General features: G+C 40.6%; 7 protein-coding genes across 12 annotated transcripts in view; 3 read left to right on the forward strand and 4 right to left on the reverse strand.

Moving 5' to 3' along the window:
* Positions 1–18,345: 18,345 nt before the first annotated feature.
* On the reverse strand, positions 18,346–46,345 carry foxo1a (forkhead box O1 a). The gene is made up of 3 exons (XM_071495970.1): positions 45,353–46,345; positions 22,991–23,182; positions 18,346–22,620 (listed from the first exon to the last, which is right to left on the reverse strand). Exons 1-3 carry the CDS (start codon positions 46,010–46,012, stop codon positions 21,433–21,435), a joined length of 2,040 nt encoding a protein of 679 aa, XP_071352071.1. The 5' UTR covers positions 46,013–46,345; the 3' UTR covers positions 18,346–21,432.
* A 1,329-nt stretch (positions 46,346–47,674) lies between these two features.
* Positions 47,675–53,904, forward strand: slc25a15a (solute carrier family 25 member 15a). The gene is made up of 7 exons (XM_071496682.1): positions 47,675–47,996; positions 48,131–48,209; positions 48,557–48,815; positions 50,510–50,650; positions 50,750–50,925; positions 51,036–51,194; positions 52,811–53,904. The coding sequence occupies exons 2-7, from the start codon at positions 48,155–48,157 to the stop codon at positions 52,930–52,932; spliced, it is 912 nt and encodes a 303-aa protein (XP_071352783.1). The 5' UTR covers positions 47,675–47,996; positions 48,131–48,154; the 3' UTR covers positions 52,933–53,904.
* A 950-nt stretch (positions 53,905–54,854) lies between these two features.
* On the forward strand, positions 54,855–59,356 carry stoml3a (stomatin (EPB72)-like 3a). Its single transcript, XM_071496683.1, has 7 exons — positions 54,855–54,983; positions 56,131–56,234; positions 56,832–56,904; positions 57,201–57,283; positions 57,406–57,609; positions 58,552–58,686; positions 58,806–59,356. Exons 1-7 carry the CDS (start codon positions 54,905–54,907, stop codon positions 58,995–58,997), a joined length of 870 nt encoding a protein of 289 aa, XP_071352784.1. The 5' UTR covers positions 54,855–54,904; the 3' UTR covers positions 58,998–59,356.
* A 44-nt stretch (positions 59,357–59,400) lies between these two features.
* On the reverse strand, positions 59,401–86,703 carry mtus2b (microtubule associated tumor suppressor candidate 2b). 4 transcript variants are annotated; one of them, XM_071496675.1, is made up of 15 exons: positions 86,383–86,703; positions 79,950–81,989; positions 78,685–78,877; positions 77,697–77,903; positions 73,146–73,292; positions 71,048–71,146; positions 69,732–69,928; positions 64,548–64,614; positions 63,957–64,171; positions 63,565–63,670; positions 63,399–63,472; positions 63,203–63,301; positions 62,962–63,081; positions 62,569–62,669; positions 59,401–62,289 (listed from the first exon to the last, which is right to left on the reverse strand). In XM_071496675.1, exons 2-15 carry the CDS (start codon positions 81,762–81,764, stop codon positions 62,082–62,084), a joined length of 3,648 nt encoding a protein of 1,215 aa, XP_071352776.1. In that variant the 5' UTR covers positions 81,765–81,989; positions 86,383–86,703; the 3' UTR covers positions 59,401–62,081. The 4 variants fall into 4 exon arrangements, with proteins under 4 accessions (XP_071352776.1, XP_071352779.1, XP_071352778.1 ...); XM_071496678.1 differs by having other exon boundaries at positions 78,685–78,874; positions 86,383–86,702; XM_071496677.1 differs by having other exon boundaries at positions 62,569–62,666; positions 86,383–86,702.
* Positions 86,704–89,593: 2,890 nt separating this feature from the next.
* Positions 89,594–103,271, reverse strand: LOC139631980 (high affinity cationic amino acid transporter 1-like). Its single transcript, XM_071496680.1, has 12 exons — positions 102,381–103,271; positions 95,599–96,013; positions 95,360–95,518; positions 95,076–95,247; positions 94,847–94,980; positions 94,534–94,756; positions 93,293–93,432; positions 92,469–92,571; positions 91,038–91,243; positions 90,761–90,912; positions 90,117–90,225; positions 89,594–90,012 (listed from the first exon to the last, which is right to left on the reverse strand). Exons 2-12 carry the CDS (start codon positions 95,966–95,968, stop codon positions 89,843–89,845), a joined length of 1,938 nt encoding a protein of 645 aa, XP_071352781.1. The 5' UTR covers positions 95,969–96,013; positions 102,381–103,271; the 3' UTR covers positions 89,594–89,842.
* A 6,663-nt stretch (positions 103,272–109,934) lies between these two features.
* Positions 109,935–199,859, reverse strand: gbe1b (glucan (1,4-alpha-), branching enzyme 1b). The gene is made up of 16 exons (XM_071496679.1): positions 199,551–199,859; positions 186,508–186,677; positions 183,718–183,833; positions 181,322–181,447; positions 180,062–180,197; positions 176,971–177,061; positions 175,066–175,275; positions 164,192–164,307; positions 163,021–163,148; positions 162,614–162,712; positions 152,306–152,416; positions 152,043–152,214; positions 138,191–138,375; positions 134,463–134,593; positions 124,702–124,819; positions 109,935–110,990 (listed from the first exon to the last, which is right to left on the reverse strand). The coding sequence occupies exons 1-16, from the start codon at positions 199,757–199,759 to the stop codon at positions 110,928–110,930; spliced, it is 2,181 nt and encodes a 726-aa protein (XP_071352780.1). The 5' UTR covers positions 199,760–199,859; the 3' UTR covers positions 109,935–110,927.
* Positions 199,860–230,065: 30,206 nt separating this feature from the next.
* cadm2b (cell adhesion molecule 2b) overlaps positions 230,066–288,358 on the forward strand; it is a 145,054-nt gene continuing 86,761 nt past the window's right edge. Inside the window, exon 1 of one of the 3 annotated variants that reach the window (XM_071496523.1) lies at positions 230,066–230,415. In XM_071496523.1, coding sequence (XP_071352624.1) covers positions 230,355–230,415 — 61 coding nt within the window. In that variant the 5' untranslated portion in view covers positions 230,066–230,354. The remainder of the gene's footprint in view (positions 230,416–288,358) is intronic. The other 2 variants (XM_071496524.1, XM_071496525.1) reach the window with 2 other exon arrangements.

Raw genomic sequence — 288,358 nt, forward strand, 5'->3', positions numbered from 1 at the left:
TAATCAAAAAAGACATTTAATGAAACTGAGTACATGTCTTGGTTGTCTACGCACATAAACGTTCAGGTTTTCAATAAGGAAATGAATATAAGAATCAGATTATTGTTTCAAAATTTCTTCCTTCAGAAAAAGAACGCAAGGAAAGAGGAGAGATGCAGCTGTAGCGTATGTGTGTGTTTGTATGTGTGTGTGTGTGGTGGGAGGTGTCAGTGTGGTTGCGCAGAAACAGCACTAGAGGCCTAAGAGGGGAAGGAGAGAGCCCCGGTTACTGAGTAACCCAGAGCAGCAGTCCCATGCTCACCTTTCCCCTAATAGCCCTTCACCTTCCGAACCACGTGAAGTGGGCCTGTATGCTGACTCCCCATAGTGTGCACTCTAACACACATGCACCAAGGAAGCTTAGCCAGTGACAGAGAATCACAGCACACACACACACATACACACACAGCAGCACACAAGCAAATTAGTGGCAGCTTAAAGGTGGAATATGTGTGTGACATAAAATGAGCAGAAAACACTGCATCTGTTCAGATATGACTTATTGGTCATGTTAATGACTCAACACTTACTTCACTGCGCTGAGACTTTCACATTAAAAGTCACTTTGACACACTCCAGGGCCCTGACACACCAAACCTTTGAGTGTTATTGGGGCCATGTGTGGTTGATTGTCATGTTTGTTGTGTGATCAGCACGACTGGCTTTAGTCAGTCCTCGCCAGCAGCCAATGGCAGGCATTGTGAACTGAAGTTGGGGGCAGCTGGCGTTTTAACATTTAGTGAAGTTTCTCCATGTTACACCATCGTCTTTACTTCTTCCACAAGCAGAAGACCACAGGCTGACAACACCATTACAAAGCAAACCTTTATGTTGCCAGATGCGACTCTTTTTTTAGATGGATTCGCAATTTATAATCTGAGCAAATGACAAGACTGTTTAGACTGTGGTTTGCTAGTTTGTTTTGATCATCTCTCTGCAATGTTTTTTGGAGGACACGTGCAGACTACTGACCGTGACTTCCTCTCATGCAGGCACAGAACGTGCATGCACGCTGGCAGTCAACTGGCCGTCGGCCGTAGCGTTTGCTGAAGTGATCAAGTGCAACTTTGAGGTGAAGATCTGAGGCGAGGCTGTTTGTCTTTGGTGGTGTTAGTCAGTGCTAGTTCTACCTAGTTAGCTACATCTCAGTTTTAAAAATAATAAGGTTCAAACTCCCTTCTCCGGGCACTTCCATTTTCAACTTTCAACCAACAAATTGTCATGAGCGACTGAAATCACAGAACTGCTAACAAACCTCGGGCAGGATTATGACTCCAATGATTGTGCTTTCCTTGGATTTTCTAGCTAGCTAAATAGCCAACATTTTTTTTGAATATGTGACTTTTTTTTTGTTTCACTTACAGGCCACCGTACGCCATAGAGGCCGAATGGTGCTGTTGCAATTCATTAGTCATCGGTGGCGTTTTCAGGAGGGCTTATGCAGCTTTAAGGTGAGACCCAGCTGAGCTCTTCAGAGTACAGTTGAATATGGCAGAATACAGAAGTGTGTGGGAATGTGTGTACCACTGTGTCAGCACAAAGCCACTCCTTCCCATTGTAGCAGCTGAATGAGTAAGATGTCAATGGAAAGTATGAGTCACTAGACCTACAACTCACAACAATAATATTTAGCATGAGCGGGGAACTCAGAGTCGTCTCCAGAAGGTAGATTGGTGATTAGTGGCTTTATACGCAGACTGGGAGTGGCAGTGACAAAACTGCTGGCCTGACATCATTAATCCATCCCAGCCCACACACTCTCCATGCCAGACTGGTAAGGGAGGTACCGGCTGAAAGACGGGCTGCTAATTCAGGCCAGGGTGAGGAGCAGAACCAGAGTGATCCAGATCAGCCACACTGAGACCTTCGCCCTCATCATGTGGGTGTGACTGGAAGCTTTTCTGGTAATGCCCATGTCTCAGAGAGAGAGAGAGAGAGAGAGAGAAAGAGAAAAAAAGGAGCGTGCTTTCTCACACTACAGAGTGCATTCTTCTGGGTCATTACATTGAGATGAGTAAGAAACTGTTGCGTCAAAGTACAGTAGAAGTATGCACATTTGAATCCAACAAAAGTTTTTGTGTTTCAAGTATCAGATGAGATCTGTATTATTATCAGAGAACTGGATAAATTAGCCATGTTGTTTAAATGTATCATGGAAATAAGAAATCTGGATGAGGATCGTCATCACGTGACTAAAACATGTCATTTGTATTTTACTAGGTTGGAAAAGAAGAAAAAAAGGCGGGAGTTAAAGTTTTGCGTAATCATTGTGTCAAAGTAGGCCTATAATATCTGTCACAAAACTGTGTTTGGAGGTTGTGAAGATGTGTGAGTATAAGCCCAAAATAACTATTAAGAAACAGGACAGTGGCTTGAATTACAACTTGATACAAGATACAAGACTTTTAAAACTTTTCATTTATGTTGTGACCTTCTTTTCACAGTTTATCAACCTGCTGTCCTTTATACTGTGTCATTTATTTCCTCATACAAATGAAGAACAGCATTCAATAGAGCGCATATCTCCGGCAAGTCCAAACCTTCCTGCACATGTCTGTGAAATCCAGAGTATTGTAGAGAAACTGAACAAAGTCATAGATCTCAACACCACTAATATGCCTGATATTTTACATCAAGATCTTAACATTATCTCCTGAGAAACTGGCGAAAATGTCAATGTCTGTCTCGCAATGTTTAGGAAAGTGGGGGGAAAAAATCCTTTCACCTTCAATAGGTTCTTCCCTGGCACATAACCAATCCCTCCCTCCTCCAGGTTTGCAAATCTGTTTACTTGCTTACTGCATAATACGTAGCTCACAAATGACCAGTTTACGTGGACCACGCATGCGTGCCTGTCAGCTGTAGCTCTGCCTCAGCTGCTCTTCTCTTGTCACAAAAAAAGAGCAGTAATAATTATCCACATATACAGCAGAAAATTCCTTATTATCTAAAAATAATTTGTAAAACCCAAATCCCATGACAACAAACAAGAAGCAAAATGTGCCCTGTGGGCCAGTTGGAACGAAGCAGCAAAGACAGAAAACGTTGTAATTTCTCAAAGCCTTGCAGCGTTCCTGGTCTGGAGAAGCTACAGCATTTTATATAATTTTTCAGACATTTATACTACACGTGTATTGTTTCTTTTTTTATTGCCCTCTCTTACACACACACACCATGTGAGATAAACACTTAAGTATTTATGTTGTACACATCAAATTGAGTAATCATTCAAATTTACAAATCTGCCCGTGAATCACGACTGCACCGAGGCTGAAGCTCAAGTACGTGGTGTTGACTCAGAAAATGAATCATGGAACCTGCGGAGAGCCCAGATCATCTGAGCAGCTGTCCCAACAAGCCGGGGGCCGGGGCCGGGGCCAGATCGGGCCCTGTTTTCACTGAGGAGGGGAGAGAGAGAGAGATCTGAAAACTTTCCACAGAAAGCTTTTTTAAACAGCCACTTTCAAATCAAGGAAGCAGATCAAATCCATGCTGAGAAAACAAGCTTTGGTATTTAACCTGAGCGCACAGAAGCAAAGAAAGGGTGTTATTTTGGAATGACTGGCATGGTGGGTAAACTCTCCAGCCATTTCCTCCCATTCTTACGCTGAAAGGTCCTGACTTTCTCTTAAGTGATATCTTGGCTCCGACATATGAAATGCAACAGACGGATCAAGAAGTAGGAAGCTGTTTTTGACCTGAAATAGGAAATCACAGCAGGAAGTAAGATAAAAATTCAAGAATGGAGGATCAGGCTTTCACAAAACACTTTTCCACACTTGCCCTGCAGTGTGATTTATGTGGATTTGTGCTGTTTTTGCTCTTGCCTGAGTTCAACACCCCAAATTGTTAAAAAAAGATCTGCTTTCAAGGGTTTTGTTTCAAAACCCTCATTTTCATTGGAGTTTAGTTCACCTGTTTGGCAAAGTCTGTTCCTCTCTCAGAGAGAACATAGTCACTGTTTTGTGCTTATTTTGATAAAACTTAGCAAAAACCCAGTATTCGACATAGTGAGTGCAGAGGCCGGTTTCTAATTACATTTTTTTTGTGCGAGATGAAAGAAAAAAGTTGTTTTGAAGGTATAAATTATGGTTGTCGTGGAAACAGTGTGTGATTTTAGCTTGGCGCTTTCATACGTGGGTGGCCCAAGCATGTGAGTCAGCGAAACAGATCACTCGGATTGCATCTGCTGTCACGATATGAGAGAGATCGTGAACTCTATCTATTTTTTTATTCCCTGAAGAGCAGCCATATGGTCGAGCCTCGTCTCCGCTGGTGCAGCCCTCAAACTGGGTTGTCTGGTTCCATTTTGTCCAGGTTACAGCTTGGAGATGGAGAGACACACAGCAACTGAGTCAGATGAATCAGGAGCAGGAGTATGCAGCGTTATGCAATAACAATAAACAATATAATCACCATGAGCGCCTGCATTTGCTGCATCAGTGTATTAATGTGCTAGTAATGATTAGACAGCTCCATGACAGAAGCTGAGGAGGCGGATCCCTGTCGAAGCTTCTGATTTGACCAATTAAAGCCACTTCAGTCATGATGAGCAGACAGAGATGAATGTGGGGAGATTTTCCCTTTGACTGTGAGACTGAGTTCTGCACAGCACGATGCGATTAACAGCAGGAAATGTTTCTTACACAGTAAAGCTGTACTGTTTTATACAGTAGTGACGAGGCTTGGACACAAGAATCTGTGGTGCTGCCTTGTGCTTTTCAAACAATGTAGTTTTTATTCAGCAAAAGTGATACTTTCCATAGATGGATTTATTAATTCATTTAACCACCAGCCAACTGTACAGAGTTGTTTACTGTTTTCTTTTTCTTTCTCAATCTGATAAGAAGATTGACATATTAGATAAGATTGACATTGTCATATCTAGTAAATATGAATCCTGATCCAGCCTGTTAGCTTAGCTTAGCAATACACTGTAAATGGGGAAACAGCCCTGTTACAAAATCCCCCTGCCAGTGCATCTAAAGCTCCAGGCTCCACCTACATCCTGAACAGATAAAACTGAGAATGGTTTCAATGTTTTTATGTAGCGCTCAACACAGAACTAAATGACTGTATTTCTCAGTATGTCAAACAATTTCCTCAAGTTCTAACAAGATTTTTTTTAAAAACAACACAAAGTTGTGACTGAATTGTGACTGGTTTTAAAAGCCTAGATAACCTAAAATATCTGTAGCCACTCAATTTAACATTTGCATTAGAGGATTCTATTAATATTGATATAACATATTAATATGTTAAATCAACTGATTTTTACTTCCTTTGCCGAGCTCAGATTTGAAATTAGGAACATCAAGAGCAAGAGAGCCTTCTAAATACGTTTTTAAAGCAATCGTTATGACAAGACACACTTCACTTTCTCTAATCAGACATAATATATTCTATTTAGCTTCAAATCTCCACCAAGGAAATCCCTTGGCTGATAGAATGTGAAGGAAATAAGAACCCTCTGGAAGGCGAGTCACCTTTCTTCTTTCCTCTAGACAGTGAAAAGACTAGACCACAGATGAGCTCAGGGAGTCAAAGAGACAGCTAGGCCTTCCACCTGCTCCCTGGCGCAGGGACCCATGGGAGAAGGTCTCGATCACACCTTGCATGCAGCGCTTTGGCCCCAGGAGATGCCAGGCTACAGGAAGCCTTGTCCAGACTTGCCAGCTTGCATTCAAACCGACTCCCACCGTACAGGTCAGGCCTGTTTTCTTCTGTCTAGCCTGGAGCCTTGTATGGGACAATTAGCAAACTTTCAAGGATGAGTATATCATTGGATTAACTGTAACACCTGAGCCACCACCATACTGTACGTGCTCCCATGTGAAATGTTGGTTTTCTGGTTTCTGTTTCCTTTTAAAAAAAAAAAAAATACTGTGTGAAAACCTCACAACTTTTCAAAATGAAGCTTTAAGGTAGGCTATACTAATAATGCGTAAGTAAGCGTTAAGTATTTTTTTAGGATAATAAGGATAATCATGACCTTTGATTACTGACATATGTAATAATAATAAAAATAATAATAATAATAATAAAAGTACAGACTTGATTGTTAAATAAATGAATAAATGGTTATGAATTTTTACTTTTTAATAATCCATCAGCTCTGCAAATTTAATAGCAAATAAGATTTACATCTGCCAAAGAAAATCCTCACGAGCTGAGAATATGAACTGTTGTCCCTGAGGTGCTTGTTGAACAACCACTTATGACCAACACGCCATAAAACAGCCTCCACATGCCTCCCTGGATCCTGTCTGGCATTGTGCACAGCACAAGCCTCCCACTCTTTCAAAATCCACCTGATGCTGCATTACTGTGTTGTATTGTAGCTCCCGGGGAGGCTCAGGCCCCTGGGGACTAATAATGTCTGTCATGCATACTGTAATAGCCCCACAAATCCAAAGGTGAGAGGCATTAGCGAACAGTCCTGACAGATCCTTGCACAGCTCAAGCAGTGTGGCTGCATTACACCAGGCCTGTGGGCATCAGCTGGGAAAACAAGCTGAGACTGATAACAGATCAGGCCCACATTCCATCCTGGGCTCTGCTGAGGGACAAAGCAGACCACCAATTCTCATACGCAGTGATAGCAGTTAGCGTGGGAGTAAGGGTGAGGCCTACAGAGGTGCAAGGTTGGCGGGGTTTCACAGAGCTCCTCTGCTTTGATACGTATCTCATGTCATGGCCAGGTTGCACATGGCCGTGTGAATGCCTCTGTGAGAGAAGAAAACAAAAACATAAATCTCAGTGGCTTTATTCGGTGTCAGTTATAGGCTAGTCTGTTTTTAATAATGTGAGGGACGGTTCGGCACTGTAAGGCCCAGGTGCTGACAGACCTCCCGCCGTGCTGAGCAGGCTCTCTGGGTCCATGCTGTGCAGGCCTGGCTGGGCCCGGCTGGACGGCTGAGTGCAGGTTGCCCAGCAGGCTGTGTTGTCTCAGCCTTCAGCCAGGGATGATAGATGGAGCTGGAAATGCTCCCAGAGAGGGGGTGAGCACATGTGTGGCAAGACGTGGCAGGTGGTGAGCGCTGACTTGACAGCAATTAAATGTACAAATCTTTGATTAAGCTCATGGGAAGGCAGTCATTAGCAACACTGAATCGGCTCTCCCACAACACTTACACACACATGCACAGCCTCTCTTACTCTCACGAACATACACACACAGGCACACATTTTTCATCCTGAGTAACACTAACGCTAGTTTTCTGATGTGCTTGTAAGCAAAGCACTCACATTTTTAATTGTGCAATTAAGTGATTATCTTAAACTAATGAATATTTCCATTGGTGTTTGTGCATTCAGAGATTACACATGTGCTTTTAAATGTAACAGAAATTGCATATTTGAATGCCGCTCAAGATGAACAATCTTTAAAGGGCTTTTCTCTCTTCATTGTTGCAATAGAATAATAGCTTTCATGTCTGTTGCTGTGCCCACTTACTGCATGTTGTTACATCAGTGACAGAGCCAAACATAAAAGAGCTTTACAGCAGAGATCGAGAGGGCAACAGGAGTGGTTAGACTGCTAGTTTAAACCAATTATCTAGGCCCACTTGTTTGGAACTGAAACCAAAAATGAAATGTTATTTTTATCTGTCGCATTGTGAAACATTATGCACACGCAGCTATGATAAGTTCAGTAGGTCAACATTAGACCATAAAGTTTTTATGATTTCATGCCTCTGCGGCGGTGACAGCCACAGCTGGAGGCATATTGTTTTCAGGTTGTCTGTCCCATTCTTGGGGACACGATCTCTCAGTAATGCCTTGATTGAATTTCTTCAAATTTGGTACAAACGTTCACTTGGACTCAAGGACGAACTGAATAGACTTTGTCGGTCGAATGTAAAAAGTCAAGGTCAGTGTGACACCACAAAACATTACTCAAGACTTCACACAGCAAGTATGACAAGATTTCACACAAAGAGTAATCTTTTACATGACTCCGGATAAACAGGGATGTAATCAGAAAGTAAGTCTGAGTGGCAGAGGCATACAACTGTGAGGCAGTAATCCTATTTTTTTTTATTATTTTTATTTTTTTGTAACTTCCAAAGAACTGTACTTCTGGTTAATATTGTTGGATTCTGGGCTTCTTTCAAAGTTGATAGCCCTGTTATATTGCTATTTGTAAAACTAACTGCCACATCGCCATATCTCAGCAATTAAACCATTTGTTTGAAACGGATAAAAAATTAAAAAATAAGTTAATTCTGTATTTGTCTCTCCTGGATAATCTCCTAATGCATACAGATGTCATTGGGAGCATGGTTTAATCAATCCTCATATGACTTGGTGAATTATGTCTAAGAACTCAAACTAGCTACCTTATCAGAGCTCTGTACCTGGGAAAACGTACATCCGTACAGCAGACTTTCACATGAGGAAGAGGTGTCACCTTTACATACAGTGTATCGCACACCTAACAAATCCCTGTGGAGTTGTTTTCCTGTTGGACTTGTAGCGGTAATTGCCATCCTCTCCCCAGTTTGCTAATGAGAGCGAGGTCATCCCCTATACCTAGGCTGTCTATATCCCATAATCCCATTGTCTAGGAAACAGAGGAATGCTTACAGCTTTACACCTGACAAGCCTCCAGTGAATTCGATCAGCTCTCAGTTTCTGAGCATAAATCACAGCTCCGAGCAGAGTGAAGGCTTTTAAACATCACAGCTGAACTCAGCTCATTCTTTTGCAAAAACAATGCCCAGTTTCTCTGTTTTGGTGGAAAAGTTGGTGGAAAAAGGCAAATTAGCCAACGGTTTCTATAGCAGATTTATGCTTTGGATGAATTTCTGATTGAAGGAGTAGGTCTATTTTTTCCCTCCTGGATGTCTCATTTCAGAACAAAGCTCTTCATCTTCAGTGGCTGTTGAGTGTGCTGCTCTGCTCCTTTCATGGGACTCTGTCACCGTGGAGATGTGAAGGCGCTCCCTCGCTGCCAGAGCCAGGAGAGAATGCAACACATCCCACCGGACCAAATCCATCCTCAGAATTATACCGGTTGGCTCTTTGTGATGAGATAATCAGATCAGAGACACAGAGCTTAATGTGACACTGTTACCTGACAATTATACCACACTTGCTTCTAATTTCAAATGAAATCACCAAAATACTGAATTAACAGTAAAACAGACTTGTATCTGTCATGCTTGGGCAGTACCATTCTATTCTATTCTTTAATTTCACTGAAATAAACAAACTTTCTGGAAAAGAGTGAATGAATAAAGTCTTTAATACCATTCTATTAAGCATTTTATATAAATTTCCCATTATTTGCTCCCCTATCCTAATGAACAGTCTACCACTCAATGCACATGACAATATTGCAAGCACCTGTGAAAGGATCCCTTTGTCCCAGAATAAATGCTTTCTCGCAGGATGCAGGGGACATTTTATATTACCAGAAGCAGCAACATGTGGCAGAGGAAATATTGTTGTGGTTCACGCTGAGTAACTTTATTTCAATAGGTTGGACCCAAACCTTTATTACATCAGGCACAAGGATCCAAAAACCCAAAGCAGCGACAACCTGTTAGCAAAAGTGTCACCAAAAATCTTCACTAAAAATAGGAATTAGATTATAGCTTTAAAGCGGTTGTAATTTATTTATTTATAACAAGGATGTATAAAATGAGAATGTGTCAGTGTGAAAGAGGTCGCTCGCAGACAGACAAAGTTAGCAACAGGTTTCCCTCAGGAGTTGGTGAAGACCAAAAACGGAGTGACTACTGGACTCCAAAGGAACAGAACATACATAACAGACTCTCCACTGTGGACCTGTATGTTTTATATGCCATGGTAAAAGTGTTAGCAAACAACTGCCTATTCAAACATCCAGCGGACACAGAGGTTATCATTCATTTGGAGTCATTCTTTTAGCCACATGGCAAATTTCCTTTTAGCCCTGTTTTGGTCTCCTACAATCGCTGAGGGGAATACTCTGTATCTGTCTCTTTAGCTGCTAATGGTCCACTTCCTTCACCAGCTGGTTGCTAACTAGCCATTTGTTGTTTGGTCCTTGGCAAGCAGGCTAGTGTGTGGCTGGCTGCTTGCTGCTTGCTGGAGACAGGGTTAATGAGAGTGTAATTTGCAGAAAGTACAGCTAAAACAATGAAGTAAAAGAGGCTAAAATTGGTCAAAGAGCTGAAGGGAACTGCAAAGGAGAATGAGTTCTCTCTGGGTTTGAAACAACGAGCAGCTGTTTTAACATTAGACATTGTAATTTTACATATCGTTATGATAAAATAGTGATAAATGGATCTTTAAGTGGGGTTCATCACTGATCTCAGTCTGGTGTGTTACATGATTGTGCTTTCAGTGAAATGGTCTCTAACTGCTGTGTGAAGCTAATGGAGTCAGGATGTTGCTCTACGACTACATCACATTATTAAAAAACAATGTTACAGGATTATATAAAGACCGTCCATGTCATGTCAAACAATCAATAGCATTTCCTGGGTCTTGCTTTATTTCCCCATGTTTTCCTGCTCCTCCCCTCTTCTAAGAATACGCTAGCCGGCCTAATCACAGGAACCGACCCAGGCTGGAGGTGCATGCCTTTGCACATGGCAGCACAAATTAAAATGTCTCCTGCCGCCCGCCTCTCTAATTCCCTGGCACTACGCCCTGGCCTGTCCCACGAATTACAACCAGACCTCTCCATATGGTGCAGCCAGCATGGGGCTGGCCAGCTTATTGACATGAGCTCCTCCCTGAACTCCCTAAGTCAATAACTGAGTAGCTCAGAACACACACATTTGGCCGGCCACAGAGTGCTAACTCCATAACATTATTAGGAGCTATAGCAGAGGGACTTGGAGAAGATTTTTCGTCTCTCAGCTAAAGGAGACTACCCAGTCGATACCACAACACATGCATTATATGGAGAAAGAATTAAGAGTTTATCCAATCCTGGACTGTTTAATCCCCTATGAGCTGCACAGTGTGATTATTGGGCAAGGGTCTCTGGGTCATTCCCAAGTTTAGACTGAAAACAGAAAGAGCTTGGAACATTTCCAATGTGCTCTTTGGCTTTTTAATCTCAATTTTATTGTCTGGCTCACAGTTAATGATTTCAAAGAGTTTCCCCCTCTCTTTTTGACAATTTTGTATTAATCCTGTATTATAACAGTAGACGGACATGACAGTTAACAAATATCATTACAGAATAAGAAACGCATATTAAATTCATATTTTAGTGGCAACATCCTGATGTGGGCAAAGAGAGAATCGGAAAATAGTCAGAGGTGTTACATGTGGAAGTCAAAAAACAAATATCAAATCAAACAGGTCTGATAACTATGACTCTAAACTGCATCTATTCATACATTTTGTGGTTGTAAACATTTTGTCTTTGAACATTTTTGAACCTGAAGACATTTTTGCTTGAGTGCTTATGCCCATAACAAAACTTTCTCTATCCATGTAAAACCTTCAAAAATAGAAGTTTAGACAATGAATTTGAAGATGAAAGACGTGAGGGGAGGTTACAGACTTAGCCTTTAAGCTCCAATAATTGATAACTTGAAATAAAAGTGTTTACCACAACAAAGCTGAGCCAAAAACAAAAAAAAAATTGGTTGTTTAAAAGATGAAAAAAGAATCTATGCTATAAATTTGAAAAAGAGGGTTTTGGTTGCCATTTCCTCTGCTTTGTTCTCTGCTGGGTGTATCACTGGTTGATTTTTTTTTCCACTTCTGCTTCTCAGCTGTGTGCAGATGAAGAAATCAGCCAAAAAGCAGACACTCTCAGTGCTACAACATTCTCTGTTCACTGCTTGAAAACAGGCAAGTTGGAATATTTCTCTGAGCGTAAGCTTGTATTGATAAAACAATAAACTAAATTCCTGATATGTGAGTGTAAAAGAATTATTCAAGAGGACACTCTAGAGGAAATGGAGTGAAGAACAGCCCAGAAGCAGAGAAGACCCCCCACCCCCCCAAAAAAAAAAAAAACAGACAATGATGCTCTTGTTGACTCTTATCAGAAGACAAATCTTCAACCGCAACAGCGACGGCACAACTCCTGCGGTTGGATCAGAGACGGACTGCCTCCACCTGCAACTCAGTGCCAGACTTTTCCAAACACACATGCTGCTCTGTTAGGATCCGCGATCAGTGTTTGTCAGTCGCACTGAGTGTTGTTGATGGTGTTGTTTTCAAATGTCCTGCTGATACTTGATTCTCGCCCACACGTGCCCTGGATACAGATTATTAGGCCGGGGCTCAGGTAACCGATATGTTCCTGGAAAAACGTAAACAAGCGTGAAACACCTTATGACACACATGAGTAGAGGGGACACAGAATCGAATACACTAATGAATAATTTCCCATTCCCTCCCATTGATGAGTAACACTTTAAAACTCATGACTTATGGCAAGCTGGAGCCGAGCAGCAATGAATACTAACATGTGTGTCCCTTTGCTGCACAGATAAAACTGAAGAATCCCCCTTCACTAAATAAATCTGACATTTTGATAACAAACTCGAAAAAAAAAATAGTCTAATTCTCAAGAGCTAAATTGGCCATTCAGCGTTTTAAGATGACCAGCTCTCTCAATGGAAAACTAGAGAACCACAACCTCATAGTTGTCAGTCATAAAATATCCGGGGGCAGCTCCATCCACAAGAAAGAGCAGGCAATCTCATGGGCTCATGGGTATTAAGTTGGGACTTAAACCTGCAAATGAGCACCATTGTTCCAAAACCAGAAAATGTACTGTACCACAACCGCACAAAGCACAGTTCCAGCATCCTGTTGTTTTTGAATTGTAGACTGTAGAAGTGTACAGCTGCTGGGTTGCTGTGTATAAGAAACGGCACAACTGTTTTTGGTTTGTTTCTCTTGTAGGACAGACCACATACTGTAGTCCTTGTGAAAAGGAAAAGCAGATTTAAACTGTGAAAGTCAAAGAATCAGGCTTCTTTCCACTGGCTGCCTCGGTGAATCACTGGAATATTGTACAATTATTAAAAGCTATTGCCTCTGTGTCTGAGTGTCTGAGGGGTGCTAGACAAATAAACCTGCCTCACCTAACTCTTTCTTTCTCCTCTGTGTTGGTGTTACTTTCCCTCTTTTCTCTCCTTCTCTCTCTCTTTGTCCTCCTCAGTGTTTACATCCTGTGTGCCTTTCAAGGAGACCTTGTTTATCCTTGAGAGTGCCGGTATGTGACTCTCTTACTATCATTCTGGAGGAAATACCATGAGTCGCGTGCCAGTCACAGCTAACCACAAACCCAAGCTGGGTGGAGAGGGGCATTTTTCATCTAAATCATGGAATATGGCTGTGGGCGAGCCATTGCCAGGCCGAGTGAACAGCCATAAATAGACTCCAATTGCATGTAGTAACAGCTTTGAGCAACACAAAGGCAGACTGTAGTAACCGTTGCCTGTGGTATACTGGGGGGGGGGCTCTTATTGTGTCTGGACATTGCTGAGTTGGTCATAAGATCTTATCAAGTTGTCAAGTTCAGTCCATGAGGCATCAAAAGAAAATCTGTGAATCTATTTTGAATGCTTGAAATTCCCTGAATTTTCACTCTCCTCCCAGCGCCACAGGGTTTGACAGTATGACAGAAAACTCTCCTAATGAACCTCACTTGAGATGTCAGGGACCTGCAGCTCCGTCACACTTTGGTCTTCGACAAAACTCCTACTCACAGATCACTCTGTCTAGCTCCATTTCCCAAAACTACTTACATCACATGACATAAATGGAGCCCCGGGGTATTATATATCTAGTGCTGCAATGATGGATGCTAAAATAATGTCAGAGGTGGTTAGCATGGGCTCCCGGAGCAAGAAAATGTGACAGCACAAAGGCTGCAAGGAGCAAAGACTGATGTGGAATGTAACTAACCTGAGTTTAAGTCGTTCGGGGGTAATCGGTTCCAGCGCTGCATAAATTACAAAGCGAGGATGGTCGGCAGCACGGTAAGAAACAGTAAAGATAAAACACAGAGAGAATCACATCAGTATGTTTGTGTGTCATGCCTGTCGGGTGTCTTATCAGTGCCGCCGGAGAGGTCAAGTCAGGACACAAATCACACACACCCCCAGGCTGGGTTGTCTCCTCTCAACTTACACAACAGTTGAGCTACATCTGTTTCTCTTTTACTCTCTCTGTGTCTCTATGTCTTTCTTCTTTGTCTCTCTTCCCCCCCCGACTCCTGAAGTGTGGCGTTTCAGAATGACGTTTGTTGACCCCAGAGTGGAGTTGCTTTGGTAAGGGTGATGTGATATAGTGCAATGGAGCGCAGCGGATCATCTGATCAGTAGCATCCACAGGCTTTCTATGGGTCAGGGAGGAAAACATGGCTCCATGGTGGAGGGGCAGGCTCATGTTTAGCTCTATGATTTATTTAGCCTGAAGGTCACATTAGATTAGCACTTGGGTCAACCACAGAAGCACTTTGAGATTACTAGAGGGGCACTCACAACAACCAGAGGGGTCACTTTGAGCAAGGCCAACCAGCAGAGGATTTGGACCAACCAGAAGGGTACATAAGTCAGTGACAAGGGTACTTAGGCTCAAACTATAGGCACTTGGGACAGCTACAAGGACGACCAAAAAGACACCTTGTTCAGCCAATCAAAGGGTTACCTACCAACTAGAAGGATCAGCCACAGGGTCTGTAGGGCAGTGCTTGGGCTTATCAAAGGAGCAGCAGGAATAAGCACTTATGCCCACCAGAAGAACACGTGGGCCTGTCTGAGGAGCACTCAGGCCAACCAGAGGGCCATCTTCTCTGAGGTCACTTGGGTTTACCAGGGGGACATTTGGTGCAACCAGAAGGGCACCTGGGCCAACCAATGGAGCACTTTGGCCAACTATATGGGCACTTGGATCAACCAGAGGGTATACTGGCTTACCAAAGGGGCACTTGCAACCAGAGGGTATTTGGGTTTACTGAATCATCACTTTATGTCTCTTGGGCTGCGAATTTGGCCAGACATGAAGCATGGGACCAGTTTAGGCACAAACATATGCCAATTAAACAACTTTTATTTTTAAATGATGCTTTAAAAGAGTGTTATATGATGTTAGTCTCATTCTATCTCATGGTTCTGGCAATAAAACAGGCTGTTCATAGGGCATTCTGGTAAATAAAAAAGAATAATTTGTAATCAAACAAGACAAAGAATATGGGTAAAATAAACAAATTAAAATGCATACCAGATGAACTGACAAATTGTGCTGGGTGTACACCAGGCAGGCTCAGCGGAGGCTGGTGACCACCCATGGGTTCTGTCATCCACGTTGGCACTTCACTGGTTACAGGCCCCACTGCTTGGTGTCTTTGGGCCCAAAGTCTCTCTGAGACTTATTTGTGTCACCTACAGAGCCCTGGAGACACACCTTCAACACACACAGACACACAATTGTGCGTGTTCGGGCTTGCATGATAGCTGAAAAGGTAAGTGTGATAAAGTACAGTAGATAAGTAGGTAAGCTCCAAATTGTGAGTTTGGCTCTCCTATTCACATTTTAAATTGGGTCACAGTTGAATTCCTTTGAAATATGTTTAGTTATATCATCAAATCTCTAAGATATTTAAGGTCTTTTATAGCACAATTACATAGTTAGAGTCCAATGGTCTTCAGAGTGAAAATTAAAAGATATTTTGTGCAGTGAAGCTCACTGCACCTAAACCACAGACTAATCTGACAGTGTTAACACACAATCTGACAGTAACACACAAGATTTGTATGACTACAACACATTTGTCCAGTCGCAATAAACCTCTTTACCCAGTTTCTTTTTTAAATCTAACCATCATTTCCCTGAAAACACTCATGCTTTAGATGTTCAACGATGTTGATAAATGTTTTTCCTGTATTCAGGAATACTGCAAGCATATTTTAATGGACAAGTACCAGGAAGTGTCTTTGACAAAAGATTTGACTATTGGCCACAGTATCCTAGTACTGAGAGTCTTGTGTTTGCAAATATTGACTCAACTGTCCCACGAGGGGAATGACAGGAATTTAGATTTAAGGAGTTCTTTTTTTTCTCAAATAAAAATGCCCTTTGTATTTCCTTTAACTCCTTGTCTTCAATTCAAATTAGGGGCTCGAGAAAACACTAGTTTGAAACTAAAAAGTGAAAACACAAATGTAGCAGCGAGTATGAACTCCATGGCCTTTTACCATGTCCTCACGCTGCATCTGTGTCCTGACACGGACCCAACCGTCTAACCGCATTTTGCCTTCTTGCACCCAGGGGAACATAAGGATCACATATGCCTTTGGCAGGAGTCCACGCCCACATTCCTCAGCTATGTGCTCACAAGTGCTTCTCTCTGCCCCCCCTCTCCCTCCTCCCTCCCTCTTCACTCTGACACCAAAACCTTGGCCCACATTGCAGTGCACTGTAAAGAAATGCAAACACAGATTTTTCCCCCGGACACAGGAGGACCTGAAACATAAAGTGTGCCACTAAGTTGAGTTTTCCAAACTCTCCTCAACACGCTACTGGCCAAACTGACAGTTACAGTACGCATGTAGATTACGTAGATTTGTCGAGTCTCTGGGATGGGATTCATTTTAGCTACAGCAACCAGATGCTGAAACTCATTTCACAAAAATTCTCCTCAATGTGAAATGCAGCCCTGTAGGAAAGAGCAGGAGAAAAAATGATAAAGAAAAAGATCTGAGCTCTGGAATGGGTCTTGACTGCAACCCTCTTTAGCCAGAGCTTTTTACGAGACTAGTCCCCAGTGGCTTGTCTAGTTAAAGGTTATCTTTTACTTACAAGTCAAAGTCAAAGACAGTGGGGTCCAGAGAGGCGGTGCAGTTTGCTGCCGGGGTGACTGGGTTCAGTGGTAGGGGGTGCATGGTGCGGAATGTGGCTGTAAGGAAAAGCCAGGAGGAATCATTATAGGGAAGAAATGAGACGCCAGAACTGGGAGTACAGCACATGAGTAGAGAATTTTCAGTCTTTTATAAAACAAGCCTCTGCACATGGCTTAAATCTCCTGTTCTGGGATCCTTTATCCTCCTGTGACAATGTGTACTTTCCAGTTTCTAAGTGGGGAGACTGAATGGAAGACGAAGGCGAAGAATATACTTATTTTACTCTGCATTTTCAGATTATGGGATAATGGGTTCAATGGCTTTTTTTTTTTACCATCTAGCTCCCGACTTGTTAATTCTTCTATTACAAATGTAGTTAGTGCTACTATAGGTCAGCTCCTCCCACACTTATGAACAGACTTTTATAACGCAGCATGAGACCTGGAAATGTCAGTTGTCTTATTACTTGGGACAAAAATGTGACCTCTGGCCAGACAGCCTGCTAATCATGTCCTCCCAGGTCAGAGACAGTTTGGGTATTAGGGTACCATGCTCAGAGCTAGAGAAGTAATATGTAATATGTGAAACTATAAATCAACAACTGACTGCTCTGCAGGCAAGAATCATTGGTTAATCAAGCTCAGAGCTTTCTTCCTCATAGATGAGGAAAAAAGTAGTAGCTAGCATGTTAGCTTAGTTTAAGCTAGTTAAATTAGTATAGCTAAATGTGTATAAATAAAAACATTGAGGCGGGTAATCATTATTTTTTACATATTTACATTTCAGGCCCATCTACCTTAGTCAGACTTAAGTCACAAATTTGAGGACTTGAGACCTAAGGCTTGACCAACGCTAATAAAACACTAGACCTGACTTTGACTTTGTGTTCATGACTTCAGACTTGACTTAAACTTGAGACAGATGACTCAAATGGACTTGACTAGACCAAAGAATTCTACACATTAAAGGAAGTGATGAAAGATTCCTGGACCTGCACCAAGGTTATCAGTAAGGTTTATAAGGTGTGAGCAGCTGCAACAGTTTCGTTAATGTTGAAAGTAAAATTAAACTTCTCATGACCACTGTCTTCTAACTGATCGAAATGTGAAAACTGGGGCCTATCATCAGAATTTCGTAAAACTTGACTTGTGACTTGCGTGATCTGAGCAATGACTCGACTTGACTTGCTTCACTCTCAACACTGTAACCTGGGACGTTCTTGAGACTTGAAGGTGTGACTTATTCCCATCTCAGCTCCTGAAACAGAAGTTATTCTTTCCCACCCACTGACATTTTTAACAACTAATTAGTTTATTTATAAGTAGCAAAATAATATAGACTCAAAGAACCACTCATTACCTTTCAAGCTCATTTCATTGTCTTATGTCGATTATGTTGACCTGCCTCTAAGACACGTTTGTACCAAACCAAAACCCCAAGGTGCTCATATCAACTTCCTCTGCACCTTTCTCATTGTTGAATCAGACACATCTTTAACACAGAAGTACATTTATTCAGGTCTTAATACATTAATAATGAACAAGTTACATAGTCTTATTGATTGCAAATCACACATCACAATTCCAATTTATTCCTGTATACCTGTATAAGTTAAATGTAACAGATTTTCTTATTTTAAAATATGTATTGGGTACTCTTCCTCTTGTTACGAGGAGCACTTTGTTATAAAATGTAAATAAAAGTGCAATATCTTTCTATTCATAAAATTACAAAAATTGGTCCAGAATCTGCATTCTGAGCAGGACTTCTCCGACAGACTAAATATTGTGTTTTTCATTTTAAAAATGTAATATATCTTAACATTTTTTTTCAGTAATTTGCTTTTTGATGCTATTTTCTAAAAACTGTAGCTAAATACAAGAAATACAACATTGTCAGTTTACAAAAGCTTAGCATATCAATCACTGCATCATCTATTTTCTAAATAAACTTCATTTTTTTCCCCATATAACTATCTGGAACGTAGAGTTTTGACAACAACAACACCATAATATCTCACAGCGCTATGTTACAATAAAATATCTCTGTCATAAGTTCAAAAAGAAAAAAAAAAAGAAAATATAACAATAGCAACATAAAATTAAGGAATACAATGCATAGATTCAATCATTTAAAAATGTAGAGATATAATTTACTTAGTACAGCTCTTTTACTTTTAGAGTGAACCCTGTGACACTGACTACATGGATTCATTACAGTTTATCCTGACTTGAGTGACCGGCACAAATATATATAATTCTGAACATATCACATGATAAAAATGCTAAATATATCACTTTAACTTCAAAGGCAAATTTGGCTATAGTACATTATGGCATGTTTGGGTAAGAAAAGGCAACACCTGGCACCAAAGCCAAACAGCAGCTTCTTTCACGGCTTCTCTGCAGAGCCTTTTGAAATGTCAAGAATTTCATTTTACTCTTCTAAAACCTGCCTGCTCCATGGCTTTCTTAAAAATCTCTGTCAGCGCTGTCAGATCGTGTGCCATTACTGGTTCGGAGTATGCGAGTTTCCGTTTCGGACAAACAACTAAAACAAATTTAAGGAGCTTTCCTCTGCGGATGGAGGGAAACTCGTCAGTAAAAACCTGCACACTCCACGTCCTGGACAACACACGATCAGACTCGCTGATATGTGTGGTTTCTGTATGAATCAATCAATAAGCATTAATGTCAAATAGGCAGTTTTCGGTTTTAGTTAGTTATCTCTAAGCCACTTTGTCTTTTAGCCACCGAACCAGCCGACTTCATGAGAAGCAGTCATGTTTACAGACGCCACCTTCACAAACGTCGCCACACTCTTGTGCACTATACGTGACTCTGCGTAACTGGTCACCGACAGGCTGACAAGCTCATTGTTAGTACAGCAATACGTGGGGGAGAAAGTCGGAAAATGCAAATATACAAGCTAGATAAGATACTTAACACTTAGTAGCGCTTTTCTAGGAGGAAACTTTCAAAAATAACCCAAAATAAAGGTGTTATGAAAAAGATGACTGGAGCTATCGAGCTATCACGTGTTACCATTATATCAAACGTTTAAAAAGACAGGTAGAGGTAGGAGGGGCAGACTGAAAGTGGAGTCTCGTTAAAAGCAGTAAAGCTGTTCCTCTCGACGGCTTCAGAGGAATCATACTGTACTAGTTTCAATCAGTCACAATAACCTTTAAGACAAAGAAGAACGTGAAAAAAAAAAGGTTCTGAAATTGAACAGGGGACAGGCTGGTTACTCACAGTGACTTTAATGACTTTCTCTACTAGCAGATCTTGGACTATTTTTATTTTCTTTTATCCAACCTGCCTCGACCTCCTAATATTCACAACGCGCTCAGGAAACCCCGACAAGAACAACCTGTGAAAGCAGGGAGCTGAAAATTAAGAATTCACTGCACTTCTCTTCAAGACTGCTGGATTTGAGTATCTTCTGGACCGTAGACATTTACAATATAAAACCCTTCAAGCCTGCAGTCTACTCTGTTAGGCACGATAAATAGGCCCCTGTGGTATTAAGGTTCAGAGTGACGAACGACTCAGAACAATTCTGAGGGTCTGAGCGCAGGTTATGCACCAGCATAAATCTATATTAACCACAAATAATTTAGGTCTCAAATATATACTAAATCTAGTAAACACCTACCACATCATTTTAATATACATTCATAATGTATGTACAAGAAATCAGAGAGTGTATTACCATTTTACAGCCTGATTGAGAAGGATTCTCAAAGCACAGATCCGTCCACTCGACGTGTGTTTGAAAGAATCTGATCCAGTTTTCTCTGTGAGCTCATTTCTGCTGCCTTAATTTTTGCTTCCATTCTGTAAACACTATTTACAGTCTTATAAAACACACTACAAGACCTGATTTTACAAACTGTATGATGACATTATGTACATTCAGGCAACAACAAAGTGATCTATTATGTAACATCATCCGAGGATCCCTTGAGAAGTCTCTCACTTGACATCATCCACAAACCCATGAGCCAGATTACCTTCATAATTTGTCCGTAGTGGTAATCAATTATCCCTACACTGTACATACAAAAAGCTTGATTGTGGAGACACAGTAAACAGCGTGGTATGAGTTTGTGCACTTGTGTACAGATTGTGCTGCTGATGATGAGATGGAGTTGGCAGTGTCACTTGCAAAAAAATTGCAGACAAAACCACTGTATAGTATTTCTAACCTTGGTGAGTAAACCAGAGGAGGTGTGTTTCAGTTTGGCTCTTACGTTAAGGCAAAAAATGTTTGGCACTTAGTTTGTACAGAATATGTGATATTTCAAAAATGATTCGGATTTCACCGTGTTCAGTTCAAGGGGCTCTAACGGTGTTGCGTCCTCCGCAGATCGCGACCAGTCTCAGTCCGCTGAAGGGTTTTTGAAACAGAAATGTTGATGGTACAGAAACCGCAGATGATGTTGGGATGAGGATTAAGCATCCTACGATACTTTTTTTTTTTTTTTTAAATGTCTCAAATGAGTTATGATTCTGTCTTTTGCCAAACAGCAACAACAACACATCGGACGAACAGAACTTTTTTCGTACTACAGTTTCTACCCTGACACCCAGCTGTGTGTGGTGGTCTTCACCCCGTGGGGGAAACCCTGTTGGGTCACCATTGGCTCAAAGTTGAAGTCCAGTGAGTCCCCGTCCATCAGAGTGTCATGGAGGACTGTCTCCATGTCAAACTCAAACTTCTCGATGGACATGTCGTCCAAGTCGCTGGGCAGCTTCTCTGGGTGTGAGGGTGGTGCCAGGCCTGGTCGTCCGTATCCATTGGTGTTGAGAGGGCAGAAGCCGCCAGGCATGCCTCCCCCGCTGAGGTGGCTGGAGAGGCCATAAGGCATCTGCATAGGGCTTTTGGCTGTAGGCAAACGTGTGGTTCCCCCGCTGTGGTTCAGGGACATGAGCAAGCGGCCGTTCATAGCCGGTGACGTGGCCGGGGCTTGGTTGTGCACATTGTGGGGGTGGGTGTGAGAGAGACTGTGCAGGTGACCGTTTCCACCTCCCATGAGTTTGGCTGCATGCTGACTGCTGCTGTAGGGCGGCAGCATGCAGCCTCCGCTGGACTGAGACACCACAGTGTCCACTGACGGCATGAGCTCTCCGTGCTGGTCTGTATCTGACGTCAGCAGCTCCTTCAGGAGCCCTGCAGGGCAGCTGTACTGGCCCATGCTGGGCCCGAAGCCCGGCTTACTCTCTGGCAGTGTCTGCAGCGGCATGGACGACAGGGTGTTCATTCCCGCTTGGCCGTACACACACTTGCGATACTCCTGCTGAGGCTGCGTGACCATACTGGGGGAGCTGTAAGTGGGGTACCCAGGGCTGGGCTGCATCATAGGAGACGGGGAGGACTGGGAAGAGCCGGGGGTCGTCGCCCCTCCTCCAACTTGAGAATTGTTGGGCGAGAGCAAGTTCAGGTTGTCAAGAAGGTTCTCCATTACATTCTCCGAACTGTGTCCCAGAGAGCCAGTCATCTCTGTTAGGCTGGGCAGTGTGGCTGTCATTTTGGCCCCAGGGGCTCCTGGGTAGCCCATATGCACGTCTGCCTCCCCGAGATCATCCTCAGGCATGAAGGGTGAGAGGCGGCCGCTCAGAGTGCTAGCATTGGAGCTGGTCCGAGGCCTGAAGCTGCTCCACGCATCGAAGTCATCGTTGCTGTGCGAGTTGGGGCTGCCGGGCCACTTAGAGTAGGAGCCAGGGCTGTCTGCGCCCCCGTCAGGGCCGCCCTGAAGGGACAGCTGTGGGGAGACAGTGTAACATATGCTTTAGAAACCACTGGAACCACTGGCTGACACTAAGAAAATCAAATACCAAAATAGTCATGTCAGATACCAAACCCATAATCAGACGATGTTTACAGACAAGACGCAATTCATTAGCAGTGTGGACATGATTCACAGTTGTTAATTGTAATGTAGCCTTGTGCTTTATACTTAACATTTAACAGACTAAAATGAGTTGCTCTCATGGGCCAAAAAAAACAACCCTGGGCCGCCCATTCACGAATTCCAAATAATAAATGAAGAGACACAGAGAAGGAAAATTCAAAAATCAAATATCCGCTGCCTCTGAGCACAAAAGCATTAGATGGGTCTTTTATTTGTTTACCTTTTTCTTAGCTGCTCTCCCTCTGCTCTTGGTGAACTTGCTGTTGTTGTCCATGGAGGCTGCTCTGCGTCGCGGGGACTTGCCGCTCTTCCCACCCTCTGGGTTTAGCATCCACCACGAGCTCTTGCCCGTCCCCTCATTCTGGACGCGGACAAAGCGGCTGTGCAGCGACAGGTTGTGTCTGATGGAGTTCTGGAGACGAGGGAGAAAGAAAAGAAGAGGAAAGCTGGGTGAGGAGCAGACAAATGGGAGAGATTTGTGTTTGCCCTTTTCCCAGAACACCTCAGATCTGCTTTAGCCTCCAAGTGCAAATCCCCCCGTACAGGTGGCTCTCTTTAAAAAAAAAAAAACACGCGGGGCTTGACAGCTGACTTACAGAGGAGAAAGGGGAGATTTTAAGTTCACTCAACAATCCCATGCCATTTGCTATTCAAAGAAACACGTGCACAAACACACACACACACACACACACACACACACACACACACACACACACACACACAATAGGTGTCAATAAGTTTACTCCATGAGCAATGCATCCTGAACAAAGTGAGGATTAAACTGCAGACACTCTTATCTCCAAACATACTGTACAAGTGGGCTTTTATTTCCTTTACAAAAACAGAGGGGCCCATTGTAAAACACCATTGTACCAACACTCACATTCCACCTGACTACGTGTCTTGTCTAAACCAGCACAGAATCAAAGGGAGGAAACAGACTAATCTTTCCTTCTTACAGACACATTAATTCTGCACTCTAACGTTGCTTAGTGACACCCCCGGTGGAAAAACTAATTTTTGTCAGGAAGCTAGTGAAGCATGATTAAAACACGGCAAACAAAACGGCGAGAATATTGGGCAAACGCCTGCTGAGCAAACCACAGAAAGTGAGACACCGTCCTTTCTGCCCCACTTTACCGGAACTGCTACTGTACCGGGGAAGAACGTTTCAGAGCTCATTTGCTTTTCAGCCTGTTCTTACCTTCTGACTCTAACTCAGCCCAAGCTGTTGTTTAAGTGACCATCTACCCTCAGAGGGTAATTTACACTCTGGCTCGGTGATGGCCTGGCTTGTTTTGTGTCCGGGCCATAACATGAAGTAATGAGCCTTGGCCAGACATTACTGTGCATGCGTAAAGCTTGTTGTTTTGGAAGAAAGGCTGGAACTCCCAGCACACACACACACACACACACACACACACACACACAGACACACACACACACATGCGGGGCTTAGCGTGCATAGTGGCTAACGTCATCAAGCCCGTTCCTGCTGTGAGTCACTGCCTCACATCTGGTTCACAGTCTGCCCTCTGCTCTGCCTTCACCTCTGCTTCTCCTCATCTCTACCATCTCTTCTCTGTGGTGACGCTGAAATCTCATCCCACTCTAACCCACTACACAATTATTTTCATTGTTGATTAATTTCCCAATGAAGCACTCAATGGGTTGTTTAGTCTGAGATTTATTTTCCATTGTTCTTGGTGATGTATTCAAATTTCTTGTTTTGTCCGACAATACAAAACTGAAAGATATTCGATTTACAGGGATGTGAAACAGAGAATAGGGGCTATTTCTTGCATTTATAAAGCTTGTTTGGAATTTATGCTTAATAAATAACTTCAAAGATTAAAGACTCCAGCGTAAACCTGGGGGGAGGGGGGCGAAATCAAAGCATGAGAAGCTGCGATACAGAGTCCTGTAATGAATGCTTTCTGCTAAAATGCCCAATAAGATAATAAGTTAATTTTCTCAAACTTTTAGAAGCTCCCTCCAGATCCACAGAGGATGCTGTACAGCTGTTTTCACAGGCTGAGTAGGACTCGTCAAGGTTAGCAGACTTCCAGGAGTGAAACTGGCGGAGTGCCCCTCAACAACACTGTCTGATTTCTGACAGTCAGCTGATCGACTAACTGACTGAGCCGCTCCATCAAATACTATTGCCTTCCATTTCAGCCACAAAGTCCTGTTTTTTTTTTTTTAGCATCTCTTCTTCTTCTACTTCCTGTCTGTACTTTTCCGTCTCTCCACATCTTTCCTCTCCTCGCTGGAGGACCTCAGGCTCCGGGGCACGTGAGGACCCTCCTGAGCACCGGGCCCTTAACAAATGAATGAAATTACCTCTGAATCAAATGACCCGACTGTCTCAGCCAATAATCTCGGTCTAGTTTGCATGATCTGAGGGACGTGACAGTCCTTCCCTGATTAGCCTAGCAAATGCTTTTCTGCCCCCCCTCCCCCCTTTCCTCCTCCTGCTGCACATCAGTAGCTATGACAAAAGGCGAGGAGTAAAGTCTGGTCATGAGCCTCTCTTTCCCATGACCACTAAGAGTGCTGGTAATTTCAGCTGTGCTGCAACAAGGAATGACTGCAATGCGAGCGCAGACGCCGGGATGTCCTGTTGCAGCCCTCTATCATCCTGATGACAGAAGGGGCAGAGACAAACTCCACTTCAGACGCTCTGGTTTCTGTTTTGGCTTACATAACAGTCGGTGTGCTGAGTGCTGTGACGATCCAGAACATTTTAAAACCAGTTTAAAAGTCTTGATGCAAGAGAGGGAGTACAAGTGAAGGGTCATTAAAAAGTGTTCTGATGGGAAATACCAGAACTCTATGTGCTGTGCGTGGCTCAGGGTGTCTGGTGGGACCAAACGGAAAAGCATCTCCCACTGTGTGTGTGTGTGTGTGTGTGTGTGTGTGTGTTCCAGCTTATGTTCTTACATGAATTGCAGTATGTCAAACAGCAGCAGCACAGTATGGTGTTGATTTTGTCAGTGATATTGTGGCTTGAAAACACACGCAATTTGGGGGATGAACACACGCACATGAACACTCACACAGTCACTCACACAGACACACACACAAACAAACATGCATACAGTATAGCTATCAACATTTTCTTTTTGAGATACTTGATTTCTTTTTTTTTAAATTTTTTTTTTCAAATTAAGAGTCTTTTGAATTCTGCCACTGTATGTGAAATTGATTTCTCTCTGGCTGCAGTACACAGGAATCTCAGCATTCCAGCTAATCATTGTGTGCAAAGTTCAACTGTAATCACAGCCAACTTGTTAGTATCTCTTAGGAAACAGTAAAGGCAGGATTCCCAGCCCGGCAGTCATCACAATCAACATTCCTCAGCAAGGTTACAAAACCTATGATTTCACAGAGCTGAACTCTGCTGATTACTGCTGCTGGAGGACGCTCCTATCTGTCTTGTGTTGTACAAAAATATGACACTAGCACTGACCCAAAAGAGAGAAAAAAAATGCAACAAATCATGAAGACAGTTTTGACAGAGGGGCCTGCACTAATAATACCGCACTAAATGTGGTTTGCAGTCATTGAATAGTTTAAAGTGAATGAAAACCTTTCATTTTTTTGCACCGAGGAATGTAATCATAACAAATGGCGTGACAACAGGCAGTAACCTGACATTACTGCTTCTCTGAAGGCTCGCTCATGCAGCCAGAGACAATAAAAAAAAAGAAAAAAAAAAAAGACACTTCTCTCTGTTCTGCCCGAGCCCACCGCGAGGAGCACCACCTCCGTTCTCTGAGTCAACAGAACAGAGCAGCGCTGGCAAAACACGAGGAAGTGACCACATGAAAGCGGACAGTGACAGGAAACAGAGCTGACTTCCTGCCTCACAGGAAACACGGCGGTTGTGAGGCAGAGAAAAAGGCATGGAATGCGAAGCCGCAGCACCGTCGGCCAAGTGGACACCGCAAATTTAGCTTTACCCCCCCCCGGTCCTCCCCCCTCCGTCCTCCCTCCTTCAACCCACTCCCCCCAAACTGCCAGAGAGTTTATGTTTAGCTGCAGGCACTAATCCCTGATGTCACACTATATCTATCCAATGAAAGTAATGTTCACTTTGTCGTGTGACTGCTGAAACTGAATTACATGACTGGATACGTCATGACTCACTGAGTGGCCGCAGTATGCGCGTCTGGGTGGTGTGAGTGTGTGTGTGAGTGTGAGTGTGTGTGCGTGTGCGTGTGTGTGTGTGTGTGTGAGTGTGTGTGTGTGAGTGTAGGCTGTTTAAGACATGGAGAAAGAGGGGTTGTGTGTGTGACAGAGTGGGCATGGATCAGTAAAGAACACACTGTGCTGGTTTAAACTCCCTCACTGGCAGCGCTGCTGAAAGGCCACAGTGTTCGGTACATCACCCTCTCCCTTTCCTCTCCTTCCTTTTCTCCTTTATTTCTCGTCTCCTCCCTCCCTTTCTCGCCTCCTCCCTCTCTCCTTCTCGCTTTGTATTGCCCGCTCCCATCTATTCCACGTTCTTTTCATCTCCTCCTTCCCTTCTTTGTCCTCTCTCCTCCTCTCCTCATTTGGTATCCTTCCTTCTCTTCTTCTCCTTCCTCGCCTTTTTGCCTTGCCCCCTGTCACCTCCAACTCTTACATCGCCTCTCCTCCTTTCACCGACTGTCTCCTCCTTTCTTCATCTTGTTTCCTTCCCTCTCCTTTCTCTTGCAGACAGTTGCCAAGTGCTGTACCTGCAGAAAACTGGAGACGAGAGTGCCAGACAGATGCTGGCACTATGACCGAGGCGCTGACGCTTTCATAACTGCTCAAATGTCAACTGATCTAATGAAGAAAAAATCCCCAGAAGAGTGCAACACCACCTACATGAGGGCTGCTTTGAATCAAGTGAAGCCACAAGAGAAACCTCAGCTGCAAAGGCCATACAGCTATAGGTACGCCAAGTCTGCAGCAATGCTCCCTCCTCACAGACTGAAAGCGTGCAGCAGGTACAAACTCACACGCTATCAGCACTCTGAGCAGTTTCACATGCAGTTATCAGAGATATGGAACTGATGGAGGTGAAAAAAATGTGGTTTCCCTGCACTATTTCCACTGAAACGGTGCTGTCCTGAACAGACTTTTTCACCTTTCATTACCTACGTTTTCAGCCTGAACAGCAGGTGTGCTCTTGCACTGCAAGTAGCTATTTTCTGTGTAATGTCTGCAGCGGCGAAGAGAGCAACCTATAGAGCAGGTAGCAAACCATTTCTAACCACCAGAGTAAGTAGCCTTAAAGCTGCAGCTTGGTCACGTCTGGAGCTTTGTGCTGAGTCCGGCTGAGTTAGAGCAGTGTGGTTAAGACAGAAAGACGTGTAAACCTGTTATTAGGCTAACACCAGCTCAGCAGGTCTGCCTGCTTAACAACAGCATGGGGCTGAGCACACTGCTCCAGGTGAAATGGCGGGGCAACGGGTGATGGGGAACCACCACTCAGTGGGATCACAAAGTCATCAAAAGATACAGTCACAGCGGGTTCTTCCCCCTCCGTGTCAGATGCACTTCAGAGATCCAGAGGCCAGATTACAACTGATTCCGTTAGATCATAAAAGCAGGTTCGCCAACGGTGGCACACTGTGGTAAAGTGGCCTTAGAATAAGATCAAAGTAATAACACCTCGAGACCGAGGACAGACATGAGCAAGAGGGAAGAGGCAATAGTTATTTTTCTTTTCTCCTTGGCCGAGGATGAGATGAGGAATGTGTCTGTAGTCGAGGACCAAAAACGACCGAGTATGGAAAGCTGACATCACATGTCTGCTCAGATAATCTCATCTGGATCCTCTTCTATTAGACAGTTTCTTATTTACATCTTAGCTCTGAAAAAATACAGATGCTTGTGCTTAGATGATATTAGATTGGCTTCTTTTATTCAAAAAAAAATGTTTTGTAGGAAAATATGTTTGTTCCCTCAAAGTAAGTTTTCATGAAAAGTGTCTCAGACATTTTTGCAACTAATTTCAAAAAATAAAAAAATTCAACCAGTCCTGACAGGGTTTTTAATTCTTTACAAACCAAATTATATTAAACAGTTGTAAATCAGTGCGGGGGATTTCTGCCAGCTTCTTTAATGAGGGAGGTTTCTGATTTATTGGGCATCAACAGTCAATAAAGACAAGATCTAAATACCTGAATTGCCAGTGTCTGCACCTGAATGTTGCTTTAATTTAGGATATTTACTTTGAACTGGCATTTGGCAGCTTTATTTATCTCTTTATATAGTATTTGTCTATAGGGTGATGGATTCAGTGTTGTGCTTTATTGTGTGAGTTTTTTTGTTTGTGTGTGAAATTAAAGGAAACTGACAAATGTCAGAGAAACTGTTGCAAAAAATAAAGCATCACACCCTCACATTACCACATTCACAGGGCAATATGAACAGCCTGTGATGACTTCATGCGTTTGCAGTTTGATAGGTTATCATCAGGACCAATACTGGACTGACCACTGATAATCACTGACCTATTTACTAAAGTCAATACAACAATGATCATAAAAGGCAGTGGAAATAAAAAAAAAAAAAAAAAAAAAAAGCAGAGCACAGGAAATGTAAAGCCTTGGGTCTTTTTTATTATTTACACCCTCGGTTTCATTAAAGCGGTCCGGAGAAAAGGAAATGATTGTTGTCATTAACGTTGCGTAGCAGCGAGCAGCACGGCACGGCGCCTCAGGTTGGACTGGCCGGGGCAGCATAAATGAGTCACTGTTAGTGACGATATAAAAAGAAATCTGTTAGGCTACTATTTCTGTTTTTAAAAAAAGTCTCAGATTAAAAATGGAAACTGACCCTAGGATATGGTTTGAGCCAGAAATAGGTTGTTTCTGCCCTCTCCCCTCCACCTCCCCCCTGTCTTCCTTGTCTTCTATCCCTCTCTTGTCCTTTTCACTTGTTCCTCTGGGATATCATGCACGTACACTACTGGCCACAGCTGATCGCACACTCGTGTTGCAGCAGAAAAAGGTCCCTTTCTCACCCACTGACGTCAACTTCCAATAATTGAATTTGGCAAAGAGAGGGGAGAGAGGAGGCCCCGGACACAGAGCGCTCAGTGTGGAGCTCCTTAAATTCACTTTAGAGTTCTGTGAGTCCAAGTAGCAGTCTACGACTTCCAGGAAAGCACCTCTTTAAAATGGTCATTGTCAGATGCTGAGTTATATGACCATTGAAAAGGCAGAAAACGCAAGTCATGCAGAAGAAAATCTGTCTGCAAATGTATTTACTGACGGCTTCTTGGCAGGATCTCCTTTTCACAATCCTCTGCAAGGAATCTGAGTGCAACCAACTGCCCTGCCCCCCCCCCCCAAACACGCACACACACACGCAAACACAGCTGAACTTGGAAGCCTGAGCGGATGGTGATTGGTTAAGCTGAAGATTGATCGGTCTCACAGACGCTACAGGAAAATGATAACTAGTCAGTGAGTGGTTTTCTGCACACAGTGAGAAGCAGCACAGCCACTGACACTCCAGGATCTTTCATCGCTGTATGATAGTGTGAGACGGGCGGTGGAGTGGCGGGGCTATTAGAGAACTTCCTGCTGCATTGTATCCGCACAGGAAGAGCTGGCCAGTCCTGATACTGATCCCACTGATGCCTCTGGTTTCTATGCAAAACACTGCAAAAATGAGGCCCTGGCAGGTGCAACGTAAGGGACTAGCTGAAGAAAACCGTGGGTTCAAGAGCCACCACTTCCTAATCAAAACTCTGTAGTCTGACTGGGCAAAACAAGAGGAAAAAGGAAAGAGGGGGCCCTTATCCAGGTAGGCTTTTCCAGCAGGATTACAATGGCAGATAAAGCTCTTACTGTATATCTTAGAAACACTTTGTGAGAGAATAATAAATCATCTTCTATTTCCCTCTGGTTTGGCCAAGTCGTCCTTGAGAAGTTTAATATGAGTTAAGCTTGCCTTTAAAAAAAAAAAAAAAGCAGAAATCAAATATGTTTTTTACTTCATAACCATTGCCAAATTGTTAATTTGCATTTGCCTTTAGTTGCTCTTAGGCCGTGTTATTCAAGATATGTTATACTGTTGATGTTATGATATGTAATGATATGATCAGTTCAGAAAAATTTTCCCAGGCAGAGAATTAACACTGTACAACATTTTAACTTGTTTTCAAAAGTTTCAAATGTTTTCAGTGGAAACTTAGCACATGTTAATTCAAAGAAATTCTTATTTATAGTGTAATATTGATTTAATCACACTGTTCTAGGGTCACCTGAGCTGGAAGGCCCATAAACATGGGCTGCATTAGTGATTCCCATCACATTTTGTTTTTTGTTTTTTATGACTATAAGGGCTGTTGTTTATGAACTGTTACACACACGTATTTTTAAAATAATGGCCCAGCAGCATGTGAGCAGCTACCAGAGTTGGTGTTTACATGCTGAGCTCTCTCTTGTGCTCGCTGATTTCCTGACTCAGACTTAAGCAGCACGTAGCTCATGTGTACAGACAGGGCCCGGGTTGTGCTGGCAAAGCTTACCATGCTAAAATATGTGCATGTGTTGCTATGTGCAACACAATGTGAGTCTGTAAATGCACAGAGCTGTGTCTGTGGAGCGGGGGATATTTTTCGCCTCTGATCAGCAGAGCGGCTGGGCTGGGCAGTTGCCTGCTCTGCCTGGATAAAGATGCAGTGTGTGGACCACTGCTGGGTGCCTGTGTGGCGGCCTGCATCCACAGGCCTGACCCACCACGGGAAGGAGGGTGGGGGGAGTGTGTGTGTGTGTGTGTGTGTGTGTGTGTGTGTGTTATATTTATATGCTTGTTACCCCAGTTCAACCTAGCAAACACAGGGATATCCCCAAGCTGTTTTTATGGCTGAATGTTGATTCCAACAATAAATGTCCATTCGGTTGCAGGGTCGAGAGGATTTCTCATTGGTACTCTTGTTGTTTTATTGCATTGAACTGCACTGAGATAAATATGCATAACCTTTAAACTGTTTCCAAGTAAAACACTGCACACCAACAATGTTTGTAATGAGCAAAAGATAGTTAAAACACTACATGAGTCTTTGTTTATGGAGTTCAGCAGTGGGATGAGTGGATGAGATCGTGGCGGTCAGCATGACTGAAAAAATGAAGATGAAGAGGAAAACAGCCACACAGTGTTTGAGTACTGACTCTTCTCACAAGTTCAATCCAAAAACACCACAGCGATTCTGGCTGAGCACCAGAAACATCACCAAAATTTAACAAGTACAGCGGGCGGACATTGGTCCAACATTGACATTATATGCTGACGATATTCTATTGACATTATCTGATCCATTTACTTTCTATTTCTATTTCTTGCTCCTGTCCCTTCAGGCATAAATATAGAGTACCATACACTTTTCAAATCCAATGAACAAGGTTTATTAAGAACCACATTAAGATGACTTGATAAGACGGACAAATTTTTCTTTATCTTTGGAAATGACTGTGCTCCCAAGATTGGCTCACATCATGTCCTCCATTCTCCTTCAAATCCTTCAATACTGGTTTAAAGAAATAAATACTATATTATCTCAATGTCTGTGGAATAATAAAAACCTAGAATAAATCATAAGAAGTTGTCCATGCCAAAGACTAAGGGTGGTTTTGCCTGACTTTTGCTGTTACCTGTTAGGTTAGGGTACTTCTCTCCCTTCATGTCCACTATGACCTGAAATCTGCCAGGCAGTTGATCAACATATATATGCAAGGACATAACATACATGAAATAGGTCCTACTGTGAAGGACAATACCATAATTCCACTTTCAGAGAAGATAACTAAATTCAGTCTGAATGAATCATTTTTTCCTCTCTTACCTGTAGTTAAAAGCTATTATCATGAAAAGCACAGATGGGAGGGGGATGTTTTCAGCCTCTTCTCCTTCCTCTCCCTAGTAGCAATATTCAGACACAGAAAAGATGGGAACTATACCCCAGTATCTCACTCACCCTACATGGGTGGGACAGTATTTGGAGGCCTTCAGTATCATTGTCTAAATGTGTTAAATTTATTATTAGACTTAACATGTATGGATCAAACCCACTCAGGCCTATGTTGGCATGGTTATGGGGAGGTGGGCACCTTTGTGCATCCTTTGGCTCTGTCCAGCTGTTAAAGCCCTCTGAGATGTAGTCAGCAATACACTTTAAATGATTTTGAATATGGGTGTAGCTCAGTGTCCAGAGACATGCTTGGTGTGCATTCAGCTTTATGTGCAATTTCACAAAAAACTGTATTATTAGCAACAAAATACACAATTCATATGAAATGAAAGGTAACAAAAGCTATTTGTTTTAACTCAAGTAAAAGGTTGGAGGACTTTCTGAACCTCACAAGCCTGGAGGAAGCTGCATCATCTCTGTCGTGTCTGGATAAGGGCGGGAGTGGCTTACAGGACACAATAAGGTCATTCCTGGAATCACAGCGTCTTGCCCTCTTCTCTTTGTTATGTAACAAGGTCATTGTTGGACACACAGTATTCACTGTCTGTTCCTGTTAATTCTGCGTTTAAAAAAAACTCTTTGTTGGTGTGTCTTGTCTGTGTGATAGCCATGTCTTTGAAGTGCCTTTCTCGTCCGTCTGTCATGGAGAGTCGATAGTAAAATCTTACAGGGGTTTTCTTGCTGGGAGTGGGTGGAGCCCTCTGAGCAGTGCTACGTCTTCAGGGCAGCCTGGAGGCTACAAAAAATGACGAGTACATTACTTCCTTGAAAGAGTGTGATACTAATACCGTGGCCTGAACCTGAAGTCACAAATAACCCAGTTATTTTTCAAGAAAAAGAAAGATATTTTTGAAGACAGCGGGGGAAGCTATGATAGCTTCATAACTGAAGTGTTCAAGGACTGTTGTTTAATCGTGATGGAAATGAATTAGCTTTATTCTTTTTCTGCCAGTTCCTGATGCTGTTAACTCCCCTTAAATGCAGTCTGTAAATCAGGCTGTAATGTACTTACCTGCGTGCTGGTCCTAAAGCCAGCATGACTCATTCTCTGCCAAAAAAAACAAAACAAAACAAAAAAACAGTTTCCAGAGCTAAAACAATAGAAACCTTATGAAGCCATTACAGTCCTTTTATCACAAAGTACGTTTTTTCACTGGCTCATTATGAAAAGGAAATAACAATGACACATCACGTAATAAATAAATATATTTGAATTGAACTGAAAGTGTGCCAGGGACTTTATTCAAGTGAACAAGTATTTTATCAGAAACCGGTGACTAGATGATGACTCCGCTCCGATCGTCATGGTTATATCTTCATATGTTTTGAAATACAAATGTTGTTTAACATAATACTGTTGGTCTTGGACACATCTGTATTATTGTTTAATTTTCAATTATCACCAGTGTTGTTGCTGTTTGGCCTTGCTGCTGTTACACCGGCGCCATTACATGAAACACATTCGCTGTACTGTGATTGTGTCGCTATAAAAGTCTCACAAGGACAGCCGCTGTGTGCTACTATGTGTTTATTCTGCTGCCTGACAAAAGTCTAAAAGCATTAAAGTGTTGTTGGTGTTTTCATTTCCCCTGGAACTAATAGATCAGTATGTATGACAACATTCAAAATCTCCACCAATCAATATTTACAAAAACCTCATCTTTCATAGTGAGGGCTCACATTTTTGTGAGGAACAGTAGACCAAAAGTAATGACATTAAACCAGGGCACCAAGACCTGGACTTGGCATCCCGAATCAGAGGGGCCATTATCAAGCTGGCAGCCATACAGGTCAGGACCAGGGATGCACATGAGTAAACCAAAGCCTCACTCCAGCATTTACTTTGGCTGTAAAGTATTATTTAGCTGATTGTGAGCGAACCACAGAGCAATTACCTCTGTATCTCAATATGCATGTTGCGGTCATTTTAAAGGATGGTATGGAGGGGGTGATCAGCAATAAAACATATTCATTTCCCAACTCTGAGAAATGGCGCTAAGAGGAAGAATGAAAAGAAAAAAAATGAAGGAAACGCTGGAAGAGGAAGAAGCCACTGAATCTGGCGTCACGCTCAGTGTTACTTCCTCTCCTGATGACATCACTACCCTGGTACTGCATACTGTGAACTGCTCTCAAAGCCACCACTTCCTGTCAGGCTCAAACGTGCAATCACAACAATCACAGCATCCAACTACATGTGCTGACACGGAAAATGTAAAAACTAATATTTTACTCAAATGTTGTTTATTACATTGAACTTCTGCAACATTAAGTTAATAATGTTCCTGAGAACATGGTGTTTCTAAAATTCAGATTTTTTTTTTTGTTCTTTTTTGTCATCAAGAGAGCCAGAGAGGAATGATAGAGAGCTGCATAAGACAGATGATATAAGCTCAATAGTATTTAAGCTCCAACATTAGTGCAGAATAGAGGACGTGGGACATGATGGGACAGATGCAAAACACAGCTCCACGGTAGAAGAGGGCCGAGAATTACAAACAATTTCATTTTACTCATACTGCTGAATTCCAGCTGCCTGAAACAATCAATCCATGTCAAGATTAAACAGAATAAAACTCCAAATGACAATGTCTGTAAAGGATGAAAATAATGATTTTTTACCTCTCAGGAGTCAGATCAGGAGACTTTTTTTTCTTTGCTATCTCACTTGTCAATTGCTTCGATCAGGACGTGAATAATGATCTATTCAGAGAAAAATGAGCACACATGTGGCTACATGTCTAATCTGCCTGACTGGCACTGTTGTATTTCCTGGAATCACACATAGGAACCGGAATGGGGAGCCACACCGGAAACTGAAGATGCCACCCTCAGACTGTACAGCACATCTACGCTCAAAATCCGACATGAGTGTTTATATCTACCATAAATAGTCCCAGGAAAACTACATTTTTGTTCATCGCAGCTATCAGTCATAATGAGAAAATAATAACATCCCGCCTTTTCTCTGGAAATTGCTAACAGAAATGTATTTTGGACTTAAAACTGTTTTTAAAAAAAATTCTGTTTTAGTCCACGCAGTGTATGCTAGTCAAAGCTGATGCCAAGTGAAACCTAACTGCTGGTAACCTCTCCCCTTCTTTTATAAACACTATGTAAGCCAAGAGCCTTGCTATACAACGCACACAATAATGCTGCAATGTTGCAACACCAGTGCAAACCTAAACTGGAACTCCTCCTGAGTTGGTTACACTGTTATGCACTTTGACCTCGAAACAAACTATTAGTTCCTGTGGCAACAGAAGCGGGAAACCAGCCGTCTGACGCACAGTCATAACAGCACTTCTGATTAAAGTGCGCATTTAAATTTCCACCCATGCCAGCCAGCTCCACAGCTCCAGTGAGTGTTCATGTATGTGATAGAGGGCCTGAGTGCATGTGTGATTGTGTGATAATGCCAGGCCAGTCTGACAGGCACCGTGCATAATCGCTTTAGGGCGGGAATTGCACAACAATGTGGGTCTGGGTAATGCCTGTGGTTTGGGGCCCTCAGCAGCGAGCGGTCCCGTAAAAGTGCTGCTCTGCTCACTCCCTGTGTGTCTGCAGCCACTTCACACACAGACACACACACACACACGTAAGAAACACATAAGCTATGAGAAAATGAGGGGACACCACATTTTTCATGTGTGAAGAAGCGCTGAGGGTTTTCACTTCTCGCTTGCATGGTGAAATTATTTTAAATCTGTACAGCAGTTCCTCTTCTCACACCGTAAAACAATGCTGATGTCTTCCTGTTAGCCACACAGGAGATTTTTTCCAATTTTCTGACTGATGAGAAGTTGTGGCAGACAGAGCTGCGGTGTATTCTGTGAAGAAAACTGCCATGCCCGGGCAAACCCACTGCCAAAACAGACGATCACATGCTCTCGTCCCACTACTACCAAACCCGCACTCAGAAAAACAAAACAGTCTGACTCATCCTAAATGACTGTTTACCTGACCGTGGAGCTGGATGTCAACTCTATCTTTTCGACTCCAGCGTAAAGCAACCTGCGTGGGCACCTCTCCTCTGTTCTGTTGAATGAGTCTCCACTCTCTGTTGGTATCTTTTTTGTATCACTTACACTCTGTGCAGTTACTGGAGGCTACGCTGATCTGTCCTCTGGTCCGCGGCCAGAAAAAGGACTGACAAAACAAAACTCTGGCAGAAGTGCTGCGGGGTTGTGTGATGCCAGTGTCTGAGGTGGGTTGGAAACACCCGTGTACACATTTGACATGATTTGTTTGACTTCACTAAATGAAAGGGGCGCTTCACAGGGATTTTCCTGGGTCCTTTCCAGTGAGATACAGGCGCTTTAAGTGTAAAGTTATCAGCTGTAGCAACAGCTGTGATACTTATAGCGCAGTGAGTTCAGATCCTCAGCTCAGGATATTTTGTCTGTAACTGTTTTAGAGAACTAGTGTTTGATAGTCAGTTGCATTTTTTATTTGGTTCCAAGCTGACAAAATACCTGCATTCATAAATGCAAAAAGTAATGTAGAAAAACATTCAATAATAGTAATGAAGAATATTGTAGATAAAGAAAATATGTAATCTAACTGAAAAAAGTTTCAACAGCTGTATAAGGGAACCACATTGTTTTATTTCCCTGCACTGGAATTCATCTCACAACATTTCTACGAATCATAAAATGTATAAAGATGTTTTCCACAGTGGCTCAGATTGGTGCAGCCAGTTCTTGGTGCAGGAAAAGCCTTGACTGAGAAAAACTTATTTACATATTGAACAGGTTCTGCATGTTTTTGAGACATTTGAGTAAGAAAAAAAAAAAAAACTCTGGCAAGCAGCTAACTTTTCAGATCTACGAACTGTGAAGCATCTTCGACAACCGGACTCACAGGGAGGTAGACAGACATGATCCACTGAGTGGTATGTGTCTCAAGGCGTCTGTCGTCGCCCGCTGGCTCCCTCCCATGGCATTCTGGGCATGCTGTTAAAGGTTTACTGCGAAACTACGACCCAGACAGCACCAGCACATGGGATACTCGTTTGAGGTTAAAGCTGATGTGACTTCATAGATTCAGAATGGCTGGAGCCATAAATAAGCACACATGAACCACACACAGATATAAACATTCAAACACCATTTGATATCCCTGCTGTGCCACACTGACCTGCTTTCCTGCCTCTGTTGAGCTTTGAGTCGGTGATTAATTTCCTAGGATGTTTTTTTTTTTTTGAGGGACTAGGAGACAGACAACAACAGAGTACTGATGCCGGGGCTGAGAGGAAAACAAATGTGGAGCGGAACATGATGAAAACATGAGGTTGTGAAATAATCTGTGGGGCTACTAGTTTCACAATGTTGCCCAATCAAATCAGTGTGAATGAGCATGGTTACATCACTTTGAAATTGACAATATTTTTCACTCGTCTTCATCACATTCTCATACCATGCTGAGCCAAAAGCACATAAACAAGTGGATCTGCTTGTCATAGATGATTTAACTACACTTGTTTTGATCGTTGCAGTTGTTTATCAACCAAAGAATTTGATGGTTCATCTCAAATGTAACAAATTGCTCATTTGCATGCAGCATTAGTACTTAAATAGTCTTTGGGTTTGAACTGCAAAGGGGCTATCTGTAAGTTTTCTGTGCCCCTCCTTGGTGGGAGGGGCTCATGGTGATTGGTGATTGTTTTTAAAATCTCCAATAGCAAAACTTACAAAACGCTCCTTTAAAGGTGCCACCTTCAGTTTTTGGAAGTTGTGATGGGCATTTCAACTTTTTTTGACAAAATATAGACTCAACAATAAACCAATAAATGAATATTGAAAATAATCATTACTGCAGACCTAGTATCTGCCAGGGCGTCTTACACAGAGCAGAACAAAGGTTAACAGGTAGTGTTCATCAATACTCACAGCTGCTTTTTAACACCCGTGGTGGTGCCAGCCACAGTGATTCAGCACATCAAAGCACTAAGTGATATGAAAAGCGAAGGGGGGAAAAAAGGCAGTTGTAAGGAGATACTGGATTAAAATCAGCTGAGGAGAAAAGGAAAGGCAGAATATCACGCCACAATAAAAAAAAAAAAGATATAAAAGCCTGTACTGGAATGTTCCCTGTGTCGGCCTGTCTGTCTGCCTGCCATCGTGTCTGTGCATCTGCCAGCAGCAGGGCTTTAATTATGAGGCCCAGGTTATGTGCGCACACACATACACACACAGGCACACACAGGAGACTAGCGTCCCACATATCTCTAACACAGTGCCTCACAGTTCCGCTGACTAACCAGTGGCACCAGACTTTGGCCTGCGGCTCCCTGATTCCAGTAAATGTCTTGTTATGCAACTCCTAACAAGTGTCACCCAGTCTGAACTTAGAGCATTCTGGGTCTCTGCTGTGCCCTCCCTTTCTCCTTCTCTTTCTCTTTATCTCCTAATTCTTCCCTGAAGACAGTGAGCAGTTAGCCCCCTTGGGGGGTCCAGTAACCCCTCAAAACGCTAAGTGTGGCCTGCTTTGTGCAGAGGCACAAAATCAGGAATGGGAGAGGCAGGCGGTGCAAGCAGGAAATAGGGAGGAGGGTGAGGAGAGCTCCTCCAGCTCTTTGCCTGAGAAACACAGCTGCCCCTCATGTCTTGGGGCAATGCCAAGGTTGGACTCCTCGACTGCCTCAGGGGGGGTGAGAGGTGTGCGTCTATGTGTGTGTGTGTGTATGTGTGTGTTGAACCAGTAGAAACAGGAGGACTGCTGTTCTATGCGGCTCCCTGTCCTACTAATACACATTCACACCCAGAGAAACAGGCAGTTTGTGACTGGTGATAAAGTCCGACCAGCTTTGTGCTCACTCAGCATTAGACCGCCTTAATTCTTAGCTTCTGTATTTCTGTGAACCGTATTCCCGGGGTTCATGAGAATGATTATTTTAGATAACACACCGCAATTACATCACACCTCTGCATCATCCCTACCACGCAATCAAATTAAAGTTGAAGCAGTTACAATCACTTTAAAAGTAGCTATTTGTAAGTTTTCTCTAACGCCAAACGTGGCTTCTTGCAGGGTTCATGATTGTCACTTCACAAGAACTTCCACCAGCATTGCGTTTACAAGAAAAGAGGTAATACTCCCTGTGGAGGCTACAATAAGATGGGCCGGGGCTAGCTGGTTAGTGTGTTAGTGTTTCTTTTGGTTAACCCAGGCTATATAGCCATAGCAAAACTTACAAATAATGTGATGTTTAAGTAGAGTTTGACATACACTACTGGTCAAATTTTAGAACAGCACCAACTCCCCAAGGTAGGAAAAAAGTTTAGGTCACCAAAAACTGAAAAAACATGTACATTTCATAAAAAACAGGCCTTTTTCAGGAACTGACGCTGCTTAACTTACAGCAATCCTGCAGCAACAGAAGCAACTGAAGCCTTCAAGGTTAATGCAGAGAATTCCTACAAGTTGACCACGACTGACAAAGCATCTTTCTATACAAAAGGCAGTGCTGGGACAAACTGTGTTACTTCACCCCTGATGCATTATTAGGACAATACATTACTGCAGGAAGTCGTACTGTATATTGCTGTCAGAATGGTGAGAACAAGATAAGCAACAGGGGAAAATAGACTGGTTCATCAGGGGTTCATCCTACAGCAAGAGAATGAGCCAAAACAGGAGAGGTAAAGAACCAGACTCAAACCTCATGGAGCCGGTTTGGGACGACCTGGACAGAAGGTGAAAGCGAAGCAATCTGCAAGTGCAACACATTCATGGGAACTTCTGCAACAGTGTTGGGACAAACTTTCTGTGTAATATTTGATTTCCATTGTAGATAGAACATCACGTGTGTGTTCAGCTGCTGAATGAGTCACAAAAATTTGGAAAATTTAACATTTAGTTCAGTAAGAAGATTCCATGATTATTTGTTTTTAAAATCTCCAATTGTTTATTTGTTCTCTGCTTTAATTTCAGAAACACTGAGAAATTGAATATATATATATATATATATATATATATATATATATATATATATATATATATATATATATATATATATATATATATATATATATATATATAACAGCTGGGAAAATTGAGTGTATACAACAAGACAATAGAAATTTGTCAACCGGTAGAGATTTTGTCACACCATTGATACCAATGTAGCACTCCCTGCTGGCAATGAATTAAACCATTGCTGGCAATGTTGCAAAAATCAATAAGCCTTGCTGCTTTATGGTAATATTGTATTAACAGTAGTTAAGTGTCAGTTTGGTCAGGTTAGTCAGCTTCATGAGGTTTCTGTTTCTTGACATTTTTGAGACTGACATGAACATGAAGTACTTTATCCCTGACCACAGCTAAAGGCAAACTGAAGCGTGAAGGTTCAGAGATGCTACACATATTCAGATGGACTCCTCCTTACACTGTCAGTGTCACTCAATTAAACTACTTATTGTTTTATTAATGTGAATATAAATCATCCCTGGGATCACTGACGTGGTCATAAAGTCAGATCAGTGATGCCTGTCCTGTGCTCCACACAGATTCCACGCACACTCATATCCTGACGTACCGCACAGCCTATCACAGCTTCTCCTCTGGGTGATACCTACAGTGTTTACTGTAAGACTAAGTGAGACTGGAGTCAATGGGTGCATTTACATGGTAATGACCCTCGTGTCACTTGCTGTACAATCTGCTCGGACCTGCATGTTTGTCTGCTTCGGCACAGTGTGTTTTGAGATCCGTGGGAGTGTTTACCAGCGTAGGCTGAGGAATTTCAGGTCAAGAGAGCGCTGTGTACAGAGAAAACCTATGACCGAATTGATCTCCAAACTGACATCAAAGGGCGCCTGAGCCATCCAGCTCCACCGGCTGAAACCAAATATTTATCCTGTGGTGACGTACAGATAGTAGAGAAATACAAGAAAGAACAGATTTTTGGCAGGTATGCAAGGATGTGTGTGTACTGTATACATTATACTGCATTAATGCACATGTGCAATTTGTGTGTGTGCAGCCTAAAACTATTTAACAATAATAACACTTTGCAGAGTGAAACGAGTGTATTAGAAATAGATAGCCAGCTCTGCAGAAAGGTTCGGTGATACATAATTTGTGCCATCTGTTCTTCTTCCTGTTGGATAGCGCCCTGTGCCAGGGCCAGTGTCCAGTCCACTTGGAGAGCTTCTCCAAGCTGGTCCCACCTGGCACAACTGTCCTCAAAATTCACACTGTCGCAGACGGCCTGAGAAGTGTGGAGGCTGTCATGACTCAGTACAGACACGACCGAATGTGGAGGATCAGCAGCGCTGCGAAACGAGCTCAGCCTTAAACAATTACAGAGCAGACAGTCTTAATCATAGATTAATGAAATCTTCATGCTCTTCAGCCAGTTCACGTCAGGAGAGCTCCAACTGCTCAGTGAGATCTGTGACGCGGAGAAAGGATCCTTGCTAAGAAAAATCGAAAGCAAATTACAACAGATACAGTCTTCAAGGTGTTGCCGGTGCCGAGAAACAAAACATTTGTGATGTGACTATGTGTCTCACAGCGCAAAAGAATCCCCGCAGAAACTCTAGGCCTTAATATGACTTGACAGTGAACCAGTGAATCAGTCCAGTATCTCCACAAACCACAGATCATATTCTCATTCTAAGCATTGTTTCATTTTCTCTTGAAGGGCTCGCTGGGTAAGAATGGGAGGCTATTTAGTCTGAGTGTCTTTGTTTGAATGTCTGGAGTCATTTTGCAAAGCTGGTGTCTTTGGAATAAAGTCTACCACACAATTTACATATCTGCATGTTTCCAATCAGTCATGTCACCTCAGTCGAGACAGAATATAACAATGCAGCGGGAGATGAAAAGCTATACTACTATACTATATAGAAAAAAACAGATTCATTACTGAGCAAATATTTTGTACATTTTTTTGTAGAATCAAGGAGTTAAATACTGATTGATTAACTGTCTGTCTGAAAATATCCCTGTACATCAAAGGGCCATTGAAGAGAAAACACATTGCTGGACAGAAAATTACCATTTTACATTGTCATGTTTACCACAGAGGCATTCTCTCCTCGGCTCGCCCCGGCTCATAAGTAAGCTCGCTCTGAAGAGACAATGTGCGATAGCCCCCCTGTGTGAAACCGAGGGGAGCTCTATGAATAACTCCCCTTGCAGCAGTGAATGGCACTTTTCTTTCCCACAGTATTACTCAGCCTACACCCCCAACATGGCAGGATAAGCAGCGAGCCCAGGCGATGGCTGAGCGCCCCTCTCCAAGCCGCCAATCACACAGAAGCTGTTAAGCAGAGGGAGCGGCGGCGAGAAACCCCACTGTTTATTTAGGTGTGTTACTGAAGACACAAAGACACTCTCACATTCTTTTGTCACGGTCACTCTGTTGCATGCTTTTCAAAATGTAAATGATCTACTAATGTACTTAATGATGCTGGAGACAATTAACTCACAGTGATTGGCCTTAACTACACTCTGCTATATAATAACTTCCCAATTACACTGTAACCAGCGAGTGTCACTGCGAAAGTGTTGACCACAGCTGTTTCACTGTCATCCAGCAGCTGGTATGACTGGTGACAATCATGTGGCCATGTGACAAGTCTGTCATTTGCGTAACAATGCATATTACATCACTCTGAAGTTAAACTGATAACATAAAGGACTGTCCTACTTTTTAAAGCCAACACCACACCTGATTTTTCTCTGTTGTTTCTCAGACTCGACATGACTAACAACCTGTAGGTGTGTGTGTTTTCAGGAGTCACCGTACCACACTCTGCTGCCTGTCTTTACTCGAATCCGAATTACTTGTTAATAATTATCCTGGGGCCCCTTACGGATGTATTCAGTTTTTATATCTCATATTAATGCACCTCTCTTTGTTTTGTTTTATGAATTAACCAGAAGTATTTCAGATGATTCACCGCTCATTGGAAAACAACATCTTTGCTCTCAAGAGAAAATACTCGTGTAAGCAACCTTTCATTTATGTCCATAACAGGGACACACACACACACACTTTACACTCAAGAACAAAATGACCTTACCTACAAATCGAAACAAACCCACAGAGCAGCGCAGATCCTGACCCTTTTAATGTGTATGATGAATAAATGGGAATAAGAGGGATGTCACTTTTCTTCAAATGGCCAAACCTGCTTGGGCAATATCACCACCCTAGCAACATCTGCCCAGCACCTGCTTTGTTTACACTGAAGGGGTTTTTCCACTCTCATATAATTTGACCGACGGGGCTACGTTTGACAGCTCACCACGAGTTTTGTGCTTTTTGTAAACACTGAGGTCAAACGAATGAATATGGAGCAGAGTGTTGCTGAAAAACTGCATTTGTTCTCAGTCAAACATTAAAAGACTACGGTTTAAAAAGCAAAATGCAAATTTCGCAAAAAAGAAAAGTTGCGACTTCATTGTCGGCCGATGTGATTCTGTGAGAACTGAAACAAGAAATTCTCACTGGCACTTGTCATCTCTCAGCACATGACTAAAACATGGGGGCCTGCTCTGACATGGGAAGGACAACAACAAAAACCCCCCCACAACTGCTTTGCATTTCAGCAGCAACCCAGACGGCATATAACAGAGGGAGGCCGCAATAAATCTCTCGCTGTGTGACTACAGGCTCAATATGATTTCCCACTGGGAGAGTAGACTGTCATCAATTTATTGTCAGACACCAATGAAACTATGTGTCTCCAAAAGGAGGTTTACGCCCTTCAATAGTGGGAGGGCCTGTCACACCACATCAGAAATTTTAAGTCCCCTCTTGTGTAATGTTTTGGACAGTTTCCAGGACACATGAATGCCTCTGGTATCTCAGACGTCCGAACACAGCTTCAGTAAGGGGCACACTCTAATATGGAAAAGTGCGAATTAGCCTTTAAATCAACCGTACATTTTCAACATTAAAACTGAGAAGAGAGCTGTCTCAGTCATACTCGAAGCATTTGGTACAATCAGGAACACAAGAAGGCAAATAGAAGAAAAAAAAAACCCTGTTGAGTCAGCAGACTCATATAAATCACATACTGCAGGGAGAAGTCAGATGACTGTCTAAGGTCACGGTTACAATTGGTCAGTTTACTGAATCGGCATGAACTGGATGGATGACAATGAAGAGAGACATAGTTTCACAAGACCATGAACAAATGACAGACAGCTTAGCAGTCACTTAACTCTTCATGCTATTTTTTCAGTGCAGAAAGATTTGTGGCAAAGTGAGGATGCAGCGCAAGTATTAGCTGAGGTCTGTGCAGGAGATGTGACGGTGATAACAAAAATGGATGAGATTAGACGATGGAGACAATAAATAAAGACAGAAACAACACTAGCTAAAAAACATTATAGTCACAATAAAATGACTATTAAGCTCCACAGACAAGCCAGAAAGCCCTGGAGGGGCTATTACAGTGATACCACAGGAGATAAAAAATATAGCATAAAGCACAATGAACCCACTGTTAAGTCCCACAGGCACACTAAAACTCCCCACTGGAAAACTTTGTTTAAGAACTGGCCTGGCAGAGGCGACCACTTTATCAGGCATTGGCAGCACCCCATCCCCGGTTAAAAGAACCAAAAGAGAGAGAAAAAAAAAAACTACAAAAACAAACGTACCTTCCAGCCTGCAGAGCTGTTGCTGTCTCCCTTGTCCTTGAAATATGGCACACTCTTCACCATCCAGTCATAAATCTGAGACAGAGTTAGTCGGTTCTCAGGAGAACTTTCGATAGCTTTGGTTATGAGGTCTGCATATGACATATTCCCCCATGCGTTTCGCCGGGAGGAGCTGCTCTTCCTCTGGGCAGCGGCGGCAGCTGCGGCCGCGGCCGCCGAGGACGACGAGCCCACCGGGGAGGAGAGCAGAGGCACCTGCTGCTGCTGCTGATGCGGGAGTTGCGGGTTCGGGTGCTGCTGCTGCTGCTGCTGCTGCTGCTGATGTTGTTGCTGCTGATGTTGCTGCTGCTGCTGCTGCTGCTGCTGCTGTGGAGGTTGCTGGTGGACGCAGTTCTCCTGACACTGGAAATCAGAGCACAGGATGACAGGCTTCTGCTCCGTGAAGTCCTCGGTCTCCTCCAGCAGGCTCAGGTTGTTGATGAACTCGGCGTTGCTGGCGGGCTCCTGCTTCACAGACGGCACCGGCGATGACGTGTTGGAATCGCCCGGGTTGATGAACTCCGGTCGGGGCAAGGGCCAAGTGCAGGACCGGGGCCGCGGCAGGGGCTCAAAATCCGGGTCGATTTCCACCAGGTGTGGCTGCTGGGCCGCTTCCGCCATGGTTGAGAGGTGACGGAGCCAAGTGTTACAATGTCATGTAAAAACGGCAAAAACCTTGTCGCCCCTCAAAAGTTGCAGCTTCGCCTTTGAAAGATAAATCTGTCCGGGAAAACAGTGCTCCGCCTGGGCGCAAACTCTGCAATGACAGTTACATCCCAAGCCGGTAAAAATCTGAGTCAACAATGATAAAAACGACGTTTCTAAAAAGGCCTTTCACGTGAAAAAAAGTTGTGTAAGTGGCCACAGTGCGCCGAGCCGCTGGTTTGTTGTTGTTATCCAGCCGTAGTGATGTTGTGCCTGCGCCCCGGACAGCCTGTTGACTCTGTGTGGTGTACAGCATGTGAGGACTTACTGGAAGTATCATTTAGTGGCCGACGCCGCCCACATTTGATTGACAACTGAAGAGCTCCAATGAATGACACTGAAAGACTTAGATGAAAAAAAAAAAATCCTTGTTTTCATTCTTTCGCCTGGCAAATATGTGGACCAAAAAAATAAACTTTTTTTTTTTTTTTTTTCTGTCATCCGTGTTTCTCTGTCTAATCTATCAGCGGTCATCGATTTCAAAGTTAAACGCAGACTGTTATTTTATACATTAGGTCAGGAGAGAATAGCCCATTAGCCTACTTTTTTTTTTTTTTTTTAATTGATGTTTATCAGCTCAAACTGTATTTATGTTATCACGATCAAGTTGAATGAATGCAATAATCATGTTCATCTTCTCTGTTAATGATTCATCTGCTTGATGATATTTATGGGAGATGATAACAACTCATATTTTTCATGCAGTTACTTGAAAGTGAGACCCCACACAACTTTGTGTGACTCGGTTTAATTTTCCATTCACACAAATGTTAATGCTCCTGGTGCCGTCACATCCAACACTCATAGCGTGGAACCAGTTAAAATCAAGTTTACAAAACAACTCTCAAAATTAGGGGTACTACAAATACTGATAACACCGTATAACAATGATAAAGTTAAGGAATTTAAAATTATATACATCAAAAAAAAAACAAAAAAAAAAACAGTTTGGTTGAAATAAATGAGGAAAGAGAGACTCCTCAGTGGTAAGTTTCTGAAACAGACCAGATTCTGCAGGAGCTGCTCCTTGGTGATCTGTGGGAGCTGTGTTTCTGTGTTCAGCTAACTATGGAGTATACTGTCACCTTGTGGCCATTGTCGGGTATTACAGCCGGACGCAGCCAGCAGCGCATCTCTTCCGCATTTGCAACTCCCTAGCCCATTTAGTCACATGGCAAAGACTAACTCCACAGTTAAAGACACGGCTGATGTTTTCTTTTTTTTAATTATTTCGTTTATTCATCAGCTACTCTGTGCTATAACTTCTCAGCTGTCAAATTAGTTGGATATGTAGTTCCTTTTATTCTAACCAGTCCACAGTGTCAAGTCAGTGTGAGTTAAAATGGAAACATGTGCAGTACTTAGTAGTTTCAAAATAAAGCTAATCGCTAAATGAGTTTTAATTGAAAGCAAAGACAGAGATTAAATAATCATTTTTAAAGAAGTGCCAACAGTCACCGGATACATAACATAACAGCATAAATTCAGGACCTCTATAGAATCTGTCGATGCAACAGCCTAATTTTACCCCTAATTATCAGGCTTTAATTTTGGTTTTAAGACCAACCGTTTCCTGTATCGGTTTGATTTCCTCTTTATAGTTGATATAACATCTTAAGAGCTTAGTGCACACGACAGGAGCCACTTGTTGGAATCTGCTGGTGGATTTCTCAAGACGTCACAAGACGTCCAGCTGAAGTCCGTTCCTGAAAATGTTAGTTTCATTTTGCAGACTGAGATGCTGAATGTTGAAATGTATTACCAGGTGGGGTGTTGACAAGGTCACGGTCATCTTGTGCGCCACATGGAGCGACGTGTTGGGGTAGCCTACAGTAAGTGTTTGTAGAGTTGGAAGAAAACAGAGGCTAAGATCAACCGCTGCAGACTGAGGAGACCACAGGTGAGCATCAAATATAGATTGGCCTTTGTTGTATTTTATCTCATTAGTAATTTTACTTTCAGTTTTGTGATTGTATTATTTGTGTGTGAAGAGGTGATGGTTGTTGAATAGCCTCAATTTTTTGATATTTTCAGGTCCATAGGATCTTTTGAAGCACCATGGCTCCACACCCTGTAATCCAGGCCATCATTGACTTCACAGCAGGGGCAGTTGGTGGGTTTTCTATGCACAGCAGATTGTATGGTAAAGTGGTAAATGGATTGCATTTATTTGGACTTTTATCTAGTCTATCAACCACTCGAAGAGCTTTACAATGTATGTCTCAATTGAGTTATTACTGGGTTCCCACTGTCATCCCTCTATCTACTGCAGAAACAAGCTTTATACATTCACAAAGTCATATCCAGATCCATCATACACTTCATCTTGTGTGAGCATAACAATAAAAGGTGTTTTGACTGTCGACCGTTACGTGGCTTTGGTCTCTTCCTCTCTGATAAGTCATGAGCACATTTACATCTCTCTGACAGAACCTTCCATCTCTTGTCATCCGTCCACAGGTGGTACAGCTTGTGTGCTGAGTGGTCAGCCGTTTGACACCACAAAGGTGAAGATGCAGACCTTCCCCACCATGTACCGCGGCTTCATCCACTGCTTCGTATCCACCTTCAGACAGATGGGACTCAGTGGTCTCTACAGAGGCACCACCCCAGCCCTTATAGCTAACATCACTGAGAACGCCGTGCTCTTCTTGAGTTATGGCCTCTGCCAGGATGCCGTTCGCTTTATGGCTCAGCTGGATAAAGGGACAGAACTCAGGTTTGCCAACTGACATTCCTGCACATTTATTTGTGTTTCCGTCTCCAGAACTGGTTTCGATAGATCAATGTAGTATGTATTTGAGGTTGCTGTTTTTTTCTCTCCACATTTTCCTCCCTCTCCTGCCATCGAGGAGTTTCTGCCTCTTCTGTCCACTTCCTGTGTTGTAAAGTATTTTGCCATAAACCATATTGCGCAATGCACCATCATCATTGGGTGTGGTCACACAATTTTTTTTCATTCTAAATTAAATGTCTGGAAGGCTGTATAAGTACTGATGATTCATTAAATAATAATAATGATAATGTGAGTTGAACTGCTAACAAAGCGAGTCCTTAAATGCACCCTAAAGAAGAATGATGTCAGGTGTTCGTCAATTAAAATAAAAAAAAAAAAACATCTCCTCGCTGTTTCTAATGGTGGTATACATAGTATATATTGCTAATGGTAGTCATTATACACTATATAAATTGCTGCATTATTAATGCACAAGCCCCATTATCACCTATAAATAATGTTAACAATATAATTAAAACTACAACAACTTAAAACTACTATTTTGGATGTCAGCAGTTAACCTTTAAATTCAATAAGTGATGTTGCTTTTCCATCTTTACTACAAAGAGAAATGTGCTTTACTACATTATCTTGGCCTGGTGTAAATAAAAAACAGATTAAATTAAAGGCAGAGGAGGTGGCATGTTGTTTTGTTTATTTTTCCAGCCATAATTTCTGCTGTCTTCCTCTCAGGCTTCATACAGACCCAACAACCTACGTTCATATCCCAGCCATTATGTTGCCTGTGATGCAAAACCTGAAAAACCTGGAATAAAAAGGCAAATCACCCACTAATTTGTGAAGTGTGAATACTGCGAGCGCTGAGGAAATCTGATGTATTACCATTTTGAACAACTCAGAGCTTTTCCCATCTCAGTTTTAGTGGCAGGACAGAGGAATAGCGACACTGTCAAGAAAGACTGTAGTGAATAAATCAAGCTGGAACAAGAAAACTATGATTCTGAAATCAATGCTGGAGGAGTCACATAGCAGGGGAGTCAGGAAACAAAAGGCATTAGAGTAAAATCTCAGAATCATCACTAGAATCTCAGAGCATAAGTTAGATCATGAAAAAATGGGGAGGTTAAAATGATTGCTGGTGAACTCTAACTGCAAAGTTATCCATACTGTAAATCATCATAACCAGTTAAATCTTTGCCATGGACGTTCTCCATGTCACACTGAACAGTGAGCAACATAAGAACAGACATAAGAATGTGACGAGGAGCAACTTGTTTATTGTAATTGGATGTAAAAAATATTTAATCAAACACTTTATTCTGAGAAATGTCATGTGTTAAGCCAGGAGTTATTCCCTTGACCTTTAATGAGAAGTTGACTTTGTGCACTGAAGACCTCTTTGAGATAGAAACAGTTCCATCAGATCTGGATCGGGAAATGTCACTGCACTCCCAGAAAGTCGTCTTGGGTACATTCATAGGCTTGTTTTCCACTTAGTGCACTTAATTTTCAAAGACATTTGTGTGTCAGCAGACTACACCAGAGCAAATGAACCAGTATTTGAGGTCACGATCGGAAAGAATTTATATTTCTGTGTAAAAGAATCTCCCTAGATGCATGCTAAAAACCTTTTATTGTGTATTTCTTTAATTTTCCTCCTTTTCGTTGCTCATCAGTGACATACAGAAGGCCTCAGCAGGGTCTCTGGCCTCCATCTTCTCTGCCATGGCCTTATGCCCCACTGAGCTGGTGAAGTGTCGCTTGCAGGCCATGCACGAAATGGAAGCGACTGGCAAGATTGCAAGCGGACAGAGGAGGTCAGTGTGACCAAAAGGAGACACTGGAGTGAGCAGCACATGTTTACTTTTTCAGCTGATGCACTTTTGACTGTGTGGTGTTTTGCGGTGTGACTTCAGCACTGTGTGGACAGTAGTGAAGACGGTCTTGAAGACTAACGGTCCCCTGGGTTTCTACCAAGGACTGACGTCCACCATCGTGAGGGAGATGCCAGGTTACTTCTGCTTTTTTGGGGCCTATGAACTGTGTCGGTCGACTTTTGCGCAGCACATGGGCACAGAGAAGGACGGTATAGGTACGGTTGTGTTATTTTTTCCCCTCTATATTTAATGAGGCTTTGTCGCAGCTGATGGTGTGTAGATGTTTTTGTGATCTGCTGCCACAGAATAACGCTGGTCTTTGCAGGTATTCTTCCGCTCATGTTCAGCGGTGGATTTGGGGGAGCTTGTCTTTGGTTGGTGGTCTATCCCATAGACTGTGTGAAGTCCAGGATCCAGGTGTACTCCTTAGCTGGGAGGCAAGAGGGCTTCATGAAAACCTTCATGGGTATCATCCGCACTGAAGGTAAGATGTGATTGAGAATTCTAAAACTCAAATAAAACCTAAATGGGCATTCATTTTGCTCCTCATTGGCTTTTTTCAAATGCCTCTGAAGTTTCTTCATCCGCACCATATTTATGACAGCAGGGGAGCGCAACCAACTGGTTTATATCACATGACCATGTAATCATAGTTTGAAGGGCAGCAACTGTGTAATTTGGCTCTTTACAACCTCGGCTCAGTGGAGAACTGGGCTGACTCAAACACACACTTAGTGTCTAGACGTGACTTTCCCATTCTGTTTATAACAACTTTAGATGTTCAGAAATAACCTCTTCAGAAACACACTTCTCATTTGAATAGATGTTCATTCAAAAGAGGAATCTCCAATAATATTTGTTTTGTTTTGCACATTTTCTCAGCTTCTCTTACGTAATTGGAAAGAAGGCCATCACTGGAGTTTATTAAAGACGATGGGAGCGAGTGACATCTGAAAGCATGGGGTTTATGGTTATACTGTCTCCTGGTGCCAGTCAGCATTCATAATGAGGCAGAATTATTCATAATAATTCCAATTATTAAAAAAAGGGAAGAAGGAACATGAACCAGCCCTGAAGGAGACAGTAGTGTTGGTAATAAATGTATATTAGTATGTACAGTATAAAGGGTGTCCAACATAAGAACAGCAAAGCATGCTGAGATGTTTGACATAAAACTGCACGTACAACAGAAAATAATTGAATAAATTAACTAAATATTACAAGAAAAGGCAACATTTCTAAAGAAATCTCAGTGTGCTCACAGCTGAAAATCAGCAGTTGAAATATTCGAAATAGTTGCATCACTGAAAGAAGTTGAAGTGGCAGTTGAAATGCAGGTCGACCTTACCCATATATTATAATGTATATTGTGATTTGTTGCTACAAATAAAATTGAATTGAATTGAATGGAAATGTTGAGAAGAAAGAAACTGTGAAAAAGTGTCAGCTGAAGTGTAATCACTGAAAGAAGTTGAACTATCGAGAGATGAAAGCAGTGAAACTGTCAGTTAAATCATGATGACAGTACTAATGGGCAAACCAGGTAGACACTGCAGACACTGTAGTGTATGAAAATCTAGAGTCTGACCTGTTTTGCACATTTAGCTGAATATATAGTAACTGTACATCTCATCCTTGGCTGCATGCTTAATGTACAGGGACACAGCCACATGCTGCACCACCTGCACCGTCTGCACCATCTGCTGGTGTAATGGGGAGATGTGCAGAAGAGTGTGTGGGGTGTAATACTTTAAATTTCTTTAGTACATTCATTGGGCTGGTTTTGATGGTAAATGAAAGGCCAGTTTTATGTCTTTGACATGACACTTGCAGGGACCCATGACTGAGCTCGGGAAGGTGGTAAACATGTAATATAGACTTGAATGGGGACCAATAGTTACATCATACTGACACAAAACCTTAACAAAAGCTATGACACGAGCCCTGAGACAGTTAATGGGGGAACAGAAGGTTTGAAACTCTGTGGAGCAGTAAGCTGCTCTGACTTTGCTGCAGAGTGTGGATGCCTCTTGCTACTCAGTGATATGTTGCTCAATGCCCTTTGCTTAATGACCTGTTTGACTCTCTCTTGTCCCTCAGGGATCACTGCTCTGTACTCCGGCCTGACTCCTACCATGATACGCACCTTCCCTGCCAACGGAGCCCTGTTCCTGGCTTATGAGTTTAGTCGCAAGTTTATGATGGAGACAGTTGGTGCCTGACGTGGAGGATCTCTCCACTTGAAGCAAGTAGTATTCTGTGGAAACACTCTCTTGTCCTCTAGTATTTTTTAAATTACATGACCAAAATTTTTATTTTGTCTTAATGTCTGATTTGATGTGGGCTAAAAAAGGATGCACATATTGGTGTCCTTGGTGTATTCAGATATCTTGTAAACACGAACACTGTGTGTCTGTGCTGTGCTGGCCACAGTCATTTCAAATAAAGTTTTAGTCTGAACAGTTTTATCTTGACACTTGTATTGTACTCTTGATACTTTATTACAGTATATCTGTGAAGATGAGAAGGCTCTGAACAGCCAGTTCAACCTGTCCTCCAAGCTGTTTAAGATACACAAATAATTACATTTACCAATTAATTCAAATGTTCTTTTCCTTAGGTAAACTTAGAAAGACTGGGCTATTTGCAGTGCAGATCCACAGTGTTTACTGCAGTAATGTTTTCTTTTTGAATTCCCATTTGGTTCTTTTCCTTAATCTTTCTTAGCTGAAGCCAATTCTGAGTTACCTATGTTGACACAGGAAGACCCCGTTAAAACTAAACAGTGAACAGTGTGCTGCAGGAGGAAACCACACATGCATGTATTCTGTTAAAAGGGAATTTTAATTTTCATAAGAACATAAATTACATGTTTTATATGGTAGATTCAAGTTTGGAATTATCTTTTTTTTTTAATCAGCATTCTTGAAATCTTGCTCTCGGTGCATCTGAAAACACTGTCATCTGTGAAACCGGTGTTTGAATTTGATTTAACGGATGATTTATTGATTCAGTAAGTCTAAGGGATTCTGGTATCAAATATCAGAATAAAGCAAAAAAAAAAAAAAACTGTAAATGTTATCAGAGTTATATCAGTTCCTAAAGGGGGCAAAAAAAAAATTAAAATCTGGAAGTAAATTTGTCTTGGTCTTTTCTTTTAAATAATGTCAATAGTCACAAATTGTAACGGTTAAGAATTTATATCACATGATAGAAAATAAAACAACTTCAGCCTCACCACAAATCAAAAGGCACCCACTGTTTTTTCTTTTCCTGCTTTAGACACAGTTGCCTTTTAAACTCATCCACCTCTATGAAAATGTTCAAAGGGGCAAAGTGGGCCTGTTGTGTGTAGCATTGTCAACAAGTGCAGGTGGGATTCATGCGCCAGTCATGTAGTGAGCTGGCGGTCATGTGACCAAGTCACCGTGTGACAGCCCGTTAAACGGACCTCCATGAAAAATGATGGTGATGGGCTGCTCACATGACAGCTCATATGACTGTAGCTGACTGTACAGCTTCACATCATAGAACTGTCCAGTCAGGCTGTTTTACATCATTAATTACTGTGGGTATTCATATTGCTCTTAGTACAATTAATACACAGAAAATTCTTCTGTCATTTCATCTCTTCTTCTCTTTTTCTCTTTATGTAGTCCCCCCTCTCCTCTGTTGGTTAAATTGTAATTTTTTTTTTATTCCGCACAATATCTTTTTATTTAAAAAAAAACAAAAAAACGTATGTCCCAGTTTCTACACGATTTAAATGTGGGGAAACTTAGATAATCATGAACAAACATGAACATGATCACACCTCTTCTTGTTCCTGCACTAGCTCTCATGTTTCATGACTTGGATGCCACCTATTGTTTATTCATAACCTGCACTCAGCGGGTGTCAGACTCCTGGACGTGAATGTAAGAGTATAATGGAAAACCTATAGGCTTTCCAGTGCAAGAGCCACATAGATGCTGGTTTGGCTCTGTGGTTCATGTTACCTGTTGGCATCCGCACAGTGAGTTCAAGAGTCACACAACATGTGGGAGTTAGAGTGGATGTGTGCGTCTCTGGCTCATGGAAAGCACCAGGTGATGAGGGAAAGGGGACAGACCACACCCCGCAGGGAGCAGAGGCAGGTAAACAAGCGCAGCTCTGGTTCACTCGCTTCATCACACCGACAACACATCCTCGCTAATGATCTCAACAACATCCAGCACAGCAGAGATGGTTACACAAACTAAAATTCAGGTCGATACTGTGGAGCATGTTGAAGGTAAATACTTTTTATCATATTTGACACTGAGGGAGTGGGAAAACGCTGAATTATTCAGGGTGAACATATTATAAACGTTATTTGAGGGAGCCTAGGTGAGCTGTTTTTAAAGGACCCTGGCCCTTCAAGGAATCCCTCCTTGTTATCACAGAGATCAGAGAATACTGTATGTTTTATTGCCTATAAAGGATTTAGTTTGTTCCTTACGATGTTCATCATTATTATTTAATTTCTCAATAATTTTACACAATAATATTACAAAGATGTACAGTGGAGGGTGCAAGCAGGGATCAGTGAAAACTACAAAAGGAAGGAAAAGAACTACAACAAAAGCAATTAATTTAAACTGAATATAGAAAATAAACATTTTTATCTTTATTAATGTATGTATTAAACATTTTTTTTCATCCACAAAAGTTTGCATAACTCCTTTACGCAGACAGTCTGTCTGGAGCCCTCTAAAAAAACTGTAGCTATGTAATTCATGAAAATGTTGCTTCGAGCACTGAAACAGTTCATTGATCGATCTTGTCATCAATCTACAGAAAATTCAATATGTTTTATTTGTTCCTTTTGCTTGTTATTTATCAAGAAAACATGGTTCCAGCTTCTCAAATGTATGTTTTCTAAGAATATAAAAATAAATGTAAAGTGAATACCTTTGGGTTTTTGGATTGTTGGATGACAAAACAAGCTATTGAATGTATATGTAGGGCCCTCAAAATTGTGTTGGTTTTTTCTTTTTTTAATATATTCTGACATTTTATAGAATAAAGATAATTGAAGAAGAAGAAAATAAAGAGCTATATCAATAATACAGTACATTTACACAAAACTCTGTGACTCTGCTGAACTTGAATTGATGTAACTTCCCTCTGAGATTAATTACCTCATTAATGACAAAGGAGAAGTGTGTATCCACCGCAACTCACTACCTGACTGAGTTACCTTTAGCAAAAGGTGCCGCCCCACTGGACCATATTACTGTTTACCTGAGTGACTACAAAATGACTACAACAAGCTTCAGTCTGGACTGAAGTGCTCACATGCGTGGAACAAGGCGGCCATGGAAAATATGCAAAGCTGACTTCAGTGCTTCTCTGTGCTGCAGCACAAGACTCTAAAGTGATTTGCACTCTCTCCTCAGATAAAAGCTCGGGGAGAATCAGCTGTTTTGGTTGGATGTTGGTCCTCATATCAATCGTCTTTATAGCAGCAACCTTCCCACTCTCGTTATTTATGTGTGTTAAGGTAGAGTATATTCTCATTGATGCATACTACTGATTTAGATTAGAGCACTATTTGTTTCTGAAAGCTGATGAAGAAATCAGTGTCTTTTTATTGGACTTTTCTTATTTATTTCTTTTTTTTTTACTCTGCTTTCGCTGCTCTGGTTTTTTATGACCATTTTAAAATTCCAGCCAAGTTTCGTCAATATTCCTCATGTCACTGGTGCCACCAAAGTTGGAAATTTTGAATCCAGTTCTACACAAATTGGCTTTAAAACAGGCTGAGACTCAGCATCTGCTCAGTTATAGGGAGTGGACTTTCCATTGTTTTAAAAAATGTATTACTGGCCAGTCAGAGGACTCAATAAAACATACAGATATTGCACACTGTGGCTCCACCACCACATATGAAATGGATGACAGTCAGTAACTGATACTTTATCTAACATTGGACAGCTGTGTCAGCTTACTGGTGTGGAACTAACCTTTACAGTCATGCATTTGCATTTAGTTCAATTACGTCGCTGATTTCATAAGATTTTTTTCCCCTTATTTACACAGATTTGTTTTTGGACTTTCTGATGTTCTTTGTATGGCTGGTTGTGTTTCTAACGTCCAGATAGTGAAGGAGTACGAGCGAGCCGTCATCTTTAGACTCGGCCGGATCGCAGACAGGAAGCCTAAAGGACCAGGTCTGTCATTTAATGTGTTACATGCATGACTATATACATCAGGTGGGAGGTGGGAGGGGGGTCCAATAGGTTTCATCTCCAGCCTTTGACACTCTACAGTTCTGTTCAGTGGAGTTCGATCAGCCTTCTTCTGAAAGTTGATACAAGCTCAGTGAATGACTGATACTCTGCTTATTTCATCCTGCAGCACTTCAGCAGTATAGGACTGTCTAAATACAGTGTAGGATTGCCAAACACTTGCTGACTATGATGCTATGATAAAATAGAATAGAATCAGGATCTGTATTTCTTTGCAGGTCTTTTCTTTGTTCTGCCCTGCACTGATAACTTTGTGAAAGTCGATCTGAGAACTGTGTCCTTTGACATCCCTCCACAAGAGGTACATTTTTTTTTTTTTTTTTTTTTTTTTTGTATTTGCTCTATTTACATTAAATGTGGGAATATCATCTGTATCTATCAAACTGGCAGGATCATAAAAGAAAACCTTTTGCACCTTTGCAGATCCTCACCAAAGACTCAGTGACAGTGTCTGTGGACGGCGTGGTGTACTTCCGCATACACTGCCCAATCTCATCTGTTGCCAATGTGTCCAATGCACACTCATCTACACGCCTGCTGGCTCAAACCACCCTGAGGAATGTGCTCGGTACCAAAAACCTTGCAGAGCTGCTGTCTGACCGAGAGGGCATCTCACTCAGCATGCAGGTGAGGATAAACTGTGTGGTAATAAGATTTATGGGGAGCTGGCGGACAGGCGAGCTGTGGGAATGTTCAATTTAGTAACTATAAAAAAAAAATGGCTGAACATAAAATCAAAATCCAATTATGTTCTCATGTCCACTAAATCAGTTAAACTTATTTCTGACTTTATGGGGGCAACAGAACACAAGACTTTCAGCGTTCATTCAAACATCAGTCTGGAGAGCTGTTTTTAATTTGTAGCCCATCAACATTCCTCAAACAGCTCGTGCACCTTGCTGTGTCTCTGTGCAAACAGGGGTTTAATATTTACCTCATTACCCTCCATATATTCCTCCCAATGTTTTGTTTGCATTTTGACCAGGTGCAAAATACAGTATGTACATGCAAGAATAAAGCACTAGCAGTGAGGAAAATCTGCCGCAAATGTTTGACAAAGAACACAAAGGCAAACTCTCTGTGCTTTTCATGGTCCCAAGAACATGAACAGAGAGTGAGATGATGAACTCTAACCCTGATATTTTAAAGCTGCATCAGATTTTGGTTTGACTACAAGGTGCAGAAGAAGTCCAAACCGGGCTGAAAGTGACACGATTTTCTTATAATTCGTTATATTTGCCTCTTTACACATCCAGCTGTCATGGATCAACATAATAAACATGTTTTTAACCTGCTGATGGGTATAGGGCTCATAGTGATTCTCATTTTATCTCTATTCTGGTCTAAAGCAACAGAAAAAATATTTGGATATTTAATTGCGATCATTAACTTGTGTTGTTGGGTTTATCAGAGCTTTTTTGCCCTCTGTTTCTGCTAAAACAGCGATGATGAGAACCAGAGAACAAAAGCACCACAAAACCAAGATGAGCTAATCAAAGGCTAAAAGCCTCCACGGCACTAACAATGGTTTTCTGACCAGATGATTTGTTATTCAATATTCCCCTGCAGGAAAGTCTGGATGAAGCCACTGATCCGTGGGGTATTAAGGTGGAGCGTGTGGAGATCAAGGATGTGAAGTTGCCTCAACAGCTGCAGAGAGCCATGGCAGCGGAGGCAGAGGCCAGCCGGGAGGCCAGAGCGAAGGTGAAGACGGCGATGGAAGATCTGATTTCATTTCCTCTTCATACCTTTTAATCATTAAAAATGAAAGATTGCACAGAGGCAACACGAGTGGAGACAATGATCGTCTGTCTGTGTTTCAGATCATTGCTGCAGAGGGAGAGATGAAGGCCTCCAGGGCTCTGAAAGAAGCCTCTCTGGTGATCGCTGAGTCACCCTCTGGTCTCCAGCTGCGATACCTGCAGACGCTCAACACCATCGCAGCAGAGAAGAACTCGACCATCATCTTCCCTCTGCCCATAGATATGTTGCAGAATTTCATGCAGAGGAAGTGATAATTCCTGTAAGAGCTAAATTAAGTCAGATTTGCACTATTATTGTTATATTACTACAGTTATAAGTTTCAGTGGTATCTCTTTTAGATATGAGAGCCCACTGCTCACTTCTTAGAGGACCAATGTGTAGGATTTAGTGGCAGTAGTGAATCACCCCCCCCCACCCATGTATAGGAGAACTACGGTGGCCTTCTGGTAATGTGAAAAGGCATTTGGTTCGTTCATTCTGGGCTACTGAAGATACAACATGGAAACAACAAAATGACACAGTGATTATTAGTTTCAGGTGATTAGACAATAATGAAAACATGCCACTGGATTCCTCTAAATTCTACACACTGGTCCTTTAATATTTCCATCCATATTTTATTCTTTCTATTTTTAATAAGACAAAAAAAAGAGCTCTATATCATAATAATGTATTTAAAGGTATATCCACTCCAAATCTCACTTATGTACACTTATTTTCTCATTGTGATTTAATACTTAAATACAAAGTGCAACATATACAGTATAGATGTTAGTGTCTCATCACTGACCACAATATTTTAACCAGCTAAGCTACAGTTGCAGTTCTGGAGGAGGACAAGTAAATAAATAAATAAGTATATGAAATGCACAAGAAGAGATGTAAAACAAAAAATAATGCACAACAACCTTATAAAGACATGCTTTCATATAAACTTATCCAGAGCATGAGTTTTCTGAAATACTGAATACAATCGTTACAACAGAAGTCCCGTAAACAATCAACAGAAGTACCGACATCCTTGTGACGCGCCAACCCTCTCTGACACTGGGTGTAAACTGTAAACAAAACCTCTTATTCTAGTGTGGAACAAACATTCACTTAATGAGTACAAGGTCATGTCCATAGGACACAGAGGCAATCAGTGCAATCAAAGTACCTGATGGCGAGAAATATCATTTCCACTTCCTTTCAGTATACAGTTAAACCCACCAGCGATCAAGTTAAACATAATCAACCTGTCTTAACAGTGAACAACAACTCACCTACAACCAAATTCCCATTTGAGCAGATTTCCATATTTTGAATCTGGGGAGCTAATTATTATTATAATAAAGCAATATTTCTTCTATTTGCCGACCGCACTATACTCTTTAAAATATGCATACATATTCTGTACATCCAAATAATTTTATACAAAGGACAACCTGCAAAAGCAGACAGTTGAGCTGTTATGTAAACATGAGCATAAGTTTAAAAAAAGAGTACACTTACTGTAATACAAAAAAAAAGAAGGTTATGGCAGTTGCTTCCCTTTGATGATTCAGAATTCTCAACACCTGAGATTATTCTCTGCAATGAGACATGAGGTAACAGCTTGCAGTTTTATCCAATATTTTTTTTTTCTCAACATGAGTTTGCCAAAAGTCAATGAAAGTCCGGAAGCTGTGATAGATTTTTCTATCACATTTGTTCAGAAGATTTTCTGTGGTAAATCTCAGAACGCACAGAAAACGTTTCGTCAGACAGAAACAGTTCCAGTTGGCTGCAACAGCAACGATAAGGTACACTTAAAGAAAGAAAAAAAACCATGAATGCAACACAAAGAACACATGTTGAATTTACATCAGATGTAGGATTTTCATGTTCTTAAGTGAATACTTTTTGACAAGAACTGCTATGTCTGCACCATCTGTGGTTGATTTTGCAGCAGTTACCTCCAGACATATGACAGCTATAGCACATGGTGAACTGCTGTGTTAAATGATTTCGTCTTTGGTGGTTTCTACAGATCCTGCACTTTTGTTATCTCCGACAAGGAGGTTAGGATTTCACCCATTTTTGTTTGTTTGTCAGCAGGCTTACAAAAAAGTACTGAACAGATTTGCACAAAACGTGGTGGAGGGATGGGGCGCAAATTTTGCTGTGGCTCCAGTCAAAGGGGCGGATCCAGGAACTTTTTAAAAATCTCTTTCCTCAACATTGCGAGATGACAGTTTTTATAAATACTTTACCTTGGTGGAGGCGTGTGCTCTGCTCAGAGTCTAGTTTGTACGAAATACTTATATTTTCTTAACATGACTAAAGGTGAGGGAGCATCGGCTCACATGAAAAAATGTAAGATTAATCTGAATTGTATAATACTATTTCAATAAATCCTGCTCTGTGTCATTAGAAACAAGTGGTAACTTGTGTTGCCCCTTCACCCTTCCACTTCATTTCATCACACTGTAGGTAATCCTAAAATAAAGTTCATTATAACTGGAAGACAGAACATGCTTTAAAGAGATCAATACATGTACAATTTTCATTTTTTACATATTATGATCAATAACATGGCTAAACTATTGGCAGTTTATGAGTTGTCATGTTTAAATCATTCATTTCAGATCAGCGCTGATATCTAGTTGTTTAAGGACAGAGAAGGGTGGATGATTGAGGTTAGATGGCTAGCTCGTCATTCATACACTCCTGATACATGAAATATCTCAGCATGAAAATGTTGACTTGCCCCAGAGGAGAATCCACACTTTGAGAGTAACTTACTGAAGGTAGATTTGTGATTTTACTCAGAAGTATCGCCTGTGCCGTTGCTGGTGGGAAAGACTGGACAACAAAGGCGCTTCTTGTGTTCATTGTTGCACTTTTGATGTTTGTTAGGTCTCGTTCATCCATCATCCTGAGCGCTGGATGAGAAGGTGGAGATGTAGATGGGAGGCGAAAACATGGAAATGAGGCACTGTGACTCTGATCCTGCTCTCCGACGTCGACAATGACCAGGTCTTCCACCTGCTGCAGTATCGCAGCTTTGTGGGGCGTTGGCGTGGAATAGAAAAAGTGGAGGGCAGAGAACTCCCTTTTGAATAATAAGAAGTGTGATCATTAATACAATTCTTTAGGTCAGAGATTAAAATTCCTGGGGTTTGACTTAGGAAATGCATCACACATGGACGAGTGGCATTTTCCAAGAAACAAACTCATCTGTGTTTGTCCATCTACGTTGTGTAAAATCCTACACTTTTAACTGAGAGGAACATTCAACAGGTAAAAAAAAAAATCTGGGGCTTCCGATGCCAGATAAAAGAAAGCATTTGATACAAGAGCTTTCAAGGGTGTCACTGATGGTAGGAGTGTGGACGGGCGGGGGAGCCTTGTCCGGAGGATGGGTGATGGATGGGGGAGGAGCTTGGGGACATGCGAGGACTCAGCTCGCCTGTTTGAAGGCGCCACAGCAGTTCCTCATTGGTGCGACTCAGCCGCTTCTTCTCGTTGCTCTCCTTCTCCACGTGCACCTGCAGGTTGGCGTTCTCCTCAGAGAGTTGTCTGAGGGAGAAGAGGCATGAGAACAAGTTAAAACAAGTTCAAGCAAACAAGTTCAAGCACCATGTACTAGCGCTGCATTCCTCTCGCAGGCAGAAATCTGAAATTTCCAGCTGCAAGGCTGTAGTTATAAAAAAACATCTGGATATGCCAAAGATTTTCTCTGCCCAATGCTGTATTTGCCTAAAATTGCCTCTAAACAATTTTTTTTATAACAAGACAATGAAATATAAATTCAACTCTACTGGTTTTAAATCTGCACCAGTGTGTATCTAAACTGACCTGGACACAGCGAGGTTCTTGTCTATTCGTTCCTTCAGGTCTTCGTTCTGCTGCTGTAACACTTGCAGTCTCTCCTCCAGGTACACATTCTTTTCAGCCTGCTCAAAAACACAGAGCAAAAGGTGCACAACATTAAATTCTTCAAATGATGACATGGCAAACGTCAGGTCACGAGTGGAACGGGGGAATACGCCACATGATATGGGCCTTTGATGTTAACATTTGTCCTCACCAATATATTTGCTGCCATTAGCCAAGCTTACGTGTTCGGTGCTATTGGAATTTCAACGTACAACTTCTATGTGAGTGTAATAATTCACTTGACTTCACATATAAAATAGCTTGAAACCAGTTTCCTTTGTTGCAAAACAGAAGCAGAAATTTGAAGCCTACTATTTTCTCCAGCTCTGAAATCTTCAGCTCCTGCTGATGAATTTGTTGATTCTTCATCTCCAGAACCTCTTTCAGACTCTTCAGGTCCTCCTCAATGTGTTTATATGGAGCCAAAGCATCCTGACAAAAGCAGACAACATGAGTGAAAGCCACCATCAGTCTTGCTTTTGTTAAGTTTTCTCCAGCTGCTGTCACCAAAGCACCCAAGACATTGTCCTGTAATGTATCATGTAGCAGTTACCACTATCTGCTCATCTGTGCTCCTGCGAAGAGCCTCCTCGAATCGCTTGGCTCGGTCTCTGAGGCTACGATTCTGAAACGTCAGCGTGTCCACCTGATCCTGTTGACCAGACAGACATTGTTGTCACTAACCACAAAATGCATCATACTATATATCTGTAAAAAAAAAAAAAAAAAAAACAGAGAGAAGTGTTAACCTGCAGTGACAGTCTTATCTTTTCGAACTCTTCTTCCAGGGACTTCCTCTGCTGTTCATGGGCCATCTTCAAATCTAATGCAAGAGATAACACAGCATTATCTCTCTTAACCTGCAGCGGAGCGAGTCGGCAAAGAAAAGCAACAGGTTTTAAATGTGGCGCTTACTCTTCACAGTCCTGGCATGCTCCTCCTGCAGAGTGGCCAGTGTGTCATTGTGAGCCGTCTCCATCTCCATCAAGGACGTCTCATGGTTCTCACTCATCTCCTCAATCTGGAGACAATCACAAACATAAACAAATACCTCTGATGAACTGCTCACACATTCATACGTGGGTCGTGTAACACTATTTCCTCACTAGACAGCAATTCCAGTGAAAACAGTTCAGTGAGATCTGAGGTTTATCCAGAGTAACTGGGACATTGCTTCTACAAACACACATTTCCGTTGAAATATTCAAATGTAATTTTCCAATGCTTTGCAAACCACACAACTACACGTCAACTTCTTCCACCAGATGCGTACGGCTAATATCAAGCCTTCATCAAAACACACACACCTGCTGTTGCTGTGTGACCCGTAGCTCCTCCAGCTCGGCTTGTTGCTGGGCCTGCAGCCCCTCGGCCTCAGCCTTGTGCTGCGCCTTCAGCCGCTCCTCCAGCGCTCCCAGCTCCCTCTGCTGCTGAGCCCGCAACCCCTGCAGCTCAGCCTCAAAACGACGCTCCAGTTCCTCCTTCTCCTGCTGCAGTTGCTCCCAGTGTGCGACACTGAAAGCTGGAAGATGGATGGAGTTTGTTTCACTGGATTCAAATTTTAGGTCACATACTAACTGCAAATGAAGCAACTTTTTTTTTCAAGAAGAAACATGAGAGTTAATTTAGCAGTTGTGTTTGTCTGCCCATTTAGTTGAATGACTTTGATTAAGAAAAAAAAAAATGAGCAGCATTTTTTTAATATCTGGTATATGGTGTTTGATCTTGGACTAAATCCAGACTTCAATCAGTGGAATGGATTCCCCAGGAGTCACTTCCTCCTCCCATCCCTTTGTGCTAGTACACTGTATAGAACATAATATACTGGGAGCTGGAAGTGACTCATTCCTTCCTGACCTCCCTGCGGTGCCATATCTGTCAAGCTGTATCCTACTTACCCACTTCATCCCTGATTCTGGCAAGCTCCAGGGACAGTTCCCTCTCTTTCACAATGGCACTCTCACTCTGAAATGCAAACACATACAACCGTGAGCACCTCTGAACTGTACAAATGGATTTCTTACAAACACCTAAAGTACCACAGTAAGCCTTTGAGTGAAACCAGTGAAACAGTTAAGATGCTGAAGACTGCACAGGACTGGGTGATAAGATTGGAATTAATAACTTAATAACAACATTTTCTCAATATTTATATCAATATATAACTGAGGAAAACACCTTTCTGAGTTCTTAAGAGCTCATTTCTTATAAAAGGTATCAAATAGCAAATTCAGCTATACACAGAATGATGCATGCCTTTCTGCACAGTGTTATATTTTCAGGGTTGGCGTGGCCTGTGGTGGTGGGACCCAAAGTGATGGCTTTTCATCTCTAGCGACACCCTGCCTGGATTAAAGGACACAAATACATCTTCTCAGGTTGTCTCTCCTCCAGCGTGAGATTGGTTCAGGCCATGATGCACTGACAAACATGACAAGTGAAACTCTATGTTATAATTTTGCACAATAAGATGAATGATTAAGAACACTGAAACTCTGAGGTGTGTGTGTGTCAAAAGATTTTCAGTGAAAATTTGTGGGTTGTTGAGGTGTATTCCATGGTGTGTTGTGTTCAAGAGTTAGCGTTAGGAAAGTTTGTCAACCTTCAACTGCCACAACAAAGTTTCCTCGGCCCTGTCCATAAGTACTATCATTGTCCATTATAAAATATTTCCCTCCTAATGTCCCAGTATAAAGCGCTGCCACTGTGAATAAGTGTTCCTCATCGAGCTCTGATTTGAAAAGCTTCAAGTGATGAACCTTTTTTGAGACAATTGAGTGGGAAGCTTCACTGGTTCGTACAGCTTCACTTCGCCATCACAACAACACACTGGACTAAAGGTCAGAGGTTACATCGCTTCGTCCATCGCCCTACTCTCCCTGAGCAGCGCTACGTCTTGAGGGCAGCTTGGAGGCCACAGTGAGTCGCTATCAGATAGTGACGAGATGGGCCGGGGTAGCTGGTTAGCATGCTAACTTCAGTAGAGGAAAATAGACAGTCGGTGAAATGACTATTGATCACAACTTTAAACATGCAGTAAGATGGCCACGCACACTGTTGCTTGGAGATGAGGCGCAGATCACAAAGCAGTGCTTACAAGAAACAATGAAAGAAAGAGACACAGAGGAGGAGGTGAAATATGCATGAGTATGTCTCAGCAGTAATGATGTCACCCTCTAAGAGGCTTCACTTGGAACATACGGCCATCAGGGAGAGTGCAGTGACCTCATGAGGGATAAAGGATGGTCAGGCTCTGTCATTTCATTTCTTACTCTACAACTCCACCTCCACCTCCACCTCTGCTCCGACCCATCATTCCCCAGTCCTGCCCAAACAACCCCCCATTTCGCTCTCCAGGGAGTCGTGTGTGACATGCATTCTAATTTTCCCATTCAGCGCTCAGCCAGGCAACATAATCCATGTTCCAGGGCTGCAACTAACTGGGGACTGTTTCCATGATCGATTACATTGTTGATTATTTGATTAATTATTTGGTCTGTAACATAAGAAAATAGTGAGTCCAGGGTTTGATTTCAGTTAGACATTCAGTTAACAGTGAAGTAAAATTTAAAAAAATATACACATTGGAGAGCCAGCTTCTGTTTATGGATGATAAAAGAAAACTATTTATTATTTCAGCACTGTTCATTATACCTTCTTGAAAAGACTACACAGGGCTTTTTGTAGTAAGGGTGCTCATTCTTTGAGGAGATACTGTAATGGGCTAATGAACCTCTCTAAAGTCTGTACCTATTTCTCATCAGTCCATGAAAAATCCTCTCAGAGTGCAGATGCTTTTCTGTTTGGACTTCTTGTCCTGAAGAGATTCAGGCTCCGATGAGCACACAGCAGGAATTTCATGCAGAAAACTGAGCACGTGATTTCTTGTAGCTGAGAAAATTCAGCAACAACAGGCAAACATGAGCCTCCTGAGGGAAAGTTATCCTATACAGTCAATGGAATGTAATCACCAAGAATTAGACTAGCACGTGTACATTAAGAACACAATGTACACACTGGAAGGAAATAGACAGGTGAAAAGAATATAGCAGCAACAGCATGTTATATAATGTCCCTGCAAACTCTAAGAGAAAAGAAAGAGGGACAGTGCGACAGAGAAGCCTGCTTTGACTCAGCACAATCATGCACAGATTTATTCTCTCCACTAGCTCTGTCTCTAGGAAACAAGTGAACATAATGCTCATACACACAGACGCACTCAGACCCCCACCAAACACACACACACACACACACACACATGCGCACAACCACACACACATAAAGGAATCCTCGGTGCTGAAACAAGCCTGCTGCCTGCAGAGGATCCTGCCTTTACCGTTTGGTCCAGACAGCGCAGAGGGAGGAAGCTGAGCCCACAGCAGCAATGGCCCATACTAAGCTAGCAGACAGCAGCATCCCTGAGCCGGCTGGGGAGGCAGAGCTCACAGATGCGAGTGCCAGAAAGACACAGAAAGATAGACAGAGGGGGGAGGGAACAGGGCGAAAGAAGGAGAGGGGAGGAGAGACGGGAAGAACGAAGCCTCACCTTGTTTCCTGGTTTGCGACCGGCGTTTATCCCTGCTAGAACAAAGACTGCCAGCCCCAGCCCAGCTCTGACTGCCCACCCCTTAAACCCCCACCAGCACGCCCCATATCACATTCACACGCATGGCAGAGAGCAACACACACACACGCACTCATGCTCACACAGACACACATGTGCGGTCTTTTGCATCTTTGAGAAAAAACAAAAAGAGTGGAGCAGAAGAAGATGGGGGAGGGAGATGATCAATAACTGGCCAATTATCTGCTGTGTTACTCAGCTCAAGGAAAACAGCTACATGCAGCAGGCATTTCAGTACACGTCAAACCCACATATGCTCAACAGAAAATAATTAATTTTAAAATAGATCTGACTGAAGGGATGATTTCAGCTAATTTCAGTTTTGGATGTTAAGTTTCCAATTTAACTCAATTAATATATAAAGCACTTTAAATTCAGTGATGCTCATGCAAAAGAACACTAGTTTCAGCTTATGTTGTCACTGCTTGTGCACGTCTTAAAACACCCATCTCAGCTGAAATACCATATCCTGGCCGAAATCAGAAAATTGACATGTTGTATTCCATCAAAAATGGACAGGACATGATAACTGAACAAACATTTCAGGCTGGATATCAAGCACACCTGGAATTTACTTACACTGACATTTAGTCAACAGATTGAAAACCAAATTAATGGAACATTCTTGAAGGGGAGTCCCGTCCCTCCATAGTTATCATTTGCAGGTATATCTCAGATGCACATATGTCAAGATCTTCCACCCGTCAAACCTTAGTGGGTATTCTGCCTGTGTCTGACAATCATTCTCACTAAAAGCACAGCCAAGCCCAGGCAGGCAGCTCTAATCTAATGTATCATCTCCGACTGTAGAGCAGAACCCGTGGGTGGGGCTAGGAAATGGATGAAATGCAAGCAGAGGACCAGGAGAGGGCAAGTAACAAGCGCATTAATCCGGGTTTGAGAGGCGGAACACACTCAGTCACAGTGTGCAAGCAGACTGTTGGCTTGATTCTTCTACCGAGTATTTCTACAGTGATATCTTGCAACAGGAGAACAGTCACAACAAGATATATCAACCCAGCTATTTGAAATAAACACTTAATGTGCTCAGATCCCATTGAGTTGCAGGTTCAACCGAACCTGAAAAGCCATGCAGCTCAATCCAGTGTATGTCCATCTACTGTCCACTTCAATGTATAAAAAGCCTAAATGCATCACATTTCCCTTTGTTTACACTACTAGAACAAAACCTTTGGAAACCCTCAGTAGTCCCCCACTAACAGTGTTACTGCTGCTTCAGAGTTATTTCAAACATATTCAAAAAGGATCAAAAGTCGGGTTTTCAAGCGAGTGATTGTCTTTGTGGACAAAGTGATGCTGTCAACAAAAGCCAGATGCTACAGGTGTCATTTGTGCTGGTGAACACACTGCGCTTTGTAGTTGCAGTCTGAAGCCAGCCACACCTTTTCTTTTCTTGTGTGCTTTTTCACTGCAGGGATGTGTTTATGAGGCTGCAAAGTGAGGATGAACTGTGATGCAAGCGTGATTTAGCCAAAGGATGCAGTTTCTATCAAAGGAGTGTGTTTGCATGACTTCAGAAAATATTCAAAGGCCGTACAGCTGGTTTTGCATGTTTTATCTAAAAATGATGAATACTTTTTTCAACCTTTCTCCAAAACATACTATGATGTTTTATTGCTATGCTTCAGTATGTCAGTCTCTCTCTTCATTTCAGTGTGATATGAAAACCAGCTGGCTGATATGAGCAATGCATCCATCATGATGAATGTTACAGTCACTTTATCAAGTTATGGTGTTCTTACACAATAATGCATTTAAGAGCAAGGGCTGTTTTGAAAATTCATCCCTGCAGAATTTTTTTTAATGCGAGGAAAGATCAAATTCACGACATCCATGAGCTAATTTATCATGAAATTAAATCCAGAGGATACTCCGAGGATTCATTACTGATAAGTTATCACATGAATGTAATGCTCCCAAATCTCAGATGTCAGAGCTTCCTCATACAGACCAAAAAGGGAAGGGGAGAAGAAGGGAATACAACCTGCTACAACCCTCTTTGGCCTTTAAAGTAGGGCTGTCACAATATCAGATTCTCACTAGGCCTACATGATAATAACAATATTATCACAATATAGAAAATTTGATTAAGAAAATAATGCTATCAGTCAAATTCATCTTTAACTTTGTGTTTACTGTGTGTTTTGTCTGTTTTTTGGCAAATGAGTTGGGCTCAAATATGAGTGTAGGGAGGAGGAGAGAGTCCGTTAGTGTAACTGCACGAAAGCAAACACAAAAAACAATTACGGCGACGGGATGAACACCCATAAGATCCACAAGGCAACGATATTATCATACATAAATCCTATTATTAACACAATCTCAATATTTCCATTACTTAAATATCACAGTTATCGTCAACACTGTTGTATTGCGACAGCCCTACTTTGCTTGCCTGTTAACCCAGCTGAGGGCTCAGTGCTCTGCTGTTACCTACCTTGTGACAGAAGTGCTGGGTAGTGATGCTGAAAACGTCCATGCACAGGGAGGCCTTCTTTAGCTGGGCCTGAAGGCTCTGGAGCTGCAGCGCCTGCTGCTCGCAGCGCTCCCTCAGCTGCTGGATCAGAGCCCGGTCCAGCTCCTGGGCCCTGTCCGTCCGAACAGAACTGTGGACTGCTGCCATCCGCCCACGAACTGCAGAAACAGAAAATATACTGAAATAGTTTCTCTAATATGAGCCTGTGTGAAATAATCTTGAATGAAAAACCTGAAGACGTCCATATACAAGTGGACTCTACAGTATATGTAAACATTATCATGTGCTTAAGATCAAACAATGACACTTCCCCATGTAAATGCTGTAATGCGAAGTAATTTACCAAGCAAAAATGCAAAACATTCACTAATTCCTGCAACTAAATAATCAGGATTTTCTTCTATTGAATTGTTTTTATATGATTTGATTATTTATTGAATTATTTTCTCTGACTATAAGTTGAATATCTTTGGGTTTTGGACTATTTTTGAGACAAAATGGCAAATAGAAAATGTCGCCTGGGATTCTGGAAACATATTTCTGGAGCTATTTTACATTATTAATAGAAAAACAACCGACAGCTTGAATGATAATAGCAATAGTCATTAGACGCACCCGCAGTAGCAACATTAAATAGCTGAGCTACACTGCACCGCTCTCTCTCAGCTGACACACATACACAAACACACTCACTGCTGATTGGTTGGAACCTCAGTGGTTTACATCCTCCCACAAGGACAAATGGTCTGTTCAACTTACTGTTACTCAAGTCTGCTCACTGCTTACACCAATCAGCAGCAATTTCCTCTCTCATCTCAAAACACTCGTGCTGGGAACAGTATGTTGTGCAGCAACAACTGAAGCCTTTAGCACCTTTACTGGAACTCAGTCCTCAGGTTATTGTGTCTGTCTGGTGTCTGGGAAAAGAACAAAATGCTGACTTGTGTTGCAGTAATCTGACCTAGAAGGACTGCTAGCGAGGGAGCCATCCTAGCATTATAGCTGCTGTGGCCTGTTGCTATGACAACAGCAGGCTGCCATGGGTCTTGTAATAAAGTGAGGGTGGAGAGAGAGACAGAGCGAGAGAGAGACAGCAAATTATAACGGCGCAGTAGAAGCTGAGGGTGCTGCACTGCCCACTACTACTCCCTCCTTTTGTAACACTTGTTGATAAACCAAACACAAAATATCAGATATGTATTTTATATGTCTACAGTGCGTGTTTACATGTACACACACACACACTGCAGTGTGATGTATGAGTGTGTGAGACTCACCAGGGGACTGAGGCTTGGGTGAAACCACTGCAAATCTTCTGGGGGAGGACTTTGGTGGCATCACAGCCTCCACGTCCTTCTGCATCTCTCTCCTGGAGGCTGTGCAGGAAAGAGAAGTGTTTATAATGCTCACATTTGAAATTCAAGAAAATATCTCTGTTTTCTCAGATAAATATTGCTTGTTTTTGTAAATACATTAACTGTTAGTTGAAATTAGTTTTGAAGTACTTTAAGTATTTCCACTTTATTCTATTTTATACTGCTCTGCCACAGTAAAGTTATTTTTCTTTACTACACTTTCATTTATTTGACAGTTACAAGTTACTTTGCAGAGAGAGATTTTATATACAAAACACAAGTTAAGGCATCACTTATAACATTCGAGAAACACATAAAATAACAACTGTATAATGAATAATTTTGATCATTTGTAACTCTGTACTTTATTCTAGTCTTTGATTTTTATGAGGGAAACATTCTTAAGAAACTCTTCAGGCCTTTAAATTTTACTCTAACCATCTAAAAAAAAAAATCAAACAGAAATTTCTGGTTTAAGTTAACAACCAAAAAGTGCTGGGAACAACTGGTGTAAACCACAAGTGAGAGGGCAGTTAAATGAGGTACAGTGAAGTACAATGACCACGAGCTGGAGCTGCTGCTCCACTTGCTGACACAGATTCTGTTGCAGGAAGCCGATGCTGCTCACACAGAAATACACCCTGTGACCACTGGGTGGTGTCGATAATCCATATTCACTGATCCACTGCAAAGATGCCAACACAGGTAACAAGGTACACCAACTAACACCAAAGACGCCCACATCAGCATAGAGGGAGTATATTGAATGGTACTATATCACTGCTGTGATGCAATGTTAAGCAACAGTTGAAATATATTAGAGAAGGACCTAGTTTGTAAGTCAATTATATTTCTTTCTGTATTCCTATTTCCTCTTAAGTTAGATTCCCCACTGGAAAAGTGAGATGAGCAGTGGATGATAAGGGCCTGTCTCACTCAATCTGTATCACTGTAAAGATGCTTTGTGCAGATCTTTCTTTACATCAATACAAACAGCTGTTTAAATAATATAGTTTCCAGATCATCTACTACAGCTCAGGTTTAGAGGCTTTATTTTCTGCTCACACAGGAAAACTAATTTCCTAGATGATTCCTGCTTAGCTTAGATTTCTGTAAATTAAATGACTACTTTACATAAATAAACAAACCTTACATAATACCTGCATGGAGGGGACCAGACAGCATTGTTATCCTGTTAGGAAACACCTTACAGAGGCAACTTAAAGCAACACTGATGGACATAAAACAAAGGAAAGGTGCACGATGCCTTGATGACAACCTTGTGGCTGAAACGTTGGAACAAACAAGTCATTTTCGTAATGCCGTTAAAAGTATTTACTTTTGCCTTTTGAATAAATCATATAGATTCTATTTTTTAAGTGGCCTTTTTTTCTGATTCCCCAGCACAATTTTCATTACATTTTACTCCTCTTCACTGAAACACCCAAGTGAGAAAGGTGAAAAGTCAACCAAGCCATTTAAACATGCAAAAGATTCATATGAGCCACAGCGTCTAATATGTAAATTAACTGCCTGAGGCAGGTCAGGCACTAAAAGCTATACATCCATCTATTTCTGCCTGGCCAGTCTAATTCTGGACCAAGTGGTAGTTTATTGACAATGACTAGAAAGCCTCAGTTCACTGGCGTTTGTAAAGTCTCCTGCTGACCAACTGCCTTCCTGTTCCTATACACAACTCAGTAACAACTTTAGTTAACAGAGAAAAGTAACACATTGGAAAACAACCTCACAGAGGAATGAATACCAACACGTGAAGTGAGGGCTACAGTTTGTAAGTGGTCATGAGTTGCTGACACCTCCCTGTCTCCTGGCACACACTCACACTTCCAATCCTAAGGGTCATTTCATCACCGGACAGAATGACCTTGAACGGGGGTGTTGTGGAAACAGCCACAGCAAGCCTACATAGTTGTGTCTGGAGATAACACCAACACCACATACACGCAAAAATGTAGCCCCGGACACTTGTTTCCACTTGGCATGTGTTGTGGGGACTTACCCAGCGGGGAGCAGCGCTGCGGGGGCAGAGTGCGGCGCTGGAGGCTGGGGGCGTTGGGAGGCTGAGGACGGCTCTGAGCATGGGCCGCTTCACTCGGGGTTGCTGTGGCTTTGTGTAGAGGTGTGTCATCGCTGCCACTGCTGGGATCTGCAGAGTGGGAGAGATGTCAGAAAACATAATAACATAGTCAGAGACCGTCAAAATTTTGAAAGGTTTCTATTTATAGGGATGAATGAACAAGTTATAATTTAATATAAATTACAGTATTGGGAAAGACTTGGCTGCGCAAACTCCAGAGGCAATTGATCCTCCTAAGCAGCACCTGACAATAATACAAAAACTACTACAAAATACAAAATACTAATAAATAATAAACTACTACAAAGATAAATATGCTGCTTGTCCGGGTATATTATTCTCTTAATGTTTACATTGAGTCTTGTTTCTTGGGGTCGTGGCGTTATAGCATTTATTTGTCAATTTAATTCAGTGATTTCATGATTTGCACATTTATGGTACATCAGTTCAAACATTTATCAATTAAATTATACATCTGAAACATGCAGAGTAAAAACATCACCTCAGTTATTTTCACTTGCAGACATTAAAAAGCAAATATTTTTTCTAATGCATATTTTCAGTCCAGTCACAGTCCTGTAACTGACCTATAAAGGATCATGTGATCTTTTATAGGTCAGTGAGATTTCTATTTTGTACTCCATATTTTAGGATTAAGTATCAGCAGATCACTCACTATCTTTCCCTGGAGAGTGTTGAGAAGACGAGCAAAAAGGTAGAATGCTGCAATCATCTTAATTATTCATAACAGCTGTTATTACGCCTCTAGCTCTGTGGATAGGAAAGTCTTTGATTCATAGACAAACTGAGACTGTAGTCCAACAGAAAAGCAACACCAAGAACACACATTCCCTCCGAATGCACAGGAGCATCCTTGCGGTTGTTATACATTGTCATACGTTGTTGTTTTGCTTTAGAAAATTTCATCAGGATAAACTCATCTGTCTCCAGGATTCCAGCACTGCATTAGACAATTCAGCTTTAGGTTTAAATTGTCAGTGTAAGTGAAGAATTGCAAACCAGATAGCTCCAATTACTCATCATAAAATATTCAGCTCCTCAATCAATAACGGTGCTGACACGTGCTGCACCGATGGGTAACTCAGCAGCACCTTCAAAGAGGAACATCAGGACTCTGATCTGAGTCTGAAGTCAGAAGATGGTTCAAGGAGGCTGGAATCACAGATAAAACATCCAGATGCGGCAGGAAACCATAGAGTGTGATATAACATTTTAAAATTACCCTAACCCTAACATTTTAAAATGACTGTAGCCAGCATAAAAAAAAAATCAGAGTAGAAAGAGAACATTTTTGATGTTAAAATGCCTAAGGCCTGTGGGAAACCTCCAATAGGATCGCAGTAACTCTCCTCACTGCCACAGAGTCTGAATTCACCTGAGAGAGTCGGCAGAGGCTTTTTACATTTTTTTACATTTTTAATTTTTTTTTCTCTAAAGGCATCCTCCTGAAATTGAGGGTGAGCCACGAAGCGGATTGGCTGTGGGAGACGACTGGAGGCCGACTCACACTGCTAAATGCTTGTTTCTAGCCTGCGTGTACAGTACAAATCACATTCCCTGCTGTAAGCGTCCTCTGATCAGTGTTAGACCGGCACGCCGCAGAGGGGAACTCGACTCTGCTGGTGACTAATTCACAGGAAGTGAGAACAGACAGATTAAGAATATTAAATACATGCATTGTGTTTTGCATTTTAAATGAGCCTTATCCTTATTATAGCCAATTAATGTCAAATTCCCTTTTATCTTCTCTATTATCTTCTATTTGCCAATAATTCCTCTTTTGTCTAAATTAGAATAAACTGGACTATGTGATGCAATTATTGGAAATAAACTAATTAAGACAAGATATCACGAATAACCTGGTTTGTCTTTAAAAAAATTTTTTTTTATTAAGACTGCATGGTAGGAAATTCCTCAAGATGTATTTCAGGCAAAAAAAAGAAGAAGCAACCACAAAGCAAGTCTTTAAGCTCTTAGTGAAAAGGCAGAGAAGCTGAAAAGTGTCCGCACTGTTGCACCTCACAGTTTTTATCTGATCTCCACTTGAGAAGATGGACTAAAAACCAAAATGGGCCATGCAGCCGCCAGAGGCGTCGTACAGGCTTTGAGGAAAATTGTGAGTGGTGGTCTCTCTTGGACGTGGCAGGGATGGGATTGATCCACAGGAAAAGAGGCTTAATATTTATAACATGCCACAGAGATTTGAGCTGCTTAAACTGCTGTGAAGTCTCACTTGGAAGTGATACGCAAAGCTTAAAGCTGGATCGTAAAGTATATAGTCACCGGTCGCAACACCATGTTGATAACATGTCAGAAAATAGGGATCATGGTGACATTCAAATAGCTTGTTCTGTCTGACCAACAGAGAAAAGTAGCAGGTCTTCAAACACGAGAATCTGGAAACATTTTTGAGACATTTTTGCTTGATAAACAACCGAAATGATTAGTTTTCTGTAAACCAACTGATTATAATTGACACTAATAAATGGCACGAACACACTTCAGCTCCAGACACAAACTACTTCGACTCTTGAATCTTTCCATCCGAGTAGCACACAGCACAACAGACACGCGAGTACGCCGTGTGCTCCCACTGTGCTAGCTGGACAGAGAAATTCGATATGTCATCAGCGACCTTATGTTCATTATGGCATCTGAGAGGATGTACTCACTCCCGGTCACAACGTTTTACTGGAGTGCATCCCCGGTGAAATGTGGCTGCATTCGAGGCATACGGCATACTAATAGAGCTGTCTGAGCCAAGTGCCTGGAGGGAAACACTGCCATACAAGCTGCCAGTCATGTATATGCTGTCTGTACTACTCCCGAGCGTTTTACTCTCTGGTAGACACCCATCTATTCACTCCAGCACAAGCAGAATTACATTTTTTTTTTTTAGTCTTTTTTTTTTTTTTTTGCTGAAAGAAACACAGTATTTTCCCAACTGGCTCACAAATTGAACAACAGCTTCACAAACAAAGACAACAATGCCAATAACAGACAGAGTAGGACACACTTACATGATTGCAGGTTATCATCTCGAGCTGTGGCTGTTTTCTGAAGAATCAGTGTTAAAAATGGTACAAAATAACCCAGGAAAGTGTACATTGGAGCCCTGTAGGAAGGATGCTGTGGAAGCTGAAAGAGAGACCATTATCTGGCCTGACTGTGGTGGAAGTTTGAGGAGGAGATCCACAGGCAAGAAAGAGGTGGGCCAGAGGTGTCTGTGGTGAAAACAGAGTCACAGATTGTCCTGTCATACCACACCCCGACTCTGTGTTTTTGACACACAGTGCACCCGCTGGCACCACTTTCTCATGTCAAGGATTATAAATAGGGAAGACAGGGCTGCTGAATTCATGTGAAGCAGCTACCGTGGCTGAGGCTGGGGGGGCGCACCCTGCATGAGACAACAGCTGTTTTCTACATTTTTTTTCCCCCAGTCTGAGGACCCTGTCTGCACCAGCAGCGCGAGGAATCCCTTGAATCCAGCCGGTCAGATGAAGACAGTAAAAGTAGTTAACAGGGAATGGCAGCGGTCAGCTGTCTAAGAGTGGAACAAATGTGGTGACACTTTAGCAGAGGACACCGCTAACCCATCGTCATATCTGCACTTTCAGTAGAGACATTCGTGCTTTGCAGACCACTTTTGGGTGGTTTGAATAAATTTTATAAAAATGTTTTGTAAGTAAGCGATGAAGTAAATAAGTGGTGGGACCTGTCTGAGTCACTTTGTCTTCATAAATATGAAAATGTAGAAGAAAAAAAAAGGATTTTTTTTTATAGTATGTCCAAGCATTTTCAGACAGTGGTTGGTTCGAGTCAGCACTATGAACAAACGAATCTGCAGTGGCTTCACACATGCTGTTGATGCTGTATTCAGTGAAGGCTTTCTCTGCAATAAATAAAAAATCAGTCGTAACTGACAACTTCTCAGCTTGTTATGACACATTTCTTATGTCTCTGTTACACACAGACATAACCAGCATGTCAACTGAATTTTACTGGAACTGATTTTTCTAAATGACGGCTGCAGCGAGTTTATGAGAGGTGGTGCCAGGATTTGATCCAGATAAAATGCTGCAGTTCGCAGGCTGAGGAGAGGCAGCGGAGGGAGGAGGGTGACTTTAAGACTTCTTCCTCAAAACCTCTGTGGTGCAGCAGCTTTCAGCGCCTACTTGTGATAAATGAATGAAAAATGAAACAAAGCGAGTGGCTGTTACTATAGTAACTGAGGATGGCATGGGCAGCCACAACTGCTGGTGAACTAATAAGGAGATGTGGATGTGATGAAACATAAATGTAGAATATCCTTTTAATCAGACTGGACATGGTCTGATGTCTGAAATATTTTAGTCTCAGGCTCTTTTTAGCCAGTCACAGTTTAAGATCAAGCACTAGACACTGTATAATGCTTATTCATAGGAAATGTGTGGAGAGAGTGTGACTCACGCTGAGAGGGTCGACAGGGATCGCTGTGACTGCTGTCATTAGACTGGTTGCTGGACACGGACGAGACACTGGAGCTCCGGACAAAGCCAAAGGTGGCCAGACGAGCAGCTGGCAGGGCGGAGAAGCCTGGAGGACGGAGACCAGACTGGCCTGGTTTTAGCAGGAGGCTTTTGGGGGTGGTTTCTGGACCTGACCTCTTTTGCTCTCCTGGAGGTAGATGGGAAAACATGCAACATTAAAGTATCAGTGGGTGAACTGGGGCCACACTTCCTGTTCCAATGTTACGTTATTTACTCTGATAAAAGGAGGGCAGTCAGAGTCTGAGTAACATCTGCTCTGATGAACAAAAAAAATGGATGTGTCACTTTCACTGCTCTCACTAATCTCTAATCTCTCTATTACTAATAACTAATCTCTGACAAGCTTCAGTCAGTGAGAAAATTGCATGTAAATAGAACAAGAGAGCCCCATACTGTGAGTGGAAGATGACTAGATTATAACTTAAAATGTGAGTAGGTAGAAATATGGAGTGCAAGTTGGTAGGATGCGTGAGTGACATTGCTATCAAATACTTTGCACTTCAAAGAGTTTCGCTGCCAAAAGTCAAGCCTCATCCATAATCATTGAGCGAGCCGAAGAAGATAACTTCACTGTCAAAGAAGATGGGATGCTCTCAGAATAGCAAACGATGCAGAGAGAGGAGAAAGCTCTCATAAAATTATTTTCCGACGATTATCTAAATGGCTTAAAACCAATCTTTGTTTCACAGCATAAGCAGAGAAATATGCAGCATGTCAAATACGCTCTTCGTCTCTTATTTGGAGCTCTTAATCCCACTGAAAAAACTGACGAATTATGCTTCATCTTATTTTCCTCATTTTATAAACTCAGATGTCAAGTCATACATCCTTACAGCATGTGCTAACACCAGGTGTAAATGTTAATTCTCATTTAAATGACATTTTCATTACATTTCACTTTTACTCACCTGCAGAATCCTGGTGGCCCTGGGTAGATACTCCGGCTACCTGAGCAGACTGGCTTGGGGCCAGAGCTGACCTTTGACCTGTTTGCGGAACTCTTGTCTTTGCTGCAGGCTGCCTGGTGACTGCCCCTAACCCCAGCTGAGGCCTCAGAGATCTGGGTGAGCGGTAGACGTTGCTGCCTTCTTGAGAAATCTGCTAGTGAGTTAGGGACATTACCAACACAGTCAAACTCTGTCAGAACAACTGTGATTCTTACTGATGGGCATTAAGATGATATAATATATTTTTGATGTGGAATACAATGATAAATTAGATTTAAAAAGTGTCATAAATTGATAAAAGCAACCTAACGTGACTTCTCCAGTATTTAGCAACTGTGGCATTTATTGTTAGCATTGCTGTTAGCACATTTAGGTACATTTCATACATGCAATCTTCTCTTTGGTAAAGAAATCCCTTTATTTTGGCACTGTTTGGGGTGGGCACAATTGATCCTATTTTTTGTTCTTTAAATTTATGAAAAGGCACATGCACTCTAAAATGTATCAATACAGAACCATGTTAATGACTCTGTATTGATAAATAACCATGGGGTATGCAGGATCTACCTATCAATCAAGGAATTTCAATTTTCTCAACAGCTGCTCATCCAATTGTCTTCAAACGTTGCTTGTATATTGCTGAGGACTCAAGTAAGTACAATGTTGACTGTGAAGGTTTTTGGATGTGTGGTTCTTGAGAAAGCTTCAAACATCACTGCTCTACATGTTGCTTGACGTGAAGAAAAAGCCAGAACTCCACTAGGAGAGCATGTGCAGCACCCTGACAATTTAGAGCACGCTCATGCCAAGTTTTTAAGAAAGGCAGAACTTGAATGTGACAGCACTTTCTACACCATCACCCTGACACAATTGGAGCCAAGAGGAGCAGCCGACTTCAGCAGTAATAAACAAGACCGACTGACCACACACACTGCAGAGTGTATTGGTCAACAAGGAAGTGCAGTGTCAATGTGAAGTTGTTCAGAAAGCTGCAACCTAGATTAAGGCAGGCCAAGCAATCAGCACCTACTGCACAAACTGCACTAGTAGGTCAAATTGACCATTTTTCCTCCCTGCAATAAGCAGTTAAAACTTTTGCATTACTTAGATGTTTTACCAATCTGCTGCTGTATAAAGGTACGAGCATGTAAAGTTACTATACTTGTGTAGCTTTAACTATCCAGTTGCATCATGTGAATATGTCAAATCAAAAGTCAATTTCTCACCTCTTGGAGATATTTCTCTGGCACTTCCTCATGAAAACTGTCCGACTTCCCGCTTGGCCTTTGAGGGATGGTGCTGCTTGGAGGTTTTGCCCCTGTAACAGCCATGCCTGAAGGATGGTACCCTGCCTTCTGCATCTCCTGTCGATATTTGTCAAACAGCAGGTTGGAGGAACATAGCACCGGTGTGGATTTAGATTGAGGACCAATCTTTGGATCTTTATGAGCTGGTGGGCTGGAATAAGACGATAATCTTAGAGAGTGTGTAGAGGCTTCATGTGGCACATCCGTGACTTGAGCTTTTGCTTGAGGACTTGCCCGAACATAGGTGATGATTTTTGGTCGGACATTTTTGGGCTTCTGGGGAGAAGAAGACCTCCTGGGTTCATGTTCTTTCTGTGATGGCAGGACAGGTTTGGGGATGCCACTGCTGCTCAACAATGTCTTGCCTGGTGGCTTGACTTGAGTCAAACCTCTCTGAGGGGAGCCACTACGCTCCAAGCTCAGTGCCCTGATGCCCTGGACCTTGGCTGGAGAACCAGGTGGTCGTCTCTTGGGCGAACAGGAGGTAGTTTTAGAGGAAGTGGGAGTTGCTGGTCGACTAGGGCTTCCCCATGGCTTCCTCCTCTCCAGACTTGAAGAGCTGGAGGTAACGGTGTTTTCAAAAGAGCCCTGCTTTTTTAAAGTGTTATCAAAAGAGAGCTGCTTCTTTAAAGTATTCTCAAATGAAGGCTGCTTTTTAAAAGACTTGTCAAAAGAGTTTTGTTTTTTCAGTGTGTTATCAAATGATCCTTGTTTCTTTATGGCTTTGGATTGAATTGATGACTGAGTCTCCTTCATAGTTGTTTTGGATGGGCTGTAGTTCACATCGGGGGCCTCATCAGCGTGTGTGCTTTTATCCATTTTAGTGTTGCTTTCTTCATGTGATATCTTTTTGGCAGGTAAAGCCTTGTGCTTAGTACTTTTTCCTTGATCACAATCTCCCTCTGAAATGGTGCTGTCTGATTTATTTCTCTGGTTACTGTTTTTCCTGTGCTCCTCAACAACATCCTTACATGGAACAACTCCATTACTTACTTGTGCCTGCGATTCAACATTCTCTGAATTAACTGTTGAATTCAAATTAATGTCCACATCTTTCTGATGGATTGTGCTTTTTCTAGAGGAGAGGGATGGACGATCAGCTCTTTGAGAGGAATTGCCTCTCTCAGAGATGGTGTTGCAAGTCTGGGAAGCCAGAGTCAGGTCTTCTGAGATGGTTGAGTAAGGACCAGAGGCAATGTGCCAGGAGTCTGTCGTCTGGGTCTTGCCAACAGTGTCCATACTTGAAATGGTGGACAGACAGGACACGAAGACATCGGTTTCAGAGCTTAACTCAGTCCTGGACACCTCCCTGGATTCCTGCTCACTGGCACCATGCAGAAAGGACTTCCTCTCTACCCTGCTCTTATTATCTGTTGTTTGTTCTGCCATGGCTTTGCTGCACGATGCAGGCTGTTCAAGAAGCTCCTTGCGGTCTGCAAGCCCAACAAAGTCCTCTCCATCTTCAACGAGGTACGCCTCCAGCTCCTGACACTCCAGCATCTCAAACTCAGCCAGTTCAGGGTCGTCACACTGGGAGTCTGTACCCCAGATGATGACTTTGTCCTGCTCTGCTGTTTCAGTCATCAGCCCCGACAGAGTGGCTGTATCGCCCATCCTCCCGCCATCCTCTGTCCGGATATCATTAGCATTGGCATCACCATCAGCCAGCACACCACCCTGCTGGTTGTTATTCCTTAACTCCCCCTCACTAAAGGGCTCTCCACGCTCGCACATTTCGATACAGCTCTGAGTTTACAGCACCCTCAAGAGCACTTTAAAAATCAATCATCCATGGCATCACGAAAACGTCTTGCCCTGCTTACCCATCAAAGAGTCTTAGTGGCACAGCAGGAGCCAGGCACCGATTTTCACATTTCTTTCCGGTATGCCACTAATCAGAACGTTGAATATCATGTCTAATTTGGAGGATGGGTCTTGATGACATCTGGGGTCCTTATCCTGTGTAAAAACAACAAATACCAAATAAAAGGTTCAACAAAATGACAGAGGACTTGATAAGAAAGTATTTAACAGGTGTTCAGTTTCTCAGTCTACTTCAGTAAATCACTATGAATTGACATGGCACGAATTATGCAAGGATCCATTTTATTTATTTTTTAAGACTCTGAGCTACTGTATTGTCAGGGAGCCAAGCACCACTGTGAGAACAATTAGCACAGAGCAATTATTGTTTCTGTTGTGCTCAAAAGACAAGTTTCTGAAATCAGTTTAAAAAAGTAATTAGGAAATTAGGACATTAAATCAATGGCTTCTTACTAATTTAAAGTGTATTTTATGAACTGAATTCAATACTGAACTAGTAAAGTAATATTCTCTGAGAAGTATATCACTGAGAGCAATGTAACACATTCTGACGCATGTGCCAACCATTAACGTACAACTGCAACCAAAATCTAAAACTAGGACAAATCCTGCTACTTGTTTATCATTCGACAAAATTATTTTCTTCACTGACTGACAGCTGACCCTATTACTCAAGACAAATACCATACAGGTACAACAACATTTATCAACCAGAGAGGAGAACAGACTGCAAACAGGATCCTGTTAACCCCTGAGGTCAAAAAAACAAATTCCACTAACATTCTGGCATTTCCATTAAAACCGCAGCACTGATTTTAAATGAGATTCCCAAGTTTAACATAAATCAAAGAAAGAAACTAATCATTTCGCAGCGACAATGAATTGGTTTCTTTGTTAAAAAATGCCATAATGGTTGAAGCATAAACAGTTGAATTAACTGTCTTTGAAAACTCTTTGTTTTTATAGCAAATGAAATTAATTTCACTCTCGGAAGCAATACAGGTGGATATTATCATTTGTATGTGGACACTACAGTCGCTTCCTGTGTCTGTGATTAGCAGACAGAGAACAAAAGTGACTTTGAAGATCTTGTAATACATCTTGTGGGAAAACATGTTTTGTTATGCTTTGGGCTTCTTTAAGCATTTTTGTCATAAAAAGACCATTTCAATTCTGCAGTAGTTTCTGAGTTCTCCCTTTGGTGTTCCTATTGCCTGTATCTGCAGTTTATACTATAATTTAACAGGCTGTTGCCACTATTAGCTCCAGATCCTCTGATCTCTGCACACCATGAGAGGAACTTGTCAAAGTCGGTCTAAATTAAACTGATGTGTAACTGTGGGCTGTTAAAAATAAGCCAGTACCATGTGGGACTGACTTGCCCCGCTGAGATCATCAAGGGGAAGCTTCTTAAGTCTTTCAAAGAGCTCAAGACTGTCAAAATGAGTTTTGGTTCGTTGTGCACATGGTACAACAACATGGCCGCTCATTACCGGCTAAAAGAGCTATATCTACTAATTGCTATAACGACCCAGCAATTGTTATCAGCCTGAAGGTGTGTTTATTTGTTCTGATGTTTAGCACAGAGGGTTTCTGATTAAGCCAAACTGTAAATTAGAAGAGACCAGCTGTGGTCCATCCTCCGCCTCTTCAGCCAGAGGCTCATAATAATTTCCTCAGTGGACTCTTGTACAGTGCAGAGAACCTTGACAGACTCTCTGATCTCAGGCAGCAACGCTCCCTCACAAAAGCACCTAAACATTAAGTTCCCACATTGCAGTGATAACTTGATGCTTTTGTGCCCACCTCCTCATTTAAATCACAAGAACAGATGGAGATAAAAAATAGATTGGATTTCTGGTGTGCAGAGGTTCTTGGTGCTAACAGGGATGTCATCAGTAACGAATGGAAGAGCAAAAAACAAAAACCAGCTTTGGGCGAAAGAAGAACTAAACTAGTGAATTCTCTGTTTTTGACTCATCAGACGATTAGCATGAAACCTAACTGACTACAGCTCCACCTCATCTCTTTACTCTCCATTAACATCCTAATAAATTCACTTAAACAGCAGCTTCTCTTTTCCCTTCTAATGAAAATAGATCTGTGCTGTTGTCTGAAAATAGAGTTCGCTACATGTTTAGCACAAGGAGGGAAAATATCATTACAAAGCAGCTACAGCTTTCTGGAAGTACAACTAACAGGAAATGCAAAGAGGCTCCAAAGACAGACCTTTCTGTCTGCAGCACAGGATAACACACTACACTAAACGCTGTCTCAGCACCTGCACTGCAGAACAGGGACCAGTGAATCAGATTCCCCTACACCTGCCTCTCCCCTGCCTCCCTATCAGGTCACACACAGTACTGTACGGTTACTGTGCTGCTGTTCGACCACATAAAGCCACAAACTCCCCCTGGGCAACCAAACATCTGATAAAGCTCTGAAAAAGATTCCTCCATGAAGCATGTTGCCTGACAAGAGATGACAAATTGGATAAATGAAGCCTTGTTTCAAAGAGAGAAGCTGCAACAGGATTGTTTCTGCTGCAGCCATGATTGCTTCTCCATCCCTTAAATTGATTTCCAACTCGAAATCAATGCAGTGCAGAACACTGCGCACACACACACACATACACACACAACGGTACTTTAAATGACTTTCATCAGCACTGTGGTGGAATGCTGGGTAATGGTGTCAAACTTGCAAACTATGTTTCTCATTCACATATGAAATGTTAATAAAAGGATAAAGAATTCAGATTTAAAATAAGTGATAGGGGCACAGAATTCTTAATGTAAGATGGAAACAACCACATCAGAGTCTTGCAGAACCACAAAAATGAAACCTCGCTTGCTTCAAGTAATCTGAAATCGGTACACCTGATTACACCTGCCCTACTTTGGTAGGTTCAATTCAGTGTTTTTATTGTGGCTCTCTGGCCCAGTGCATTTCATCATTTTCTGTTTCACAGTCTCCCATGCTGGATGAAATAAAAAAGCATTACAGAGATAATTAAACTTTTTAATTTATCTCAACCTCTTTCTCTGCACAAATCTCTTGAGAGCTGAGCGTCACAGTCTGGGCAAGAAGGAGCAGGATGCTGTTAGTCTTACTGACTGAGAAAAAGTACAGTGCAAGTACCCTGAGTGACTGACTCCTTTACCACCCCAATTTCCAATTTCCAACAGTATATGCAGACTCATTCCTGAATTGGCCCTGCCTCTTCCATCCCTTTGCTTTTTGATTCACACTCCCTGGTTGTTTTAATCTCATGGTTATTGCTGCTGCTGCTGCAACAGCTGATAATGTTCCTGTGTTGACACCATCATGGCACAAGGGACATTGAGGAAATTTATGTTCACCCCTACAACATGCTTCCCTGAGCATGTTTCCCCATCCCCCCATCATTCTGCAGCTCACCCTGCCACCTGCCTCCTGATATGCAGCATGATGGCGAGACCTTCAGCGGGGCCTCTAATGAAATCTGTGCCTTCTTGTGCGAGCGTTTGTGTGAGTGAACTTGTTTTTTTATCAGCAGCTTCTTCAGTTTTTTGCAGTCATACAGTACATTTGAAGATCAAAGCCTCATTTGTTCACCAAGCTTCTCTTGATGCTTGGTGAACGGAAATCCTCATGAAATATTGAGGATGAACGAAAATGGAGGCACCAGTCTCCCTCCCATTTTTATGCTTCAGTGGCCCTGACTTCTTTGTGGAACCAACCGAGGCTCACAGAAGATCATCTGTTGTTGTGACTTAAAGAAACTGAAACAGTAGCAAAGGTGTGCGCATGTGTGTCTGAGGCTGTGACAGCAAACTAGGCGCAGAAGCAACATAAAAAAAATCTTAACGTGACATGCAAATGTAAAGGCTTCCTATGTAAACGCACAAACATGTTACATCGACACCTTTCGTGTTAAACAATCATCATCGCTCCGCTTCCATCACTGGATAATTGAGGCCTTAAAAATTGCTGTGGGTGCTGCACACATGGTCCTCAGCACTTCACTGTGACATCTTACGTAATGTAACAAGACTCAGGCCTTGTGGATGAATGTGGTCACTCATGTCCATTCATTCAGCTCATGCTGCCTGGTTCCTCATTTCAGTCTCTAAATATGTAGCACGTCTGCACACATGATCCTCAAGCAGGAAAAAGGAGGAAGGACAGGCTTTGTTGCAGACACCGATAAACAAACATAAGATTCAGGTGAATCCAGGATCTGACCCCAGTGCACGCATACAAACACACACTCAGCCCACCTATGGCGGTTGGTGAGCTGTACCTTTTTTTCAGCTCAACAGTATGCAACACATATAGCTATATTAGAATTTACACTCATAGAAAGAACACGCAAAATAACAAGGTTAATACAAACACCTCCTGTAACTGGATCATCCGCAGTCTCTCCAGCAGATGCAGCAGTGTCAATAAATCCAATTATCAATGCCGCTGATCAGACACTGAGGCTGAGCCTGAGAGAGACGGGACACCGCCGCCGTCCCCGGTGTGTACAGGTGCTCCTTACCGCTTAGATTCAGGCGTCCGCTGGAGAGGAGCTGGACCACGGAGAGGACGGGAGGCAGGAGGAGGAGGAGGAGGAGGAGGAGGAGGAGGGACACATCCAGCTCTAGCCGTGATGGAGAGGATACAGTCTGCAGCATCGCTGGAAAACAGGGAGGAGAGGAGAAGAGAGAGGAGACTCGACGCCCAAGTCAGCGTGCGCTGCAGTCGCCCCCTGCAGGTGAAAGCACCAATTCACCCATCGATTATTTAGCCCAGAGCCACATTCAGGAACATACACAGACAGACACAACACGGTGACGACATACAGAACGACAGAGGGAAATCCAGATGTTCCAGGGAAATCCAGGTGTTCAGGGAAAGGTATTTTTTCTGTCTTTATGCAAAGGTGCATTGCATCTGCATTTAAATGTAAAAACTTCACATAAATATATGTTCATATTATTATTATTATTACTATTATTATTAGTAGTAGTAGTACTAACTGAACTGGACAAACTTATGTCAGTGATGCATCATCCAAAATATACATTTTTTAGTCAATCCAAACTAATTTTTCACAGAGGTTGATTTTCATATCGTCATTAATGAATAAAATCATTAATAAATATAATCTTGTCCGAACACAGTGAAAAACAGAAGGAAGCAGGAAAGTACACAGGGAGGATTAGCTACACCACCCTAACTCTAACAAGCTGGTTGGACGTCCGCACCTAATTACTCCAAAGAAAAATCAAAAGACGCAGTCAGTGGCTTTAACTTTCAGCATGATTTATTTACATCAGGAACTATACAAACTGCAACCCATATGAAGACAACACACACTGAACAGTTGACCGTCACTGCTCTGACAGTTTTCGTAACTGAGCAGCACAATTTATACTTTAAATACTTTAGTGCAGCATGCAAATGTCTACAACAGACAGTGTCAGGGACAGAAAATCACACCATTCGTGTTTTCACTAGTCTGGCTGAAGCCTGACACGACTCTTTATGTAACTACAACATCCTTAACGAAAGACAATCAGTGTCAGTGAAACTGTGCAACTCAAAAGGGAGATGCTATTCCCCCGATGAATGACTGTACGGTTCTCTAAAACAAATACATTACGTCAATTCACTGCTAACAGCTACAATACTGTTGGCACAGTTTGTGTCAGTGTATTTACCTCACATGATGCTTGGAATAAAAGATTTTATAAATGAAAGCTGCTGGGTGCTAGGATTACAGACAAGTAAAAGAGCAGTAACTTTTAAGCAAAATCAAAACTGTATTTACAAAATCAAAAACAAAGTAAAATGTGGAACTGAGCATTTCAGGTTGTAACACGTGATTTTATCATGAAGAACAAACCATATACATTTTAACTTTAAATTAGCCCATGGAGGGAAAACTGTTATTTTATGCAGCCCAATTGTATTTGACAATGCTGCTTCAGTAACTTAAAATGCAACAAAGTTTATTTACAAAGCCTCTAGTGTTTAAAACCTGTAGTTCAATGTCATCATTAGAAAATTCGACAGCAACTCTGTCAATAAATAGATTCATTGTTTGAACACATAATCCAATTATACTGAGCAGAATATAGTTTCACGTTACATCAATAGTTTCTCTGAATGGGACACAAATAGCGACACAAATAATGTATCATAGTGTTCATTTAAAAAGGGAAGTGAAGAGATTTTTCACCCTGTTGCATTTCCAGTCTTTAGTGAACGCACATACGTCGATGTGTTGCTTTCAGATTTTAGCTGCCCTGGGAATCTGCACACACTCACAATCAGCTCTTATTTCCATAACCAGTAAAAAATAAAAAACACATCTGTCTGACAGAGGCATTCCCAGATATATTACTGCATGAGGTACACTGTTACTGTTTGTGCATTATGTTTCTGAATACACAGTATGAGTTTTTGGCTTTTCAAAATGAAAGCGAGTCGAACAAGAGCGAGTGAGTTTCGCTTTGGAAACCATAGGTGTTCGGTGTCACCACCTGACTGTGCTTCATCCCGTACGGATGTATGCAAACTAAAAAGTGAAAATGGTACACTATGTAAAATTTCTCTCATATATTATAAATATAGGCTTTTTCAAAATCCAATTTACATTACACATATATACAGACAATACACTATATATATATTTCACAACTGTAGCTGGTTGTAGAGAAATACCCCTAAAGGCTTAACATTCATTTGGGAAACAGGCACTTTAAATACATCCTCTGAAGTATCTGATAAATCAATTCACACTAGCAGCTTTTTTTTTTTCTTTGGTTAAAAAAAGTGCAATTCCCTGATGGAGACAACCCTGGTGTACGTGGTGCATCTCTGGTGAATGTCTGCCATGAGGAAGCCCTCAATCAGCTAGAAGACAAACCCAAATAACATCAACCCTTTCACAAAGAGATACAGTATATTGATCACAAAGTAGTGTAACAGATTATTCATAACACTATGCTGTGTTTCTCTGAGTCAAATAGTCAATGTATAAAATAGGTGCAGCTTTCTGTACCTCTCCCCAGTAACAAAATACATTGTTTCTACATACACAGTTGCACCTTTTTAGGCAAACCTACGATTGTGAGGTGTTCCACAAAAGCCAATCAAGAAACAGTGAAATTCTTTGCTTTTAAGGATTAATATTTGGTGATTCTTAATTAATGCAATTAATGTAAGTGTGAAATAAAAGGACATGGATTTAAAAAATAATCTTTCCTGGGACTTGGACACAGTAGCCGGCACTGTGCCTACTAATGCAGCAAGATGAGTGACAAACATTTACCAGGACATCTGCCAATCGCAAGCAAATTTGCCAAAGGATGAGATAAGTCTAATTTCATTAAAAGGCTTTTGGTATTCATACGGTCTTTTCTGTAAACGGTCAACATATAGAAATGTTGAGAAATTTCAAGCAAGGCCAGCAGTAAAAAATGCTGAACTCAAGTTCAAGTTCAAATATGTTATCAAGAAAGAAAAAGAAAAAAAGGCCTTATCATTTTGACTGATTGAAATTTGAAATTTAAATCAAAACAAATTGCAAAACATACAAAAATTATATAATATATATATAATATATATATATAATATATATATATATATATATATATTATATATAATATATATATATATATAATATAATATAATATAATATATATATATATAGATATATATATATATCTATATATATATTTTATATTTATATATATATATTTTTTAACTAAAATCTTGGTTTTCAGACGTATGGAGATTCATCTCGTCACTTTTTTTTTTTTTTTTTTTGTCTTTTAGCAAATTAGACAATATATTTGGTTGGAATTAGGTAACAGCTCAACTCTCTGAGTGAAGGGGTGCGTATAAGTCTCCATATAGCTCCTGGTTTTGCAGCTATTTCTGAGAATCTAACACGTCATTGTTTGATATGCAGAACGGAGCCAGAGTAGATTAGTGAACCTCCCGTCTCCTCAGGAATCTTCGTCGTCTCCGGTGGCGTTTTGTCTGTAATGCAGGAAGATTTCCTTCTCTGTGCCCATGGGCTCTCCTTTTATGGTGCAGTTTGGCGGATAGGCGTTAGATGTGGTCAACACTGCCTCTGCACTGTTTCGGATGCCATAGCCGAAGTAGATAAGGAAACCTACAGATGGTGCAGAAATAATCATGCGAAGGTAAATTCATTTTAACAACACGAGTCCAGCAGAGATAATATCTGACATTGTTGGGCAAAAAAATTCAACGTACCTAAGGCCATCCACATGGCGAAGCGCAGCCAGGTCCCTTTGTCGAGCTGCATCATCAGGTACACATTGACAAACATACTGATGACTGGGACAAAGGGCAGCAGGGGAACCTGTGAGGAGAGCATGTGAGCATATTTAATGAGTTATGACATTATAACCTTCGAAAAAAAAAAAAGATACAATCAGAGTAAAAAGTGATGGGAAACACCTCAGCCTGGTTTATTTGGTTGTAGCCGATGGACTGAAATAATGAACAGCTTTACATCTGTGCCGAACAAATTTCAAAACCCCGACATACATTTAAGGTTATGTCATATTCTCCAGGCAGCCATTGTGTTCCATTCATTTCATTGCTGCGTGAAAATGTTTCAGTGCCATTCATAAATAAAAGTGATGAGGTGTTCTCTATGATTGCATAATACATTTTCAGAAAGAGTCAGGTTCCTGCGATTTGATTTCAATAATAAATGGAACTGAATAGAATTCAATCAAATTAAAAACGTATGGTGTACTTATGGTGTAAATAGTCAGCAATAATGTTAAGTAATGTTAAGTAATGTTAAGCAATAATGTTAACAAATCCTCCCCCTTTAATAGTTTTCACAGTGCAGGAGTTTAACTGTGGGGTAAAAGAACACACTGTACCTTGAAGGCAAGCTTTGTCTTGCTCTGTGGCTGTCTGCACACGATGAAGGTGAGGATCAGACAGATCAACATGATAACACTGAGGACAGCCACTGACCAGGGTGCCAGCCCTCCGTGGACAGCTACAACACTGAAGACACACACCAGAACACCTGGAAAATGGAAAAATACACAAAACAGTAAAGAGGGAACATCAGATGATTGTCTGTATCAGTGAGCAGGTGAATTATTCAGGCACTTTCATCCAGTTTTCTCTGGGCTTCCTCTTGTCTCTCACCAAGGATACTCGTGCAGATGTTGACAGCAAAGCCAGACAGCAGGGACGGCTCTGTGTTTGTAGGGAAAAGGAGATTCTTGATGGTGAAGCGATCCTCTGGCTGTGGTAACATGTCGATGTTCCCCTCGTTGTAAGACTCAGCTATTTCAGGCTCATCCTGAGTGTTGGCCATCTCATAAGCCATGTTGGGCTGTTCAGGCTGGTACCTTCAGAAGGCAAAACAGACAGTTGTGTCTTCAATATGCTACAAATGTTTAGGATGACTCATCGCTGTAATCTACTCTAGCATGCATAAATTACATCAGTGGTCTCCACCCTTTTCACTCTGAGAGCCACCTCGACAAAACAAAAGCAGCTGAGATCTCCGAACCAAATCTGATCAATAAGATAATTTAACAAATCACCAAATATCAATATCCAAAGCTCTCAGTTTGTACCAAAAACATCTGAAAATGACAGCAGACGTCACATCAGTGTCAATTTTTGTGTCAAAAATCTGAGTCATGATTTAGTCAAACCTGAACACACAGACATGATCACACCACTGCAAATAAATGTCCATAAGTACGCTTTGAAATCAGAGAAAAAATAGGCTCCTTAGTCAGTAATCCAGTGACAGTTGTCAGTACATCCAAAGGTAAATAACACACAGGAACTTAAAATAGCTAATTCAGGACACTTCATTTTCAAACATGAGCTAAAGAAATGTGGATCAACTTGAAGCCCACAGCTTAGCTCCCTTCATCCATGACAACATGTTTCCTGTTTCTTGGAAAAGCTTAGTTTATAACTGCTCTGTTATCCAGAAGTGTTGCTATCGCTGCATGTCGCCTACGGCATATCTGACGTGAACAAACTTGACAGCGCAACTATTCGGCTGTTTGACAACTGACAAATAATTCTTAGTGCTGAAGAGGAGTGGTTCTGTCTGTTCTGTTTGTGTATGTGATTTAGTTGCACTTGGAGTTGAGTTACTGAGTGAAGTTGTGTTGCTTAAAGTTTGTACTAAGTATCCTGGGTTTGTACAGACAATTTTTTTTTTTTTTTTTTTTTTTTTACATGAAATGCATAAAATACAAATAAATGGCCTATATTTTAGGCTGACAAATTTTAGTAAGGCTGGACGTCAGTAGATTTGGTTAGGTAAGAGTTTCCAAATTATTCTTTCTTACTTGTTCAAATTATATTGAACTTTGTGTCCGTCAGTGTCTGTTCTCATCCTCAAAGACCCCAAGGTCCTGTCTTTGACGACTGCTTTTGATATTACTGACAGCTTAGATCAGATCAAAAAATGAAACTGAAACACATTAAGTGGTCTGATTGGCCTCTGACTGGGGATTTCCTCCTCAGTCTGGGGATGCACAAATATGGTAATCCTCTAGTGGCCTGTCAACCTCAGGCTGGATATATAAACTGAGATGTGAGAACTACCTGAGGACCAGCACACAGGCAGCAACCAGAGTGTACGCCAGCAAAGTACCAATGGACATGAGGTCAACCAGGTCTTTCAAGTCGAACAGGAAAGCCATCACAGCTGCAGGACACACAGGAGACAAATACACATCAGCAAGATGATAGACTTCTTCAAGTTAATCCAACAGTTTACAACTGCATAAAGTACATTCACCACAATATAATGCAGACAGTTTTTTTTTTTTAACTTTTGGAAAATCATTTATTTTGAAACAGCTCCATTTATCTACAACCCCACATCATCCTCCTTCCACAAGGGGGCACTGTTGCCTTTGGCTTCATCTCTGCTACCTACCAGACATAAGCCCTGCCACCAAGGTGGAGATGATGGGCGTCTTCCTCTCGCTGACACGTGCCAGAAACGAGAAGAGCAGACCGTCGCAAGCCATAGCAAAGATAATGCGTGGGAGCGGAAACATGGAGCCAAGGAGACTAAGCCAAGGATGAAGGAAGGAGGAGAAGGAGGAGGAGGAGGAGGAGGAGGAGGAGGAGGAGGAGGCAGAGAATTATAACTTGAAGAAATGTTCCTGAACTCTGGTTTCCCACACAAGGCCTCAACTGCAGCCACTCTCAGCCTGACATCCTGATAAACAACACAGCATGCTGTACTCAGGATGTCCCGCAGTCAGACTTTTACGTGGCAGTAACAGAAGAGAAAATATTGCATTTGTTGAATGCACTGGTTTTGGCTGAGTGCTTGTGTTGAGGCCATGTGTACCGAGAGTCTTGTAGGGTTCTAACAAGAACCCCAACCGGTTAGTAGGTTTAGATCGTGACCTCACCTGCCACAACACCTGATGTTACTGTAGCTGTTAGAGGGGCTTTGGTTCGTGGGCTGATTTTAGCCAAACATTTGAAGAGAAGGCCATCTTCTGCCATGGCCCAGATCACTCTGGGCATTGGGAACATGGAGCCTAGTAAACTAGTCGGGGAGACAGAGAAAAAAGCATGCAGTGCAAGTGAATGCACACAGTTAGAACAGGGAAATTAAGAACCAAGAACACACCAATTCATTTTTATATAATTCTCCACTCTTCTGGAAAGTTTTTTCAGAAGATTTTGGATTCACTCCCTTTCAGATACAAAGGTAGTAACTAATGTTGGGCTTGTAATTCATCCCAAAGGTCTTATATGGGGGTGAGGTCAGGCCTCTCTGAAGGTCAAGTTCTTCATGAAAATGGTTACCACAAAGTTGGAAGCACAATATGATCTAAAATATTGTTTTCTGAAGCCTTATGATTTCCCTTAACTGGATCCGGAAATATGAAAAAACAGCCCCAGACCACAAGTAAATAAAAAATTAACTGGGCTGTTCTCAGCATGATAGTATACATGCATGTGTAAGTGCTACCAGTATATACAGCATGTATACGCAAATGAAGTATTCATTGTTGGCCTGGCGGGTTTCTCATTCACATGCATGATTCCTGCCGATGGCGTCACACTCTACAGGTGGTTATATAATAACACACCAACAAACACAGCCAATGGTCCAATGAAGGCATAATAGAAGTTGACTGCCAGTATGTAAAAATTTATATAACCAATGCAAGTTTCAAACTTTCAAAAAAATATGTTTTGTGCAGTTATTTCGTGATGAAGGTAATGTATTCAACACCTTTGTTAGACTTCATGAATTTCAGTAAGTAAATGCAAACTGAGTGTAAACAGAAACTCTGTTAGCAGGAAAACTCCACAGGGCATCTTTAAGTAACAGTGCTAAATTACATCAGTCATGCTGTGTTTCATAAAAAAAACTTCAAGAAATAATACACAAAATTCACTCTCAGTGGATCAGTTCCATCTGGTACCTATGAAAATCCATGAAGCCTCTTATTTCTAACACTACAACTAGCTCAGCTTTAGAACCAAATTATACAGAGAAGGGAATACAGAATACAGTATACTAAAACTCTGTACTCAATGTACTGGACATGAATTATTCACTCCTAAAAATGCATGCAGGATAATGACAAGTCCTCTATGACTTATTGTGCTGAGAGGCAGCAGAAGAGCCTCTTACCTGGTCGACAAGGCACATAAAGAGCCAACGGCCACTGCGTAAGTGGCTCCCTCCCAGCCCACATACTTAAAGGCCACAGGCAGAGGGCTGTTCTTGTCCAGCATGTAGTAAGGCATCATCACGGTGAGGGCTGCGGACACGCCGAAGTACGCCACAAAACAGATGAGGAGCGAGGCCACAATCCCAACAGGAATGGCCCTCTGGGGATTCTTCACCTCTTCTCCTGGGGAGGAAAAAAAACTGGAGATGTCAGAGGATGGGGAGAGCACATGTGTACTGATTATCAGTTCATTTATTATATATTCCCTCTCACCTGTAGTGGCAATGCAGTCAAATCCTACAAAAGCATAAAAACAGGTGGCGGCACCAGAGAGGACTCCAGTAAAGCCAAAAGGCATGAAGCCTCCTTCACCGAGAGATTCCTCTGATTGTAAGGAATCCGACACACTGGAAGTAAAGGGAGGAAAACATTTGCTTGTTTGAAAATCTGGTATATTATTAGGAATTAACACTTTGGGAATAAGCCTCTTCATATCACCCACTTGAGGCTAGAGTTGGTGGTGCCATTGAGGATTTCTTCAGGGTTCAAGTGCCAGTTCTTAAGGTTTCCTTTGACCAAGCCAGAGATGATGACAAACAGCAGCACCAGTATATTGATGCAGGTAAATACTTTATTTACCCAGGCTGACTCCTTCACTCCAAATACAAGCAGTCCTGCAAGCAATTAAAACAGGCAATGTGAAAGATGAACGCCTATAACGATATATAAAAAAAAAAAAAAAAACAAAACAAACAAGACAAAAACACGAGAGAGATTTATCCTGACCTGTCAGAGTGAGTATGATGAAGACAGCAAATATGTCTGGATATTCTGCCAGGATACCCGGGGCGTTCATGGTCATGTATCGTCTGCAGAATTCTTCAATGTGTTTTCCAATTAGCTCATCAAAAGTTGCGCTCCATGCTCTGGCCACACTTGAAGTTCCTGTGCAGAGGAGAGTGTTTATGTCAACAAGCAATATCTGGTGCAGCAGCCAACTCCTGTCCTTCCTTATTTAATCTTACCAATGACGTAAGAGAGGATGAGGTTCCAGCCTGTGATAAAGGCCCACAGTTCGCCGACTGTCACATAGCTATAGAGGTAAGCCGAGCCAGTTTTGGGGACGCGGGCTCCAAACTCGGCATAGCACAGACCAGCCAGGACAGATGCCATGGCAGCAATGAGGAAGGAGAGGACGATGGCAGGTCCAGAGCTGCTTCGGGCTACGGCACCAGCAAGCACATAGACACCAGCGCCCAGCGTACTGCCAACACCCAGGGCCACCAAGTCAAACGTGTTGAGGCATCGACACAAGCGGGACTCGTCTGTGTTACAGTCCACAACCTTCACCCGCAGCAGCTGCTTCCCAATGCCTTTTAATGTCGCCAGAATCATCCTGGCTGGAGCTCTGTATCGAAAGCTCTACAGTTGATAGTGTACCTGTTGACACAAGAGTAAAGGAACGGCAAAGCGTTGAGGTTGCTATGCATTTGTAAACAGACAAGTGATAAAAAAGACTCTGGTGCTGTTCCAGTTCCGTATAACTTTTGTTAAATGTTCTTTTATCTTTGATTTGATGTTCTGGTTGAATAATACCAATAAATAATTATTAAGTCCTGATGCATAAATTTAACATTATGTTGTGTTCCTTTTTTTTTTTTTTTTTTTTTTTTTAATTAAAGCTTTTTTCCCCGTGGCATTTACAGGAAAGTTATTGTTGTTGGGGTCGCCACAGCAGATCACCATCTGCATATTTGATTTGATTTACATCAGATACCCCTCCTGACACAACCTGGGCTTGGGTGAGCCAGGGATCCAACCACCAAACTGGGGATCAGCTCTACCACCTGAGCCACAGTCTGTCTTTGGCAATTACACCAAAGAGACACTCCCAAATTCCTTTGCTTGCTCAAGCTTTCTGGAAGACATTTATATGAGCATTTGGACGGTATCACAAGACAAAAATTACAATGACTACTGCTGGTGTGTTTTGCATCTTGATGGGTGTTAACCCATTGTAATGCACAAGCTTATTTGTCCTCATTCATCCATGTGAATGTTACAGTCTTAATTCAATGAAGAGAGAATTCAGGCATTAACATAATCCCTAGATTACACAACAAGTTGTATCAATTCAATTTTATTTGTATTTCATGGGACTGTAACATATATTTACACTGACATGAAGGTTAATCAGGAAAGTGCTACAGTAGTTGTGTCTGAGTTGTTATACTATTAATAATACGTCCAGTGCATACTAATAGCATGCACTGCATACCACATTGTATTAGCCTTAACCAGACAACACGAGCGCCACGGGATGTACATTTGAGCAAACATTTTAGTTTATTAAAGTGTCAACCTATTAAAATTACACTGCACCTTTAAATTTGTAGAAGTGTGGCTTACTTTCATTTTATTATCCATGATATTGTTTAGAATTTGGTTCTGATCGGGTTGTTTTTAATGGGAGCAAGTTTTGATTGAGTAAAGTCCACCAGCTTCATACTCACTTTGCTTACTCTACAAGTTTTACCGGTACTGCATGAACATTTACACCAACGTCTAACACAGCTCTTGATTGGTCATGAATTCTACTGAACAGTACAATTTGTCAGTACATGATGTGTTGTTCTCTTATTTAATTCCAATTATCTCTTATCAATTTGGATTGCTTCACGTTAGACTGATGGAGATGTGAAATGTTTGCTTAGTTTTCTTTCATCAAATGGAAATATGCCAAACAATTACAGGGACAATATCGTTTCCAGACACTGTACTGTGAAATGACGCAGACTTGTCACACTTTATATCTCATTGTTATTATGCAATGAGAAAACACAAAAAGGTGCCTCACGATGTAATGTTGCCAGTCAGGCGTGACAGCCTTATCTATTAAATAAACTACATTGTGATACTTATAATGACTGTGCAGGTCATAATCGTGACCATCTAAGATCTCATTTCAAAGCCTCTTTTAAAACAGCACAGCAGGGACAGATACAGATCTTCCTAGCAATGTAAACAAGTACTCACTTTTCACAATACAATACAAAACAGGATCTTCTATCTTCACTGATGAACTCAGGTAGTCTACTTTCAGTTTATAAATCCACTCAAACACTTTCTCCAGAGTGCAGCTGTAGACTGATGTCAATGCTTCACATGAACAGAGCCAGGAGGGACGTTTACATGCGCTGGTTTGACACGTGATGCAGACGCCTCCTAGTGTACACACCATTCAGGTGTCCAGCTCACAAATAGAACAGTGACACATTTCATGGCCTCGGGACTCAAGACTCTCGGAGCAGCTGTGACGACAGCTGTATTCCACCGGCACAAGACTGACTGGCCCTGGCAGCCGCTGTTATCATCAAGTCATGAACACGAGAGGGCTCGAAAAATGAGACCTGATTGTGCTCTTTTACCCTTTTACAGCAGAAATACAGTCATTTTACAAAGAAATAAATAGTTGACTAAGATTTAGGGAGCTGATTCTAAATTTGGGCTGTATAAGGAATAATAATAAAATGAGACAGATGAATTGTGTGCTTTGTGAATCTACTACTTATCAGCACATTTGGATTTGTGCAGATTATTCTTTCCAAGAAAACAAGGTTCAAGGACTAAATGAGCCCATAGCTGTAGCTGAACAGCTTTGTGTTGTCTGTCTAGGTTATGATGACCTGGAGAGTTGGGGCCGGACATTTCATCAGGCCAAAAGTCTGATTAGACCAACTCGTGGAAGCCACAACAACCCTTGTGAATGCACACATCTTGACACTAGAAAGGGAAACCAAAGGAAAACCTGTATCTGTAAACTGATGTGTACTTGTCACATCAGTAGGGCATGAAAAAAGTCTTTATCCATTGCGCAAGGGAGGACATTTGTCACATCGCAGTCAGGGCAAAAGGGGCGAGAACAGCCAGAGGTTCAGGAGTCACCACAGGCGCATATTGTAGCGTGCACATGATGTGGCATTAGTGGCTGAGCTAAAAAAGGAGGGTGGGCAGGACAGGACCCTGCCCTCTTCTCAGCCAATCACTGAACTCACCATCTGCTCATGACACACACAGGCATGAGGGTGAATTTGGAATAGCAGTTAGTCACATGCTCCTAAGTATTTGGCCGTCGGCAAAATACTTTTGCTCCTTCAAATGTCTTTCATTTTGGCTGTGACACTGTTTATTATTGACTGTGATGGATGAGGGAGTAAGGATACACACAACAAAGGCTCAAACAGAACTCAATTATAATACATAGAAAATACATCTGAGGTCAAATTTAAAATGAGTATGACCTCAATCTACAGGCGAACTGTTGCAGACTAGGTAGTGGTCTTTTAGACATACGTGTGGCTTTCACTGATTTGCTCCATGCGAATTCATGCCCAAGATAACATTAGAGATAGAGATACATTCTTAAAATATAGCTGACCTGCACTCAGTCAGCCACTAATACTGGACCTGCATATCTGTGTTGGCTGAATTCAAACGATGCTGCAAATGTTGCATCCATCACATACAACACATGGACACCTGCAGAGCCACCTGTGTCTGGGAAAACCCATTATCTAAAGACGCGAGTGTGCAACTTGACATTTTCCTAACACGAGTTTGAGAAACGCTGACTGTCTTCAATTAAAATTTTCCCCTGCATGAATTTAAAAGACGACGATGGCACAGAGCCAATTTAGAAACTGCCGTGCTGTCACTTGGCATGCGAAGGGCATTTAGCAGCGCCTCAAAAAAGCCCACCTGCCCTCGTGGCGTAACTGCGGATGGAGCGAACAAAGTGCCATGTGAGGGCGATCGTAAAACAGACAGCTTACACAAGTCAAACAAACTTTCCTTTCCAGGGATTAAGACCTTAGTGGCACCTCTAGGGCGGCTGTGACCTTGTAACATTAAAGCTACAAAGGACAAAACTAAACAACAACATCCATTAGAAAAGGAACAGCAGCTCCTACTATTTTCTGAGTTTTACTGTGATGTTCATACCTCCACAGGCAGAAGCCTCAAAGTCTGTCTGGAATGTGTATATAATGTTTATATAATGTTTATTGCCCTCGTGGAAGAAAAGAGGAAGAAAAAAAGAATCAAAATGAATAACTTAAAACTAAAACAATCCTCAGTCCTCCTCCTTTCTCAGTCCACACAGAGAAACGTTCACTGACGCCTGAATATCTCATATATTATTTGACCGCTACTGTAACTGTATATCACCACATGGTGCCCATAGCTATGTGTTACATAATTAATCGACACTGCCATGGTTAAGTTCATATCCTGATGATACCAATCACATGATAAGTATTCTTCAGCAGGTATAATATACACACATACGCAGGGCAGACAATAATAGTATCATGCATGATGTAGACTGTGAGATGTTGACACCCTGATTTAAAGCCAGGTGCAGTGTCAAAAACAGTCGGCCGTCAGAGCTCAGCTGACACGACCTTGCAGGCGTCTCACAGATTCAGTGTTTACGTTGTGCACCTCCCTCACGACTCTGTGATTTTAGCTTAAGATATAAATGTCAGAATGCCACAACCTATTTACTTACAGATGTGAATATATAGTGCGTATAAGGAGTTAACAGTTAATGTGACCCTGATTTGCAGGATCAGTCCTCACTCAGAGATGAGTGTCTGACCACTGGCTGTAATACTGCTCCAAAATATTCGAAAACACAAACATTTGGCATTTGGCAGTTGGTCACAGTTGGTTATTTGAAATGCAGAAAACGCTTGTTTGAATTTATTTGCATATGTTTCACGAACACTGTTGTGCCTAATTCGCTAACACGTCAGGAAAAGTCATTTTTAAATTTTCCTTTCTAACATTTCTACTGACATAATTGTTGTTAATTTCCAAACTGAGCTCAGCTGAAAACATGGAGCACCAAATAAACACTGATCACTACAGATTTCTAATAAATCCTGAAACTTTTTTTTTTTTTTTACTGTTTCACCATGGTCACTGATACCACAGACACTTAACAGCCTTATTCAAACTATATTCAACAGAAAAGAAGCCTGAAACTAACGCTAATATTTCTGCTTTGAAGGTGTCAACAGCCAGTTATTTTATGAAATTACAACAATCACAAGATTTCAGTGTTTGGTCCACAAGTACATTGAGAAAGAGTGTTAAAGCTAAACCGTAACAGAACACAACAGCTCCTCATTAAAGTGAGTCAGATTCTTGGCTGGACGGCATCACAGTGGGGATCGACATACGTGGAAGGTTTCACATACGTAGCCAATATTAGCCTAATATGTCGCCCTCTGCAGACTTTATTTCTGCTTTTCATTTAATCAGGAAAATGTACAGTGGAGCAGACATAAAACATGGGAGAGGATATGCCCCAAATCATTACCAGACCAATGGATGGACAGACTGGATGCACTGATGACCTTTCTGAGATCAAACATTATGTCGGAGTATCAGCTACGTGAATCAAAGAGGATTTGTCTGTGGTTTTATTCTGGTCAGTTTATAATCATAACACAGTTTTCTTGGTGTGCTTCTTGATCTGTGTCAACACATTATGAGAATTTCTGGAATGTACAGGATTAACATTAAAAACTACTGGAGATCAGATCTTTAAAGGACAGGTTCATATTTTTTCAACTTTCTTATCTTTCTTATGCCCTGTTTTTTGTTTCCACAGCATTTTCTAGCCGAGCTCCAGGTAGTTAGGCGGACAGCAACACAGTCAAAGATGGCGACCTGATTTGACTAACTCAGCCTTCTCTCGTCTCGTATTACCTTTGGCAAAAAAGTTGTCTGCTCCTGGCCGGTATGGACCAGGGGGACGGTCACAGAAATCACAGACACGTTAAATGCACATGTGGCCATGTGAGTACCCAAACTTTAACATTTAGGCCTTCCTGTCCAAACCACTAAGGAACCACACTACAGTTGGCCTCTTTAGCCTGAAAGATATGTCAACTTTTCTATTAATATTCTGATATTGTTGGACACATTAATCAACAAGATCTGATTCAGTGATTCTGATGAACTGGTGAGTGTTTCTTTGATTTGGCTTAGTTTGAACTCAGCATGATTAATCATCATATACACTGGGTTTGTATCCAGATGTTTTTAAACATACACAGTTGGACCAAAAAGCATTTGCCTGGATGCAAAACTGATCCAAAAGATATTCTGAGCAAAAATCATATTCAACTGAAATATAACAGTAACATTACCAAAACACATTTCAGGGTGTAAGATCGACATTTAATCACCTTTCCTTTCATTAAGTCATGCCATTATACTAAATGTGTGCCAGAGCTTCCTTTTATTTACAGCGTGGGTTCATGCGAGGTCCCGCACTCCACGGGTGGAAGTGACACTCCTGAAATTGTGTGGCGCTATAAAAGGCAATGTCTCTCCTCTTGCTCACACTCGGTATTTTCACGCCGTGAACATCCACACACGGAGACTACATGCAGTCATCCCTTTCACGGCGGGCGGCGGCTGGGGGGTTTTCCTGGCGCCGGCATGAGGGCAGCAGCGCGGCGGTGGCTCTCAGATGCTCCCCGGTCAGATTGCATCAGCCGCACGGTCCCTGGTTCCTCTCGGACCATGTGCACCGCTTCCTGCGGGAGCACCGCGGGACACGCGTGGCTCGGGAGCAACCACGTCGTTGCTTTTCCTCCTCTTTTCACAAAATCGCTGAAGCCTTTCAAATGCCGCATGTGTTTAGAAACAACTTTCGTCTCAAAGAATGAGCCCCGGTTTTTTTTTTTTTTTGTTTGTTTTTTGTTTGTTGTTTTAACTTTAAACGTCTTACCTTCTTTATGAAGTCGCCCACGGCGAAAACGCTGCAGCCAAAGTTTGCGCGGCTCAGTTCTACACACTGAGCCTCATGTGAAGTTTTCCTGGGCCCGCACCTTCAGACAGATGGTTTGTTGGGAAGGACACTACACACATGTACGGGGGTGTAGCCCTCACGCAGACTGCGTGAAGTCCGCCCAGCTGTTTGCGTGAGACTCCACCCGACTATGAAATAAAATCTCAGATTTCAAATCTTCCCTTTTCTGCCAGGACCAGCTGCAACCGTCAGATGGAGCTCTTTACAAGCTGATGCCCCTCCTGCTCCTCCCGTGTGTCTGCTTGAGGCCTCCTGGATGGTGATCACACACAGGAACACGCCCTGTAGTCATGTCTTAATTTTAAATTTGGCTCTGTATCAGTATGTGCACCTCTGCCCCGCTGTTCCTCCATCCTTTCACTGTTGCATACAAAGAATTCACATTAACGCAGGATGATTGTGGTTTGCTTGTGAGGTCGCAACAGTCTCGGTGGGGAGAAGCAAAGCTGTTTCTCTCCATTCTCCGAGTTTCCTGCTGTGGCTGTGGAGCAGCACCATGACGTGATGCACCAGGATTTGGGATTATGAATATTAGGGGGAGGGGGGTCCAGTAGTCGTCACAGACTGCTCAGCATTAAAAGAAGAACGAAGCCACGCCAGTCATGACTAAGCTCCATCCAGCCCCGGATGGAGAGTTTCCTTCCGTCTAGATCGGGCCTTGCTGAAACGAGCTGCAGAGGTTGCTGAGATCAGCTGGGTATTGGCTGCTTCATGATTCCCTTCTTTGCTTTGACAATAACTACTACATGTATCAAAGCTTGCTAAGACATAATTGGTAACAGAAGTGCTGTATACGCTGCCTTATCTGACATTTCTAGATTTACGGTTGACTGCCGCTCACCCTGTGGGCCAATTGTGGATGGCCTTGATAAATGGGAGTCAGTGCTCTAAGGTGATTTTGAAGTAATGCAGTTCCTTCAGGACTTGGAGAAGGAAGTACTTCATAAGAAATACTTGCATGCTCCCCCTCTCCAGATATTGCTGCATTTTGCTCCTTTTAGATACAGTAGCTTTACGTTTCTGGTTAATCGTTTCCTACCCCGTGGACTTATCTTAACCACTTTGATAAATGACAACCAGCTGATTCTTACTATAGGCGTGCTGGTGTTCCCCAGCTCTGGTTCTCAGGAGCTTGAGTACTGATGGTTTTCATTCAAGCTGTTTAATGAGGACTGAATAGACATGAGACACCAGGAGAATGCAGTTAATTACCTTGTACAATAGAAAACAAGTGGCACTTTGGGTCCCAAAGATCTGCATTGGAGCCCATCACTGCCACTGCTCTGCATAGGATGAAAAACCAAGCGTAATGACAAAAGGAATATCAGCACACTGTGCTCTCTGCCGGGCCTGACAACAGTCCCATCACAGACATTGATCTTCCCCTCTCCCGCGCTGATTGCAGAGCGCTCCACTCAGACTGTCTGATCCAGGAACCAGTGATCTTTACAGTCGTATCAATCACATTAAAAAGAAAAAATTCAAATCAGCTTCACCCGTGGGACCGAGGATCCTTCCTTCTCAAACTTTTGATAATGACATTTAAGGAATATTAACGTTCCTTGGGAAATTCACTTGTTCGCTGTCTCACCAAGAGATAGAGGACTGATAGATGATTGATATCAGTTTTATCTCGATTTAGCCTTAATACAAGCACTGGAAGCCTCTGCCAAAAGGAAAAATATACACAACAGTAATTCCAAAATTAGCCCCTGTTTGTGCCTCTCTTGCATTTCCACTACAGTTGATATTTGAAAAAAACAGACTCCTCAAAGACTCTTTTATCCATCTGGATTAAAAAAAATATTCCCCACGATAAATAAGATTTTTTTTAAATCCATTTCCCAAGTTACTGTACTGTTTCCTAATCAAAACAAAGACTGACAAGGGAATTTTTTTTGTTCAACTGAAAACTAAAAAAAAAAAAAAATTAAAATCATAAACTTATATTTGTCTGTATTGTATCATTTTTTTATTCTAATACGATATAACACCTAGGAGAAAAATTGCAACATGGGTAAGACCAGAACTCTGTTATTACCCTCAGAGCTGTGATAAGAGTTATTAAACAGCTTTCTGGTATTTTCAAAGATCACCGGGTTGTACACTCAGAAAAAAAGTGTTGCTTAGCGCTGTGACTTGAATGTAATTGTAGTACATGAGAGGCACCGGCACGGGGCTACTCCAAAACTACCTTATTTTTGAAAAATGTTTTAGCCCATAACTGCTAATTTTCTTATCACTCCAAGTACTTTTGTTACACCCTTGTGTGTTCCTAACATCATGCTAAAATTCTGAAAAAAGAAAACCAATCATATCGGAGGCTAAAACATTATGGAGGACCGTGTCTAACCATCCTGGAAAAATACAGCTAGCTGGTCTTAAAAGGATCAGGTTCCATACTGTGCACCCCAGGCGTTCAAATCTGCAGGAGCTGATTGTTCCCGCGAACCACAGGCTACCTCTCTTTGAAAACAACAATGAAAAGTACATGTGCTTCTCCTCACTGCTCCACATATTCAGGAGCGAAAAGAACAAGTGGCCTTATGTTGTTAGGTGAAATTTATTCCTAATCATACAGCATTTGCTAAATGTACAATTATTAATTAACAATGAGAACAAAAAACTAACTTGCCTTAATTCTTGGTATTAATGGTCCATAAGTGCAGGAAATTGGCTCAGCAGGGGTTAAAAAAAAAGTTCAACTCTCAACATTTATGCTCATTTTAAATCAAACCTGACAGATGAAGGATGGGCAGAACTGCCTTACAGAAATTCTCTAAATTCTCTACATGCTGTTCAAGCAGCTTATTCAGTTCCTGGTCTGTAGTGGTTTTCCCTGCTGTTTGAACAGTTTAATAACATCTGAAGACAGGGAAGTCTTCAAACACCATACACAGTGCAGACCCCTCTTATCATGCCATTCAATGACATTTGCCAGTCAGATCTTACTATTTTATACTTTGAGGTGTCTGCGCTTACCCCAAAAATGGTTTATTGGTTGTGTTTTTACCTTGCCTGCAGATAAAATGCGTGACTTTACAAACATTTCACTAATTATTGAAATTAACTTTACATTTCTTATTTCTAAAATGCTTGTCTCAGGCTGGGTGAGCATCAGGAAAGCTCCTGTATAACAGAATAAAATATTGTCTCAGGCATTTTTTGTCAGAACTGCAGCAGTGTGCATGGTGAAATCCCTTCCTGACTTGTACGGTCTCATGGGTCAGACTCCGAAAACACCCTCTTTGTGCATGTCATAGCCCCACTTCTGATTATGACAATATTGGATTCTCCAGGATTTTCCCTCCAGGCATTTCTATCCTTGTGAGCTCATAAGAAATACAAAAAGACAAACTGCTACAAGACAGAATACACTCTGTGCTTTCAGGGCTACTTATGAAATCTTCTCACGTGCAGCGCAGCATATATATGCATGAACTGTATAGTTCATGGCCGTCATGTCTACAGGGATCACAACCCCACATGAAATGGCAATGTGCGAGCGTCTAACAGCATGAAGCTTGCAGTTCAGTTTTTACTGCGGCTGTTTCAGAAAGGTGTTGATTTAACTCAGCAAAGTTCTGCCATACTTTGCAGTGTCGCCGCATTATGCTGCAAGGTGTTTCTGTTATTTTGTCCACTGTGTGAACAAATTTGCATGGTAATTGGATTGCAATGCATTATATGGTATGACTCATCCCCTGTGGGGTAGCACATGAATACTCATAAAATAACTGTGGGCCATTTTTGGATAAGGCCAGAGTTTCTTCTATTTTTGGAGGGGGGTTGGAGGGTTATTTGTTTTTGGCATTTGCCTTTATTAGATACTTGACACTGAAGAGCCTGAAAATTTGCAGGAGATATGTCATGCAGCTTCAAAACATGCACCCCGAACTAAGAGAGAAAAACCACAGAAAAACCAGAGAGAAAATTTTTAAAAAGGAAAAAAAAAAAAAAAAAAAATCACTTCTGAACAACCTGAAAATGCAGCCTCAAAAATTGCCACGGAATTGAATCAGCACCTTTGTGAAACAGCCTCGACAAAAGCTACATTGTGATCTTCCAAAACTGCTTTTCATGGTGCAGCTGCTATTAAGAGGCTGCTTGTATTGATGCCAGCGCACAAAGACACATAATCTAGTGTAAGTAGTGCAAAGTGTGGATGCCTAGGAAATGGAAATTTAAGCGTTATGGTCTGATGAGTTGTCTTTCATCCTCCTTACATCATGTTGAGGGGAATCACTGAGGTGATTGCTCTGTACAGTTCTGTAAGAACATGTCACAGCGCCCCTGGTCATCAAAAAGAAAACTGAACCTTTAAGTTCTGGGGTGCAGAGTGCAAGGTAGATAACTTCCTTTGTCATCCAAAGAGTTCAGGGCTTTCCTTATTCAAGTCCGGTCCAGTGTCCTCCTACACACAGTTGACAAGACTCATATATGACAGTGGTTCAGGGAGCTTTACAGCTGCTCGACAAGGAAAAGCTAATGTTTATCAAAACTTACAATAAGGACAAAATTAAAATATTTAGTCAAATATTTAGTCAAATATAAACTGAGAGTAACATGAGAGTAATTCAGAAAGTAGATGCATGAGGGGCCACAACGTAAACTTTATATTTAAGCTAAGTGGAAAATCTCCTCTAATTGGCTAAGCCGCATGGTACATATGGGGGAACTCTGGATGACAGACAGGTGAGAATGATTCAGAATGAACTCTCAGACTACGAAGACCAAAAAGAAGAGTTTTTGTGTCAAGTACTTGCTGACAGAGTACTATCATGATATACTCTGCAGAATGCTGGAGCCGCTGCAATGGGACAGAATCAGTAGTCAGTATGCACATCTAGTTCATCCACGTTTTTCTTGTGGCTCGACAGGCACTGATTTATTATCATTAGTAATAATGAAAGAAGTATGCTGCAATAGTCACTGTGTATCAGGCATCAGTTTTACTTTTGAGAACAAATGCAGACAATTCATTTTGGCAGTGGTAAAACGACAATGACATTGGGTCAGATGAAGAATGATTAAACACTCCACTTCTTTCTCCCGACCACGTTTGCTTGAAATTTATGCAGAGTGATCCTCTCTGTGCTTTTTGAGAGGTGGAGAAAGGCATTTTTGAATGCTTTGGTGTTACACAAAAAGAAATGACATGTTCATGATACTTTTGGCTAAACACAGGAGGATGGTCCTGAATATGAATGTGTTTTTTTTCTTCAGCTGCAGGGGAGGCAGATCAAAACCTGCCTTATGCTACAATGCACGGCTTAAATGACTGAGAATCTGCACTAATGCAGTAGGTGTGGATCACAGACTTATAGTATCCATGGCAGTAAATCAAAGCATTAGCTTTTTATCCAGAATGCCGAAAATCAGCTTGTTTTACTTGTAACAGTGTTGCTTTGATAAACCGTGCAGAGAATGCTGGAAATTGTCCAGAAGACGTCCATTTATATGACGACAGGGGGCTTTTAGAAGGAGGACGGAAATCAAGAGAACTCAAAGGCTGGAAAAAGATCAGTTATCACAGTCGTTTGCAAAACACAACCTCAAAAGATAAAACCTGTCATATGAAAGACCATTTCATGACATTTTCAGTCACCAAACACCCCCCTATCATCAGTCGTGTTCCTCAGTTCGTACATGTTTTCACTGGAGGTAGTGTGACTTGTTTGACAGAAGCCTTTCTGTCAACCTTGGTGACTCCTCCTGGCACCTCTCCCTTGTGGAGTCCCTCAAGGTTCTGTTTTCGGGCCAATCTGATTTTCCCTTTATAAAGTCACTGCAGTCATTCTTAGGGTGTTTTCACGCTTGGTCCCTTTCAGCCCTCAAAACGAACTTGATTGAATGATTAGTAAACATTTTTTTTGCACATATGTGAGGATAGATAATATGTGCATATGTGGTTGTAATATTAGTAGTTATTATCACTACATTAATAATAAAATATTAAAAATTTAATCAAATACCCCAGGGATGTGGATAAGAGTTCCAAGTGAAAGCTACCCATAATCTAAGAGCTTCGAGGGACTATAGTGTGACGAGACAGAGAACTGAGGCCCCATCAGAGCTGAAGTGGACCATCAAGAGAACTGAGTCCTCTTTCGAATGAACTCACAATGTGAACACAAAAAGAACTGAGACTCTTTTCTGTAGGTCCACTTTTTGGTCCACTTAAAGAGGGCTGAGTTTGGTTCGTTTAAAAAGCACTATATGTGAAAACACCCTCAGAAAATACTGCATCTCATTCCACTGTTATGCAGATCACACTCAGATTTATCTGCCTTTGAAACGCTGAGTTGCTAACTCTTTAAAATCATTCTTGGACTGCCTCATGGACATCAAAGCTTGGATGGCCTTATTTTTTTAAAACTTTAATGAGAGTTAAAATTAAGTCCTGATATTTGGACCCAGTGGTGCCTGCTTTGCCCCCAATATAAACCTGTGGTTTCTGCAGCCATATGTAAAACCTACTGTGAAAAATCTGGGTGTGATAATGAACCCTGATTTTAAATTGGAGAAAAAAACTCAGTGATCAACTCTAGCTTTTTCCAGCTGAGGCTCTTATCCAAGGTCAAGTCCTTTATATTGTGCAGTGATTTTGAAAGGGTTATACATGCTTTTGTATCGCCCTGACTTGTCTGCTATAATGCCCTTTATGTCTGTGTTAACCGGGTCTCCCTCTCCTGCTCCACGTTGGTCCAGAATGCTGCAGCTCGTCTTTTCACAGGAGCATATGAGTGAGAGCACATTTCCCCCGTACTGGTCTCCCCTCCCTGTACGTTTTAGGGCTGATTTTATTGTTTGCCTACAAATCATTAAATGTGGTACCTCTAATATGTCTTGCTGACCTTTTACAACGGCACGTCCAATCAAGGTCACTCAGGTCCACTGACCAGCTGCTTCGGATTGACCTAAGATCAAGGCCGAAGCACGGGGGAGATCGTGCCTTTGCAGTTGTAACCGCTAAACTCTGGGACCTAGGCTCTGCATGTTAGGCTGTTAGGCTTAAATCAAATGTTTATTCCTTTAACTTAACTCAATATGAGGGTTTTTTATTGTTATGGTCGTATTGCTTTTATTATCTTACTGTCTTTTTGTCTTTTAAACTTTGTGTTTTTATTGTTGTTTTATAGTTTTTGCTATTTTGATTCCACAGCAATTTGGTCAAATGTTGTTGTTTTTAAATGTGCTATATACATAAATCTTGACTTGACCTGTTTAATCTATAACCTTCTCACATAACGGCTAACGGAACACAGGATGAGCACTGCAGCTGTTCTTTGAGATGTCGACTCATCAAGTGTGCTAAGACAAAAGTCACAAAGTCAGGGCTAATTGGAGGAAGCGCACATCTGTTTCTGTGTGAACCTGAGGAATGGAGAGTTATCTGATGAACATGGTGCACATAAATCATGGTATCTCACAGTAGTCATACCTGTTTCGTCTCGCACAAAATGATGCGTCAATGGTCACATCCATTTATTTACGCTCAATTAGCAGTTTGAAGAGTTTAGTGAAATTCATGACATAAATGATTTAATGTGATCTACTGTAGGAGAAAACTGCATCACTTTATGCAAAGGAAAAACTGTAATCCAGCTAAAAGTGTTATTTGTGTATTATGCAACAAACTCTGAACAATTCAAATTAGGTGATTTTATCACTTTTCTTTAGCTGCAAATTACTGGCTTAATAACTGGGCCATAAATAACCACATAAATGCTCCCAGTAGCTGCGTTAATTCAAACATTACAACACAACTGTTTTAGGTGCCCATTAAAAGAGTAATAATTCAAAGCAGCTTATTACTCTGTGCAAATTACAACATTTTTTTACGTACAATGTCCCACAATGCAAATTAACAAAGATGGATCCTCAGTGTTTAAATACCTGGACGTTTTGATTTTCAAGTGCTGGTAATATAATTAATCTCTTTGTGTCTTCGACACTATTATATTATTTATATTTAAATATGAAATTATTCAACCAAGAAAACGTATCACATAACATTCCAAAATATTCTTATTCCTCTGAGCTTTTGTCATGTTTGAATAAATGAATGCTTGCTGCATTGCCTGCCTCTGCCACAGTATCCGGTCATGTGTTTCAGATGACACGCCAAATTCAACAGAGCCTATAAATGGCTGCTGGCTAGCAGTGGATGGACTCGGCAGGGTTTTGAGTTTTAGCATCTAGCTGCTGGTTATGTTGGACGCTTCCCAAATGGACCAATCTGTAGTAAATGGGGTTACACAGCATCTAAGGGTGCAGATGGTATTTGAAAGCACACAAGCTCACAATGCTTTTTTTTCTCCCCCCATTTAGAAAAAGACTCGAACACAAAAAGTGGGTTTGGGTGGCGTGCAAGGTTGACACTTTAAGATGAAGGTGATTGTTAACACTCAGTTGGGGTTGGAATCCATTCTGGATCCTCGTCTCTGTGGAGACAATCTTCCTCTAATAACAGTAATCTATCTCCTCGTTGGCCAGGACAATAGCTGTTCTGCAGGGGATGTAGACCTGTGAGAGAGAGAGAGAGAGAGAGAGAGAGAGAAAGAGACAAAGGGAGGGAGGAAAGCAGGGAGAAGCAAGGGAAAAGACAATTGAGGATTAATGATGTCAATGTGATCACTGATTTTGAAGATTACTGAATCTTCAGGTTCATCCTTTTTTAGGAGTAAGGCATGGAGGCACACGGCCGTGCCTTGATGATCAGACGTTATCGCCTTTCATAATCAAGGTCGACATGAGGGCTAAACAAAGAGGAGGAGAAAGAGAAATAAGACAGCGAAGAGGAGGATGGGAGGTGTATTTAAAGGAATATTCACATCTGAGCAGAAAAATAACTCGGCAGAGGAGAGAGTGCACAAACACCACAGGCTTGATTGAAGAGGACCTGCAAGGTTAGAGAGGTATAATCAAAGTGTGACAGAGTTGCAGCCACATGAAGACATCTGGGTGGTGCTGGAGGTCTGCAACTTAAACTTGTGCCTTTGAAACTGCTGCTGTAGCATTTTATTTTAAGCTTTGAGCTATGGAGAATATGCATCCTGGTGTAGTTGGTGCTTCAGAATTCTTGATCAGCAATTGAATCTGTCTCAGATTCAAATCATTAACATTACATTATATTCTGAGCTTGTGCATCCAAGTGAACGATACCCAAATGAGCGATCTTGCCTAAAGTGGGGGCAAAAAAAAAAAAAGTCCTAATTTTAAATTCTGAACTCTTTAATCAGTGCAATAACTGTGTGTTTCATCATCGCAAAATATTGGCTGTGCATCAACTGTAAATTGGGTATTCTGTGAAGATACAATCTGCCAGTGGGCATAAGAGGAGCTAAAAGAATCTCCCGAGTTTTAGTGGACTGAAAAAAAAACATGTCAGCAAAAAATAAGCACACCACAAAAAAAAAAAAAAAAAAAAGAAATGGAGACTGGAAATGTCAGATGCCTTATATATACAGTACAAAGAAATCGTAGCGAGGGTGTAAGTTTGGAGCGGTGTAGCTAATAAAGTCTTTGATCAATCCTTTTGATATTCACAGTGTCATTTGGAGGCAAGGAGCCACTGTGTGCCATTCGTCACTTCAGATTTATGCCAAAGGAAAAGCCAAGCAGACATAAATGATGCTGTATTTCCCAACAGAAAAGTGAAAAACAGAGCAGAGCTGTAAACAATTCAATCACCCCCTGAACTCTTCAAGCCGCCCCTCGGCATCAGTGGATCTGAGCTCGCTGTGGGTGTGTTTCTTTGGCAACAGTTTGTCACCAAGGGAGTCGAGCAGCCCGGTGCTGAAACACTGACACAGACATTGGTGACTAATTAAACAGTCACAGTGGGAGAGTCTCGATGCAGAAGCACCGCAGAGAGAAGGAAAGGCAGAATGAATCATTGCACCTGTTTAGACAAAAGCTACCGCCGCGCCTAACCTGGAATATGTCAACAGCTTTTATTTCCACCAAATAGACAGTAAAAGTGACAAATCCTTAATCAATCTGTGAACAAAAAGCTGCAGATAGTCTCAAGTGTTGGCACAGCAATTAGTGGAAGACATTCTCATTAACATATTACTCCTCACAACAGGAAGGTACTAACATAATCTGCATACTGTAAATGACTGTAACTTATAATTCAGACTAGATGCAATTAAAAAAGGGATCAAGTGTTTCTCTTCATATTACATTTTAGTCAGAAACATTTTCAATCAAACACAGGACCAGGGGGGTCTGAACTACAACAACACGACCCACAGGAGTATACCAGAGCCGAAGAGTGATGCTGCTGTTTAGCGTCACGCACACAACACAACAAAAACCACTCGATGATTAAAATTCAGGTTCATCTGCCTGGCGTATCATAGATATAATGTCTAAAGAGCTATACCAGTGATTTGCCTTGTTTTATCCCATTTTCTTCAAATCGCATGACTTTATATCACGGTTAAGCATTTTGTAATCTGTCCTGCTGTGTTTAAGAAATGTGAATGTATCTTTCTAACTGGCATTCATTTGTATATTTGTCATTTTCATACAATATTAACATCTATTAGAAGCCTCGTGAAGCTTGAACGCCGATATCTACCTAAAGCTTGCTGACATTAGCCACCATGAGCTGATGGTCATACCAGATCATGGCTATAACAGCAAAACCCTTAAAAAGTGTGAATGTTGACTTCAGGCAGAATGCAGGACAAACTTTGCATTACATACAAAGTAAGGAAAAAGGAAAAGCACAATCAGACCAAATTTAACCAGGTGCAAACTGAGCGTTATGGTTACACTGTGCTTGCCAACACACACAGGCACCCTTGCATAAATACACACAGTCAGTGCATACAAACATACATGGTCTTGCTTTGAGTGTAGACTGATTTGAAAAGTCTGGACCAAACTAACACAGACTGATAATGTAGATCTGACAAATGGTCCTTTAAGTATGATAGTCAATCACCATGAACGTATAGGTTCAGCCTGGTTTGGTGGGTGGTTCATTTTCAGCTCGCAGTAGCCACAAGCCAGTGAACAGCAGTTAGTGGTTAGCAGCAGCTGTTTGATGTAGAGGACTGACCATTTAAGTAGACAACTCTGTTATGCGAATGAAAATGTTTCTCCGCTACCAAGGAGATCATCTCTGCTCACCCCGCCGATCTCCCAGTGCCAATGACTTCATATTCCTGGTTAACCTTCATTATGATCTAATTTAGATCACACATCCATTCGCCCAGTATTAATATACATTTCTCAGGAATAATGTCAGACACATTTCTCATCAGTGTAGCACAAATTCTGCTGCCAGTGTTTTGTGAGGGCGATGTGCAATGAGAAACCCTGGTCCTCCAGCATCTGACTTGATTTGTCTGAATATGTCCATAAAGCCTTTTGCTGCTTTCTGATGAGTCATTTGGAGTAGGTGTTTACCACTGCACCGGCAAACACTCACAAGCCACATTTCATTTCTAAGCAACAGCATGTTAGCACCAGCAGTCGAGTCCAACGGCAGTGACTGTACAACTGAACCTTTGAAAATCTGACAATTTGTTCCAAGTGTTAATGTCTGAGCTACAAAACTAAATGAGAGAAAGCAAATGATTTTGTTTGTGAAGCATGTGTACTGTACAAGCAGAAAGTTAGCCAGGGATGTTTGTCCTTTTTTTGACTTTTTTTTTGTTTCATGGATGTTCTATCATCGCCTAGTATAACATTCACATGTGAGAATTTGGATTTTCTCCTCCCTTCAAGAGCCAAGTCCAGGCTTCAGGCTAATACTCAAACTGATCAATGTTCAAACACAGTGATAAAGGATTCATGAGGTGCTTTCTCAGGAATATATCATCCACTAGGTTTCTGTCTCCTGACCCCAGCTGCTGGTGAGAGGACTGCCTGACTATCTGTGCACATTAACTCTCCAGACGTGTCTCTGTTTCTCTCCGTTACTCACTTAACAAGTATCAGCTCTGTGTAAGTACCTCTGTACATGCAGGTTGGGAAAGACCAAGGATCTGACTGTGTAACAACACAAACCTGATTGGATGGTTAACTAAGACAGTGCTCAATTAAAGGATATTATATGTTTCTGTTTAGAACATGGGCCTTATTTCTGTAGTTGGCATCATTTCCTGTGGTTATATCAGCATTTACTCAACAACATTGTTGAAGCGATATCAAGAACTGACAGATCAGGATTTATTTATTGGGCATTATTTTATCATTATTGATTAGAATATTACCAAAACAACACCAAGGGTTATAATTTCTTTTTAAGTACTGAATTTACCTATGATCAGCTTAATCACAGAATTTAGGTGACTTAACTTTGGTGGAGAAAAAAAAAAAAAAAACTTCAAATGGAAAAACTTCAAACTTCAAATCTGATCATGATACCAAGTCATAACTTTTCTGAGCTAACAGCATTTCAGTTTACATGAAGATTTACACTACAAACACTTTAAAAAGAGAACTTTAAATGCTGTTAGGATGATGTGATATGCCTCATATACCGTCTATAGTCACAGACATAAATTAGTGCAAGTTCTCAATTGAGTTCAGTGTTTCATACAGTATATGTACTGTATGATGATTTCATGGTACTGTATATATATATATATATATATATATGTGTGAGTGTGTGTCTGTGTGTGCGCGCAAAGTGTGAAGCAGGTTCTGTACATCCTGTCACAGTTTTACTGTTAGTTCACATTTCAGCATCAGGCCTTAGATCTTTCTGATGGAAATGTTCGTCTTTTGATCATTTGCCACGAGTCTGCTACATTTCCCTCACTTTCTTTTTCTTCCTCACATCAGCTTAATTTCTTTTTGTGAGACTGTCAAAGAAGACATCATCTTTGATGCATGCAAAGTTTATCAAAAGGTTTTGAAGCAGCTAATTATTCATCAGTGTTTCTTAGCGTTGTGTCTGACATTATAACACTCAAACAGAACTGTAAATGTGACAAATACCAGAGGAGGTTAACCTAAAATACATTTTCTTACTTAGGGAATTTTAGTCTCCAACTATTTAAGTTTTTGTCTTGCTAAAGAACAAATTGTAATTGTTCAACAGTCCTAGCTCTTGATGAGAGAGATACTCATGAAATGCCCTGCTGAGTATCAAGCTGTCAGTTCACTCAGATGAAGGCTTAGCTGCAACATTTTTTTATTTGCATAAAACGAAGAGTGCATTTTTCATCTCTTTTATTCAGCATTAAGGCAAGCTGTTCAAACATTCATTCTCTTCATATTACCAGGGGTAAAATGAAATGCTGATTCTTTTGTTATTACTAAGAAAAACAATGCTGGAACCATTATAAACCTGTTACATCAAACACCTAAATATGCTTTAAAAACCCAATATTGATATTAAAAACACCAGTCACAATGCCCATAAACACAATAGCATTTTGATCCATTTGTGCTCAGTAGTCATTACTATATTATTAAATGAGTACTCAGTATTCATGGGTTGGACCACACCCATCATCTAATTCAGCCTTCTGCCATTCTGTCTATGTATCTTGCAGCATTGTGATATCTGCAGTGACAAAATCTGTGCATAGACATTTAAACATCTTACAAAGGACTCAAAAGTACTGCCACTGTGGTAGTTCTCGCTAAAGTTGGTATCTCCAGGACCACATTTTGCCATGATGACACACACACACACACACACACACACACACACACACACACACACACACACACACACACACACACACACACACACACACACAAAGTGAAAACAATACCAATAATTAGTAACTAGTCACTGGCATGTATGCTATTAATTAGAAAGAATAAATGCAGATTGTGTTATTTTAGGTATTACTACTTCCTTAACAGCAACCTATAATTTAAGCAGGCCAGACAATGTGACATTTATTGTATTTGCTTGAACTTGCTATTTACTGTCATAGAAATTTTGGTACAACTTTATAATAAGACACTTTTTCTAACCATGTATAACTAATGACTTCTATTATTGTTAATACATTTCAATTAATATGGACATCCTTTTGGATTGCCAGGTTGGGGCTGGTGTCCATTACACTCCAGCATGACACTCTTGCTTAGTGCCTTCAATTGATCAGACCACACAGCTGAACCAGGGAGAGTGAGCAGAGCAAGAAGACTACAACAAATTTAATTTAACATTTACAAATGCAGACTTGTTGGCTTATTAGAAATTGACAAACTCGTGAACCTTCATCAGTGACTCTATTAACATTTATAACTGCAGAATTGATGATATATTAAAAAGTTTGTCTTATTAACCTTTGTTAATGAGGAGGAATAAGCTACAGCAAAATGTTTTTTTATTCACAACTTGGCAACCCAGAAGTTGTTCTTATTCGTGGCTTATAACTTATAGCTAATGTTTTATCAATCCATGATAAAGCCATTTGTTACAGCTTATAGGCTGAACCCTTTTAAGTGTAACTTCTTACAAAGTGGTACCAATTTGTGACTGGGAAGTCAAAAATATTCTCAGAAACACCATATCCATAACCTTACGTTCTCTTTCATAGCATTCATTTCAGGTCTCACTCTGGGAAGGACTCGTGGATTACCAAATATGCCTGTGACATGTCACAAGGCAGGAGCCCTGCTCTGAAAAGAGCCTGCACCAAGGACCGAATGTTGGTGCCGTGGTGTCCAACCTATAAAATCTATTAAAGTTGTGGAGTGAAGCCAAGCATACAGCTGTGCACGCCTCTTGGATAGAAAGTCAAAGAAAGTCCATGAGGTCCCTAGAGCCCTGGTGAAATGTGCACTAAGGCCAGTGGGAGACTGGAGTACCCTCCTTGTATAAGCCAGGGCAATAGCCTTGATGTAGGCAGTGGGAGAGAGGCTGCTATGACACAGTCTTTCCCACATGCCATCATGCCAAAGATACAAATAACTGGTGACCCTGACCAAATAAATTTGCAGTGCACAAACTGGATGCAGAATATGCAAACTACTCCTCAGACTAGAAAGGCAGACAGCAGCCAGCTATATAGAGGAGTACAAGCCTATAATCTTCAAGGTAAAGGCTGGGTTAGGCTGCACACTGACCATAGTGAACCCTAGGGGGGAAAACTGTACATGCCTGATGCACAGAAAGTGCATTGGATCTCACCTATGTGCTTAGCCGAGGCTAAAGCAAGCAATAAGGCTGTATACACGGGCAACATCTTCAACTCCACCTCTTACAAGGGTTCAAAAGGGGTACAAGAGAGAGCATTTAGTACAGTGGGAAGATCCCACAGTGGAGTAGGTGGCCTTGATGTGGGCAATTTATGGCATGTACCCTTCATAATTCACTCTAAAAGGTATTGACCCACCATCTTTCTGTTAAAGCCAATATGGCAGGCTGAAATAACTGCCAGTTACACCTTGATGGTTGATAAAAGCATTACCCCTTTTAATAAGATCCTGTAAAAATGAAAGAATCAATGAAAAGGAATAGCTTGTGACTCATAGCACCTGCTCTCAAACACATGCCACTTATTCTCATACAATGCTCTAGCTGATGAGGCCCTGGCAAACTGGTGAGGGAATCCCGCTTTATTTAGTTTGAACTACTCTTAAGCTGTGCCTGAGACATTATGCGAAGCAGGTCCCAGCATAATAGCAATGGACATGGCAGGATTGACTTAAGTTCAAAAATCTCCCAGGGAAGCCAGTGCTTCCCTGGCCAATGTGGGGCTACCAGGATAATAGACAGATCTCCTTCCCTCACTCTGTAGAGAGAAGAACAAGGGGAAGTGAGCATTCTCCACGTCCATGGTTGCCTGATCAAACTGTAACCAAATCTGTTTCACCACCTCTGGGTGAAACCTCCAATCTACATGTAGAGGGTTGCCCCACAATAACAGACCCGCCTGTAATTCAGAATGCCCAGCACATGAGCTGCTCTCAATGACTGCAGGTGCATACTGCTCCAAACTATCAGTCTGTGTGCCAATGTGTGTAACTGAGAGGACCCCAGCCCCTTTGCCTGTTGATGTGAACCATGATGGTGAAATTGTCTGTCCTCACTAAAACATGATGACCCCTCAGCCAAGGGAGGAAATGGAAGCTACCCAGCACTGGATGCCTCTCATAGACAGGTGCCCCAGTGGTATGGCCACTACAGAGGAGGCCATCAAGCTCAGATGCCGATGGCACTGTTTGAGAGTAACCATGTTGCCCCTGCAAAACAGTGCTAGATTTGCCAGCATCTTCCAGGTATATAATTGCCTTGGCTTGGACAGAGTCCAGACTGAGCCCTATAAAAGTAATGCTTTGAGCAGGTGCCTTCCAGCTCTTTTCCTCATTTATCTGAAAATCTAAAATCAGTGGATCTCAGATTCAGGTTGCATCAGATTGATGCAAACCAGTTTACTGCATGCACAAACAACAGCAGAGAAGCGTGTGTCAACATCCTCAATTTGAATTTCCTTAGATGATTGCACGGACAACCAGAATGGTTCTCATCCCCCTGGCCCCCTTTTTTGGGACTAGGAAATACCTCAAGTAGAAACTGCTGTGGCTTCCTCAGAAGGGCAACTCTTACAGCTCCTTTATTCTTGATGGAGGAATTTTTCCTCTGGGGAATATTGACAGGCTTCTCCTTTAGCATGGGTGATGATTATTTCTTTGAAATGTGTTTAAGTTATCATGAATTGAAGCCTGTTGCTGTATCATTCTGCCTGTGTTGAGAGAGCGTGCTGACTGGCAACTCTGTCAAAGCTGTTGTGTTGGCACGCTCTTGTGGCTGGGGTGTCCATCACACATCCTCCATGTGCTTTGTTATCAGCACATGGCATGGAGGCACCTGAACTGTCCATGTTGTTATGATTAGCGTGAGGATATGGCAGACAAGATTGATTTGTTTTTCAACATATCACTTTCTGCATATTTTTTGACAGTGCCCACAGCAGTCTGCCTGGATGCACATGTTGGGAGATTTTTATCACAGAATGTATGAAAAAAGTCCTTGTGTGACTTGTCTTTCCCTTTGGTGGGCACCACAATAGGAACACCAACCTGGGTTCTAAACTCTGTGTGGAATACGTCCCATCAAACTTGCTCTGGAACGGAGCTTGGAGGGGACATTGTGGCCCATGAAGTGGGCAGATTTGGCTCACTTTTCCCCAGAAGGAAGGCTATCAGGCCAGCTGGGTAGCAGGAGGAGGGGGCATAGCTGTTTGAGGTCTGGTCTGGGGACATTGCTTCCTAGACCATGGGTTCTAGGGGCCTCTAGTGTTATGTCTGCACTTTGGGCACTTAGGGGATCCTGAAAGCAGGATCCAAAAAGCAGCTTGCAAATATGACTGGTGTGGTGCTTGTATGGCCATGTTATGGAGACAGACATTGTTTGTTATAACACAAATCCTATTCCAGCTCATCTTGGTAAACCATTAGGATGGAAGAGGTATTAAGGGCTCTTACTGATAGACAGACTAACTTGTAGCACTTATCAGTGAGGCTAGACTGGAAGCATCCTGTTTTGAAGGGGATATATGGAGCTGTAAAAGACAGGGAGGTCTTTGGGTGAAGGCAACCTATTACCAGCATAGTGGAGGCATCTTGCAGGAGCTAGATGCTTCCCTGTCTTTTTCACGTTGGACAGCTTCAAACCAAAGCTCTGCTTGGATGGCAGGCCATGGGATGTTGAGCCTAGTAGCTAAGTGCTTGCACATGTCCTGAATGTCAAGATCCAGGGGAGATGACGGCTAAGATTGGTTAAGTCCCTCGGTACTGGGGGACTTTGCAGCCACATGAGTGCTAGATGGCAGATGGATTCCTCCTTGTCATCATCAGACAATAGGAGCTCCGAGGCAGTAAACTCTCTCTCATCATCGTCTGTGTCTCCTTCCAGGAAAGCATGAGTAGCAGGGAAGCAGTTGCGTTCCTAATACATCTCTTGCGAAGGGGCAATGGGGGCCAGGAGTTTGCCCTGCTCAGTCAATGCACAGTGGCTCAAGGGTTAGGGGTGAGTGCAGTGGATACATTCACTGGAGGTTAAGGCAGCCTGAGTATGAGGTAAGCCCAGTCATGCTGCACACTCAGGGTGAGTGTCCCAGCCAGATATTTTTGTCACAGGGACAAAACTTTGGACTTTTCCTGACTTCACTGTTGTTAGCCATAGTCATGGGTAGCTAGTGAGCTATAGACACTAGCAGACTTGAGAATTCGCTAAACCACTTGCACAGCTTCTAGGTGGGAATAAAGCTTAATTTATGCTCAACGTTAGGCTCTGTCCATACTCTGTGTTCATTTCATCTGTATTTGTGCACATTTCCCAAAAGGTTACGAATACAGAGGAAACGGGGCAGTACTACCGGAAATGATGGGGGTAGTGTGGGTAATACAATGAAGACATTTTAAAAATGGTGGAACTTTTTGAGGACAGTCTGTGAGTTGGCGATGTATTTCCTGGCCTTACAGACCACCTCACAGACCCCCACTTTTGACTCTTTCTGAAGAGGCACATTATTAGGAAACTCATCCACCATCACCATGTTTGTTTTTGTCAGAAACCTTTGACTCTGAGCTGCCCTCTAGTGTGTGTATTGCTTTTCATTATGCAAACATAATGTAATGGAGTGATGCACTGCTCTAATATATAGGAGGATAGCAGGAGGGTCCCATTAGCCCCTGACATAGGTGTTACTTGTGCCAGCTAACTAGGGCTGGCGTAATGTTATTTGGGCTTCTTATGAGGTTAGGAGGCATTCCCTATAGTGACATGAAATTAATGCTATGAAAATCAACACCTGTTTATCTAGCAGTTTCTGTGTTGTTCTTATTTTTTGTTTGTTTTAACAAGGTATTATTATTTTTTTATATAACGGAGAAAAAGACATGACTAAAAGAACTAAATAGATGTCGAAAGACAACAGTCCAGCATCACATTTGTAAACACAGGGTGTTACGGTGATAAAGTATTCACAACAGTCTACCAAGTCAACACGATTCTCTCAACTTGCATTCTCAGTCCGAGCAGTGATGCATTCTTGGAGGATATGAGAGTTTATTATCGTTCCATAATGAGGAAGCTGGATGACAGATGGACCGATTAAAAAGACAGAGAGAAGAAGTATCTGCAGATTTTGAAAGCAACTGTTGTTAAATTAAACATGGATGGTGTGGGTACCTTTGCAGCCCCCAAAGAGGCTCTTGTCTGATTAGTCTTGTCATAACCAGGTAGGTGTGTGGAGGAGTAGGAGAAAAAGCATCTTAATGCAAGACTACAGCCTTACTGTGCAATCTCTATGAGAGGGCCTAAATGAGACAGTGTGCGCAGAAGGGTCCCCACCCTGCCTCTACTCTCCCTTCCTGTCGGGTTCATTCCTCTCACTTCCTTTCATTCCACATTAATCCATGATGGTGCCAACATTAGCAGATGACTTGTTAACTAAATTTCACATTTTGGCCAAGAGGGACGTGGGTGAAGCAGTGGTGTGTGAATTAATAAGAGGTAAAAAAGATTTAAGAGAATGTGGAATTTGAGTCCTTACCTGATGAAACCTAAGCTAATACGATGGAGGATCACAGTCTGCACGAAAGAGGAAGAAGCTTTTTAATGAGGGTCGACAGAATCTTAAATAATGCTGAACTGATGATCTTAAAAGCAGTGTCAGTTATGCCAAACACATTTTTGATGCATTAAAGTGCTCCATCCAACTCTTAATATAGAGTAATATCCCCTATCCATCTACTGAAGCACTTTCAGTATTGATCTGAGGTGGTTAAACAAACATCAGATAAACTAACATCTCAACGGGTGCTATATCAACTCTGGTACTAACCAAAACGGCATAAGTGTACTGCTTGGAGATGCTTACTATTTTACTAAACAAACTGAAAAACCACAGAAGGACGTGAAGACTGTGCAGACCACTTCACAGACATCACTGTCCTTGCACATTAATTGGATTCATTAACATAAGATCTAACACATGCAATCAGCCAAGTTACAGTTGGAGTGTTTGGGTATCTGTGTTGATCCTCACTAATTCATCCCTGACCTTATTCATAAACATCTTATTGCCTTTCAGCATTTTAATCAAGAAAAAAATTACAGCAGGAGAAAAAGGAGGCAAATGTGGGAGATCCTCAAGCACTCTGCTTAAAATGCATATCAGTGTTTCTTTCTGTATTTCAAGGACCCACCTATTTCATGCTATTAGCCTTAAGCAGTCTCCATGATGGAAGCCCAGTGGTTCATTCTCCCAGATATTTTTCTCCTCTCCATGATGCTGTGTGAGCTTAAGAGCCATGCACATGAAAAGGTAAGTTCTAACACAATGAATAATGCACATTGTTTGGTGGAGAATCTGAAATCAGATTCACATGAAGCTCAATGACTGCAGGATAACTACCAGAAAGGGTGAAGTAAAATGCAAAAACACCAAATATGATATTCACAAACATGCCTAATGTTGTGGGAGAAACCACAATGGATACTATACCCTGACAGGCAAATCTAACTTTTTTGAATACAGCCATATTTGATCATTTCCTGGATTCAGCAAGCTAATGATATTAATGAAGAAGATGCTAAATTATAGAGTAGCGGTTAAGCGGAGAGGCCCAGACCGGGGAGATGTTGGCTTTTTGCCAGAACAGGCAGCACTCTTTCATGACAACACACATCAACCTCGTTCGAAAGGCTCGAAAAGATCCCCTCACTCCAAACTCCATTTCAAGCTAATTAAAATGATTTGTGCAATCAAACATGGAATATAAAATGGACAAAACATTAATACACTGAACGCTGACATTTTGTAAGTGTAGGCAGATTGTGCATACACCTCTGTGTAAGCAAGAATTACAGTGAACTACTATAAAACTGCCAACATCCATCTGATTAATGCATACACAGTTTAAATGTGAACCAGTTGAAGATTTCTTTATTCATATGTAGGAGAAATTCCAGTCAACATCCGGCAGTGGCTAACACCTGAGACACAGGATGAATAAACCTCCCATAGAAGACATAGGGATACAAACACACATGTAACTAACTAATAAAACTGGCCGTGTTCCATTTAAGTTGCTTTGTTGGTGTGCACCCTCACAAATCAACACATGGTATAATTATTCACACAAATGGTTGGGGTAGCATATCAGGATGTGAAGTAAGGTCAGGAGCAGACCCTAAACTAATTGAGGTTGTTATCACAGCCATTTCTTCCACTGGAATCTCATCAACAATAAAGAAACCTTTTCATCTATCATCATGTTTAGTAATGTTTACATTGCGGAAGTCCCACGGGAAGAAATTCTGGTGTAAATTATACTTTTTAATCCTCCAGTTACACACACAGATATATAGTGAGCCTTAGGTGTGTCAGTAAGCAATGCCAGTGATTCAGCAAGCGCAAAGCAGACACTTGAGTTTGTTATATAACATTCATAATGGCTGTGTGTTTTGTTGTGCCAGTGTCAGGATGCAGCTGCTCATTGGAGAGGTTTGCCAGGAAATTTCAGTGGAACAAAGCCATCATTAATGGTTACACCTTTTCAGTCTGCTGTGAGAAAGGTCTAAACCTCCATCCTGACAACAGCACCCCTATATGACATGGAGCCATTACGAACGTTGTTACACCTGTGTTTGTCCGGTCAAAATGTCTGTAGTGAAAAAGGTATGTGAGACAAAAGCTACGTCCCACATTCACTTAATATAAGAATAGCACAGGTTTGTACCTTTATGGTGCTCTGAAGAGTTTTGTTGGCAGTTGTAATAACGGTAAGATTTTGTAATAAAAATATTATGCTAAACATGTTACTTTGTGATGCTACTGGCAAAATACATTTGGAAACAACAAAGAGAAGGGAAAAAAATATTTGTCCAAAGTTTTAATCCTTCATTTTTCATTTTCTGAGATATTTCTGGAGCTGTCTCATCACCGCCCACAATTCCTTTTGATGTTTTTCAGCTCTGAGCAGCTCTTCCATTACATACGTGCACTGCGTTGTGGGACAATAGTGCCCATCAACAGCCCTCTCAAAAATCATTTAATATGCATAGTGACATTTTTGAGTACACTTAATTTTGTCACTTTTTCAAGGTGAACATATAACATCCTCCAAACCTTGTTAGAATTACTATGCAGAGTGGGATACTGATACAGCATAGTTTATTAGAAAAGTGGTCTAGAGATTGGATTGGACTACAATGGTACTTCATATTTAGGAGGCAGTGACGTTCAACAAAAGATGACCTTTGATGGGTCAAAAGTGTGACGTTGGGAATATTTACCTGCATGGAGTTGGGACGCCCGTTGAAGGGCTGTAGCTCAGTGAAGAACTCTGTGTTGTGGTCCAGACGTCCATGACCTGCATACAGAGAATCATCTGAATCCAGCTTGATTTTGTATCTGAGGAAGATGGAAGTTAAGGTGCAATAGCAGTGGGAAACTCCATTACAAGATCTAAGACATAAGAACCACAAGAGAGGGTTTTATCTCTGGTGATTTTGTTGTGCAGACTTGGTTCAGCTGGTTTATACTCATTGAAATCCTCACATCCATCAGCATTCATCTCCCCCTCGCAGCGCTGCAAAGCAACAGTGCAGAGCTCTAACAGACAAAGAGAACGCTGCCTGAAATTAACATAAACACAAAAGCAATTCAGCCATGGCTCAACCATCCAGCCTGACTGTCTAATTTATCTAATTCACTGCATAAATAATGAATCTGATCAAAAAAATGATCCAAATGAGTGACAACAGACACACACAAATGAGGTATCCACGCTTCCTCTAGGGCACCTAAATGTCAAAGTGAGAGCAAATCACTACAAATTAAGTACAAAATAACACATAAATGACAACCAAGGTGTTCATCCCCCAGAAGTTAGTATTTAGGTGATTATGTGTGTTTAAGTCTGATATTAATCCAACAAACACTATATCAACTCCGCACATTGAGACACTGAAATTACAAATACTGTTTTAAGCTGCATGTGGAATATACTGTATAATGTTATATGATGATTTCTTACATTGACATTTAAGAGTCTTTCTTAGTTGATCATTGTCAAAAGTTCTTGATGAATCCACTGTGATTCAAAGCTGTAAAACAATAAGGCATGTCAGGGAGGGGTGTGGGATGGTTCTTTGCTGCACTGAGACAGTTGCATAGTTAAAAAAAAAACTGCCTTTGATCATGCACAGAAAAGATGCACATACTGTATGTGTGTGTTCTTGGATGGGGGAGGATGACGAGTAAAGGAAGGCCCCTTGCCATCACTTTTTCTTCCTCCTTTTTGCACAATCTCTCCACTGTGCTCCTAAACAAGGATGCTCAGACACCAAGGAGCTGATTGATGGCAGCCTCCATGAAGATGTTTCCATAGTTTCATGAAATATGTGTGTTCTCACAGAGGAACCGATATTGAAAGTCACTGCATTAAATATAATATGTAAATCATGTCACATGCTCCTTCCTCAACATATATCCACTTTTTTTTTTTTAACAAAGGCGCATGATTAAATTAATTACAAGATGAATAATGCCCTTCAGCAGGGGGAAATGGAGAGCACTGTCTAATGTGATATCTAAATTATTAGGAAAGAGCTCCTGAAGTCTGACTGGCAACAGTTTTCTAGGGGAGAAAGTGCTTGATATTAGTGCGTTCCCCATCTTGTTGCTTGACAAAAAACTAAAGGGATGGATGTCAGAATCAGTCACAAGGCTGTTATTAATGTCTGAGGAAATATTTAAGACATTTTAAAAGGCAGATTTAAAATGAAAGAAGGTGCACTTTGACAAGTATGTACATAAATATATATACACTCACTGCCCACTTTTTTCAGGTACACCTTGCTAGTACCGGGTTGGACCCCCTTTTGCTATCATAACTGCCTTAATTCTTTGTGGAATAGATTTAACAAGGTGCTGGAAACATTCCTCAGAGATTTTGGTCCATATTGACATGATAACATCACGCAGTTGCTGCAGATTCGTCGGCTGCACATCCATGATGCGACTCTCCCGGTCCACCACATCCCAAAGGTGCTCTACTGGATTGAGATCTGGCGACTGTGGAGGCCATTTGAGTACAGTGAACTCACTGTCATGTTCAAGAAACCAGTTTGAGATGATTTGAGCTTTGTGACAGGGCACGTTATCCTGCTGGAAGCAGCCATCAGAAGATGGGCACACTGTGGTCATAAAGGGATGGACATGGTCAGCAACAAAACTCAGGTAGGCTGTGGTGTTTAAATGATGTTCAGTTGGTACTAAGGGGCCCAAAGTGTGCCAAGAAAATATCCCCTACACCATTACACCACCAGCAGCAGCCTGGACCGTTGATACAAGGCAGGATGGATCCATGCTTTCATGTTGTTGACGCAAAATTCTGACCCAACCATCTGAATGTTGCAGCAGAAATCGAGACTCATCAACCAGGCAACATTTTTCCAATCATCCATTGTCCAATTTTGGTGAGGCCATGTGAATTGTAGCAGCAGTGGCACCAAGTGTGGTCTTCTTTTGATGTAGCCCATCTGCTTCAAGGTTCGATGTGTTGTGCGTTCAGAGATGCTCTTCTGCAGACCTTGGTTGTAACAAGTGGTTATTTGAATTACTGTTGCCTTCCTATCAGCTCGCAGCAGTCTGGCCATTCTCTTCTGACCTCTGGCATCAAAAAGAGATTTCTGCCCAGAGAACTGCTGCTCACTGGATATTTTCTCTTTTTTGGACCTTTCTAAGCCTTAGAGATGGTTGTGTGGAAAAATCCCAGTAGATCAGCAGTTCTGAATTACTCAGACCATCCTATCTGGCACCAACAAACATGCCACGTTCAAAGTCACTTAAATCACCTTTCTTCCTCATTTTGATGCTCGGTTTGAACTTCAGCAGGTCGTCTTGACAATGTCTACATGCCTTAATGCATTGAGTTGCTGCCATGTGATTGGCTGATTAGATATTTGCGTTAATGAGCAGCTAAGCAGGTGTACCTGATAAAGTGGCCTTACTTGGAAAGTTCTCTCCAGGCAAAGTTTAGCCTTGCTCATGCCAGTCAGAAATGCTTAAACATGTGTACTCTGATGTCTATGTATAATGTAAATACCCATAAACATCTGCGCAGTGCATTATTAACAACTGTCTCTCAGGGATGGGGAGCTGTGAGAAGTGGTACTGTAACAAACACCAGGAGAGAGGAGCAGACATGCAAACAGCCCCCTAATTGGCTAGCTGAATAATCACCTAATCTCCCCATAGGCGATCTTCTGGAGTGTGAGTGTGATCCTCAAACACCGCCTCGTTCTGCCCCAGAGCCGGGGAAATTCTGCTTTTGCTGCCTGCTTGTCTGCTTTGATAGTGATGATTAAAAAGAAGTGCTGCTCTGTGCATTGTTTCTGCTGAGGAGAGAGAGCCCCTCCTTTACACCTCCTCGGCTCTACTAGCCACTATGGTAGTTTATTAACATAACCAACTCATTTTTCTATTGAGCTTTAGCCATTACTAACAGAAGAATATGCAAATATTTTCTCAAGGGCTGTAATGCTTTTGGGAAACTGAGGATATATATGATTTAAAAGGTTAATCCTCCTAATACAAGCAATAAAAAACATTTACATTAATTATAATGGTTCATGGAATATGTTGGTGAACTGTAAATATTTTTCAATAACATGATACGGAGTATTGGGAAGTACTACGGGGCTCCTTCACACTGCTTGTTGAGCATTTCCACTCTCGCAGAATGCATGTGTGCTGTATGTGTGCACGTCTGTGGCACAGAGTGCACTGGAAATGACGCATAGTTACAGTCACTTTTGGCAAACTTCTCTGCAAGGAAGCAAGAACCAGCACAAATTGGTAGTTGGAGGCTTCGAGTGATTACGTCTTTGTTAATGGCTACAGACGGCTGCAACTACAGCTTGTCATTTAGCTGTAAAGTATTATTATGAATACAGCCTTTGCGTATAAGAGGAAAGCCTTAAGAACACAATCAATTTCATCCAGTGGGCACAAAGAAAAGAAGGCAGCTTGATGATTAGAGCCACTGATGACCTGAAAAGAATCTGGCCATGACCATGATTGCAGACCAAGCCACTATGTAGTTTCTCCATCAGCTTGTGTTTTTTTTCCTGCCTTTATGAAAGTAATAGCACCCTGGTGTAAGTGAACAAGAGTTAAGATGTGTGTGCACATGTGAAGAATGCGGCATGGCCTTGTAAAGCACTCTAAATACTATATCTTGCCTTTTCAGAGTTGACTTTTCCCTGCTTTCTGCTCAGTTGGTGCAAGTTACATCAGAGTGCAAGAAACAGTGGAAGCTGTTTCTGCAAAAGAGGAATATGAGATGGCAGTAGCTGAGACACATAAACTGATGTAAAGTGGGACCCATAAAGACTATTCATTTTAAAATAAAGGGACACCCATCTCTTTGTGTAAAGAGCATGACAACTTCTGCTCTATTTAACAGCTTTGAGTATAACAGTTTTATTCTCTGTTGCTTTGTTTGGCTGTAACAAGTCTGGGGGGATCCAGACAGGCTTTGTCAAACTTTTCATACAAAGTAATGAGCATCCTTTTATTTAGAAATTGTCATTACATATGGAATAAAACTCCAAAGCTATACATTTGCACAAAGAATGTGTTTGGTTCAACTGCTTTGTATTGTTGACCTTGCTGTCAGAAGTCACACCTGAGGAGGTAAATGAAGGGTCTTATTGTATATAGAAAAAAGTTAGGCAGACTTCAAACTTTAAAAGTGAAAACAGGCCAGATTATTACCTAAGCTGTGCATTGTTAACATCCATCACAGTTTACTGACTGACTTCTTGGAACAACTTTGACCACTGTACCTACCGTAGATTTGCGCAAACAGTTTCTCCTGTACATGAAGAGATTACCGTCAACATTTTTTTTTTTTCACAGTTAGTTTGAGGAGAAGGATTTTATGATAGAAGGGGGGTGGTGCCCCTGATTTTGAATGACTGATTGAAATCCTGTGGATTCTATTTGACTGTCTTCATTGTTGAACCAGAACTTACAGATGATGCAAAAGCAAATGGAAATGGAGCATGATTTGTTGTCTTAATTTAAATGTATTGAGCTGCCTGAGAAAGACGAGTCTTTGCTGGGCGTCTTTCACAATATGGTCTGTGTAGATGTTCCACCTGAGGATATTGCAGAAGTGTGTGCCAAGAAATTTTGATTGCTGTAAATAAGTATGGCGGTTTTGGGAAGTGGTTTATGCCTCTGAAAGACTATAATGAGTTTAGGAGTTTTGGGTGTGTTGAGCTGCAGATTATTGTTTGTGCACCAGGTAACTGCTTGATTTACCTTTTCATGGTTTTGTGTTTTATTGTAATTGGAGATGGGAGCAAAAATTGTTGTGGCATACTTACAGATGTTAAAGACTCAAAGTTAAAGACAGATGGCTCAACTGCTGGCTTGTGTACAACCTGTCTGATTATCTGACTGTTTTTCTTGCCTCCTCAGACTCCGTTAGTGATCCAGATCTGAGGAATTACTTTTTCGATTATGATGTCATGATAATGACAGAAATAATGGTAAAAACTACAAAGATAAGAGCAAAGTTCGAATAAAATTGAATTTCCTTAAATGCCTGAAATAAAGTAGCTTGTCTATTTGTCTACAGCATTTGCACATGACAAAATTTGGAATCACAGATTAGGCCTCTGGATTGATGAGGATGTCTGCGGATGATATCTGGTAGAGTTACAACCTAATGGGGTCTCACACAGGGAAAAGTAATGCAACTTTGTTTATGCAATCCATCTTGATGTATCTTACAGGAAGTGGATGCATATTTTCCCCCCATATGATTCATTCCAGATAATATCACCTATCCACACGATGTGCATTTTATTGTAAATTCAAGTTAGTTAGTGTCACTGCACCTGTAGTTGAATTATTCCAAACGACGTTCAGGGAACGGAGAATGATGACCTGACACAATCTCAACTGCTGCTATTGGCAGCGGGTAAATCAAAGACCAATCTGCCCTGACAGGTACAGCTTTCATGACGGGATCCAACTGGGATTTCAAATACTCCAACCAGCCAGATAAAGCCTGAAGAATGTGTCCACCACGAGTCAGAGAGAAAATAATAAAAAACAGTGATGGTTTGAGTGCCTGTCGAAAAGCTGACGTTGACTGCATTTTAATGGCCAACACTTTCGGCGAGGTGCTTCACTTCACTTTCTCTACTGTTCCTCGTGGAGAGAGAGGAAAAAAAAACAAAACACACACATTCAAAAGAGGACAATGAGAAGCAATAAAAAGCTTGTCTAAAAATATGAAGAGGCCAAACACTCACTGAGCATCCAGCTCTGGACTGGCGCTGAGGGATGATGACTATATAGTTATTTATTTATTGTAGAGTTAAGACAGCAGACTCAGTTTTATATGGTAACTACAACAGTTATTTAGCTGTGACACATATGTACAGCATCAATGGGATGTTTTTTTTAGCATTACACTGACCACTACTTTTTCTTAGAGTTTCTACGTACAATAAAGCAACCTATCAAGACACTATGCAGAACTAATGATATGTTTTCAAACAAGACTCTGCTTACTTAGCTTGCATTAAGAGAAACCACCTGAAAATCCATCTAGACTAACACGCAACCAGCCAACATGTGACACAGGAAAAATAAAGGTAACTTAATGGTGTTTTTTGCTGGAGAGAGACACCCTCTGAAATAATACACTACTTGCCATATTGCCCAAGGAAATGACACCTGTATTGGATCCATTTTCAGTGGTACACAGCGTGGTCAGCAGCATCCAGCTATTATTTCCAGATACGGCAGTGGTGTGGGGCTCCTCTGTGACATCCCTGACCCTCTCACAGGTAGAAGAAAGTTTAAGTATATGACAGCTGAGTGTAATGAAAAAGCACTTTTGGACTCTTTGAGCTTGTCTTGTTTACCTCCTCTGCCTCTGAGTGGCACTTTCATCTGTCTTCCCCCCTAATTGGATCCTCTGCACACATTCCCATCGGAGGATCTGCATCTCCTCATACACACGGCGCATTTACCTTCCTCACACACACACACGGCACATTTGCCTTTATGTGTTTACTGCCTCTCTGTATAATGACAGCCAGAGCTTTGCCCTCACATTTATTTGCATTTCCTCTCAACCCACCCAGTGTCTGAGGCCTCTCCTTAAACATCAAAAGGAGCACCAGGAGGAAAAGATGCGGTTCCATCTAAATGAAAATAAACCCTCAAAAATGGTGTTACAGACACTGTGCAGCAAGGCTATTAGTGCTGTGCCCGAGATTCAACCCATCAAGGCAGAGCTGAAAACACGAGGCAGAGCGCACAATAATTGCACATCAAACAAGCTCACAATTAACACATGATATTAAGAGATTAGGAGTGACTCCTATTATTTTTTTAATCATCAACTAAACCTGATTATTGTTCTGTCTCACTATTCACATTTAATAACATGTTTTGAGGTTTATGTCCTTATATTTTTAGATGCTGATTAATGCGTGCAATTGAGAGTAGACATGCTCTTTTTGTATTCTTTTTTTTACTCACTGTAATAATCATGCTACCCAGGCATCAGTGTCATTATAACCTAAACATCTTTGTAACGATATAATAATTGTCATAACCAGGCAAAATGCAATGAATTGCCCCATGAAACGATTTGAATGATAATAAACCATATTGCTGGTTAATATAATGACATCATCAGGCTGATACGGTGCGAAAAGCGTTTTTTCATTGCAGATATTTCATTACATTTTGACAGATTTTCATTATTTCATTATAATAAGCGAGAGGCATCAACTTATCCATCTAAATGAAACAAAAAATAATGTTGAAATCAAAGGAACAACTGCTGCTTAACAGCCTCATTGTCAGCCAATCGAATCATCATAATTTGAGGCTGAATTGCTCATGTGCAGTGGTTTGAACCGCTGGCGTCCAGAGAAAACTAACAAACTCTGTCAGCGTTTTGACTCTCCGTCGCAATATTTAAGTCATAGCTGAAGAAGCAACACAGCTTCGTATCCATCCGGGAAACTGCTGGCGTGAGCTACAGTGGGCCCCAGAAGAGAGTAATGTCCGTTATAATAAATACAAATCTGTCAGATTTCTGTCCCCCTTCACATGCCTGATCATTAAGCCTGCTGTAATCACAACTGTGGGACTCATTAAATTCCTCTGTGCTGCTTGCTGGGAAGACAGACAGCCAATGCTGCTAAAGAGAGCGCTTTCTGAATCACTGGGCTCTGCTATTATTTCTCACTAATAGCATAACAACACCACTATAAACAACTGACTCATATTCCTCTCAACAGTGACTGCCAAAATTATATCACAAAAGTATTAGCTTCGGAGAAAACACGGCCAGTGAAATTGCGGGCCTTTACAAGTCACAATTACTTTAAACAAGTCTGACATAGTGTTTAGATCCTCATCCACTTCTCAGCCCAGAAGAAGGGGGCCTCATCGCAGAGGTGATTTTTATTCTCTTCAAAGCCCTCAAAAACTTATTGGTTCATTTTGAACCATGTCCAGCCTTCAGTCTCATATCAACACTCAGTAGTGAGCATGAAATTTGGGGTTGCTTGATGACATAGACTTACAGCACATCACACATTACAAATATAACCGTGTGACTGAATACAGTTGCCACTGAGAGTCACAGAGCCCATTTAAAATGCAGCTGATTGTCACACACTGGGGTACGCAAGTACGTCCTGTCTCATGTTGTATTTTGTAAGACAATCGTAAGCATTTAAATGTACTATAACAGGAATAAAGTCAAACAAACACACACACACACACACACACACACACACAGGCCGTGTCATAAAATTGGTGCTTTTCTAGAAAGCTGACGCACATCAATGCTGAAAAGATGGCATATCCTGTAGCAACTGGTGTGTATTGCCCTTATAGGATACTTCATATTTTCTATTCTTTCTATGAATTCCATGAAAAAAACAAAACCATCAATATATTGATGATTCTATCAAGTACTGTCTGTCTAGTCAGAGCCTAATACAGCTCATTCCTCTGTGCTGGAGAGCGTCATTGTTGTCCAAAAGCTATTAACGCCATGTCACACTGTTGCACTGTGTGACATGTGTCTTCATTACCATGAACACACACTGTAGTTTATTTTGAGTCAGTCCCACATTCACCATGCTGTTACCGTCTCTGTTACTCATTAGCACTCCAGATCCGCTGCTGAAAATAGTCCCTATCAACTATCCCCTAGCAATATGTCCTGCTGTTGGAGTGAGCTTTGGTAATAACTACATTGACCAGGTGACTAAGGTAATTATTTAGCCTTATTGCTTTATTTAGCCTGCACTTATAGAGCTTTTCTAGTTTTATCAAGTACTGAGAGATAAACTACTGCACTGTTGCTTCTGATCTTTTCTGGGGGCTAGTTCACAATAAGAAACATACAGAATATTGCTAACCTTATCTTTTAAAATCTACGTAGCCAGGCAAGCAGCCCTGTGGTATTAGCATATTACAGTAGCGGTACAATTGACCTGATGGAAAAGGAAATTGTAGTGTAGTTATTTGTTTTTTTGGATCCTGTGAAGAAATGTTGGAAAAATAAAAATTTTTGAGGTCTTAGTGGTGCTAGATGAAAAGTTATTGGTTAACCCGATTTGATAATATTTATCCACTCCAGACCATAAGTCCTGTACTTAATAGTGGTTGATCTACTGTATCTCAGTCATGCCTTCCCATAAAAGTTCATGTACTCTCTGCAAGCTTTAAAAGTGAAAGTGTTCACATGGATAATACAATTCCCATCTTTCCATTTCTGTCTCCTTTCTGCCCCTTTCAGCAGACATTTACTGTCTTGGTTACAATATCCTCAGTTAGTGATTTTATCAAGCTCATAAAGATTAAGTAACAAACAAAGACATCATTACTCTGAGAGGCACTGCGAGTGTGCACTGTGGCGTGAAAGAGGAAAGCTAATGTCTGAAGATTTAGAGGAAACAAGCAGTGACGTGACAGATGAAGGCTAAAAGGATACTTTCCTGGAACTTCTACGGCCACCCTGTAGCTCTGGAAGCTCTTACTGGGGTGGAAGTTGAAGATAAAGAGCACATTTGCCCTTTCAAACACAATGACCTTGTCCTCTTCATGCTTGGCGCTGACAAAGGCCTGGAGGGGGAAAAGGGAGAGAAAAGAAAAGCTAATAAAATAGTTTTTCATGAATAGTCATTACCTTTCTCATCTTGGATTTAGAGAGTTATAATGGGGCATATTATATCAGTGGACTACACATTTCCAAAAAGAGTGAGTAACACTCCCCACATCAAATTTCAGATGGCACTCAGCAGAATGCAGCGGCCCAGGGTGGTTCAAGGCGCACACTGTCAGCCTTAGACAGCTGCACATGATAAAGCCGCCACTCTCCTGTGGAGCGAGCTACTGTTAACGTGTCATTAGCAGAGATTATCAATGTCACCCAACCCCCTATTTTTAGTGCCTTGTTCCCCAAGCCAATTTCAGGGCAGCATATTCACGGCTGAACGAGAAGATAAGCACCCCTGCAACCGGACCGGCAGAGAGGACGGAGGTTAAGGAATGAGCTGACAGTCTGGAGTCTCTTACCGAGTCCATTTCTACGTGAGAAGTCCACAAATCTGGAGCAATGCCAAGCTCCTCCGGCTGCAGCTGTGACTGTTTTAGCATTGGAAAGCAAACGCAACCTGCATCCATTAAACTGGGGCCCAATAAGCACATACAGTAAATGTGCCTTCTTACTTGTAAATAAATAAATAAATACATGTAAATGCAATCAACAGACTTGGCGGTAATCATCAAATCTGATTATATTCAGAATCTGTTGATGTTTGTCGGGAAAAATCCAAATAATTATGTAATAACTTTCAAGTGTGCATCAAGAAAAATACGCTCACCTGATATGCACTGTCCTCCAGTTTGACTCTAGGTCTGAAAGTCTGTTACATTCCTGTTTCTGTCACTGCCTGCAGCATCACGCTGAGCTGAAACAACAGCTTTAGGTGAAACATAGCCAGGCAGTGAGAGGAGGCTAAATCCGTACAGAAGCCCTATTTGTGACCTAAACATTCTGAATGAAAATCGTTTTGTGAAACGACTGTTCAAATCCAATATCTTCCATGAACTGGGACCGTCCTCTCTGCTCCTTTTTTTTCTTCACGTTAAGTCAGCTGTAGATGCAGCCGGCACAGTTTGTGGAAAAATTGGATTTAAACATTTGGTTTTGCACTGGGTAAACATTTTATGTTTCCAGTGAGATAGGAGACATTGAGAGTACATTTTGTAAGATGTATTTCTTGACTTTTCCCCTAAGGTTTTCTTAGGGAACACCATGTGACCTAATCATATCCTAAAGTACAAAGGGCTCAAGTCACAGATGGTGCGAGGTAAATCCCAAGACCTCCATTGACCTTAATATTATAAGTGTATCTTAATGTGAACATAAAGTCTTAATGTTAGGATTCACAGACTGCTTTTACTACAATAAATAAAGATAGAGATTTAAGTTATATTACTAGAAAATAAAAGTATCTTGTGGGCTACTGTAATAGTTGGGTATTTCTGAGTATTTCTAAGTAGAGTCCAGGCTACACCGAATGCCATTGTCTGCTTGCTAGTGTGCACTGATTTATTTCCATTTCATCACAGTGGAAGACCTGAAGTGATGCTATCTCTGCACTAAGAGGAGCCTCAGTCCATGTCCAGAGTTTGGCCTTTTGAAGCTCACAGCTGCACATCTTCAAAAGAGGTGGGCACAAATCACATTTAAAGCAAAGTCTGCTTAGTTCACTCATACCTGGGACAACAGGGAGAGCTGCCGACAGATGACAGATCCTCTCCTGCTTCTCATTTTAACTACAGAATGCCCTTGGATCTTCCCACCACAGTGAAATATTGAACCGAGCTATAGAATATTCCCACTCAGTGCGATTACCTTGGCAATGTCATTGATAAGCTGTACAGAGGATTCAGACTCATCTGGTTATTAAAGCTGAATCTCAGAGCAGTTATTGGCGTTATCTGTGAGTAATGTTCTACAAAGCCTTTTTGTGATGTTGTATCAATCCCTGATTTTTTTTTTTTTTTTTTTTTTTTTTTTTTGTCACAGCTGCTTCCGAGGACAGAGACCAGAAGCACAGGGAAAGCTACAGAAAACCCCTGGAACTGGCTTATTATAAATGTTCCTTCACTTCCATAAATTTTACATTTCAAGAATCAAAGACAAAGAAATCATTTAATGCAGGATCATTTGAAAACAGTTTTAAGTGATCTTGACATAAACAATTTTTTTGCAATATTGACAACAATCAGTCCAAATCTTTCTGATGATCACAGAATAAATGTTTGGCAGCTAACTATTACAACAGACTTTTTCATGGCGTCTGATCAAAATCAAAATCTGTTATTCCATGATCACAGCAAAAGAAAACATGAGAACTAATTACATGAACATCCTCTCCAGCCTTAAATAAGAGGTAGCTACTGCCCTAATTTGACGTTGCGTTCAAGAGCACTTCAGCAGGGTAAACTCCCGCCATCAGAGGTATCTGAAATCAGGACAAATATTCAGATATTATCCATGTGATAGATGGTCTTCCTGCTCCCTACACATTACAGCTGCCCAGAGCTTTACACATAATTTAACGTAGCAGAAATGACAATCTTTAGTCTGCCATTATACCATCTTACAGTATAATTTACTCCTGATTGGAGGTTATAAAAAGAAAGAACACAATTACATGACGTCTTTAGTAAACACTGCGGAGCTGTCATCTAATATATGGTTTCACATAAAAAGCCATTGAAACAGCCAAGAAAAACAGCACCTTATGTGTAGCCGGTCAGCACTGGTGCCAAATGTATGCATCTTCCCTGCCAATAGCATCCTCTGGGATCAACATTCCCTCCAATTCCCCCAAAAGAGAGCAGAGAAAGCAGCCAGGCTCTGCCTCTCCTTTGCTTTACCATCAAAGCTCTGTTTGATTCAGTTGTAAAAGGTGTGAGAGGCTCCAGGAAATCAGAACATACGTCTGACTGATAGACAAATATGCAGAAATGATCCTTGTGAACCAGACATGTCTTTAAACATGCTCTCTGATACATTTCCTGCTGCTGCGTTTGCCTGCCGTTTGCTGAGGAGCAACACGCAGGTGAGAGTGCGAGGCACCAAGATGAAGTCGCTGCAATCAGAAGACTGATTCCTGAGGATGTGAGGGAGGATATTTTTGAATCAATTACACAGACTTACTCCTAATCCCTGTCAATTTAGCCACACTCTCCATTTGCATTATCCCATTACTTTCCTACCAGCTCCTCAAGAGAAAAACATCTTTTTCTTTGCACCCATAGGCGTCAATAGCAGGCAAAGAGAGAAGCTACAGGAGGAGAGTGAAATCTATTACTGTTCACCTTGACAGCAGCCAGAGAAACAAGACATTTCCAAAATGAACTCTCTTTATGGTGCATTTATCAGCTGCCCAGCACTAAAGCCTCCACACGACTCCCCAATATTGAAACAGTACAGGTAAAGATGGCGGCTTCAGAATGCATTTACCCTTCAATGAAATAATTTTTTATGAGCTGAATCACGCATGAAAAATCGGCTCGGACATTGTAAATTATTAAATATTCTGTACGGGACTGAAAATGTTGCTGTGACATATTTTCATGTGAGTTTGTCATTGAGATTGTCAGCACAAAGCCTACTGTAAAGTGAGTGTGTGACGTCCTTACAGGTTGGGCAGCCAGCCAGCCGTACTTGTCTTCGGTACGGTTCATGTCCCGGTCAAAGGCGTAGAGCTGACAGTAGCGGAGGTGATCCATATCCAGTAGGTTAAACTGCCGCCGGGCATAGTGGTAACTCTGATTGTTCCCCTCTCTGGGGAAATCCAGCCACTCAGGATGGCCAAACTCATTCCCTGCAACACAGAGAGTGTTATTAAAGAATGTACATTATGAAGGGAGAGGCACACAGTCTCGGTGAATTAGCATACTCTATCGTGGCGTGCTATATCAGGTTATTTTGAGGTTTGGTGCAATTTTTTTAAGAAGACAAAAAAAGACTGAGATCAAAGAGACCAGAGTCAGCGACAGTCTGCAGCCTCTTTATAACCCCAGCAGAGGTTAGTACTTTCCATATTAAAACAGAGGCACAAAGCTCTTGCAGCAGTTTCACCTACTACAATGTGCCAACCTTCCTGTCGCAGAGGAACCTGCCCTTTCATGACTAAAACTTTAAAAAGAGAAGCCAACATAAGTAAAAACACTGCAAATAAATCCCACAACTTTTATTTGAGTTTCAGTTTTTCAACAGATGTATGCAAGAAAAAATAATTCCCTGGGATATATTTATATATTATTTTCCCATAAAAGAGAGCAAACTTCAAGTCAGTGCTGGAAACGGGGAGAAACTGCAAGGAAGTAGGCAAGTTGTGACACAAAAAGAGGGAATTCTGCAAGAGATATCTCTTCATCACCTTGTTGATTAAATCACTTTTATCAAAACATTGTTGAATTTCTGATTTATTCTGCCACCTAACAACCGCCACAACCACTGGGCCTTTAATGTAACTGCTACAGAAGATAACATTTCCTTAACAAAAACCTAAGACTACTATCTCTGATGCAGATAGAGTAACACAGTCCAGATATGCAGTAAAGTGTAAGAAACAACAGTCCCGTTGCTACGATGCTGTCATGCCAGGAGATGAGATAATGAATCCGTCATCGGATGTCACGACAACATCATAAAACAACAGCCAGGATAATTGAATTCCCAACAGAGGAAGAAATACACAGACAAGAGACAGAGGAAGATGCATGGCAACAGAATAGAGGCCAGTTGTTTATTTGGTGCAAAGAGCCCACCACCTCCTTAACAAAAAAAAAAACAAAAAAAAAAAAACACTCAGAGTGATGGGATGAAGTGGAACGGACAGAGAGTGACAGCAGATTCTAATGAAATACATTATGTAGGTGTTAAAGAAGTACCGAACAATAAGGCTTGGACTGCCAGCAGAACAAGCCCACTGCAGCACTTGCCTAGGAATTAGGGCAGCAAAGACATGCAGTGAGAGAGAGAGAGAGAGAGAGAGAGAGAGAGAGAGAGAGAGAAAGAGTGAGGAGGAGAGAGAGAGAGAGAGAGAGAGAGAGAGAGCCTTTTCTTGTGACATCTGCATGAATAACAAGCCTCCCACACAGCTGAACTTGAAATGTAAAGGAGAGAATTACACCTCAAACTTGCAACAGAGGCAGTTAGAGGCAGACTTTCTTCCCTGCACTCCACCAAGACGAATCAGTGCACGACACACCACACATTCACTGTGCATCTGTAATTCCCATAATAATGTTTCATGTGCAAATAATCTCACTGAGTACGGGACTTATACTGTATTGTGTACTGTACTGTAAAGTCAAACCTCGTATATTACATTGCTATGGCTATAATTACTCCTTATGCAAAAGTAAATAAGTCAATGTTCAAACTACATTTTATTGCTGAATAATCTTGAATATCAAATTCAAATATTATTTTAGTCTCTGGGAAACTATATAAAACATAAAATACAGCATATGACAGAAAAGGTAAAGCAATTAATTATTTTTGCAAACAAAGAAACAAAATGCAGAGTTTAGCTGTCGATGTATCTCTGAAAGATAATATGTGCCAGTCAACTGATATTTCCACTCACAAATTTAATTTAATTCCTTTTTTGTTTCTCTCATCGACACAGTGCCCTCCAGCGAAACAGTAACTTGTCTCAACAACTTAATAATATCATATCTAAGTTTATGGAGATATGAGGTTGCAAATAGGCGATTCAACTGTCTGATATCCTGGGAGAATTAATACGCACAACAAATCTTGTGTCTGTATTGCTAACAGGCTATGATATAAATTTTCAAGTGTTCTGTAGAGATGGTGCCACAGTGTAGGTCAGAAGGTCAGCAAAATCAATAAGATTCTTCCTGATAGTAGCATTTGTTTTATTTTTGAGAGATGTTGAGCATTACATTTTTTGCACATAATGCTGCGCTGGAGGGAGGGTCAAAGGATCACCAAAATCATTTGGTTTCTTCCTCTTGGGAGTGTGAATTGACGTCAAATTTTATACCAATGTGACCAATGTGAGTTAATTGTCACCATATGATGGTCACAAATCACAGTGAATGAACGCTATGACATAAAATCTTTGAGGTTGGTATACCACATTGCTGAAATAGCAAACTGGCATGTCTTGAAGTAAGATCAAGTAAATATAGTATATTGTACTGTATATATAAATGATGCTTTGGATCATTTTGGATCAATATGGTTCAATATAGTCCATTTTCATTGCATAAGAAGATTACTTGCTGTACTTAAGTTCTGCTTCATCTTCCATTCCTTGAAATAGCCTCTCTGCATTTTTACAGACTGAAAATTGCCTGCACTGCATGAGCTCAGCAAGTCAGAGTGAGTTCATCCAACCCTACTGGAGCTTGTGTAAGGGCAGCAGTGACACTACTTTTCATTTACTTTTTCTTCCCTCCTCTCTGGCTTTGCTCACCAGTGTCACCTCAGTGCTGAGAATGCTGCCATGGGGATCAACCGCCAGCCAGAGAGTACGGCTTTGTCATCAGATGACAAGAATACAGCAGCGCTATAACTGCATTAAAACATATTCACCATGGATGAAGCTCCAATATAATGACAGTGAGACATGCTGTACTGTAATGTGGCCCTGTGCCCCTCCAGAGATCCTTGCTGCTGTGTCCTCCCTCGGGAGATGATGGCAACTCCACACCTCTTGGCAGGACTGAAGACAATGCCTTCTTGTCCTCCTCACACTGGGCTTGTTGGTGAGTCAGGTGAGTATGCTCGGTGAGACTTTCCCAGTGTTTTGAGGTCTGTGAAGACCATCAGCAGTAAGCTTCAGCCTTGTGGCCCTCCCCAGTTTTTCTAGAGGGCTCCAAGCCAGTTTTTGTCGCCCCAGTGCCTAAAAGAAAATCTAGTCTAAATCTGTGAGTGTGTGAGGGTGTACTGGCAGGAGTCTCTTAAAGGTTTAAGCTCCCATGTTTGATAGAGCTGTTTTTTGCATCCGCCCCAGCAGGGCAAACCAGCAATTTCTCCATGGATGTTACAGCCGCTGTGGGCTGTTTCATAGCCCCAGGCACAGGTGGCAGATGACATGTCTGGTAGGCATGACTGCCCTCAAGCAAAAAACACAATGAAGTTCTCGTGAGTGCTCTGCTGCCACCAGGGGGGCTGTCTAAAGTGTCAATCTCCCCAACTATCCAGTGTCTTCAGAGCCTAGAGGAAGAAAAAAACCCATATCAAGTTCCTTCCTGAGCTGTCCAAATCATCCTCCCCCTCTGCTCCACATCCACACCACCGCACTGTTCACCACATTTTGAACAAATTGGTGAATTGTTTTATTATTAATGTGTACTGAGCTGAAAGCCTTGTATTGGACAATACAATGTAATGTTAGATCTAAGCTATCTCTGGACAATCGGCTCTTTAGAACCAAACTGGGAAATGTGGGAATGACTTAGTGTCCAGCAGCAATGGGGAGGACAACCTGAAGGACAGTGGTGCAGCAGACAGTGTGTGTTTAATACTGCATATCAGGAGTTGGAGTGTTATTATGTGATTATATTTAAAATATTGATAGATTATACCTGCTACATGTATATGACCTCTACAGCTTGGCCAGAGCACATATGCCTCTTCCTGACTGATTTATTGTAGAATGCTCCACAGTCATTCATAATTTAAGGCAGACTGTGGGGTCTGGTTGTAAACAGTTAGACTGTAAGTGGTTCTTTTGTCATGAAGATGACAGCCAAGTAACAATTTAAGCTTCACCAGCATGTTTTTTTTATTGAGTAGTTCTATCAATGCTGCAATAGAGCGCTGCAGGAATGAGTCCTAAAACTCAGAAATTAGTTTGCATTTTAGCACTAATGGTTTCCTCATCCCGAAGTCTATGGGTTTTCGTTGGACGACTGAAATATTTTTTAACAAAAGCTCAACACATTTTCACGTTTTATTCTACAACATAAAATAAACAGTTGTGATTTCTTTCAGCTTTTAGCTCTCTTAAAAAAGTCTGGTTGCCAACAATCGGCTAAATGAGACTATAGAGGTTGAAAGAGACGTCACTACGCCAACCACGAAAATCGATCTACTCACCACCACTTTAACAATCTCATGTTTATACTGGCGCTTTCACAAACTAATACTAACTTTATAAAAAGAAATGGCTCTTGAAGAGGTAAGCGCACGTCAAACTGCAAGCTGGAAATGTTGTGGTGATGACGCTGAAGTCATGCAACCATGACTTACAGCCCAACATTAGCTTTATACTCCTCACGATAGTACTTAGGCTTCAAAAATCATACAGGAGGTGTTTATTTGTGAAGATTATCTTGCTGAACAAAGCATGTAAGTGTCATAAGCTTTTGCTTGTCACACTCTAAGACTATATGCTAACCTACATTAAGTGCAGCCACATAAGGTTAAATAACCTCATTGTGACTGGCTAAGGACATACTGTACATGTGCAGTTCAGTCTAAAGAACGGTGGAAACGAGTACAGAGCTTGATCTGAGGGCTCCACTTGTAATCACTGAAGTTAAAATAGAAAACTACATACTCTCTACATTCTCAACTCACTTGAAAAGGCAACTAAGGAACAAAGAATTGTGCTGAATGAAAGATTAATGAAATGAAAGACATGCTACAACTTGACAACCTTCCTTTTTTTAATTTTACAAAGCCAGTCACAGTAGTCTCTGGACTCAGGTAGCCTTCACATGTTATCAAGACGTGTCAAGAGGGAGCAATGGTATAAAAGAATGCTCTCAAATGCGGTGCTAGTGGCTCCTATCTTTAAGTAGCACCTAAGAATGATTACCTGAGGCAACCCACTCTCCAGGAGAAAAGAAAAATCCACATTCAGATACTTTCTTTCACTGTCAGACATCAATATGTGATGTTCAGTGCATAATTTACTATTTCGGTGCATCAACTTTCAGGCTCACTCGTCAACAGTACTTTTGAGTTCCTACATTTCCCAGAAAGACTTTCGACACGCCCTAGGGAAATGAGCTGCCTGTGTTGCACTGTATTGCATACAGTATGTGTAGGTGGTGGGAATGAGAGCAGCCACAAAGGCATTGTACATTTTTCTGGTGAGGCAAAAAAGTGAGAGAAGGATCAGTGCAGCAGCATGTAATGCACAGTTCAGAGTGAGAACAATCCATCAAAGAAGCTGTTGTACTTCACATACCACTGTCAACGGATCCGTGAGGACTCGAGCTACAAATGAATTACACATTCGGATATGTTCCATGTGTATGACAGCTGACTCTATCCAGTTGTGTCCCAATTCTGAGCAAGTTTTGAGTGTTTGTTGTGTGTTCATGTTGACAAAATGGGGCATTAACAGAATGTGCATACAAAATCTGCTTGATTTGTGAGCACGCTGTTCATGAATTCTGTATTCCCTAAATGCAACCCACAAAGTGCGGGAAGCTACTCACACCTGCAAACAAATAAAACAAATTGTAGATGGCAGTAAAGTAAGATCTTAAAAAAAAAACAAAAACACAAAAAAAGTATTAAATCTGTGGAGAAGCAGCAGTTTGTTTTCTCTTGAAGTGTAACTGGAATTACACATTGTTTCAGATAAGCACAAAATATACAAGTATATTGATTGGTTCTATACTATTTTAAATGCAAATCTAGTTTACAGTGAAAATCAGTTTATAATGATTACTACACACAATTAGTATGCAGTCTGGATTTGGACTCAGCTCAGGTTATTCCAGCCAAAGAGTGTGCCAGGTGATCACTGATTAGTTCCTGCACTCAGGTTGAAGATGTGCTCATCAGTGAAATCACCTGATGCAGCACAGATTCGGCCCTGCACATATGTTGCACATGACATCCCTGTAGGCCAGTGTGTACACAGTGGTATTCCTGCACATTGTTGTGTTCACATGCCAGCCTAATTACTGTGCATTTAATAAACTGTGATGTTTCTGTCTGTTTGGCCTTGTTAACGTCGGGAAGTCAGATCACTGCCATTTGAATTAGAGTGCGGCATGGACCAAAACAATAGTCCACAACCACCGAAAAAGACATGTTTTTGTTGGTCTACACTCAGCCCACATGGACCAGCCAAAGTGAGCGTGGGTATGTGACAGTTGCACAAATTCAAAAGCTAAACTAAACAATTTTACAGCATTCCTCTGCCGATGATGGCAACAATTTCCTCAATCATACTGCAAAATAAGATGGCTGATTTCTGTTTGCTGTCTCTCGCCTTCTGTCACTACTTATGCCAAATAAAGTCATGCTGCCAGTCTGAAGTGCTGTTCATGACCAACTGTTTCTCCTCATGCTAGCTTTCTGTGACCACAAGGGAAAATAAGTGAAAACTTCAAGCGCCGGTAAGCACAGTGTCACATGCTGTCGGTGAATGAAATAAATTTAGTTTTGATTTACCCCGGCAGGCCCATGGAGCGCTGATGATGCAGAATAGGTCACAGAAACAGTCAGATGAATGAGTTACCTGTCAGTCCATGTGACTTTATGTTTACAACTCGCGGTTTGTTTGTAATAAGTCAGTGTGAACTCTACATGGACTACACCAAGAGGAAACAATGCATCATTTTTTTCCCATTGGTTCAGAGCAAGGGAACTGAACTACAGCCATAAACACAGAGAGGGTTAATAACGAGCAAAAGAAACTGTTACTCCACGCTGTACTCCAAATATTTCAGTGTGAGGTGGCTTCATCTCCTGGCCTACATTTGACCTGCCCAAGTTAGACCACCACCACACAACAAAATATCCCCCTAAATGCAAAGTGTTTTGCTAATGATGACTTTACAGTGTGGAAATGCTTAAGTGTCTCTATTAATGAGCACTCAGTATTCAAGCTATTCCTTCTCATCCACGTGCTCTGTGAGTGTGTGTGCGGCATACGGAGGCAGGCAGAGGGGGCATGCACGCATACACAGACACAAATGCACACACATGCACAAAAACATGAAAAAAAAAAAAAACAAACAAAAAAAAACCACTATCTGTCAGCTAATTTCTATCCAAGACAGCGAGCCCAGATACAGGCTGGTGCTTCAATAAAAGCTTTTATAAGAGCTACACTTCATTAACGGTGTAAGTGCACCGGCCTCTTTTGCCTGTATTTACTCTCAGTTTTCCAGTGTTATTATTTTATAAAGTCTAGTGGAGATGATTGATTTCCTGCACAGGTTGATTCAGTAACCTGTGGAAGCCTTTGACTCTTCGTTTCATTTCAGCTTTAAAGAAACACATTGGACACACCTCCATTAGGTAATCATTTCCCTCTCCTCTACGATAACACGGCAATGTTCCTCCCATATGCCTGCATTAATCACCATGATAATCACCTTCCTCTGCCTTCTCACAGCTGAAATAAACCAGATACCACACTCTGCACAGGAATAAAATATGATGAATTCTTACCTCAAATACACAAATAAATAAAAGTTAAAAAAAAAAAATCATCATTTGTGTCTCATAATATATCTGGGGTACTGTTATCTGTAATAAAATACTGAGAGGAGTTTTTGAATAATATATTCAAGGATTGTGTTTTAAACATCATTAAAGGATAATTACAGCTTTTTACAACGTCTGACTATGATAACATCAAACAGGGCAAAAAACCAAAGCAGTCAGAAGATCAGACAGTTTGTAAACAAGCCATCTGTTTGGACAGATTATCTAAACCACTTAATGTGGAGGAAGGATGCTAACTAAAGCAATTATGGTTGATCAGAATGACCCAGCAAGTTTACATAGAACAGTTCGACTTCTAGTTTTACTGTTTGCCGCTTGTTTCTCTTGCAAACAAATTTGGCTAACCTGCAGGTCTGTGTGATCTGACTGCTCATGTTTCATGTTTCACTTTAGTCATGTTGGTGCTTTGACCCCAGAAATGAACTTGGTGAGGTCAGTGTTATTATGAATGATATGTCTGTCTGACCAAAACTATAAAAGTTAAGCCCTAATAATTTGTAATAAACTCTGTTATCCCTTTAAGAGTAAAAACAATTCCGGCTTTTTAGCCATGCTAGTAGCATAGCCCCATCAGTGGGTCATTCCACCACTTTAGTCCAGACTGAAATGTGTCCACAACTCTGACTGCCACGAAAACTGGTACATACTTTCCCGCTCCTTTGGTGATTCTCTGACTGTTCCTCTACCGCCTCCAGCAGGTTAACATTTATGGTTCTGAGTGACATATTTCAATAACTCCCAGGTAGATTGCCATCAAATGTGGTGCACATATTCGTACCGCCCTCAGGACCAATTGTAATCACTCGGGTGAACCACTCACTTTAAATCTAACTCCATCATCTGGTTGACACTTTGAATTGTGACCAAATATCGGCAAAACTAATGAAATGTCAGTCACCAGCTTTACTGTGTTAAGTGCTAATAAGCAAATATTAACACCATAAACTAGTAAATATTATACCTGCTTAAAGGGGTTACTTGTAAGTTTTCTCTGCTGCCGAACATGGTTTCTTGCCAGGAGTAGTGGAAGAGTGGAGATTGTTGCTTGATAAGAGCTTCGACCATTGTTGTCTTTATAATACAAGATGCTATCCTATGTCCTCTGAGCAGCACTACATCTTCATGGCAGTTTGAAGGCTGCAGTGAGTGGCTATTGGAAAGTGCTGAGACATGTTGTGGCTAGATGGTTAGATAGTTACTAACACAGCTAGATGGTTAGCCTGCTAACTTCAGGAGACGAAAAGACGTGATAGAGGGGAGAGTGAAGAGGCCTTAAAATTGGCTGCAGTGCAGGCTATCTAGCAATGAGCATGTTAGCATTCAGCTTAAAGCCTAAGCACAGCGTCAAAGAGGCGAGCATTGCTGTAAACTTTTCTTATAAAAGAAAAAATGTTGAAATCCAGGGAAATTAACCAGTAAAAATGTTAAAAACATATAATATAAAAACAACCTGTCCGATCATCAGATTGCACTTTGCCCTGTTGGACTCTGGACGTGTCACCACATCCCCAGATGTCAACAGTTAAGTTGCAAGTAAAATGTTATTGTAACTGATAAAAACGGATAAAATATTTTCCTTTAAGATGTTGCAGTAAGATTTTGCACCCACGCTAAAGGGTGGAAATAATAACTAAAGTTTGTTGGATGATGTTGAAGCTTAAAATTATAGTGGTTCCAATAATGATATGATTAATGGAGGGCAACGATGTTTACACAAGGTTGTGTCAGACAGCTTTTCAGCTGGCACATCCCATTACTCCTCTACACAGCCCTGCATCAGATAAGGACCTGACAGTGACACAGTCCCCTCAGTAATTAGCAGCACAAGAAGAAGCCAAGGATCAATGTGTTTTCCATTGGAGGGATTCTGGCAAAGGAAGATCAATGAGAGAATCAGAGGGGAAGGAAAGGCGAGAGTCGCATAAGGTTTGAGATGCAGTGCAAAAAAGAAAAATTAAGATGGAAATGCAAAGAGACGGGATGCAATGTGTATTTGCGCTTGTTAGATTGATCTCTTGTTGCTGTGTTAATGTACTTTCCCAGTTTGCACATTAAATAAGCATTACTGGTCCAACAGCCGGGACTGGCACACGCAACCAAAGGCACAAAAGTGAAAGCACAGATAGCTCTCAGTGACATTATCTATTTGAAATGTATGAGGAGGAAGCACTGGTTTTCCATTCATTGTCCAGGGCCACAGTATAATGCTTGCCTGTTGCATTGTAGCACTCCATGAATACAGAGTGCTGGATGAGTTTTTAGCTCAATAATTTAGACTGTAAATCTGCAAGGTTATCTTAAGTCTCTGTGAGCCCTGAGAGTCAGGAAGTGCGAGAGGTTCCATTCTGTCCCTGCCGATGTAATGATAAAACCACTGAGGCGTTTCATTACTGCCACGCCACTTGCCGCTTTAATGTCACTGACACTCCAACATCCTTTACAGTATCAGACTCGCAGCCTCTCAAAAACGAATGCTCCCTCTGTCCTCTTGCTGTGTGGTGTTTGCTATTGGTCATGAGTAAATAAATGGGTTTTTCTGGGCTAGGCACTTCAAATTGATTTGCTTGCTCAAACAATTTGCTCTTGCTCAGCACTGGCTAAATGACTCTCCCGTCATTGATCCATTGACACGGCATGTCATCTCTGATTCACTTGATTTTCTTTTTTTCCTTTTCTTGAGCATTTCCCTAATGCTCACCCACCCGATGGCCTGGGATGAACTTCAGTGCGGTGTGTCTTTGTAGATTTTGAAACTTTTTTTTCTGTTCCCTGATTTAGTGTTCTTCAGAAAACAAAAAAAAACTTTCATCCATTATTGCTGTTATCAAAAGATGATGGCACCATTCTTTTAGTCAGCCAGACAGCAGTTCTCAAAAGAGAACAATATTCCTTTCCCTGCCTCTGCAATACTGGTCTCTTTTTCATATCTCTGCTCTTCAAACTACTGAGGATTATTTGACAGAATGGGGTAAATTAAAGTTTGAATTGTGAGTTTGCCTTATTTGTCTGAGTAATTTTGCTCACTCTGATTTTAGGAAATGGAACAGAATTAGCCGTAGTTGTTAGTGAGTAATCATTTTAAAAAAGGACATTTTATTCAACTTTACTTGGGCTCTTTTCCTGTTCTTTGCAACAGCTCTGTTAATACCACAGGAGTATTTGCCCTCTCTTCAAATCTATGACACAACATCTACAAACCAAAACTGATAAATTACCTTATACCTAAAAGATTTACATAAAAGTAAACAGTGGAAAAGTCGCTGCTTTTTCTGTTTCAGTAAGGATTATTTTTGAACTGCATAAGTATTTGCAATAAGTCTTCTCAGTCCTCATAAACCCTGTGAAAAAAACAAAATAACTGAGGGAGTGGAGGACACTCATATATATGATAGACTATCCATAACCTCTTGCAGTAAAACTGGTAATAAATGGCTTCTAGTCTGGACTGGGGCAAACTGCATCAGCAAGAGGAAGTATCTTTGATCTGGATTTTAAAACTGCTCACAGCCAGCAGGACAAGACACAAGATCCCCATTAGGGGCAGATTTCATCAGTCAAAGAGAGGCATGTTTCCAAGACAGGTGAAAGACTTGGAAGTGATTTACATACACATTCTCTTGTTCAAATTCAAAGTGAATATAAATTTAGAATACCAAGATTTATATCTCAAACCTGAATCTCAGAGCCTATCATTTTAGCTGCTCTAATTTTGATTTATTCTACTGGATAATACACAGAAAAGACCAAGGACCAAGAAAAGATGTCCAAGGTGTAGGTCAATGGGGTGGGGTGGCGGGCATAAATGTATATATAGATACATATATATATTACATATGACTTCTTGGACAAGACCATCAACCACGTTTTTACAAAAATATTAATGTCAACTGTAAAGAATACGATACAAGCTGTCTGTTTCTAATTCTGTTGTTCATAGCTGTATAAAACACAAAAGCCAACATAAGTAAAAAATAAATAAATGAATAGAAAAATGCAGAAAAAATGGGGGGTTTCAGCAAAAGATGATCAACTGGCTTAATGAAATCACTGCCAAATTGACTTATGTTTTTCACTGACTATATGAATGCTTCATGATTCTGATGTTTCACTGATTGGTTCAGAGTAAATGTGGCACAGAAATCCATGGCTACTGCACCAGGAGTACAGCACAGTGTGCCTTTTAGCTATAATTTAGCCAGAGAATCAGATATAATCATTATCAACCATTCTTCAACTACCCACATGGGGTCAATTCTCTGACATCATGTTCATTATGAGCTGCCCTGCTATGATTGACCATCGAGAACAGCTACTTTGATTGTGCTTCTTTCCCCCCCACACATCAGTGCTCTTTGCAGAAATTCACCGGGCATATCGCTCTTTTTTTTTCTTTTCCACGAGTACGACTGGGCATCGTAGTGAGTAGTGAAGAGTGATAATGATTCCAGCACAATGACTGCAGAAATGCTTTTTTGGATTGTCTGGACTCTGAGCTTGACCAAATCACCCAGTCACCAGGTGGAGCTAAAATGCTGCGGATTACAAGCGTAGGCTGTATTTACATTAAGCCAGAGAGCAGCACATGCAAGGAAACACATTTCCTTCAACCAAGGTCAACCTCCACCATCATTAATTATCACTTTATTATCTTTACCAGCAGGCCTCGATAAAGCCGTGCCGTAGCTCAGATGATGTGTGTGAAAATGAGGGGCATCTCAACAGTCACTGAGAATTGGATCCATTGGAAAAAAAAAAAAGAACCTATCTGATCTTAGACAGCTTTTGTCCTGTATTTCACCATCAGTTCTGGAAAGTGAGTATTAATGTCAGCCCCACTTCAAAAGGATCCTTTGATGCTTATCATCAGCCTTGACTCATTGGTGGTGAGCTACTCCAGAGATATATGTCATGAAAGAAATATAACAAATCTAATAACTGAGCACTTTACCCCAAATGGAAAATAAGTAACACGGACTACATCAAGCTACTTTAAGCCTTCATGAATTGGAATATGTACATTATTACAAAGGTTAAATCTGTTCATCAGTCTTACCCTGAAGCTAAAACACACACGATGCCATAATGATATGCACAAAAATAAATGACACTACGGCACAAAAGATAGCACCCCTAACAGCAGCACAAATGAACACAGTAGGGATAGCTTATCAATTAAATATTAAATAGTGAAGGCTGTTTCTGCCTGTTGCCTGTGGAGGACTTGGATGGACAGGAAAATAAATGTGTGTTTATATCTGTTCGGTGAACACTTAAGGATTGTTGTGTCTGCCTGAGGGGAGAAGTTCAAATTCAGGAAGAATACAGTACATGAGAGGGATCTGAAATGATTCCCCACATCTCTTTTAATAAGAAATGAGCCAAACAGAAGGACGTTGAATCATAATCATGACCTCTATCGCCTCTTGACTGCTCAGCATTTCAATGCCCCCTGAACCACACAGACATGGTATGATTAATAATATGACCTCACCAAATGGTATGGTTATGTGATAGCATATGGCATGAAATATAATTTGATTTATTGTGATATATGTAATGTGATACACGACGTGAAAGCTCAATAGACATGATTATACATATCTGTCTGAGCTTAAGTTATTAGTGTTTTATGTTATATTAGGGCTGCAACAATTATTTTCATTGCACATTGATCTGTCAATCATTGTTTTCAGTTGAACAATTAGTTGTTTAAACTACAAAAAAATAAATAAAATTAAATGCCCAATGCAATTTCTTTGAGCCAAAGGTAACGTCAATTTGTACGTCTTGTCTGACCTGCTCAAAAACCGTATATTCAATTTACAATAATGCAAAACAGAAAAAAGGTAGAAGAAAGAAACAAAGAAATATTTGGTACTTTGCATATGCTAGGTGACTGAAATTAATAGAAGATTGTTGTGGATTAACTGTTTCAACTCTAAAAGAAAAAAAAAATCTATTATTCATTCTGGTGTACACTATAATTGACTGTATATGCAGCTACTGTGTGTTACAAGGATGACTCACCTATGAAGTTGAGGTAGCCTTCTCCACCCAGACCATGAGTGAGGAGGCGAATCATCTTATGCAGCTGTATGCCGCGGTCAATGATGGGTGTCATGGGAAGAATGGAGCTCATGTTGGTGTACATCTCCTTGTCCATCAACCAGAAGGCCAGAGTCTTATCCCCAACCAGAGCCTGGAAAGGTAGGATAGGCTTTATAATCCACACTGGTATGAGGCACACTCTGCTGACACCGCAAAGTAGGATCATGTAGAAAATAGGCTACCTGATCATGACTTTCTGCATAGGCTATGCACTTCTCTCCGTAGCGCCTGTTGGTCAGCGTGTGGACAATATTGCCCATATTCCAGTCCTCATCCTTTAACTCCTTCAGGATCTACACAGTGACAGAGAGGGGTTATTGAAAAAGGGAATGATAGATGTGCAGCTGAGAGATCCACTCGGGCTCTGACTGATATCTGAAGCTCAGTATTTCAGTTCTGGCAGTCTCTCTGCCTTTTTTAAGTTTTCTCTGGGTTACACTTCTTTCTCAGATCAATCTCTGTTTTGACATCTCTATATCCGCACTGTGAGTTATGTCTACCTTTGAATGGCGGTAATGGAGTTTTTAATAACTTCACTACAGCCCATGGGTAGTAAGGCATCAGCTCTCCCCACCTGAGATAGGCAAGGTCAGAGCCTCTCATCCAAACGGAGGGATTCAACAATAAATCCAACCGTGAAATCCGTGCCCTGTCGCTGGCCTGCCCACATGCACACTTCCTGCCAAAAGAGTCATTTTCAGGGGTCAGAAGGAAACTGGGGGCCACCACAACATACATTTTGAGTATGTCTGCCCCTGCACTAACTGTCCTTAATCAGTCATAGTCACACAAGCAAATAATAGCACAGAATAAAGATAACCACATGTACTGCAGCAGGTACAGAGATGATGTAATGAACAAGAGAGATGCTAGAAAGCCACATTATCACTATCATTCCTAAATGTAAAAAAAAAAACAAAAAAAAACTGAGTTTATGCCCTCCAAGAACCCTTGGTGATAGACATGCGGCCTGTGTGATTGGTAGGGGAGTTGGCAAGTCCATCTCAGTGACAGGCTGAAGTCTGCTCTGTGGAATTGGTCATGGCAGCTGATTGACATGTCAGGAAACCTTTATATTACTCTACAGAGCCATAATCCTCTGAGTAAAGAGAGTAAATTGTGCCGATCAATGTGTCTGAGATGAACCGGCTGGTCCACCTAAATAGAGGCTTTCCCACTCTATATATCGCCATCTGTTCACATTCACTCTTCTTCACCTTAGCCTTGTGTGGCCATATTAGTCAGTGCCAGTGGCACCAGGAAACCTCATCTAGGTGCTCGAGGCATCATCTACATGTACAACAAATTCTCAGACCTTTTAACTCCCTGTGAGCTCAGTGTGTTGCCTCAGATGCTCGGAGACACGTCTTGGAAGCTATCCTTCTGTTTAACATCAAACCGGATCAGGCCTTTGACACTCTGGGGCTTTGAGAAAAATTAGTCCAACCTATTAAATTGCTTTTTTAAAAATCACATTTTGACAAGCAGGCCTTTACACTGTTTTTACCAACACTAGACACCGGGTCAAATCTAATGTCCACATTCTGTTCCATGTCAATGGATTTTAATGACATTAAAATATTTTTTGTGATGCTGCAAGAGAAAAAGCTGTTCAGTTTATATACAAAGTAAAAAGTTGTGTTGTTTATGTAAGATGTAAATAAAAGCAGAATGTGATTGCAGATCATGTAAACCCATGTTTAATTGAAAATAGAACAAAGACAAATATCAACTGTTGAAAAGCTGAAATTTTATTGTTTTATGAAGAATATATGCTCAATTTGAATTTGATGTCAGCAACACGTTTCAACAAGTTGGGACAGGGGTATGTTTACCACTGTGTTGCATCACCTCTTCTTTTAACAACACTCTGTAATCGTTTGGGAGCTGAGGAGATCAGGCCCTGGAGTTTTGAAAGATAAATGTTGTCCCATTCTTGCCTGATATAGGCGTTCAACTGCTCAGGAGCTCAGGGTCTCCTTTGTCGTATTTTTCATTCATGATGCGCCAAACGTTTCCAGTGGTTGACAGGTCTGGACTGCAGACAGGCCAGTTTAGTGTCTGGACTGGAGCCATGCTGCTGTAGTACGTGCAGAATGTGGTTTGGCATTGTCTTGATGAAATATGCAAGGCCTTCTCTGAAAAAGATGTTGTCTGGATGGCAGCATATGTTGCTCCAAAACCAGTATGTATCATTCAGCATTAATGATGCCTTCCCAGATGTGCAAGCTACCCAGGCCATGGGCACTAATGCACCCCCACATGGATGCTGGCTTTTGAACTGTGTGCTGATAACAAGCTGGATGGTCCCTCTCCTCTATAGCCTGGAGGACGCAGCATCCATGATTTCCAAAAAGAATTTGTTAATTTTGATTCGTCAAACCACAGGACAATTTTCCATTTCACCTCAGACCATCATAAATGAGCTCGAGCCCGGAGAAGTCGGCGACGTTTCTGGATCATGTTTAGATATGGTTTCTTCTTTGCATGGTAGAGTTTCAACCTGCATTTGTGGATTAAACAACAAACTGTGTTCACAGACAATGGTTTTCAGAACCGTTCCCGAGCCCATGCAGTGATTTCCACTATAGAATGGTGTCTGTTTTTAATGCAGTGTCGCCTGAGGACCTGAAGACCACGGTCATCCAAAAATTGGTTTTTGGCCTTGTCCCTTGCATACAGAGATTTCTGTATCTGAATCTTTTAATGATATTATGAACCATTGATGCTGAAATTCCCAAATTCTTTGCAATTTTACGTTGAGGAACATTATTCTTCAACTGCTGCACTATTTGCCCACGCAGTCTTTCACAGAGTGGTGAACCTCTCCCCATCTCTGCCTCTCTGAGAGGCTCTTTTTATACCCAGCCATCTACTGACCTGTTGCCAGTTAATCTAATTAGTTGTGAGATATTCAACCAGGTGTGTGTTTTTTTTTGTTTTTTTTTTTGAGCCTTATACAACTTTTGTTGCCCCTGTCCCAGCTTTTTCTGAACCATGTTACTGGCATCAAATTAAAATTGAGCATATATTTTTCATAAAACAATGGAATTTCAGCTTTTCAACATTTGATATGTTGTCTTTGTTTTATTTTCAATTAAATATGGGTTTACATGATTTGCACATCATCACATTCTGTTTTTAATTTATATTTTACACAGTGTCCCAACTTTTTGGGAAACGGGGCTATAGTATATTTGCATGTGTTTTTGCCAAAGTACCTAAGGATGTTTCTTTTTAACATTTTTCATGAATAGTTAATGTTACAGAGACATCCTTAAGATTTGAAGCCATATTTTCAGGATAATAATAAAAATAATGATTTGTAAAGTAAAAAAAAAAGCAAAAGCAAAAAATAAATCCTAAAGACATGTAACAAAACAGATGCCTTCATAGGTTGTGCACTCTAGGCCTTAATTGGTGTGGATGTGGCTCAGGAGGTAGAGCAGGTCTCAGCACTACTCTGAAGGTCAGTGGTTTGATTCCTGACTCCTGAAGTCCACATGTCAAAGTTTCCTCAGGCTAGATACTGACCCCAAAATTACCCCTGATGTAACATTGGTGTGGGAGTATATGTGAGTGTGTGTGTGTATGTATTTGTGTGTGTGTGTGGGTGTGTGGTAGAAAAATGCTATATGTATGGAGAAAAAAAACTTTGTATGAATGTGTGTGTGAATGGGTGAATGTGTCTTGTAGTGCAAAGTGCTTTGACTAGAAAAGCTATGTGCAGTCTGTATTGTATATTGGGATGAAAAAGTAAGGCCGTAAATCCTTTGTAAACCATATGGAACATGAGTAAAGGTTGGAAAATTGATTGAAGAAAGAAAAACATCAGGTACATATAGAAACTTACCACGGGTGTGAAAAATATTAACACTGTAAAACTACATGTCCTAATAATCATTGCAGATGGATCGTAGTTACCTGGCTTCTATTCTCAAGACATGGAAAATATCCTGTTAAAGAAAGGCTGGCTTAGTAGCTCCCTGGACAATATTACAATACAGTAGTTCTTTTATGGATAAATTGAACAGTGCTATAAAATTTTAAAATTGGAACGCAACACCAGCTGAAAATAAATATATCTTTTTTCCACCAGCTCCAATATAAAAGCTAAACAACTGAATCTAAAGAATATACCCCGGAGATCATAACAGCCGCCTCCACATCCACGTATAATCAGACACTTTACACTTCCTTATGAATCATTACAATTCAATTCAAGCGCAAAACTGGTCTGGGAGCAATTAATCTGGGAGTAGGACTGTCGGAGCGGAGACAGGAGTGACTGGGTTGACGACTTCTCTACCACCAGCTCACCCACATCAGCCCCGACCAGCCGAGCTCCCTGGCACCACTGACACTCCACTTCATCAATGATAATGAGCAGTGCACAAATCTTACTTTACAAGCCCGCTGTCAGGCGCCAACCAGAGTGCCCAGATTAATTAGGCAGAGCCAGAATAAAAATACAAAAAAAAAAAAAAAATCTAGCAGTGCAGGATGAGGTCATCTCACTGCCACGGACATGCTGTGTCTTTGTGTCTGTGGCTTTCAAGAGCCTCTCTGCTACCATCTCATGGTGCCAGGAAGGACTTGGATGTGCTTAGTGTAAAGCTTTTCTTTTTTTTCTTTTTACATTAGGGACATCTGTCCCGAGCTTTCTGTCTCTCCTGTCTTTGCAAACACATCTATTGCAACTGTGTTTGAGTTTGCGTTGCCATGGGGACATCCTCTCTTTGCACATTCAGTGCCGCCCCCAGAGGTGAGCAGGGAATGAAGGTGTACAACGCTCAATCCTGTGGATCAACCTAATGCCTCCCTATCTTTATCTTTTCACAGTTTTGGAAATTAATGAACTTTTCCGCCCACGCAAATGCCTCTGCCAGGAGCTTCAATTGGTTGAAACGCACCTCTCAGCTCACCTCGCTGAGGAAACGTGCACCGTGTCAATCCTGCACCGCCAGTTAACTCCATACAAGGGAGGCCTCCCAGTGCAATTAGCTAATAAAACAAAGCAGGATGAAGCTGAAATGCTTCACCGAGCTGAGGGTGACGCTTGGCGAGGGGGGTCAAAGAGAGTGGGCGCCCTTTAAAGGCTGTGATGAAGCCACCGACACGTTAACATAAACAAGCTGGAGCCCGCCATTGCTTGGTGGCAGCCTGAATTTTTTATTAAGCCACGTTAATTGAAAGTGTTTCCAGTATAATGGACAGAGCAAACTACGAGCACCAGAAATGGATTTCCCCCCCTGAAACTAACAAGGAGAGAGCTGTGCGGACTGATATTTTCATTCAATTAAATGGAGGAACAGAAACAAAAATCGGGACAATTGACTCAGAGGTCATTCAAGTTGAAGAGCTGAGAGAAGCAGAGGGATGCTGGAGAATTCTCTGCATCGCCCTCTCTTATCCAAGCTGTGACCAGCAAGCCCGCTACCTCCTCTGCCTCTAATTGTTTCAATTACATCTCAATCTATTGTAGCTGGAGGGAAGGGTGCTTGTTAAATTAGAGGGCTTTTGTAATATTATCCATTAGGAGTGACAGCATTTTATGGTCATAATCAGATCGAATCATCCAAACTTGTGCTGTGCGCCTTATCTGGTCCTCTCATTAGGATATCTTAATTTTTCACAGCCTGTTGGTCCTAACAGCCTTCTGCAGCCAGTAAATGAGTCATATCAATCAGTCATGCTGAGGACGAAACACAGCGTGAGGCCCCCGCTCGAAGAACCAAGAGAGATTCATTCGCGCACACATGTGAATCTATAAATAAGCTCACAGCTCTGTTGCAGTGTCTCTTTGTCTCTCCTTCCTTCTGTTTCTTCCTGCCCGTCGGTCTGTCTCTCTGTCCATCTTTCTGAATGCCTGCCCTACCCGCTCCATGTCTCCTTCTCTGCAACACACACCTCACTGGAGGCTCCACTTCAGTCCATTCAAATCCCTCCCTAATTGACACTCTGTGAGAAGAGGCAAGGCGAGCCCTGAGTGCACTTCACTGGCTATACCAAGGCATGTTCATCTGAATGCTTCCCTGCACAGAAAATACATGAATTTCACCGCTCGCTTGCTCACCTCCAACTTTATGATTCATGTGGCGTTGAGTGTCATCAGGGAAGCAACAAATTTTATTTTGAAAAAAATGCAACCAGAAGAAGAATCTAAATGAATATTGCATTGCAAGCAATACTGTTTGAAAAGTAGAAGCAGCAGCAACCCCTCCAGAGGCATCCCGAGGATAATCCTGTGAAAACTCTGGTTACCGTGGAGGAGGCTGCGTCTCAGCGGTACAGCACTGCCTGCCGCACAGCTAGTGCAAGCATCACCGAGGAAGGTCAAGTCTGGGACTACTCCCCCCACCCACCCACCCACCCACCCACCCAGCTCCCTCCTTCTGCCCCTCTCTTCTCCTCCCTCCATCTCCGCTACTGAGTAAAACCCACCGCTGCGAGAGACAGACTTGATTAACGATGCATAGACTTCCCCCATCGAGAAACACAAGAAACTGTAGTGCAAGAGGATGCATGCAGTGCGGAGGTCACACACTTCGCATTGCTCTTTCACCAAAATATGAGCAAATAGAACTTCCAGAGTGGGCTCACAGATAAAAAGACACAGCTTTACATGAATCTTACAATGGATAACCTTCTTAGGCATTCTGCAAAGAGCTTTTTTTGTCAAATATCACACAAGAAAGGCTCTCTACTTCTCTAAACATGCACGCACACACACACACACACACACACACACACACACACACACACACACACACTCACACACACACATATGCACACTGAAACAGGACACAAAACAATCCACATTCACCAGCCAACCCAAACAGACAGAAACATCCCCAGGGATCACCTGCTGCCGCGCTGTTTCCCTACAAATGTACTTTCTAAAGTAATATTTGCTGATTTCATAAAAACACTTTGGCATACTGACGACGGATGGGTGGCATTTTTATTAATACAGACTTTGAAGAAAACACCAACGGGGCCAAGAAAATAAATTATGAGTTATGTACTGATCCCAAGTACTGTAAATGTATCCAAGTTCTCCAGGAGAGGCAAACATTGCTCCAAAACAAGGCTGAAAAACACCCTTCTGAGAGAAAGTCTGAACATGAACGGCTGGATGTCGGTGCCATCAAAACAGACAGCAAGAAAGAAAAACTTTCTGACAAAGAAATATATAATAACCTTAAGTTATTTCTGGACTGATGGTGGGGTATGCATGCACTTTCTGTGTGCTACTTGGCTTCAGTTATGGACTTTCATACCTGATGGCTGCACAGTTATAAACAATGTTTTCCCATTGTGGGCCATTAAGTACTTTCACAGTGGCAGTTTGGGCTGAAGTGCCGAGCTAAAGGGTGCTTCAGCAGTTGTTGTGGAAGGACGGAGAATATTTGGCGCCCAGAATTTTCTATGCAGTCTGAAGCAGTGCTGGGTGGTAACACCTCACTCAACAGTGTTATCATCTTTTCCAGTAATGATTAGAGACAGAAAGCTCCATCTCAGTAGAGATATTAAATATTTAAGCTGTTTTTGTTCCAGTTTCTGTTATCATCCTACCTAAAAAACTGTATCAGTATGAGAGACTGTATGAATGATCTAAAAATGATGTCCCATCACTGTCAGCATGTTCATTTTCTCATAATTGTTGGCTCAGCTGACGGCTTATTTTATGTGCTAAAATCTAGTGTTAAAACTCTCATTCATAGCTCCATAGACTTTTATGTAAAAACTAACCATCAGTGTAATTCATGATGTGAGGTTCATTGGGAAAATTACATCTTTATTGTAAATTACAAAATTACATCCTCCCTAATTAAGGCCTTTCAGGTCCATCATATTTGTCCAAGTAAAATATTGGTAAATTATGTATGAGATGTAAGAATTAAATACGAAGAGCAGAGAGATGATTTTCCATTTGAAGTTGTATATGATGTCAACTAGAGCCACATTAAAATCATATTTATGTTTAAAGTTTTCAGTAAGCTACCGCTCGCTGCCATTTTGAGCTTTGGAAAATTACTTCTCTTATTAGAGAAATAAAAATAAAGTAATGTAGTAGAAGGTAAGTAAGCCCAGCAAGGATGATACACATAATTCTATAACTTCTATTGCTGCAAGTCACACACAGGATATTTGTGAAGTAACATTTTGATGTGACTCAAAGTTATCAGCATATGAAAAATGTCAAAACACTTAACATCCACAGATGTGAAACAATTCCTTCTATAAAGTCGGTGTGGAGGCTGTTTGCTGTCTTTTCTTCCGTAGGTATTTCTGGGTTTCTGTGTTGGAGTGTGTACACATTAGTAACATTTTGTCTGGGAGATAGCAGAGCAAAGAGCTGCACACCTTGCCGTACAGCATGACTGATGCTAACCTTCAGCAAACATGGGAAAAACTCAAAAACTCTTGACAGTAGGTGAGAAAACTGCTCTGCCCAACAGAGCCTTTACTGACAAGACTTCTCTCTTCCAAACAAGCTTTTCCACTGAACAGCGTAACCAAAACAAAAATCAAATGACAATGTGGATAATTTCCTAAATAATTTTCACTCCACTATAACTACTACAGTAGGAATAATGAAACCAAAATTTAATTTAAAAAAGAAAGAAAATGTGATGGAAAATGGAAATGTTTAGAGTCAAAACATGCACAGCATAGTCACGATATATATATACAAATATATATATATATATATAATTACATATATATATATATATATATATATATATATATATATATATATATATATATATATATATATATATATATATATATATATATATATATATATATATATATATATATAATAACATCTTAAAATAAAAATAACATTGTAAAGTTTGTTTAAGCCTGAAAAGCATTGGAAATGTGGTAAGGGAACTCATGGCTCAATAAATGTCCAGATTATATAACTATAAACTGTCATCCTCTTTCTGCCATTTAATTAAGTTCATTCATGCAAAATTCCTTCAATTCAATTCAAAACTTATATATTTTTTAAATTTCGGTATTACCTACTACCCCTAGTCGGAGAATAAAAACAATTGACCATTTTCCTCTTTAATTCATCATGGGTGAAATTATTCTCTATATTTCCCCTGACAATGGGTGGAGGATGACATGAGGATGAGCATTTAGTGTTGGTTGTTGCATTTCTAATTTTCAGCTATTCAGACTCTCTGACTGGTTGGAGAAAAATCAACAGAGCATTGAATTCAAACAGAAAAATACCCTTTGCTTTGACATCATTTAAAGCTACCCCAAGGACAGACATTTCAGACTGAATAATGAATCAAAGTGAAATGTAAAGGTGTCTGTGAGCCTATTCAAATGCTCCACTTAAGAAAAAAAAACATCACAAAAGAAATTTCAGCCTGGATCAGTGACTAGATGACCTTCATGTGAACATTATTGAAGCTTGTCTCTCAAATGAAAACATACATCCATGCAAAGAACTCAGAATAATTACTGATCTAAGAAAAAGGTCATTATGAATGAATAAGTCAAATGCTTCTAATTTCAATAAGAATTATGTCTCTTCCATCATTTATTCATAACTTTATGTTCAAAGGGATAAATAATGACCTTCCCATTCGCACAGCAGGTAGGATTAAGTCAGAAAAAAAGAAAAATAAATTAGCACTGCTTTAGAAAAAGCACAAAGGCTTTCTTCAGTATGATTAAAAAAAAAAAAAAACCTTGGAGCTCAGGGTGAAAACAAACGACTCAAGTGCAGAAACTCTTAACATGTGGAGAGATTTTTTGCCATATTCTCCATAACAGCCAGAGAAATCAAGACAATTCATGTACATTATGACTGCAGAAATACACCTATCATTATCTGTTTCATGGAAATATATTACTGTTAATACTGTTTTATTGTCAATTTAATCCCACTTGGTCCTGATATTTCTGGGATTTAACTGTTTGTAGCCTTACTTAATACATTTTTTTAAAATATAATTCTACTCTGTTTTATAGTTTTTAAATTGTTTAAACTGCTTTTTAAGTTTAAAAAGGTGCAATAAATTGATGATTCCTATTATAGAACAGCAGGAGCCGTGTCAAAGAAGCTCTATTTAATAACAGTGTGTTACACCACAGCCCAAGACTGTGCAGACATCTCCAAGGAAAATATAGGGCAAGATTCTCGTGTCACTTCATTGCTAAACAAGTTTTACACTTGAAAGCTTCTCAAACGGCTCAAAAGCTTAGCAACAAGCTCAGCTGTAATATACCACAAGAGTGCTTAATGCCTCCTAACATGCCCTGTCACTCGCTTTGTCTTTCATCCCTGTTTTGAAAACAAACGCTTTCACTTTTCTCTCTATTTGTGTGTCATATGGAAGTTTGTGTGTGAGCTTAGGCCCACAGTGTCTGTAAAAAAGTTGCTGGGGAGGGATAAAAAAAAAAAAACAGACAGAGCATAAAAAAGAGGGAGATTAAAAAGAAGTGAATCATCTTACCTGAATCCACTTGTCAGGAATGGCCATAGCCAGTCGGTAATCAAAACCAAGTCCTCCCTCCTCTACTCCTCTGCAGAGAGCAGGCATCCCTGACACTTCCTGTGGAGAAGTCACACTATTTCATATCACATTTTCTCTTGGTGTGCACAGGTTTCTTTCCCAGGAGTCAGCCAAGATCACATCAATGCCACTCCACAGCTCACATATTGAGGGGCAAAAAATCCTATAGCACAGGCCAAAAAAGAGTGACATCCCATTTCCTTTTGCATTACTTCTTAATTACACCAATGAATACGTAAGTAAGCTATGCCTAACTAATAAGTGTTTTTAATTAGTAATAGCTGTGGGCAGTGTCATTGCAAAGTGAGCGGATGCTGTTGATGGTGAGAGCAGTGGTGTGTTTTTACCTCTGCAACAGTGATGCAGTCAGGATAAAGGGTATGAAGAATGTGATTGGCAAGCATCAGGTAAACCAAAGAGTCCTCGTCCACCTGAAGGCCAAAGTACTCGCTGTAGTCCCCTGAGAAGGCTGTGCCTGAGGAGTAAACACCCACACAGTCAACACTCGTCTTGTTTTCTACCCAAACTTCTAAAATCCTTCATTCCTCAGTCTTTTTTTTTTTAAGCGCTGCTACTGTTTCACTTCATATACAGCAAACATCATTTTTAGGCTGATTCGGGTTAGACAGTAGCACAGAGACATTATTCATTATCTGCCCACAACTACATGAACTACACAGTAAAATGCTTTAGAGATTGTGAAGTAGCACCTACCAGTACTTTGAACAGGATATCCAAAGATTTATAACATAATACACGTATCCCAGAGTGTGTGATGACTACTGCCAATTCTTTCCTGATTCCTCATTCTTTTTTTTGTTTGTTTTTTATGTCTATCTTTGGCCCTGGATTGAATATTGACCATGTCCCCTTTATAATATGTATTGTGATCGCTATCTTTGATATTGAACATTTTAAAACTGTATTTTGTTTTGTGTAATTATGTTTTAAGTTTTCCATATTTTCAGTCTGTCTCACTAAAATTAATTGTGTGCATCCAGGATGAAATAGTTGTTGAATTGGCTCTCCTCATTCAATAATTGATAAAATATCCAATCAGGCAACATTTTGTTATGCAAAAATTACACACATCACACAGGAGAATGACCTCATTTCAAATACTGTAGAGGAACGGGTTTTGTAATCAGTGCTTCAGTTTCAATTCATGCCATAAATAAGTGTTTCACTCAACTACATTTATTTGCAAAACATCATCTGGAAAAATGTTTTTTTTATCCTGAGCCTTTTGAACATTTTCATGCGTAGACACAGGTTAGGATAATAGCCACAATATTGTTGACTTGTGTGTTTTTGATTGAAACATGCTTTGTAGATCATAAATTGTCCCACATGAAGTTTGGGATCAGCCAGACCTCTCGACAGATCTCTTCCTGGCCTTATTCTTTAACCCTCTGGAGTCCGTGGAGCACACTGCACTATGGGTTTCAAAGCGGGGGATGACATGCTTTAGACACACAACCCATTCCTGAATTTCGAATGCACAAAAACCCGTCTTACCAATGCCATGGTGATGGTACAGCATAGACGTAACACCATCAAATCTGAAGCCGTCGAAGCGGTACTCCTCCATCCACCAGCGCAGGTTTGACAATAAGAATCGCAGCACTTCCCAGCTAGCAAAAACACACAAACAGGTACACACACACACACTCTCAAGGTCAGATAAACAAGAAGCTGTGAATTATTCACACATCTCTTCATGCACTTTAGGCACCAGAGATTAATTTTCACTGCTACAGGACATTCACATATTGATAACTAAAGCTCCATTATGTCGGAGATGGAGTGTCAGTGACAGGGGATGGTGTTTTCATTAACTACACTGTGGAGGTGATGCCGTCTTTCACATATCCAGTTGTCGGGATGAGAAATCAGCGGCTTACTGTACACAATACGAGAAGTTTCTGATTTCCATCGCACCACTTGCATCATGACCACTGGGCAAGTGTTTAGTATAGCCATGCCCATCCCTCAGTATTTGAACTGATAGGATTTCATGCTACACTTGGGTAAACAAACACCATACAGGAGAATTGAGTTACCTCTCCTGAGGAGGAGATAAATCATACACTTCTACTCTCTTTGGCTTCCATCGTCAACATATGACGAGCTCCTTTGTCGTAGAAACAAGGGGGTAAATACTCCTGAAAAAAAAAAAAAAGTGATGAAACCAACAAACCATCTGAATATGAAAGTGTAACTTGTGGCTGTGTTTTGTCACCCATGGTGTGCCACAAAGCATGCTAATGTTCTCCGTGCCTGTTGGCTGGACTGTGTTGGTGGAGGCTTGAGGAGGTGGATTCCATAAATGGCCCCAGTCCCCGTTCCTGACTGAGTGACGGGAGAGTCATCTGGATCTGAACAGCTACTCAAGGCAAAATACACTACGCACCTCACCTCTTCCTGTTCAGTGGCGCGTTGCCATGGAAACGTCAGTTGAAACTCAAGATTTGGTTGTCTAGTCTATACGGCCTGCGTAATGAGCACCAAATGAAACACTGTACACACGGATGCCACACTGGAGAGCAGCAGCGAAGCGTCAAGGATGTGAGACGAACGACACATCCATGCCACTGATTAAATGTGAACCGCTGAAACTCACAACTCAGATGCTCTCTGTATCCTCAGCTCCAGCAATGGTTTTAATGATATGTGTCTAGTGTCCCTGTGCACAGCCACACCTATGAACCTAATTTATTTCTTTATTTTTGAGACAAATTGGAAGGACATTCGTGACCTTTTCTCAACAAAAAGTTTCACAAAATATCATTTGACCTCCAGAGCTTCACAACAACTTCTACAGACTGTTCACAGTTTGTTAACATAATACTGTAATTAACTGCACTCTTTGGCGGGCGGTCCTGCAGGCCTTGGCCCCTCCTTTCATACCCTGGAGAGCCTGTGTGTATCTGCTACAGCACCTGGTATTATCAACTGGACCCTTCATGATTTCAACAAAGTTATTTTCTTCTAAAACCAACCGTGCCGTTTTCTAATGTCCATATTTTATCCACCCACAACTGAATGAATGATGTTTGGGTTTGAGCAAAGGGACATTTTATGTGGCAGAATTTATTTGCAGTGCTTGGGATAGAAGACACGGTTCTTTGTTTGCATTGTAACGCGAGGGTATTTTTGCTGTGTTAGAATTAACGTGGGCTGTGCAATTACATGTGTGCCAAGTTGGTAAAGTCTTACTTGTATTCATTTCATGCACTAGAAAGAGAAACATTCAAATATTTACCAACACTGTCTAGACATGGAGTGAACCAAAGTTATGTTGTAAGGCTGAGTTCTTAGTCATTTTCATTATTAAAGATGTAAATATGTTATTGACGGAGGTTTTCTTACTTCTTGAAGATGAGTAGAAAGTTCTGATTTCCCTTCAGCTCTCTATATCTGCAGCGGCAGTTTAAAGATCAGATTCTGAATTACAAAAGTTTGATACCGAACTTCATTTGGTTTACTCTCAAGTTGTGACACCACACTGAGGGGCAGTTCAACTTTTTTTTTTTTTTTTTTTTTTTTTTTGCTTGAATGATGCAATTTCATCATGTCAAAAAGTTGGTGAAGCAGTGAGTCCCAGATTCATGCTTCAACAACACTTCAATAACATCTCAAACTGCAAAAATCCATCCAAACACTAGACAATTCTTGTTCTCAGTGATACCTCCTCTTTAAAACATATTGATTCAACCCCTGAATGTTGCAGCACTAAATTCTGAAGATTACATCCTCTGTGGCAACAGACAAAATTCCAGATTTTTTTCGCCAAGTAAGCCATGACACAAAAGACATTTAAATGCATTGCCCTCTGCGCTCCATTCCTCAGGGATGACCAACCCCAGCACTGTTTGACAGGTGTGAAGCTGCATGTTACATCGGCGCTTCCTCGTTCCCTTGAGGAGGAGCACGAGGGAGCCTAGTATGATCCGATATAGAAGCCTGGCTGGGTGGTCACGCAGACCCTGTGATAAATAGATTAGGTCCTCCACTCCACTGCGCAGAGCCAACAAAGGCTCAGACACAATGTATCCCCACAGGATGGAGATAATAGCCAGTGAGAGCCAGAGGCCCAAGATGAAACCATACTGCCACATTAGGACCCACAATGCCATTCATCATGAAGTCCAATTACAGTGAGAAAGTTAGATCTCTATACCCGATGCAATACGTCGCTTATCTATACAGTTCAATGAAGTTATCACTCAGTCTGCAGTGTTGATACAAAAGCAAATTGCATATTACACTGTCCTCATGCTAAAGCTCAGCAATGACAGTGAAACCTGGTTAGGGAGCACTAATAGAGTAAAGCTCTAATATTGCTGCTTGTAGAGTATGATAAGGTAATCTATCATATGTGGTGTTGTTTTACCTGCAAGCGCACACTGCTATAAAAGTCACTACAAGTCCCAGCAATTGGGAAAGATCAGAATGACAGTCTGACTAGACCCATTAGAAAAACTGAAACAGAAACAGCAGTGAGTAGATTCAAAACAAATTACAAACATGGCAGTGATGGTTCTGCCAGCAGGGTGGTACAAAACATTCAGTGACCAACTAATACCACTACTTGAGTCTTCATTTAACTATACACTTGGTGAACTCCCACCAAGGAAGCAAGGAAGCTGTAATATCAGTGATTCCTAAGGGAAGGAACAGTGAGACATAAATATAGATTATAAATCATATACTTTGATTATTGGACAAAGATATGAACAGTTTAACGATGACATAATAGAAGAAGACCAGACAGGTTTTATTAAGAGATGCCAAACCCAAGACAACTTAAGGAGAACCCTATACGTCACCTAAAATGTGAAACACAAAATGATGAGTGCTGCCTTAATAAGTCTTGCTGCAGAAAAGGCATCTGAGAGTGTAAACTGGTCTTTTCTGTATCAACTGCCTGAGAAATTTGGACTAAATGGCGAGACTATCCAGTGTATTAAAAAACTTTATCAAAATCCAACTGCAAGGATAAAAATAAATGGCAGTCTGACTGATAGTATAATATTGGAACGGTCTATCAGGCAGGGTTGCTGTCTTTCCCTGACCTTAGTCGCAATTTTTATACAGCCTCTGGCAAAAGCTATTAGGCTGAATAAAGATCTTAAAGGGGTAAAGGTCAGGAGAGAACATCATCATCGTTGGCTATAGAGGACCCAGACATATGCCTCCCTATACTAATCAATCATCTTGGATTTTTGGCCTTTGGATAAATTAAACTTAACTAAAACAAAGATTTTAACAATGAATTACTACCTATCCAAATCTATATGACAAAAATTTTCCAAAAGATTTTCATACCTTGGGGTTGCAATAAAAAGAGGAACTCAATTCCTTCCACTGAACTTCAGTTCACAAGCAGATACTGTAGGCTACTATAAACTGAATGTCCTTCCACAACTTCTCTATTTATTTCATTAGGTACTGAAATGCCTGAAATCCCAGTGAACAATTCAAAGTCTGGAATAAAGTTATTTCAAGGTTCATACAGAATGGTCAAATTTAAAACATTACAATTTAGGAAATATACAAAGGGCATTCATATTTCCATGCTGCACAAATTAGACCAGTAATTTACTGATACACTAATGACTAGAAAGCAAAATAGAGAAAAAACCTTGAGCGGCATGTACAAGGATGGGAAATTCAAAGCCCCATTGGAGATGAAGTTGTAACAAAAGACTTGCTTGAACATGTGGATGCTGTCACTCAACTGACGTTAGAACTGCAGTTTAATCTGTTACGAAAACATCAATAGAGACAGAGCTCGGACTACTTCGATGGATGGCCTGTTTTATCCCAAATCATGCTTGATCAGGGGTTCAAACAATGGATTGTAAATGGTTTAAGACCTTCACGTACTGTAACAAAAGATGCTAAGGTAATGAGTTTCACGGAGCTGAAACAAAACTATGCACTACACAAGCAGGGCTACTTCTGATATTTGCAATTAAGGGACTTTTATAATGGAAAAATAGAGCATCATGGGATCTTCGATAAAAAATGGTATAAATAGAACCATAATTTGCATTTACAACTTGAAGAAATATAGAATAATATCAACATTAAATCAGTATCTAATGGAGGGTGGAGGAAATACAACACTATATGTAAAGAGGAGAGGAAACAGGAAAAGGAACATTTCAGAAGATGGACGGTTTCATATTTGGAGAACCCAATATCCTCACATGCCCGAAGAGAGCACCGTTGGAAGAACGTAATTAGATTCTTTATTACACCTGAAATTAAGAGCAAATACTTCTCTATAGCACAGCCATGTTGGAGACTATATATATATATATATATATACATACTATATATAGAATATTCATAATTCTGAGCTGTGATTTACCCAAGTCAAGTAAGGCACTGTGCTTCTGCAATATGACAGGAGATACTGTGTTAAGAGATGACGGATATTTGGTGAAAATCACATGCCATCGCAAACAGGTGGTACAAGGCAAAGCCACCAACACAAAATGAACGGATGAAAACTGTGAATGGAATTTACTGACAGGGAGCAGCTGGGGAATGTAGCGAGAAATGTGCGATGTTTACATGTCAACAACAAGATAAGAGAACGAAGCACTGAATATGTCACTGGAACAAATAGATTTCATGGGGACAGAGAAATCCAGATCTTTTCATGTTTATTTATCTGTTTATTACTGTTTGTGTGTGTGTCTGAGTGCGTGGGGGTTAGCCTTGCTGTATTGGCGAAACAATACAAACAAAGAAATAATGAAAAGTTGGTTTAAACAACAGACTTTCGCATCAGATTCATGCCTAGTTGCTCCACCAGCTGAACATGACTGTGACCTGTGTGAATGTATTTACGTTCTGTTACAGGCACAGCAGATACGGAAACATGCTGCATTTCTATAAGTCAATTTTGCGTGAGGGCGCCGCGGCAACTTGTCACGAAGGCAGAGAGAAAGATTTAAGTCCCTGTTTTCCCAACATCACAGGTAAGCTGCAGATAAGAGAACATAAATTTAAGAAGCTGACAGGTCACACAAGAAGCGTGATGCTCAAACGACAGTGCCAGACAGCCCGATGGATGGTGTGCATTTGTTGGACAAAAAAAGGACAAATAAGGGGCCTCATTTAACGCTTTTCAAACTTTTCTCCAGCCCCCTGCAGCCACTGTAGACACATAAATGAATAAATTCACATTTCTTGGTTGGTTTTCATTCAGCTTGCAGTTGCATTAAATACACATATGCACAGTAGATTATTGAAGAATATGACTTGCTAATATGCTTGCTGTATGATGTCTTTAATCATGTCTAGCTGCCACATACACAAAATAAAACAAGCAGCAGTCCAGTAAAACACAGATGATATGATTTAGCCAGTCAGCATTGTGTTTGTCTTAAAATGCAAATGTGTGCTCTGTGCTGGACATGTGTGACAAATACGTCTTTATACTTTGTACCACATTGTTAAGCAGGCTTTCAGACAGTCTGGTGATGCTGGCTGCCTCGCAGGGTAAACTCTCATCTTGCTGTCTGACAGACTGTCCCTGTATTGCTGTGCTTTGTGTCAGATATCTGCCATTTGTCTGGCATTCTTTAGGCTGCCTGGCAGCTAGCTGCTCTTGCTTGGCATCCTGGGAGGGATATTCTGCTGCCTGTGAGACTGTTTGTATGTTTAGCAACCTGTAATTAGTATCACCTTGTTCTTGCAGCCTTTCAGGGATCAATTGCAGTCTGGCAGGCCAGTCCTGCCCTGTAGGAGTTTTTCTCCAATGGGCCACGTTTTAGTAGTGGCAGGATATCTCTGGAGATGTATGTTCTCATGTATAATCACTTAAATTATTTAAATGGTATGACCATTCTGGCAAAGCAAAGATAAGGTACATTATAGGCATGCCTCCAAAAATTATAGTTATACAGTTAGCTACCTAGCTGGCTAACATCACCATCATGCGTTGCAATATGCTAACCTCTCTTGCTTGGTTAATTACAAAAACAAGTGGGCCAGAAGCTGGCAGCCAGCCTTGAGGGAGGGTGCAGCCTTACAGACTTCACTGAGGGAATAACAGTCCCTGGGGTTGGGGTGAGCAGAAGAAGGGAGACAAGTAACAGCAGGCACCACTTTGTTAGTATTTGTTATGATGGAATTCCAGATCAGTTACCAAACAGTTTGCTGGATCAGTGTAGATGAAATCAAACATTCATTAGCAAAACATTACAAAACTTTGCAGTCTTTGTTCTGGGCAAGTGATTAGTATGTCTGAGTACCATGTGAAAGAGCAACACTGACACTGACTAGTAAATGATGTCTCAGTTTTGGCTCTTTGCTGACATCTGAAATAAAAAACAACTATTGTTTGAACTAAAGTTTATTACCCTGTATTTCAATTTGTATGAAGTTTACACTTTAAAAATGTCTCGACAATCTACAATCTCTTGAGTATTCAAGAGCTAAATTATTCATTTGGATCTCATAAAATTGTCTGGCTACTAGCAGAAATCTCTTTGCACACAGTGCTGCAATGGAACTTTTTTGTCAGATTGTTTTAAGGGGCTGAGGGGCATGAGGGTACAGAGCTTCTGGGTTCCTACCCACTGGCTCCATCCAGCACCAGTGGCAGCACTACAGGCAGCTCCAACCAGCCGCCATGCACACCTACAGCTAAGCTGAGCTCATTAGCTGAAGCTCAGCAGAGGGGAAAAAACAGCTTTTCCACTTGCTGTGTGACTTGATGGGGCAGGGGAAATATCTCATGGGTGCTAAATACTGAAATTTGGACTGAGTTGACATTTCATGTTTGAGGTTATTGATTGATCAGTCAGTAGCAAAGCCCCAACTACAGTTCAAAGTCCTAGTATGCTGAAACTTGAATGCTCCAAAGGGAGACAGAAACTGATCTTTTTTTTAGTTTCTTTAGTGCTGGTTTCCACTCTGTTTCTTCAAAATACAAGCCTGCCATCTTCCCTACATGTGCTCCCTTTTATATTATTACCTCCACCAAGGAGGTCGTGTTTTCACCCATGTCTGTTTATTTGTCAGCAGGATTACGCAAAAAGTGCTGAACCGATTTGCACCAAATTTGGTGGAGGGGCATCAGGCATTTCAGATACCCTTTTTGGGGCAGATCCAGACTGTTTGCCATGAATTTGATTTATTTTTCCTCTGAAGTCTGGTTTGTGTTGTCTGACACTGGCCTTGACGCATGTCTGCACTTTTTGAGTGCCCTTCTAGTTATTCTGTGTTATTTCACAATTTCACAACCTAAAGGACATTTAGCTGGCATACTGAAGGCTGAAAACCCACAGTGAAAGAATAAATGATAAAGATGCAAACAGACACGGTCAAAAGTCATGTAACGTGATAATATATGCTCCATAGTTCGCTAAATGGCTCTTTAAAAACAGCATGTAAGTGCATGATAAAACACTCATATATACACGACAGTAGCTTGTCATAAGGAAACCAATATTACATTAGATGGAAAGATACCATGATCAGTGGTTTAGCACTTTATTATACTGTATATCAGAGAACCTAAATTATTTGATTTTGCCTTATTTGAGCTCTCATACTGTAGAATATACTCACAATCCAAATAGTGCTAATCTCCTTTGGTGAATATATAAAGATCACTGTTTATATTGCCCCATTCACACATGATTAACAAATATTTGAACGTAATAAAAATACACGTAAAGTATAATCTTGTCAAAGAGAGAATTATTGCTTGGTCCTCAAACACTGGGCCGATCTCTCAGCATGAGAACATGGACAGGAGTTAAAAAGAGTTTTCAGAAGCCTGGCCCTGAGCCTATTTTTCATATCTTAAGAATTCACACAAAGATTGATGAAAAATGGATGCAAATGATCCTGTGAGAAGTGGGGGGGATTACAGAATGAGCCTACATCAAGCTTCTCAGAACTCTCACATCTGAGGGCCCTGATCGGCAAAGAGGCTTGGCTTCTGTGGCTGCCAGCCCCCCTACATGCCGAGCCATGGGCTCCATTCCCTCGGTCACTGTCTCAAGGTGACTTTGACATATTTGAAAAGGTAACAGTGGCCAACAAATAATGCATCTCTCCCTTAGTTCTGCTCACAAAGACCAGCTGAGTGTTTGGTATATCACCTTGTGCATAGACATAAGGTGTACATCCAAGAACCTCTTGACATAGGGCTAATTGTGAGCCACGCCAAGTGTCTGCAGTGTTTTTTCCCTGCACAGTTTGAATGCAGCTCAGTCCTTCGATGATCAAGTTGGTATTCAGCAACTGCAAAACTGTGTCTCGCATTTCTACAGCCTGGAACCAATGTTTACAAAGTCAGACATTTTTAATACTGAATGCAGACGCATTTGACTCCAAGGCAACTCAAGTTAACAAATAGGATAGCAGGCATCTATCTAAACAGCATTCTCTCCAGACTGAGTTGAATGTTTTATGAGGAAAAGTTGAAAAGAAACACATACTGACTTACAAAAAAAAAAAAAAAAAAAAAAAAAAAAAAGGTAGGTGCTCTGTGATAAAGATGCAGAAATGAGAGCGGAGCAGAAGAGGCAGCAACAGGGAAAATATATCCTTGCTCCGATAGCCGGTATCAGTCAGCTTCTGTCAACCTAATAAGAACATCATGGTCAGACTGCGATGGCTGATAGCAGGGCTGCTTGATTAAAAACAGGCTGTGTTTCACATGAGGTTCACGGCTAGCCTCTGAGGTTCATTTCCTTCTAAAGGGAGTAGCAGAAAAGCTTGACACCAACGACACATCCAAACAACCTGTGAGAGGCGGAGAAGACAAATGAACTGACAATGACATTGCAGAGCTCCTTTGGGCTTTTACAAATGACTCCTCACATGCCTCCCAGTCGTGGCATATGTCTGCACTGTGTCTAATGAGTGCTTCTGATATGAGGAGAGTTCAATAACTAATGAAAGAAGAACCTTGTTTCTCTTATTATAGTCCCCATGCCTGACACTAAGCATTGTGTAATGTATTGGAAACTACTGCACACCAACACACACTTATTAAAAACAAGTTCAAAAAAAGGCCTTTGATAGACTCAACAGTGCCCGTTCCTCTTTAATGTTGTGCTGGGATCATTTTGTGGGTACAGAGGCAAGGAGAGAGACACTTAATTAACAGGGTTTACAACAACACCAATCAATAGTTTTGGTGTCCACTGAGCACCAGCAGAGTCAGAGAACAGCCGGCCCGATTTCAGACCCTTCACATTTTTCCTCACACTTTAGCAATTAGCTGGTAATATGAACCAAAGCCTAACCACACTGAGACATCAAATCATTACTCGCAATGCATTAAAATTCAACACCTGTCTGACCACATGTGTAAAAGGTTAAAAAAAAAAATCAAGAGCATTTGAGGAAACTTAAATTCACCAGTAACAGCCCTCTCTACGCTTTAGGAATATCAGATTAACAGTAGGTGAGAGCTGTAATCTGTCATTTTTGCGATCTCGTCTTGCTTTTGACCTTCAACACGTCATGCTGTATCAGGCAGTCTCATAAAATATAAAGAGTGGTATGTCAGCGTCCATTTGGCCTCATTTATCAGTCTCCTCATATGTTGCTTGTACAATTTTGTTTTAAATTCTGAACCCCTAAAACTGGAGTGCCCATTTATCAACCTTGTTTTGAAACAGCACAAACATTTATATATCTGATGGAGCCATGGCTGGTTTTAAATCTCTTTCACGAGTCTAGTATCATATGTAACCATTCAAACGCAGCTTTTCAAATGCAGCTAATCAGTGTGCAGTTCCTTGCTTTTATATCGCGGACAACGCTAAAAGGCTCAGAAGAAATGGAATGTTGAATTTAATTACCTAAAAATTATAGCTGCACTAGGTCTGACAAAAGTAAAAGAGTCCTACAGTGCTGGTTAAATGCAAATCTCCTGCTAATGACACAAAATGTAGAGCAGCATGTTTTCACTACTACTGTACATCAGTAAGCAATTGCATTCTGATTTAATTACATAGTGCAATCTCTGTGTTGTATATGCTCTTCAGACTGAGAACATTTTTCCCCACCTTGATGGAACTGAAAATGTAAAATGCATTGTGCAATGCTAATGCATCAAATTGGCCTAAACATCATGCTTTAACCATATGCACCGATCTAAAAATAAGCTGTGCAACAAACTTAATGCATCATTATGCTAAAGAGAAACAGCTTGTGTTGTTTGTATATTTTCAGGTGAAGTACTGTAGGCAATGGGATGAAGAAATTGCTCTTTTGAACTTTATAAACATGCAGATCAAATACATTAAAAGAAAGACTTTCTCACACTCCCATTAAGAATTAAAGATCACTTAGATTCGAGTTTACGTGATTAAATTATAACAATGGCACCAAACAAGGAGTACCTGGAATAGTTGAAGAGGCGGCTGTCCCACAGCTTGTGCTGCCCTCTGGGCGGAGAGTGGAAGAAACACGAGTCGGAGCCATCAAACCGGTTCAGGCCGTCCTCCGTGTTCTTGGATGCATGGCTGTGAACGACGTCCAGCAGCACCATGATGCCCATGGAATGAGCCACATCGATCAGCTGCTTCAGCTCATCTGGGGTACCGTACCGACTGCAGGTGCACACATAGATTGTGTTAGTTCACCATAGCTACAGCCTGTCCCAAAGCTTCTCAAATTTACTCGTAGTGCCAGTCTTAAGTCTAAACCAAGTCAACCAATGTCAAAGCTAACCTTAGAAGACAAATGCACCAACTGTTCTCACACTGGCCAACCTTCTAATCATAGAAATAAAAGACAAGCTTATGTACATGTTTGTTCTTTCCAAGGACCAAAAATTTATTTTCTTTGTTTTTCAATTTCCCTAAAAATAAACATTTCAGTCTAATTCTAATGCCTAACCATATCCCTACGCCACAACTTGCCCCCTTCCCCAAAAATAAACTTGGTTGGTGAATTACGCAACGTGATGAGCAACAATAATGTCCTCGGTGTAGTGTTTATTTTTTCTTAACATACTATCACAGTGTGAGCAGGCCTATAATTTAGGAGTAAGTGCAAGAGCGCAAACTGAATTTATATTTTTATCAAAATGTGTTTGTGATTCAGATAGCCACAACAGTGCTGGCAGTTAGGTCACAAACACAATCTTCTTCATTTGTCTAAAGATCTGTTACAGCCACATTATCAAGAGGACTTACTAGCATTTTGCCATTTGACAGCTTTTATATAATATTGTAACTCTTCTTCTTTTGAATACCATCTAAAGGGTCATGAAGAAGACACTGTGGAACTCAGAGGAAACTCAGAAAACCACAAAGTAACTGTATGTACACATACACACCTCCATATACAAACACACACTTGTATAATAACGTCCGTCTGTCCTTCCAGCTATCATTATATCTACTTCCTTACAAAACAGGACACATAGCGACAGTATTACCCGGCTTCCTGCTACTCAACCGCTCAGGTTTTAAATGACACTGTGAGATCAATCATGGGTGAAATTACACCATATACATTACACTTTGGGTTTATGCTCTACTCTAAGAAAAGAAGGAGGGATCTCTGAGAAAAGATACTCAGACTAATCCACCTTTATCTACAACTCCCTCCGCTGTCTGGATTAGAGGCAAATGTATTTACAGAGGGGTTTTTGCTGGTGTTAGACTTCCTAACCTTGATTTTCAGTGACTGAGTTGAGTAAGAAGTTACTGACGTTGTTTGTTTTCATGACCCTCCAAATAAATCTCTAAAAAACTATTTGCAGTTGTATTAACGGCAGAGCTCAAGCTATAATCCTTAAGATTCCAGGCCTGGTCAATTTGGCAATATCTGTGGCCTTGGTAGAAACAACAATCATGCAGGTCCCAGAATTATTCACTCTGAAATCACACACACTAGCACCAGCCCTGCCCTGATTGACCACTCCGTCAGAAATGTAACTGAAGAAACTGCAACTGGTGCATCTGTTTACAGTGCAGCCGAACAAACCTGGGCTGAGAGGATTCATCATTGTTTTACTAGAGAAGACAGAAGAGGACAGGCAACAGTGTCGTCCAGCATGGTAACACTGAACTCATGATCAAATGTTGTCTTCCACACTGATGTGAAATGCACCTGGCTTTGTACATGGGTCCTGTAAATATCTTGAATCCAGACCCTGCCACTAACAATGAATTTTTAATCAATATTTGCAACAAATATTGATATAATGAAAATCTTAAGGCTTAAGGCTTTTGAACATGACAACTATTCAATGAAAGCCTGTATGAAATATATGAATCATACTCTGACACATTTACCTGGAGGCAGCAAAGAAGCTCGTGATCTGATATCCAAAGCTCGCGTAGTAGGCATGCTCCATGACAGCCATCAGCTGAATACAGTTGTAACCTTAAAATAAAGGAGAAAGAGATTTAAAAAGGTTCAATCTCAATTTCACGTGTTCAACGCTTCCCTACCAGATTGTAGAGCTAACTTTGTCTAACAGATTGTAAATACTTCAGACATTAGCTGTGGGTAAACCAGTAAATTATGTATCATCAGAAAATATGTGTGTGTTATATACTGTACGTATGGCAGCAGGATACAATGTAGCTTGACATGCTGATGCCTCTTTGTTACTATGAGCTTTACATCCTGTCAATTTGGATAGCCTCATTTCCTGCAATAACTGGAGGGAGTATTATTCTTGCAATCCCCTGATTTCTCTTAATAACACCAGCTGCTTGGATCATACAGCAAACAACTGTTAAAAATGCTTCATCTTATTCTTATTAATAATTCTTGTGTGGGGTTGGTTGGCCATACAGGCTGAGACATGGAGATGTTTTTGAATACTTCACTATATATTAATACAGATGTTATTTTAAATATGGATGTTATCTTAACATTCTGCATCAATATACAGTGTTCACAAAATTTACATTCATTTAACACAGCAAGCATCTGGAAATATTACAACTTGATACTATTTGACCCGTGACATACAGTCATACAGTATATATGAGCTCCAGGCATTTCCTTCTTGAAACAAGTTCTGGGATCCTACAGACAGGCTGTGGCTACAGGGAAACACCAGCTATCAGAGTCAGGAGGTCATGTACAACATTTCAAAACGACCTAAGAAAACTGCTTCTATGAATAAGAGAACAACAGGCTTTTAAACTGCCACTGAGCACTCCAGAGGGAGGCCCTGTGGTTTTTCACTGTGGAGCAGATTTATTTATTTATATCTTTACATCTTTTCAGGCTAGAGACAGGAAAAGAAAAAAACTTTGGCTTTTGAAGAGAGTGACAAAGCACCACGGTTAGAGGAAGTTTCTCTTTTTTATATTAATATATATATATATATATATATATATATATACACACACATATACACACACTCTCTCCACAGTCAAGAAAATGAAATGGCAGGCAAAGGCAGCCGTCACTAGAGACGGTAGAGTTTAGCCTCATGGAGAATCCTATTGTGCAGATTCCCTCAGCTGCTGCAGGTAGATTCTTTGACAGCATTCACTCTGGCGGTTTCCTTTCCAACTAAACAGGCTGACACGACCAAGGAAACAGCATTTATCAGATTGCTCCTGGTTTGCTGTGCCAGTCATATCTGCGGCTATTAATAATGTCACTGCAGCAGGGTGTATTCAAATGCAAAATGATGCCACATCTCATACGAGCCAAATTGCAAACAAGGAGGAGGATCTGTTCCATAAGGTTACAGTCATTTTTTTATTCTGCTCTTTACAATGATTTGAGTTATAACGAATATTAACTACGCATGACAGTTAATGAGTAAGAAAATTTGGTCAATGGCGAGATAAGATCACACAAATGTTACAACAAAGTGTTTCCCAAAATTTAGTCCGTGTTGTTCCACGTGCATAATTTCACATTATGCTGTGTGTGACTAATTTCAATTCATCGTGGCAAGGCACAGCTTTAGTCCAGAGACCAACTGGAAACACATAGAAAACACACAAAAAATTAAAGCAAACTGAAAGACGTACAATTTGTGGTGGACTGACAGACAGACAGGCTGACTTTGGCATCCGTAATGCTGTGTTGCTGGCATAACAAAAAGTCACATTTACACTTACACAGATTTTCAAATTTATTTAATAACTAGTTAATGTTTTAATTTTTGTCTTGCTGTCCAAACTATCTCTCGAGCAGAGAGTGGCCCTGCCTCTTCATTTCTTTTATAAAGCAGCCAAAAGAAAAAAAAGTAAAAATTTTGTCATAATTCAAATTCACACATAATTTCAGGATCATTTCAAGTCTTTCACCACAGGCTGTTGTATTAATTTCACAAATATTAGATAATTATTGATTTGAAAATGTTGTCGCATTAACAGCCACAATCGCCTGATGAATAGTTGTTTTCTTTATCTGACAGTGTTCAAGAATAGAAAAATCACAGCTCTGTTTATGCAGATTCAAGTACAAGCTGGGCAGTAAACTGAATTTCTGACTTTCAGACATTACAGACAACGTTGACTCATATCACATTATTCAATAAATAAATTGTCTGAATCTTGTATAAATAAGCTGAGAATAGCTGCAACAGCCGGTGACATATAACCAAAGGTTCAACCAGTCAATCAGCCCACAGTCAAGTCCAGACATCCAAAATCTCCAATCAGAAGTGAGTCAGACAGGGGAAACAAAAACATATCATGATGCATTTAGAAAGAACTTTTGGTTAATTTTCTTGTTATCAAACTAAATGTGACAATGTATCATGTTGTAAAATTTAGGTCATATCATCTCACCCTAAATACAAGTCTGTATAATTTGTTTTCCTGAATGATACGAGATGCAGGAAGACACCTTTTCTCCACTATAGACTGTCTGAGTCAAGATCATGGAAATGGAAACAAGTTGTCAGTTTTGGAGCCATAACTACTGTGTGGTGTGACTTGTGCTGTGCTGTCCAAAGGTCAGCGATCCCTTCAGGTCATGCCAGTAAACAGGATGTTGACTTGCTGATGTGGTTTTGCGCAGAGGGAGTGTGACAGGTCTGCCACTGGAAATACTGCTGGTGGAGGAACACTGGCTCTCAGAACAGCCTGGCATGTGCGCTGGGTTAGGGAGCAGTGTTGACAGAGATGGCCCAGGACACTGGCAGTTATTTTTATTAAAAAAAAAAAACTCAACTATTGTTTCTCCACACACCATGTAGCTGAATCAAATTTGATGTGTAGGGAGGTATATACAAACATCACCTTAATGCTGCTCTTCCTCGCTGTTCTAGGCTGAAGAAGATACAAAATGTTCTCAGGTTGAGTCAAGAACCTTTTACAGACCTGAGTGGCCAACAAAATAAAAAGGGAGGGAGGAGGGAAGGGAAGGGAAGAGAATAATCCCAGAGAGGTAATTTTGTCTCACCCAGATCTTTTATTTTAGGAAGTACGTTCTTCGTGAAGTTGGTGTACGAGGCGATCTTTCCCTCTGGTGAAGCAATGCCCACGTGGGCCTCGTATATTCTCAGGCTCGTGGGCTTCTTTGGCCGAGGGTGAATTTGCTGGAGAGGAAACCAACATTAGACGGAGACTCATGACAGTCCGGCACTTTTTCTTAAAAAACTGCTAAAAATACAGCCCATTTGGTGAGTAATTATGAACCATAAGGTCAAAGAAAGTGTGGGTTTTCTCTCACCAGTCTCTGCACCAATATCTTGCCACAGAGGCTGATAATAGTTCTGCATGTTAAATATTAAAAGATCTATGATTCACTCTGTCTGAGTTACACAACGGGAGAGGGATTTGTTTTAAACATAGAACAAATTTCCTGATGGCTACCCACCAGGCCTTGTGAGCCTGCTATCTGAAGTACATGATTGCCACTTGTAAATAAAGCAAATATACGGCTACTACGAGAGCTCCTCTAATTAAAAGGGTGCCAAATAACAAGCGATAAAGGAAGCAAGGTGGTCTTTAATAGCCTCTTATTCTGTTGCTTGTGCACACTTGTGCTGAGGACGTCAAATAGCACTGAGAAACATTCAGAGCCTCTCAAATCAGCAGCATCAAGCAGCAGCCAAAGTCACAGCCACAGCCGCTTTAGATCTGAGAAGTAAGGCTGACTTCAAATGTAGCCGTGTGTTCACATCAAATCAAATCAAAGTAGTGAAGGAAGGACCAGAACATTGGAGGCTATTTTAAATGCTGACATTGAGCAAAATCAACATACAGTTGTTTCAGAGACTTAACAGAGAGATTGGCTTGATTTTTTTTAAAAAATTCAGATAAAAAGTTGTGATGGTGCTTTAACAATAAAGGCAAATTGTTTTCACTTGTTTTTTTTGTTTTTTTTAAGGATTAGCTCATTTTAAACTACTTTTCACTTCAATTTACCTTTCCTGGTAGCCAAAACCTGTTGCAACAAGACACCAATCATCCCGTAAACACTAAACAAGGTCCTATTGCGATACTTTGCAGCTCAGAAAAATAAAGCAACCTCTCTGTGAATCACTGAGCTGCATTAGTGTTTTTCAAATCCAATTTTAACCAGATTTTTGTACTGATTTTCTGATCAGTTTTAAAATAAAAAAATAGACAGATTGACCTTTGTCAAAATTGTAAATAAAGTTATTTTTAAAAAATCCAATTTGTTCCTGTAAAATAAAACATTCAAATAATAACTTACGATGTACGGCTGAGGGGGATCCCAGTGCACCCAGTCGTAGATGACAGATTTCTCCTCCTTGGTTACGTATTTCGCCCACGGTGAGATCCTGTACAGCCGCTCACCTTCCTTAGTGTGAACGACCACCTGGGAAAATGAGACAAATGGGTGGTGCGTTATAGGAAGGGCACTTAAACAATGACATAGAGAGGGGACATTCAAAAGACACGACAGGCACTTTACATAAGCTGAGAGGAAGGGGACACACACGTTGTCTAATAAGCGGACAAAGGATACTGACCACATGATGCAGTATTAGAAATCTGAATTAGAAAAGAACAGGAGTCCCTCGTTCTTGCATGATTAACAGTGTGCAAACTACTGCAAAATGGAAAAAAGTGCTGCAAAAGTGAAAACATAATTGCTAGAAATGAGAAAACGGTAACCAGAAATAAGAGTCCTCTCGTTTAAGAGGAGGCCTGAGGGTATATTTCTGTCCCTGGATGTATGCGATGTTAATGTTAGCATTTATTTACATCTTCCAGCCGTGAAATGCTTACATCATAGAAACTCTGCTGCTACTCCCCATCCGTTATAGAGAAAAGCTGGTGCAGATTGTTCAACCAATAAACCAAACATTTTTCAATATGTCAACATGAAAACCGGCCCTCCTCCAGAGAGCAGCTCCCTGCTCTCTAATGCAAACCTCACAGCTTTAAAACTATTACACAGGGCTCTCGGGGGGCAATGAGGACATAATATGGTGTAGAGGACAGAAAGCTACAGTATTGACCAGAAAACCTGTTGTGGTGAATCTGGATTCAATGGTAATTATGTTGTGTGCAGCTTCTCCATTGGTTTTAACACAGCCACTCTCTGGCCCATCTTAAGAAGGGATTTGAGCCAGGGAGCAATTTAGAAAAACAGGAAATCTAAATCATTATCCCTTGCCTCTCATCTATTATGTCTGCAATTCAGGATTGGAAGGGGGTCAAATAAGTATAGTTTGGAAATCTAACTGACAAGTTACTTTACCTCCATCAGTCAAATAAGAAAGGAGAAAGCCAGCATGAGAGTTAGAAAAACCCACCAAGAAATCGATCCTGTAGTGTTACCCTCAGTATGTGTTCACCCTGCTTTGTCCCCTGCAGAAACAGGGCATTAGAACCCAACTAATTCTGGCTACTGTTGTGAAGTAATGACTGTTCCAATGCCACCTGCCTGTGAGCCGTTGGCCAGACCCCCCTCTGGGGTTTTTTCATTATGGCCGCCTGGGGGTTAGCTGCCTGGCTCCCCTTATGACATGCTTCACAGTTTATAGGATTAGGAAAAGATAGTTGGATAAATGGATTGGCATAAAGCCTGACAGAGCGGTGGTCCTTCAGACAAATTGGCCAGCATTAGGCACATTAAAGAAAAATCAGACTGCTGGACAGGCTGAGGGGAGCGTGGACATGACAAACAACTAAGGGCCCATCAATTTGCGAGAAGTTAGGTGTGGATGGAAATCTAGGCGTTCGATCGCTTAAGTTACACTTCAGTTGACTTCTTTAAAGTCTTGCACACTTGCAACCTAAAGAGCTCATTGTAAATACTGTAGCCACGGAAGTACACTGCTTGTTTATGGAGACAAATTGGGGCCCGAACAAAGGGGATGGAAGGGCAAGCTGCTCTACATGAGAGTGATTGGAGCTAAGCTTGTGCTTCCACGAGGGAGTGCTGTGGAACTAATTCTAAAGTGGAGCTCACAGCAAGACAGCCATTCATAGGCAGCGGGGGTGCACAAGGAAAGGCCAGGTGCCAGCATTTCCATCTGCTTCTTATCGTCCTTAGACTGACCTCCACTGACAATGGGAGCTGGGCAGGCTGTCCAGGGCGCAGGAGTGTGCCAACGATGACCCTGTCCCAAGGAGAGTGGCGCCGTGATGCCATCCATTCCTTTCCTGGCATCTCATTTCAGGATTATTTCTCATCCACACTGTGCTTTTTTTTTTGGGAGACAATGCATAATGGGAGGTGCGTCTTTTGCATTTAACCCTGATGAATTATTTACAAGAGCTAAAAACCAATCATCTACACCTACTGTGGCCTGTGTTGTGCACCGAGCAAACATGGCCCAGTGTCCTGAGGGACACATGCCGCAGATGGGAGCTGAAATAAAAGCCATCAGTTGGGCCCCTCCACTGTATCTACCCTCCACTGTGCAGATTGTGTACATACAGTAATCTCCCATCTGCGTGTTGTGAGCATGACATGTTGTTGACGGCGACACGCCAGGCTTGCACGGGGTTCATAAGACAACCGCACATGCCGGGGAATCTCCCTCGCACATTACAGTGACAGGTTCCCATGCCGCCGCAGCGAGATGACACCTACTGAGGGAGTGAAAATAGGCATGAAGATGTTCTGTTCTCTACCTTGAGTTTGGTGTAATGATCCACAGCTGGAGACTTGTCATGCTTAGGCGGTAGAATCAGTTCCCACTTGCCAAATTCTTTCTTGGTGTAGGGGTGGGAGAATTTGTCCCAGCCATCTGTGGGTGAACACAGAGAGGATTTAAACACATTAAATTAAGGTTTACAGCACAGATCCAGACATTAGTTGTGATTAGCTGTGCCCTGATCAAAGAAAGCCGTATGATCATATATGACAGCGCCCGGGTCAGTACATGAATCTCTCTTGTCCCTTTGGTATCCTGTGGCAGGACGTGACCACAGACCCGATGAGTCTGAAATAAATGATATTTTTATCTCGTCACTTTGTGACTCCTCAGATCTACAAGTGAACTTGCTGTAAAATCTCTCATCTCCATTTTGTACTGCCTATCTGGAAATTATCCTCGTGCAGTTTTAATGCATTATGCTGACCAAAACAAGGCTCATATTACTGACAACTGAGACGTACATATCAGCTTTATTTAAAGCTAGTACATGTGTAATTTTTATGTTATTATAGCTATAGGAGTCGCCAAAGTGATAAAATCCAACCGCAGGGGCTTATATTACTATTATTTTTTTTTTATTGCAAATAAAACTTTAACAGTAGCATTTTTAATGATTACAGTGTGTTGCCACTTTGTCTTGAGCTAACAGTAGCTTGTAGCTGATACTCGCCACTATGGCTTTTGCTCTATTTCAGTATCCCCATGTGGTCACAGGGTCTCTTTATTTTTCTGACTTTTACACTCAGTCTTCACACTGTCTGTCCCTCGCTCTCTCTCTCTCTCTCTCTCTCTCTCTCTCTCTCACGTAACTCTTCCTCATGGGTTTTCATGGGTTACCCTGCACCTCTCTCCAGTATCCTGTGACTTTTGAAACAGTGAGTAAAGCAGCAGGCTCAGTCGTCTAAAAGGAAAACTGATAAAATATCACTTGACTTGCTCATTGAATTACATCTGAGTGAACAAGAGAGAGGCGTCACATTCATAACCTGCTGATACCACATTACCAGCTGCCATTGACCGACAGGAATATATCACAATACAAAAGCATTTCTTATAAAGTGACCACTTTGGCATGTCAATTTAGGGTGTTGTTTATTTTCAGTAATCCATATCTGCTTGCTATTCATGAGCAAAAACAACGGCAGGATAGGAAATGAATTACAGGAGATGTTCCAGAAGTGACCGGGCACAACACCAGCACTTTTCACAGGCAAGCCGAGTCATATTTTTTCACAATTTATCCATCTTCCTATGCTTAAACTCCTCTGAAAAAATACAGTGCATTATGCATCCAACCTGCACCATATTCATGACTAGGGCTGCTGGGCTGTTTCCACATTTACTATGAAATTGAAATCAAATAATATGACTGAGCCGTGTCAAAATATAATCTCTCACAGAATTGAAAGTTGGAATTGAGCTGCTGCCCAAGGTCCTGGGAAGATAATTAAAAAAGGAACAGGAATAATGCGGAAAGTGGGAATGGCAGCAACACATCTAAACAACACAAAAAATGTGTAGGGACAATAAACAAATTGACAAATCTCTGGTTTTGCATACAGTATTGGTCTGAGGATATTACCATTAGCATTTGCGCTCCTTTATTATTACCTGCAGGGTGTCAGCTCAGACTGGCTGTGGTGCAGAAGAAAGTATTTGTGCTGTGGTGGGGGATGGCACACGGTGTCTGAATTACGTGCACAGGTCTGAACTCTTTCACCATGTTTATTTATTTTTTTTTTCTATTACTACATTTTTGTATTTTGTATTTGTCCGGTGAGAGTAATATGTTTGCTCCTGGCATGTGTAATAGATGTGATAAAGGAAAGGAAAAAAATGACAGTGAGTTCTTGTATTACCTTGTATATCTGTTTGATAGATGAAAGCAAGTCTCATTTAATCTTGGTAATGATGATAAAAAATAAATTATTTTGCTGCTTTCTCACAGCCCACATTAAGCGAAAATAACACTCAGAAGTATATTAACCTGAAATTACTTTCAAAGTTGGGACTGGAGGCGATAGAGATTTCAGTGCAAACACAGAGGTTGCGCTCTCTCAACAACTTTGCAGGCGATGATGAAATAACCAGCTACTAAAATATTAACAAACACTCCCACATTCAAAAGAACCTCCTTCAGTATGCAAGTTTATCCTGTGTAATCAATATTTTCCACATTTCCTACTCCCAGGTTGGCTGATTAAAAGGGCCGTTACCCTCGCACCGCAGCCCGCTGTGCTTTTTCTTAATTGTTGGCCCTTTTGTGTTCAGGAGTGCAGAAGTGTCAAATTTCTTATTTAATGCACCTAGAAGATACGCAACCTTTGTGTTTGCGCTGAAATCTTTTTTTCCTTTTGGTGCCAACTTAATATTTAAGTGTCATTTCCTTTTTAATGATCTGATTTATTGTTGCAAAGTGAAATGCTTTTGTAGAACTGGAATGAAGAATACCTTCATCCATAAGCCTGCTGCATGCTTCTTTAAAACATCGTGAGAACGCCTGCTGTGCCTGGAGGTAATGAAGATTTCCTAACATAAAAAGACTCACTATTTCACACAAATAAATTCATAGCTAAAATATTAGGAGGTGAAAGCTACAGCTTTCAGATTTAATTTCAGTGTTGTAAGAACTGTAGCACCTTGAACTGCAGAATATGCAAGTGTGGAGAAATAAATGAACAGCAATAAAATTCACAGGAATCAACCTGACATCGCACTGGTGTCATGTTGTTCAGGAGCTGACAGTTCTCCTCAGGCTACTCACTGAAGTCACCGGTGAGGAAGAGGGCCTCTGCAGCCGGAGCCCACTCTTTAAAGAACAGGCTGTTGTCAGGCCGTCGATGCACGCCGAAGGTCCTGTAGCTGCGTGTGAACTGGTCAAAGCCTCCCTCTGCCTCTTCCAGCTGTACAAGCTGCTTCTGTAGCAGCTCATACCTTCAAACCACAGGGAACACACACACACACAAAACTGCATGAATTCAGTGGAAAATCCACCTTTGGACAAGCGATCCACTGGATACATCCAATGTCATATATCTCTCAGTGATGCTGAATAGATTTCAATTACTTTGCACTGAAGTGATTGATTTGTGTGTGTGTGTGTGTGTGTGTGTGTGTGTGTGTGTGTGTGTGTGTGTGTGTGTGTGTGTGTGCGTGTGTGTGTGTGTGTATTTCCATTGCATCAAGCTGTCTTCTACTTCAGTTGGCACTATCCTCCATTTCCCAGAATGCTTTGATTTGAATGACAACCCTCCCAGGAACACCATTTGCATTCAGGTCTGGGTGTTAGCGAAACAACAAGACCAGCTGAAATAATGTACACAAGTTTCTCTCTGTATGTAAGTGTGGATACAGGGAATACAGGATTGAAGAATCTGATTCTGAGCTATTTGCACAAAAGCTGATGTTCACTGATTCTTTTTATTTAATGATTAAATTATAGATTTCTTGTTAATGTCAAATATTCATATAGTATTATAATTTACATATAAAAGCATGGTACACCATGTCCTCATTACCATATAACAGCTTCAACACTCCACAGGAAGGATAATACAGTGGAAATTATAGTGATATTGTTCTTTGTTCTAGTAAGCACAATGGAAACACAGGATGTTGACATGCACACGCACAACATATCACTAAACAACTAGTTATCAAATTAAAATTACTGGGGAAGAAGATATAAATCAGTAATTACCAGTAATGCTACCATTACCAGGAAAAAAGCAGCCTCTCTATTGTACAGTGTCAATGTTATGACTTGATACTCAGAATACAGCGGTGAAAGCAATTCTCAGACTCATTGGTCACACTAGAACGCCATTCCAACACAAACAAAAATCTATTTCAACGAGTAATTAATTATTTCCACTAAGTTGTGTGCAATTAATGGTCTTAAATATATCAGTTTTTAAGTAATTTACAAACTTTTTCAGTGGAGTCTTCTTTAAGACAGGGACAGGAACTAGGATGATTAATCAAAATTCTTTCCAAACAGGCACTGGACTCAATGAACGGAGCTACAATTAAAACATTAATAAGCACTTTGATGATATAATAATTTATAATATAGTTATAATAAGTAACCTTTCCACGTTAAAATGTCTACAAATGACCAAAACTATGTTGTATATTTTTTTGAGTGATGTACTTATATCATCCCAATGTTTCCAGCAATTCTCAAATCAGAGAAATAGTGATTTTAATCATGGTAACGGTCTGTTTCATTTGGTCGCCTGTCAATGGCATCATACCCTACGCACATGTGTCAGCACTGTGGTTCCCCTGAATGTTTTTAAATAAACAAAAAAAAAAAAAAAGCATCTTATCTTGTTTTAAGCCATCTTTTAAGATACACCTTTTTATACCTTGGTTGTTTTCAACTTTAAATTTCAACCAAATGAAGGATTTTAGTCATCAGACATCTGGATCTTAAGTTATCAGAGAAAACAACCAGGCAAATGACAGCTCAGGTCCTATCCACTCATGGATGACCATGCATCCACTCTGAGATCCCCTGTGTCCACCAAAGAGTACCAGCCAACCACCAATTTCTAAAGTGAAACAACTTTTTTCGGGGGGGTTTTTGGGGGTTTTTTTGGGGGGGGGGGGGGGGGGGGGGGGGTTATGCCCTGGTCTGTTTGGTATGTAGAGGAGGAAACCTCTGCTGATCGACTGCCAGTAAAAACCAGCAAAGAGCGACAGAGAGAAGGGGGATTACATGCAGTATCACTAACTGCTGGGTTATTGGATCACCCCTCTATCAGATTTGATCCCCTGGTCTGTTTGTTATGGAGAGGAGGACTTCTCTGAGGACAATTCAGCTGCCTGTAAAAACATCATGAATGTCTTGTCCATAGGGTTAGGATTAGTTATCAAAGAAAACAAAGGTGAGGAAGCTCAGTTTTCAGCCATTCCTACAAATCATGTGTCAGCAGAAAATCTTTGCTGAATCACTGATTTTAAAGTGACACTGCTTTATTCGGTGTTTCTACTGGTTTAAATCCCCTGGTTCATTTCTTATGGAGGGGAGGACACCTCTGAGGACAATTCGGCTGCTGGTAAAAACCTGCCAAATGTCTAGTTCATAAGTTAGCTGTTAGATTAGCAATGTTAGCTCCCAGCCATTTCCCGTCGTCCTGTATCCACCGTACAGCGTCTGTGAATCACTGCTTCTTGAAGCGACACTGCTTTATCTGGTGTTTCTACTTGTTTGAATCCCCCAGTCCATTTGATTTGAAGGGGAAGAAAGCTCTGCGGACAATTCGGCCGCTGGTTAAAACCTCCCAAATGTCTGGTTCATAAATTAGCAGTAAGTTAGTTACATTAGCAGTCTAAGCTCCCAGCCTTTCCCTGATGTCCTGTGTCCACCGCACAGTGTCAGCGAAACACTGACTTTAAATGTGCAGCTGCTTTCTTCAGGGGTTTTAGCAGTTATAATCATGGGTCTGTTTATTTTGGAGAGGAGGAGACCTCTGTAGATAATTCAGCTCCAGGTAAAAATCTCCTGAACCACTGACAGTGAAGGAATCCAAACCAGGAGGAGCTTATGGCAATGGTCTCCCATGATCCATGATCCCACACTGTATTATTGCGTTGATGGAGAGACCCCCATCAGCAGAAGTTACATACTGTGCTTTTAAGTTTTCAATTAAGTGCCTTAACTGTAATTCTACTGGTTTAATGTGACCAGCTACCAGAAGAAAGACTCTGGAGACAAATCTAAGAGTTTAAATACTTGTGCACTGTGTTTATGTGTTTGAAAATTCTCCTTTGTTTGCACATATTTACAGCTTTTCTAAAATATTGCAGCACGTTCAGCGTAGCAATGCACAGTGCCGTACCTTAATGTTTCCATGCTAACATTATCTCTTCTAGGTCCCACCTGAGGATGCAAACCTGCCTCATTCCCTCAAGAATTTAGACTACAGGCACATCCTGAGAGATAAACTTCAGTCTGTTACCTTCAACTGGGAAGGATAGACTAACTACTTTGCAATTTATCTCACTTAAGTTCCTGCAGCCAGCTGGTGTCCATATCAGATTCCCTCTGGTACAGAAAGCCTCTTTCAGCCAGCTGAGTTAAGTGCACTCTCTCCCCAATAGCCCTGAAGCCAAGCTCCGACTGGCCTGTGAATGCCCTGGGGCTAGTGATGATGGGCTGAAGTAACAGTGCGATTTCTCAGCAGCTGCTCCCTGTGTTGAGCACAGTGGATGCAGACAGTGCTTGCCAAATGTAAACCTTTAAAGTCCAACCAGTACTGCCACATGCCTCCTTTGCCACTTTGTCACCATTTCAAGAATATACTGAAAGGAAGGACAAAGGCAGGATTCACTTAAGGGCAGAGCTGCACTGCCACAGTATTAATAGGCATGAAAGTCAAGCCTATGATTAGAACAAATGAGTTCCAAGGGGGTGGACCAGAGGGAATAGTGAGCCAAAATCCTGTTTGCAATATTCACCGCACACCTCTGTTTCCACTTGAGATTACAGCAAGGAGGCAAAATCAAGCCACACATCACAAATGAACTGCATGTGCTAAGATGCAGTTCATTTCAGAAAGTCATTAACAGAGTCAAAGCTATAAGCAAAATCAAAACTTCCATTTATTTTCCTATCTGACAATAAATGGAGGAATCTCTGTCTGTCTGCATTTCGATTTTCTCAGCAGCCACTCATTCAATCAACTTCAAGTTTTTTGGATGTGCGGTTCTCAAGAGAGCTTCAAACATTGTCTTTCTACATGTTACGTGATGTGAAGAAAAAGGAGGATCTATACAGTGCACTTCACTAGTTATTGATAATCATACAATGTCTTGCCCTCTGTGCCCTGATCTACAAATTCTGATGATGCTGTCACTATTTCTGTACCCTAGCCTTGCACTTGGTGCCACCACTTGATCTACAGTCTACCACAATATCTAGCATGAGACTGCACAGGGTATCTATAGGCAATGTGGCCATAAAACACTCTCCCATCAAGCTGCAAAGAGCAGAGCCTCAAAGTGTGACCATTTCATCACACATTTGCCACATGTGATGACATGGTCACACCATGAGACAGCTTCTTTTTTTTTTCTCCAGCACAAGCCCTGAATTCCTAATAGAGTCAAGTCAGTCAGCTGGAGTTCTGTTGAGAACTGTTGGCCTCCTGCCTTCAACTAAAACCAGCCCATTTCTTTGTTGGTTTGTTCTGCTATTTTTAAAGCTACTGAGCAATTTTGCCAGCTAAAATTACAGCCAACTGATGTAAAGGTTTACATGAGCCTGACAAAAACACTACAACACAAAAGATTGAAATATATGCATTTTAGAGTATCTCACTTCAAACACAATCCTTACGTGGCCCAAATGTAACAATGCAGCAGGAAAATAATTTAATTTAGTTTTATAGCACTCCGCTTCTACCTTTTATTTTGTTGAAGACCCTACTTTTCACTACAATTTCTGCCGAGCCTTTTTATGTGATATACCACCTTTAAAATTACTCTGCTGAGATAAATATTTGTTTGGTGTCCATTGCTATAATATTTTACTGCCCTTATTTAAACTGCTCTCAAAACTAGATGTATTCCCCATTGGAAGTTGAACACATGAAAAACACATGTTCGTTAGAGACAAACTCGCTAACAAACAACTGCTAATTTACACACCCAGCAGCAACATTATCATTTAGTTGAAGTTGTGTTTCAGTCCAACTAACAAATCTAAGTCCAATTTTCACTCCCCCTTTAAGCTCTGTTTTGCTCTCAAATCCCAAGGGAAATTTCTGGTCCTTTAGTTGCTAAATGCTCCACCATCACTGTACACTAGTTAACTGTGTCTTCCTGCAGTGGATTCATCAGAGCCTTTTGCTGAAAATAGCCGCCTGCTCTGGCAGTGAGAGTGGAAACGTTCCAGGCCATGAAACCAAAACAATCAACTAAAAGATGCTGAAAGGAAACTGCCGAATAAGCTGTGGGTTCTTCCCTACAAGCTACTCCTATCATATACACATAGAGATGTGATCAAGGGCTAATATAAAAATGTTGATTATGGCAGCTTTAATAAATACACAACATTAAAAGATCAATTACAAGCCTGATGCATGCCTGAATTTTGTGAAAGACAAGACGGAGCAAAGCTATGTTATAGTTTCACTAAAAAAACACGTCTGCTCACTCTCTCTCTCTGTCGGGTAGTACATGACAAGAAACACTAATAATCCCGGCAGCCAGAAATTACAAAAGACTTTTGTCCCGTCCCCTATTGAGTGGTAATAGAACAGCAGGAGATTATAGATGTGAGTCACAGATTTCAGCTCTGACTCTCCAATCTGCTCTTTATCGACAAAGATAGTGAAGAATATATCATATGGCACAACTGAGATATTATAGCAACATATTAGTGACAGACATTAACTTCCTGCTGAATAACTGAGTTAACTAAGTGTCAGACAAATTCTTCTTCTTCTTCTCAAAGTTAACCCAAAAGAACTGTAATTCTGCAAATATTGTTAGCTTGAAATTGGATCTTGTTGATCCACTTTTGTTGAATTCACAGATTTTTAAGTGCAAAATTCCCTTTTGTCCCAAAGTCATCAGTTGAGATTAAGATTAATAAAGCACTACATAACATGGGATCTTTGGTGAAAGCTCTCATGAAAGAGAGGAGCTGGGCTCAGAGGGCACAAGAGAAAGCTAATCAGTTGGTGAAAAATCTCCTGAAAATCAAAGCTAAGGTTCAGGATTCGCTTAAGAAGGTGGGTCAGTAAAGATCTCATCAAGGAGACTCTCTGGAATAAGGGAAATGTGGCTCAGAAACAGCAGGAGAAACTTGACTTAAACAGCAGCAAAGATCAATCATCTACAGAAGCAGGAGGAGAAGAATATCCTCCGCAGGGCCACAGAGGAGGTCAAGCAGGAGAGGAGACTTGGAGTGTGCTAAGAAGCTGATCAGCATGACGTCCAGGCTGGACGACAAAAAGTGCACCAAGAAAAACTGGATACCAAGGTTCTTCCCGCACATGTACTACTATTTCACCCCTTATATTCTGTGGCAACAGGACCTCTTTTTAAATTGTCTTCCTGAAGTTTGTGAGTCTGCATCTTAGAAAACTTGGGCTTGGTTGAAAGCTGTTGCTCAATGATGAATGAAATCTTGACTTGAGTCTATACAGTCCACAAGCAATACAACAATATATTCATAAATTTGCAGACAAAATATAGTGTGAAATTAATGACCATTATAAACGAGTCACAGCTGTCTAGTAACAGCTGACTTTTCTGTGTTACCTTGCACTCAGTGAGCGCTTTCCTTGCAACAACTGGGTAGGGCCTCCCTCTGCTCTCAATACAGCCACAGTTCTTTGTGTCACTGGATTCCACATGATGTTTCTCACATCATTTTTGCCGATTTATCAGCTGCACAGTCACGCTGCCAATCTCCTGTTCTACCACATCCCATGGGTGTTCTACTGGATTCAGATCTGGTGACTGGGGAGACCAGTGACGTTCACTGAACTCACTGTCATGTTCATGAAATCGGTTTTAGACAACTTTTCTTTGTGACATAGTGCATCAACATGCTGGAAGTAGCCATTAGAAGATGGCAAATCAGGCCAATAAGAGATACACATGCTCAGCAACAATACTCAGAGAGGCTATGGCATTCAAACCATGACTGATTGGTACTGAAGGGCCCAAACAAATCATTGCCCACACCACTACACCTACACCAGCCTGGACTGTTGACACAAGGCAGGCTGAGGCTGAGATTCATGCTGTTGACGCCAAATTCTGACCCTACCATCTGCTGCCTGAGCAGAAATCCAGATTCATCAGACCAGGCTATGTTTCTCCAGTCATCAGCTGTCCAGTTTTGGTGAGTCTGTGCCACTGCAGCCTCAGATTTCTGTTCATAGCTGACGGGAGTGGAACCAGACGTGCTCTTCTGCTGTTGTAGTCCATCTGCCTTAAGATTCAAGATGTTCTTCACTGAGATGCTTTTCTGCTCACCACAGTTGTAAAGAGTTACCAAAATCGAAATGTTGCTGTAGCATCAGGCAAACCAATTAATCAAATAATTATGTTCCCCTAAGCTCTCTCCCATCTGCTCTCCCAAGCATATCTGTAAAAACCACTCTTTTAAATGTGAGGTCTTTGAAGAACAAATTCTTTTAATGCGCTGATTTCATTACTTGCAATAATATTGATATTGTTTGTATGACTGAAATATGGTCAAAGCCAGATGAATACATTTGGGGGGGGGGGGGTCATCTACAGAGATAAGTTTTTCTATAAACTGAAATCCTGTGGGGAATTCTTCTCCTTTCAAAACCTAATAGTTCCTATCAAAAATAATCAGCCTACTTTATTCTTCTTAAGATATTCCCCCCCCAAAATGATGGCGCCTCTGTCTCTAAATTCTCAGACCAGCTCTCTCTGCTTTCAACTAATTGCGACAGAGTCTGGTGATTTTAATATTCATATATGTTGTCCTATCCCTAACTGGCCGGGGAATTTCTCAACCTGTTCAAGTCTTTTAAATTTGTGTTACACTCCTGAGGCCCTTCTCATGACAAGGCCCATTCTATCATATGGCCTGAAGACCAATAATATGGAACTTACTTCCTCTGTATCTTTTCAATGTGGTTAATTTGTATTCTCCTTCTCCTCCTAAAATTAGACTACTCCACATTCGCTCTTGCATCATTAACTCAACAACAGCTTATAAATTTCCATTCAATTCAGTTGCTCCAGTGAGAACCAGACCTAAACAATTTCTAGCACATCTAACAGATATAGTTGAAATATTCCAGTCTGGCTTTCAATCTTTTCGCAGTACTGAGACAGCTTTTTGTAAAGTTTGTAATGGCCTTCTATTGGCTCCATCTTACAAGTGGGTAGGAATAATTGATGTTGCGTTCAATTGGCTCAGGTCCTTTCTATGTGGTAGATGTCTCTGTGTCAATCGCTGGCTCAGTTTCATCCCCCGCAAAATTATTCTGTGGTGTCCCACAGGGTTCAGTTCTGGGTCCCATTTTATTTTCCATCTATATGCTCCCTCTCAGTGACATCATCAGCAAATATAATGTCCAGTTCCACTGTTGTACCAATGACAAACAGCTCAATCTGCCAATCAGAACCGCAGCAACCCTTGACAAGCGTCTTACTGAAACAAAACACTGGATGTCGGACAATTTCCTTCATTTAATTCATACAAAATCTCAGGTCAGTTTACTTGGTCCATCCTGCAAAAACAACTCAAATCATGGAAAATCTAGCAGAACTAGCAAATTATGTCCTCAGCCAAAACTCTTGGTGTAACTTTTGCTCCGGACTTGTGTTTTAAACCCCAGGTATAGAGAGTTGTTCAGTCAAGTTTTTTCCATTTGAGAAATACAGCCAAGGTTAAGTCTTTTTTCATCCATGCTTTTATTTCTTACCGCTTCAACTACTGCAGCTCCCTACCTGTCTCAGTCAGAAATCAATCCACTGCCTACAGGTAGTTCAAAATGCTGCAGCTCGGGTCCTAGCTCAATCCAAAAAAAATGTGTTCACATCACCCTCGTTTGAGCATCCTTGCACTGGCTGCCATTTATTTTAGGACTGATTAAAAAAAATTTGTAATTACTTTTAAGGACAGGCATGTGCTGGCCTCTCCCTGTATTTCTCAGCTTTTATCCCTCTGAGTAACAACACAGTCTGAGATCTTCTGGTAGTGCAGTGCTGGCTATTCCAAGGTCTGAAAACCAAAGGAGAAAGAGCCTTTGCTGTCAGGGCCCCTTCACTTTGGAACAAAGTGGGGAAATCAGACTTGCAGAGTCAGTTCTCTGTTTTATTTCACTTCTTAAGACACACTTTCTTTTATTGTGCAATGTTTTTTTTAATTTTACTTTGATCTGTTTGTCTGTTTTATATTGAGGAAATATAAATATAAAATTCATATTGAAAAAATATTATTATTAGTAGTAGTAATAGTGGAGGTGGTAGTAGTATTGGTAGTATATAAATGGATTTGAACAGATTTATGGCAGTCAAATTAGCAGTAATTAGTTAGGGGGGGGGGGTCATGATCACAGTCCACCTCTTAAAATTCTCCCCACAGAGGAGCTGAACTCTGTAACCTGTTGGTACACTCACTTTTAGACAATCGGGCGTCTAAATTTAGAGTGAACGTTCACGTCTGTTGTGTTGTGTATGACTGATGGTGGCAGCTGAAGCACAGAGGCATCGGGACAGCCTGCATCAGCCTGGAGAAAAGCGTCTCAGATTCCTGACCTCAACTTACCTTAAGGGCTTCCATACAGCCCTGCAGCAAGGTGACTTTCAAATAATGTCATTAATGTCTGTCTATGACTAAGTGCATTAATGAGGGTAAAGAGGGACCCCAGCATTTGCAGAGAGGTTGATTGATGAGAGCTACAATTCCCTGCTAACGTCACCCCTTTGTTGACCCTGAAGCAGGGCGATGGGAAAATAAATGCTGCCAAAGCTACTGTCAAAGAGGTACATAAAACATTCACTCATTCTAATTCAACAGGCGGTTTCAGAAATTTTATCCAGTCCTTCCAATGATTCCTATTGACCAAGGAACTGCAGGCTGCCTTTTTTCCACTTATCTTTAATTCCTGTTTTTGAGCTCATTATTCACTTCAGTCAGAGCACATGCATTGGTAGTTATCACTTCAAAGTCAATAATCAGTTTTGCCTTAAATATATTGCATCATCATCACCAGCATGAGACTCAGACTTATTGCGGTATTTTCACTTTGGACTGAGCTCTGATGACATACTCAAATTCTTTGCAAAAACTCTTTGCCGTAATAAGCAGCAGTCCCAATGCTCCCTGCTTTCATTTGGTCCAATTTAGGAGATACGTGGTGCCATGTGCTGCAAAGTCCTAGCAGCACTTCCTGCACACTTGCGCAACAGGAAGGGTAAATAATGAAGCATGTCAATAGAGCATTGCTCACTGGGGCTGTAACCTGCGTGCAGCATCAACGGCTGTTTTCACAATCAACCTTAAACTAACTCAAGAAATCCTGATAAAATAAAATAAGAGCTGCCAGCAGCCATGAAGATAACTAATTAGAATGGAAGCTTTGCAAAATATGATGGAATAATTCTCACTGTATGAGCATACCGGCTGTATCTGTTGTCAACCAAAGTTCAACAAACCTGTGATGTGGGCAGCCTTGAGCTATGACATGGCTGTGAAATCTAAAGAATCAGTGTGCGTGGTCATAGGTCTCCTCCTGATAAGCCAGCTGAATTCTTAGCATTGCGCAGCTCAGTGAGAGGACTCAGCATGACGCCACAGCCTGAGAAAGCTCTTGATTTCTATGCCTGTTTTCATGATATGGTGCTTGGACGCTGGGTCTTAGAACACCAGGGGCTTACAAAGAATTAACCTTCACACAGCGGCAATCCTACATGTAAAATAATTTATGTGCAACTTTCATCAGTGAGACAGGTGTTTGAGACACGTCTAGAGCTCGGTGAAGCCTAGCAATCCCAAGCTGTGTCTGAGATGGAACTGACACGCTCATCTCTCTGGAAGGCTAGAGCCCTGCTCACATGCTTCAAATACAAAGCAGGTGGTCCCTTACCTGCCACATTAAAGACAAGATCTGACACGGTAATGAAAATGGATAAAACTATATGGTGCCTAAGCAGAGTTTTAAGGACTAATTTCAGGGACCAGCCGACAGGGAGCAGGTACTGCAGCAATGTGAGCTGCAGATCATTATCACTGTCGGCATGTGAGTAAAAAACAAACACTTAAACTCACTTTTTTTTTTTTTTTTTTTTAATCCAGCAGTTAAGGCTAATTTGACATGAGCTGAAGAATAACACTGTCATGTTGGGAGCCAGATGGCCTTCTATTCAGAATCTATCTTACAGGATCTGTTCAAAGGAAAAGGAAGGATTACGAAATCAGCATTGCGAAATTATTAACTTGAGCATGTTGTTGCAACTCAGCCATTGTGCAGTTTTTTTTTTTTTATAGTGCATCCCTTCATTCTAATACAGGCTGTTAATCTGGTTAGAGCTCACTGCTATTTAGAAGACACGAGAACCCAAAGCAAATGAATTAAAGTGAAATTTGAAAAATAAAAGAAAAGCGTTTGAGACTGAATCATCTGTTGATTTACAGAGAGGGTCTATTTACTTTTGGAGATTAGAGTAGACTCAAGGTCAGTGCACATGCTACTGCTTTTCAGGTCAACATAAGGTACTTTAAGAAGTTTTTATTTAAAAGACAGATTGCTTCAATATTCAAATATTAATCAAATATTCACTCTATAATTCCCTGTAAATATTCACTGTATTATTTCGGCATCCTTTGGGTGAGAAAAGTGGCAGGGAATAAACAGGCCTAAGGGTCGCTGAATTGACTAATTAGCAAAACTGATGTTTATGAAATTCAAGTTCAGTTAATTAAAACTGATTCTATTAAAAAGGTTTTGTATGTTTTGTCTCTCCCGGTGCGCATATTGAAATGTAACCGTTGCATGTGAATATGTTTGGTGAGCTGACACAATGCTCTCAAAACCACGTTACATTAAACTGGGACAATTTGCCAAAAATAAGAAAAAGGAAAAGAAAAATCCACATATGAAGTGTATCAATTTTGAGGTAAAATCAGGCACTCTGCAGGAAAAGTTTAAATAACAAAGATTATGAAATGACGCAGGATTCTAATTGATTCTAAAATAATAAAAATCTCAAACATAGAGCCAAAAAGACCTATCAGAACTTTCCGCTTTGGTTTTCTCCATTACTGGCATAAATATATGACTCAATTAAGCAAACGCAAACATATTCTAGTTCTATGTATAGACTGATACCATCAACCATCATAGTTTCGGCAAGTGCAAAAAAAAAAAAGTTTGGGGAATTTATGATGGAAATAGTTCCAGATTAATAAATGCACTACACACACACACACACACACACACCACACAATCACTGCCACCACACATACAGCGTCAGCTACTTAAGACTTCCACCCTAATAATTAATTTGTATGGAGGCCAAATCGAGGCTGAAGGGGAAAATCATGCAGCATATGAGTACTGCGTAAAGTCAATTAATGTCTGAAGGGTTATTTATATCACAGAGCCTTTTCTCTGCAGGAAGCAAACCAATCTGCTACTGTACAGTATGTTCTCCGAGTTGGAAGAGTCCAAAACTCTGAATTTTAATCCAATTTAAAAAAAAAAACACACACTGTTGGATAACTGATGCTTCCATAACAACCAGACCAGACAATGATGGGCAGCGAGCTGTTAATGAAGACCCCGGCCTGCACTGAGATGCTGGACCACAGCGATGCACCAGCTCCCGCGGAGTCATCACAGCCTGACCTCACCACGCAGCGTGGACGTCACCTGACCGGGGTAACACGTCCCGGCTGTCAAACCCGGGAAGTTGAGAGACCACCCGACTTTGTCAACAACTTTAAATGAAAAGGCTTTCTGGTAGCGGCTCATTAATTTAGCATTAGATGGACGCCGTCTGAACGCTTGTTACTCAGCAGGCTGGGAGAAGGGAGGGGGGGGGGGGGGGGGGACAACAAGCTAACCCGCTGCGTGTGGGAGGGGGGACGCGGCTCCGTGCGACCTCCCCTCATTCAAAATGTCAAACCTGACTACAGAAGGCGACTGTCTGTGTTGCTAACGTCGCTTTTGGTGTGTGTATTTTACTTATTTCCAGACACTAATGCCGGAGGAAGCCTGGCCTCTCTGTCCGCTGCGCCGGGGACTCGTTTTAGCGACACACTGTGACTAAAAACCGCCGTTTGAGCCGTGTTTTTACCTCCTCTTGAAGTCCTTCTCGTACGTTTTGAGGTAGGGATCCATTTGGAGGAGGCAGCTGAACTCAGGAATTGTAACATTATCCTCCTGGTCTGCCATGGTTTCTGCAGACGAAACCAATCGAGCGCCGACCGCTGCTGCCCGGACCTCGGCGACAGTGACAGCAGGAACGGAGGAGAGGCATGTGCTGCGTGTGCGGGGTTTCAGCATCCGGAGACAACAGCGAATCAGGCTGCTCTCAGCCGAGCACGGCCCATCACTGTCACGGAGGGTCAGAGATAAGAGATCCGGGCCGCGCCGCGCTGAGACACGGTGTAACTTTAAGATGACAGCAGAGCAGGCATCTGGCGCGTCAGAGGGAGATGACTCGCACTTGCACACAGATGTGCACTTGTGGGTTCACTGGGTGACACACTCACTGAAAATTCACTGCAATACACATGTAGGAACAGGTCTTTGAAACTCATTAGGAGCGTTATATTATGTTAAAGCGCTGCACCGTGCTGTGCTGTGTATGTTAGGGTAAGACTTTAGGATTATCAGTGGTAAACTTTGGCCTAGGGTGATAAATCACTTTATTCATGTCCCTTAAAGCACCTTCCCTTAGGATTTTGGTGACCCTATGACCTTTAATCTGGCAGATCCCCCAGATGTGTTTTCTAGAGCCACCACCAGGCTACAATTTCCATTTGGAAAAAATATTGTGTTTTTTTTTTTTTTTTTTTTGTGGAATTCGACACTCAAGTGAGTCTGTCACCTTCCAGCCAATATGTCATCTTCACACCCCAGACTGCTCACAATCTGTAAGGAAGATTACAATTAAATTGACTGACTGTTGCTTTTTTTTTTTTTTTTGTCCAACTCTGTCATAATGTGAGGTGTAATGAATAGTGCAGCCTCTCGGGGCCACTGCTGGGGCTTTAGACCCCTTTCTTGTTGAGCTGAGTTACTATAATGAGTAGCTGTCATTATTTTTATGAAAGTCATTTATTAGTGACATTTTATTCAGAGCAAGTTGAAGATTAAAAATGTGGCTTTCTACAAAACTAGCCATATTGTAAAAGTGAAATGGTACGAAGCCATGATGCATTTTCTGCATTCACAGTTACAAACATGATACGCTTGCAGGAACCTTGAACATATGATTGGACGTGCTCGGTGCAATCATTTTTTGCATTCTTGGTGTCCAGTGGGAAAGCTGAAACTTCATTAGAGGAGCCTGCATTGATTTAATCTGACAATGATTCAGTAAAAGGTTCACAGAGTTTTAACAGAGGCCACTTCATGAAGCAAGAGCCCATTGATTTGGGCAAAGTTTAATATGGGCAAAGTTTGTTTATTGTCAAGGCCTGCTGTCATGTAACCACGTGGAACTGCCTCTAGCACTGAAGCAAACACACAGACACACAACACTTGTGTGCATGTGTAAGGGGATGTAAGGGGATTTGTCTATTAAGACAATGAGTTGATTTTCTCTTCTGCTGTACTGCCTGTTCCCAGTAACTCTGACCACAGAATACTTCACAGAAGTGGCAGAACTAAATTAACAGACTCGAGAAGGATAACCTTGCTATAACTTACATTAAATCCCTCCCAGAAAAGGCTGATATATATATATATGCACGCTGGCTGAAGATATAGTGTGCCTGTTGAAAATGTTGTCCTCGTCACAAACTAAAACTGTCTGAGCTAAAGGTCACAAAGTGAGTGTCATTCTAAAGAGCCATCTGTTGGTAATAGATGGAACAAGTACGTCAGTGTCCACCCTAGAAGGTTATGTCAATTAATATTATTTTCCTGTGATTTACAGCTATATAACAAATGTTTACAGGGATATGTGGGAAGACTCAGATCACAATGACAAATACAAACAAAAACATTAGATTTGAACAGATTTTAGTTTGAATTTGACAAGAGGTAAGTAGCTGATTGATTTTTATCTGTAAGCCATATGGCAAAACAAGCAGCAGAAACAATATAATGGATTACCTAACTCTGTTTTCGCAGCTGTAATGGACGACATAGACATGATCTACCTGTCTACAATACAAAAAGAGATATTTGTTTTGCCTGCAGAAATCACAGACAAAAAAAAAAAAATCATTATTTACGCCAACCTGACCTGTCTTTGATCACAGAACAGTTTGTCTCTCCCTGTTTCACCGGCTTTCAGTGCGACCAGAAGCTAATATAAATCATCCAATTGGTTATCAATCTGTGCCAAAAAAGTTACGCCCCTTGGAGACCCTGAGCTAAAATATTTCCTCGCCAAAATACTAGGAAAGAAAGAAAAGTTGTGCAGCACACACACATAACAGCACCACATTTTAGCTTTTCATTTTATAAAATTGATTATGTCGCACAAAGTAAATATAGGGCTCAATAACACCTCACTAATGATAAAGCAACCCACACCAATCTGGCTTTAACTTCCAACAGGGATAATACAGATTGTGTTGCACTGATTACTGAATGAGGAATTGACAAATAATGTTGCTTGGCATGCAGCCTAATGTAACCCCACTTTGTATCACTGTCATAATCTGCACTGGTGTTGCCATCGGTCTTCTTGACTGTTGTGTATTGTTGTGGATGACGCTTGCTTGCCTGACGTGGCATTAGCTCTGATACAGTCAGAATCTAAATGAAAATGGCAGATGCAGTTTTTTTCTTTTTCATCAATAAATTATGCAAACATAAAAAACTTACAATCTGTGGCAGAATCACAGATTTCTGAACAAACCCTGCATCCATTCCTCCTATCGGATTTACCTCAAGTAAATCTTATTCCGTTTTCCCAGAACACCACAGTTATAACCCTGGGTGGCTTTAATTTATTCATTCACAAGAATTCAGATGACAACTGAAGATTAAGCTCCAAGTTTTACAAGTATTGAGCACTCCCTCCCTGTGGTACTGAACTGTATTTCCCACCACAGATTCCTATTTCAGTGTTAAAGACTATCAGAGATGCAAAACACAATCAAAATGGCAGTTCTGTGTGACTTTGCTCGAAGCCGACACAAACAACTTTCCTGTTCAACGTAATTGGTGTGAGTACACAAGCATGCTACGCTGATATCTTGTGTAATGAAAAAATACAATTAGTCTTTCAGTACCTGTAATTACTCATCAAAGCATGATAATGCATCCAAGCTGAGAGAATTATTTCTCACTGCATGTGTAACTTCCATAAGACACCTCCAAGGCAAAAATTACAGAGGACTGGGCAGTGAAGTGAATACTTAAACAACAACTCTGAAGTCTAAAACAAACAAAAATGTCAGACAGAGACAGAGGACAGAAGGTGAAAACATCCAAACTCTGATTTCAGTGATTTACACTGACATACACTTTCAATAAATAGGCACAAAGGGGTTGAAATAAACCACTTTATATGTTAATAGACTGCGATATAGTTTTATTTCTTACATTTTCTGCTAGTTTTGTGTGGATAAATAGTTGAAACAATATTCCTTTCAACCTTGAACTGCTTTATAGAAATATTCTGAGTAATTATGAGTATACATGTGTCCCTTTATTCTTGTTTTGTCAATGTAAAAATGGCAAAATGATGAGTCTGACTTATAGCTGAGTTAGAACAGGTTAAAGGGTGCTAAACAAAGACAAAAATGAATGCATAAGCTCTGCAAAAGCTAACCAGGAAGAACCTGGTTTCCAGCAGTTTAAAATTTCTTTGTTTCAATAGTGGAAATCCTGGATGAGTCAAAATGTTCAAAAAAAACCAAAAAAAAACCCCCAAAAAAACGGAAGGCAATGTGTAGGCAGCTTGTAGGCAGCAACTGACTGAAACAGAACAGGTATAATGTTATTGTTTTTCCTGGCCCCTGGCTTTTTTTTTTTAAAGTCATTCTCTACACAACACATGACAAATTACATAACGTATTAAGGGAATAATTTGAGGAAATGTTGAACTTGTGGCATCACAAAGTTGCTGCAGAAAAGTTCCTTCGTTCAACATTCTTGTTTCACAAAGTCAGTTAGACAGATAGATCCATTTATAATCCACAAACAAAGATACTATTTACATAGAAGTAAAGGAAAACAGCTTTTCAAAATATCTTTGCAACTGAGAAGTTGACAGTTTGATGTGGAAATGAAATGCTAAATCATGTGCAGTGGATCTGAGGGTCAGGCGAGGAAACTCTAACAGGCAAATAAATGAGCAAAGAAAATAAAAAGAAGACAGAGAAACTTCAAATCATTTAAAAATCAGATGACTAAAAGTTATACAGTAAGAAACTGATATTTGTTAAGATATTTTTAAGAAATTTTAAAGATATCTTGACAGGTAGGAGAAAAAAATGTGGGGGAAAAAAAGTAGGAAATATAACTGAGAAGCATCAGTTGTGGAGCAGAAACAAGAAATATATATTTCCAGATGTCATGGCCAAATAGCAAGGCTAGGAGGATAAATCAATTCAGTGTCAATACAGATCAATACGGAGCCGTGGAGACCTCAGTCTGTCATTTTAATCCACGTTTGCAGCCAATCCCCTCACACCAGCACTGTCTCTGAGAACTGTATCTCTGAATCCGTGTGTGCAGCACTTAAAATTAAGCTCAAGATGATGCATATTTGGATGGACAACAGCTGTTTGGGTGTGTGTGGACACAGCATCACAGCAGTCTGTGCAGGAAAGACATTTACAGAGGAGCATGTTTTCACAGCCATAGACATCTCCTGACTCCAGCAGTCAGACATGCAGGAGCAGAGTCAGCTCTTCTGTTTGTGGATTGAAAAATTAAAGAAAAAAGAAAGAAAAAAAAAGGCCCATTTATTTGCATCAATGCAATATACATCAATCACACGAAACAAAAGCATAAGGCTTTTGGAACTGCATTCATCCAGTAGCATAATTAGTGGGCCTATACAATTTCTGTGTTTCAAATTGCTGCTGATTTCAAAGTCTGTGGAACTGAATATTACCTAATTCCTCATCAGACCATTAGGTTCAGACAGTTTTGTGATTTACAAGCCAAGAACACCTAAGAACGCACACTTCTCAATGCATTTCCCTCAGCAGCAATCCCTCTAAAATGGAGCTATATAAATTAAACTGCACATGCACTCCCATTGTAGCAAGTCTCTAAGACAAAATGGAAATGTATGATAATTAATGAGAAATTAAATTAGGTGCAGCAATAGGATCCAGGCTCGATACAAGCAACGTCCCTCTGTTAGGGGATCAAATTAGATGTCAGGGATCAGCGTGGTGAAATATTGCAACTCGTAGCCCATAATTCCTCTGAAAGAAGGACACCACTTCTCCATGAATGCCACCAAAGTAAGAAGGTTAACATCGGGCAATAAAGGGAGCCAGAGAGAATGGGAATGAAGCTAATGAGAGGCGATAAGATTCACTCCAGCCTTCAATTTCAAGGATGGAGGAGCTGGGATCTCGGAAAGGACCAGAGACTGACACGAGGAGCGAGATCTTTAATGAGAGACATTAGACAAGACGGAAGCAGCAATATGTGTGTGTCTGGGTGTGTGTGAGGCAGAACACAAAGCATGTGCTGACTGAGCCACCCAGGTACATGAATCTCTATATGGAGCTGAGATTTTCCAAATGATTTGTCATATCAGCTCTCTCATGGCTGTTATGAGCAAATATGCAATGCACACTCTCTAGATAATTTGCAAATTTAAAATACATGATTCGCCGTGGTGTCCCACATGGCTGACGTCACAGACGCTGATGTCGGTTAAGGACACGAGGGGGTAAGCAGAGCCTGTATCGCCACACTCAGGGTTTTGGGCAAAACTCATTTATGAATTTCAGGCGAGTCAGCCCCTTCAGAAGAAGTGAATTGTTAACACCTGACCTCACAATATAACACGCCAAATGGTTTAAATCAAGCAGCAGCAGCTCAGGGGACGACGTCAAAGAAAGAGGGTGAGGAGGCTGAATTTCAGCTGGTCCCCAGTGAGAGGAAGTCAAGGCTTGTCTAACAGAAACAAGGAGATGATTGTTCAGGTTTGAGAAAAATAATCACACTAGCCTCCCAGTTTAAAAAAAAACACACATCCTGATGACTAACTCAGTACGAGTTAGAGTCATTACTGGCTTGCATGGTGCACCGTGACAACATCATTTCACTCTGGGCCTCAGTCCCTTGATAATCCTACTGTGTCTAAAACTTGCACAGTGATATTCTGCCTGATTATAATGCAAATCAAAAGGCACTGAGTTCAGAGTATCAGTCCATCTCCTGAAACAGTGGAAGAGACAAGGGAATTTTTGCTGTTAAATAGCCTACTGGTTGAGAATAAGCTCAAAAATCAGCATAAGCCACATTTCTTCCTCAACACTCAGATCTTAAACCATGCCACCATAGCTGTGGCACCAAACTGTGCTCTAAAGAAAGATAGCAATATATACAAAAACATTAGTGAACAGTGAATTATTGTGTTTAAGATGCGAGGAATATGTGAGCTCCAGAAACCTTGTTGTGGCACATGGGAATTTGCAGCCCTCTGAACAAATTATGTGGCTAGTGTCTGGAAATGGTGTTTTAAGTGTAAAGTGATAACGAAGTAAAAGTTTCACCTTAAGTGGTTCCCCTGTTAAGTTCCTTTTACAAGTATTTAAGCCCAAAACAGGGATCAATTTGAACCAGTGAACATTTGCGTTAAAATAATTAACTTAAGAGGCACATAATGTCCTCCATTAGCCTCAATGGATGCATGAATGACTTGAAGATCTGAATTCAATTGCGTTCAGTAGAGTGCCCTTAATTTGACTGAACATGTCCATTAATATATAAGGTACTGCGTAACCTGTTCAGTCAGGGCCAACTGCTTTCAGCTCAGGAAATGTTACTTCCATTAATGGGCTACCTTAACATTTTCATATTTTATTTCACCTGACACTTGTCAAAGTGGGTAGAAAATGTTGGTATTAACATGGTTTGAATGTATAATTAAAGGCAATTACCAAAGCAAAAAAAGCTGTTCAGCTTTTTTGTGGAGGTATCCATTAGTTATAATGAAGAATGCTGAAAATGAGCCTCATTTCCTGTGCACATTACAAATGAACTTGTTAAAATCTGTGCTGATTTTCATTTTAATCACAATAACATAATATTTTCTTAAGTTACTGATATTTTAATGCAGAAAAATGCAAAACTCATTTGTGCTTTTTTAATTAATCTTGCACCAAAACAGACACAATTATTTCCTATAATAATTCATGGCCTGATTAAAGCCATATACTCATCAATTATGCTGTTCTGTGTACAAAGTGATGCATGCAGGCCATGGATATAAAATGGTATTCACCAATGTAGTTGTTTGTGTTATTATTATTATGATTTGGCAATTTAAATAAAAAACAAATTGGTGTAATTATAGGTCTATGCACATCAAGTATAGGTGTGAGGCCATTAAATAGCAGCATCAAGAAAAGAAATAATGCCTGCAGACTGACTCCAAGCCACAAAATTTATTCAAAAATACAATGTTTTGATCCCAGCAGGATTTAAATAAAAACTACCAGAGGGATCATTTACAAATTGGATATCTAGTACCCACACACACCTATTAGAGAAGACAAAAGAAGAATAAGAAAAATGTGTAATATATCCACAAAGTGTTGCGTTATGGATGGTAATATAATGCACTGATTAATTGCATAAAATCCAAGGAAACCCAGAATGTGTACCAATTAATAAATAGAGCTTGTCTTCATTGATTAGACTTGAAAGTTAAATCTTCATATTTCATTGCTGAAAAATGTTGTACAATAGAAGTTTTAACAAATTTTGCAATATCACCTAGTCCTCAGTCATCAGTGACAGCACTGAGTGTAGCATTTAGGCTTCACCTGACTATTCTGCTTGCCCCTCGCTCGTGTTTCACGCAGGGTGTTATGCATGTATTTTGAAAAGCTGCTGCAGAACTGCCCATTATCTCTTCTCCAATGCTGCTTCTGATACTTGCTATTGTTACTGCTGCTGCTGCTGTGGCGTTGTTTAAGCCAGCCTGCCCGTGGTAGTCTGATGTTATTTCAAAATGGCCTCCTGGAAGAATGACCTGTTTTGAGCTCCTTGCTGTTGATTTTTTTCTCCCTCTCTTAATGGACAACATTTGTTACCTGTCAGCGACTAAGGTGAACTTGAAGCCACTTGCTGGAGTTTGTGTCCTGCAGTCTGAAGATTCACTTCAAGACATTAAGTCTTACTTATGCTAACATGCACTTTATGTGTTAATGTCTTTGCTCTGTGAAGTTGCACTATTGGTAACCTATGAGACTAACAACCCTGCAACTTGTGAAGTTTACTAGCTGCTAATATCTGATATTTGCTGCTGCTGTCCAGCTTAATGCAGTTTTTGCACTGGTGATAGTTGTTGATCACATAGTTGTAGTGCCTGAGCTCATTTTTTCATGAATTCTTGGCACATTATGATGTTTTCATGCTGTTGATTTATGTAGTTATGAAATATGAATATTCATGTTTGAGTTTCCTGAGTGTAATAGCATAAACTGGTCACTGGCTTTACCTCCCTGCTGTTTGTTATGAGGCGTTTCTATTAACTCACTGTAAATGTTGGTTTCTGGTACAGTGTAATGTTGTGTGGCAAAGATAGTCATGGCTTTTGTCTTGAAAAGAGCGCACTCACATAATAATAATGGCTTTGATGGAAACTCACTATGGCTGTTGTCACACAATAGGTAGTCACATTCACATTTTGTCCAGGCCTTTGTTAGTCAGCAAAGCACTGGCAATATGTCCCTCATAACCAATAGGTTCATAATTTCATCTAAACAGCTGAGCTCCTGTTGTGTGTTTGTGTGTGTGTGTGTATTTATGTAATGAACATTTCTTAGAAAGCTTAAACACAGACAGGGATAATTACTTATCATCAAAACTAAATACCCCCTCACTTTTAAAATATGGAAATTTAAAAATAAAACTGAAGGGGAAAAAAAATCACACACTGAAGTTTTCTCCAAGGATAAGCACAACAGTCCATTGATACCACTAGATTACCAAGTTGACCACTAAGTTACAGATAACCACATGTCAACATGCACTGATCAAGCTTATTCGTCACAGAGTATGTGGTTCGCTCATAAGCAGCTAACTGTGCCATTGCTGTCGTCCATTCTTTAAGATGAGGCGGGTGTTTCATCCTCCAGTGTCTCAGTAGTGTCAGTTTGGTTGTTGTACGAGCCAAAGTAATCCATCTCTTTTCGAAGGAGGAGAAGTCAGAGTCCCAGAGCTCAGTGGTTGAGCCCAAGACAGACAGTTTTACAAAGATTTGAAACTTTTTGTTTAGGATTTCAAACATAATCTCATGGATATTATTCCTCTAGTCCTTCTGTTTTGTGTTTTGTGCTGCTGCACTCAGTTCTGTCGTTGCTGATGTTGAGCCTATATCCATACTGATGCTGATTTGCTGCTTGTTAAAATGATATATTGTAAACTTGATGAACAGAGACTGTCTATGCAGCTTGGTGATTTTAATATGCATTTATTGGGTTAATAATTGTGTTAGTCTGACGCTTTAGGTGGACTGCTGGGCTTAAGTCTATCCATCTTTATTCAATATATAATATATTCCTCAAAATGGTGGTAGAATCTTTATTGAATGGCCTCATGGTGGCCCACACAATAAATTTCTTATCGTCTGTCCCTGGTTTTTCTACTGGGCTGAATTCAGTGTGTGGGTGTAGCAAGTGGCGAGACCAGAGCTTAGATATTATCAGAACTTAAGAATAAACTAGCTCTGCATAACATAAAGGCATTTCAATAAAACATGGCATGAAGCCAAAAATGTTTTGAACAGCCAGTTAAAAGTGGTAATGAATGAGTCTCAAAGTAGTGTGATGGCAGAAATTCCCAGAGTTTCAGTTGGGTTTAAACAATACACAAAACTGCAGCGAGATCTGGCTTTTTTCAGCTTATACTGTTGTGATAGATGCTTCTTATACTAGTGCTTGTTATGTTTTGAATGCAATCAATAAGGCCTTGAGTTGGTTGAGTTGGTGGGTGGTGAAAAAATGGCCTGATGAGTTGCTGTTGTTTAGCACCACACTCATCATGGAAAAAACAAATCTTCGTTAACAGAGGTTAACAGCAGCTTGTTTCAACCAATAGACATGACTGCACTCTCTTTCGACCTTTTTCACCTCTGTGTCCAAAATCCAGGTGTCTGTCAAACACCACTCCTCAATATTTGTCATTTCAAATCAAACATCCCCGTTCAGTATTAATCAGATGATATGCAGAGGTTGGAGGGACAATAAGATCAGCTTTTTAAAAAAGTTGTTTAAAAATTATGCAGTTTACAATTATCCTATAATCTATGATTCCTCTATCCATGATTCATGTGATAGGGCATTTAAAAACACAAGGAGAGAGACAACAAAAGATATAAAGCAGGAGATACAGTTTAGAAGCTCTTTGTTATATCAGCTGAAAAAGACATTATGTTTACGGATGTAATGGCCAAGTGGGAGCATGTAAAGAAAAGAAGATAGGACCCAAAACTGAACCCTGCAGGACGCCGCAAGTCATGTCTGGCGAGGAGGATGATAAACTGCCTACAGTGACAGAAAAGGTTCTCTGGGAAATGTAGTAGCTGAGCCAGCACATTACCGTATCTCTGATACTCACCCAGAGCTTGAGGCAGTCAATTAAAATTGCATGATCTACAATCAAAAGCCTCACTGAGGTCTAAAAGGATTAAGATCAAACATTCCCCAGCATTGACTGTTAAAAGAAGGTCATTTGTTACTTTAAGAAGGTCTGTCCCAGTGCTATGAACTTTAAAATCTTATTGGAGTTTTAAAAAAATGTTGAATTATTTTTCACGAGGGGCAACAGGTTTAAAAAAAAATCTCTCTTTAAACATTTTAAAAGAAATACAAATTTGGTGATATATTAGCTTTAACTTCTGTAATCTATGGGATCTCAAAGTTATTTGAAGTGAGTGAATTACAAACTTGACAGCAAAGTGCTCGACAGTAAGACTGAATGGCAAATAAACAAAGAGCAAGTTGAAAATTATATTCTATGTGATGCACTCGACTTTAAAATCTCTTTTGTGTTGGGGCCTAAATACCAGAGGGAATAACCCACTAAGGTAGAAAAGCTGTGGTCAGGACCTAGAATCTCTTACTACTGCTTACAAATTTTCATTAAATAATAGTGAGCTCTCAGTGCCATAACTGGCACAGTGGTTAACTAAGAGGTCTATTTCTCTCAACAGGACTCTAGAATTATGACAAGTATTTCGTGCCATAAAAGACAGTTTAATAGCCCTCCATTCAAGTTCATCTTATGCTCTCACACTTTAAAGACCTCCATCTGTGGCCTCATCTCACCATTCAAATTTGCTTGTCTCCCTTGAAAGAGGTCCATGACAAAGACTGACATATGATTATCTCCATAAGTCTCAAGTTCAGGTTTGTAGAATTAAATAGAAGGTGAATAGTTGTCATTGCCTCTTTTTGAAAAATATACAGTGGTTGATAAGGTCACAAGATATGCTCTTAAACAGGCATGAAAAGGCTTTTGATGTTTTACTGTTTATTTTTAATTGGTCATCATGGCAAAATAAGTACTTGCAACATTGTGGTTTTTAATATGCAGATATGCGTAGTAGTAATAGTGCTTACAATGAATGCAATGAAGACCTCTGAGAGTATATTCACAGAGGTACAGCTAAAATTAAAAAATGTGACAGTGGGTAGGTTCATAATTTTAGGTGTTAAGTGAAGCAGCAACATCTACAGCTGCTTTGTATTCAGATTAAAAAAATATGCTCTGGTTAAACAATACTCAGATGAAAGGTTAAAACACATCATAATATCTTTTTCTTTTAAATCATATTGGCCTTTTTACAGAATAAATGAATAAAGGCTCAACTAGGCAATTGTGTTAAATAACTGTGAAATTAAGCAAAAGTATTTGCACTTAAACAATGTCATCTCAATACTTTTTTTTGAACAAATGTCACAATGTTCCTGTACAATCACATCATGAAAAGCTAAATCCTGAGGTGTGCTTAGAAATTGGCTACTCTGTGATTACAAACCGCTTGTGCTGAGATGACTTCTACTCCTACTTCCTTTACTTTTTAAAACCTTTCTACCATTCAGTTTAAACAATGCTGAGACCCTGACATTTAGGGATAGAACTGCAGTCATATTATAGTTGTGAGGAAATATTAATTTCAGTATTTTACAAATTATCTGTTATCTACCCATCCATACCTCCTTGTTGGGATACTCCCGTCCCAGCATGCATTGTGCAGTAAATAGGGACACAGACTGTCAAAATTACTCCTTGCATTTCTCTGGACTGTGGAAGAAAACGAAAAAAGAGGAAGAACATGCAAATTTAACTTATAAAGTTACTTTTGTAGATAGACTTGATATTAGCTAAGGTCTTCTGAACATGCTCCTGTCATTGTCTTTACATTGATCATCATCAGGAAGCTAATTTGCTTGTCTTCCTCCAAGCATGTCTGTTGAGGATTACAGGGAGTCTAAAGATGACACCATCAACTTAAATATAATTATAGTGGGAATCACTTGGACAATGTTAGATGGGTAGTTACCTGGTTTTTGGGTCAGTACACTTAGCAGTGGGTCGTATCTCTTTTGGAAAAGCAAACTTATACTCTAATCATCTCAAACATCCTCTTACTTTTACTTGACTCTGATTAATGCGAGGCAGTGTGTCCCTTAGAATTCTTTCAGCAGTGGAGCTGTTGTGCACATGTCCATGAGTGCTCAAAGTCAGACTTGTATGGAAAAGCAGCTGAAATTAACGGCCTTATAATTGTTATAGATAGGGTTATTATTAATGTTCGCCTTGTCGTGTGTGTTAATTTATTGGGGGCTTTTCACATTTGCCTGGGCAGTGCGTCCTCTGGTTTGTCTGTGTCTTGCTTGCTTTGACAGCCACTTCCAGAGCTGTTCTGTGACTTTGCGTCTGACAAAAGTGAGAGTCAAATATGACTGTATATTACATTAGGTAAATGGCAACAGGCAATGGTCCAGCTTGGAAAAGATAACTGTGCTGTGCATGAATACCTGCCCATATGCACTGGCACCAAATGACACTGAAGCAGCAACCTCCGTGACGACCTTTTCATATATAGTCTGTGGTGGGGACTGGTGGGGACCAGACAATAAGTGGCACACATATTTTTAACACAAGACACTGACTATCAAGTCTCTCAGTCAAGGTTTAGTTACAACTCTGGACTAATGCAAGATGGAGAGCAATGAATTAACATTGACTATTGATTAAATATTGAAGTTAAAATTGATTAGCTCATCTTACTGTACAATCTGGACACACATCTCTAACTAATAACCATCAAGTATTCAGCCAAGTAATTGTATAAATAGTGTTTTGTATTTGAATATTTCTAAAAGGAAATTTGGGGGTGCCAGTTTGAATGGACCTGATGGAGCTAATTAAATCAATAATAGTGCTGAAGCCATAGCCTATAGGCTTATGTTTAAATAGTATAGTCAAAGCTATTTGTACAATATTGTGAGGACTGGACTAATTACCAGGCCAAAGCTCAGTGTTATATTTCATTATCTACATTTTATATTTTCTTTAATTATTCACTTATTACTTACAATACTTATTGCATATATATGATAGCTGCTGGACAATTGATTTTCCCCTAGGGGATGAATAAAGTATTTATCTATTGAGCTATCAATGTATCTATCTATCCTATCTGTTACTGTTGATACTCAGTCTTTTATTCAAAAATGCACCTAACGAGAAATCTAGCAACTTTTTTGACAAACCTTGGCCACTTAGAGGAGAGTCGCCAGCAAGTGGCAGAGAGATGGAGCAGCAGCTTGTTCCCCAGATGGAGGATGTGCATCCTGTGAGAGATGAAATAAGAAAGATATTGTTTCGATTCTCAACCAAGACATCATTTTACAAGTAAATATAGCTGAAATCATGCCACAGTGTACACACGTTGTGGTTATAAAATCATCATTTTAGCAGTTCAGAGCAGCAGCTTGGACATGTCTGTACTGTAGATACGAGCACAGAGAGTGGGACAGAAGCAAACAGGTAAAGGCTGAAACCGGCTGACACTAAGCTCAATTCAAATATGGCATAATAAAGTCAGTTGTTTACAGCTGTTCCACAACAGGTTTCAGCTACGGCGCAATTTCAGACATTGACCATACACAGTTCAGCCAGGTACGAGGTTTTGACCTAGTCTTGTTTAAACACATGCCTCAGCCACCCATCAATGTCCAAATGACTCCAAAGTAGTGACTCATTTGTTTGCACATAATTTGTGTACATCTGTGCAAGCAAAACAAACATGTTTGAAATGAACAATACATGTCAGATCAATAAATTGTGAGAAATAATGAAGCACAGATGTTTGTTTTGCTTGCACAAATGTGCACAAACAATGTGCAAACAAATTAGACCCCTTTGGAGTCATTTGGGTCTGACATAATAAGCCTATACTTCATTGAATTTTAATATTTAATTTCTCAAAAATCTTTCATTTTGTGCATACAAACATGCACAAACATAGTGAAGTAGTCTTATTCATATCCTGATCATATGGGCTGCCACCCTCATGGAGATACAATTTTTGATTCAGTAGCGTTTGTTTAACTGTCTCGGCCAACCCGAGTAATGAATGCAAAATGTGCAGGTATAATGGAATAGGCTGTGCAATGATGTTAATGTGTAGCATAACAGGATTTACTAGTAACCATTTAGCTTGGCTTGTAACAGCCACATTGCCACTGACGTTCAGAAACCCCACTGAAACTCAGTGTAGAAAGTTGAGGTGGTTACAGTTTGTTGTGAAAATATCATATTTCTTGCCATTTGCATGTAGGAGAAGCACTGCAGGGCCACGAGAACAACAACATCACACAGATTACTGATTAGATCATTTATGTATTGCAGTTAGTGCACCATTTCTTAAAGACAAAAGAGGTTTCTGGCAGCAGCAACAGCATACAGCATATCCACAATATTTAGTGAAATGGATGCCACAGATGAATGTGCTTTTGATAGATTTATTCATGAGACCTGCTTAATCAAATCAGACCTTTACAAAACTCTAGCTAAAATAAATATATGAAATAATCTGTGACTAGTAAAGAAAAAATTATGTCGTCAGGGTCTGTTGCAAGTGTAGTACTAATCGTGGTTAGAGGCTCTGTAAACAATCGCCACTGCCACTAGTCCCCCCCCCCCGCCCCTTTCCTCCCTCTTCCCTTCACATTGTCAGTCAGCAAGGTGACATGGGGCCGAGTAAAAGCGGCCACTAAACACACGAGTGGCACCGCTGAGTAAGAAAAGAGATATGCTCCACAGCAATGCTGACAGTTAACCAGCTAGCGATAGCAACGTTTGCCAAACAAAGTCATAATATTGGTAACGCTAAGTCAGCTAAGGTTGTCCTGTTACCTGTTACTGTCACTAATAAAAACAGACATTTAACAATTATGTAGCATCACGTTATGTACACAGGGAGGAGAAGAAACCAGTTCTGAGTCAAGCTGGAGCCCTTTAGCAGCTCATAGGGTTCTCCATCAGTAAAGACAGAGCAGTACTGGCTCCACGGTCGGACTGGGAGAGAAATTCAGCCTTTGACTTTATCCGCTTCGCACAAATGACACTGAGCTGACACTGTAAAGATGCTGGAGCTGGCAAAAACTTAGGAAATGTTCTGGATTTTATGGTCCACCAGCAGAATAGGATCTGACTGCAGTCCAACCGGGAAATCCTGAATTCAGCCTTGGATTTATCCGCGATTGCACAAACAAACTTTCTGGATGTTTTGACAGTCCACCAGCCAAACGGGATTTGAGCCAGTGGTCCCCACTGCCCGTTGGCCTGTGCTCTGGTCTCCTCTCTTTTTGTCGGAGGCCTTTTTAGATGAAAAAGTGGTTTCTTCAGTGGAGGATATTCTGGAAGGTTACTTTCACTGGAACGCTCTCGCTTTCACCTGATCACTGCATTCTGCACTGTGTCAGCTCGTGTGTGGGTGGTGCCAGAACCTTTAAACATGTTGACTAATTTAAAGGTAGCTTGTCATAGGTCTTGTAAGAAAACTAATTATTGATATGGAGAGAGTCATGCTTGAGTCATGCCAGAAAAATTAAAATATCATGATTTTACATTTTGCATGGATAGTTGAGTGTGGATCTGTGTATGTGGAAACGTTTGTCTCAGGGCTCCGGATAAGAATGTGTTTTTGTAGTTCTTTTGCAGACTCTGTAGACACTGTAGTTAACTGAGGAGATTTTTTATGGAAATACTAAATGATTTTCTTTCTTTCACATTCTTCTATATTATTCATTCTTCTATATTAGATATTGGTTTTTACTTCATATGACATGTTAATCAAATATCAGAGGAATATCTATAGGGCTTTTAATGTTACATTTGTATCTCATTAATATGCAGGTTGTTCATTTATGAACGATCGGGCACACATGCACATATATGTAACTGAGTAAACCTAATTATAAGGCATAAATGAAGCAAGCAAGTTGTTTTTGATAGTTTTATACTCCAGTGATGAAATGTTCTATTATTGTCTATTTAAAAGGTTACCAAAGTTGTCACTGTCAGATGTGTTGACAGTGTTCGTTGATCATATTGTGTCTAATTTGTGACAGCTGTCAATCAAAAGTCAATCAAGTTATTTTGTGGACTTCAAAAGACCTCGTAGAGATGATCATTGTCTGAAATGAAGAACTGTGATGCAGGAAGTTTCCTGAAGCTTTGCTCTTATAGCTTTTTTCCACAATCTATGCTTTATTCTTATGCGTCTGTGAACTGTATTTGTATGTGAACTGTGGGGCACAGCTATTTCAACAGAAAGAATGATTTTGGTTTTTGAAAGGTAGGTTTTTGAAACATTTACAATGTTTTTTTCTTCAGTGCTAACAATAGAATGTCTGACTGCACAAGAAGACATCAAATTTTTATCTTTTATAAAGAAAATATTGTAAATAAAACAGGATGCAGTGAGCCTTTAATGAAACTATTTATTGATTTAAAAACAGTGTTTGGTTTTTGAAAATGGTTTAACAGGGAAATCAACAACTTAACAATATTTGATAAATAAATGAATTAATTGTCACGTAATAGCCATTAATAAAACTACAACTATGACTTAAAAGCAGTCCATATCCCTCAAATTCATATCCATGTGTCTGTGTATGTATGTGAGTCTCTGCTAAAATCCCAATTAATGGTGATGGCATTGTTCTGCAGATGAGGTGAGAGCAGCCTATTATATGTCAGTCTGACTTTGCCTCCTCCTCTCATTGCCCTGATAGGGCCCTTCTCTGTGCAGACCTGTTTTGGAGTAATGCCACAGATGGTGATGAGCCTGTGTAATCCCTGTAGATTTCCACGGTTTATAAACAGCAAGACAAGCAGCAGGTCCCTCCGATCTGAACAAACACTTCTAAATCAGGGGTTGTTTATCGTGCCTGTTTGGGGTGGAGGTTGTAATTATTGCAAACAAGAGCAAACATGCAAAGAGAGATGGATTTCACAGATCTAATTGATTGGGGGAAGAGCGGCAGTTTTAGCTGCTGTAACCAGCCCCCCTCCCCCTTCCATGCCACTATGCTGCATGACACTATTAGATTTATTATAGTTTATCGCACCTGAAGTATTCATCATTTCAAATGAGATGCATTCGGGGTGCATTTCATTTCCTAGGGCTAAATCTAAAAACTTAAGCACAGTTGGAAATGGCTCATTGCTATGTACCTCACAGAAAACAACAGATTCCTGGCTCATGATAGTCAAGACCACGAGCCTAACCCTGCGTGCACAGACACAGAGTGTATCGAGATAATTGACAAATTCCTTGGTGAAATGAAGTGCTGCACATGCTGAAAGTAACATCAGTGTTTGCTTTCTGTCTGGCAAAAGAATCACAGCATTTTGATGTGTTGCCTGACCCCTGTACAATGATACATCCTTTTTGTCAGGTGATATCCTTCCCAATTTTCCAGGCAACAATAGGAACACTGGGAAACTGGTTTGATCCATGACATGTTGACATTTCATTTGGAGACATTAATCAAAATCCACCAGCAAAAAGGGCACATGAAATGCGTCAAATGAAACTGCTGAAATCAAAAGTTTTATGGGAATGTTTTTGGAATATTTATCGAGTAAATGAGATATATCAGAGCGCCACACAAATCACAGGAGAACTAATCAAGATTTTTTTTTTTCTTGCTCTGTTAGTGAGAGGTAATACCCAGGGGAAATTATTATCATCTGCAAGGCTAGTTTTGCTTTCTGGTGCTTTAATGTGAAAAATTAACGATATAAAGATTACGAATTGGAAAATCTATTTGGACAATATGTGATATCAAAAATCCTTTCATTGTCAGTGTGTAGTGCTGAAATACAGGCTTTATGTTAAGTCTGCTTTTGTTTTTGGGGTTCACCTTGTTTTTCATGTACAGCGCCTAGACAGTCATCTAAAATTAGCAGCACAGTTTGCAAAACAGCAGGTAGTGCACCCTACTAATAGACTCTAGAGGTGAATTAGCCATTAGCTCAAAAGGCTAATTCACCTCTAAACCAGGTGTCTTTGTGAAAGTGAAAAAGGTGGAATTGTAAATGGAACACAGAAGTGTTGAGAGAAAAATGGCTTGATTAGATCAAAGTAAATGCACAACCACAGTAAAATGTTCCTCTTTTCAGTAGATGTAATATATTTGGTACCAAAATATGATATAGGTTAATATCTTTCAAAGGGACATAAAAGAAGAAGATGAATTTAAAGTTTAAAATTTGAAGTGCAGGTCATTCCTCACACTAATTCTCAGTGAGGTTTTTACTGGGCTGAGTGCCACCTGGTCCTCTGGGGTCTGGCACTACCACTGAGCAGCTTTGTTTTGACCAAAAAGGACATATCGGAATACTCTCTTTGGGGGAGAGGTGCAAATGCCTCCTAATGGATCTGGCGTGGCACCTGTCAGGTCTGCAAACACAGCATTGGTTAGCATACAGCACAACAACAACAAACCCCAATCACCCTGCTGTGGGCTGACAAGCTGTTTGCGAGACACATCTTAAAGTTTCAATGAGCTAAAACATGAGTGCACTTTCAAATTTTGGCTAAGAGTAAAAAATCCAAACATCAGCAGGCTGTTATATGCTGTAATAATTTGTCAGTGGAGTGGTTGGCTTGACCAAAAACATCATTATACAACTTATACTCTGGATTCTCAAGGAGCATCTATTAGCCTGAATGCATGTTTCCATCGTACGTACCATCACTTATTTATATCAGTTTATTTTACTTTGATGTGAGCAAAGCTTGTAATTGCGTGTACCTCAGTCATCATGTTTCCTTGATGAAATTTTCATCTATCTATGAATTATGTATTAGTTATGCATAATGCACTGATGGAATTTCACTTTTTCTCCAAAACAAAACTTACGAAAGTATTTTTTTTTTTCAATTTCACTCGGTGGTTACTTCCATATGTCTGATGCTTGTATTTAGCAAACTCAGAGACAAACACCATAATAATATGCAAACACTACTGAAAGGAATGATATAGAATAAGCAGACCTCTCCGTTAAATGTGTTGACCACAGTGTATTACTGCACCCACATGCATCACTCTGTTTAGGTTGAGATGTTTTACAGCAGTCTTTCAGTGGGTTGTGAGGAGTGTATTAGTCATTACTTTAAAAGCCTCGGGCAAGCAGTAGAGTTCTTAATACACTGTAGTGGATGCCCGCCACCGGCTCCAGCAGGAAGTGGTGAGTGTAGAGGTCTCTCAAGGAACAGGTACAGTAATGTTCTGTGGGAGAAAATAAGGTTGTGTCTTAAATTATACAGTTTACAATCTTCTTTGGCACACACATCAATATTTGACTGTAGATGAATATTTCACCTGCAGAGAAAGAAATCCGTTCCTCTCTGTTTCATGATGGCGAGTTGACACACATCAGGACAAGGTAAATGGCTCACAGTCTACTTCTGAGAAAAATGATTAAGGCTTGCTTAGAGTTATGAGTAGAATTTGGTTTTAAGAAAAAACAAAAAGCAGCACTTATTACTACCGCTGTGACCATAATGTATTTCCCCTCCTTGAAACTGCTCAGTCATATTATAAAGTAGTTATTAAAGGTAAGCTGGTGGCTGAACTTTTTCATACTTCGCTGCAAACTCATCTTTCTGTCTATGGCCAACAACACCACAGTTTACTTTATTTTTTGTTTTAAAATTCATGGGCACAATGATTTCTCATCTACATTTCTGTAAGCTGCTGTCAGAACCCACCTGTTTTTTTGTTGTTGTTGTTTTTTTGTTCTAATGAACACCAGGTGAACACAATTTGGTGTATTTAAACATACATGTTATTATTATATACAGTATGATTTTGCAGACATACTATATATGTTGTGTTGATTTCAGCAATACGGCCAGGGAAAACCAGTAACTGCTAACAACATGAGCATTTGCTAATTTAGCTAGAGTACATCTTTCAGCTGGCATCAGTGTTTTATCATGTAACTCTGAATGAAAATGAACCGTTACCTGCATGCACTCTTTCTTTCCATCAAATCACAATTAGGGCTGCAACCACCCGCGGTTATTTTAATTATTGATTAATCTATCAATTATTTTCTAGATTTTTTGATGAGTCATTTGGTCAATGAAACCCAGAACCCATGGTGACATCTTCAAATGTCCAAAACTCAAGAATATTGAGTTTAACTTTACAGAAGACTACAGAATCCAGAAGTAATTCACATTTGCAAAGCTGAAACCAGAGGATTTAGAATTTATCCTCAAAATATGATAATAAATTCATAATGAAAATAGTTGCCTATTATTTCCCTATTGACTGACTAATCGAGAAATCGACTAATTGTTGCAGCTCCAATCATCACTCTTTTTATTATATTAACTGAAAGACAACAACTTATTTAACCCTAGCATACAGGCAGGTGACAAAGGAAAGACCTGAATAAATGAGTGCAGAAACATAGCAAATGCAGATGCACTGCATAGTACACTTAATCAATTAACACCTTATTTAACAGTTAACATGCTCTGTGACATGTATAAACATGCTAATAAGGCCCAGCTGATTGTGATTTTGTGTCAAGATGACAAGAGGAAAAGATATAAGAGACTCTGAAAGAGGGTTCATTGTTGGGGCACAGATGGCAGGAGCTTCAGTCACAGAGACGCTCAACTGGCTGGTGTTTTAATAGGAACAAAAGCACTAAAGTGACATCTGCATTAAGAGCTATGAGAAAAACATCAGCAAATATGGTCAGAAATTGTTGCTGACAGTACATTTGATGACCGTGATGCTCGTACATAAGTGAAATATGTAAGGAAAAACAGAAGAGCAGCTCTTCCTTAGGTGACTGAGAATGTCAATGTAGGACGTGATCAGACTGTGTGAGCAAGAAAAGTCTGTTGACAATTACATAGAGAGGGATATTATAGTAGGGCTGCAGTGCATAAGCCTCTCATTACAGAGATGAATGTACATTAAAGACTTAATTGGTGTAAAAACAATCGGCACTGGTCTACAGAGAAATTGGAAAAAGTGATATGGTCAGATGAGTCATCAGGTGGGTGAGTGCATGTGTGGTGTTCAACAAGAGAATGGTACAGGCCTTAGGCTGTAGCCCAACAGTGAGAGGATCTGGTGGCTCTGTTATTCTGTAGGAGGCATTTTGCTGGCATGGTTTGACTCCACATGTCCCCTTGGAGAGAAGGGTCACAGCAAATCAATACAAAGTTATTCGCAATAATCACCTTTATCCTATGAAAATATGTCTGTCCTAATGGGAGAGCTTATCCATCGTCACTGAATGGTATGGTGAATATGAAAATGACGTGAATCATATGCTATGGGCTTCGCAGTCACCAGATCTCAACCCAGTTGAACACCTGACTGGACTGACAGCGCTCTCCACCACCATCATCAAAACGCCACATGAGGGAAAATCTTTTGAAAGAATGGGGGTAGAATCAACGCCAAGGATGACCGAAGCTGTTCTGGCAGCACATAGTGACTCAACACCTTATTCAGACACTTTCTGTTGGTTTTTCCTTTAATTTGTCAATCATCTTTATGTTAAAGAGTATTAGAGTTTCTACAGTGTAAGTCCAGATGCCAGTTTATAAAAGTTCAAGATGTGTGACAGAAATCATAAACAGTATATTCCATACTGCCATATATATCTAGACTTCTGTATAGCAGTTCTATTGTACTATTGCACAGACTGTTTTGTGTGTGTGTGTATGTGTGTGTGTGTGTGTGTGTGTGCACGTGTGAATGTGTGTGAAAAGGATGACAGAAACAGAGAGATATGGAGAGAGGGAAAATATGATATCAATACTAAGATTGACTCAGTAGGGAGAGGATGTAGAGGCAGAAGCTGGCACGCTCAGAAGATTGGCAGCAGGGAACAGATGGTCAGGAGGAGAAAGGAAACATGACCAGGATGTGTAGTTATGCAAAGATAAGCAAAGGAGGTGCAGAGAGTGCTGATGAGCTATGAGACACTGGCATCATAATTCTGTATATAACACAGCCATCCAAGAATCAAAACTTTTGGTAGTGCTTGACATGTCAGACTGCCAAAGAAGTCGTGCAGTGCTTCTAAAACTTGTTACTCATTGTTTCTTATTTAGTGTATAATGAATAAATAGACACCGGACACCATCTTATAGACACCAGATGTGGTGCTTTTTCTTTTGCTCTTTGATGGATGGAACTGCTTAGGTTTACATTCTGAGATGTTGCACATCAATACATTGAAAGATATAATATCAGAATCATTTAGGTTCATGTTGCTTAATGTTTCTCTCCTTATATTAATGAATGTGATGCAATGACCTTGATGCTCGAAGTGACATGTTCTTTTCTTCCAGACATCATAACTATCACAGCAGATGCATCAGAGCGTGAATCTTCAGTTCAAATGCAAGTATTAAATGGCTGCATGCTAATTGGGCTACTTTTGTCAGAGCAGCATAATGACGGTAAACGACAGCAACACCGACCAGCATGTAACAAAACTGAAACTGGGGACTTAGAATCTCGCTGTTAATCTTATGCAAGTCCATATCAAAGTGATTCTGGCCCCAATAAGCACGAGTGAGAAATCCACCACGGGCAGCTAAATCCTGAAATCAGTCCATTTTCCATGCAGTGGTCTGTGAGAACACCAGCTGCCATGGGCTATCATGGACGTGAGCCCTAACACAAAGCACTTCACTCTACATAACCAGGGCACTAGGTTTTGTTTGTATCGGCAGGGATGGAGAGAGAAGCGTCTGCTAGAATATTCCTCCATACTGGTCCCATGGGGGCGGCGTGTGCCCTTGAAAAGATGCTTGGTTTGTAAAGTTAAGACAAAAGGCCAGTATTGATTGAATTATTACAGCTCTATGCCCCTGGAGTTGTGCAGTAACGATACAGTAATTACCATGCACCTCTCCTGGCCTACAGATGACTCATCTTTCAATAGTAGTTTCAACGGAAAACAAGACAGGGGGTGGAGGGTTTATGGTGTCACCATGTTTATTTAACATTTCATTTTCAATTAATGAGCCCTGCTAAGGTTCTGTCCAGTAATTCTGAGATTTTGAGCACTACAACTGTGCACTGTGGTACTGAGCTGGCTATCCCTATAAGCACTTCTACATTAAATGGTGCTGAAATATTTAACTCAAGCAAAAACACTCTCACAGCCAAAATTCTAATATGTGTCAGGATATGTGAAATCCAATGGTAGTGTTGGATAATAAGGCTTTTAGGGAATATCGTGTAAATGTTCAATGTTCTTGTGTGTTCTTAAGAAAAATTTCAACTATTATTATGTATTGAAATTCAGTCCAAGGTTTAGTAGTTTGTTGAGATATATTTTCATTAATCTTGGATTAACGAGAAAGAGTGCACTGTAGGTTAAATAGTTTGAAAAGAGGACATGGGTGATGGAGCACTGTTTCAACTTACCGAGTTTACCGTGCAGAAAACTTTTCAGAGTAAAACCTTTAAAAAGCGCTTTTATGCCGCTCCATGTTCCAGATGTGAGAGAGAGTTTCTCCAACAATTTCCACCTGGAAATTTATTACATACTGTAGGTCAGTGGTGGTGAGCTTAACCACAATTTAAATAATTATTAGTTGTTTAGAGTCATAGTTGTATGATGTTTCAAACTCACTTCCCTGTTATGCAACAAAGTCAGCTCATGTAATCAAGGCTTACCTGGACCCATAACTATGACCATAGTAAATCACATTTGCCATTTGCAAACCTAAGGAAAAAAAAAGTTATTTTCATAAATAAATAATGTATAATATAAATAATTCTTCCTTTGTAAAGCCTAAATTGTGACATATTTTATAAAGAGTGAGACATGTTGATTAGTGTAACTTCTGATGCTGTTGTACACTTTTTACATTATATTGTGAAATGCATGATATTTTGTCCTCCTAAGATGCTGTGCCATAGTAGCCAATCAGTATGACCTACCAATAGCCTACCAATAAGCAAACTACACCAAGTTATTCAAAATCTAAATTCACTCATGGGAGTTATGTTTCTAACAACTAATTTCTCTGTCGATTCAACAGAAATTTAGATTTAGACTAGTTGACTAGTCGAAAAGGTTAATGCCTGTGCTGACAGTGGCTATACATTGCACTGTCAAGTGGTTGTATGCTAGTTTACTCTAACAGCTCATAGCCTACATACAACTTTAGTTTCATTTTCTACATCAAAATATCATAGATGTCATCTATCCCACTTTCCATCTTGCCCGTTTACAACATCAAGGCATTAGTGTGGGCAGAAGGGCGGCTGCTGTCTGCCAGGGCTGCTGCGTTGGGCGACTGTGTAACATCACAGTTAACCACAGTTGTACATTAATAAATTAATAATAATTAGTTTAACTGACTTGTATTTCTGGTGCCGACTGGTGAAGGTAGCAACCTCTAATTGTTCAGTCGACTAACTACACACATCCCTAATTAATATAATTTATTATAGAAAAATAGAGTGTGAATGAAAATTTCATGAACGTCTGATGAAGCCAATGTGGTGCCTTTTTGTGTTATGTAAGTTCTCAAGTTACTGAAGAGGCTTGTGTTTCCCTTCATCTCTGTCTGTGGCACTGCCACACAAAGCTGAATCACCTTTGATTTGATTGTCACTTGTCCAGCTGACTGATGCTGCAGCTTGTTGGCAGCATGTGGCTGATATAAAGAGTGCATTTTGTAGGTTGGATAGCTGATCAGATCAGACAAACATATGGTTATGCTTTTATTGGAAAACACTAATCAGAACCTGCGTGTACAGCAATCATGACATGGCACGCTGTGTGTATGTGTGCATATTTGATGCTGACTGTGGGGAATGGCTGTGAAATGCATACATCTGCAGACAACTTATTTGAGCTATTACTTCTAATTTTGCTCCATAGAGTGCTGACATGCATGTTCTGTGCCTGGTACAGAAAACCCATCATCAATGTAGCAGTTCCCAATGTCCCATTAATAATAAGGCAATAAACAGATGGAATTTTATTCCCACCAGCCATCGATAGCAAATATTCTTACAGGCATAAGTAAATGCACCAGGAACATAAAGCTCTCATTATAAAACACCGTTCCCACTTTACAAAGCTTGAGAGAGCAGGTGTTATTTCCCAGTAGAGCACTGACCGGAAAAAACATGTATGTGTCGGCTCATATGGAGAGTTTCATACAAAGTGCTGTGCTAGTGTTGAAATCTGAGCTTCAACCCTCAGTTCAGTGGTAGAAATGCACCTTACATACATGAGCTACATGAGATACATGAGCTAGTACAGCTTTTGCAAATAGTAAAACTAATAATTGTGGGTTATTTTGACAGGGTGTTGTTCTTCAAACATACAAGAAAGCTGAGATATCTACACATCATTCAGAGAAATGCTATTAACTCTAAATGTTCCCCTTACTCTTTGTCTACTGGCGTCCTCACCAGCACAGTGCAACATGGACCAACTGCACATCGTTACACAGATGCATGATGCAGCATAATGACGGTAATTTGTGGCGGTGTGGACATAAATATTAGTGTTTATCTCATTATGATAAAGAAGCTTAGTGCTAATTAAAGTTTTCAGTATCTTCCCTGTGCACGCTGCTATTTACTACCTCTTTTGCATGATCAAGAGCATAAGAGGTGAATGGCAAATTAGAGGTGTTTATAATTCACAAATGACATGCAAACCCTACTGTATGTCCTCTGATAGAGTATGATGCATACACCTTTGAAAGTTTTTTGAAATGTAGCAATAAATTGTGACTCAGTCTCCCAATCATGAAAAAGTGCTGGAAATCAGCCTCATCCCTCCTCAGTCAAATCTGCCAGGAACTCTTTCAAAATAAAATTATTTACAACTTTCATCAGATGGAGACACAAGTGCTTGAAAATGTGTCTGATGAAAAATGAGATTAAATGTTGTAATCTCAGCGACAATGCATGCATTATTTATTTAATACAAATGGATCGTGGGTTGGCTAGGCTTTCACTGTGATAGTCTTTATATTCTCGGTGTAAAACACAATGTGTAATTTGTAGCATAATACCCCCTCAAGGTAAGAACCAAACTGAAATGCTTGTGCGAGTGATACTTTTAATTGAATCTTATGAACGAATTAATTAAGAGTGTTGTGGGAGCTCATTAGTATGAAAACTGAACATTTTAAACTCTGCTTTTTCATGATATTTCTGCATCATAACAGCACACGTGCATACTGAGATTATGGTGTTTAACACAACATTTTCAGTCAGGTGCACAACTCTTCTGTGACTTTTATGCATCTTGTTCAAAGCAGGTGAAAAACTTAAAGTGACCTTTGTCTTTAACTCATCCAATGATGAGCTTGTTGAACCTGATAACCCCCTTTCTTTTTGGATTATCCAATTAAAGCCACTGGTGAACCTGTTACTGTTCAACTTAAGCTTTGCTTTTGCTTCACGTGCTTTAGTTAAAGTTATAGTCAACCAATGTTGGATTTGTGAGGCTGATACCAGTATCAATATCTGAGATTTAAAAGGTGAAAATAACCACAGCACTCACTATACATATATTAACATAAACAAAGAACATAAACAGACATTTAGTTAATAAAGAACTGGGGCTGACATATGCACTGATCCAGTATCACTGTTGAAAAATTAACATGTAAATGCTCTCTGGTGGATAAATGATGTAATGGCAACACTGTTTACAACCATCTTCAAACATCTGTACTGTCATTTCTTAATACTTTTTTGGCCGAAACATGAAATATGCACCGATAGCAGTATATCCATCATAAGTTGATATTTGGCTGATTATCAGTCAGGCTATAGTACTCTTCACAATCTGAGAAGAAGCCAGCAGTGCTGCAGAGCAGCCCTGTCTCATTTACAAAGTATTCACATCCCTTCACTTTTTTCTCATTTTGCTATGTTGCAATCTTGTGCTGAAATCATTTAAATTCATTTTTTCCTCTCATTGATCTACGCTCAGTACCCCACAATGACAAAGTGAAAACAGAATTTTCGAACTTTTTGAAAATTTATTATAAAGGAAAAACTGAAATATTACAGTGACATAAGTATTCAGACCCTTTACTATGACACTTGAAATTTAGCTCAGGTGCCTCCCATTTCTCGTGATCATCTCTGAGATGATTGGAGTCTTGATTGGAGTCTACCTGTGGTAAATTCAATTGATTGGACATGATTTGGAAAGGCGCACAACTGCCTACAGGCCTATAAGCTGACAAGTGTATCAGAGTAACAACCAAGCCACGAGTTCGAAGGAACTGCCTGCTGAGCCCAGAGACAGGATTGTGTCAAAGCACAGATCTGGGGAAGACTACAAAAGATTTCTGCTGAATTTAAGGTTCCCAAGAACACAGTGGACTCCATAATTCTTACATGGAAGAGGTTTGGAACAACCAAGACTCTTTTTAGAGCTGCCAGCCTGGCCAAACTTAGCAATCAGGGTTAAAGGGCCTTGGTAAGAGATCTGACCAAGACCCTGATGGTCACTCTGGCTGAGCTCCAGAGATCCTGTGTTAGATGGGAGACGCTTCCAGAATGATTTTAGCATAAGGCTGCAACAAAACAAAATGTCAAAGTGAAAGGGTCTGAATACTTCCTTAATGCACTGCACCCAGGTTATCAATTGAAAGTGGGCATCAACCTTTGTTGTTAAAATTCCAGTTGTTAAAAAGCTCTTTTTTAGGTGTTGAAACATTACATGTTGCCTTAATAACATGAAAGCACAATCATATGCTAAATTTAAATGTTTTTTAATCAGGATTATGTAGTATAGTTCATTAGTTATTGCTTGAGTCACAAAAAGATTGATGCAGCACGTGCCCTGATGCTTTGAGCAGCACCTCATCTCTCAAAGTGGACCATTTATAAAAAGCATTCAGCCTTCACGACTGCTGTCATTCAGGCCCATCCTGAAATGGATTGTGCACCAAGTGTGTCTGGATTAGTTGTTTTTCGATCAGTGAGGAGGATTAAATGCTATCAGTGACAGGTTAATGCATATTAATGTATTTCAGCTCGGCCTAAACTTTTATCTTTTGCTTTGTTTTGATTCCCTCTTTGATTCTTGTGCTTTGCAGGCTTGAATTTGGAATCTTATGTTGATTCAGTGGAAAAGATAAAAACAGTCTGGTACAAAGCATTTTTATATTGTATTGTGTCCTAACAGGTTGATGTCATTCTCAAGTGTAGCTGGCGACCTTGTTAAATCTGGCAAATGCACACGATTGGGTGTTTTTAAATGATACAAAGCACAGAGGTAGCATGCAGAGTCCCAGGGGTAAATGAAAAGGGGATCATGCTCCTCTGAATTACGGGTCTATGTCAGCAACCTGTGCTTTTCTGCTGAACCCACATGGTCAATAAATTCTTGCTGTTTAAAAGGCACATGAGTAGACTTCTGCTCTCAAAGATCCAATGAAAACGACGAGGAATTGACCTTCGGGATACATGGGATTGATTCTTTACCACCGGCCTCATGGTAATAAGCTTTGTATAGTTCCGCTCTGAATTATAAGTGAGTTGTATAGAGACTGTATGTCACACAAGAACGCTCAGTCCTTCAAAGTGTACAGTTCAGAGAGCCAACAATGGTTCCACAGGGATTAGAGATGTGCATGGTTCGGAGTTAAAAGGCTAAAACGCAGCATCAGCATACAGGAGCGAATGAGCCCACACCAGAATAAAAGGTCCCAATGTGAACCATTCTGATTACAAGCTGTAGTGGATTAAAATGTGCTGAAAAATGCTGCATTAATTTCTTTGTTTGGCAATGAAAATTAGTGATCCAGCCGATTGCTTGTTTAGATAATGAATGGTGGAGCTTCACATGTCATTTACATTTATTCCTGCTGAGAGAAAAGCCAACGATTTAAAAGGCTGGAATATATTTTTAGCACCACAGCTTTTTTTTTTCTCTCAGGTGGTATGGCCAGGTCAGCATTTTGATTTGAAGTGGGAGTGGCACGGAAGGCCACTGTGCAAAATTGAACCAAATTCACCCAGCAGCATGTTAAACCATGTGTAAAATCCTCACGATGGGCTTAGAAAACGATCCCTGGCTGGAGCCGCTGCCTTCCCCCCACCTCTGTCTTTAGGGATGGTCACACTCATTTCTGTGCACCACTCACAGGAACCTTTGAAGGAAGAGGGATGTCTAGGAGCCCATTAACCTCCCCTGCGCCTGTGCACTGATTCCTGACACACACCCAGATACCAGGTCACAACCTGTGGGAAAGCAACCCGCCTTCCCACACAACATGGGCTGGGTCCTCCTTTTGTCACAGCAGACTGTCCTTTTTATTGCATTTCCACGATTTCGGAGACAGACACCCAGAGTGCGTAGTAAAATTTCCAAAGTGATAATAAGTGTCGATTTTGCAGTGACACTTATTCAGAGTTGTTTAGTGTTGACTGCGGGTTGTTGTTTGACTGCTCATAAAGCTGTTCTGGCTCAGGGGCGGTGTGTTCAAAACTGTCTAAAAGTGTTAAATTAACTCTGCTAGCTGTGGGCATATTTTAATACATTAAATCACTGGCATGGAGGGTTTTGCACTCTCACAGTTGAGACTCACACTGACAATAAACATGGAATAAAGAGAATCATAGTTTCCTAACAGAGCCTTAGAAGGAGGTCTGTGGTGCCCAACACTGGCTCCCTCTGACCTTACAGATTTACAGACTTAATGATATTTAGCCTCTACTATCACTGTATTCCTGCAGAGGCCCATTGTGACTCGAAATGCATGTAAGGCAGTAACCCTTAAGGCACACGGTGTAATTGTTTTGACAGTTTACCAGAGATCAGAACTATTTCTAGGTGTTCTCCATTGGCGAAGCGTCTTCATTAGTCAAAAAGCGTGGGCGGGACTCTTGCTCTCTGCAGCGAGTCAAAGAGAAAGGCAATAAAGGGAGGCAGGAGCTGCACTTTGCCGACGAGCATCTCTGCCGTCCTGCTTCACCACAGTAATCACTGCCCCCGGATCTGCGAAAAATACACCGGGAGTCCTCTGGAAAAGGCAGAGTTCATCAATGTAACTCCGGTCAGTCCGAAACTGCGCCGTTTACCTGGATAAGTCCATCCCGACGAGAGGAGAGAGAGAGAGAGAAAGAGAGAAGAAAAAAAAAAGACAGAGACTAACCGAGTGGAGTGTCGCCGTCAAATTGTGAAGGAAAAAGAGAAGAATATGATTGTCAAGCAGCACTTGATCTTCATCCTTTACAGCCTCTGTGCAAGCGTCTTGAAAGGTGAGCGCTGGATGTTGCTGTACATAGACGGGCGTGGTGTGCGGGGAGGTGGTGGCTGCGTTAAGTGGAATGATCAAATGTGATCATGTCACATGTGAGTTCAAGTATTCAGCGCATTCAAGAGAGTTGATTCCCCCCCCCCCCTCTTTCAAATGGTGTGTGTTTGCGCAGCAGTTCTGGCCGGAGCACGGCTGTCGTTGTGAGCCGTCACAGCAGACTGTGCTGGAATGCCTGGAAGTTGAATTGTGCGGCGCAATGAAAAGCAGAATGCGGCTGCACAAGTTTTTTTTTTGTGTGTGTGTGTGTGTGTCGGAGACAACTTGGATGTTGCCCTCCCGTTGGTGTGAAGTGACAGATAAAACATCAGGCTGCAGATGAGTCGCCGTTGTGTTCTGCTCATCCAGTTAATGTCCCCTGAAGCTGACGCGGGGATGCACGAAAGGTTACAGCAGCTGGTGGCGTGCGCCCTGTCTGCCGGGAGACCGGTGTCATTGAGCGGATCGTTTTAAGTCTTACTGTCGTGTCTCCGTGGGCCTTTTAAGTAATTTCACGCGTGACTTTGAATCGGTGATTTTGCAGAGGTGACTGCTTTTGAGTTGGGCTTTTGTCTCCAGCACAGCCAGTTAGCGCACTGGGCTTAAGTGCAGGCTGTAGGCAATAGTGTGTGTGGCTGTGGCTGTGTGTGTGTGTGTGTGTGTGGACGCACTCTCCAAGAGGGTTGGTATGCACTAGTGACCGTGCAAGCTCAATGAAAGTTTGGCTACCGGGATCGGACGCAGGTAGGGTTGTATGTGTGATGGCTCTCTGCAGTCAGGTATCAGTGTCTCCTCATGACAACTCCCCCAACTCCCCGCAGACTGTCCCGCTCTTGGACATGCTTGCGCAGCCACCGCCCTGTAGGCGACCAGTGCGCAGATACATAACGCTTACAGCGGGGGAGGAGGGGCTGTAAAAGCAAAATTTAAATTAGAAAAAATCCCCACCGATCCCAACTTAATAAGATTTTGTCCCACAAGACATCAGGAGGAAGATTTTTTAGACACTGCTGATTCAGTGCACTGTGCTGAGGAGGAGATAGCAGTATGGAGCCAGGCTATCCCAGTGATCGTTCCTATGTGGTTCACAGTTCATCTAAACTGTTTCTGTTTTAGGACCAACACAGGCCACCGGAAACCTAAAGTGTGTGTCTCTGTAGTTTTTCACAGGGCATCATCACATCAAAAATCACCTCCTATTTCAGTCTCAGATTTTGTCAGGAACATCACCACCAATTGCCACATGTCAAATATTTTTAGTCCAAGTGTCAGACTCAAGAAAAAGCACACCAGGGCTCTGTTTATCTCAAATGTTAGTTATGGTGTTAAATCTTATCACACTGACTTGAGCGTTTCTTTGTAAGTTACAAAACAAAATTTTCTCTCTTTTTTTTTTTTTTTGCCATGGTGACTGTTGCTTTTAACAGTCTTGCTGTCTGTCCCTCCAGCAAGTTTCCACCCTGCACGTTTGTTTCATCTCACTAAGCCTCCCAACTCCAGATGCCATCAGGTGGTGTAAATCCAGCTGTGACATGATGACACATCCAGCCACATCCAGCCACATCCACGATGCATAAGGCCCCCTCAAGAGAGGGCCCTGTGGAGTCGGGTTAAATATCCATGCATGTTTTGCATGTTTTTGGGCTCATTAGCTACAAATTGTGTTAAATAACTTTTAATCTTTTGGTATTCTTTGGTGAGAACACCAGTATTTCTTACAGACATTCGTGTCAGTCAGTCTCAGTATTGTATGAGAATGAGCTTTCAGATACATTGCTTAAATTTTGACGTCAGCCGGTGCTGCAAGCAGGGACCACTGTAAAAACCTTTTGCGTTCAAGGATACTCTGTTACCTGGAATCTGAGAAATGCCCTCCAGTAAGAATTGCATTCATGGGTTTTGTTGTAAGTAAAGCCATACACAGCAAAAAGTACACACTGATAATGTCAAAGTGGATGTGAATGTGAATTTTTGTAGCATCTCAACATTGAAAGTTCATTGTGCGGGAGTTTTCCAAACAGTCGTTGCTTGCAAGGCGTTACCACACGTGTAGGTTTAGGCCTGCCTGGATGCTGCATCTCAGTTTTATCTAGACTTAAGTGTTAGTATTCAGGGTAGTTAATAATATATCTAAAAACATGTTTATATTTAAATGTCAGTTGCGTATGTGAAATACCAAAAGTTCAATTGGAGTATTTCATTATTGCATGTTGAGGATGGTTTACACTCACAATGGACAACATAGTTTATGGCTGAGCTCAACTTATCACCTCACCCCCTTCATGTCTTTTAGAGGACGTGACACATTCTTGCATTATATTATTTATTTTATATATTTGTCTGTAACAGATGGCTGTAATTAAAAAGGATATTTTCCTGCTCAAGAGTCCATCTATAAATACTTTAAAATGGACTCAGAACGTCCGAGGACTAGTGTATGGTTTTGTTGCTTTAAAACAAAAGCAACAAGCACAGCCAGTGCTTGTTGGCTGCGCTTGCTGTCGATGCTGCTGTGTTAGCATCAACAGCTAACACAACAGTGATAAGAATAAAAATGGACAGCAGAAAGCTAGCCCATTTTGCTACAGATATAGGTCCATGACATTTTACCATAGAGAACAGGGCACAGAGAGTTTTATCATCTTGTCCAAGAGCTGTGCTAAGACGGTGCCCACTTCAAGGGCTACTTTAAAAATTTATGCTATGTGGCTTAACTTTACATGCATGAACTAGGGGCGCCCAGGGTAGTGCCCCAAAAGTCTGTGCCTAAGAAACGAAAGCACTTACTTTGTAGAGGTAGTGAGCAGTCAAACAATGAAACAAACAAATAAAACTAGGAAGCCCTCAGAGAGCACACACCACCACCGAGTCTGCACAATCCTCCAAATCTGTTATTAAAATTGTCAGAATTTTTTAATCTGCAATGGGATCAAGTTCTGCTCCTAAATACAGAGATGGGCAATTACTGGATGCATGTGCCAGACTTGTTTTCATTTAAGTAAGAGCAGTAGTTTGTGGCAACGTTTCAAAGAATTCCCCATCTTCCAGTGTTAACAAGTCCTTTTAATAAACAGCTGACGTGCATCTCGATCTTTGCGCTAAACCATGGCTTAACCTTTCAACAAATTTAATTAAAATCTTTACACAGTTTTCAAGATATGCTGACTAACAGACAAACAAACCAACAAATGAGACTGAAAGCATAACCTCCTCAGTGCAGGTAATGAGGTGCATGCATCTTCTGTGTGATCACAGCCTAATCGACAGTTAAATTGCAGTGCGCCACTTCACACACTGCAGTGATATTGTAGACGAGACCTCAGCATCAGCAGCTTTGTTCATGCTCCATAATGCTGAGAGTCAGTTCATGCAGACTCATCCCTCTTAGCACCACTACATTATAGTATTTTGCTTAAATGCATTGCTGGACTCTTATCTATTGCTGCAGCTATGGAGTGCTGCGCTGCCTAAATGTTTAATATGCTGTAGTGACAGAGCAGATGAATTCTTATGGGGAGTTAGTGTATATCTATTGTCTCCTTTCGATTGTGTGTCCTGGCTCGTGCTCCTGCTCTGAGTGTGAGGTCCTGTTGTCCCATATGTGCATCAGTGGGAACGTATGCCACTCTGTGAGGTGTTGGTGTGTCACCACATCAGTCATCACAACATATTTCACCAAACGCAGCTAATGCCGACACCTGACAGACTTGTCAGAGCCAGTTAACAGGTAAGGTGGCAGGCAGGCTAGGGATGCTAATTAGCCATGTGGGGCGGCTATACTTAGTCTCTTTGCAGACCTGCGAGCTGGTTGTGTCAGAGATGCAAGTTTTGTGATCTGTACGTTTCTTCGTCGGCTACAGCTTCTCTGGTTTCGGGCTGACATCCGTTCTGCTCAAGTGTTTCATCACTTTCCTTCTTACAGAGCCCAAATAGCTCCCATACCGCCAAGGGAACTTTTCTTTTGTTTGAGCACGGAGCCTTTCATCATTTTCTTATCTCGTCAGACATTTTGGCAAGTACAACCTGCAGGTGACATTTGAGCATTGGTGTGTGTTTGACCGTAACGTGTGGGGGCAGTAATGAGGGCAAAGCAGAGAATAAATGAAAGTGTCTCTCTTTTTTTTTTTTTTTCCCTCGATCATTTAATATGGTATCCAAACCACAGACATCAAAAGTGTAGACAAAAGGAGACAAGGCTGAAGATGAATAATTCCCTCATAATGTAAATGAAAATTTTCTTCTTTGATTATGGAGGGAATTGTGGCTAGTCATTAAAAATGCAAACGTAGCTCGTACAATGTTTGATATTTCTTTTAAATATTGGCCTAAGAGAAGACCCCTGCTGTGGTTATCGATTTGAAATTGCGAACATATTGCAACCAGTAGAACAAGATGCCTAGCTTATGTAAATATGAGACAAATTGTCATCAGATCACAGAGTAATAGTAGGTTGAATCACAAGTTAAATCACAATCTCAAACATGTTAATCATCAAAACATATAAGAAAATGTGTAATAATGTAACTCTACATTTGAAAGACCACCATACAAACTGATGATCCTTTGGGCCTTATACTTTCAAAGTAATGATATGTCTGCAACAACATTTTGGTGATTAGCAGTTTTTTATGATAGAGGAATGACATGCTTTTTATTACAGTGTTTTTATTTGCATCTTCTTGCAGGAAGGCAATATTTGAAACAAGGATGTACTGGAATTCCAATCCAAAACACTTTCCAAAATAAGATTCACGTTATGCACAATACATGCATGCATATTAATGCGTACATTGCATATTATTGAAACATTTGCATTATTTAAATGTTTCCATTTGCATTCATTTGGATGGAAATGTCATCAAATAAGGAAGATAAACAGAATTTATTTGAATTAGATTCTGGTCTGTATGCATATGGTTAGGACTCTGTATTATGTCACAATATTCAAGCAGCTTGTAGATGACAAAATTAAACACAGCAGAATTCCAGAGGATCAGGATTAAAGTAATCAAGTATCCGTGGCAGAAACCAAGTGGTCTGTTACAGAATTCACTGAGGAGTCACCACGTCTACCATTAAAATGCTGGATTCCAGCAGTAGCTTTCACAAAACCCGGAGAGTGGACATAGATGTGAATAACTGTCCTACCTGCAGAGTCGATTTGTCATTTTGAGTGTACTATAGCATGGCGGTCAGTGCACCACTTCTCAGTTCTCTTATGTGAAAATGGAGTTCTGTTTTAGCGTGGATCTGGGTGCACTGAAAATCTTCCGAAATGATAATACATATTGGACCCAAGTGAAAGTGAACCCCAAAATGTCACAAACTGTGAGAACACAGGGCGCCTGTGAGATGTGTGCATGGGCGCACCTCCTGTGGGTTGGAATAATCATGCATGAGGAATAAGCTGGCTGAGCTGAAGGCAAACTATGGCAGAGGAAGGTGGTTTACATTCAAGGATACCCATTCCCCACCGCTGAGGGTTAGCTTATCCCTGCAGAATGTCTCCCAGCTGCCAAGTGCTGGCTCCGGAGCAGTGCTGTGTGCTACTGCAAATGAATAATCCAGTAAAGGGGACAAATGTGCTCCAAAAGAGCCACTGCTGCCCTGCTTGCTTTTTGTTGACAGATATACATCTGTAGGGATAAGCCTCAAGCCAGAGGCAAATGTGCTCAGACAAGTGGGGAACGGGCTTAAAGATTAGCTGCTTGCTGCCCAAACTATGCCACATGCTGTCAGTCTCCCTTCGCCATGCTCTTTGTCATGGCACTTTTACACGCTATGCCCTCTCTGAGTGGGTATAAGCTTAGCAATGAAGCTGATAGACTGTGAGGGAAATTACACTATTAAAGATTATTTTGACCTGTATTTGAGTGAAAGAGGTTAAGAGATTTTTCTGCTTGCCAAGAAGCCTGTCTCAAGATCCTCGTGATAAGTTTAATGCCACAATTGGTCATGCTGAAAAGTAGTTAAAGCAGTGCTTACATCAATCTCAGGCTCCCGAAGAGGCACCTGTGTTCTCACATCTAAAAGGTGGAAATCTGCCATAAATCAGCGTTTACATGTATTCCTATGATCTCAGACAGTTGAATCAATATTTCTAAACACGACTGGCTCGCTGCCGAAGCTGAAACCCAGAGAGCCAAGTATTTCATTTCTCATGTCATCAAGCAGCAGCATCTCCACTATTTACAACACATGGAGAGCTGCTGTATGTGTCGAGTATTATACCTGCAGGAGACTGACTTCATAGTTGGGGTAGGATTTCATATTGTCATTTGTAACCATATTGATCCAATCCACCAGGGAATGCAGTCAGAGTAAAATAACTGGAGATTTGTAATGCAGGGAACATGTATTTCAGAACACTGCAGTGACGCTTCATGTGTTGCATCTTTAGTAAACCATGCCTCAATCGTTTTACTCAAATATATAGGGAAAAAAACCCCCAACAAAAACCTTATGGAATAAAGTTAATAAATTGTCCTGATTTATTAACTTTATTCCATAAGGTTGTTTTTGTCAGCAGTTTGTTTTCTAAAATAATACATATTATTCTATAAGGATGAAGAAACATTGTTTAATCAAGACAAAATAATATATTGTGTTTGGTTTACCTGCTGGGGCAAATTAGCAGCAGCTCCACATTTAATTTGTTTGCCATTACACACCAAACTGACACTCACACTTGGCACTTCTTGTCATTGAGAATTATAAATGACAAAGATTTACTTTCTGTTAACCCTGCAAACATGTTAGTGAATTATTGCAGCCATTACTCATTGTGCCTACACTACAACACACTGTATTTGTCAAACAAATAATAGAAATGGAAAATAAATAAGTACTTTTTCAGATTGCAGCATAAACTGGAGGGAACCAAAGCTTGACAATTACTGTACTGAACCACATAGGCTATACTTGACAATATTCTGTTTAAAACAACGGGACGTCCAGGACTGACTTTTAAAAGCTGATGTGCTTAAGTCTTGATATGGAAGACTTTTCTCTATTTTTGTGATACAGATAGAATATGTAGTCCAACCCTGAAGGGTTAAAGGTTCTTAAACTAGCATAAAACATAAAACAACCCATACCCATAGAATTGGAAATTTCTCCAATACTGCCTAAAACATAGCATTGTGTATTGGTGAGTGTGTGAGTCTATGCACCGATCCGATACCACCATAAATTTTATAGTTTCAAACTCGGACAAAACAGCACTTTTCCCAGAAATCAACTGTTCTTCACATCTCTAAAAGAGTAGGCTACGCAGACATGCCACATGCAGCCAGTGTTATAAAGCAGTTTGGCAACATGTTACACTGGAGAGTTCCACCAGTAAAAAGTGAACGTATTCAGTGTGCAAGGCTTTGGTTTGGAGGAGTGGAACTAGTGTTAGGACAACTAGTGTCATTTATTTCAAGATTAATTTTTTTATGACTGGCAGTTAAATTAGATAATCAAAGAAAGATTCTATGGCATTCATGTTTCTGTTCATGTTTTACTGAGGGTTTAACCTGAGCCATGCCACACAACAACAACAGCAATGATATCACATCCATACAGGGTTAGTAGTCTCCAGCTGTTTAAGTGTTTTTATACCTCCGTGCCAGCGACAGCCAGAGCTGGAGGATGAACTGATAAAATTTTGGTGATCAAAGGTTAAAGGTCAAGGTCAGTGTGACCTTACAACAGACCTCTTAGCCATTACTCAAGACACAAAATTTCACACAAATGGTTAATATTTTATATGATTCTGGATAAACAGGGATTCGATGTCATCTGAAACTAGTCTGAGGGAAGGATGCACCCCGCTGCGAGGCAGTAAGTTTTTTTTTCTAATGCAGTGGTATTGGATCAGTACTCAGTATCGGCAGATACACAAGTTCAAGTATCGTAGTCAGTATCAGGAAGAAAAAAATGGTATTGGAACATTTCTAAATAGAATTGATCCAACGTGGATATGTAACTTACACATACATTAAAGAAAATCTAAAAATGGACTCCTAACCTTATTCAAATAGTATCTGCAGTGGAGTGAATAGAGAACATTTCTCATCTAAGTTTTTATGAATGAGATTCAGCTGTGCTGTTGCAAGCGTACGAGGCATCTGTTCTGTGAGAGGTTTATGCATTCCCTACATTTCAGTATTGTGCCCGAAATGAAGCCTATACTTCATTTTATGCCCGTTTGCAGTGTTGACCTTTACCAATCTCTCTTGGCCCTCATCTCTGTTGAAGTGGGCTTTGTGCCCGACTATGGATGAGCCTCTGAATCTCATTTAGCCTGTGTGATGATCTCCCTTTTCTCCTCTTGCTGCAGTCTACATGAACAAAGTTAATATTTTTTGTTCAGAAATGACAGTCATACACCATTCCATGACCTAGCCAGCATGTAATCTGTTTTCTTCATTTTTTTTCCTGAGTAGATGTTGTATCCCCCAGAAGATATGTCATCTTTATTTTTTTGTTGTCTCTTTAAAAGCTTTTCAGACTGCTAGCACAGAAGTGGAAGACATGAAGTGGTGCTCATTCTGCTAAGAAAATATGAAAGTGTGTTAATGCAAGTGTGAGAGACGCTGAATGCACAGTACTAACCATGAAATATTGGGAGCATCATTATGTGGTTGCAGTAATAGATGCCTTTTCTGCTTCTGCTGTGCATGTTTGGGAGGCTTCCAAAAGAGTGACTGACTATCTGAGGTACCGCACTGCAACCAAACACCTGGCAGCCTGACCTGAAGTGCCCAAGCTTGTTTTGACTTGCATCAGGATCTTTTGCCAATGCACAAACAAAGTAGGGATGGGCCTGATCCGGTCATGTACCCGTATTGGGTCAGATATTGACGTCATTCACTATTCAGATATCGGACGGACGGGGCTGATCCACTTACCGATCCAGATTCCAGTCCTCAGCTTGTGCTGGACCATGAACCTGCCATAACATAACATCAGACACGTCACCGATTCAGATTCCATTCCACATCTTACTATGACCCCGGGGAAACCTCAGTGTGTTACTGAGTAGGTAGATAACATTAGCTGTTGGTTTGACTAAAATGTCGTTCGTTTGGAGATATTTTAGCCTGGAAACGCTGAAAAGCAAGACCGCTAATTGTAATGTGTGTAAAGCCAGCCTGCCGAGAGGTGGAATTACGGTTGCGTCGTACATTACAACCAGTTTAATCAAGCACCTGCAGAGGCTTCACGTGAAAGAGTACCAGGAGTTCATGTTAGCCAAGGCACAAGACGACGCCACCAGGCAGCAGGCTCTCGCTGATGCTTTCCAGAAACGTGATAAACTTCCAGCAGACAACCCAAAGGCTAAAGGGATTACAGAGAAGTTGCTTGACTTCATTATACTCGATACTTGTCGTGGAAAATGTCACATTTTAGCAGCCTGTTGGAGCACTTAGAGCCCAGGTACAATCTGCAATCCAGAAAATACATTTCAGAGATGGCTATACCCGAACTATACAACCGAGTGTCGTCACAGTTAGCGCCTCAGTTAGAAGGTGATGAAACATATGCTTCAGGTGAAAAAGTGCAGAGCGTCGCACACCAGCAGTTCAGTTGCAGCCTCCATCCTGTGCTGTGTTGTTTATTTTAGCCTCATGATGTAACCTTAAACAGAATGCCAACAATTATGATAATATTAAAGTAAGAAGGGCTCTTGTGTCGGAATCTGTATCGGTATCAGCAGTTGTGTATCGGAATCAGATCAGAACCGAATCAGCCCATCTCTAAAACAAAGCTGCAATAAGGACAATAAACTGGGGAGCCCTAGTTTAGTGTTGTCTACATTTTATTCAGATATTGCAATTGACATGTGCATTAGGTTCCTTTCTGCGGTTTAGCTTGTATAAAGCTTTAGTATAAAGGAACAGTAATACTTGATGAGGAGGCGGCTGTTGTCGAGCTTTGGAAAATGGTAATTTTATAATTAACAGTATTCAGAAGTTGCTGCATATTGAAGAGCTCAGTGTCGGTGTGCTAGGATTCAAGTGATTGTTGTGATGATATTAGTTCATTAGTTGTAATAAGTTTATATCAGTTTATTGTGACATGAATGAATCGAACTAATCAGTTCAACTCTAATTTTAATTGTAAGAACTTTGCTTTCCAAGGTGTCAGGGAAAATGAAAAGTGTAGACCTAACACACAGGAGCTTCACAAAGTATTCACGCCTCTTCACTTTTTGCCTACTTTATTGTCTTGTAGAGTTAATTGTAAATTGGATAAACTTGCCACTTTTCCCATCAGTCTACACTCGATAGAATTTTACTCTATAAATAAAAGTAGAAACACGTTTTTAGAAATTTATAAAATCTGCTTTTTACAAAAGTATTCAGAGCCTTAATTCAGTACTTGGTTGATGCTCCTTTGGCAGCCATTATAACTCTGACCTTGGCCCAACCAAAGCCCAGACTTAAACCCAGCAGAACATCTGTGGAGAGACGTGAAGATGGCAGTTCACAGACACTTAGCCCGCCAATCTGAGGAAGCTTGAGAGGATCTGGCAGGAAGACGGAGATAAACTGCCCAAATCCAGGTGTGCAAAGCTTTTATGGACATACCCACGAAGACTCGAAGCTGTAATTGCTGCCAATGGGTCTTCTTCAAAGTACTGAATTAAGTAAGGGTCTGAATACATTTGGAAAAAAAAAAAATTCTTACCTTGTCATTATGGGTTATTGAGTGTCTATTGATGGGCAAAAACGGCAATTTAATTCCATTTAGAATGAAAATCTACAATAAAGTGTATAAAAACACCTTATGAAGCTGCTGTATTTCAGATGTCAGCGACACAACAGATGTAAGCGCATTTGAAATGACTGTGTCCACTCTACTTTGAGATTTTAAATGTTTCTATTTTTATGTATCAGCGATGAAATTCCATCAGTCTCACACAGTCAGTAGGAATTTGTATCACTGGGTTGCTGAGCTCATAATGTCCCTTCAGTGAGGCTGGACATCTGAGCTCCAGATATAGGAGACTCTGTTACACTATCTTTGGAAATTTGATAGCTCGCTGGAATAAGTCATGCATTTTCATAGACTTGTAAGCAGCCATTAATGGCAAATGTTGTTATTTATTCCAGGGTAATGTTTTGCATTTTATTGATATATGTTTTGATATGCTTTGTGCACAATGCAAAATTAAAGACCCTGAAAATGAATAAAAACAATGAACAGGCAAACCTGCTGAGAACAGATTGTTGATTGAGAAAGGCTCGTAACCATTTATCAGAGCACAAATGGAAATCATTTATATACTCAGCTCGCTAAATCTGTCTCACGGTCGCAAGGAACAGCAGACGACCCCAGCTTATATTCTGCAGAATGCAAGATGGTGCACCAGGCACACGTCACCTGTCCATCACAGAGGCTATCATATGCAGACAAAAACATTCATGTTGTAAAGCGATTTTAGTGTGCTTGGTCCACTCCAGGCTCTTATGTCCCTAAATTTGTGAGGCAGCCACAGGATCTTGTGGAAAACATGCCAACTTAAAGGGCACACACTGTAAAACTTAGCAAAGATGAGGCTAATTAAAAAATATATTCAAGTCTGGCAGTATTTCAGTGTATTTCATGACATTTTCTAATGTGCTTCTGGTTTTTCTCTACTCCCCAGTGTTGTTATCACTGCAATATAAGTAAAGCGACTGTTTATGTGCCTGAGAGCATTCTGAAAACACTGCACCAATCCAACCTGTTTATTTTCTTACAGCAATTAGATTTGACAGTTTCATTGAGCAAACTTGCTTGTAATTATCAGTGGACTAATTCCTGCTGCATTCATTGTCTGAAGGCAGCAGAACATGCAACTAGGTCTCTGCATCTTCAGTCGCATTATAGAACCAGCTCCTGACAGTTTTTAAGTTCACGGCTGCATCCATGAGTAATGTTTGGCATTGAATTATGATTGGTGTTGCAACAAAGGAGTATCCTACACATGAAACATGGCTGCCATAGATTGCACCACTTCTGCAATTCTTGGTAGCTACATATATTATAGTATACAGCTGGACTAAAGCCTATATTTCATAAACACATCCATATTATGCCATGTAGCCCATATATAATGACTGACAAAGTCAATATGCACTGTGGCAGAGAGTAACATTCATAAGTGTCTCTGCCCAGTGTATAATGTCCACTTTTATTAAAGTATCTACTGTACTCACAGGCAGTTAACATCGGTGCTCAAGGTTCTTATGCTGGGAACACACTGGATTCGTGGTGTGTGGCGTGTGGCTGCCGTTGCGGATCTGCTTAGGAAAAACGTGTGTGTGTTCACACTGGCTGTGTGTCTGCTGTGTCGCTGCCACTACAGCTCTATCTGTGTACATAGAGTTTGCAGGGTACTTGAATGTTGGATTTCTCTTCATTTTAAATGAATTCTGATTTATTTTTGACAGAAAATGTCTCCAAAAAGCCAATGTCTCCACATGCCGCTGCTAAAATGGTTAAGAAATATATTTATATTTTGTCATGTCTGTGACATGGTCAGATTCAGCCTAGACATAGAAAATGATAGTGGATGATGCCAGTTTTGTGTAATATTACTGGTGTGACTTCAAAATGACTGTCAACAGATCTTTTCTCTGTCTATTTTTGCAGTAAGACGCACATGTCATGTGTGAAAAATAGCGAGGTGCCAAATTTAAAGATCTAGAGACGTGCGTCTCACCTGTGTCTCATGCAGGCAGTGTGCTCGCCCTAATCTGTTGACATGGGACCATTAACAGTGAAAAAGAAGACGTTCCACAGCTGCCACACGATGCATCCAGTATGTTCCTGGCCTTAATACAAAAATGAGCAACAGTTTTATTGGCAAATGTTTTTTTTCTTTGTTTCTTTGTTTTTTTTCACCATTAGTAAAGAAATTCTAATTTAGAGATGCAACGCAAAAGCAGAAATATTTGAAATTCAGCTTCTGCTTCACTGTAACTACTGGAAAATTATTTTGTTCTCCATCACCGCTTGAGTGAGATGCCATCCCAAAAACCTAACTTTGGAGTAAAGACACAAAAAGCACAAACTTAAGCTCATGCATGTTTATACCCTTTTATTGACTTCCTCTTTAAAGTCTTCCCACGGGTCTATAAAGCTGGAGTGTAGATACTGAACGCAGGCATATTTGCAAGTGAAGGTGGGGGATAAAAGCATTGAAACTCATGTCCTCATAAAGAGGGATCAGCAGTCTGAACGGGAGCTGCATACCGATGCAGGAGATGCCAGTGCTCAGAGCCAGAGAGCATGCTTTGGGAAAAAAAAAATAAAAAAGCCTTAAAGCTGCTAAGCTGAGAGCAAGACAGGGAAAAGAAGGGAAGGTGCGAAGCAGGAAGGCACACAAACTGTAAAAAGCTGAGAGAGGTGTCATAGTGTAATGTAAGACACATCTGCCATTTCCTTCACCTGCTACAACTAAGAAACATGAAAGAGGTTAATGCAGTTTTAGAATAAAGGTTAAGCCATTACATGTAGGAAAACACAGCACACTGTCATTTCACTGATTTATCTCTGATTCAGTTGGTTTGGTGGGATGTAAGGAATGAAGAAGCAAACCATTCAATTATTTTTCTTTACGGTCTTTATAGATGTCAGAAAAGAGAGCTCAGGATTTGTAAGGATATGAATCATAAATCCAAGCTTTTAGTGTGCAGTGGAGCATTGCAGTTAATAAGGACAGATAACTTCCTCTTCAAAGAGGACACATTACATTAGGAGTTGCCTTTATGGAAAACTGACTGCTGCTGCATGAGCGTGACATTCGGAGGGTGTGTTCACACCCATCATGTTTGGAGTTTGAAGTTTATCCCAACCCTCAAGCGTTATTATTTCAGTTTGGTTTATTTTGGCAGGCATGAACTGTGCCTCTCCACTTGAGGAGTGCAAGTCAAGTAACCACTCTGAGAATCATACAGAATGATATCATGCACCTTTTTCATTCATTCACGTCATTGAAACCGGGTCAGAACCTTTCATTATGTGCCAGAACTTGATACAGTTTGTGCCTTCAGTGAAGTCGAAAAGACAGAGCGTAAATCCATATGCATTATGTGATTGGCTCTAGATGGGGTAGGGAAGATACATTAACCAATCATATTATGGCAAGTGTGACTTGGCAGAAACGCTGCTCTGGAGCAAGGGAGGGGAATCTTTGAACAGTGCAACGATGGCACCAGAATACATATTTAATTAGAGTAAATATGAGCACTACAAATGTGGAGAAATGTGGTGACATTAAAAAGATGTTTTAGAATTTGGAAAGTAGCCACATAGCAGACGTTGCCTACAGAAAACGGGAGATATTAATCTCCTCATGGAGTCTAATTGTGTCCACACAGGCGTGAATGAAATCAGTCCTCATCTTTTGTGAACATTTAATTTCTACATGGGAGTTTACACATATACAGAATGTGAGTGGTATCCAATTTGGTAAGTGATCCAGTGTTTTTTGTATTCTAGTGTGGGTAAAAAAAAAAAAGAAAAGAAAACAAAGCCAAGTTAGATAAACCAGTTGGCGTTCGCATTGTTGGAACAGCAAAGACAACAACCATATGTGCAGGGTAACAATAGCCTGCAGGAGGTCTGGGCAAGCAGGGAGACTTAAACTTTTCATTAATTTACTTTTATTGATCTACATTTCTTAAGAGAGAAGAGGGGACAGACAAATTTCTGCAGTATTTTAGAATCATAATTATTATTTCACCTGAAACAATAGAAAACTCAGCAGTCCATACATAATAATTACACTTTGCACTAAAATAAAGAATAGAGGGTGTAGATGAGTTTAATTTATAATGGCCACTTTAGTTCAAGTATACACACTGTGCAGTTTGGCTAATTTAATTAATTGCATACTCTGAGAGTTGGCATGTGTTAAGTATACCTGCTGATGTTTAAACAAATGTAGGCCTTTTAAGTAAATGCTTTGATTAAATTTAATCATTAAAGGGGGTTGGCTGTATAATTGTTCAACAGGCAATTATCACCAATGTGTCATAAGGCCTTAATTTAAAACAGGGTCACTGACCCTGAGGTCTGAATATCTAAATCAACAACTCCAGGTCCACAAATTACTGTTTTTTTTTTTTGTTTTTTTTTTTGCAGTTACACCTTCAGAGTGATTGTGAGCGGAGCTTGAAGTCAAAATTACCCAAGAGGGTCCAAACCCGAGTGAATATCGGGATTAAAAGAAGAAGTGACCCATTTGCAAACCCATGCAATGTTAGATGACAGTGAAAAGCTTATTGAACTTGTCTTTATTCCACATAAAGCAGTAACAAAAAGAATAATTGCACATACTCAAATTTGTTTATATTTCTCACAATTCCACTGAAACATGCAAGGTTACTTAACAGATAATTAGACTATCAAACTAGTCCCTGCTTACATTTGTCATTCGACTTACTGATTTATTAGCCAATTATTTCGGCTCTTGCGCAAACTGTTCCTGTTCCTTTTCTCAGAATATACTGTACCTTATATTTTTAGTAGCTTTTCACCTCATATCAGTGATATTGTGTTTGACATTTATTTAGCATATATCAATTTGATCTGTAAAAAAAAAAAAAGTAATTGATCAGAAGATTGGTATTGGTAAAAGCAACAGGAAACAGTGGAAACAGACGGACCGATGAGAAGAGCAGACGCTAGTTTTGCTCTCAGCGTGAACTTTGAGTCCAATAAGAGTCCTGCCTTCCCCATAGTCAGCTATTTCTTCTGTCTGTTAGAAACACTGCAGTAAAGATGTACTATTTTGGATTGTGCTGCTGAAATAGCAGGATATAAAGCCAGGATGGACTCTACAATAAGCTCTTATAATGGCCAGCCTGGGTAGACCCTGCCTTTTGTGGGCTCAGAGATGATTACACATTTAGTATCCTCCAGTACTGGTGGAGTGTGAGGACATCCGGTGTACCAGGTGACCTTAACTACTGGAGCTGTAGCATCCCCCAGATAATGACCACTCTGAACCCCAGGAGCAGGCCTCATCACCCCATAAATACAGGGACCATATGGACTCGCGGTGGAAAGCTGCCGACAGTCACTTTTCAAATGGACACACTCTTGTAGGCGGCTTTTGTGCTGTGAAAAAAAGGCTCGGTTGGCATTTTCACAGGTTCGTGAAGACTGTGTTTTGTGGAGGCTGTAGTTCAGTTACACTGGCCAAAGGGCAGATGTCTCTAAAAGTGTAATGCAATTTTTTCAGCGGACGTCTCAACTGGGAGAAAGCGATATGGTCAGATATACTGACTGAATTTATGTCTGTGGAAAATAGCTTGTCAGTGTGTAAGTGCCTCGTTTGGGGCAAATTGTTGCTTTGTATAAAGGTGTCTGCCAAACGAGTAAATGCAACTGTAAATAAAAACTGCGGAACAGATAATGTTGAATTTCTGTTTTCCAACAAGGTAAGCTAACCAAGACCATAATTTTAACACACTGTTTAGAAAATAAGGTGTTCTGAAATCCAGAATGTGGCAGCGAAGGAGCTGTTAGGGGCTACTGCAGTCAAACTCCCCTTATTGATGTTTGCAGACAACGCAACACCACATGGTCCACAGGTCAGTGAGTCTAGGGAACAGTGCTTAGGGTGTTCTTGAAAAAAATGATGTGGTTGCTTTGAAATAACAAATCGATCACTATAAAACCGTTCAGGATTTTCAGAGCTTAGAGATGATTAAAAATGTAGATCCTCTTCCCCTAAAAGGCAACACAGCATATGGAGTTTTCCTATATCCATAGTTTCAGTCCTGACTGGCCAATCACTGTGTGAGGTAGCTTGTTAACTAACTAATTCTATGAAGCTAAATGACTGATTTGACTCAGCCAGGGATTGGCTATCTTCAGTCTGAAGGTCCACTGCATATTCACAAGTACTGAGTTCTTTACAACATGTGTTGCATTATTATAAGGTTTTACTTTATTTTTAAAAACTTGCTTTTAGTAGTTAATCACTAGGGCTGTTAATACCAAACTTCAGTAAATGATTTTCAAGAAAGAAAATATCATGTAATGACAATAACGACAGTATTGAAGGGTTTTTTTTCACCATAACCAACTAAATAAACAAACAAACAACAACAAAGCCCAAATAATAATGTATAATAATATCCAATAAGCCAATGACATTTTGTGCAAGTGTGTAACGAAATATAATTTTAAGTAAATTAATTAATATTGATAAAGTTTTTTTTTATTATTTATAGTTTATAGTAGTTTTATTGTTTTGTTCTTTAAATGAATAAAACAAATTCACCTAATCTTTTGACAAAATCCACATAATTATTAACCACATGTGGAATAAACTGGTTGAATGAACTTGAGACAGCCAGAGTGTGTGTGTGTGTGTGTGTGTGTGTGTGTCGTAGTCTAGTCATGTGTGAGTAACCTGGATAAACATCACAGCAGCTGCAGTCAATCTTACATTATTAATGTTTCCTTGAGCTCAGCTGAACATAATGCAAACTGGATGCAACAACATTCTACACTAAACTCTCTCTGACCTCTTTTGCACCTGATGCTAACATGTGATATGACTCTGCATCAGAAGTTACATTTGGCTTTTTTTTTCTCATTGCCAATATGGCAGATAATATTCCATCAACACAACTACCAAACAGTGAACTTTACATTTAAGATGTCTTTCCAACATATTTCATAGGTTACACAATATTAGACTGCATTATATGCTATTAATGAATTAAGTTATTTACTTATTTGGCATATTTCCCACTGCACATTTTGGCCATTGATATTTGTATCTAATGAAAAACTACAGGATTCCAGCTTAAAGCCAGAATATCCCAGCCAACATAAACTCTGATCTGGATATGTTATCTGAAGAATGACATCAGATCACGGGTCTTTGCATTTTACTCCTGCTTCAGTATTCTGCTTCTCTGCTTACATTGTGATTAGATCTCAATATGCAAATGATGTAGGTGGAGCCAGGTGAAAGTTTACAAACATGGTCTGACCCGGTCAAGTGAGGCAATACTACTGCAGCATGGGCTCTAATTGTTTTTATATTTCTGAGAAACAGGTCATTTGTACCGTTTTGCAGGGCTTGCTTTAGATAGCATGTTGTAGTTGGGTGAATTCATTTCTTAAAAATGTGCCCAACAACAACACGTCTGGCATGTATTTCCTTCCTGAACCGTTTAGTTCAGTGTTGCATTCACCCAGCTATGCTGATTATTATTATTTTTTCTTTAAATTTCATGATGATGATGATCATTGTCATCACGATGACCACATGAGAACTAAAGCACTGTGGTGCACACTGAGGGGTTCAGGCCTGTTTCATTACATTTCTTTAAAGAGCAACAAACAAAGGGAAAACAATAAGTTTCAGCCCTGGGCTTCATCAGATGAAAAAAGTAATAATGTGCACAGTGCAAGTATAACTGATGATACTTGTAATCGTGTCTGACTTTAAACCGTTCTCTGTGCTCTACTTTTCTCAGTCTCAAAACACAATGACTGAAACACAATCAGGATATTTTAAGATTTTCTTCTCCAGCACTGCACTGGGCTGATCCTGAATTACCTGCACTCTTGCCAATGGCAACACAGGAGCAGTAATAGGAAATATGGGTTTTCAAGATATTCTTAGCTCTACAAAGACTTTGTCAAGTTTATCTCAGATTGACAGGCTCCAGTGGGGATTTTCACATTCAGTAGTAACACTGAAACTATACCCACTGTCATTTCCTCACTACAAGGCCAGAGTTGACAGAAAATGGTGTAAGGTTGATACACACTTGATCAGTTGCTTATGCTTTTACTGGGGATCAAGGGATGGGAAGGGAAGTTAACATTCAAACTCTGCCACACACTCAGATAATGATGAGAGTAGTTTCCTTCTAATTACAATCTTTTCATAATCCTCGTTAGTCATGTAATTCCTAAAGCCAAAATGAAATTCCAATTTGCATTGCATTACTTTTTCTTTCTTATGATGTTGGTTTGCTGTCTTTGGTAGTCTGAGCTGCAAAGCTAAACGACAAATTACAGTAAAAAAAACAAGCCCAGAAAAGAATTTTAAGCAAACTATGAAATATTTAGTATTATTTATATAAAATGGTGCCTATGGTCAAATGACTTTTTTACACTCAACACACAATTAAAACTGTATATTTTTTTTAATTGCCCCTCGGACATACTATATATAAATTATACATAATACACTCTCATCAGATCACACACACATCTTTTTCACTCTTTCATGTATGTTACTTAGATAATTAGACATCCAACCTGACCTGTCAAAGGATGCGTGAGTAGAGAGTCTGATGGAGTAGGGATGTCACATGACCAGAAATTTGGTCGTTGGTACCAATACCAAGGAAATCCCATGATTCTTGACAACACACACTCAACAGACTGAATCGAGAGTTGAGAGACTGTACAGTGATGACTGTAGCCTACTAATGCTGTGAGCACCCAGCTCATGTTATGAGCTGTCGCTGTGTTGACCTAAACAAGCTAACGCTAGCCCTTGTGAATGTTGTGTGTGGAGAGTTGCTGCAACAGATGTCAGCTGCTGCAATTCACAAACAATAGCATAACAATTACAGGTTAGGGTTAGGGTTAACATTTCAGGACATGAGCATTTTGGGGACGTGTAGTTAATATGAAGTCGACAACTGAAACTCACCCGCCCTGAATTCTGTGCACAGGTCCGTATGTCTGTGTTTGAGCTGCTTAGATAAGTTTGAGGTGTTTTGTCCTTTCATTTGAAATATCTGTGGCAACGTCTGTATACATGCTTCTGGTTGCCTAGAACTTGTTCCTGATGATCCGTGTCAAATGCTAAATATCTCCATACACCAGACTTGCTGTGTTTTTTTTTTTTTTGTTTTTTTTTCCAACAAGTCCCAGCAAACCTGCCCACACTTGTATTGTTGTTATTGTTACTTTGCCTGTGTAGTTCCTCTCTTCCAGTTTGATTTCAGACTAACACACTTGTAGGGTTGTTATACTGACCTCATCAGTTGCAGAAGGATCACATCTCTACTACGACACCTATGGTATCTTCTACAACCATTGAAAACAGTGTCACATTTTCAGTAATTAGGCATCAGCTTGGTGCCAAAGTTTAAGCTCGTGCGACATCCCTATGGTACAGTAAATAATTAAAGGTTTATTGATAAAACATGCAGCATCACAACATCATATAGTTGACCTGACCCTGCAGTACATGGAGCACCCTGCTGTTTGACAGGCCTGATAATGATGTGACGTGAAGGAACAAAACATTTATCGCATGAAAAGCAACACATTTTTGAGCCATAGTCTCAAGTAGCAGAAGGTTTGGTCTTTGTAAGTTATTAATAGACGTCAAATTATTTGCTTTAAGAGGGAAATAAGTTGATGCATTATTGCTATGAATTAGCAGAAACCATGGAAACAGCACTTGTAATAGGCTGTCATGAAGTCAAAGAGCACCGCTCTTAGAATCGTTTCCAATAATTGGCTTAATACTTCAACATCATAACACATCTCTCCAAAGAACAGCCACAAGCACATTTCTGCTGGAAACAACATACTAAAGTTTAGATGAATTATTCACCATTAGTTTTTGGTTTAATGATTTCCTTACCTTAATTTTATACTGACCCAATCACTGTTTTAATGAATTCAGTAAATATGCAGTTCATGTTGAGATATAAATTATTTATATGCAGCATTTCAGTAAGTGAAGATATGCTGTAAAGACTGGTTAGATTGCTGATTTGCATTCAAATGAAATTTACTTTTAAGTGACTGTCTACTGGTTGAAAGGTTTGAATCTACAGTATAACGTATGCAGAAGGCTGATTATATCGAAAAGCACAGAGCTGCAGCAAATCCTCAAAGATCATTCAGAATAGTGAGGATGAGAAAAATACAACTGTGTTTTTTCTCCAGTATTTTATATGTATAACATTAATTAAAGTGGGGTGTGAGAGTCGGCAAAAAGTAGTTCATTTGATAGATTATGATCATTTCTTACCCTTAAAAGTTCTTCCACCTTGAAAAACAGCAGAATGGGGCTGTCTGAAAGCACCATAGATGACATGACACCATAAACATGAAGCCACTTTCTAAGTTATGACTTAACTTACTGTACTTCTTGCTTCTTTTTTCACTTGACGCCGACAAAATCTGTATCCAATGCCAATGTAATTCATGTAAATTAATTTCTTGTAAGTACAGTATGATCTGTAAATTTATACACCACACTGGGTTAAGTGTAGCAGCAGTGGGTCTGCTGGGCGCTGGGTTGTGCATAATGATACCACACTAGATTAATGACAACAAGCCTCTTTGAATTTAGAGGCAAGCAGTGAACTCTTTCATTTAATATCAAAACAATTCACTTTATATATGGTATTACTCAACATCTTAGAAAAGATAGTAGTCCCATGAAAAAACATGTCACACATACAGTGTAAATTTAATGTATTTCCTGCAAAGAGAAAGATCAATTATGCACGATTACCCATTGCTTTTTTTTATTGTAACAGTCTTTTTCTAGTGTGAAGTTGTATTACTTCCTATTTGGTATGAATTGCTTGTGATCATCACTTTTGAATGAGTTGAGACCAGGAGGCAGAGTTGCAATCCCACACCCTTCTCTGAAGTTTCCTTAGAGCTGTCGACCTCTCAAAACATAGAGACCGTTTCTGCACCTGAGCATGTGAATTGAATAAATCAAAAATCAACAAAAGAAAAGTGATTCATAAAAACCTAATCAAAAATAATACAACTACTATAACAAAACCAAAAAAACAGGACAATTAAATGTGACCTATTGAATACTACTGTAGATCCCTCCCCCCTAAATTCCCATTAGTCAATGGTTTGATAACATCACATTGTGATCATCACATTCATTTGTACTGTATTACTGAGACCAGGTTTCAGCAAGAAGAATATGTTAGATAAATGAATCATCACCCTCTACTCATGATACCTCTCACATCCCTAAAAGCACCCGCTGAGGAGGAGGGATTGCTGCGATTCTGCAGTTTATTGATCAACCCTGAACCTAAACTTAGGCTTTTAAATGAGTTCTAACATTATTTTGGTCTTTCACACCCAAGCTGGACAAGGCAAAAACAGGCTCTACTACCTAGTGTATATTGTCCACCTTCCCCTTACTCAGAGGTTTTTATCTGAGTTAGTTCTTAGCACAGATAAAGTAATTACAGTGGGCGATTTCAACATTCATGTAGATGTTGACAGCGACAGCCTCAGTTCTGCATTTAATCCACTATTAGACTGAATTGGCTTTGCTCAAAATGTAAATGAACCCACTCACTGTTTAAATCACATCCTTGATTCTGTTCTGACATAGAAATTGAATATTTAATAATATTTCCTCAAAACCTTCTTTTGACTGACCATTTTAATAATGTTGGAGTTCTACAATAATGAATTACACAGCATCTGGGGAAGAATCCCATTACAGTAGGTACCTCTCTGATAAGGCTGCAACCAAATTTAAGGAAAGAATTTGATTGTTATTTATTTACTCCAATGCCATGTGTCAATATAGTCTGAAATATAGTCTGAAAAAGAAGGTATTGAATCAGAGGAGTCTGCCTCCGATGTACATTTCACAAAGGCTTTAAAGCAGACATCGCGAAAGCTGAAAAGGAAACACCATTCCACCAACCTAGAAGAATTTCACCTAGCCTGGAAAGTCTGATAAACATAAAAAAGCTTCATCTAAACCATCAACCTGTCTTTTAGATCCTTTTCCAACTAGGTTGTTCAAGCATGTTCAGCCTTTAATGAACACTTCCATATTATATCTGATCAGTTTATCTCTGACAGGCTTCGTACTGCAGCCTTTAAAGGTTGCAGTGATTAAACCTTTATTTCAACAGCTTCCTCTTGACCCAGATGTTTTAGCCAACTAGAGACATATATCCAACCTCCCTTTATTTCTCAAATCCTTGAAAAACTGTTGATTATTTGCAAAGGAATTGTATGTTTGAAGATTTAAAGGGTGGACCTGTACTTATTTTTAACTTCTAAACACCTCAGAAAAACATTACCAAACTTTATAGTCACTTTGGATGGCATTACCTTGGCCTACAGTTCTACTGAAACAAAGCTTTGGGTCATATTTGACCAGGACATGTCCTTTAACTCACAGATAAAACAAGTCTATAGGATCTTCTTCCACCTGCACAAAATTGGGAAAATTAGAAACATCCTCATCCATCAAAAGGATGCTGAAACACTAGTCCATGCATTTGTTGCGTCTCAACTGGACTACTGTAACTCCTTATTACCAGAATGTCCCAGTAACTGTGGAAAGCCTCCAGTGGATCCAAAATGCTGCAGTGCGAGTACTAACAGCAACTAGAGATCATATCTCTCCTGCATTAGCTTCTCTGCATTGGCTCAATGTAGAATCAGAACAGAATTCAAAATCCTTCTCCTTAGATACAAAGCCCTGAATAACCAAGCTCCTTCACATGTTAAAGAGCTTATAGTACCCTATTATCACAATACAAGGCTCCACTCTCTTAATGCAGGCCTACTTGTTGTTCCTAGAGTTTCTAAGAGTGGAATGGGAGGCAGAGCCTTCAGCTGTCAGGCTCCTCTACTGTGGAACCAGCTCCAGGTTTGGGTTCAGGAGTCACCCTGTCTACATTCAAGACTAGGCTTAAAACGTTCCTCTTTGGTAAAGCTTATAGTTAGGGCTGGCTCAGGTGAGCCCTTAACCACGCCTTAGTCATGCTGCCATAGGCCAAGCTGCTGGGGGAACTCCCATGTCGCAATGAGCACTTCTACTCTCCTCTTCTTCTCTCTGTCCTTCTCCCCCTGCGTCTATATCACACTGCTTCATGCCATTAACTTTGTATTTTTTCTCTCTCCCATAGTATGTACTTTTCCTCTCCGTCCTCTCTCTCCCTGTCCTCATTCTGCAGGTATCTGACTATGGAGGATCATGATCTGCCGATACCCTTCTACTCAGCACTCACCATTATTAATATTAAAACATTGGTATTATCATTATTTTTAAAAATGATGCTGCTATCATTGCTGCTGTTATTATTAGTAACACTATTATCATTATAACAACCAGACTGACCGTACTTAAATATAACAGTGCATCCAGCCATTCCTGGTCTTTCTTTCCTCTCTCTCTCTCTCTCCCTCTCCTCTCCCCCCTCTATCTCCTATCTCTCCCCCATTTCTCTCCTCTCAATCTAACCAGTGGTGGCAGACGGCCGCCCACCCTGAATCTGGTCCTGTCGGAGGTTTCTTCCTGTTAAAAGGGTGTTTTTCCCCTCCGCTGTTGTCAATTGCTTGCTCATGGTGGAAACTGTTAGGTTTCTCTTTATAATATTAAGAAGATTTTGAACTTACTATCCAAAGTCCCTTGAGAATATGATATGTTATGATTCGGCGCTATATAAATAAAATTGAAGAAGAATAAATCGAAGAACTAATAGAGAGTTACTAATTAATCAGGGACTTTACATGCACAACAGATGCCTCATGGGCGTGTCCTTTCCGGATATATTGTTTTGAATTTTTGAACAAGGGCTTTTGAGCTCAAAAACAATCCCTTGAATGCTTAGTCAGTAGCGCGCTCTTCATCTATTTGATTACTCGTTTAGAAAAACGCAGCATTTTCATAGTCAGACGTCTCCTCTCTCAGCAGATGCAATACTGTAACTAAGTCTGGGCAGGAGAGAGAGAGAGAGAGAGCACATAAGTTCAAGCAACATTTTAAACTGCTAATGAATCAATTTTTGGCATTACATCCGTTCCCTAAGCTAATTTTTGTGACTTGTTTCTCTTTGTTATATTATCCTTTAATTTACACTTATTTCCCCTGCCTGTACCAAATACCACCCCCGTAAGAGCTGCAGAGTCTGCTGCTTTCATCTCCTCTGATTCTGTGCACATACTGTAGCAACATGTAAAAGCTTCCATCGATCTGCTTTCCTCCGTTATTAAAGAAATTGGTTCTATTCTTATTATATATACATTTATAATTATTTACAGAACCATGGTTGGAAACTAGCCATGGTATTTACCTCAAAAGTGAAGTAAGATTTCTTAAGTCACGCAGCATTAAAGCGAAGAAATCCTCTCCTTTTCCCCACTTGTACCGGAATAGCACCTAAAATGTAAAAGGAGTAGAGTTCTTCATTGTGGGATACTCAAATTCTCCTTTATGTTACATTATAATCAAATCAAACATGTATTTCCTTTACTGTATCCTTAAGGATACTGGCAGGAAGGATTTACTTTTACAATCTCTCTGGGCAAGTGATCACATTACACCTTTCCTTCCATCTCTCCTCCATCAGAAACTTTAAAGCTAAACTGATTTCCCTGGAAGCGCTCCACAATTTTAAAATACATTTACAGTAATGCACTCTCCAGCAACTTGCACACTTTCTTTTTTTCAATCATCTGTCACTGCGAGGGGGATTTTCTTGCTTGGGTAAAGAATACTTACTTGACAATCGTCTCCCAAATTTAGAGTTTTCAGGGATGTAAATGCTGAAATTGGACGACATTTAGTCTCGTATCTGCACACAGTGGAAGTTTGCCTCTGAAAACAAAATCCTGCAAGTGCTGATGACTGGAACTTTGGTTGAGCTTTCGATATCTTCCTGATTCTCATTCTTTTTCATACCTTTTCACTGACACCCACATGGTGCTTGAGGGAAATGTGGGTTTCTTATTGGTTTATTTGGTGAACTATCTTACAGTTAACTGAGAAACTCTGAAAATGCAGCGAGGAACAATGGTCTCTTTGTTATTTTGGTGGTAAACACATCCCGGAAATGGTGCTGGTGAGTTTTCCTCAGTTGTTACATTATTCCTAAAACCCGGGTGCTGAAGTGCTTTTTGCTCTGACTAAGCTCTGTCTGAAAAGCTGCACAGTAGCAGCCTTATAGGCCTGTCTGTGTGGAGCAGTTACGTAATTGGCCTGCATTCACAAGAGATCATAGTGGGGTGCCTGTTGCTTGGGGTTTTTACTCAAGCTCTATCAAAAATGTATGCTAGCCCTAGATGTGGTGGTTTGAAATAATTATACTCATAAGGAGAATAATAATATTTTATGAGGTGCTCAGAGAGGTTTATTTATCCCTGAGGACAATGATAACCAAGTTACATGTTTTCTTAATTGTATCCTACACTGATAAAAGGTGCTTTTTGGATATAGTTATATAATCTGCACATTGATAGCCATCACCTCATGCTACTGTATGTGGGATATGCCAGAGGTATCAAAGAACTTAACACCACATCTACAATAAACTAGTTAAATCTGAAAACAGATCTCCATATTTCCATTTCAGCATACTCACCACAATCAGCTCAAACATGTTTTAGACCAGAGAACCTTTACTATATATACTGATTAACCGTTTACTTGTTTCACAGAAGCAGATTTACGAGCAGTGCTCACACTGTGATTTTTTTTTTTTTTTTTTTTTTTGCAGCTGCAGCGTCACATTTCACAAATGATCCTCACTGGTGAATTGCAGATGAACTTGAGGCCTTCAGGGCTGTGGTAGGCTTAGCAGGTGCCGCAGGTATAGTAGTTGTTTCGGTTAGTGGATTGTGATGAAATTGTCTCATGTTTCAAAACACTCAAACCAGTAACTGCAACAGAAAATATAACACAGAGTAGGTGATACTGGACAGCAGGACGGAGGTTTAACCCGACTATCGGTATTATCAGCCAACATTAGCTTGTCACGTGTATCAGCACATACAATGTGTCAGTCAAGTATCCTGGACACAGCTCTTTAATAACCAAACTAAATTGATTCTTATCAAAAATGTCAGTCAACATATGGTTATTGGATTTTGTTATTAAACAATGTTAATGTGGGTATTGACCTTGGGCTCAACCTATGATGCACAATTTCTTTTGTTTTGTTTTCCGAACAAAGGAGAAAATTGATTGTTGCAATCTAAAAAATGCAAGTGTGCACGCCCATTGTTTTCACACACAAATTCAACTTCATGTTGACCTGTGCTGCAACTGAACCCAAACTCTATCCAAATAATGCTAATCACCCTACTTTGATCCAAAGTGTTTTCTCTTTAGATAAATGTGTAATATGTGATTTCATATTGTGATTTCATGAGAAATTCAGTTTCCAGTAAGGCACTACCCATGTCAGTGCAAAAAGTCATTTTCAGCTGTACTCTGTGTGCACTCCGTGTGCACTCCGTGTGTACTCTGAGTGTACTCTGGGTGGAGTCTCAGACAGTCACAGATCTACCAGCTCATATTAACACTGTATTGAGGGTTGGAGAAAAGCTCCAAGCAATACCCATGTTTGTCTGCTCATTATTGCCACTGCACCGAGTTTCAAGAGGGTGCTTATGCTTATCAAAGAGTGAATTATCAAGCATGACATAAACAGGCATAATTAGACCATCAATCAAGTAAATTAGTTATGGATTATCTCTCTGTAATTGACCCTTTTGTATTACTGGTTCAAAGTGAAACGTCGAAGATTTTAAAAGTGGGCTGGGTGGCTGTGATTTATGTTTTCCTTCCTGCTTCTTATTAATGTAGCGGAGGGTAGCCTTTTTGTATATGCTCATCAAATTCCAGCAATTACAATCTCTCTCGGCTTTGCAGCTGTTGTTATTTTGTCCTCGCTGTATTGGGGATGACAGATCCCCTTGAAATGTGTTTGAAGGCTTGTAGAATTACACAGGAAAGAGAATTGATGTTTGCTAGCTTTCTTTTTCTTTTTCTTTTTTTTTTTTTTTATAAATTATTTGATCATGAAATGGGGCAGGAGTTGGTTTAAAGTGACGAATCATGGGCTAATACTCAAAGGCAAAGCTCGGCTGTGAGCAGTCTATGCCAATATGGCACTTCCAGGATCCTGCAATGTAAATGCTTTCTGGCCGGGCCTCTCTGAGATCTCTAAATGAACTTGACGTACTGTATCAGAGGAGATAACAACAAAAAAGCTGCCAGTGTGCAGAGGTGATTTGCATTGAGGCACTGCTGGGCCTTCTGCTATACCTGGGTGAGCTCTCAGACAGGTTTCCAGACACTCTTTGGTAAAGCAAGCAGCAAGCCAGCGATTGTGATGTCTTGAGATGTTTACTGCAGAGCCGAGCAAGAGGAGGTGGGGCAGCTGTGTGTCTCATTCTCTGAATAGCCCCACAAGTGCGTGACTGTTGCTTGAAAAATCACTTGACCAGAAAGTAGAGCAAGAGGAGAGTTGAGTGAGCACTTTGAGATCTGGACACAGTGTATTCAAATTTCAGTGTTTCTTTTTTTCCAGACGCAGTGGCTGTTGCGTTTACTGTATATGCCTGGTTTATACTGCTGTAGGACACATGCAAGCTCAGTTCATAGACTGTGCGATAAAATACATGCAGCATATGGGGACATGATACATAGGCCACTGAGCTGATGCTTTAATGTATCACACTGCCGAACCTCTGCAGATTCCAGCTTTTCAGATACAAGGACGTGGTGCCTTTCTCAGCTTTTATATCACTGCCAATAGAATATGTTTTGGATTTTCAACCGTTGGTCAGATAAAAGAAACAACATGTTACCTAGGGCTACGGGGTTGGGCTAAAATATATACCATCATATAGTATGTACACTCAGTTGTCAGTTTATCAGGCACACCTAGCTAAAACTACTGCAGTCCAACAGTGCTGCGATGATTCCCCCCGTCATGAAGGTTATAACGTTCAGTTTGTGTTGAAGGTTAGGCGTCGATCCAACTGTATGATCCTTATCGAGGCTGCAGCTCGTGGTGCTGTTGAACTGTATTGCATTATAAAAAGAGATGTGCCTGTTATTCAGCCTACCCTCAGTGATATTTAATGGGGTGGGCAAAATAATAATATAAATATATTATAAATATATTATATAATAATAATATAAACACCTGTGAACACAGTGCAATCTAGATCATCAGCTCAACAAGCTGCAGCCTCCAAAATGATCATGCAGTTTAGTTGGATCAGCTCCTCTTTAACAAAGTTTCAGAACAAACTGAACGGTGTAACCTTCATGAAGGGAGGATTTGTTGCAGGACTGTTGTATCTAAGAATCTGATGAATGAGTGGATTTGGTCAGTGATTCATATGTACTTTCATCAAGGTTTATCTTTGAGCCATTATGGAAAATGCAAAATCATTTGGCATTGGTTTAATGCAAAAATAGATGTACTGTGATTAATGTTTTCAGACATGTACTTCACAGGACTAGTTTCTAAACTGAATTGACATCAGATTTGTCAATAGGGCTGTCCCTGAATCAGGGTTTTTAGTCTTTTTTTAAGTCTTCTCTTCAATATACCTTTCCTACAAATGAGAAGGATTTTATTCACTCCTCTTCACAGTTTGTGTGATTTCAGGTCACCTGCGAAGCGGCTGCCGCCCACTGAGCTCCTGCACTGGCCTACACGAGTCTCATGTTTTACCTATAAGACCCACATTTTAATATCTTTGTTCATTATCTTTGATGTGTTAATATCAGATTTCTACACAGTCAGAAAAAAGTGTGAGTTAGGGTTGTTACCTTTTTCAAGTTTTCATCAATTTGAACGGGAACATAAATGTTTAAAATTGAATGCAATCCATGAGACCTATATAGTATATTCGTAAATATATGCTAAGTTGTGGTGGGTATTTTTCACTATTTTCCAGCATCTTATTAATGACTAATTAATTAGGAAAATAATGATAATATATGTGCGTATTTTAAGCCTAAAATACTCTGATACACTGATATCTTCTGAACAGATAGAAGAAGTGGCATTAGTTATTCAGAATGTATCTTGCAAAGAAGAAATAAACAGTTGACTTTGTAATTCTAGAGAGAAGTTGGAAGTTTTCCCATTCACTTCAAAACAGTTTTATTCAGAGCCAGCATCTAACAGCTATCGGGGAGCTGCATCTTAAGGCACATCCACATTAATTTCAAGATTCAAACACGGTTGTTGGTGCTCTAGGCTCAGTATGGCATCTGTGGACCTTGGCATTTCTTTTTGTCCTGTCACGATGACTGAAAACTTCCAAAGTTTGGAGTTTAAAAGTTCAGCTGGTGCAAGACTTTTTACTGAATGCATTTTGCCAGTTTGATTCAATTTCTTAAGTTTAGTCGCATTCACATCATTTTGCCAAGCACATCTTGCTCTATCTTATTGTGCATGAACCCAGATTTAGACTTATTTTGAGCAGTTCTGTTGTGTAATCGCATCACATAATATAAGATCACAGATTTTCAGTGCAGTGAAAAGTAGTCATTCTTATGGTTGTTAGAAATATTGCACTGAAAGATATTCTCGCTATCTGTATGTGGCCTCTTGCTGATAATCATTTTAGAAAAAAGAAATCAGCAAATGATATCTAAGCATAACAGCAGACAGCAGCAGCAGGAACCAAATGAGAAGTACAGCACGACTGCTCTGACAATGGCTTCTGTTGTTTTTTTTAACAATAGGCTTCTCAGTGGTCGAAAATGTCAGTGTCTTAATTAATTTAATTTATTCTGCCTGTCATTTAAAAAAGAAAATGCAGATTAAGTCAACTGTCAAATCAGAACTTCTCTGCCTTACAATAAGCTCTAAGAGATGTGATCAAGGACTTTTAGTCTGTCTGAGACACTCTGATGTTTAAGACTAAATGGCATGAAGATAAAACTACATATTTGTTTTTTTATCATGATGCATTTAATCCTACACATGGATCAGAAGCTATTCCTTTAAAAACCCGCACTGAACACCTTCCACATCCGTTGAGACTGACTATCGAATCTGATTCCCTTCAGACAAACCCAGATGATGACAAGACAGTCTGATGGCACTTTAGGAACCAGAACACAACGCACATAATTTCAGACTTTCTTGTTTGAAAGTGCTAATTTCATGGTGTGTCCTATTTTCCATTTTTACCATTGCATTCATTGTAGCATGAGGTGATTGTGGAGCACCAGTGTCTTCAGTATTGGAAAAGTGCTATCCTGTGTTCCAGTTGTCAGACTAGTGACGGCGGTGGTGTGTGTGTGCCTGTGTGTGCAGGAGCCTGCAGGGAAGGCCCATGCTGCGGATATCTGTCACTCCACTATTCCAAAGAGCTTATCACAGAGGGAACATTTTCTGCTTCACCAGTTATTTGAATCTGTATGTCTGAGTAATACAGATTTTTACAGGATGAACTAGGCAGTGTTAATATGCAACTTTATACTGTAGAGATATTAAATATCAGATGTGCCCTCATTTGATGTAGAAATACCAAACTGTTTTAAATTCACCTCACATTGGTTAAAAGCATGAATGAATGATGCCAGCTGACCTCAGCGAAGCAGAGGTGTCTCTAATTTTACACCACTGTGAATAAGGAAGTTTTCAAAGGTTACAGTATTTCGCAAGCTAAATTAGTTTTCGTCGTCAGTGTAATTGTGTCATAGCTATGAGTGAAATGCTTTCTATGTGGTGGTTCAGTGTTCTCACAGTAGGCACGAATGTCAAAGCCATGATGGAGCAGATGGCAGGGAGATGCCTCAAGTGCAAGTCCCCTTAAAGGCATCCGTTAATTGTTTTTGAAGATGAACACAAGTTGCTGCTGCTGGAGCTGTTACAGAGGGTGACATCTCTCTGAGTTTCATTTCGTTATCATATCAGATGACCAGGCATGCGATCTGATCTACATCAAGCGCCTGCAGTCTCCGCAATCCTGTGCATCTAACACAGCTCTGGACCGTGTCAGAGCTCACCAAAGTTGTGAATAATTTCTGGTTCTCATCCCAGGGGCGCTGACTGAATGTGTAACAGCGCAACAGCATTATGATTATGATATGATATAAATTAAGCATGTTGTGAATGGCCAGAGATGCAGCTTGTGAACAGGCAAGGCCGGCAACTGCTTAGGGCCCCAGGCTGTTAGCAGAGCCCAGAGGGCTGACAAACTTGACTCCGTAGCAAAGTCTCAAAATGCGGCTGCCTTCCCCTTAAACAACCGATGGACACTTTGCACAGATATCTCAGAAGCAGTGTTGCTATTTTCAGGAAAGCCTGCACATACAGTCACTATCCAACACTGCTCAGCAGGAAACCTCCCTAAAGAGGCTTAATGTGTTGATGAGCACTGGCCTTACAATGTTGGTTATTTTCAGTGAGACAACATTGAAGTTATTTAGTTATTTATTTAGGTTTTAATTGGTGTTTATATTATATATTTTGAAAATTACAAGGTTCTCCACAAACTAATATTTTGAAACTTAAACATTTGGAATTAAAAAGATGTTTAGATTCACACGTTTCATTAGTGTCAGATTATTAATTACATAATGGTGATGAATGCTGATTGGAGGGGGCACCTGGCTGTACAGTTCAATAACACAGTACAAGAACAGTTCACACGTTTTTTTTTTAAATTATAAATATTTTTTACATATTAATTATTTCCATTTGTTTTTATTTATTTTTTAATGTAAATCACCGTTCATATACCATCAATGAAACTTCATACTTCCTGTGACTATTTAACTTTAAAAGCCTACCCACAGGATTGAAGGATCAGATAATTTGAATTATCTTTGCAGGAAGATTTAAGTTCCATTGATGATAGAGCAATTGAGAATAATGGATGTGACAGGCAATTATTAGTGACTGAAAATAGTATTTCTGTTTTTAAAAAAAAAACAACAAAAAAAGCAGTGAAAGCTGAAAAACGTGACATTATTATCTTGGTATTAAGTATATTATGTGAATTAGTGCTGTAGAAATGTGGATTATCCTGAATGTATCAAGACAACAGTTAAATGTGGAGGATGTGTGAGCTTGGATTAATCAGTGTCAACAAGAACAGATCAGGAAACAGAAAGACTTCTTAGTAAAATATGATGAAATATTTCAAAACAGAGGAGGTCGGAAATAAAAGCCGGTTTCTACCATATCTTGATTCTTTACTCTGATGTGCAGTTTATACATACAAATCAGTTTTATTATGCCTCTGTAATGTTTCCTGTGTTATGTCCTCTTTGGTAATACAGCATGTCAGCTTACTTGTCAGACTATCAGAGGTCTTTTCAACTTCAAACAAACTCAAAGTGATCTTAAAATAAATCATTAATATTCATGAGAGTTCAACGGCTTTTATATAGAGCTTATATGGTACTGATGTGCAAAGTTCACATGGTCGGGGCATTTGAAGAAATGTCAGATTTATTGTCTGTCAATGCACTGGCAACCCTTACTCGTTAGGCAAATAACAAAAGAAATATCAAATTGCATCCTGACATTCATAATATTTGTATTTTACTTCCCACTGCAGCTTAAATGCATCGCCTGCCGCGCATTGATTTGGCCTCTGTATGCACTGGCAAGCCCCATACTAATTCCTTGAGTAAGATATTCAGCCATTGCCCTTTTAACAGCCCAAAGTTGCCTGACCAACTTCACGTTAATAACCAATCGGCCCCAGAGTCCGGTGTTGTGTTGTAGCCTGGAATTTATTTGTCCCCCCATAAATTATTCAGTATTTTGCATCGACTAACTGCCATACCTTTAAGGTTGTGGATCCAAGACCTTGACACACCTTGCATGTTAATATAGCCAGACTCACAAGGTGAAAGACAATCCCAAAATGACCGAGGCTTCAGTAGAGTTATCCTAAGACACAGATGTCATGTCATGCTTCCTTATTGTTTGTTAACTTGAACGAGATCTGTCCACTAGTTTTTCGGCTCTGTATGTCATGCTCTAAGTTGCTATCTGAGCAGCTCAGTAACAGCTTGTTGGGCAGGATGTCAGATTATTGCGCTGTTGAAGGCTCCTTTGTTGTCAAGCCAACATAGTGTGAGGTACCATGGCCTGTCACCATCAGGATGTCAATGCAGATCCTCAGTCCATCTGTCTATAGATATCTACTGTGAGGGCACATCCCCTCCCATCCCCTCTGACACACAATGCAATTACAAGTGCCTTGCAGAGGCATGGCAGCTTGTCGCCGGGATAAAACTAGCTCATAGTCAACCATATTGCTCACATTCAGTCTCACTACTAGTCAGGGTTGTAAGTTGAACCTACTCATGGCTGTTGTTGTGGGCACCTCAGATAACCATCGTCTAAACGCGTCTTTTTTTCAAAGCTACTGTACTGCTACTGTCAAGAGAGGATGTATTGTGCTAGAGGGCGAGGTAAGCCTAAAATAATTTACCAAGAAAAGTAGAAGGACACTCACAAAGTGCAGACCTCCACCAAGGCCAATGTCAAACAACACACAACAAATTTCAGCGGAAAAAAAATCTAATTCATAGTAAATGATCTAGCTCTGCTCCAAAATGAATGGTTCCCTCCCTGGTCCATGCTCCATCCCTCTACCAAGTTGCAAAATACAACTTAGTACTTATTGCGTAATCCTGCGAGCAAAAAAAACAAACCAACAATGGACACAGGTGAAAACAACCCCCTCGAAGGAGGTAATTCATTCTCAAAGAGAACATCCACAATGTTGTTTAGAGACTTGTGGTCATTTTAGTATTTCAGCTCCATTATAGTTTTATTACATTATATTGCAATTCTCATGTGCAGTGGTATTTTTCATGGTAAAAATTAGAAGCATGTACAGCACTGAAGTTTTATTAGTATAGGAGCGACATCTAAAACTAATAAAATAAAAAATAGTCATCTCTTGTCTTTTGTAGATAGAAAGCACAGGTTTTATATGATGGCAAAATCATATAAAATGAAATAAAAACTAGCTGAATAGGATTCAATTAAATCACTTATTACACTTTTATATTATTATTATATTGTTGACTTTAAAAGGAGCTGGAAGTTTCTATACTTATGACATGAGATGAAAAGAAAACCATAAAGCTTGACATTTGTTTCAGGAGATTTTAATATTATATTTATTATTGTAATAATTACTGGAATATTGTAAAAAAAATAATATTATGAGTTAATATAAAATACTTTAAAATGTAAACACAACTTTACAAATAAGATTAAACAACTTTTTATTATTGTTATTAAGGCTATGTTATTGTGTACGCTATCACTTCCCTATAAGGACATTACAGTACAATACGGAAATGCGTTTTTCAGCTTGAAAGTGGTTCAGGGACAGATACGGATTTTTCACCTCTACTCCAAAAACTGTACAAGAGAAACAGAATAAATACATTTTAGATCCTCGAAATGCAACTCACTCTTACTAAAATCAAAGTGTGGAGTCTTGAGATAATGTGTATGCAAAATAAAGAATTAGACCTTAGAGCAGAAACACAGAATGAACATCCCATCCACCTCAGATTACTTCCTTTTAATTTGACCTGTTATCTTGAAATTAAAAATGAAATCAGAATTGTTGGAGCAATTTTTTTTACTCCGAACAGCAGCTGTGAGCGTCCTCTTGAGAAAAAGCATGGACACCATTCACCTCCACTCCCACCAGCCACTACGAGGAAATATTCTAGGTCCGAGTAATGCGTTGTTTACTGACGTCATATGAGATAACATGTAATGAAGACCTTCAAACTTTAAAAAATTGAAGTGGCTATCTCCTGCGGCCACCTGGGGCTACCAGAGTGCGAGGTTTCCTGCTGCGGGTCTCAAAGGATGTAAAGACCTACTGATCAGCAGGTATGTACTTGGGGGGAGTGTTTACACCTAAGCCTTAGCTGTGATCATGAGGTGGTGATTGAGTCCTCGTGTGTGTGTGTGTGTGTGTGTGTGTGTGTGTGTGTGAGCGCCCTGTAGTTGTGGAAGCTGAGGTGGTAAGACATCAGGAAATCACGCCCACTTGAGGTGCGACTTCGGCGTCTCGGGACACTGCAGTGACTCATGCTACTCAGAACAGAAAACACACAGCACCTCAGGAAAACAGATGACACCCAACGACATTATGACTTCATACTGATCATCACTGCTCGTTGACAATGAGTGGTAGCCTTCGAAAACATGTTTTTTTGCCACATTTTTGAATACTGTGTTTAATTTGTTGGGGAAGTATTTTGCCGTGTAACTGTGTGCTTTGTTCTTATTTCTTCTTTCTAAACCTGTCATTCCACCATTTTTAGCGAAGCAGTCCAGTCTAGTCCCAAGGCAAAAAATGGCAAAACATGACGAGCAGAAATATTTTCAACACTGCTTAATGAAAGTGTCAAATATCAGATGTGTGTCACAGATCCAAAAAGTGTGATAAATTAATCATTTTCAACAATGTTATCTTAATTTCTGTCAAGGATGCCAACCAAATATCCGTGTCCCTATGAATAGAAATGCACCACACTTTGCCAAATGTTCCAGTCTCATCTTGATGATTAACTGTGAGAGCAATCTTGCTGTCCGTGGCTCTAACAGCCATTTGATTTTTAAAAACCATTAATGTGAGGATGAATTGTTTCTGTGTAACAACTATTCTGAACAAATGCCAAAACTCCCACATCAACTTTATTCCATTTAAGACAAATCTAGAGGGACTGCTGGCAGCTGTAATTTTAGCTTTATTATTGCTTTGTGAACTCTCTGGTTTTTGACCAATGCAGTAGGTACATTGCTTTTTTGACCATTGTTAGTCGCCATCACTGCTGAGGCGAACTAGCCAGCTCCACCTGTAATACCCTGCATATAGCATGTAAAATGCATCACCTTACATCCTCAGGGACTGTCCTGGAAAAACCTAGTTGACACTGACTGTTCAGAATAGAGTTCATCTGTATTGGATGATTCACTGTTGTGTTAGAGTAATCAGTGTAGACAATGGACAAGTATTCATTTATAAATGTTAGGGATGAATGTTTTATAAAAAAACAGGTGAGTCTTTGTGTATTAAGTGCACAAACACTTTCCATAGATTCCATGACTGTTGAGAATAATAAAATCATCTGGTACTGCAGGTAGCTGTGCGAAGATACTGGTGTAAAAGGAATCTGCTAACTCTGTGAGCATTTGTATTGAACTAGCGAGAGAGCATCTGTCTAACGTCAATGTGCTGACATCAGCCATCTCGCCTCTTTAAAATGCCTATTACCTTAGGTACAGTTGTGCTGATGTGGTGGCTGCAAGTGGACCGGTTTTTCCTCAGCTAAATTTATTCAGGCAACGATTGCTGGCCACACATGCTCACCTCCAGTCGCACCAGAACTCAGATTCAAAGCACAACCACACATGGGAGCTGCCCAGTACAACTACAGTCTTATACTACTGATCACTGAGCAGCTTCTCTGGAGCAGCTGAAGGTTACGTGCCTTGCTTAAGGGCAGATTTAGGTAATCATTAAACAGATTCTCCCAAATGATACATGGATTAGAACCAGTGACCTTCTGCTCATGAGGCTGCATTTGTTTACTGCTGCCTCTGTAATTTCACCCTAAAGGCTTATATTTGCTTTATTTTATATATTTTTTTTCTCATCACGAAGATTAACTAAGTGCATGATGCAGATCAGTGAGTTTAGTAATGAGTGAAAAAACTTTCAATTGTTAGCGATGTTGTACTTGAGACCCTTTTAAAATGCTTGTTCTGATCTATGGTGCACTCAGAATGGTTGTGTTTACCCTGAACAGAAATGACAACAAAAGAGTCTAATGACATCAGCTAAGGCTAAATAATGGATCATAAAGCAAAGTACTAGACAAACTGAAATGCTGACCTGATGATGGCAGTAAAGTTATTACACTTCATCCTGAGGAGAGAATTTCTCCCACAACCAAACCCGGTTGTCGAAACATTTTACTAAAATATCAACCTCATGGTGACACCAGAGCCGAAGTTAGAGGATCACCAAAGTCGATAGGAAACATCCTCTCAACGCCTTGTATATCTAACACAATTTCATGACAATACATCCAACAACTTCATGGTGGCTTTCCCACTGTAATCTGCTGTATTTGTGTGTGTTTATTGTGTGATTCCAAGTGCAACTGACTGCAGTTTCCCAGGGTTTCTCTATTGTGCCAAGTCATTGCATAGAGCTTTAAAGAGTCAGTGCACTCAAATCATGTAGAGCTTGTGTGGTGGTTTTGAGATGTGCATCGCTTTCATTTCTGATGTCACTCAATGCTGTGGAAGTGAATGAATTTAGTTCATCACCCACAGACCTCGCTAAGAAACTTCTCTGTAACACATATAGTTATGAACTTGTGAAAATAATAATAATGATGATAGATAATGATGTCTTTGGATTACATAAGACATAGTTTTTGTCAAGACAGCATTTTTAATGTGTTGAAGAACACAAACAAAACTACCTTTACATTCGTTGTGTTGCGGCGGCAGCAGAACGTTTCAGTGTCACTGACAACTATCTCAAATCCTCTGCACACAAAGCTGAAACAACCTCATTGCTACATATTGTTGGTGTTCAGTGAGGAAAACATGTTTTTTCTTTGTTAACATGGGTGAGTTGACCCTTAAAGATTTTTTATTTTTGCAGATTCATAAATCACTTGAGACCTGGAGGTACAGTATATTCACAGTTATAATCCATGTGTCTATGCTTGCTCACCTCCGCATGCCCTGCCGACTTGTTAAATGTGCTAAACAAGATAACCAACAAAATTTGCAAATAATCCCCATGTGGCACAAGAACTCAGCAAAGAAGCACACTTACTCAGATAAAAGGAAGTGTCAGAGGAGGCGAGAGGAGGATTATCAATCCAATCTGATCTCCCACGCTCAGTCATTACATAAATATGTTGTGTGTGCATCCTTGTGCGCAGTGCTTTATAAGAATCACTTAAATTCAGGAAGATAATCATTCTTTTCCAGTCTGGGTGTAGAAGCTCTTAGTATAAAAGATGATTATCCAGTAAAATGTGACATTTTCAGTAATTAGGGACATTGCAGCTGCTGCAGAGAACCTGAGATCTGCTGCTCTGACACAGCATGCCTGACAGTTGAATGAGCACCTTATACATTAAGATGAAATAACAATTCATAGAACTTGAGAAACTAACTACTCTCTATACTTCTTGAACAAGTTCAGCACTTATCTAAACATACTTAAGCCTGCAAGGTTAAAAGCTTGATGGAACAAATCAGTGCTTTCAGTTTATTATGCTGCGTTGGCTGCGAGCTCTGGAGTTTGCGCAGAGAGGAGCTGAAGGTTGCTTGAGCAAAGTGCCTTCCATATCCAGATGAAGGACAGTTTTTGAACTAACTAGACAGGTAAGTACGTATTATTTGTACCGGCAATTATGTGTCTCTGCGCTGAACCAGACATATGGGGGCTGATTTAACCTAAAGTGTGAATTAGGCTTCCAGTTTCAGGGCATCGTGACCCTGAACTGGTCTCACTGAGCAGAGAGAAGAGGTTTAGTCAATATCCCCCTGCAGTGTAGGCTTTTCAGATTACAAATTGTTGAAAGCCTTGAAATGAGTCCATCATTTTATCAGACTTGTAAATCATCTGTGATGGAACAAATACAAGTGTGAGCACTCATTTGGACTGCTGGAAGTAATGAGGTGGACTTCTATAATTTTTTCTTTCTTATTTTGTTTTTGTTTTTGTCATTTACTGCTGCTGCCTGATGAATGAAAAATACCGAAAAGATGTGACACGAACATGGGTTACGATGTAAATAAATCATTTAGTTACCAAAACAGTGCAAGCCTACCTTGCAGTCTAAAAAAGTATGACAATAAAAGATATTTTGAGTTCCTCTAGGTTGCTGATGGTGTTAACCAATGAAAGAGCAGTTACACTAGTCTCAGACAAATTTGTCCGAGGTAATGTGCAGAATGAAAAACATACAGCAGTTAACAGGCGTGTAGTCTGTAGCAATATATTGCCATTGCATAGAACTTTAAAGAGTCAGTCCACCCAAAACCTCTAAAGACATATATTTCCGCTTATCCATTGTGGCTCTGGGCTGGGGCTTACTGTCTTACTAAGGTTTTCAGATTTGCATCTTTTAGATTCATGCTGCCACCTTCATACAGCAGAGGTGAATGAATTCCTGTGCTTTGAGCTAATCAAAGCAGCACCGTCAGTGCTGGAATCTCATTAGATGTGTGTTATGGAAGTAAGTGTATTTGGGGTTAGAGTTCAACTCCCATTGGAAATAATGGTCTTTCTCTGGGTGATGTCAGGCTTGTGCTTTTGGTGTGAAAGCCCTGTTAGAGGGAGGGGAGGCGCTGGAACCACTCACTGGATGTTTTTCATCATCCTAGTGGGTTATTGTAGTAAACTGTATCATGGGATCATCTGATACAATGAGTGCAGTGACGGGCATTATAAATTACAGTTCACGTGGAAAACAAATAGCATTTCATTAGGGCTATACAATAACAATAACATTATCATTAAATATTATAAGTGAGCTATTCAGTGAGGGCAAATCCTGCACTTGTAAATCCTGTTACAGATTCTTGATTCTCAATTCAGCTCACACCGAACACACGCACACACACACACACACACACACACACACACACACACACACATACACATACTTGTACTTCTATCTTTGTGAGGACACTCGTTGACATAATGCATTCCCTAGCCACTTACCCTAACCTTAACCATCACACCTGAGTGCCTAACCCTAACCCTGACCCTAACCTTAACCTAAACCTAATTCTAACCATAACTCTGAAACCAAGTCTTAACCCTCAAAATGTGATTTGAAGGTGTCTCAAAAAGTGAGGACCGGCCAAAATGTCCTCACTTTCCCAAAATGTCCTCACTCTGTTAGTAAAATACTTTTTTTGGTCCTTACTATGTAGCAAGTACAAGTGTACACATACACACATACACACACACACACACACACACACACACACACACACACACACATACACACATACACACACACACACTATACTGTACAGTATATAGTCAATAGAGGACAGCTCATAAGAGCCTGGTTCAGATGTCAGAGTGTGAGTAACACACACATCAAATGCCTGCTCTGTTGACACGTTTGACAGCATTACTTAAAAAATGTATGACTGATTATATAGCTCAGCAAAAGTTATATATATATTGTCATCGGTGTCAGATAGTTTCAGATGAGAGAATTACTTTTATTTAAAAGTGTTATGTCATCCACTTTGTTTTAATCATGGTTTTTGAAGCAAAGGATCAGAATGTAACAAGAGTCATGTAGGTCTGTGCTGGAAACTCAGCTGAGCTTTGTAGACCTACTTATGCTTAAAACAACACTGCTGTGCAATTAGGAATCATTAGCATTTTGATGTAATGTAAATGGAATTATTTCTACAGCTTCCTGTGCATTATACATATTATAATGTAATCAGAATATGTTTGCCGTAGTGGTGATGATGACTGACAGCGCTGAATTAAAAAGAAAGTTTGTGTTTCTCTTTAGACACTATTACGGCAGAGTAAATTAAATCAATGCTCATTTACTGTAAATGCCAAAGATTTTAATGTTTTCCTTCTTGGGACATGTCAGGTCCTTCCAACTGCATTCTGTCCTCACTGACTTGTTAACCCAACTACATATTGTATTCCTGTTTTTCCCATATTAAGAGCACACAGTATATCTAGTGTGTAACTGCTGCCAAATTGTCTTGTATTTCCTTGAAGGTTTTGTTTCTTTTTTTTTTTTTTAAAGTTATATTATTGACATCACCACTACTTTTGCCGATGCTCATATCAGGCTATCCCATTTTACAGAATGCTCTCCTTTACCTCACTTACTGAGTCATGTGGGTGAGAGTTTTGTATAAGTGTTTAATGTGCTAAAAAACTGACTTTGAATGAGGGAACTGAAATGTGGTTTAAAGCTAAAGCCAGAACAGGAGGGTTTCTAGTTAACGAGCCACAATCCCATGTGCGTATTGCGGCAGATGTGTAGAGATCGTCTTTCAAAGCCTCTCTGCTCCTCAGTTTTTACTGTGACAAAATGAAAAAAAGAAATTAAAATAAATCAGGATGAAATATAAAATAGAAAAAAAAACAAAAAACTGTTTCATTGATGAAAGAGGATGTTGGAAAGTAGCTCCTAGACGCACACTATAGATATGTTAAAGCTGTTCAGTTACAAAACCATATGTCCGCCTCTGTATCCCCTCTACAGGCTGAAGCAGCTGCATGTCAAGCAGCTGGGTAGTAGAGGAGGAAGTGGCTGCATTTGCAACAGAAAATAAGATTTTTTTTTTTCATTATTTTTATTTTTATTTTTTACAGCTTCAGCAGAGATAATGTGACACATCCAGCACCAGGGGCCCAGGAGGTATTTCAAAGTTTGCTGCCCTAGAGGGGAAAAAAAAAAAAAAAAGTACACTGACATGTTTGTGATTATACAAAATTTTTGGGAGGTGCGCTCTCTGGGCTTCGGAGTTTCAACTAGTGTGGAAATATTTTTGCAAACTTTTCACATTGCTCTTTAATATTAAACAGTGGTGTGTATTGGGAGTTTCAACAATTTCAAACGAAACCATCCCTCACCAGCAGGGAGTCGCAAAATAACCACAGACTTATTTGAATATTTCACGGTAAGAAAATATTGCACTTTCGGTAATAATCTGGGATATGCATCAGTGGCATAGACAAATAATGTTAAAGGAGCATCCGAAGATCAATCTTTAATGCATGTGAATGTAAACAACAGCTGGAAAAAGAACAATCCTTTGTTATTCTGATTGCAGAACAATCTAAGATGACACTTTGGATACAAGTTTCCACACTCCAGCCCCACACTTGACTCGCTGTGCTATCAGATAATTGGTTCGTAAACTCGACGCTAATAAACGAGACATTACTCTCTTCAATTCGTCATGCTTCCTCCTGGTCAAAGTCAAACTGAACTGTCAGGAACCTATGAGCTCATTTCCATATTGTTTGCGGTTGTATAATGACTCAAAATTAGCTTCTAATTAAATCTGAGGAATTCACACTTGAGTGCAGACAGTGTGTCTGTGTGTGTCTGTGTGTGTCTGTATGTTCACATTTCTGAGTGTGTGCATGTGTGTGTGTGTGTGTGGGGCGGCTGCGTCCACTGTAATTCATTTCATAGTTCTTCACAGAGTTGGCAGAAAGCAATGGGTGATACACTCCAGCGAAAAAAAACACATCATCAAGGATCACGTTTAGCTGTGGTGAAAGAAAATGTTGTTTGTGTGTGCAGCAGATTTACGTCTGATTTTGTCGTGATTACTGGATGTTTCAGGCTGATTCAGTGAAACTCTAGCTGAATGCCCACAGCTGCCCATGTCTGACAGTGGAATATGTCTTATTTTTTCTTCTTTTTTTTAACATATTTTGACAGGTTTGTTATCAAAAAGCCTTCAACAAGTTTGACACAAGAAATTGTCTGGTCTGGTTTTAGTTGCATCGATTCTGTTACCCATGTTTCTACACCCCCAGCATTTCAGATGTGGTTTTCCTGCACTTTGTCTTATCCTGCCAGCTGCTGCCTGGTGTCTAGCCTGAAAAATCACTTATCAATAAATGCTACGTTTTGGTGCACGCTATCAATCAACAAACGTAAAGCGCTAGTTGGTGTTTTCCCCTCCTCTTAGGCTTCTTTTGTGGAGTCTAAATTGCATTTAAATCTTAACTTTTGTTGTCCCTTTTCCATGAATACCACTTCCTGATGCATGGTAATTGCACTGTAAGCTCATCTAGGCAATTTGTTAATTTACTGCACAATCTAAGTGCATTCCTGTAAAATATTCAGCTGCTTCGGCCGTACAGAGGCAGATGGTTTCATATGTATGTGGTCGTTAAACCTCACATCCTCCTCGCTGATAGGCTATTTGAATTTGCATTTAAATGTGTTTGACCTTGAGACTTTGCTCATGCTGCCTCCTCTTTGTTGCTTCACACCTTTAATTGGCTAATTATTTTGGGTTTTGTGCTCAGCCTGCTTCATTATACTTTGTGTTTGTTTTCGCTTTCTCGTGTGTTGCTGGCGAGAGGTGATTAGGCAGGAGATTTGTAAGTGTCGGATTTTCTCAGTAATTTTGTTTTTAAGGATTCAGTGAATTATCTTGAAATCTGGCACAACACCGAGTGTTAAACTGTAACTTGTGATAAGGCCATTTTGGGCTGCCCTGCTGTAAAAGGTGGTCGGGCTAGAAGCATCAGCATCATTTTTAAAAATGACCAACTGACTTTGAGATGTGTAGTTTAATGTGTAGTCTGTTGGAATGAAACAAATATGATAAGAAGTCTGCACAGGGATCTTGGTAGAAGAGCTTGTGCAGTAGACCCACTGATCTCAGCACAAACACAGCACAGGTAGCAGGTAACAACAGGCAAGACTGAAAACACTGTGTCGTTTGTGTTAACGTAGACTTTGAGGCTTTGGAGGCTTTAGAGAGAGAGAGGTGCTTTACTTGCTTTTCAACAACACACAAATTTTAAGATTCTCACACCTTGATAGCGCTGACAGTTACCGATACGTGCACTTTTTCTTTTGTGGTGCACCTCACCTGCAACTGACAGGTGATGACACCTGTCTTTTGCATTTGGTAGAATTACTGGTGAAAAAATCCTGCAGGAGGAGCTTGCACAATGAGAAAAGCTTCCCAAGGCTGCAGAAACACAGAAGAAATGCTTCTTAACCTTAAAGCTCAGCATCAGAGTGTGTCTCTCTGGGTAACACAGATGAAGCTGTTTAAAGGCAGAACAAAGGTATACTGCTTTTTTTTCTGCAGGCACAGAGATGCTGCACTGAATATCCAAGATTTTGTTTGATAAACCTGAAACTCTATTTTCCAGGTTTATATTATAAGTTGTTAGAATGACAGATTTATATAAAGGCTGAAGGCTCGCTGATGAAGGGTAACAGCACCAATGAATGAATGAAACAGCCTGGCCTGCCCAGCAGTTCCCTGGCAGGGGGGAAAAAATCATGTAAATGATTAGCTTGTTGACGCATCTCTGCCTTCTTCAACAAATTACACTTTAATTTGACATCACACAAGGATTTTCAGTCACCTTGGAAGTGCTCTGGTCCTGCCCATCGGGAACATTAGCATGTAGTGATGATCCCTGCAGCCTTATAAGCTTTATGCCAAGGAGCTGTCGCATCACAATAACAGTTTGTCATTTTGCTCCACCATCCAACCTGGGCGCACACCATGGCCACAATCAGGACAGTATATATCCCAGTAAAGCCGACGACACTGATAGGCAAACCTTTGTTTGATGAGGAGTCGCGTAAGCAATTGAGTTCGTTTTAGGTAACATAAATATTCCAAGCAGATGGAAATTGGCCTCTTGAGAATCAGTGATGAAAGCCGTTGCAATGGCTAACTGCAGTTCATGAGGAACTGGTCTCTGTCAGATACAGACACATGTCTCTTTTCATGCCCATCATATCTGGTCTCTCTCTGCAGATAAGATCTGGACTCAGATTGCAGGTTTGAGGAGCTTTTCTAGCTTCTTGGCTGCTTTCAGTGGAGCTAATTGGTGCTTGACAGAAGAAAACACAAACTGGTTCCTGTGCATTTACTTTCCCTGCACTCCTCTGAATATCAGCCCATGCACTGTTTCATATCCTAGTTCAGGTGTTAGTTGGGATGTTCTGGAAGAAGACAACAAAATCCAGATAAGGTGCTTATGAGCCACAGTTTTCTGAGTAATGCTGACAAAACCTAACGGCTTTTGTATTCAAGGGTTTACAATAAGAAGGATAGAAGCTTATCCCTGCTACTGTAAAGCGGATGTGGTCCTTTGAGGCAGCCACAGTTAGGCAGAAGTCTTCCTGTGTTGTACACACGGGTCAGACCTGACCATCAAAAAGATAATGTGCATTTAAATATGTTCATTTAGAAATGAAAACGCTCCTAAGCTGTCTTTATGATGGCTACAGGACAAATGTTAAAACCTGTCCCCATTATGTGATGCAAATTTCAAATGTCAAGCCTCCTCTTCATCTTACTTCAACTTTTATTAGAAATCTATCTCCTGCAGGGTGGCAATTTCAAGCTGCGTAAAAAGTCCTCTTGATGTTCTTTTTTTTTAGTTTGCTGTGATTTCATTGTGCTGATTGAGAAGTGCAACAGTTTTAAGGCTTTATGCCATACAGACAAAGTGTTATCATCACGCTAAAGGATCCCTTTGATAGATGGGTTGATGCATTCAGACCGAGCCTCTTCATGTTGTTTACTCTCAAAGCTTCTCAGTGTTTGAGACGGCGAGCAAGACCATCTGGTTGTGTGTCAGGAAGTGGAAACGCTAACCGGTTACTGTTCAGCAATACGGATAGATTCCAGGAGAAAATAATTACAGCTTTCTGAAATTAGTTCTCACAGGCAGCTGAGTATTTTCAAAAGTATCCTAATTATGCCAAAGTTTTAATTGATGCTTTTACACGCTGAAATCCAATATCTGAGGTGTATGACCCTCTAAACTGAGGTGCAAGTAGTTACAGTAGCACAGTGCAGGTGTCATTTAGTGGCTTTAATTGTCCTTTAATTGTGAGCTCCTGAGATAAGAAGCAGTGTGATCACACTAAGTTAAACAGAAGGGATCGGTATCAGATATAATTAAATTCAATGTGTGACTTAAAAAGGTGTCTGAATTTTGATTTTGTTCAGCGTTCATGATTTTGTGTGTGTGTCTGTCTGTGTGTGTGTCTTTGTGTGTGTTTTTTTATACTTATCCAGTGTTATTAATCACTACAGTTACTGGGCCCTGCAGCTGTCATGTTACATAATATCACAAGAAGTGAATTTCTCTCAAAACAGACATCAGATCACCAAATGTTCCAGACTTAGAACAAGTGCTGGAAAGAACTGCTACAACAAATGAATGATAGATGCTTCAGACAAAGACAACAGATAATTTTGTCATATTTCCATATTTCTACGGAGGAAATGCTCTGTTCCTCTTGCCACATAAAGTCATGGAGAGAATCAGTTTTTTGTAGCTTCACCGCAATGCTGACAGCATGAAGAAAATCTTGGTCACCATTTCACTAATTTCTGCACTATCTGATTTTGGTTTTGTGTTGTAGTATTGCAACGATAGAAGGCTCAGGCTGTTTTACAGAACTAATGGAGAAGAGCATGACCCTGTTCACAGGGGACTGTAAAGTCCCAAGATCAACAACATGAAAAACTAATGAGTTGATCCTCTAAAAAGGCAACCGCAGCAGAGAGAGACGCAGTGACACAGGAGGCTGGGCCCGGTGTGCATCCTAGCTGCTCTTTATGGCCAGCGTTGCTTCTCTGCAGCCCACTTCAGCTTTTCATTAAAATGACGAGCAGATGCACAGAGCACTGTGATAATGTAACATGTCCTCGGCTTCACGTGGAGGACTCCAGCTTATGTAATCAGCTGGTTGTGCTGTACGTGCAGCAGACTTGTTTTTACATACAATGAAAATCAGATCATTCTGTTCTGATCCATTTTCCAGCAGATCTGATTTTTGTGTTTGATGTGAAGTTGTTGGCCTCTAATGATGGTGTCAAGTCAGGAAATGGTCTCGTGGTTGTTATTTTCCTCTGACATAGGGATTATGCCTCCAGTGTTTTCCCAAAACAATATTTTTTTTTACTCAGCAACTGGAATTTGGGTCAGTTGAGAAAAGTTGTGCTGAATAGTGCGCTGCTGCCCAGGTGTCACAATCTGGATGAGAACACATTGAGATACAATATAAAAATCCAGATACTCTGATCTGAGGTTTGCCCTTTTCAGCTGTTCTCATATCCTCACGCTAAAACCCTTATGAGCAGTGCAAGCACATTTTTGAACACACACAACAGCACTAGATATTCTGCCTCCTGCTGCAAATCTGTGGCCCGTTATTAACTCATACCTTCATCATGAAAACCTGAGCCCAAAAATGTGGCAGTATCTATGCTCTGTGAGTTGGTTTAATCAATCTAGGTGCTTTTAATGTATTTCTAAAAGACTGAACTGGACTGGAGTCGGAACTGATTAGGCAGAGTATGGACTTTACTGTGTTTCCCACTTGACTCCCATGTTATGGATTCGAGTTAATGGGGACGAATTCAATATTGTTAAAAAATGAAGATGACCAAAAACACCCAGTTGGCCCTCCATTAGATGACGACCACCTTTAGCAGCGTTATTAGCCATATTACCAGTAATGTGGTAGGATATCACCTAAAAAATTGTAATTGTCTTTATCTGCTAGTTCTTAATTTTTATTAAAGTATCTGCTGCTTGAACAGCAGAAAACCAATAACCAACATAACTTTTTTTTAAAAATTGCTTTGAATTTTTCTGATACAGAGACACCGAAAACTGCCCGACCCGCCAGTGGTTGGTACAAATTTCTTTCTCTTAGCAGTGTCAGAGGTTGATGGCTAGCTGAGTCAGACCAGGTACAAAAGTGTGCTGAAAAATAAATCTGTTGTAGCAGAGTGAAAAATTACAAGAACGGAAATCGAGTAAATTGTTCTCTGTTGTCATTTTTCTTTAGAAATGTACCAAAGTGACTTTTTTGTCAAATGGTTCAAAGGAAGAAATGCCAGCCTCCATCCCCTCTTGAATTATTCGCTGTTAGGCTGGATATTTTTGCACAACGCATGCACGTAATTGTATCCTTACAGCTTTGATGGATGAGACTGAAGAGTTAAAGTCTTATAGATTTTGTAGGTTTGTGCAGTGTTATTTTAGCAGTCTCTTCCGGCTTTCCCTGTTTTTTTGAGTAGACAGATGAAGGTAGGTGTGGGCACAGTGAGGGCAATGGAGTGTGGCTTGCCTCAACCCTGTCACTTTGATAGAGTGAATACATTGTGAGAGATAATGGAAACTTTCTATTCAGCGAGGGCTGGAATAAAGAGAGCCTTCCTACTCATTCATCAACATTGATTACTGTACAGCCCATGGCCTGGAAAGAGCATGGGAGCACTACTTCTCACAAAGACTCTGCTGAATTGCAGGTGAAGGAATCAGAAAACAACAAAAGTGCAATACTGGCCTTTTAAGAAACATCACCCCAATTTGTTTTAAGGTGAAGCTGTACTCCATCGGAAACACTGGACTTTAAGGTTATAAGGAAGGTTGCTCCTGTGCTGTGTACAGCACTGCAGAACCAACCTATACTTTGTTGCCGGTATTGATAGTTTAAAAGGGTGCAGTAGCTAATATTTTATTAAATGCACAAGTGCAGCACAAAAGGCCAAAGTTAATGGTGCGTTCAGTGAAGTTTTACACAAGGCAGGTACAGCCTTGAGAAAGAGCACGTTTGTCTTTAGGGACAACATTAAACACAGAAACCGTACATGTATTATCTTAATAAATTCACATCGAAGCCATTACATGATATTAACACCTCACCCCCGAGTGATGGTTTGATGGCTGCTCTGCTTCCTCTCACTTTGGGATCTTGATAGTGATACTACATAAAGTTGTTAAGACGACTGGCCCCAGAGGACATTTTACCATGTCACTGTGTCTTTTCAGCGTCTGCGGTAGGTATTCCCACATTAACAGGGAAATGTTATGGATCAAGGTTGGTGCCTTTTTATATTTGATTTTTTTTTTTTTTTCATTGTTTCCTTTTAGTCTAATCAAAGATTTTTATTTACACCATGTGATGCAAGCAAAGCTAAGCAAAGTTAGTGTCTTTGTTGACTGGTCTTTTTTGAGTTTAGTGTGTCTTTTACCCAAGTATTTAAAGCAATCTTCCAGGTTTGCAGAATGAAATTGATCATATAGAAATTAAATAATTAAAATGAATTAGTTTCCAGATCTCAACTGAAGGTAACATCTTTAAATGGCACGGTCCATAACACAGAGATATTAAAATTACAATGACATTTACAATTCTCACATTCGAAAGGTTCGACCCTCAGTTATTGATTTGTTTTCTGTTGATCAATTAATTGTTGTAGCACTAAATTCAACAGCAGATGACACAGTTCAGAAACCTAACAATGCATCTTTCTAATGTACCTCCTGTGGTTGTGAAGGCGCCCTTCAGTCGTTGCACCCACTTTTTTTTTTTTTTTTTTTCACTTGGACTTGTTTCAAGCTAATCGGATAAGACAGGGTATATTCAACTTCTGCAGTCTGAGCTGCTGAATGTGAAGTACTTCAAGTGTTAAGTGACAATCAGAACCAATTCTAAAACATTTTTTCCTCTGTTGCTTGATGATGGCTAAGCAGCAGCGATAATTGCCATTATATTATGAGCTGCTCAGTTTGCTTCGACACACTCCAGTGGTGCTTTGCTTGTCAATATTTTCTTTCCACCACCTCCCTGGAGCGGGGACTGTGCATTGCTCACCTTCTGGTTGAGCACCCTGCGTTCTGCACCTCATTTCGAATGCGTTCCCTCAGCATTACGCCGGTGTCACCCTGCAAGTTAAAACTGTTTAAGCTAAAAAAGACCTCGTTTTCGTATTCATTTGTTTGGACCCAAGAGTGACTGCTGGCAAAGCCTGCATCAGTGAGCCACCCTCTTTACTCTGTCTGGGTGATGATTTTTCTGTCCGTATCCTTTAATATACAGGGAAAAGTGAAGCATGGTTTAAGAACAGGTTATGTTTGAAAGCATGGAAAAAGACAGATAATCGTATGTTGAGTCACACATTTGTGCGACTAAACCCCTTGGCGCACAAGGACTCTAAATTAAAGCAGTTTCCAGCAAGCTACAATCTGAGGAATAGCTATTTTTCTTGTTATCAAGTGGCAGTTAGCTTGATAACGAGCCTGGCACGTTAGCTTAATATCATTTCACTACAGTTGTCTGGAGCATAGTGAGGCTCTGTTCTGCCACGGCTCTATGGCCAGAGGCCTGTGATGCATACTGAACAATTCAGACAGCAACGCTTTGAAAACACAAACATAAATTCTGGCAGCGCTGTGAATTAAAAGAAGACAGAGGCACCATCACTCCTGACTTTTCAACATTTTATAATAAAAGATAGACATCAGACATGAAAAAGTGTCACATACACATTTACTGTGCGCATGTCATGTGCACGCGGTCCCGTTTGATAAGACCAAACAAATGCTTGTCAAACTGCTTCATTATTCCAACTCCAGGCTTTGTTTGTGCTAACACTATTTTCCTCACTTACTTGTTCCTGGACAAATTCAGGTACAATGCTGGCATTATCAGTATGAAAAGGCCTGTTTACTCTGCATTTAACAGTGTGACGCTTGCCTTGACAGATGGAATTACGCACAGCAGACACAGACTGGATGAAAAAGAATGGATGAAAGTTAGAAAAATGCATTTCCTCCCCTCACGATTCACTGAATGCAGATAAATTTCAAGGTTTCAGTCCGTGTGAAGGGAAACCGCTCACGGTGACCCGTCTTGGCAGAAACGTCGCCCCGAAAGTTTACAATCAGAACAATAAGAAATCTTGCTGAATAAGCTGTCGTGTCTTTATATGAGAGCAAGACCTGTCTGCTCACCCTGTTCAGCTGGAGTCTCAGCGCGAAGCTGGCCTATTGAAAGCCCTTTCAGCTCGCTCAGTTTTCCAGGCAAATCTTCTGAGGTGCTTTTGTTGCATATTCAATCGATTGGTATGGCAGTCCTCACAGCAGCTAAGTTATAAATGACAAAGGCAGCCACATGGAGCTGAATTTTTTTTTTTTTTTAGGCACATTAGTTAATCATTTAAAAAGCATAAGTTCGTTAAATACAAGGAAGACACAAGAGCAATCCAGCAGCCAGCCAACAAAGACGATCAGAGTGATCTCTGTTAAAACAGCTGGTACTTGCATACAGTACATGCATGTGCCTGATTGGCTCGACTGTTTAGCATAATGCAACTATTGCAAGGTGGCAATGCCTCGTGGGGAAATTGTTTTAGAGGAGATGGCGACCAGATGTGTCTCGCCAAGGATGGTGCATATGTAAAGATTCAAATGTGGCTTTTTGCAAAAGTGGATGTCAGCTCACTTGCATAAATACCTCCACACAAACACTGAAATGGGAACAGAAAAGTCACAACAAAATGAGTGATCTGGCACGAAACCACAAAGCCTAGTTTTTGCTAAGGTTTTTAATCTTAGAAACATACCAAGTACGAACAAGAGAAGCACAGCTCTGCCTGATCACCCCAAATTTCCTTTCAACACCTGAACGCTGTAGAACAGAGAGTTTTTTTTTTTTCTGCCGTGCATGTGATGATGTTGTGATATAAAAACACAGATCCAAAGTGAGATATCTTGCTTCTTGCTCATTTATACTGCTCACACTGTGATGAACTTATGGGGTCTTATCTGGCTAGAGCTCGACTTGCAGACTATGGCACAACTACACAAAGAGGTGTGTTTGACCTTGACGGTGGAGGAATGTGGCTCAATGCAACATCTAATATCGCAGTCTTTAGAGTTAATATATATGGTAAAAGTTGCCATTTTGAACCCTTATTTTGTTATTATTCCCACGCTCATTTCTATTCTGAAAACAATCTTCATGTGAATCCTTTTCCTGTGTATTGATGTGTCCGGTTTAAATGGCAAAGAGAAGCTGCATGTTTTGCAGTAGCCTGTGATTGGGTGTGCTGCATTCAAATTTCAGCAGGCTACTGTGGGTTTATTAAACACGTTAGATGCTGAGTGGGAAGACAAATACTGTATGTCCTTCACACAGAGGATTAGATATAATCAGCTTGTGTTTCCCACAGCTAGCCCAGCCCACTCAGTGTAAACCTCAGGCCTGCATACTCAAGCAAACAGGGGGGCCTGGAGTCAGGCGTGGTCGCTAGCAGCTCAAGGAGGATGAGCAAAGGCTGCGGCATCCAGGCAGAGAGGGCAGGAATTTACTTGTTTATGTAGCCTGTTTTGATTAAGTCTCAATTTTGTATAAGTGTGTATGTGTGGCATGTGTGTTGCATTTGTGTAAAAGGAGGAAACACTCTCAAAAGCTGTCTTTTTTTTTAATTAGCTTTTATCTTCAGTGGATCACCACTTAATTATTAAGTCAAAGCGCTGCCCTCATTTTTTTTCATTATTATTATGCACATGCTGCTGTCATTGTTTTTGAAACTGAAACATTAGAATAACATAATTAACTACATAGTTAGGCCTATTATTGCTTCATATATGAAGCAGTACTCTGTACAAATGTTTGCAGATTTGATTAAAATAAACCAACCACATAACAGAATGTGTCACGTGTGTTGTTTTGTGTTCAAGTATATTCACCACAAAAAGACTCAATCTTGCTGTTATGATCGCTTATCATTTGTTCCAAGTTAATCGCAAACATTTAGCGACAAAGCTGCACCGGAGTCAACCTCACAGTGGATCTCCTGGTATTTGGTTGGCCAGGAAACAGGAGGCTATAATTGGTGGAGAAGGTCAGCCTATCCTGGGAGCAAGCTGGCCGGGTCTCCATATATAGAAACACAAGACAAACACACTGCAGAGTTTCGAATAGCATTTATTCTGAGTGAAATAGGCTTGCCGGGGCTTAGTTGAGTAACATCATTGTTATTCTGTCAAGGTTCACAGACTTTCTTCCTTATATGCTTTCCAAGGCAATGATGCGTGACCCCCACTATCACATAATCAACACACACAGCAGGTGTCTGACCTGGCCTTCACTCAGGTGAATTTACCTTGCAGTGATCTAGTAATTGATCTAGTAATACTGTAGTTGGAGATTTTTTTTTTCTTTCTAGACTAGAATTAGTTAATTACCAAACCTGGAACTGACAATTTTTCACATTAGTTCTACCTCCTCAGCCAACCATGTGATAAGATAACAAAAATGATAATAAAATAATCAAAAAACGCTGTTAAAAGAGCAGTTAGCAAGTGAAGGAGGATGATCAGTTCTTCTCGACATTTAGATGCAATGAAAAGTGCTCGTATTAAATGAAACCTCGACAGATACGACAGACTTTGCTGTTGTTTTTGTTTTGTATCTGTGGTTTTGTGGGTACATCATTAATGAAGGAATCAGACTGCATGAATGATGATGTGGGCGACACAGGTGAAGACAAGGCTAAACTACTGCGAGTTTACTCCAGTATCCTAAAGCTTTGTTTCTGCAGGCACAGCAGACGGTACACTGCAGTGCTTCCTTCCTTTCTAATTAAGTTTGTTTGTTGCGTTGGGATCTAGGGCTTGCTTGTCATGACCACCCACTGGAAATGAAACTTGTCATACTTTCTTCAATGCCACATTCACTTGTGAGATCAAAAAAAATAAAAAAATAGGGGGAACGTAGGTGCAAAGACTCACCAAGATAAATCTGTTTGAACTCGCCCATTATGTGCCAAGTGGGATGCAGAGATTAAATCTGCTGTTGACTCGTGGGTTTATCGGCAGTCACATTGCCCTTGGCGAGGCCTCCTGTTGCTTGACTTAAGCACCGCTTGTCGCCATGTTTGTCGTTCTTGAAAAGATATTAGCCTTTATAATTGAGATGGGAGAGTTGGCATTGAGGTCTTGATGTCCCATTTCAAGGCTATTTCTTAGCACTCCGCTGGGTAAATTAAGTTAATTTTCTGAGTGTAAGATTGCAGCCATGAGTGTCATGAGCACTCAGCTCTCAATCTTTGTGTAAATACATAATCAAGTTGTCATAAAAATGAAAAGCTTGCAGAGGAAAGCAAGCTTTCACATACACATTTATTATAAAATGACAATTTCCTGTAATTGATATGGCTATGGGTTTGTTGGTTGCTGGAAGTTCTCACACTTCGTCCTCTGTCAAGTTTAACCATAACCTCATTCAGATTCCTACAGTGTTTGTGTCAACAGTGTTTAGAGAAATATGAACAATGACAGATCTATTACATCCCAGGAAAAATGCCTTGAACAGTTTTTACATGATCGAGTTTTTCATATATTCTTTTTTTTTGGTCATTTAATTGCCGAAATGATTGTCGTTGATTAGAGTATAACACTGATATTAGTCAGTGGAGGCGGACAACAGATGATACCTGTCTTACCTGATTGTGGGAGGTTTATATAAACGACCCCGTTACAATCAGGGAGACTGAGCAAACTTTAGATCCCTGTTAAGGCTGGAAGCTCCGTCTCTATTAAGTGTGCAGTTTGACCTGAAAATCACCAAAAATCACGCTTGGAGGGCTCTCAGAAAACTCTGCATAACATCTCATGCAATTTAAGGAGGGCAGCTCCTCTACAGTTCAGGTGGAGTTGTAGATCTTTACCAACAGAACTGAGAGGAACATGACTCGAATCAGACAAATTAAGCCGCTTCATTTCCATGAATTACTGTATAATACAAATGGACATTTCAGCCTGGAAACACTGCCTTTAAATGAACCGTTAATATCTAAGTAAACGATTTCAGCTACAGTTGTTTACATAGTTACCTGGAATTTAAGAAAGCGTGACACTGGAGTTGTTAGATGATGCCTCTAGAGAGAAACATGGTGCAGTTTCATGGTTGCTGATATCTCCTAAATTTTGTTGGTAATCAAGGGTATTTCTTGTTTACTGCTTCATTTTGTTTTTTCTTCACAGCATTCCCTTGGTGTGAAATTAATTGGTATAAAGTGGTCTCCCACTTTTGGACCCAGCTGAGTTATGTGCTCAGTGTCATAACCTCTTCATGGCAGGTTAAGGATGCATTATTACCTTCGCCCAAAGAGGTTACGTTTTCACCCGTGTCTGGTTGTTTCCTTTTGTGTGTGTTTGTCAGCAGGATTATTAAAAAAGGTACTGAACCAATTAGCACCAAACATGGTGGAGGGATGGGGCATGAGCCAGAGAAGAAGCCATTACGTTTTGGGGCAGATCTGGTTAAAGGGATGGATGGATCAGACACATTAAATGGGTTGATGTCCATCACTTTGTACAGTTTAGTGCAGTACCAGATAATGATCTGAATTTGACAGACATGTGTAGGATTGTTTGGCCTTGGTGGAGGTATGTGCTCCAGTGAGTGCCACTCTCATTTACAAAAGTAATTTTGTTGCTCTGGAGGAGGAATAAATATTGAACAGTAAATATTTTCCCTGGAACAAATACAATCTTGCTGATAGAATTAGAACATTCCCTTTCATTCACGGATGCTAGAGGATGAACAAACATTGACGAAAACTTGCTGCAGTCAGTGGAGTCATGGATGTTCCGTGTTGTGCCAAACAGTGCAAACGGTACAAACTGTGGCACCACGTGACTCTCATTAACCCCTTTGAGAGTTCATAAATGAGTCTGTTGTTCTTACATAAGTTGGTTTATTTTATTTACAGTAAGTAAGCAGATAGTTATGAGATTAAATCACTGTGCAGACCACCACTTTATATTTTGAATTGAGTTATCCAACTTTAAGAGTTCAGGCTATAAGGCTCTGCTTTTTAAAAAGGTTTATTATCTGTTTTTATCTATATTTTGCCAGTGTCAACATATGCCAGAGACAGCATCTGCCTGTGCCATTTTAGATTTTGTGCCAGTGGCTGGCAGTTTAGTTACAAGGACACTAGAGCAGTCCAAAGTAACACTGCAGTCCTTTTTAGACTAGACAGATGGATGTGAGTCATAAGCCAAAGATTACGCCAACCAGTGGTTGATGAAATGGCAGATGGGTGGGAAATGGTGAAGCATCCCATTAGCTATGTGGTATAACTGTTATCTTCCTAATTACTTTTTCACTTTGGGATCATTAGGACAGGATGTCACCATTTTTAGTTGAAGAAGTGATAGAGAAAAAAAAAACTGATCGCTGGAAGCAGTGTTTTCTGTAATTCTGCTCTCTTCACATGGACAAGGAGAAGAAATCATCGTGATCCTAGTACGTTGCTTATGGCCTGATAACAACACACATTACATTTTCCTTAAAGAGTCTATTCAAATAAGTGAAATGAATGAATGGTGTAATACAGCTTAAATGCACAATTTATCAGCATTTAAAAGATGTATGTTTAAAAATCCTGTTGGATTCCTTATTCAATTATGGCTGAATTGTCAGGGGCTACAGGGAAATGATAGTCCACTGATGTTGAATAATTAGATTAGGACAATAATAGGATTCAATATATTTCTTTGTCCTCTGTGGCAGATATTTTAATAGGAGTTGAGACCTTACCAGGCCATTAGCCAGATGGGTCAGAGCAACTTAATCTCCAAACAATGTCTTCAATGGAGCAATTGACCTAATTAGCTTCATAATACAGGACATACCACGCAGTGAGTTGCAAATGAAAAAAATGAAATTGTTCTCTATTAAGTGTAATTGTACTTGCATGTTTTAAATGACAGCAATGAAACAAGTTGTGAGAGGCATGATGACAAGCCAAATACTCTAATAGAATTAAATTGCTCTTAGTTAGGATGAATAATCGAAGCCATGATTAGTTCTTCTTTTTAAAGCTGTTGAACGTTTTGACAACTTGAGAGACATCTGAGGATTAAAAGGCTCTAAAATACACCTTTTCTGTCAAATGTTCTAATAGATGTGAATATAGAAAGAGATGAAGAGGTGATAACCTGCTCAGTTAACCTTCATTCGCTTTGTTAAGTGATTTTGAAAAAGGAGTCTTTCCCATAAAGAATCTCAGGCCCCCCTGGGTGCCATCATGGAGTTCTGCTCATCTGGCGAAGTAACATGGATCATTTGTTTTGAGATACAATTGATTAGCTTTTATTTACTGAGATTCAGTCTGTTTTGACAAGCTGCTCCGCTGATTCGGGAAGTACAGTGTAATGGTTCTCGACACATGGTGGGCGACCGGAGACAAAGCCTGATGAAACGTGTGATGAAACGTGTGCCGCCCACATGTGATGGACTCGGCTGGTAATGAATGCAGGTCTAGAGCAGATTTGCGGGTCTAGTTGTGATTGGTTGTTTCAGAAAAAGGAAAGATATTTTATTGCCTTGTATGTCTCGGTTTTAAATGGAGGAAAAATGTTTCATATGATATTGTGAATTTAGGTGGTGGCTGTATAAGTGACGCACCCAAGGTAACGGCTTGATTTATTATATTTAAATACGTCTTTGAGGCAACTTTCTCAAACAAACGTTTCTACTCAAACAGACAAAGAAGTGAACTGATGGGACTTTTTTTTTCCAAATT

The sequence above is a fragment of the Trachinotus anak genome, unplaced genomic scaffold (assembly GCF_046630095.1).
Source record: "Trachinotus anak isolate AG129_WGS33_773 ecotype Australia unplaced genomic scaffold, CSIRO_AGI_Tana_v1 ptg000014l, whole genome shotgun sequence".
NCBI classification, from domain to species: domain Eukaryota; kingdom Metazoa; phylum Chordata; class Actinopteri; order Carangiformes; family Carangidae; genus Trachinotus; species Trachinotus anak.

What these genes read in the sequence shown, in the direction of transcription:
- foxo1a (XM_071495970.1), bottom strand. Translation starts at nt 46,012, where the DNA reads ATGGCGGAAGCGGCCCAGCAGCCACACCTGGTGGAAATCGACCCGGAT. An exon ending in ACAGCTCTGCAGGCTGGAAG is followed by an intron (nt 23,183 to 45,352) that starts GTACGTTTGTTT and finishes CCTCGTCTCCAG; the next exon opens with AACTCCATCAGACACAACCT. An exon ending in GGAGAGCAGCTAAGAAAAAG is followed by an intron (nt 22,621 to 22,990) that starts GTAAACAAATAA and finishes GTCTCCCCACAG; the next exon opens with CTGTCCCTTCAGGGCGGCCC.
- slc25a15a (XM_071496682.1), top strand. Translation starts at nt 48,155, where the DNA reads ATGGCTCCACACCCTGTAATCCAGGCCATCATTGACTTCACAGCAGGG. An exon ending in ATTGCAAGCGGACAGAGGAG is followed by an intron (nt 50,651 to 50,749) that starts GTCAGTGTGACC and finishes GTGTGACTTCAG; the next exon opens with CACTGTGTGGACAGTAGTGA. An exon ending in CACAGAGAAGGACGGTATAG is followed by an intron (nt 50,926 to 51,035) that starts GTACGGTTGTGT and finishes TGGTCTTTGCAG; the next exon opens with GTATTCTTCCGCTCATGTTC.
- stoml3a (XM_071496683.1), top strand. Translation starts at nt 54,905, where the DNA reads ATGATCTCAACAACATCCAGCACAGCAGAGATGGTTACACAAACTAAA. An exon ending in GCATCTCACTCAGCATGCAG is followed by an intron (nt 57,610 to 58,551) that starts GTGAGGATAAAC and finishes ATTCCCCTGCAG; the next exon opens with GAAAGTCTGGATGAAGCCAC. An exon ending in GCCGGGAGGCCAGAGCGAAG is followed by an intron (nt 58,687 to 58,805) that starts GTGAAGACGGCG and finishes TCTGTGTTTCAG; the next exon opens with ATCATTGCTGCAGAGGGAGA.
- mtus2b (XM_071496675.1), bottom strand. Translation starts at nt 81,764, where the DNA reads ATGTGCGAGCGTGGAGAGCCCTTTAGTGAGGGGGAGTTAAGGAATAAC. An exon ending in GCATGCCAGGACTGTGAAGA is followed by an intron (nt 63,473 to 63,564) that starts GTAAGCGCCACA and finishes CTCTTGCATTAG; the next exon opens with ATTTGAAGATGGCCCATGAA. An exon ending in AAGAACCTCGCTGTGTCCAG is followed by an intron (nt 62,290 to 62,568) that starts GTCAGTTTAGAT and finishes CTTCTCCCTCAG; the next exon opens with ACAACTCTCTGAGGAGAACG.
- LOC139631980 (XM_071496680.1), bottom strand. Translation starts at nt 95,968, where the DNA reads ATGATTCTGGCGACATTAAAAGGCATTGGGAAGCAGCTGCTGCGGGTG. An exon ending in CATCCTCTCTTACGTCATTG is followed by an intron (nt 95,519 to 95,598) that starts GTAAGATTAAAT and finishes TCCTCTGCACAG; the next exon opens with GAACTTCAAGTGTGGCCAGA. An exon ending in CATCATACTCACTCTGACAG is followed by an intron (nt 95,248 to 95,359) that starts GTCAGGATAAAT and finishes AATTGCTTGCAG; the next exon opens with GACTGCTTGTATTTGGAGTG.
- gbe1b (XM_071496679.1), bottom strand. Translation starts at nt 199,759, where the DNA reads ATGCTGAAACCCCGCACACGCAGCACATGCCTCTCCTCCGTTCCTGCT. An exon ending in ATCATTACACCAAACTCAAG is followed by an intron (nt 181,448 to 183,717) that starts GTAGAGAACAGA and finishes TCATTTTCCCAG; the next exon opens with GTGGTCGTTCACACTAAGGA. An exon ending in GGCGTCCCAACTCCATGCAG is followed by an intron (nt 110,991 to 124,701) that starts GTAAATATTCCC and finishes TCTCTCTCACAG; the next exon opens with GTCTACATCCCCTGCAGAAC.